The following is a 229,563-nucleotide window of genomic DNA, read 5'->3' on the forward strand; positions in this document are numbered from 1 at the left end:
ACGCAAAGGTTATCCATATGCATCCGCATTTTGCAAAAATAAAAAACAATAACATTCAAAACGCAGGAGGAACTACACAAATAACCGTCATCAGTTCAATTTTAACGTATACATGTACATCTACAAACATTATATCAGCTACTCCTCGCTTTCGCTCCAACTATCCTCTCTCAACACCGTGATTGGTTTGTTTAATCACGTGACGCTTAGGTCAAATGCGAGAGGTCAGAAAGAGCTTTCAATTACAAGTTTTAGGAAATCGAAGTGGAAATGTTGACTGCAATGTGAGATACTCGTGATTTATTTTTCTCGTCATTGATTGTCTGCATGTAAAGGATAAGAAGTGGGGCATGTGTCAAGGAGGAGCTGCTTTGACGCCATGAAGTACGATTTTACTGTCAAGCTGTAGATAAGATGCTCTATACATATATTCGTATATGTGTGGGTTTGTTAATTTTTAAGACGTCGTAATACGCTGTTTTTAATTGTGTTCTCTTGATTTTCTAGCGTAAGAGTTCTCTCTTTGCGTATCCGGGAAAGTGTGGGAGTATCTAATTCAATTCTGATTTAACAGTAAAATTATTTTACGCCTGTCTGGTTCCTACATTTGTATTTATGCGTATGAAACGGAAAGCGTATGTATTTGTTGCGTTGCGATTGCACAGTGGTTAACGCTGCTCGATTTCTGCTACAATTACAAGAACCTGAGTTTTGCCTTGCTGATTTAACCCTATATATCTATGAATGTGAGCGTGATTGTGCTCCGACGTCAAGTTTCAAAAACTGAAGCCTGAAAATGGATGGCAGTTTAATTTATTTTTTTCTTCGATGGTACGTATTTGTATGGCCAAATTAGGGAAGCACTATTGCGCAATACAACATAGTCGCAGAGGAAACTTGGGGTTCAAATTGGGGTCATGCATCTCTTCTATAGAAAGCTGAAATTGTCCCAAAATCCCAATGATCCAAGCCCAACATGATCACTCCGGATCTGCAGTGAAGGTGGCTTAGCACTTGTGCCCAACAGTTCGCTTCTTGAATTTGTATGGTTTACTGATGCAGCAAGTTTGAACATACATTTTCCAGTGCGTCCTTATTCAGATAAGTGATTTTGTTTTTTGTTTGGGCGCGTCTTCCTCTGCATTGTTTAACAATTACAGTATGGCTACAGTAAGAAGAATTATAACAGATTAATGTTAAAAGCTGGAATAGAGTTTTTGAGTATGCCTATTTTATATTTAGGGATATCAGAATTCTTCAGTAGTCTCATGAAATCTGCGATCTCGTCAATTATGCATATATTCGTAAAATATATTGTACAATAAGAATTTCACTATTTCCTAAAATGCTGCATTTAAGAAAGGCATGTCAGAAATAAGTAGATTTGTTCTTGGCTAGTTAGAACAACTTTTTTCTATTTCAACATGTCCTTTCAATTCTGTGTTTTTGCTTTGATTGTAGACAATGCCCTTTGAAAATGTTTACATGATTTGCTCAAGAGGAATGTCCAATGTAGGACCAAACATTAAAGTTTTTCCACAGTGGAAGAATATATGTGAGTATACATTGTAAATTATTGCATTGTTTATTTTAAGTTTTTACAGGTTTATTATGTAGAGTACTGTGAAATTCTTACCTGTATGTGCTAAACAATGTGCAATACGTCAATTGTCTACGCCATTCTGATAATCAAATATAACTAAATATCTCTAAAAATTCAAAATGTTCTGTCTTCCTTACCTGAAAAATATCAAGAACATTATTTGCTGTAACAGATTATTAGAGGAATAATTTACCATCAAAGTTAATAATCTATATTCTACTGTTCCATAGTCTGCACCCTTTCAAATGTTAAAGTACAATTGTTTATTTCAGAAAGGGGAATACAAGCATGTTAAGTAATTGTTAAAATTCTGTAGCAATTATTTAACATTATTATTTATGAAACAAGAATTTTCATATTCTATACCAATACCACTGAAATTTGATCATACTCTTTCGATACCATGGCAAAAACAGAAATCCCATTCAGTGGCTTTTTATTAAATTACCTGTTTTAATTGTAGTGACCAATATTGTGCCATTTTTCATAACACAATATAAAATATGTAAATACTAACAGTAACAACTTTAAAACACTGGTATTGTAAGATTTATTTTTGAATAATTAAATAATTAGTTGGTTAAATAAACTAAAGGGTAATATTTAACAGATTAGTCATATTGATTCAAATTTCAAATGTCAGAAAGTCATGTAATTTTCCAAATCTGTCCCAACATTTTTTTTCTTTTGTCAGTTTTACGTGAATTCTTTATTGAAGAGCTCCTGTTAAACAGTGTTTGTTTTGATGTTTTCAGGGTGTCCTATGTATACATTAACGAATGGTAGTTTGCTTTTAAAATCAAATGACATATTCAGGGCGGCACGGTGGCGCAGTGGAAGCGCTGCTGCCTCGCAGTTAGGAGACCCGGGTTCGCTTCCCGGGTCCACCCTGCGTGGAGTTTGCATGTTCTCCCCGTGTCTGCGTGGGTTTCCTCCGGGCGCTCCGGTTTCCTCCCACGGTCCAAAGACATGCAGGTTAGGTGGATTGGTGATTCTAAATTGGCCCTAGTGTGTGCTTGGTGTGTGGGTGTGTTTGTGTGTATCCTGCGGTGGGTTGGTTCCCTGCCTTGTGCCCTGTGTTGGCTGGGATTGGCTCCAGCAGACCCCCGTGACCCTATGTTCGGATTCAGCGGGTTGGAAAATGGATGGATGGATATTCAGTGTTTTCACATTTGTATTTAGCAATGCAGTTCTCTGTTTTGCGTATCCTACTAACTGAGTGTTTTGGCGATTTACACATCTGTTAACTCATTATATGTTGTATTAATAGGGAGATATGCCTTGTCCTTTTGAAGCATTGAAACACTAACTAAATTTTATTTTGGTAATAACACCTGGAGCTGTTTATCTCCTGATCAGTGTAAACAAGCCAAATTCACTTCATTTGAACCTTGTCTCGATGTTTACGTACTAAAACTTTTGTTAGTGCTGACAGATCTTTCACTTGCCACAATCATATATGCGAAACTGTGTACATCGGTTAGAAAATGGACGGGTGCTTGGACTGATGTACATCTATAGAAGAGCTCATTACAATCAGAGTATGAATGTGAAGCTAACCGTCATATATTGGGACTGTGTAGAACACTATTAAAAGTGACTAAACTCCTTTATCTTTTCATTTCCTCTTAGAAATGATTGACAGTACAAGTTAAACAATTACACCTTATCTGATCAGTGACATCAATTCACTTTCAAAACCGGTTCAAACCAGTTACTAAAAAAATTACATAATGGGATAAAACTAGCAATAACTCAAGCCTGTTTTTTATATATATACGAGCTGTATATACCCGGCGTTGCCCGGGGCAGAAGTAACGTAATCGGTCAAACACTTACATATATACCAAAGTAAACCTAATCGGTCAAACAGTTACATATATAAAAAAAACCGAACCTAATCGGACAAACAGCTTCATATATACAGAAGCGAACCTAATCGGACAAACAGCTAATCTATATACATAAGCAAACCTAATTGGTCAAACAGTTACATAAATACAAAAGCAAACCTAATCGATCAAACAGCTTCATATATACAGAAGCGAACGTAATTGGTCAAACAGTTATGCATGTGCAGAATGATTTTACAAACATTATGCGTGTTAACAATCATTAAAAAGAAAAGATTGAGGAACTGTTCTTCTATATGTGATGAAGCCACTAATAAGACAGATTTTTTTCAGGACCCAGCTGTTTCATAACTAAACTACTGCCACCCCAAAGTAATGCCTAATAGTGGTTTTTGGGGTAGCTGTGGAATAAAAAGGGTGTTTTTTAGTCAGTAAGAATCTGACACTACCCTTCAGTACGGGCTGAAGGGTGCCTATGTAAGGTTTTACATCCTTCCCGTATGGAAAAAAAAAAACATACTAAACTTTTTTTTCATCATTACAGATAATCTCAGTCAAATCGAAGTACGCATTCTCAATTTATTTTTATCTAATTTTTACTTTTTCACAAAGCCATCCCATGCCAATTTGTATGAATAAACTTTTGCTAGAGAGTTAGCAAAAGTTTATTCATGCACATATTTTAATACGGATAATCTATCTCTAATCAAGGTTCTCATTTTCATTCTAATTTAAAATAATAATACTCATTTTTTTCTTCTGTTTTAGAAAAACCAATCTATGCCACCTACGTCTTCGTCAAGTCAGCTTCATCCAGCTTCATCACATATAGAAGAAGAGTTCCTCAATCTTTTCTTTTTAATGATTGTTAACACGCATAATCTTTGTTAAATTATTCTGCACATGCATAACTGTTTGACCAATTAGGTTCGCTTCTGTATATATGAAGCTGTTTCATCGATTAGGTTTGCTTTTGTATTTATGTAACTGTTTGACCAATTAGGTTTGCTTATGTATATAGATTAGCTGTTTGTCCGATTAGGTTCGGTTTTTTTATATATGTAACTGTTTGACCGATTAGGTTTACTTTGGTATATATGTAAGTGTTTGACCGATTACGTTACTTCTGCCCCGGGCAACGGCGGGTATATACAGCTCGTTTCATATAAATATAAATTATTAAACAGTAAAATCTTCTTCTGTAATTTGCTACCGTGGCAATTTGTGTGTCTGTCCAGGATTTTAAATGACCTGTAGCTCGCAAACCGTTGCACCTATACACTTGAAATGTGGTACACATATAGTACGTCACGTCTACTATCCGCTTTATGGGTGATGATTGTTTTAGTCTTTTTATCTTTATTTTATTTTATTGTACAATCAAGTGCTATCTGCGCACAGCAGGGCAGCCGTGGGCGGATGCGTATGGTGTATTCACTCGATGTTATCGTGCATTGCGCTGTCAGTGGTATTTTGATAAAAGAATTTGAACAACATATAAGAAGCGTATAAATTATTAAACAGTAAAACATTAACATTTAAGAAGTAAAGTTACATTAAGTACTACTGCTGTGCCTTCGGGTATACCTCATTTTTTGTTTGCCCATTACATGCTTAAATGTATAAATTTTTTGGTGCACCTACCCGAGAACACGCGACATATAACCGAGCGTGGGAGAAGCATGGATTTTAAACACGCGTTGAGTTGATGTGCTGGTCTCCCTCGTGAAATAACTGGTAATGTTTGACTAAAATCTACAGCGAGTAAAACGACATTAGCTCCTATTTTTTTTTTTACGATATCTGAGATGTTGCTTTTTTCGGTTCAAGGCTTCATAAGCTCTTTTATGTTGTATGGTGTACTTATCCCAAACCATCATCTTTGAATGTTGCAAGACTTTCGCCTTGTATGTAGATCGGGGTAATTACATTCATTGCATTCCTAGTCTGAATCACAATGTGATTGTATGGCTGGTTACCTGGCACTGTAGGGTTGCCACCCGTCCTTTAAAATACGGAATCGTGCCGCGTTTGAGAATGAAATTGCGCGTCCCGTTTTGAATCAATACTGGACGGGATTTATCCCGTATTTTTTTTATCATTTTTTTTTTAAAGCAGCGTCTCATGCAAATCATCCCGCACGCATTTTATGAAGATGCCTCCTTTCCTACTTTTGATTGGGTAATACTTGATGTCATCGTTAGTTTGATTGGTGTTTTTAACTGTCCAGTGAGTAGGGCGTGTCTTTCAACCGTAAGCAGATTTTTTGCACTGGTATCACTGACCTCGGCGACGTTATACGTCAAAAATAAATTACGATAAATGACGATTTTAGCGATACTTTATTACGACGGCGGCTACATAGACACGATCAAATAAAAACAAAAAAATCAAATAATCATTCTACACTTTCAAAACGTCGAAAAAAACGACGGAATGAAAAAAAGGCCCACCCGACGACCCACCCATTCCATTTTTATATATATAGATATATATATATATATAGATAGATATATGTATATATATATATATGTATATGTATGTGTGTGTGTGTGTGTATAATATAAAACACAAGTACAATTTTTGCACCTGCTCGCTGCAATTCTCTTCCACAAACACAAACATTCCCAGACATGACCTCTGCTGTTTTTCTTTTCAACATGTGTTGATGTGGTGCTTTATCATCAACAGTTTGAGACATTTTTACATGTTTATCATGTATTGTTGTGACTGCCCAAGTAATTCATCTACATGCAGTCAGGCATGAGTGGAGTACCTACTTTCTAGGTACTACTGATACTGTAAGAAAGCTGGTACGGTTACGTTTTAGGAACTTTAGTACCAAAGTATTGTTTTTTTGTGCCATCCTTACTCTTAACTATGTAGCTGATATCTTCAGAGTTGTAAACTTGTGAAAAATAAAGTTAAAAAAAAAAATAAAAATAATAAATAAAATAATAAATAAAAATAAATAGCATGTGCCTTCTAAAATGTTTTGATCAGACTCTTAATTGTGGACTATTAGATGATTTAATATAAACCTTTTCTTGATTTGACTTTTTACTTTTATATGTGAGCTTGGTTTACAGACTGTAACCTCCCTTTGTAACAATAATGCGCAATCATATGGAAAAGAAAGTACACCACCCTCTTACAGTCTATGGTTTTGCACAAACAAAATTCTGTCTGTCATATATGTATGTATCAAAACATCAATTAATTTAGTCCTCATCAAGTTTTAAAACAAGATATGTAAGCAACAAGTTGGCACAGTGGTTATCACAGTATCCTCATGGTTTAATTGCTAATTGGTTTAAGCAGATTTGAAAATATAATGCTAAAGGAGTACTCCACCAAAATTTCTATTTTTTTATATGTTACTCACACAAGGAGTTTGTAGTGATGGCCAAGAAAAATTATAATCTCACATTTTCATGCAGAATGGAGATAAATGTTTATTGTGTAATGCAAGCCAATGGTGACCAATGCTGTAAAACGACACTGTGAAAAACATCCACAGGGGAAAAAAAAAAAAAAAAAAAATAGTGTTAACTTGTGTTGCGTAATCCAATCCAGTCAATATGCTCAAAACATGCAAAATTTATCACATCATAACAATACCCATAAGATTGCTTTTTTGAATAGAAAATCTACCTGTCCACCTCATTCTTTGGTCACAAATCCTGTATTCAATTCATAAAGGCATAGCCATAGATCCCCCCATTACAAGCAACTGACTATATTACATTAATCAAAACAGTTTTTACATCACTTGAGTTGGAATCGGATCTCCATGAAAGCTATTTCAGTTACCACAAGCCTATTTGGGTATAGTTTTTAACTACATAATATTGTAAAACACTATGCAACACATGGATTTTATGTACTCCACTAATACCTTTAATTAAATTCATTTTATTAATGTAATTATTTATCGCTGTTATTTTTGAATATGACTCATAGCTCCAAAATTTTAATAAACATTTGTTTTTCTTTGAAGCTTATAATGAAAAATAAAAACTGCTCTGACTTTAAAAGCAGTGAACTAAGTATTTGAGTGTGCCTAAATACTAAACTATGTGTTCATTTTCTAACTCCTTGTTATTTACTTTTTGTGGGTGGACATTGGTCAGCATAATGATTGAAATTATTCTTATTTTCACAAACCTAATTTTTGTTTTTTAGCAACTTGGCGGTTAACACTGCTACCGGACAGATCTGTCATCCCAGGTTTAAATCCCAGACTTAGTGGTTGTCTTTTTGGAATTTACTCATTCTGCTTGTACAAGTAAGCCCGCGATTCGCTAGCGAATCGGAAAATCCAAGAATGGCAATCAGTTTCTGTTCTGTCCGATATCTGGATGGATGACATATCATGGAGGGTGGGTGCGTCTGGGGAAATGTCATTTAATTACATAAGCATATCTGTAGTAAAGTGGTCTCGTTTTGTGGAGACGTGATTCCGTTGCCTTTGCTGACACTGACTGCTGGCAGAGTGGAGCACAGCAAGTTCAGTTTACAGGTTGTGATGTTCGTGTGCCAGCCACCGAGTCTGGGAAGCCGCTGGGTTAGAGTCTGTGACCGTTATGTGATCTATATTACTGGCACAGTGGATTAGAGCAAGTGTAGCTCACAGGTTGTGTTGTTTGGGCGCCACGTTCTGACTCTGGGAAGCTGCTGCGTTTGACTCTGGGGCATGTGCCAAGGTGCATTACGTTGTGTTATTTGGGCGCCACCTACTGACTCTGGGAAGCCGCTGTGTTCGATTCTGGGGCAGGCGCCACCGCGTTTTGGGACGCCGCTGCGTTTGACTCTGGACTCTGGGGCGGGCGCCAAACTGAATGACCATTATGTGATCTACATTACTGGCACAGTGGATTAGAGCAAGTGTAGTTTACAGGTGGTGGGCTCGTTGCAGTGCGGCAGTGCGTGTGACATCCGGTTTACAACCTTCTCGTTTCTGTGTTTTCTGTGGCTGTGTCGTTAGCTATGGGCGGGCTCGTTGCAATGCCGCAGTGCGCGTGCGCTTCGATGCGCCCTGCATCTATCTGGTTTACAACCTTCGGTTAGTAATATGGATCTGCATGATTTTTTTCTTCAGGTTTTCTCCCACATCATTTTGTTTGTTTGGTTAATTGGCTATCCTCAGTTGGTTGTGTATGGGTATGCCTGACTAGGCCCTGTGATTGAGTGGCACAAGGATCCAGGGCTGGTTCTACTATTGCAATAAAATTTGTATCCCTGATTTGAATAAAGTGCGTTTGTTTGCAAAATTTTTATTACTCTTTATATAAACATTTTTAACACTTTTCAATGAGTAGCAACACTTTTTAGTGCTGCCTCACATTTCAAAAAAGAAGGGTTATTATTACAACTTTGTGAAAACATCACACAGTGACAGTATTCTTGTGTTTGTGTGTGTGTTTATCTGTGGGTACACCTCTTCTAACCCAACATCCCAAACATAATCAAATTTAAGTGGTACATCTGCATTGAAGGTACCATCGATCTTTGTGTTCTGTTTGAACAAAAATGGATGGGTAGAAGATTGCATGATCTTAAACTGCACAGTCCTCAATTATTTAGTTTTTTTTTTTTTAATTTTGCATTGAGGCATAGATTAAAAGAACTGAATTTGTTTCAATTGTTGATTTAAGTGAATGAATGCATTATGTATTTTAATTATATTAATAAATATACACCTATTAATATTTTGTGTTCTTAGATTTTAAAACCCCTGTCTTAAATTATTAACATTATTTAAATTCTGAAACCCAGTTAATCTAATTCAGGGTCACAGGTTGCAGCTTCAAGCACAGTAAATGATACCAGTCAATAGCAGTTTAGACCTGTTATTTAACCTACCCTACTCATCTTTTGGGATGTGGGATCAAAATAGGAATACCTAGTATAAAATCCGCTAGACTCCATACCAACAGCACAAGCACGAGTGGGATTCAAACCCAGGACATTGGATCTGTGAGGTGGGATTGCTAATCAATATGCCACTGTGCCATCCATCTTAATGATTGTTTTACTCTTTTTTTTTTTTTTTTTTTTTTTTTTTTTTTTTAGGGAAAATTGCCAAGATTACTGGGGCTGTTCTTTTAGGGTAAGTTAAATTAGGCAGATTTATTTGTAATGACTATGAAATAGTTGTCTTTTTTTGTAGGCTTAAGCACTAGATCATATGTAATTATCTTATAAAACATATAGCAATTTATAAAAACTTTTTGAATCATACGTGGAAAAATTGCAGATCTGTTTCTTAATCATTAAATATGAATATAATATACTTTGTTTTCCAGGGGCTGCTTGTTTTTCACTTATGAAGTCATATCATTGAGCAGAGCAGTTACTCTTAATACTCAAGCAGTTGAGCAAGAGAAGCACAAGTCCTACATTTATTTAGACTCTATTCATTTCAAAGATCAGGATACACTTGGTATGTTTGCTTAAAATTCATTTTCATGTTGCAGTATTGATTATGTGTTACTAAAATTTATGGGGTTTTTTTGTATTTTTTCCCCCCAGTTTCCCCAAGTATTTTATTCAAACAGAATTTCAAAGAGCATTAGCCTCATAATAATTAGTTACGTGCATATTAAAGTGTAGCCTTGATATTGGACCCACTGTACCACAACATTGTTTTTTTTTTTTTTTTGTTTTGGGTGGGCCATGGCCACATTGGACGTGACAGAAAATCAAGATTATGGTTGAAACTACAAAGTGTGTCTTAAATAAATGCTAAATGGCTGTATACAGTAGTTTCCATATGCTAGTATACAATAAAATACAATACAGTTTAATTTATTTTAGTATAGTCCAAAATTACACAATGAGTGCTACAATGGGCTTTATCAGGCCCTGCCTTTTGACAGCGCCCCCAGCCTTGACTCTCGAAGAAGACGGGGGGGAAAAAATAGCAGAAATATTGAGAAAGGCAGTTCAGGGAGAGACCCCTTTCCATGTAGGTTTGGAGTGCAGTAGGTGTCAAAAAAATTTGGTCATTACAATACATAGAACAGAACACTAGTAATCCTCAATACAGTATAATAGTGCAATAGAAATATTACAAGTACAGAGCAGATTTCAACAGTAGATGATACCACATAATAGGATTCAGATTTGTTCAGAGTCCTGGAGACCTCAGCCATCAAGTTGCCTCCCCCTATTGGCCATTCCACAACTGAGTCAGTGCTGGGTCAGTCAATCCGATGAAATAACCCCTCTATCCGATGATTGCTGTGATCCTCCATACATAAAATATGGCATTGCATAAATTATCATTTGTGTTGGCGTCACAGACGATGAATTCCATCTAAATCTGATGTATGCATAATTTATTCCACAGCAGAACCAGTGGATACAGTAAAACTGTTGAGAGATCACTGGGACTATGAACAGAGGTGACACTTGCCTGCTGCTAATTAAACTGGCATACGTCAAAGATATTATAGAATTACTTATAAAAATGAGAGAATTATATATCCATACATGGACAAGAGGGAACATTTGTCATGAAAGGTAATTGTTTGTCTAAGACACAGTTATTGCTTGTTGAAAAATTTATCTTTCTCAAGCATATCCCTGAATTTGTTACAAGTCTTGATTCCATTTGTCTAAAGGGACAAGTGTGACATTGCGAGTTGGCTCCACGCTACCAGTTCCTTCTGGGAGTATCTTGAACCTGCCACCGTCGAGAACGTTACCAATGGGTAGGTGTAAAAAGGTACTCGGCGCTTTTATTAAAAACCATTCCAAATAAACAGTGCTCAAAAGGTGCACTGCAAAGGTTTTCCATAAATACATAGTCCATAAAAACAGTGATGATCAGCGAGATCCAGAATTTAAAACAAGAAAAATCAACACAAATCAATCAATATTCCATCCGTTGAGCCCAGCACAACTCCTGCTTTGTCTCCCTGGCTCACCCATTCATTACTTGTTTAGCTGACGGAGACATCTGCTGCCACAGTGTCACCAGCCAGACCGCCTCTTTACACGTGGGAAATACACATTCCTCAGCATTTCTAAGTATGAGGCAAGATTTATTGATGCCAGTCAAGTGTCTTTCAACTGATAATGGCAATCTTAACCATCACAATGCATTTTTCATAACGCCACAGTATGACAGACAAGTTATCCACAAGTCAGTGAAGGAGTCTTGATATCAAGACTTACCCTGTACTATATTAGCTACTCTGCCAGAAGGAAGTGTTTTTAAAATAAACAAACAATTTCTGAGTAGGAGTTTTTTTTTTTGTGACAACTGCCATTTTTTAATTACTTTTTTTTAAATAAATCATTGTGAAATATTTTCTTCTAAAATAGCTATAAATAGTTCTGAAATGTTTCCTTTTATCCCTTGCCTTAAAATATTTCATCCAGATATGTCATCTTTAGTCCTGGAATCTGTGATTTGGAATTCATTGGAATTTTTCTGTTATTTTTTTTAAATTAAATTGTAGTAAATACTGCCCATATATTCAAAAATGGTCAGCTAAGTGTATTCTGTATTTTAATGCATAACCTCTGGAAGTGAATTGCAGTAAGTTACTTGGTGTTTATTATATGCTAAAGATATATGACTAGATCTTTTTCCATTCGTTTCTTAATAAAAAGAAAATCTCTGAAACCACCCATATGACTTAATTTGCAGGAAAAAACACACACATTTGTAAGTTGGGGTTATATGTACCAGTTTGCCTTCAACTTTGTGAACCTTAACTGTCACCTGATTTATCAACACTATATTAGCCATTTCTGCAGTGTTGCTAAAATCAGGATCTGAATTATGTTTGGTGGAAGATAATCTGAGATCGAACTGTATCTGAATATTTAAGGTTTGCATTTCCTGTCCTGAAACTCTGTTATAGCTGCAGTAACTCTGGCTTGAGACACATTTTTCTCTAACTTTTCATTGTCTTGTACATCAGCATTTATTAAACCTGATGAATTTCCTCATTTTTGACATATTGGCTCAATATAGCACTTTCAAAAGTGTGTGTGTGTGTGTGTGCATAACCCAAAGTGTTTTGATATCTGTTGTTTGTACAAAAACGTATGCTTTGCTAAGGTTTATCTAACACCTTACTCAAATCAGAATTACATTTAATTTAAAACTAATTTTTACATACCTTTTTAAAAACGCCATATTTGGAATTGTAATAAAAAAGCAAATTACAAGTTTGTTAAACATATAGTAGTACTTGTTTAAATAAATCAGAAATCACTCCCAAATTCATCTGGAGGACAGAAAAAGAATAAAACTTTATTTAAAGTTGCTACTTAGAGGCATTGAGATATCTAAAAGAATAACAACAATTCATCAAGGTAAAGCAATTGAGGATGACATCAGTACATGTCTGCCAGATTCTAAAGAATTCTTGAACTGCTGTTCACAAAATTAAACTTATTTCTATAATTTTCAGTTAAACAGGAGATCCTATCCCATTATGTTATTTTAGGCGAGTCAGGATTCTTCCAGCTGATTAAGATGGTATGCTAGCAATACAATATACAGTATGTTATCACAATGGGTTTCTCAGGGTAACACTAGAAGGAATGTTACTACTTAAACAGTGATATTACAGGATTAGAGATTATCCTGAGTCCGTTACTGTGTAATAATTAAATATTTTATTCCATTAAGGTCATCAAAATGGCACCTAATAACACAGGTGCCTAATTACTTCACTCACAACTACTTGTAGTCTTTATTCAAATATATTTTAGGTACTTTGAACTTACAAAAATTTATGTGATGTACAATTTTGATTTTGAGTTAGATTATGTTTTGTACAGAAAAAATATATTTCAGAACTGACTTGCATCCATTCATCATCTGAAAGGTCTTGTTCAAGTGCTGTCTCAAATTATCTAGTGCCACACTCTTTTGCAAGAGGTATAGTTTAGGGATACTACCCTTCTACTTTTATTGCAGTTAGTGGCTTTATGGTGAGGAGTTTTTTTTTTTTTTTTTTTTTTTTTTTTATGGTTTTAAGCAAAGTAGTAAGATAAATATTTTAGTGATGGGTTATATTTAAGATTCAGTCATTCAAACGATACAAATATATTACCAAGAGAAAAATCATTATAGGTTTCAATCACAAGAGCATTCCATGCTTTATGAATTGTAGAAATGCATGATTGTCAAGTAAGAGTACAATTGACAGTAAAATCTTAACTTGAATTTTCTCTTGCTTTAGTACCATATTCTAAATAACTCTTCTTACATTTTAAAAGTATAGAATGTAATAATTGTTGCACAGTGCTCAACATTAGATCGTTATCTTGAAATGACTATACTAAGACATTGTTTTTTGTTGATATTAAAACGTGTATTAAGAACATTTGAAACACTATTTTATAAGGAAGAATACACATTCGTAAAAAATCAAAAGGCAAAAGATTTGGAGATAAGACTATGGGATAGGAGATGGGGAGAAACTTGATGTTTGAGGTTTACCCTGTAAGTGTTTTTGGATTGTTGTCTTTTTCTTATTTTTTAGAAGGTTGGTCATCATACATTTTGTGTGCATAGCAACATCATTTGTATCTTATATCAATATTTGTACATTTTAAGCATGGGCATATTTTATAAATTACATTTTGTTTCATTAAAAAATATATTAAGCATTTGTACTTGTGCCTTTCTATATGGTTCAATGAAATACTACAGCATTCTGCTTTATATGAAACTGCATTAGATTTCTTTTCATACCCTACTGTCTAGTGACTAGCTGAATAAGCAGGAAATATAATTCTATGAGGCGAGTCTTGTTATGGTATTGTAAAAAGGAAGTGTTTACTGTAACCTTTGCTTTTTCTAGGAGTGACTTACAGGATCAGGAAGGATTTGCATAGAGCAGCAAAACGATTTGTAGAAACATCAGCTAGGATTTTGCGCCGACCCTTTGACCGTAAGGATCTGTCTATTCTTTTTTTCACACAGAATAATATGAAAAATGTTCGGGGTAACCCAGAATAGCTGTTCAAATGATTGATTTATGCTTAATTGTGAGCATTTATTTAGTAGGCCAGTTCCAGGTAACTGTTTCATTATTATGGAAAGAATCCGTACCTTCAATGTGTGACTTAAAAAGAATCTTTCTTTGTGTCTTTACTTCAATATTTTTCCAAAGCAGAACATGCATGCATGCATAGTTTTGCAATGAGCCATTAAGCCATAATAGAGGTAAGGCCTTTGGACCTGTCCCTGCATAGTAATATCTGATTAGCTCCAAATTACTGTTTCAGAATTTATTTTGATCAGCTAAAGAAACTTAGTGATGTTCATTCTGGAGTATGTGCATGCACAATACATAGCAAAAGTGTTTTCACACCACAGATCCAGATTGTTTCAGTTATCTTAAAGTTGTAAACATGAGAACTATATATAAAAATGTGCATTCTGGTGCCTCAGGGAAGCACCACCACAAATTTTCTGACATACCGAATTTTGGGTTTTCATTAGCTATAAGTCATAATCAGCAAAATGAAAAGAAATAAACACTTGAAATATATCACTCTGTGTGTGTGTGTAATGAATCTATTACATGTATGGTGTGCGTGTATATATAATAGATTCACTTTTTGAATTGAATTACTGAAATATATTAAGTTTTTGATGATATTCTAATTTATTGAGCTGCACTTGTAAGTGCGCCATGTTCTGCTGTCTACTTATAACTCATTAATTAATATGTTAATTGGTGCAACTCAGTAAACTATAGAGTAAAATAAAATTTTATCATTATGTGTTAATTTTCAGGAAGTTTGTGTAGGTTTAATACAGTGTCTTTTAACATGGCATTCTCGATCCCTTTTAGTTTAGGCCATGGGAAGCCTGAGGAAATCCCAGTACCATTAAGGCCAGTTAGGAATCTCAGTTTAACTTAACTCACAAGTCTTTAAAGGAAAAACTGAGAACCAGAAGGGAAATATATGTAGTTATAAAAGAACTGAAATGTGTGTGTATAATGGAGTAAATTCATTTTAATTACTAACTAGTTATTTTATTATTTATGCATGATTGTATTAAGGGATTATTAAATACAGTAGACTTTTTGGTTTAGACATTAATAAATTATGGAAAGAATAGATTATTAAAGTAATCTTTAATAATGAGCACAACATTTATACAGAATGGTTCTGTCACACATAAAAGAAAGTTAATTCTGATGTATATATTTGTATATAGGTTACCTTATTACACTGGATGCAGACCCACATGAATTTGTCCTTTGGCTACTTCTGAACAAGACACAGGCTGCTGACAGAGCCACACGACTGCAGGCTGTGCAAGATTTGGCTGAGAGCTCTCAATTACAAGGTAATGAAAATATAACACAATAGGAAGGGCTTTTCATTGTACATTGTATTCTGTTGATCTTTAGAAGATCAGTAGCAAGGTATTGTTGAAAGTTAGTATTGTGGCATTACTTTGGACCTCGACATGACTCTTGCCAGGAACACCTTCTGGATAGATTATATGTGTTCGTTTTTGGTTTATGTGGCTTTTGAAAACATTCAAGATGACTATGTATCTTGCCTGAGCAAATTTGATTATTTGCTTGGATGTGCCTTCGAGGGCCTATTTTGGCTTGATTACTGTCTAATGTCCAGTGTTGCTATGATAGGTTCTGCCTCTACAGATCCCAGTTCTAGAGAAAGGTTAGAAATTGTACACATAATATAATGGTAAGGTATGTTCAGGGTCTTAGTTAACCAATTTAAGAGTTGGAGCATTTTAATTTTTTTTTTTTAGTTACTTCAAAGATATTCAAAAAACAGTGAAAATCAAATGCAGTCATTTGCAGTATGTTTTTAAAAATACTGTAAAATAGCCCAAATAGGCTTGTGGTGGCTTACTAGCTTCTGTAGACAACAAATTCCAATTCAGTTGATGTAAAAATGACATTGATCAATGTCATTTTGTTAGTTGTTGGTCGTGGAGAGTCTATGACCAATTGTAGTTAAAATTTCTTAAAACATAACATTTATGAAAGGAATGCCTATAGAAAGTTAAAATCTTTGAAGTCTCAAGGTAACATTGATGGCTGCTTTAGACCTTTATGGAGAGCAGGTCTGGAACTTTACCAATAAATTATAGTGTCTCATAAATACTAAATTATTATGATGCAGGGACTACAGCAGTGTTTCTTTTTAGTATAATTAATTGTAAACACTGAGTTTATATATGTGTACAGTATTCTAACAGAGCCAACACTTAAGTAATTTCCTTCTTACACATTTATTTGACTAACATTTATTGAGTAGAAGAGAATGTTTCTCTGATATATTATAGATAACTTCAAAAATTTCACAATGCTTTTCAATGGGTTATTCTGAAATTTCAAAAATTTGTATAGCACGTGGTGTATTTGAGATATCACAGTAAAAATGGAACTTTCTTGATAAATTTCCTTGAAGAATAAGTAGGCAAATTTTCAAAAAACTAAGTACAGCAGGAGTTGTTTCATGTGGGCATACCAAAGCGGCTATCACAGTAGTTACTTTTCACATTATATGTAAACACACGTAAAATGAATAAATAGAGGTAGGGATGCTCCAATTGTTCGGCCACAGATTGAAATCGGCCGATTATTCACTAAGGAAAGACTTTAGTTGTAGTGCTCCTTTATGCAGGGTATTACGGTAGTTGAGCCAGCATGCAACAAACTTCCTGCAGTGTAAACAAACAGCAACAAGAGGAGGCTTGTGGTGAACTAGAGGTGATTTGTATATTAGCCTTTAAGTTAAAAAAAAAAGTGGAATAATAAAAGTAATCCGAGAAGTCGTCCTGTGTAACTAGACAAACAGCAGGAAAAGCTACTTTAAGGAATTCGGACCTAAATTAAAATGGACACTGCTTGAATTTGCTTAGCATGCTTGTTTAAAATGCTGCAGCTTACAGTTTTAACTTGAAAAAGAAAAGATAAAGGTAAATGTCAATTGCTTACTAAGCAGAAATTTCATTTTTTTTTTTTTTTTTTTTTAAAAAGATTTGTACTGTATTATTTGTTGCTGTATGTCATACAGTATAAGTTTTGGTAAGAAACAAGTACTACATAATTAAAATGGTGATCCATATTTTATAATTACACCTCAAGAATTACGAATGTCTAATTGGTAAACTGAAGAAAAAAAAACTGTAATAAATATAGTAAATGTACATTTTTAACTCTTTTAGGGCGGATGTCGACTTTTGTCGACAGGAGGGGTTGAGGGCGAATGTCAACAAAAGTCGACATCCAGGGATAGAGGGCAACAATCAGCTGTTAATGGCGACAAAACTCACTGTCACGTCGCAGGCATTCCCTCTGTGCTTGGAGGAATGCTAGACTCGTTGACTCGGCAACTAATCCTTGCGTTTGCGTTAGTTGCGAAATGTAAACAAATGGCAAGATGGCATCGACATGTCACAAGGGAGCGAAGCGAGTGCAGAAAAGAAAACACTCGGCAGACAATGTTTTGCGCATTATCGCGGAGTCGGACTCCGATTTTTCAAAATCGGATTTTATTGACAGTGATCAGGAGATCGAACAAGAGAGTCAGAAACCGGCATCAGCTGATCGGACACCAACCGATGCCGCGCCAGCTGATCCGCTGCCAGCTGAGTGCATTCGCGCAGCCGATGCATATACGGCAAGGTTCACGTGGGAGGAATACACAGACATTGATCCATGGGAGCTGAACTAGCTACCGGACTTCACAAGATGGCATGGCTTGCTGTTGGACACGACAGATCACCAGCTGCTGAACTTCTTCAGGCTGCTCTCTCCTGATGCTGCTTTTCAGCTACTGTCAGACGAGACAAACAGGTAGGCAGAGAAATTTTTTGAATCGCGGGCTGCGCTTGCATCGCATTCTTGTTTTTCAAAGTGGAAACCCACAACAAAAGACGAGATGAAGCGCACTGTGGCATTACAAATAGAGATGGGACAGAACTGGTGATATAACTTCAGGGAGCATTGGTCCAAACGTGCTTTGGACAGGTTATGCAGTGTGATGATAGGTACGTGATGCTGCAAAGTTTTATTCACTTCTGTAATAAACAGAAGCAAATCCCATGGGGTGAGCCAGGCTATAACACCATGCATAAAGTTCAGCCCCTGCTTGACATTGTGGAACCAACATAGAAACAATTTTATCAGCCTGGCTGTGATTTGTCTGTGCATGAATCTATGATAAAATAAAAGGGACACCTTTTTTTCTGCAAATATATGCCAGACAAGCCCACAAAGTATGGCATAAAGGATTTTGTACTGGCAGAAGCAAACACTGGTTTCTGCCTGAAAGTAATTACATATACGGGAAAGTATTTCTTTCAAAGAGAGAACTGTCCCTTGACAAGTCAGGTTGTGCTGGAGCTGCTTCAGGGCTTTGAACATTTGGGTCATGTTGTGTATATGGACAATTTTTATACATGCCCAGAATTGTTCATGGAGCTACAGAGCAGAGGAATTGGAGCTTGTGGCACAGTGAGGGTGAACAGGATACACATGGCTTCACAGTTGAAGCCAGACAGGCTGAAGATGAAAAGAGGTGACGATACATTTTTTATGCGGGCGGATAACTTGGTGGCAGTGGCATAGAACGATGGCAAATCGGTGACTTGTCTCTCTACAGTACACACTAACAATATATGTGAGAAAGTGCAGCAACAGACAATTGAAAAGTAGGCACCAAAGCAACACATATTGTAAGCAGTGCAATGTGGCAATGACTGAAATTGGCTGCTTTGAGCGAGATCAGACTTTGCTGTGTAAAATGTATGTGATATGTATGTGAAATCATAGAGTATGCAGGCTCATACAACATGCAAGACAGTAACATTTGTCAAAAGTAAATATTTTTTGTTGATTTCAATTGCTTTGTGTTTTTTTTTTAAAAAGTTAGTTTTTGGAAAAATATTCAGCCCTGGGAGAAAAGAAACAAAAAAAAAAATTAGCCCTAAAAGAGTTAAAGCAAAAAGCTATAGGGCAAGTAATGATTTAAAATGATTAAACCATATAAGTGTAAGTATATTTACGTTTAAGCAGTGTTTAATTGCCAGTATATTTATTAATTAATACTTATTGTTAGGGAAATGATGAAAACTACTGTTTCTAATTAAGTCTTGTTTCAGATAGGTTCACTATAGAAAAAACTAAACAATATGACAGTTTGTAATAATGAGAAGCATTTTATTTATTTTATTCCATATGCATTATGGATATTTTTGTACATAATGTGGTGGATGGCTGGGGATCCTGCCCAGCCGGGACTTCTGGAAGGATCGGGAGAGGGACAATACCTCCCCTGGACCATGAGAGGGCAGCCGCCCTGGTCTGCATTGGGGCCTGGGATCAGAGCTTAGAAGCTCAACTCTGTTGGAGGATTATAGAGCCTTGGATTTCAGCACTTCCGCCATACCCGGAAGTGCTGCCAGAAGAGATTCCAGGCATGCTGGGAGTGCTTCCGGGTACGCATGCAGCACTTCCACCGCATCAGGAAGTGTCGCCGGAAGAGCATCACGAAGCACCTGGAGCATCCAGGGCATTATAAAAGGGGCTGCCTCACTCCATTAGTCGAGCCGGAGTCAGGTAGAAGAGGATAGAGCTTGTGTGAGGAGGAGTGAGGGTGGCAGAAGGAGTATTTGACCTGATTTGAGCATTGTGTGGTGTTGTAAAGACGTGGAAAATTATTAAACGTGTGTATTTTTTGGACATCTGGTGTGTGTCTATCTGTCTGTGCACGAGGGAACTTCCACAATAGTTTATTAGTTAAAGTATGTATATTGAGAAAATATTATTTATTTTAGTATTTAATGGTCTGTGAACAATAAACCTACAGAATTTTAATTTTTTTTAATAAAAATGAACATTTAACACCTATGGCTTACAGTTTAGTTATAAAAGTACACTTTAATATAGGACATAAGGCTTCTATGTGTGTCTGGTTATGCAGGAGATTAGTGTAAAATGTTTGTTTTTTAAAGGGATAAAGGAAAAAAAAGTCAGGATTGGAATTGGGCGATCAAGTAACATGAAATTGGTGATCAGTATCGACCTTAAAGACTGATTGTAGCATCGCAAAGTTGAGAAATGATTATTTTCGTTTGAATATACTTTCTTTTTTACAATTTGTTGATGTTATATTTAAATGTATAGTGTATATTCCTGAAACAGTAATCTAAGCCCTACGCACCCATTATTGGACTTCCTGTATTTTCTTTCTTTTCTTTCTTTCTTTATTTTAATACCTTGCTCTGGGCTTGAAGAAACCCCAGCAGTATTTATCTTGGTGGTTTGTGGGGAAGTGTACCTACAGTAGAAGCTTATAATGTCTTAATAATTACTGATGTTTGAAGCTTTGATTAGGAAGTACATTCATGCATGAATGCCCCTTTGATATAGACTTCTTGTCCAATTTCATGTGGTATACAGTACTACTGCTTTTTAAAGAAATTCCTTGGCTGTCCTTTTTTTCATAAAAGGAAACTTCTACAGTAGTATAAAAGATGCATATGCTTTCAGTGGATTGTTAAGGAGATAGTAAGTTTAAGCATAGTCCTAATTGACCCTTGTCTTTTTTGTATTTCTCAATATACCCTCTAAGAAAAATAATTGCATCTAGAATGAGGTAAATCCAATCTGTATGAAAACCGGTTGCTTATGAGTTGAAATAGATAAAAATCCAGGGTCAAGGTTTTGGACTTTTCTGACAAGAAGAGGCTGGTCCAGGTGGATGGACACCGTAAGTAATGTTAGAGATACCCTAGCCATCAATCATCCGGTCTGCAGAGAGAGAGAGAGAGAGAGAGAGATGGATGGACATACATACATACATAAATTAGGACAGCGTCCTCCTCTGGAGTGGCGGTAAAGTTGACAGAATCTTATTACCATTTTTTTATTCAGCCAATGTGCATTTAACAGGCAGCAGAAGAAACTAACTCTTACAAGCAATGGTATCCCAAAACCTTAACACATCTGTCATAGCAGTATACAGTTTAAGTATATTTCCTCTTGTTTTGTTGTCTCTGTGGTTTCCAAATAAAATTTCCTAGTCATCATCTTTTACGATGAAGCAGGAAGATGAGCTGACATTTGTGTAAAGTCAATCCGGTTTAGTCCAGCCCAACATCTTTCCAAACTCAGCTACCAATCTTGAGCAGTCGATACTGTGAATAGAATTAGTCATTGACCCATGGTTAGATATGTGATCCATTGATCAGTCTAATTTGTAACATTTCTGAATGTGGAGGCAAGCATTGATACCGGCAAGTGATAGCCTATTGCACAATTCATTTTTCACCCTTTGGTGGATTGCTTAAAAGGCTTTTTTTTTTTTTTCCTTGTTTTCTTTTTTTCCCCATGTATATTTTTAATAAAGTGTACATTTTTTCTTTTTTCCTCTTTTGATATTTTTGCATTTCAGATTATCAGTATAGGACAGTGGCTCAAGCATGTGATCAAAGAACAGCAGTTGGCTTCGCACGAACCCAGGGAGTTGACCTGCGCTTTTTCCTTCCTCCACCTTCATTACCTGAAGGTCATGATGTAAGAAAATCAGATAGTGTTACTTCTACATATTTGATTATTAATAATGTTTAGGGTTTTAACTGTTTTATAATGATAAGATTAAGTATTCTGTAAATTATTGGTTTAAAACCTTTTTCTCAGCCTTGTAAAATAATTGCTTCTCATAAAGGTTTGCCAGCATTACTGTTTCACAGTGTGGCTTTCATGGGGGGGGGGGGGGGGGGGGGGGGGGTTTACTTTTTAGCAGTCTTGATCTCAAGTAAAGCCAAGCTGACCAAAAGTAAACAAGTAAGATTTTTATTGCAACAAAATAATGAAACAGATACATAGGTACAGGGTCATGGAAACATACAAATGATCAGGGAAAAAATAATAAGTCTGTATCATCTGGGGCTTAACTATATAGGGGGTAATGTTTTATCTAATTGGTAGGGTGGCTAGCCCACTTACTTATCTTGTGGTATTTTATTTTCTTTCTCTCCCATCCCCTTTTTCTCTAGCCACATCTTCTCCCTATTGTCTGGCAAACTCTTTGTAATTCTCCTGCTGATTCTAAGTTCACCTGGCCTCTGGGCATTCACCTTATGATCCAATTCCTGTATGGCACTATGGCCGTGTCATTACAAATGCACACTTGCAGGATTCCGTTTAAACCAGTATAATAGCAGTATTGTCATTCATTAATAAACATTTTTTATTGTTGTAACAGAAAAAGTCACAGTTTTACCTGATTAAAGGAGATGAACACCAAACTAAAGTAGAATTCAGTTTTAAGTGCCCACAGGCATCATCAGCGCACAAATTAAATACTGTATATTTCATAATGATATCTCCAAATGGCCACATTCTATATGGAAAAGAGAATTGGTTCCACTATTTAAAAAAAAAAAAAAACTGCATCAACTGGTAAAATCTTGACCCTAGCTAAAAAGTATAAGGGGATGCCCTGCCTGCACCTGATACAGTATTGCAGAATACAGAACTAGTTCTTTGTCCTTTCAAAAATCTGTGGAATTAATTGGGCAGAAGCTAAAAATAAACAAAATTACTTGGCCTGGTGTGAGTGAGAGTTTAAGTATAAGAGTGAATGAGGCTGCAGAGGTTTCATAGGAGACATACACACATACATTGTCTCTGTCACACATGCCACACCAGTTTATGTTACCCTAACATACTGATAACCCAACAGTCATGTCTTTCAGTTAAAACCATAGGAGTTGGAGAAAAATCCGTATAGACCTTGCCTTGCTCACTTCACACAGACAGTGCTTGGTCAGTGTTCAAGCCCAACATGGGACTTGGCATGTTAATGAAGAAACTTGTCTGCAGATCCATCATCTGTGCTCAAATGCCACATGCTTGCAAAATGATTAACATCAAAATTAATGTATACTTAATATGCAATTTAGCAGTCTGCAGCCACCAAAGGAACAATAACCCTGCCAGAAACCATTGTAAGGTACATACTGTAGATATAAGGAAAAATCAATGAAATGCTAAACCTAATAAATTGCTAGTCATATATAATTAATGAATAGTCACTTTTAAATTGCAACTTTAATAGAACACACCATCACAAATTATTTTTAATATGTAATATAGTATAAACCAATTCATTACATTGTTTGCCAAATAGTATTTTCTTACCCTTATTGTCTAATTTATTTGAGGCCATGAATTGCAAGAACCAGATTTTTTTTTCTTGATTTTTGTAGTGTCATTGTATATATCTGGTGGTCTATCAAAGTTACATCTTGCATGTAAATCAATTTTTTTGGGACTATCTTTTTACTTTTGTGTGTGTAGTGAAAATGTTTTACTATTTTTGTTATTACATAACAAAATTTTACTTGCTTTAATTATTGATATAATGTTTAAACTCTAGTCAAACTTGCAAAACAATTCCAGGTCTGGCTGAAATTCTAGTACTTAACCATGTTTTATTTTGTTTTGTGTACCCCCACCCCCCGTTCCTTATTTGCACTAGCAAAATGGAAACGGCTCCTCCATGAAGGTGTTGTCTAATTTCAGCCAAATTTTATAGAAACATGACATTAATATATAAAACAAATGATAACATACATAAATACCTTGTTCAGATTTTTTATTTTTCTTGTAAAGTAGTCAGTAATTAGTCTTCCTTTAGTCTAATGTCATACTTGAATGCTGTGTGACAATGAGTCATTGAGGATATGGATAATTTCCTGTGGAATATCATTCAGCACATGTGCGATGTTCCTAGTCAGTTCAGTTGTGACAAGGTGAGGTTTGAAAAAAGTTTAGGTGTCTAATGTGTCAAACATTTTGAACTCGATTTTAATGTGGGTTATCCCATAGGCCACAGAGCATTTGTAATGTTTAAAAACTCTTACTTAGTGATGGCAGCAGTGTCCATTACGACTCCACATTAGTTTTAATGAAAAAATCCCATTTTTGCTGTGCACATATATTCATCAGTGACAACCAACTCAACAGCAGTTGAGATCTGCTGTTATACCCAATAAAACGCCAAATTGTGATATATGCCTCTTTTACAGTAGTTTCAGAGAGAACCCCTATGTACATATCCATCATCCTTTTGTCTGTCTCAAAAGAAATAAGACCATTAAAAGCCACTAGTTCTTCTTTGTTACCCAGTACAAGCTTTCCCTATACCAAGCAAACCTTTGTTCTTTTTGGTGGTCAGAGGATAAAACTTCAATTGGAACTCTGTTAATATCAATATTCTACAGGAGATCCAAGCAGTATGCCCTGAAGCACTCTGCAATTTTGAATATTTCACTCTGTAATAAATTTAATTTAGTTGAAAAGTGATTTTATGCTAGTTGAATAGTTCATCTGACTACCTGTTTATATGTTATGGTTTATAATTACATTTGCGTTGCTTGTCCAGTGATTGTTTCTAAAGTAAAAATGTGTGCCTCTGGCGTAATTGACAAAATTATGAATAATATTTGCAGAAAATTGTTTTACAAGGCATTCTACATTACAGTAGTTGTTTGTAGGCTCTACATTATCAGAATTACTTAAGGAGCAACACTTACTATAGTCTGTCCCCTTAACTAGATTTCTTTTAACTTCCAGTTTTATCAATTAATTAATTGACTGTTGCTTATACAAAAACTTAACAAGATAATAATTAAAATGTATCTTCTTTACCTTTATTATTTAAGATTTATATCTTTTTCCAGTAGCAAAAACTGATTCCTCTTGCGTCAGTACCTTAAAAAAATTTATATTTCCTGTATATTTCACATTTATAGACCTGATATCTTACTATATATTTCAGAATTGTTCAACAGAGGATCAGCTTAGAGAGTTGCTGGCCTCACTTCCCCAGTCAGATGTGGATGAATGTGTAAAATATTTTACTTATCTTGCCCTGAGGGAAAGCAGCGAATCTATTGCAGCACAAAGGGTTTGTACAGTGAACTTTTTTTTTTTTTAATACTGTGTTTTCTTTCCAGTTTTTGTTCTTTGCTTATGATATTTGCTAGCTGAGCTATCCAGGGTGACCAAGAGCTTATACTTATTATATTTAGCCAGATATCACTAGTCCATTGCATCTTAATCATCTGTGTAAAAGCTATAACTATATAAAATTCATACAATTACTATTTTATGTAAACTGCTTAAAATGACTTCAGGAGCAGTGCCTCCCCAGCTATGCTGCAGAAAATACTCTTTTAGTTTATATTTAAATCATGCATAATTCTTTCCTTGAGGGCACAATTTCTTACAACTTGTTTTTCCAAATTTGGTTATTTGACTTAATACATACATAATATAAACATTTTAAAACCATTTTTGAAATCTGTATTTGTTTTTCATCAGAGACTTTGTTGGTTTTCCAACAACATTCCAAAGCCTAGGCTGTTTTGTTACTCTAAATTTCTCCAGTGAAAATGAGCATGATACTTCATGTGCTAAATGTAGAATTCATTTTTCTAAAACTTAAGAAAAGAAATTTAGAGCAACAGCAAAGAGAAGTCTTTAACAGTCAAGGTGCTGTGGCAGCTTAAAGGCTAAAGATGTTGCATAGTTAAATTAACCCTGCACAGCAGTCTCTACCAGCCAATGACATTAGCTTCCAACTTGGGTAATCTTGTCTTTGGCATTTTTTCAGGGGGGACTTTGGTGTTTTGGAGGCAATGGGCTACCTTATACTCAAAGTTTAAGCTCTGTTCCGTCTGAAAAGGTGGAAACCTTCTGTTTACAAGCTCTGGTTCATCATTCTAAGGTAACTGTACCACTCCTTCTTTAAACATTAGGCAAGTTTGTGTGATATACACATTTCCAACTTTTATAGTATTAGTTAATTAGAAAATAGGTGCATGGATAGGCTCTTTTACACTGACAAAATGTTTGATATATTAGACAGCACAACAGGTTATTAATTTTCTCTAGATTCAAATAAATAAATGGGAAGAAATGGATTAGAAGTCCTTGGAAGACGTGCTTAAAATTATTTAGACATATTTAGGACAGCTCAAGTATATGATATTGTTACATTTGTAGTACATAATATGCTTTTATTTTTTTGTGATGGCTTTGAATCGGTTGTTGCCTGTAAGGTGAAATAATTTATTTTTTCAGTTGAATGAGTACTGTTTTCTGGCATCCAAATTTTCAAATGTGTTTAAATATTTGTCTATATTTCTTGTAGAAAAACTAGAAATGTTCAAATGAAAAAGAGTAAAGTAACCCTGGTCGTAAAGACTGAAACATTTGCATTGCCTTAATGCTTCAAATAACATTATAAATGAGGTTCTGTCTCAGTTAAATAATAAAATATTGAAACAGTATCATAGATACAGTATATGCTGTGATTTTGTTTTTCCCTGTATAGAAAGTCCCAAAATGGACTGAGTCTATATTTAAGTTGCAAACATAGCTATAAAATATTTGAGTTTAATCTATTGTTCATATAAATAGCAAGCCTAGGAGGATTTTGGTAATTAGTCATTTACAGTTATGGTCAATATTAGTGACACCCTTTGCATTTTGGGTTTATCATATACATTATCTTCAAAAATAATTGTACAAATTTCAATTTTTGATCATCAGAATATTTTTTGTAAGATGTTTGAGGTTATACAGTAAAATTGTTGCCTGTTCATCTTGGATGTAGTGTTTTTTTTCCTCCCTCCCCCAGAAGAAAATGAAAATAAGAATGGGACAGTATTAGATGCACACTTCTCTTATACTTTGTTACACAACCTTTGACAGTGATGACAGCCTGCAAACATTTTTTTGTAGCCCTCTATAAACTCCTTGCTCCTAGTAGTTTCTCCCATTCATCAGTTGAAATTTGTTTTAGGTCATGAAAGTTTGCAGGACTCTGTTTTCCAGTACCAGATTTCATGTTTTTCCAAAAATGTTTAATTGGATAAACACCAGCGTTTAGTTTTTACTTTTTAATAATTCCTTTATGCTTTTGGGTATGGTGGAGGGCCAATGATTTTCATCCCATGCATAGATTTCTTACATTGGGTAGTATTTTCTGCTAAAATGCCCTGGTAATCTTCTGATTTCATGATTCCTTTAATATGTTCATGTTCTCCGGCACCAGGTGCAACAAAACATTCCCACAACAATCTGGAACTTACAGCGTATTTAACTATAGGTAGGATGTACTTTATAAGATTAATGTTGTAGCCTATAAACAAATCACTGGTCTGCATTGCCACAGAGCTCTCCATTGGTTATATCTTTCTGCAAAACATTTCCCTTGTGTCCAGCATCAGATTCTAGGACTACCAACATGACCGATGGCAATAACCCTTCTAGTTTACTCGAACAAACTCTGAATGGCACCAAGCTGAGGAGTTGAAATTATCTCTACACCATTGTAGGGCTTTTCCTTTTGGGCAACTCCAGAGTAGGAGAGTGAGAGGGAGACCAATCTTGAAGTTTCTAGAGCAGTTTCCTTTCTATTTTTTAAAACTCCCATGTGGGTTCCAGCTGTTTTGTGTACAGAGAAGTTAAATTCCACCTCCCAAGAGTCCGCTTCCTTTGAAAGATAAAGTATGTCTGGATTTTTCCCACACCTGCCAAACATCTTTGTACACAAATCCTATACTTTGCTTCAAGGATAATGGGATCATGTGATGCCACCAAGCTATGTTGGTCATCCTGCTACCAGGCACTCACCACTGAACATCCAGTCCTAGGCCTCACTCCAGCAGTGGGTCAGTGTATTCCTGTTCATAGTGAGATTTTCTTTAAATTTTCAGTGAGGTCACTTATGGATTGTTCTTTGTCTGGTTTTTCCCCTTAAAACTGTTTGCTGTGGGTAACCTTGGAGCACAAAAACATAGCTGTGAGGGTCCTTGATGAGACATTGTCATGGTAGGGCACAATGTTGCAAGGGGGAACAAGAAAAAGATTTTAATTAAAACTGCACATGTAAAACATATCCATATTACTAAACGAGAATGGTAAACTGGATATGGACGCAGGGACCTGCCCGTGGACGCAAAAGACATAGTGCGCAAGTGCCACACAAAGCCCCCCCCCCCCCCCAGAGAAAAAGCGGAAGAGACTACGAACCGTCAGAGTAGGAAACAAAGTAAAACGTCATAAAGAGGTTAAAGAACAGGGACAAACACGTGGAGAGCAGGTTACAGAACAAAGCCCCCCTCCCCAGAGTAAAACGAGAGAGACTACGAACCGTCTGACAGGCCGCAAGCAGGATAAAGCGAGGTCAGAAATAAAACAGACTAGGAAACAAAGTAAAACTTTATAAAGGGAATAAAGAACGGGGACAAACATGTGGAGAGCGGGTTACAGATGATGAAAACTGGAATGCAACAGCTTCAAAAAAACCTAGGCACGAAACACATGCACACCGAGATACAGAATGTAAAGGCAGAAACAACGACAGTTAAACATCCATACCACACAGCGGAGGCGGACCCGGAAGGTGCAGGCGCCTACATCGTGCGTCGCAAGGCGCGGTAAAGTACAAAAGGCAAAGGCGCCTACACAGCATGGTAAAAACCGACATAATACGGAAGGCGCAGGCGTCGCCGCCATATTGTGAGTGGCACTAATGCGTGGTGAAGGCGCAGGAGGAGACATAGTAAAACAAGAGGAGTCAACGCCCCGCCCCAGAGTGAAACGGGACACACTACGTAGTCCACAAAGGTTCATACATCAAACCCGAGATAGTATGGACACGCGTCTGAAACCGCGGAAGCAAAACTGTCTCGGATCCAAAACCAAACAGCTCAACAACTAACACAGCTTCGACACCGAGCCCGCGTGGACAGATCTAATGAACGTGGACGCCTACAATGCGTGTCTCAAACTGCATAAGCAAAGCAGGCACGGATTCAACACGACACAAGCTCGAGTGACCGAGATACAAACACGCGCCTACCTGGATATAATAAATGAACGCAGGCACCTATAACGTGCGTCTGAAATGCCGCAGACCAGGCAGGCACTGCTCCAAAAAGAAAGAGCTCGACTAAACGAGATACAAAGTGAAACGGGAAACACTACAGAGTCCGCAGTGCTCCACAATGCACCGCATAATAGTTCGGAAAGAGCTTCGTAGTAACAGTGGGGAGACCCAGAGTGACACGGGCGAACGCTCCGTATTAAACATACGTCATCCTCACACGTCCAAACTATACCGCATGGGTGAATCACATTACAGTGATGCATTATTAACAGTATGATAAACATCACAGTATCGCAAACAAATGAAAATTATTACTCGAAAAAGGGAAAATATATTCACCACGGACCAGGTGTCATTGAAACAAAAGCAGAATAAAGCGAGATCAGAAATGAAAGACAGAGTAGAAAGCAAAGTAAAACGTCATAAACAGGTTAAACGAGGGGGCCAAACACATGGACAGCAGGTTACAGATAATAAAGACCGGAATTCAAAAGCTTCAAAAACAAAAGCTCGACTGACCGAGATACAAACTGAAACGGGAAACACTTCGGGGCCCGCAGTAGTCCACAATGCACCGCATAATAGTACAGATGGAGCTCCGTATTAACACTGGGAGGCCCAAGAGTGACACGGGCAAACGCTCCGTATGAAACGTGCGTCATCCTCACATGTGGCTGCCCAGCGGGCACGGGTTCAAAACGCTGGGGGTAGGCGAGCGAAGTGAGCAGGGGACGGAGCCCCCTTGTACTAAGTAGACTTGTGCTACAGACTGAACTTTGCAGTGTACATGAAATAGGTATCAGTGAACATGACGACACCTAAACACTCCATACATATTCGTTACTTTATTGCTGTCTTAATAAAAGTTTACAATCCACTACATGGATTAAAGTTGTCATTTATTTGTCTGTGTTTTTTTAAGAAATATTATTCTGTAAATGGCAGATGGATAGGTTATTATTGGTTTTCTGAATGGTCCCTGGCTGGATAGAGGTTGCTAGGGCAAGGACAGCTGTAGGACCCAATGACTATCCGGGTAGACTCCATCCTCCCTGTTGCATCCAGGAGCCACTTGAACCTGAACTGTCAATAGTCAAGAACCAGTAATGAGCCAGGCAAATGAGGGTGCACATTTACAGCAAGGGGTAAGTGTAAATGTGACAAGTGCTTTTATTAAAATCAATGCAAAAAACAGTGTTCAAAAGTGCAGTGCATCTATTAAATGAGGTTAAAATTGCAGACAGAAACTGTCTCGTTTTTAAAAAAAAAAAAAAAAAAAAGTCTCCTCTGCTTACCCTTCTTGTAGCAGAGGAGCATCGTGCCTCGCCTCGCTCCTTTGTCTCCTGCTGCCACTCCTGTTTTATGCGAGAGCACCCTATAAGCACTTCAAGCTGGAGTGACCCTCTTCAAGCCCTGAGTGCCCTACACTTCTCCTTTGGGCTCTCCTTTCGGTTGCCTACCTCCTGTACAACCTGATATCTTCTGATCCTGTCACCTCTTTTAATTTTCAGTTCCTTTTTAACCTCCGTCCTGTTCTTTCTTTATATTTCTTTTTCTGTCCACCTGTGTGCTGTGCAGGCTCCTCTTACATTGGCTTGTTTGGGCACAAGTGTGATACAAAACTACGTCCGATATACAAGTGTGACCCCTGACTAATTACCTTTGCACGTGTATGCACAATCAGCTAAGCACCTGCACTTGACAGGGCACAATCATTTATTTAAAAGCTTGCACAACGCCACGGACCATTTATCGGAGTCCCACAGAAAAACTCCTGAGAAGAGTGCACCAGCATGAACATCAGAGAGTGGGGTGGTCTAGGTCAGGGGTAGGCAACGTCGGTCCTGGAGTGCCACAGTATGTGCAGGTTTTCCAACCCAGTTCCTTAACGAGAACTCAATTATTGCTGATGAAGCACATATTGCTTAAGTGACATTTTAATGCTTCATTTTAGTGGTCTCGCTTGTTAAGGTTCTCCAACCTTAATTGCTTATTTCAATCTTAAACTGCTGCATTCAGTGTTTTAATTGCTCCTTATTAGCAATAAGATGTAAAACAGGGGTAGGCAATGTCGGTCCTGGTGAGCCGCAGTGGCTACAGGTTTTCATTCAACCCAATTGCTTAATTAGAAACCAATCATTGCCAATCTCAGACCTTATTTAATTTTATGGCTTGTTAGTCTGTGCAATGTAAGGCTTTTATATCGTAGATTTTTTTCCTTTCCAAGGATATCATCCAAATGATTTGGAGCCTAAAACAGATCATTTTCAGTCTGTCACATTTTTCTATTAAGTGTTTTATTAAATCAAACCGTGCATGATGAACACACACAGATGTAATTGGAAAAAAGCTAGCTGGAGAACTGCTGGCTGCTTTGTCTTTTACATCTTATTGCTAATAAGGAGCAATTAAAACACTGAATGCAGCAGTTTAAGATTGAAATAAGCAATTAAGGTTGGAGAACCTTAACAAGCGAGACCACTAAAATGAAGCATTAAAATGTCACTTAAGCAATATGTGCTTCATCAGCAATAATTGAGTTCTCGTTAAGGAACTGGGTTGGAACAAAAACCTGCACATACTGTGGCACTCCAGGACCGACGTTGCCTACCCCTGGTCTAGTTGACATGTGCTCCCCGGATTTTAGAATGTGGAGGACTCAACAGTTAGAGATGCCTGACCCTCTGGCTATAGAGATACTGCGGCTAGAGAGGGAACACCAGAAATAGCATATGGTAATCCACACAGAACTAACCTACTGTCATGAAAAAACTAATTTTGCTTATTTGGCATTCAACTCCATCGACCCACCAACCCCACCCTCCAAATTAATTTGGAGCATACACAGCTCAAATTTTCGGTCTGAGCACAGAATCTTTTACAGGACTGCGGATTCATTGCAGTCCTTCACTGTTTGTATAATGCAGCTTTGTTTCATTTATACAGTTGTAAATATTATTTTAAGATGCTGTTGTATTTCCATTTTTAGGATTCCAGACATTGTGATACAATTGTAGCAAAGAGAGGACTTCAGCTTTTACAGAAGATTTATCAGCTGCGACAAGATTCTTTAAAAATTCAACGTACTATTGTCCGTATTATAGGCAACCTAGCCCAATGTGACAGTTTGCATAATGCAATAGTTCAATCAGGTAAAGCCATAACAAATAACATAAGTGCCCTACACTAGTAAATGCATGTGTCCGGTTTCTCTATTTTAATTCTGACATTTTGTTTTATTGTGTATTAAATAACTTTTAAATTTATCCTAATTATCATTTTTATTTTACATTTAGCTTTTAAAAGCTTCTTGTCTTGCACATTTCTTGTAATAAGTCTTATCTTATTAATTCAGGAATGGTTCTCTATTGCCTTTGCTAAATACTGTGTCTGAAGAAGGCCACTAGTTATTTTTTTCTTCAGCTGTGATAAGCATTTGAGTAGCTTCAATATATTTTGATCAATCATTTTGCTTGTATTATATTATATCACCAATATGCACAAATATCAGAAAGGAAAATACTTTCATCTACCATATTGTCTATAAACAAAGTCCAAGGTACATCCTGGACTAAATTACAATACAAAATGTAACCTAATAGGGTAGGTTTTAGGGATATTTTAAAACTTTATGCAATATACTGTATAAAGCCAAATGTGTGTTTGTTTGGTATGCAAATCCATAGGTTAAACAATATCTCCAACAAATTTTGCACAGATTACCCTTTTGTACAGTAGAAAACCACTGGCCATGGTTTAAAAAAAAAAAATTCCCCTGGGGAACGCTATTTAGTGACTGCACCTGTGCTTTAATAGGAAAATGCCCATTGGAGGCATTTTTGAGACTTGGCACAGGTATGCAAAATTCTTAACCCCCAAAACCCAACCCTGTTCAGTTTAGTTAAATTTTATTTTGGGGCCAAAATTCCTCCTAATGAGGAATTTATTTAGTAACCACAGCTGCACTTTATTCCACCCAAGGAAACAGCCCCTACCCCTGCAGCTTAACCTATAAAGTGTGAAGGGAGTTTAAGTAGTGCTGAGATTTGGGTGCTGGTTGGAGGATAGGTGTGGACAATCTGTGTCAAATGAACCTACTAGCAAGAACACTGCCAATATTGATCAAACATTGATGCTGAGCTCCATCTACCAACTGTCCTGTAAGATCAAGAAATGGAACTACATTACACTATGCAGGCACTGCTAAGAAAAATGTATTAGTCAAAACCTATCCAGACAAGGAGAATTGTGGGCAAAGCCACTGAGAGTCTAGATCATTTACGTCTGGTAAACATCAGACTGAAGCAAAAGTGCAACGGTCATCAAAATCATGAGCTCTGCATCACACTGGTGTAAGTGGGATATAATAAACTTAAGTTGTATCTAGGGTTTGCTTAAAAAAAAACAAAAAAAAAAAAAACGAGCCAGTTAAGTTTTGGGAAATGTTCTTGTGGTCGGATTAAACAAAAACTGAGTTTTGTGGCCTAACTACAAAGCACTGCCAATACAGCTACATTCATTCAATTGGGTAATCTTTCTTCTTTTTATCTTTTCCATTTGCAGGCTGGATTTCATTGTTAGCAGAGTTATTGAAGTCTCCACATATCATTCAAGCTTCACATGCTGCTAGAGCCTTGGCTAATTTGGACAGAGATGCAGTGCAAGAGAAATATCAAGATGGGATATATATTTTGCATCCTCAGTTTCGCTCTAGGTAGACTGCATATATTGTTTGTTTTTTTTTTCCTTAAAAAACTTATCAAAAAACACAAACAAGTATCTCAGTTTAGAGAATAAATGTGTTGGAGATTTTATCAGTACAAAAAAATGGCATAACAGTGTAATGGTGTGAGAAATTATTTTGTTTTGTTTTTTTTAAATTGTGGATTCTATTACTTCGAAATTTACAGATACCAATAACCCTTCTTAGTGCAAGTGTGGAAAAAGTCCCTGGTGCTTTCCCATATTGTTGTGAAACTTTCTCTGGCATTGAAGATCTTTCTTATGAAAACAATGATATAAATTGTATTTTGTATGGGAATGAGACACGGCACATGAAGGAAAGTAAGATAGGACAGAGATGAGACAAAAGTTTCCCTTAGTGAGAGGAAAACAAGGGTAGAATTACAAGAAATGTGCTATGTCATGTGGTGAGATTAAAGAAGGTATCTGGGCAGCTGGAGCTAAAGGCACAGAATGAAGGTTAAATAGGGACACTTTGATGGAGGTACAGGTGCTGATGACAATGGAAGTCCTGAATAGGCTATAGCTAGGAGTGTTTGTGAAATACATAAAAACAGGTGTTAACTCGATCTTCAAAACAAGGACTGGGGTGTTTAAGACAAGCAGGTGAAGAGTGTTTTGGTGAACAGCTGGTGAAACTTTTGAAAGTCCAGATCATGGGCTGATTTGTTCTTACAACCAGACAGGAATGAAATGTGCTTCCCTCTTACAAGAGTGCTTGTGTTGGAATGTAAACATCTCGATTGACTCCCAGTTATTTTATGAAATTTAAAGAGTATATAGTAGCTTTTCAGAGCTATCTACATATGTTAGACAAAGAGCTGTTGTCACTTGAGCTGTTTAGGCTGTTTGTTCCTGTTTCCATTTATAGAAATAAACTGAATTAACAACTGTACATTTATTAAATAACTCAATTGTGAATTTAATTTTTAATAGCAAGATATTTTTAAAATAATTTAAATTTTTTTTTCATTCTGGTTTATTTTTCAGGTGTCAAAAACTTGAAATAGTAGCATATATGCAAGTAATCTTTTTACAGTGTGATTTGGCAGAAGCCCTCTCTAACACTGTTGTTCATGTTCATTCTCATTACTTTGTATTTCATCTTTATTGTTTTTTTTGTGATTCTTTTTAAAGGTGCCCTCATGTTTTATGAAAAAGTAAAGTGTACTGTACAGCTTAGCATGTCTGGTAATCTACCCCTACTGTAGTAAAAGAGATGAATAATTCCCAGTGTAATACCAGTTAGTTGACTCCCTCCTGTGTTAAACTGAACTGCTTTTTTTTTTTTTGGTTATTAATTTGAAGCCCAGTTTACTGTGGGGGGAAAATATCAAGCACTTAAATATTGTTTTTATAGTAATTACTTATGAATGCTTTGAAATCACTGTTCGATACATCTTGATGTATAGTTTTGCAAGACATTGAACTGTTTAAGGAAGTTTTTAGGCCCTCTAGACCTGAAAAAACACAGTTAAGTGTTTTCATCAAAAATTATCAGACGGAATTGAAGTTGTGCCTACCACATAACCCCAGAGCTCAGCCCCTATTTGGGTATGAGGGGTCAAAGTTACTCCTAAAAGTGGGGATCGGTACTACAGGCATGTAAGGTGTTGTTTTATGCTATTTCAAGATTGCTGATCACACATATAATAATATCCTTGCCCTCTAAGAGCCACTCCCAGAAGGTTAAAAATAACAAATTTCAAATAACAGGATATGGGGTATGGTTTTAGACTAATTTAAGGTGAATGATTACTAATGTGCTGTTTGATTTTTCATCCTTTACTGGTGATCTAACCATCTATGAACCACTATCTGAAGGTGAAAAATGACAGGTCTCTCTATTATATAAAAAAAATCCTGCAACAAGACTTTTTGGAAGATTTTTTTTCCCCCAGTCCCGCGAGATGAGACTTTGGCTATGAGATTTTTTCAAGTTACGCCCTCCTCTCAATCATATTCAACCACGCACACAGTAATCTTACCTCTCATTCGTGTGAATGCTTTTGACAGACACAGTTTCTGCTCTGTCAGCTCTTATAAATTTTAACGTTTTCCTCACTTTAAGTTCCCAATTAAGGAAGACGTATTATGTCCAAATCTTATTAAAGAATTTCAAGGGTTATCAACAGAAGAGATGAGTACATGGGCAATCCTAGCAGCGAGAAATGATGAAGTCAAATGAATTAACGGCAAAAATGACGATCGGTAACATGGCAAATTGATTAAATGCCTATCAATAGACTATGATGAAACAGTTGGTGGTGATCGTGTGGAAGATGAAAACCTCAAGTTACAATCCCAAAAAATATCTATAACCGTTAACACCATCCGGTCTTCCACCGCACGAATTACTGTAGAAAGAAGGATGTATCCAAGAAAGGTAATGCAGTACATGTTCCGCAGAAAACATTAGACAACAAAGGAGATCTTGAGATGCCATTTGTATCAAAACATTAGCAGTTTCCCGTTAGAATAGCTTTTGCAAAGACAATTAACAAATCTCAGAGCCAAACATCTGAAATAGACGTTTTATTTAATTAGATGAAATTCAGTCATGGGCAGTTATACGTTGCGTTGTCACAATGAAAGTCCAAACACAGAATAAAAATTCAATGCGATATTGACGCAAATTTAATTCAAAAAATTGTTTTTACTGAAGTTTAACAGTAAAAGTGTAAGTTTAAAAAGTATTTGTGTGTTAATTTCAGTGCCAAACAGAATGAAATCGTATTATGCAACAAATAACTCTTAACGCAACATGAAACATAATTTACTTTCAAATTATTACCTTTTACTCTTTTTTAATATGGTTAATTACTCGCTATAATGTAAAATAGTTCTATTATAATATATGTAACAATTCCCATGAAAATAAAAATCTGTTTAAATTGTATATCCGCTTCCCCATATGTAAGCGACAGAACTGCAAAGATGCTAGCGCTTGGCGCAGGCACGGAGGTTGGCGAGCAAAGCGAGCAGGCGGCAAAGCCCCCTAGTTTCTATAACAGTTGAGAATATTTAGATTTTAAATTGAAGATTTTAATATTCCAAATAAATGACACAATTGTTTTTATTATGTAGTTTGCCTCATCAAGTGAATTACATTTCTTATGAACACCCTTAATTAAGACCGTTTATGCTAATTCAGATTTTTTATTGTGGTTTTTCATTTAATTTCTCCCTAAATAGGTAAGGCCTAATACAAATAAACTTGAGTCACTTCAAGTTAATGAATAATGATTTAAAAAATCTTTCCTAATGATGCTGTGTTGACATAAACCATGGTTATACAGTACAGTAATATTTAAAGTGACAAAGAATACTGGACCATAAACATAACCATTTTGTTTGATAAAAATGTTTCCTAGACAATATATAGTTGTACATTTATTCTTATTAATAAATAGAATTGCATTAGAAAGTCATCAGGTTTGGAAACATGAAACTATGGCAGCAAGGTGATGCACTGGTTATGTTAATGCTAATTCATTGTAGTGCTAGGAAACTACTATAAGGTTTCTAGTTACTTTATGAGTAGAGTTTTAATCTTGTCATAGTGTCAACATGCCTACTCTGTTTTTTGCCATTTGTCATTATTTCATTTCAAAGATGTGCAGATTAAATAATTTGACATCTCTAAATTGACTGTTCTGGCTGTGTTCATGAGTGTGCTCTCCAGGTGGACTGGTACGTCATCCCAAATTATTCTTGGCTTATGCCAGAGGCATAGGTTTAGGCTTCATCCCCTACAACCTAAATCAAAAAGGATTAAAGTGGATGTAATGATTGATAGATGGGCATTTAAATATTAAATGCTGTGTTTTCCCACCCTCACTTTTCAGCCAGAAAATCAAAGCTGATGTCCTTTTCATACATGGTCTGTTGGGAGCAGCCTTTAAGACATGGCGACAGCAAGACCTAGATGTAGTACAAAATGGGAAAGCTGCAGGTGAGAAAGAGGACTACACAGACTGCTGGCCAAAGGTAATGGTCACACATTTGAAATCATAAAGAGTTGGTACAAATGCAATGATACATACTATTATAACCGAATTAAGTTCTGTAAGCACAACCAAAATGTTAATACTTTTTTTTTTTTTGGTTTGTAAAATTAGAGAGTGTCTAATACGTAACACTAACCTCGTGTGTGTGTGTGTGTGCGCTTATCAACAACGGGATTTCTAACACTCATTTTTACCACCACATTGTCAACAAGAAATAGGAGCTATAGTAAATATTTGCAGGACATGAAATCATTTGTGTTGTGGCAGCCACCTCTTTATGGCAGATTTATTCATTTTCTGCTTAATTGGTTACTTTGTTTTGTTTAAGTCATTGCTTGGCTTTTCATAATCTTTTGGAATAAGGTTGATCTGATGTTTTTCTGATTCGTTGGAGCAAGTAAGTTAGCAGTATAATTTTTTAGCTTGATGTATTCATTTCTTAGCTCATAGTTTTGTAACATCTTTAGTTATTGCATACCTTCTTGCACTTTCCTGGCGGACTGCTTTTTAATAAAGTGTTTTTGTGGTACATGATAGGTCTTTTGGAATGGGTAAAGTAATGCTTGCTTGCTGATCTGGTGTTGCTAGACTCCTCTTTAACATGGCATTTCCTAGAGAATAATGCACCTTGAACAGGGCTTGGAAAGGCCTGGAATAGGTTAAGAAACATGATATTGAAATCTTTGTATTGAGCTGGCATTCACAATCGCTAGATCCTTAAAGTTAGCATTTGTTAAATTGAGGTAGAAAAGGTAATTTCATGTGGTGACCCACCTAGTAAGTTCATAAATACTGTATAGGGCACATTAGATTAAACCTGGGACAATACTTAGTCTATACACCAACTATTTCAGGATATTCATATACACAAAGAGGAAGATCTTTCTGTTAGGTGGGCTTGCTTAGTTCATTGACCACTCAGTGATTCTAAAAACAAGTGTATTGATAAGGAATCATACTCATGATTATTTTTATTTTCTTAGACATGGCTAGCAGCAGACTGCCCAAATTTAAGAGTCTTGTCTGTTGAATATGACACTCATCTAAGCGACTGGAGAGCTAAATGTCCTGCTGAAAATCAAAGGTATGCAGTGAAGCTTCAATAAATAAAGATGACTTTGTATGAAAATAAAGTAGCCACACTTTGCCACTAAATAAATTGGCTGACTTTTAAACAGGAAAAAAGTTAACAATGATGATCTCTGGTAACTGAAAGGATACATTGCCTATAAAAAATTCCAAGTAGCTTGTAAGTGTCCAGTATTATTAGGCAGAGCAAGTGCCTCCCTCATGCTCAGACACTAACTGTTTGGATTTGGTTACTCGCATCTTTGAGAGAACATAAAAGACATTTTACAAATGAAAGGAGACAATTTAGTCCATCAAACTTGTTTGTTTAGCTAATAGGTAAACTGTCCCAATATCTCATTCAGTTACTTCTTGAAGGTTGTAAAAGTTTCTGCTTCAGCTGTAAGCCTCAATAGTTTATTCCAGATTTCAGCAATTCTTTGCATAAAGAAGTGCTGCCTGGCTTCAGTCCTAAATGCACATCCCCTTAATTTCCACTGGTGTCCTTGAGTATGCGATACTCTGACTTGTTGAAAGAATTCTGGATCTACTTTATCTATGCCTTTGAGAGTTTTAAAGACATGAATTAGGTCCCCCACACAGTCTCCTCTACTCGTTTAATTCTGAGTCTGTCAGAGCAAGACATATCTTTATGTCCTGGGATGCTCTTGGTTGCTTTCTGCACAGCTTCATGTGCTGCTGTGTCTTTTTTGTGGCGTGGAGATCAGATTTGCACACAATACTCCAGATACGATTTCACTAGTGTATTATATAGACTGAGCATAAAGCCCCTTGATTGTTTTTTGTTGTTTTTTTAAAGTTGAGTTTACAAGAATTGTAGCTTGAGTCTTATAAACAGCATTGCACACACTGCACTTTCATACTACTTATATGCTTAGTTTAAATGTTTTCAAAAGAAAAGAAGTTGTTGCTTTTACTTTTTGTTGATTTTGAATGGCTGTACAACTCTGAGGAGCCATACAAGTAAGAATGTTTTGTACTTTGTACACATGACAATAAGTTTGAACTTAACTTTTGTTTCTTATTTTATCTTTCTACAAAAAGTGACAGGGCTATTACATTCTTAGTCATGGATAAGTTTAATACAAGAAGATTAAAAAGTTTTGTTTTTTTTTTAGTTATGTTTATATTTGAAGCACTTTTTGTACATCGTCTGTACCAATCATTCTTCACACAGTGTATGTTATTACAGTAGTTTTTATGATTTTAAGAATTCATTGTAAAATTCAGACATGGGTACATGGCTGGATTGTAGACATGTAAAATGTAACTACATAAAGGCAAAATGTGAAGGGGGAGTACGTGATGAGGTCCAAAAGAAGTGATTGCATTATAGTGCAGATTCTAACTTGCATATAATTGTATTTCTGTACAGTTAGCATGACAATCTGTGCAAATCTAAACATGAGAAGTGGTTTAATGTTTATGTTTAAGTCTTTTATCCTAATTCCCTGAATATTCTGCATAAGAGAAGAAGAGTATACTACTACTTTGTATCTTTCTCGGATTATTAAATGCAACCTGACTCTAGAAAGGTTTTATTTTGTTTATTATTTATCGTATTTATTTTTTTATTAAAATAGATGTATGAAGTACATGTATGAAGTATATTCAGCATTTAAATACTTTTTAAAAAGGGAACCTATCAATCCTTTAATTTGAGGTGCTTGGTATTTATTTTGTATTTCAGGAAGTCATTGGCTTATAGGAGTCAAGAGTTGCTCAAAAAGTTAAAGGCAGCAGGTGTTGGAGATAAACCATTAGTATGGGTGGCACATAGTATGGGAGGTAAAAAAAATGTTTATACATTTTTTTAAACCATTAAAAGGTTTATAGACTTATTGAAAGAAAAATACACAGTTATTGAAACCTGTATTTGAAATGTAAATATTTTTGTTAGCTAAGCACATGTTCATATCCATGTTTTTGTCTTAGCGTAGTTAAAGGAGTATGAATAGCTGTTTAGAGATTGTGATCTATTGATATATCGTATTCCAACATCTGAGTTACTGTGCAGCCACCAAGCAAATCCCTGATCAGGCTACAGTTGTCAAAAGACGTAAACAAAGTACTTCATGTGCAAAGTGTTTTGAGATTTTGATATTACGTATCATGTGTAAATTTATATATTACAAACATTTTGAAAGATAAAGAGGGCTCTGATATTTTAGTGGTTTGCTTCTGTTATTTCCCAAGTCACTTTCTGTTTGCTTTTCCTAGTATGGATCACATTGGTTAAGGGCTGGGCAGATCAGACTAGACATTCATATTGCCAGATCCAGTCTCTATATCCAAACAGAGAATGCCTCAGGCCAACTGTGCGATATAACACCATTTCGCGTATTAAGTTATTCCCTAATGCATGGTGAACCTGTAACAGTAGTCTAGTGCTCTCAACCTTAGGTGAGAATAGAGATGTAGAATGACTGGTGAGTCAAAAGCTTTGTCTTTTAACACAACGGGTGGCATAACACTCAGATCATTAGGGATTACTTTAACCCTTTAACCGCCAACTCCCTAAATATTCCCCAAGCCAGGCGAAATCTGAACAATTTTTGTTTTTTTACTTTTTTACATTTTTTTTACATTTTTTACATTTATTCAAGCAGTATTGACCACTAAATGTTGTGCAAGTTGCCAGTGTATACACGAAATCTATAAATGTAACCTGAATTCTCAGCTAAGCAAAACATCTTGATACCAAACCGTGCCCTTTTCAATGGTAAAAACTGTCGAAACTGTAAGCGGCCCTTCCACGACAATAAACTTTCATCAACTGCAACTGACGGTCCTGGCATGTAGGGCAACTGAAATGCTTCAAATAAATGATCAATCAAAGGACGTAGCTTGAACAAGTGGTTGCGGTTTGGATCTTTCTTATCTGGCTCGTTTCTGTTGTCATTCAAATGAAAGAATTTCAGCAGCAAAGAGAATCGGTTACGTGTCATGACAGCTGCAAAAATAGGTGTTGCATACATAGGATCTGTAGACCAGTACATCTCAATATCTGGTTTTCTGATTATTCCCATCAACATCAAAATCCCAATGAATTTTTTCATTTCGTTTTCATCAGTGTCAAACCAAGCACGAACACGGGAATGTGGAGGTAAATTGGGATTTTTCTCAATAAACTGTGCTGCATACAGATTTGTCTGATGAACAAAATGTCTGATCAAATCAGGTGACACAAACAGCTCATAAAACTGCTCAGCAGTGTAATTGTTTACATCAACAATAAAGCCACACGTTCCCTGAAACGAATGCAGAAAAGGTAGTTCACCACGGGCAGCAGCCCAGCTGAGATGCTGGGGATACACCCACTCAGCGCCGTCATCCGATGCGTCTTCATTCACAATATCATGCAGCGCACGTTGCTGCTCATCACTGTCACTAAAATCTTCTTCAGAACTGCTACAATCATGATCAGAACTGTCCAAAATCGCCTGCAAAGCCTCACTTGAAGTCAGTTTACGTTTCGCCATATTCACAGCTGTTACATGCGAATCACGTCACATGACCGGCCAAAACAACCACAGACTTGTCGAAATACAACGTAGTAATAATACCCACGCCAAGTAGTAGTTATACTACTTGCCAGGCATTCATATAACCACAGGCAAATGTGCCGGATAATTCCGGCAGTATGGCGTTAGCATTAAAACAGCGGTGCCGGATATATCCGGCAGAGGGCGGTGAAGGGGTTAATCCCCTGAGTATCTAATTCATTCCAGTAATGGAGCAGAGTATGTTCCCAAAACATTTTGGATCAGTGAAAGTAGTGCCTGACAACATCACTTCCAGTTACATTTTTAGCCTAGGCAGATGCAGAGTGGTTCAGAAAGACTTCAACGTGCTGAATTTAGTTAGACCACGTCTTGTGCAAATTAAGAAAAGGTGTATTTTATCAAGGGCTGACTTCCATGACTATCGGCATGTTAATCTCATATTCATGAAATTGAGAAACAAGGCTTGAGACTAGATGCACCTTTACTGGCGTCCTGTGGCCACTTGAAATCCGCTTGACTCAATGAATCCAATTCTTGATGTGCAAATACAGGTACCAAATGGCCTATGTGGGATTAGCACCAGAACCCTATAGTTTCGCATTGCCTTACACAAGATACTACAGGATGCATGATTAGAAGTCATGTACAAGTCAAAGCGCAATCAAATATTGCTGAAGTATTTAATTAATATTCTGTATTTTATTTTAGTTAATGTAAATCAATAAAAACTCTACCTGGTGTGACCTACAGTATCTAGTCTACCAGCTACAGTCCCTATAAAAATATTGATGCAAAAAGTATCTTTTCTTTTGTGTTTTATATTTTTAATTAATTTAGACCACTCCGGAGAGATCTGTTTTCACTTTGACATTGAGTACTTTTCTGTTAAACCGTGTCAAAAAAAATACTGTGATTCAAAGTGGTATAATAATAAAATGTGAAACCTTTGGGTGAATACTTTTTATAAGCACTGTGTACAGTATATGCATTATATATAGCCTTTATTTAACAAGAAGGAATTAACATTAACCAAAATTATGTATGATACTACCTACAACGTACATTTTATGAAGGACATAACAACAGTTCACCTCGTTTATCAGTTTGCTGTCAAAACTGTAACTGAATTCATTTATGAAAAGTGCTATGATTTTTGTCTTCAATCTTTTAACTCTACATCAGAGAACATAGTTTCCATTTTTACCACCCAATTCATTTTAGCTACTTTGCTGAAATCATTTTTGGCTTTATCTGTTTGCCAGTAAGTGCCACCCAGCTTAAAAATATGTTGGCTCATCAACCTGTTACTTGTAGCCCTAGCTCAAAGAAAGCAATGTATGTTTATTAGCCTGTAATTTGTAAGAAAGCACATAAAAGATTAAAAGGTTGCCTACAACATGTTTGAATCTTTGAATTGTCTTCAGTGACTGACTTTTTTAAAAAGAAAATTTCATTTATAGGTTTACTTGTGAAAAAGATGCTCCTAGATGCAGCAAAAGACCCAGAGCTACAAACTTTGCTAAATAATACTCGAGGAATAATATTCTACAGCGTTCCCCACCATGGCTCCTTTATGGCGGAATACTCAGTTAATGTTAAATATATACTTTTCCCATCAGTGGAAGTAAAAGAGCTCATTAAGGGTAAGGCCCATACCGTGTACCATCAGACTTGAATGTTGTATCTTACTTGAAATACTGTACATACAGTTTCTGAGTTGTGTCTGTATCTCTTGCAGGCTCTCCTTCCCTTCATGAACTAAATGAGAATTTTCTGACTGTGGCAAAGGAGAAGGACTTAAAAATACTAAGCTTTGCAGAAACATTGCCAACAAATATAGGCACTATGATAAAAATGAATATTGTGCCTGTTCAGTCTGCAGGTATTACATATTCTTTGCTTTCTTTAAAATAATTATAATTTTTACTATTACTTTGGACCTTTTTCAGAATCATCTTGTATAAACGTGACCTATAGATGCAAAGTAGCCCACCATTTCTTTCTATCTATCTATCTATCTATCCTATCTATCCTATCTATCTATCCTATCTATCTATCGTAAAAATACACAAAGCAGCTAAAGTGAAAGAGTAGCCTCAGGCACTTGACAAATACAGAGGCATAGTAAAATTCTGTACATGTATTTTTATAACAGGAACACAGACTGGTTAAGTGCCGAGTTTTAGGTGTCAAATACACCAGCAACCTTGAGGTTTAAAGGCCAGTGCCTTAGTCACTACTCCACATTCTGTGTTTACCCTGTATTATGAACAAGTGTGGGTGTGTGTCCCATGAGGTGGACCTTACCTTTTACCCAACAGTCTTGCATAAGCTCTGTCTTCTTCCAAACCTATAATCTTGTAACTAGGGTGGATATCCCACAAAGCATGCTTATTAAATTGAACTTAGCTGAGTAAACCTCATTTGAATAAGACAGAGTACCTGTAATTTTAAACATGAAACTGGTGGGAGGCATGATGTATTACAGGATAGCTTGAAAATGTTTTGACTGTAACAGACAGTGGTGGTCTTTTTACCAGTTTATCAAGAAATAATAGTTAATCTGTAATAACACAAAGAAGAAATGCATCCTCTATGAAGAAAGTGAGCAATCCATAGCAGACCGATGTCAAAGTACATTATGGTTCTGAATTTGTGCATTGCATAATTAAATATTAATGGGAGGATTCCAATTTTTTTTAAGTTTCATTTTATTTGCCCAGTTTGATTCTAATCATACTGGTTTATGAATGTCATACTTTAAACAGTTAAAACAAGAAAGTATTCAATAGTGATATGAAGCTCATTTGGCATTAATTGAAAAATATTAAACAAGAACATAACTTCACAATTACTGGAACAGTACATTTAGTTTATGCATATATTACACATTTAGCAACAAAAAAGAAAGCTGCAGCTTCTGTCACCTGCGATGCTCCAAAGTTGCTCCTGCTGAAGGGGGTTGCCCTCATCAGAATGTGAGACTCCTTTGAAAGGACTGACCTGTGTGTTGCTGCTTTGAATGGTTTGTATTTTTACATATTTTGTCTTTAATTAGCATGGTGCAGCTCTTATTTCGCACATGAGCGCAGTCTATTGTGCCAGTGACATTTGGGAAGCCTAAAGAACCTCATCTAGTGTCAATGATATGACTTTGGATAAGTGCACTTTACAGAGATTCACTTACCATACTACACAATTTTGTATTGAGTGTAACTACAAACATAAGAATGAAAATTATTCTTGACAGTTTTTGTAATGAGTGTTTCTATTTTACTGACTTATCCTCAATTACAAAACATTTTGTATTTTCTTTTTAGTACAAAAAACACCCAGTATGTATCAAAATTATAAAGAAGTCAAGCCAGTTTAACTATTGATTCAATCAGTTTAATATACGTTACCCAAGGACAGGAGCACACTAGGTCTGATCCTTGAAGATCTCAAAGTGTGCCATTTTTACTTGTACATCACTATAAACATCTTTGCAGTACTTCAGTGTCTGAACCAATTCTAAGTCCGTAAACTTCTGTTTTGCGACAACTTTAACATTACTGAGCACCCCTTTTTTTTAACGATATATTTTTGTTTCTTGTTGACAACAAAGCAGAAAATAGCAAAGGGAAAGAATGGCATAACAATTTAAATGGGATATATTAATTATTAATTCTTATTTTTCAATACAGTGTAGTTTTTACTATTTTACCACTTTGCAACAAAGATTAGATTAATTTAAACAATAGTCTAATTAAGAGTGCAGCAACATTAAATATACTACAAAATCCTGTCAATAACAAAAATAGGTGGCAACAAATGAAATAATTTAACCTCCTTGACTTTGATCCCCCAGTGTGATTTGAATTTGTGTGTTTTGGCACTCTTAAGTCATCAATATTCATGAGTGGGGTGGAGCCTTCAAGCAAAACACAATGGCATAAAAGCGAGAAGCTATAATGGCAATTTTAGAACAAACTGAAATGAATCAAGTGATAGCTATGGCATTGTGAATGGTCATCAGACATTAACATGGATAGTAAAACTGATGCTTATGGGACTGTATGGCCGAACTGCTGGTGAATTCAAACCCGTGAAACTGTTCCATGGTGCAAGTAGCTTTGTGGCAAAAAAAAGCAAAATGATTGTAATCACTTGGAAGGACAAACCCCCTAAGACCTGTTCACAATCCAGCAACTGTCAATGTTTGTTTGAGGGGAAATGTGGAAGTCACTAAGCCTTAGACTGTGGTAGTCTACAGTAACACAAAGGACACATTGCAGTTCAGGCACGGAAAATCTACCTAGCCATGCTTAAGCAACAGCAAAGATGTAATAAGGAAACTGCCCAAAGAAACACACTGCTTATGTCTCGTTGGGCTGTTTGTTGGAGACTGTTTCAAAAAGGACACGTACAAAATCTGCACCTCTAAAGCGGACCCTCGACTACTGTGTTTATGTTGACGTGTTAATATTTACATGTTTCTGTTACGCATAACATAACAGGAGTAAACAGAACATTAAGGAGGTTAAATTTTGTTTATTATCAATGGATTATTTAAGTTATAATGCTTTACCATTTTGTAGTGAACATGTAAGGTTCATTTAAATGAGAGTTCAGCATAAAGTCCCTGGAACCTTTCCCTGAGGTTTTGTTTCACATCGAACAGGAATTTCATGAACTCTCAATCCACAACACTCCTCTAAGTTTCATCCTTAGCCTGGCATGGACCAGACTAACAGTTGACGCTTACTTGCCTCAGTTACCAAGTGCGACTTGCCCCAATTCTTTTGGTGGATCTAACTCCAATAAACCCAGCAAGGCTAACTTGCTAAGAGAGCTCTGTGGAAAACCTCCCAGATCCAAAAATACATCTCTAAAAAAATTTAGATATTTAAAAAAATGAGTACATGCATCTTATTGTGAATAAACCGTCCCATTTTAAATTTATAGGCTGCAGTAGCCTTTGCTGATGATTTTTAATATATTCACAATTTAATTAAATTTGTTTTGTCTTTCATTACAACGGAGTCTACAAAGTTGGTCCTGGAGGGCTGTAGTGGCTGCATGGTTTTGCTTCATTAGAAAGCAGCTCTTGACAATAACTGATCTTATTTAATTGTATGGCTTGTTGGTGTTTTCATTCCACCATGTCAGATAATTATTTTGTAGATTTTTTTCTTTCTAATCAGATCATCCAGGTGATTTGTAGCCTGAAGCAGATGAGTAATTCTCAGTTCTTCTTTTTTCTCTTACGTTTCCTTCCAAATGTTTTGTTAAACCAGATAGTCCAGATAATATACACACAGATGACTCTTTTGTCATTTGCATCTTATTGTTAATAAGGAGAATTTAAAAGCAGTAAGTGTGGCTGTTTACAATTAAAATAATTAAGGGTGGGGAGTGTAAACAAGCGATACAACTAAAATGAAGTGTGAAAATGGGCAATACGTGCTGCAACAGCAAGAATTCTCATTAAGAAATTGGGTTGGAACAAAAACCTGCAGTCACTGTGGCCCTCCAGGACTAACTTTGCAGTATCCTGTATTACACTTTTCAGTTAAAGCTGATAATTGATTGATTGTATTATGTTTTTAAATGTACGGGTCAAACCTGGAAAACCAAAAAACACATACTTTTTTCTGACATTTTCTTTTTTATATTTCAGATTTGGGATATGGAGACTTAATTCAAGTGGATGTTGACCATCTGAACATCTGCAAACCGCAGAATAAAGACTCGTTTCTTTATAAACGCAGTTTACAGTTTATTAGAGATGCACTTGCAAGTGAACTCAGTCATTAGAAATACAGACTTCATTACTTAGTTCTTATTTTAAGCTCTAGTGCAATATTGTGTTTTTACACATTTTTTTTTTTAATTCATAGTGTTTCCTATCCATCGTATGTTTGCATCATTTTAGTTACCAGTGTTAGAAAGAAACCATAGTATACCTGAAAAAAAATATAGTTGATTTAAATGTGCCAGCAAACAACCCTATCCTTAGATGGGGATTTGATTAAATATTTTGGCAAATCTTTTTTTTATCAAAAAGGCTAAAAAAAATAATCAGAGTAAGTTGTGAAAAAATGCCATTGATGTCCCTGAAAGATTCTGGAAAGCTTGTTTCCTTAATGTGCCTACCCAGTCCTTGCTTAAATCTTTTTCTCTGGCTGCCAAATGGAGAGTCCGATTGCGTATGTTTCCTGTTAATCTTAAAATCATACATACACTGCTCTCTCTGATCACTTGTCAGAACTTGTATTAAATGATGTCCTAATTCTTTGTATAAAATTACATTTTCAAAATGACCTTGCATTTATTTAGCTGATGCACTAAAGCAAGTTATGCGTCTTGGTGCTGCTACCTGCTTATGCCAAGATGTGCTTAATCCTTAGTCTTCTTAATTTATGCTTTTACGTGCAGTTTGTTTTTATAGAAATTATTTAAAATAATAATAATGATGATTGAAGAAAACATTTTCCAGGTTGGTGAATTGCACAATGGGATCAATGCCGTACTGAGATGTATAGTTTTACTGAGTCATATACTTTATTTTTAATTTATTCAAATAAAGTAAAATGAAAAATGTGTTAAGGCATTAGTTTATTTTAACTGTAAACATAAAGCAAATGTATCAGGATGACTAGATGGGAATTATGCTGCTTGGACAAACATGAATAGTTTATTACCACTCCATTACAAATTTATGATAAATACTATTTTTAACCTTGCAGCTAAACTGCCATGTGCAGAATTTGATTTACAGAGGTTTAAATTTAAAGTTTAGGTTGGCAAAAACTGAAAAAAGGAAATTTCAGAATATTACAAATGGGCCTTCAGATGTTCTGCAGCAAATAAAGTAAAATAAGCCTTGCAAATTGAAGCAAACGTTTTGCACAGGTGTCCTAACTTCTGTTGATTACTTAAAAACCCTCTGTCTGAGTTGAAACAGACTGTGTTACTAGACCCTCTGAAGTACTACCTGGACAATATTACACTGTACAAAGTTGTAAATTCCAGTGACAATGACAAGAGAACAGCAATTAACAAATGAAATGAGACAGAGCATTATTAAAACTGCAGAAAAACACAAAGTGTCAGTGAGTATGATGTCCTACACAATCCAAAAGCAATTGCAAACTGGAAGAAACTCTTGACAGGAAGAGATCTGGCAGTCCCAAAGTCACAACCCAATCAGAAGACAAGTTTCTGAGGGTCACCAGCTTGCGGGACAGGTACCTCACAGCACAACAATTTCAAGCACACTTTTACAGTGGAAAAAAGCAAGTTTCAGTTTTTACTGTGAAGAGGAGATTTGGTGCTACAGGTTTGACAAAATAAGACTTACCATTGTACCATTAAGCCCATTTTAATAAGTGGAAATGTTGCTGTGCTAGTGCATTAATATTAGGGCTCTCAAACAGGTAAGTTTTTTAATTGTAAAAGTTCATTCAGTTAGTCTCCATTGATTCTTTGTTTAACCAACGTTTTGGTTGCTCAGTAATTTTGAGTAGTCTTTTATGAATGTGACTGCCTTATAATGTCTTGGCTGCTCAAACTGTGAATACTGTATTTGCAGATTTTATATAAATTGTCGATTCATGGCACAATTGCTGCACATAAAGATAATGTGTAAGAATTGTCAGAATTCGCTACCTGAATGACGTTTCTCTGCCCTCAATCTTCAACTATATTGAGAGGTTTGCAGTCTGATGTCAGTTTTTCAGTAGTAGTAGTTCATGCTTTAAATTTTAATTATTAAATGTTAGTTTTTAACAGCGGCATGTTTTGCTCTTAACAGATATGCCAAAGACTTCTGTTTATTTCTGTGATTTTTAAATGTGCCAGCACCAACTATACAAATAATCAACATGTATCAATCATCATTAACTTCCTCTTTCCCAGCCATCACGAAGAGACTAGTCTACATGGCAAGGGGCATGGAACAAGTGACACGTGATTTTGGAAAAATTAGCTCCATGTGGTCTTTGGGACAAAAAAACAAACCAAAGACTCCCTAGAAGTTTCATTATATTGGTGATCTTGCAGAGGTGTCAGCTAAGTAGGCCGGGACAGGTTGTATTTTGTCCAAGACGGATGTGTAGTCGAGTGCAGCTGTGGCACAAATTGAGTAGGACAGGCAAACGTATGGTAGCTTGTTGTTTGAACGTACAACATGCATGTACCACAAAGCTGACTTTGTCTGCTTGGGTTGAATGAAAAGTGAAGAGCATGCAAGTGCCGAAAAAATTTAAAAGTGCATGCATGTGCCATCTTACCAAGTGTAAGTCACATTTGTATAAGCTTCTATATCTTCCATAGAATTCAGTCCAACTCCCACAACTGTGGATGAGTGTGAGCAGAATGGAATGCTCCATATATATACACACACACACACACACCTTTTGTAGTGAGAACAAAGGTACATGTAAGGACTGGAAAAATGTAAAAGTGTATGCATGCGCCATCTAGTGGCTGTGGCTGAGCATGAATAGACCATACACACATGGACGCACAGGTCTTTCATTTATATATGTCTAATAATATGTTATACTTTTGAAATTAATCACATGCATTAACATTTTAACTTTGGCAGCCCTAAAAATAATATATATATCTTCATTTGAATTAATAGAAATCACAAACCAGTTTAATGTGTAAACAACAGTGGATTTGATATCACAAGAAAACTGTCTCAGCTTTTTCAGAGGACAAGACCAAGTAAGACTCTTGGGAATGCATCACTTTGGCTTATTCCAGGATAAACATGAAAAGCATAACAACTTTACCCACTGTCAGATGCACTGATGTTACTAGAACTTAACTTCAGAGACTCAGGCCACAATGCATCTAAGACAGTGGCCAGCACAACAGTTTAAAATCAAGAATGGGTTTTAGGTTGTTTTGAAAACTGAACATCATCAAACCTTCGATTCAGAATCCACTGGTGTTTTACAAGAATCGGCTTCAGTTAAAGGCATTTAAAAGTCTGTTCTTACATGTGGGTGAACGTGATACCAGGCAGCAACTGTGAAGCACAGAGTTAAAGTGTTTAAAACTTACTCAGTTACTTAAAAGGTTAGTCCAATAAAAACAAAAATCCACATTGTTCCACTAGTGACAAATAGGTGAATGTCATTTTCTCATTCTAGTTCCTTTATCTACTTACACAGTAGTACATGTCAGCAGCTCAACTCTGAGCCTTTCCCAGACGTCTGTCGCCAAGGGAGAGCCCAACCACCCTGTGGCCATCCCCAGTCTCTAACTGGCTATCTATCTCTTACCATTTACCATCTAACAGTTGATGAGTGGTGAGCATACTGGTGCAAAAATGGCTGCTGTCGTATCATTCAGGTGGATGCTACACATTTGTGGTGACTGAAGTGGCTCACTATGCAAAGGGCTTTGAGTAGTGAGAAAAGTGCCATATAAATATAAAGAATTATTATCAATTTTAAAGCCTTAAATAACCTTGCTCTGTCCTATATTTTGAAATGCTTATACCCCTACACTCCAAATCATAACCTTAGATCCTCTAATGGGGACCTGCTTGTTATTATTATTCCAAGAGCTACTGTAAGTATAAAAGAAGTGGTAAGGTGGACTTTTGCAGTTATGCACCAAAAATCTGGAACACTTAGTCAGATACAGCTGTATTGGTAAATACTGTGGATCAAGTAGAAAACTGCTAAAAGCCCACTTTTTTAATTTGGCTTTTTCATAGCTCTGTGTCACTATAGTTGCACTCTCAATATACTCTATAGCAACGCTATTCAATTACAAATTCTGTTGGGCCAGATCCTCAAACCAAGAAATTTAGCTGGGCCAGACATTTTCAGCAGCGGGAATAACAAATTTTAAACCAGCACAAATGAATGTACAGTATTGAAAAACAAGTAAAGTTTATTCATTGTTTCCTTTTTAAGTTTGGTCACATCTGAAAGTGCATATATAAACAATAAAAATCTATAACTGAACAGAATGTGAGGTAGTAGCAATGTTTTTTTCCACTTTAGACTTAAAAAAAAATAAACATTTTGGTCATTTCTGACCAAGGCACATCTCAAATTGGATAAAAACAAAACAGTGCACAGTATTAGCAATAACATTTGTTTCCCTTTTGAAATAAAATAAATATTTTGGTCATACATGACCAAGGTACTTCCTAAAGTGTATTTTACAGAATAAAAAAGAACTATCAAAGCTATCAGTGCACAAACTCATAAGTGATGACAGTGACTGACACACATTATTAATATAACGTGTACTGCACACTGGAGGTTCATTTTAAATCGCCACTTGTGTGATTAATAGTATATTTTTTGTAAACAAAAAGGCAGCAGTATGCACACATTGCATTTAGATCAAGTCTGAGGTACTGTGAAGGCATATAGAGGCCGAGAGTCTTAGCGCTACATGTCTTGTTTACTTGGTGAAAAAACAGATCATTTAAAATTTGAAATTGACAGATCGTTAGGTATAATAATAATATTTCTTTACATTTATATAGCACCCTACTCCAAGCGCTTTGCAAACTCCACACAGGGAGGACCTGGGACACAAACCCATGATCTCCTTATTGCCAGGCAGTGGCGCTACCGTTACGCCTCTTGCATAAGTGTACTGTACTGCATAATATTGTAATAATAAGTTATGTAGTCCCGCAAAAAGCAAACAGTTTTAAAGAAAATTTCAAACTTTTTGCAGTTTTTCATCAAATGCAGTCTTTGTAATTTGTTCTTCACTTTGAGTTTCAATGGCTGATCACCATCCTCACAACAGCCATGGATATGTAGGATCGAAGCTTGTGAATGAAGGGCAATTGTATGAAGAGAACCACGGAGAAAGTGATTGTCAGTAATGAGGCTCTCATTTGAGTAACATTTAGATTTGTTTGCAAAAACCCACACTGATACTCACTTGATGAAACTGGAATATAACTACCACCCAGCACACAATTGTTTATAGAATCATTTAATACAGTGGTCTCAAACTTCGGGCCTGGAGGGTTGCAGTGGCTGCAGGTTTTCATTCTACCCCTTTTCCTAATTAATGACCTGTTTTTGCTGCTAATTAACTTCTTTTGAATTAATTGTAATTGACTTGCTCTTGAAGACTCGGACCCCTCAAGTGTTTCTTTTTCCTTAATTAGCAGTCAAACAATAATTAGATATAAAATTAACCAAAATGTGACCAGCAAACTGTGTCCATCATACAATATCTGAAAATAAACAAAGATGAAGGTCTCAGGAATGCTGGTCTGCTCAGGTCCCCAAAACATTTTAACAGTGCTCTTAGAAAAGAGAAAATCAACAATTTCAGAAATGTATCCTAGTGCACAATGAGAGCGGCAACAAGCCATGGAATTAAAGAACGGGTTTAATTAACAACAAGAATCAGTGTCTAATTAAGCAACTGATTGGAGTAAAATTGATTGGAGTTTGAGGCCCTGACTTAGTTGGTCTTCTGTTGGCTCACGCACTTCACATTTCATTACTGATTGGGTGCCATTTAAGGAAAGAAATGAAGCAATTCAGAGGAACAAATCTTAAAAAAACAAGTCAACTAAAATGAAACGAAAAGGATTTAATTAGCAGCAAAAACTGGTCAGTAATTAAGAAAAGGATTAGAATGAAAACCTGCAGCCACCTTGGCCCTCCAGGACCGGAGTTTGAGAGCACTGATTTAATATGTAGTCGACGCCACAACCAGCTGTCATGGCCGAGGTGTGTACCATCACTGTATCATAGACTACTACTACCTCCACTTCTAGACACACAACAACACGCCTCATATGAGGGTTGAATGTTGCTAGGCTATAGGGAGTGTTGCATTCATGGTCTGTACTACTGTAGGAACTTATGTAGGAATTTCTGAAGGCTCGCAAAATGTGTATTCGCAGTTTTTCTCTGCGTTTCTGGCAGGACCACGGCCTGGGCCACTCAGAGGTTGCTTCTGGGCCACATGTAGCTCGCAGGCTGCCATTTGAATAGGCTGGTTTTCTATAGGAACAGAATTATCATATTCTTCAATATTCAATCTTTACTAATCTCTGCTTTTCTCTGCATTCCTGTTCTGACTGAGGCCCTGGCTAACCACGAAACTCACTTCATCAAATCCTCTGGGACAAAGCCTGGAAACTAGGAGGAATGACTTAAGAACATTTAAATTAGGTAGAATACCCAGAGGCGGCTGGGCAGTCTTTTGGCATTGGAACCCCTGCAGATTTTTCTCCACCTTAACGGGATTTTTTTTTTTTGTGTTTTTTTTTTTCCCTCCCGGCCAACTGACCTTATCACTTTACTCATCTGTTGTGACTTACAATATGATATTGTATATAAGGATGCTACTCTTCTACTAATTATCTATATACCAGTAACGGCGTACTGCACGATAATGTGCAGTAAATAAATTTGACTTGAGCATTCCTAGTTTTCATCCTCTTTCTCTGTTCGTTTAGCATTCATTTGCTCAGAAGTTGATGCTCTTGCTGCTTCCTGAGCAGCTCTTCTTTTCTCCACCCTAGCGGCTGCTGCTTCTCATCTTTTGTCGGCATCTTTTTGCGTTAAAACTGATTAAGTTAGTTTTTGTGTTGCAATTACTTAGTACGTTTTCTTAAATTTTTCACTTAAACTGGCACTTAAGTCTTCAATCTGCCTCAAATATGATTAGCGAAGGTGGTGGGGAATGAGAATGGCGCCCATACGCATGCGCCGCACGGCCGCCCTGCTGCGAGCTGCCGAGAGTTGATTCAATAATAAAATAAAATAAAAATGAAAAAAGTAATAAAATGATCACCCCAAAAGCGGATAGTAGACGTCACGTAGTATATGTGTACCAAATTTCAAGTCATTAGGTGAAACAGTTTGCGAGCTACAGGTGATTTAAAATCCTGGACAGACAAACGAACAGCCACGGTAGCGTATTATAGAAGAAGATATAAAAGCCAAATACCTCTGACTCACTCATCACGAAATCTCACAAACCATGAGGACTTGGGACTTGAAATTTGGAGTGGAGGTTACCCTTGGCCCATAGGTGCTCGGTAAGAAACGGTTTTAAAAATTTTGTGGTTCAAGCGCGTTCTGTCTGTATGTCTGTCCTCTTTTCACGAGAGAATTACTTAACGGATTTAGATGATTGTTTTCTATAACTTGCTTGAACTTTCTGGTTTATTTTGCGGCTTCTCCATTGCTCTAAGTACCATAGTTCGCTTGCAGTACCGATGTATTTATGCATATCCAACAGAGTGGCTGTGGGCCGAGAGCAGGGGGGCGGGGCCTTCCTCATTCACTCGCCAGCCTCCGTTTGAGTTAGTCTATGTCTCGCCACGTGTTGGAGTGCACCTTGCCTCTGCTTAGCTAGCAATACCTGTTTGTTCAACAGACATTATCATCTACGGATTGTTAAGGAGTAACGTTTGACGTTTTTGAGAGAGAGATCAGAGCTCCATGTGTTTTAGAGGGTAGCTGCTGATTGCCAGAGATATCATGGCCATATGCTTTTCTCCCCATGCGAGGAATGCTTTCCCGTCAGAGCTGAACATGATCAGATACAGTGCCAACGTCTATTGATTTTTAAAGTTTGTCCCATTTCATTACTATGTGGGTGCAGTCATGGGGTACAGCTAGTATATTTATATTTCATAAGATCATTGGAATTTATTCAATTTCTTTTTAGTTTTTCTTGTTACTTATTCATTATTTTTCTTACCTAGTTTTATTTATTTTTCTTTTCTTGTAAATTTCTGACATCCTGGAAACACTATGAGCTACATTCTTTATATGAAAATGTGCAGTTGTTGTTTATTCTAGAGTCATACATGTAGAGGCAATGGCTAATTCTAAAGAGTTACCCAGGGAAGGGGACGGGGACCTGAAATAGTTGACCTGGCATTTTTGGAAAAAACTTTCACTTCTTCCAGAATTTATTATTGTTGCATGATTACTGCTGAGCAATGACTGACCACTAGTATGAGATGCACTCATTGCTGGCAACAGCCAAGTTGATTTAATGTAAATTAATACTTCCACACTGAGATTCACCTCATTGTATACGCATGCATTCACTTGCTCTACATGAATGCACACATTGAGGCATGATATAAGATGTAACGTGAATAATGCACAATAAGCAGTAGTAAGCCAGCATGTAGAATATTCTGGATGTGCCATCTGATTGATATGGAGGTACCAGATATACTGTACATGCTTGCTGACCCAGTAAAACTCTTAACAGCTGGCTTTGTCTTGTTTCCCATAAAACTTCATCTCAGTTTCTGATTTTCAATAAAATCAGTTTTTCTTCTGTATGCTAAGTTTACTGTGTGCATGCTGTACACTTCAAATTTCCTTTATATTATGCATTGCTTTCATTCATTTTCTTCTTGTGCTTTATAAATACTAGGGGGCTTTATAAATACTAGGGGGCTTTGCTCGCTTCCCTCGCCAACCCCCGTGCCTATGCTACGCACTAGCCTCTTTGCGGCTCTGTTGCTCCCGTATTGGGATGCGGTTGCACAATTTAAACAGATTTTTGTTTTCATGGGAATTGTTACACATGCATAATAGAACTATTCTACATTACAGCGAGTAATTAACCATATTAAAAAAAGAGTAAAACGTAATAATTTGAAAGTAAGTTATTCGTTGCATAATACTATTTCGTTCTGTTTGGCTTTAAAATTAACACGCAAATACTTACACTTTTACTCTAAAACTTCAGTAAAAACAATTTTTTTAATTAAATTTTCGTCAATATCGCATTGAATTTTGATTCTGCGTTTGGACTTTTATTGTGACAATGCAACATATAACTGCCCTTGATTGAATTTCGTTTCTTTCTCTCTATTAAATAAAACAACTTTTTTGAATGGTTGGCTCTGAGATTTGTTTATTGTCTTTGCAAAAGCTATTCTAACGGGAAAATATTAATGTTTTAATACGAATGGCATATCAAGATCTCCTTTGTTGTCTAATGTTATTTGCGGAAGATGTACTGCATTACCTTTCTTGGATACATCCTTCTTTCAACAGTAATTCATGTGGAGGAAGACCGTATGTTGTTAACGGTTGTAAATATTTTTCGGGATATTGTAAATTGCGGTTTTTCTCTTCCGCATGATCACCACCAACTGTTTCAGCATAGTCTATTGATACACATTTATCCAATTTGCCGTGTAACCAATCATCATTTTTGTCATTAATTAGTTTGATTGTTTTATGGTATCAAAACAATATTTTCCTAATACTACAAAAAGTGTTGCCACATCCAGACGTTTAACTCCCCCAAAGATCCCCAGGCACACTACAGCACCACAGATGCTAATCTGCTCAACCCTGCTGTTCTGTCTTCAAATGAAAGCCAGAAAAAATTTGTAGGAAAAACCAGGAGAAAAGAAAAAAAAATTGAAGCAAAGGTCAAAACCAGAGATCAAAGAGAGAAACAACAAAACCAGAAAAATGCTAACCAAAATCAAAAGTATGGAGCAAAAGTCTAATCCCAGAATTTCACAAAGGAAAGCTCATAGTTTGCAAATAAATTCAATCTTGGATGAACTAGAGTTTCAAGAAGAGATGTTTATGTAGTCACACTAATGATTACAATATCACACCTGGTATGGGTTACCATGGTGACAAGCATCACAAAACCCTCAAAATGGCAGCACCCATTGGAAAAAGAAAATGGAGTTGAAAATAACATTAAAAAAAATATACATTTTAAAATAATCTCTCCAATTGAAAAAAGTATGTCATAAACAGATTCTCTGGGTCAGTAAACACCAGAATATATGAATTATTCAATTTAAAAATTCTGAAATACCCCTAAAAATATCAATATAAATGTGAATTACAACACCAGCAATTTCTCTGTAACTTTTCACACTCTAAGCTTCTGCACACTCCTACATCCTCTGGAGATGACAACAGCCTGAGCACCAAGTGCACCCCAGCCAGCTGTTGTGCTCACCTCTGTTAACTTTCATTTTGGGTTTTCTGACAAATGTGATCCACATCCATATGCTGAAAGATTCTGCAATACAAGTGGAGTATACACTTATATTTGTATATTATTTATGCCATTAATGATAATGTTTTGTTGCTGTGGTTATTTTGTTCTTGTTGTGGCACTGAGGTGTGTGACCAAAAGGGGGTGCCAGAGAGAAGCCAACCCAAGACTAAGTAAAATAGCAGATGTTTTCAGAAACAATTAAAAAGGATTTATTCCTCCAAAACACTTTCCACAATTACCTTTCCAAATATAAGCCACAATTATACAATAAACTAACAATTCTTCCTCCTTATTACCACCCACTGAGTGTTGCCCACTTCCTACTGAATCTGACTCAATGATAAAAGGCAGCGAGTTCCTTTTAAGTTGAATCCTGCGATGCTTCCAATGTCACACTCTATCTTCCTGGAAGCACTTCTCGGCCATACAGAAAGTAGGGAGGTCCTCCCCTGACAGCACCCTCTATCGGCACCTTGGGATCCTGAGAGGGTTGACCTTCTAGACTCCAATTCCCAAGCATCCCTGCAGGTGTCCTGATTGGGTTACCATATGAAGATCACTGCCGCCCAATGTATGGGGGATGGAGCCAAGTCCGATCCTCGATTCTCCTTAGTCTGTTTCTTATGACATTCCAGCTGGATACAAATTAGTTTTGATGTCCCACCAGCCAAACAGCATGTATCATTGTTCTGGCCTCCTGATCTTCCATCTCTGCCAGCATGCCCATTTTCCTCCTACAGGCAGCACTGTAAGTGTAAACTTTTCTATAGTGCAATACCCAGCACTGAACCCGATTCATCCATGGGGCTAATGCTCCCTGCTCCCTGCTGTAAACATTATATGAATGTAAACTGCAATGAATTGGTAATCCCATCCGGGGTTGGTTCTAGACTTCCCAATTGTTACAGAAGACATGTTTTAGAGCTATTGTGTAACAGAAAAAGCAAGAAATTAAAAATTAAATGGAAGAACATTTATTCTGATTATTTTAGAAATACAAAAAACTACTGTCTACCCATCCTTTCTATACTGTACCTAAATCCATTAGGGTAGGAGTCCTCAACCATGTGGCCTTAGTAAACTTCTAGGGGGACCAGAAGATGACTGAAAATAATTACAACATTGCAGCAAAATACTCAAATCACTAAAAATCAAGCTACAGCAGGGGTGTCAAACTTGTGTTTTTAAATCAGATTGCTTCATCATTTATCCAATACATATATATATACTGTAGTTAAGCTGATATACATTTACACCTGCCATTAAAATGCATCTCCAGTGTCCACTCGAGATAATCTGTGCAGAACAGCATGTTGCACCGACTACTCTGTAGTTGGAATGAAATGAGTAGCTGGCAATGATCCAACAAGAAAAAGTGAAAAGAAGGTCACACACCACACTGCCATTAAGAAATTCAGTGATTTAGCATGATGCTAAAGATATAATACTCTCATAAAGGATATGATAGGTTGCCTTTATACAAGCTGCTGCCAACACTCCACTCAATTTTTAAAGCTGCAGACGTGTCATGGCTGGACCACAACTTATCTGATTGCTGATATCGACCTACACAATGTTTTTGTCATTTCTGCTGACTTGATTGTTGTATGTGGAGAGAAAAAGCATTTGCATTTCCACTCATTTTAAATGTGGCTTCTGCTGATGATAATGCTCCATTGGTGAATCCAGATCATTAACAAAGTAGCTTCTGTAATTAAGTTATGAAAAAAAAAGTTTGTAATGATTAATTCTGTATTGTAAAAATGACTTTTGATTTTTTATTTTCAGGAATAAATAATCATTTTGGGTATAATTTCAGAAGAAATATTTAAGCCAAGTAAGCAACTTTTGTTGTCAAAATATTTGCATTGTAAAATTTTGTGTTTTCGTAATTACTGGTTAATCTTTATTCCTAACAAAATGCCAACTCATTTTATGTTAAGATTAAGAAATCAACCTACTAGTAAAAATAACTTTTATTAAACTAGGGGGCTCCGCCCACTGCTTGGTTCGCTCGCTATCTCCTGGGCGGGCGCTATGCGCTAGCCACTTCATGGATCTGTCGCTTGCGTATGGGGAAATGGATGTATAATTTAAATAGGTTGTTAATTTCTTGGGAATTGTTATATATGCATAATAGAACTATCTATTTTACATTACAGCGAGTAATTAACCACAGTAAAAAATAGTAAAACATAATAAATTGAAAGAAAATTATGTTTCATGTTGTGGTAGAGTTACTTGTTGCGTTATACATTTTCATTCTGTATGGCTTTGAAATTAACAAGCAAATACTTTTTCAACTTACACTTTTACTGTAAAACTTCAGTAAAAACAATTTTTGGAATTAACTTTTCATCAGTATTGCATTGAATTTTGATTTCGTGTTTGGATTTACATCGTGACAACGCAACATATAACTGCCCGTGAGTAAATATAATTTCTTTCTCTCTAATATATAAACTGACTTTTTTGAATGTTTGTCCCTGTGATTTGTTAATTGTCTTAGCAAAAGCTATTCTAACGGGAAACTGTAAATGTTTTAATACGAATGGCATATCAAGATCTCCTTTGTTATCCGCAGAAGATGTACTACATTACCTTTTTTGTTGCCTGTTAAAATTTTACATGTCAGAATTGTTTGACCAATTCTGAATACAACTACTTTTCTCCTATTGCATAGACCATCACTCAGACATCAGATCGACAATTTTCACGTTAATTTGTTTGACTTCATCATTTCTCGGTGCTAGGATTGCCCGTGTACTCATTTCTTCTGTTGATAACCCTTCTTCAATAAGACTTGGACATAATACGTCTTCTTTTATTGGGAACTTAAAGTGAGGAAAACGTCAAAATTTATAAGAGCTAAGAGCGCAGGAACTGTGTCTGACAAAAGCATTCACACGGCTGAGAGGTGAGAGGACCGTGGGTGTGATTGAAAATGGTTGAGAGGAGGGTGGGACTTGGAAAAAATCTCTTTGAATTAGTCTTGACTCAAGATTTTCTTTCATAATAGAGAGATAAAAATACAACAAGAAATAGCTTCTTAATTTCATATTATTCTTTACAAAAATACAGTGCAATAACATAGTTGCAAATATGCTTTGTTCATAAATGTAAGTTCAAAAACAAACACCTTTGTCAAGATAGCAGCAAAAGCACAAGAGGGGGGCCACACTTGTTCTTGTGGTACAATAGGGGGCCATGGATGTTCAGCACCATTGCATTAGGGCCTATTATTAGCCTGTCCTGGGAGTTCAGTGGACAGGGTTCCAGGCTATCAGTGGGACATATTGGGCCCATTAGTTTAACCTCACTTATAATTAAACTATAAAAAAATACATTTTATGAAAAAAAGTCTAATTGAACAAGAATTTGAAATGAACCCTGTCTCCCTGCATAATTAGGTGACCAACAAACAAAACCTATAATTCACTGTTGTCCTTAGTGCAAAAGAGTCCCTCAGTACAGTTACATCATTATAGTAGCACACTTCCTGCACATGCATTCATAATTTAGAACAAGCCCCATATGTCTAAACATAGTACATCTCATTACTGTATACAGTACTTTAGAATACAATACTTATGCAATATTGCATTGTTTGATACCGTAGCGAACTTACCCCATTGCTCCGAGTGGACTGTGTGTCACCACTCTGTGTTTAAGTACCTCTCATTCCAGCCAGCGGAATGGAGAGGAGTTAGAAGTTTGGGGTGGGGTTGGATGTTTGGTGCGGTGCAGGGAATTGGGTTTGGGTGGACGCTCCTTTACGATATTACATAGAGTCTATGCTTAATTTTTTCTGAGTGTTTGTGTTGGGTAGATGGACATTTAATGTATATCACGTAATCTATGCTTAATATTTTTTGAACATTTACTGTATTGTATTCACCATACAAAACTACTATATCACTGTCCAGCCACTATAAATAATGACAGCTATGGTGGGCAGCCGGGTTCCATGCCTGGCCGGGACGCCCCTTCTACACATGTTCCGGGGGAGCAACCATGGACTACTCAATACCTCCCCCGGGACACTTGGTGGCAGCCTCCCTGGCTGACAATAGTGCCTCAGTTTCCAACAGGGCTTCATGAAAGATGGAGTCCTCCACAGCCCTGTTGGGATCAGGGGGTGGCCGCCAGGGGGAGCTGCATGGTTTCCGGAGCCCTGCTGGACAAGTCTTCAGCCCCACCTGGAAGTGCAATTGGAACCAGGTGGTCAAGCACCAGGAACACTTCTGGGTGGGCTATAAAAGGGGCCAGCCATCACCACTCAACAGCCAGAGTCGGGAGGAGAGGACAAAGCTTCAAGGGAGGGGTGGTGGTGCCAGAAGGGTGTGTTTTGTTTTGGTTTGGTTGTGTTGTGCTTATTGTGAGACTGTGTTGGGCCTGTGGGGTTCACGGGGAAGACGTGCCCCACAGGTGAAGAAAATAAACAGTTTTTGTGTTATTTTATACGTGCCTCCGTGTCAGTCTGTGTCGGGTCGGCGCCAATAAAGTGCTTTTGTTACACAGCTAAAGCATAAACTGAAAAGCTGGTGTATTGACAAAGATAATCATGGAGTCAGTCAGTCATTTTCTAACCTGCTTCATCCTGAACAGGATTGCAGGGGGCGCTGGAGCCTATCCCAGCTACTAGTACTGTATAGGGCACAAGGTAGAAACAAACCCAGGACAGGGTGTCAGTCCATCACAGGGCCAACACACACACACACTCCAACCACACAATAGGGACAATTTAGTATCACCAATGCACCTAACCTGCAAGACTTTGGACTGTGGGAGGAAACTGGAGGAAACCAAGGCAGATACAAGGAGAACATGTAAACTCCACACAGGGTGAACCTGGGACTCAAGCCGATGTCTCATTATCACTGTATCACCCTTATACATGGGAGTTATCTGATAATTTTCAAACCACAACTGTAATTATGTCGACTTACAAAGCTGCTATAAATTCGCTGTTGAAAACAATAGGCTATTGTTGTTTCATATGATAACTCTTACTTGTGTACAGCGACACCAATCGAGTTTGCATTGGGTGCGAACCGCACTGGCTGACACCATCAGAGGGGGTGACAAGCAAACGGCTCATATCACCAAGGAGGACCACCGTATACCCCAACCCTCCCCTTGATGAAACGATCGAGTGTTAGCGCTCCATTAATAGTAAAGATTACAGCGCTTACAGACGTATTGTTTAATGTACAATCAAATCTCAGTTAAAGATTTTCATTCATCAAGTCACCCAGAGGCCTGTGAAGGGTCTTAAACCGGCCTTGTATATCACACTGTTTTACAGGAACCCTAGCGACGCCACTGTTTGTGCCATATGTCCGCGTAATCATTAGAGTTGTAATTAAGAGAGTGAAGAGAACGCGAAAAGTTTGACCCAGAACAGCCGCCATCCTGGTAAAAAAATACGTCATGGGCCACGCCCACCTTGGAATATGCGTAGTATGGTAGTAGGCTGTTGCAGTGGAGAGTAAAGGTAGTATTGTTTTAAGCGTTCCTGTATAGAATCCTAGAATTTAGAAGTGTAGTGTGATAAATGTTTCAGATCGACTCAGTTTTAAGTTAGACATTATAACGGTTTCTGTTACATTAGTGTTTTATGACGTGCACCAAATTCTCGAGAAGGTTGACTGTACAATAGCTGTTCTACATTACATTTTAGGCACGATGTGTTATAGCCCAGAATGTCTAATCTAGTACTGTAGACCGAGGGCTACCCAAATTCTGCCTCGTCTTCTTTCTCCAGTGTGTATATTCTGTTTGCTCCATTAGTCGCGGGTCTGTGATTCTTATCCACAGTAACAAAGTACGACATCATGTTGTATGCACTCTCTTCAGATAGTATGGTTTATGTGCTGTGATGTGGCGTATATTATCTGTACGGTTTATATACTTAATTCGAAGAACGTCTGTACAGTCGACAAGCCCATACTGTATTACGCCAAGGTTGCGTTCTGCTGTTGCTGTGCAAAAACGGCTCATTTTAATTAACAGAAACGCTATATTTTATAACCTAATAAATGAGTAAGTTTTTTTTACTTGGATGTTGTAATTTAGTAGATAGTGTATATAACTTAACATTCCCCTAATAAAAATGTAGACTGGTCATGTAGATTATTTAGTACAAAATGAGTATATGGCAGTGCCCAGTGAATATGCTTAACGAACCTTATCCTTTCCATAGGGAGACAAGTTGGCGGCTCAGTCTTTCGTGACTGACCATACGGAGGTAACACATTCCATACACTGACTTGCTTCCTACATACCAAAAGCATGCAAAATTAAGCTAAATCGGCGTAAAGGATTTGCAGTTTTGCCCACCAATGGACTGATCGCCCTTAAGGGGCTGCTTTCAACCATGTCTCCAGATATGTCAAAATAGGTTTCAGCACCGCAATCCACAGGATGGAGCAGATTAGAATTTTTTTTTCCTAATGGGTAGCGAAATATAATAATCAAAGTATACTGCTTTATGGTTAATGTAAGAAAGAGGTCTAGCATTTGGATACATTAGATCATCACGAGGACTTTGTTACGTTTCAGAATTTGAGTGCAGAAAATTAATTTAGCCTTTGCATCCATGAATTTAAATGCGAAGGGTTTCACAGCTTTCTTAAAATGAACAATGTCCTATTGCCTAATTTCTTGGCATACTTTGTGTAAAATGTAGGTTTCATAATGTGATCAGATCAGTTTTTAAGACAATGTATAAATGCACAACTATGCATCTTAATAATGTTGATTTTAATAAACTGCTGTTTTTTTCATTTGTGAAAAATGCCTTTTCGTTACAGATCATATTAAAAACCTGACTGGATTTTGCTTGAGTTGAGAAAATGGTCAATGTGCTTAAAGGCATCCTTGTTGAGTGGTAAGTACTTACCACATAGATGTGTGAATAGCCACTAGTCCTACTGACTGACTGTGTGATGTTTGTCCAAAGTAGTATTTGTTTTTATCAAGCTAACTACAATTACTTAAATATAAATATCCAATAAACATAATACATTTGAGCTACAATAGAGTTCTGGTTTGAGTATATACAGTTCTTACTATGTATGGAGAACAATAAAATAAAGTCCATGCAGTGGATGTTCCATGACATCTCTTGGGCTGATGCGTTTTGGGAAATCATTTTATTCATTGTGGCTAGAAGTACAAGCTCCCTTAAAAGGATAAACAGCGTACAACCTTTTGAAATAAAACTGAACATTTTTAACAAATCTGTTATAACATATACTCATCCAGAATGATTATAGTGAGGACGACAATTAATATTTTAGAGATAATGTTTTTTTAGAAAGCTTCTTCAGGCATATAATAGAAGAAGTATTTTGAGGTTTATGTACATTGGTGAGATATAGTTAAACAGCATATGATTTTATATTGATTTTACGTGGACCACTAAAACATCCACTAGACAAGTGAGCATTATCTTTAAAATAGGGCTATACAAAAGCTCTAACAGATTAATTAAAGTAGCCTACTCCATATGTGCTAATGAATTAATTAAGTTAAACTAGCCTTCTGTGTATATTATGCCTCTGAAAACTGGATTGTCCTTCCATTTTTCATAAAATATTTTAAGACTGATTTCAATTTTAGCCATATGTTTCTGAACAAATCAAATTATGGAGTTGAAGCACCACTGCAAGTAGCAGTTAATTGTATAGAGGAGGGCAGTGATAATTTGCCTAGGAACCAAACAGATGTCCACACATGCACATTTTTCATGCCATGAACTTCTTAAAACATTAAGCTCTACTTGGGAAATGATTATGGATTTTCATTATTTATAGAATTTTGTAACAGTGGAAATTTTGCAGTGGTGGCTTGCCAGTAATTTTTCTATGTGTAGTGTCTAAATTCAAATTGAGGCTTATTATATAATGTTTTCTTTTGAGCTAATTCATGAGCAACGTTGAAAGAGTTTGGCTCCTTTGCAATGAGATCATGGTATAATACTCAAAATATAGCTAAAGATTTGCTTCTTGGCTTTACATTTTTAGAAGTGTTTGAGAAAGGCATGTGCCAAAAACAGTACTTGCTGCATGCAGTATTTTCTTTTATGTCATTTTTGCATTAGGGTTTTATGAACAAAATGTTGCCAATATGGTTAAAGGCGCTGTTCAAAGTGGGGCACAGAAATAGTTGCTGGATGTACCTCTACTGGGATGGCCCCAAAACATACAGGAGTATTCCTGAACCCAGAAATAGTTCTGCAGGAGTACTTGAGAAGAGTAAGAGGACACTCCCTCCTGTTTGCCCAATGTATTTTGAGTTAGTGGGTGAATTGGAGCAAGGGCTTATTTGTCAAGGAGGTTATGCAGTTATGACATATAAAGAGATTGTGGGGAGAGAGTTTTTGGTGCTTAAGACACAGCAATTTTCACAATAGGCAAGCCATCCTCACTGGATAGTAGGAAACCTGGTGTTTATGTGGAGCTAAGATTTGTTTTCCATTTTGTGTTGTTTGATGCTTTATATTTTTCCCATTGGTTATTCCTTCTTTGCATTTTGCATAATAATGAATTTATTATCAATATTTTAACTTTGGTAATCCTTAATCTGGATTTATTGGCATACAGAGATCCCCATACCCAACATTTGTCATATTTGGAGCATAGACAGGTTATGTAATCAAACGGTGGGTCATATGTCAGGATTGAACTGACATCTTTTAAAGTTTAGTACCCATGGGTCAAATTTATAAAACTTGCATATACTCAAAAAGCAGTTCAACATGTACGTATGCAACTTTCCACGCAAAAGTAGGGATTTATACAAGAGAACTTGACGGGAGTACTTGCATATATTTACAGCAACTCTGACCCAGTGTGGTAAGTCACACTATGGTGATGGTTTTATTGTGTGTGTATAACTATTAATAAACTTTTGTTTTGTTTAAGTAAGTTTATGGGGGGCAGTTACCTTGAGAGTTGGAAGGTGGTGCCGACAAGAGCTCTGATGGAGGAAACTGCAGGGTGGCTTTTCAGGTGTGCTCTTGTTCAAGGCAGTGCAAACACGAGTGGTAGAGTTCTACACCACCTGACCAAGCCTGAACATGACGAGGCATCCCAGTGTGAGGTAGAAAAAAAAAAGGTAGTAAATCCATTTCAGTACGAGAAAAGAGCCTGATAGAAAAGAGTGGTTATTTACCAGAGAGTAATCTTAGTTGTAGTGTATATGGCCATACATGTGCACACATTGTGTGGGTTGTAGATTTGGAAGCCTCCTTCCTGGTTACTGCTCTTAGAGCAACCAACTTGGTGGTGTGCTAGATAATTAGTAGTGGTTTGGTGTTGTGTATGTCCATTGGGATTGGATGAAGGAATCCCAAGCGTGTATAAAATGGGAAGATACACACTGAAGATCGTCTTCGTTGTCTGCATCATCGAGGCCTGTCTTAGTGGAGGACACAACGTAGTACTCCTGAGCTGCCTGAACAGGGATAGGAGGGGGTTCACGTTACTCATAGATTATCCCCTAGAGAATTGAGAAATGGGGATAATGTGGTGAGCATGGACTAGTTGGATTATTTTCTTTTGATATATATTTTTTTCATTTTGGAAGAAGTCCTTTGTTTCCTTGATAAGCTGGGAAAACAGTGAAGGGACTTAGAAAGTCCTCTGAGTCCCTTTGAGCAGCCTGGAGAAGGGAAAAGCACTGCAGTCATTGTGGTTTTGGAATTTCTTTCTTTTTATTTCATAAAATGTATTGTTGCACATGGAAACACTGATTTGATGAACCTTTGTGATTTTTCTCACTGATTGAACTAGACTTTAATATTTATAATATGTATTGAAATGACCTAATTTTATTAAAAAACTCTATTTTTTGTCTTGTCTGTGTCTGCCTCACTGACCCTAGTTAATCCTTGTGTGACACTAGAGGGTGCTGTCGCTCCTCAAACCCACTAGACAAACATCCAAGACACCAGGTAAAAGCACTAGGAAATATTTAAATTTTTTTTCCTCAATAAATGTGCATTCAAACCACCACAACCACAATACACAATAAATCAGTAATGAATAATTCAATTCTTTTCCTCCTCTCCTCCCAGCAGCTCCGTCACTCTACCTTCCAACTCCGGCTCGCTTACTGGGTCTCCACCAGTCCTTTATATAGTTCTTGACCCGGAGGTGCTCCTGTCCATGTGATTCATTAGCACTTCCGGGTCAGATGGAGATTTGTATTTTTCTTGAGCCCAGAAGTACTTCTGTTCTTCCGTCCCTGTAACTTGGGAGTACGTCCGGGCAGTACGGGAAACAAAATTCCCCTTGTCTCCCTGCACCGTCACACGGTGGCACCCACGGTACCCAGCAGGGTTGTGAAGCCAAACTTCAACTCCCATGGTTTCCTGCGGAAATCCGGGGCACCTCTAGACTGCAGGAAAGACGCCATCTAGCGTCCTGGGTGTGTCGGCCGGGATGAGCTGCTGGTCGTCCATCACACTTGGTACAACTACTTGATGCCCCTTGGTTAGAATGCTGTGTGGTATGCGGTAGGTACAGGACGTCACACCCATGTATATGCAACATTTTGGGGGAAACTGGGAAATGACGACCTTTTTGATCAAACAGGGAAACACAGCCAAATTAGCTAAATGGCAATTAATGTACTCAATAATTCATATCACTGAGCTGTTATTATAATGTGTATTAATGTAACAAACATATAAAAATGAATCTGATATATATTCTATGGGAGCTGCCTTTTAAGAAGGCTATTTGTGTTAATTTGCAGTAAAGAACTTTTGTGTTTTTTCCTTCGTTTATATCAGCTACCTGTTGCCACATCTCAAGATTAAAAACCAATGTAACCACATGTTGTCAGTAATTGTACAAGTAAAAACACTTGTGTCATTTATTCAGTTTATACAGAAAGCTCTAAATATCATTCCCTACAGTCTATTCATAGCCTAATGGTTTGATACAAAGCAGTGTGTTTTTGGCACTGCATGAAGATCATGCAATGGTCCTACATGAATGGAATAAACATTTTTGCCCATGGTGGCTTTCTGGCAATAGGTATTGTGAGCAGGGGGGCTGACCGCACCCCTAGAGGATAGGGACACTCCTCTAAAAAACGCTGAAAAACTACCTTCACATTGCTCCTTTACTTGCTGGGCTTACTTGTGGCTCTGTTGCGTGATATGCTTCCCGCGTGGTACTTCGCATACTTAAAAGCCCGAACAGCACCTATTGGTTTTTGATTGATTGCTTTTCTCTCCCTCTCTTTCTCTGTCTCTGACATTCTCTGCTCCTGACATGCACTCCTTTGAAGAGGAAGATATGTTTGCATTCTCTTAATTGTGAGATTGAATGTTCTTCTCTGTCTTTTCATGGAGAACGTTTAAACTTTTGAAAAAGAGACAAATGTTCATTTGCAGTGTTTGAATAAAGTTCCTGTCTCTACAACCTCCTGTGTTTCTGTGCAAATCTGTGGCCCAAGCATGACAGTATATACCAAAGAGAACACACTCAAATCCACACAGTTTCATAAATGAGACCCAGGTCACCATGCCTGCCTGTCAATGCAGCAATCAATTTACATTAGAAGTCAATTTACACTTTTTATTTTAATAGATTTGTAATTCATTTAGTCAAAGTTGAGACAACTGATATTACTGATCTACAGTACATAACCAAAAAGTGCAAAGCATAGGTCATTTTACTTTTAATAAGAAAACAACGCTTAATATTTTTAAGTCTTTTTTGAAACTACTAACCAGTGATTACCACAAGCTTCTTGGCATAATAGCTATGTATATAATGTGCAGTCAACAGTGCTGAAACAGACATTTAACAGCAAATTCAAGTTACAACAACATGCATCATGAGGTCATTTAGGCCCCCTTGATAGAAGATTACATAGCTCCTTAAGTATTTAATTTTTTTTTGGATGTAGTACCAGCAGGCTGTTTGTGTTTTTGTAAACCTGCTGCAGGCATATCAAATTTAGTTAGTTATGCATTTTGTGGACCTTTCATAAGTTGTGTTCTGTTTGTGCTACTGTCAACATTCTTCCACAACATGAAAATGCAAATGTTCAAATGAAACATAAAACGACTTTTAAGTTTGTTTGAACTTTCTGCACTTTAAAAATGAACAAAATGTGTATTTTTAACAGCTTTAAGGGAAAGTTAAACGAGTGCCTAAAACATATTCCATAAAAACTGTAAATTGCTTGAGAGAGCATTTTTAGGGTTTGAAGACTGACTGCAAAAAACAAATGTACAGTTGTGATTTCGTAAATTTTAAAACTGTTTTTTAGTTTTGACAAAGGTGACTTAAGTACTAGAAAGGAAAAAAAAACAAAGCCATTTCAGAAGCTGGTGCACTGCTGGAAATCAACGTGTTTTGCACTGGCTTAATACTACATCCATACATGCTTGACATCAAAATAGCACTGTTTTGCATTATATTAAGTGTATCAGAGAAATACATTAAAGTTTACGGTTTGGCTGTTCCAATTGTCTTTATTGAACATTTTTTATATGAAAAGCACCATAGTAGACTTTAGTACAGGTTGACTGTTTTAAATATAAAAGCTAACCAGTAACCGAAACTAACAACACTTTTTTCTTTTTATTTTAGTGACCCTGCCATGAAACAGTTCCTTTTATACTTGGATGAGACATCTGCACTGGGGAAGAAATTCATCATTCAAGACTTGGATGACACACATGTCTTTATTTTAGCAGAAGTAGTTCATATTTTACAAGAAAGAGTAGGAGAGTTAATGGATCAGAACTCATTTCCTATTACCCAGAAATAATGTTCCTGACAAATGTAAATGTAGTAGGCCTTTTATATGGCACAAGTGTGCTAATTTTGAAAGACTGATTGGTGCTCATGTTTAGACAATGGACATTGGATTTTCTGTTCTGTTTCTGCATATTTTAAACATTATATAAATATTTATGTTTGTTTATTATGTAAAGTGCAAGGCATAACAAATTCTGCACTGCTTGTGAAACTTAATCAATAAAATTGTAATATGAAAAATTTGCATTTTTAAAATGTACTTCAGATTTAGACAATGAATATATCCTGTTGTAAGAATCATTTTAATCAAAGATGCACTCCTATTAATTGGATTATTTACAGTGCATCCGGAAAGTATTCACAGTGCATCACTTTTTGTTATGTTACAGCCTTATTCCAAAATGGATTAAATTAATTTTTTTCCTCAGAATTCTACACACAACACCCCATAATGACAACGTGAAAAAAGTTTACTTGAGGTTTTTGCAAATTTATTAAAATTAAAAAAATTGAGAAAGCAAATGTACATAAGTATTCACAGCCTTTGCTCAATACTTTGTCGATGCGTCTTTGGCAGCAATTACAGCCTCAAGTCTTTTTGAATATGATGCCACAAGCTTGGCACACCTATCCTTGGCCAGTTTCGCCCATTCCTTTTTGCAGCACCTCTCTAGCTCCATCAGGTTGGAATGGAAGCGTTAGTGCACAGCCATTTTAAGATCTCTCCAGAGATATTCAATCGGATTCAAGTCTGGGCTCTGGCTGGGCCCCTAAAGGACTCACAGAGTTGTCCTGAAGCCACTCCTTTGATATCTTGGCTGTGTGCTTAGGGTCGTTGTCCTGCTGAAAGATGAACTGTCGCCCCAGTCTGAGGTCAAGAGTGCTCTGGAGCAGGTTTTCATCCAGGAGGTCTCTGTACATTGCTGCAGTCATCTTTCCCTTTATCCTGACTAGTCTCCCAGTCCCTGCTGCTGAAAAACATCCCCACAGCATGATGCTGCTATCACCATGCTTCACTGTAGGGATGGTATTGGCCTGGTGATGAGCGGTGCCTGGTTTCCTCCAAACGTGACGCCTGGCATTCACACCAAAGAGTTCAATCTTTGTCTCATCAGACCAGAGAATTTTCTTTCTCATGGTCCGAGAGTCCTTCAGGTGCCTTTTGGCAAACTCCAGACGGGCTGCCATGTGCCTTTTACTAAGGAGTGGCTTCTGTCTGGCCACTGTACCATACAGGCCTGATTGGTGGATTGTTGCAGAGATGGTTGTCCTTCTGGAAGTTTCTCCTCTCTCCACAGAGGACCTCTGGAGCTCTGACAGAGTGACCATCGGGTTCTTGGTCACCTCCCTGACTAAGGCCATTCACCCCCGATCGTTCAGTTTAGATGGCCGGCCAGCTCAAGGAAGAGTCCTGGTGGTTTCAAACTTTTTCCACTTACGGATGATGGAGGCCACTGTGCTCATTGGGACCTTCAAAGCAGCAGAAATTTTTCTGTAACCTTCCCCAGATTTGTGCCTCGAGACAATCCTGTCTCAGATGTCTACAAACAATTCCTTTGACTTCATGCTTGGTTTGAGCTCTGACATGAACTGTCATCTGTGGAACCTTATATAGACAGGTGTGTGCTTTCCAAATCATGTCCAATCAACTGGATTTACCACAGGTGGACTCCAATTAAGCTGCAGAAACATCTCAAGGATGATCCGGGGAAACAGGATGGGCCTGAGCTCAATTTTGAGCTTCATGGCAAAAGGCTGTGAATACTTATGTACAAGTGCTTTCTCAATTTTTTTATCTATACTAATAAAAGGCAAAGCCCTCACTGACTGACTGACTCACTCACTCATCACTAATTCTCCAACTTCCCGTGTAGGTGGAAGGCTGAAATTTGGCAGGCTCATTCCTTACAGCTTACTTACAAAAGTTAGGCAGGTTTCATTTCGAAATTCTACGTGTAATGGTCATAACTGGAACCTCTTTTTTGTCCATATACTCTAATGGAGGAGGCGGAGTCACGTATCGCGTCATCACGCCTCCTACGTAATCACGTGAACTGAAAACAAGGAAGAGATTTACAGCATGACTCAAACGCGGGAACGAAGGTAAATGACGTTAATTGTTGAGTGTCTTTTAATACTGTGTAAGCGTACATATTAACACGTGCAATTAAACGTGTGCATTTACGGAGTGATTTCTCAGGCTTAAAAGCTCGCCTTTTATCAAACACGGGAACGAAGGTAAATGACGTTAATTGTTGAGTGTCTTTTAATACTGTGTAAGCATACATATTAACACATGTGCAATTAAACGTGTGCATTTACGGGGTGATTTCTCAGGCTTAAAAGCTCCCCTTTTATTAAAAAGGTAAATGCAAACTGTTTTCATTCTGAAGGGCACAAACCACGTTGGATTTCAGCCATTAAACGCGCAAAAATGTCGGTACACCAGATAAATAAGCGCAATATATTATCAGTTGTATGCTTACAATACATATAGAAATGTGTTAATCGTTAACTAATAGTATGGGATGGTGTTTTTCGACTCGCGCCTTGATTTAAACGATTCCATGTCTTGGTGGGTTTGTGTAGCTTATTGTCAATATCTTTACACCTGTTTTTAAGACTTATTGACTGAAACGGGCTTTCACGAAAAAACTTAGGGCTTTGCTACAGGATACACCCTCCACAAGTTAAGGAAGTAAAAATAAAGGTATATACAGTGGTGTGAAAAACTATTTGCCCCCTTCCTGATTTCTTATTCTTTTGCATGTTTGTCACACAAAATGTTTCTGATCATCAAACACATTTAACCATTAGTCAAATATAACACAAGTAAACACAAAATGCAGTTTTTAAATGATGGTTTTTATTATTTAGGGAGAAAAAAAAATCCAAACCTACATGGCCTTGTGTGAAAAAGTAATTGCCCCCTGAACCTAATAACTGGTTGGGCCACCCTTAGCAGCAATAACTGCAATCAAGCATTTGCGATAACTTGCAATGAGTCTTTTACAGCGCTCTGGAGGAATTTTGGCCCACTCATCTTTGCAAAATTGTTGTAATTCAGCTTTATTTGAGGGTTTTCTAGCATGAACCGCCTTTTTAAGGTCATGCCATAGCATCTTAATTGGATTCAGGTCAGGACTTTGACTAGGCCACTCCAAAGTCTTCATTTTGTTTTTCTTCAGCCATTCAGAGGTGGATTTGCTGGTGTGTTTTGGGTCATTGTCCTGTTGCAGCACCCAAGATCGCTTCAGCTTGAGTTGACGAACAGATGGCCGGACATTCTCCTTCAGGATTTTTTGGCAGGTCGTTTTTGCCCAGTCTCTTTCTTATGGTGGAGTCGTGAACACTGACCTTAATTAAGGCAAGTGAGGCCTGCAGTTCTTTAGACGTTGTCCTGGGGTCTTTTGTGACCTCTCGGATGAGTCGTCTCTGCGCTCTTGGGGTAATTTTGGTCGGCCGGCCACTCCTGGGAAGGTTCACCACTGTTCCATGTTTTTGCCATTTGTGGATAATGGCTCTCACTGTGGTTCGCTGGAGTCCCAAAGCTTTAGAAATGGCTTTATAACCTTTACCAGACTGATAGATCTCAATTACTTCTGTTCTCATTTGTTCCTCAATTCTTTGGATCTTGGCATGATGTCTATCTTTTGAGGTGCTTTTGGTCTACTTCTCTGTGTCAGGCAGCTCCTATTTAAGTGATTTCTTGATTGAAACAGGTGTGGCAGTAATCAGGCCTGGGGGTGGCTACGGAAATTGAACTCAGGTGTGATACACCACAGTTAGGTTATTTTTTAACAAGGGGGCAATTACTTTTTCACACAGGGCCATGTAGGTTTGGATTTTTTTTCTCCCTAAATAATAAACACCATCATTTAAAAACTGCATTTTGTGTTTACTTGTGTTATATTTGACTAATGGTTAAATGTGTTTGATGATCAGAAACATTTTGTGTGACAAACATGCAAAAGAATAAGAAATCAGGAAGGGGGCAAATAGTTTTTCACACCACTGTATTTCTGTTTTATTTAAACCTTTTAAGTTCGTATGCATAGCTCCATTTGGCTGTTTTAGTTTTTTTTTTTTCTTTCTTCAGTAATATTTAATCTCCTTAAAGAAAAACAACATATGCATTTTACTTTTTTGGTATCTCTTTAGTAATATTTTAGTGTAAAAGGATAACCAGTATTTAAACCTTTTATGTTACTTTATAAAGTTATTTTACACAATGTTGAAAAATTAATAAGAAAGCTACATATTTTGGCAGCTGCTGCTTTAATTTTCAATGAAATGAAAAAAGCTCTCCAAGAAAAAACCTCAATGAAGAAGAAACAGTTTGCACTATCTAAAAAGGAGAAACCCTCATTTATAAAGGTTTGCTGCAGATGACTTAACTGAAAATAAATGAATAGTTCCTATGTGTATAATATATATTTATCTATTTGACTTATGCCTTTATTCCAGCAACTTGCAACATCCGAGGTACAATTTGTTACATTACTTTTGTTTTTTGCAGCACAGGCAGGTGAAGTGACTTCCTCAGGGTCACACAGTGGTGTCAGTACCAGGATTTGAACTGACAAGCTCCGGGTTTGCTGAAATATTACTGAACAAAGAAAAAAACCGAAAACGGGCAAATGGGGCTATGCATACAAATGTCCATCCATCCATTATAAACCATTAGCCAGCTATGGATGCAAAATGCACTACTATTTAGGCTGTAAGGGTATGGTTTGCCAATAGTCACATAGTATTCTGTTAGTCAGTCATTATCCAACCTGCTATATCCTAACACAGGGTCACGGGGGGTCTGCTGCAGCCAATCCCAGCCAACACAGGGTTCAAGTCAGGAACAAATCCCGAGCAGGGCGCCAGCCCACCGCAGGGCACACACCCACACACCACGGACAATTTAGAATCACCAATGCACCTAACCTGCATGTCTTTGGACTGTGGGACGAAACCGGAGTACCCGGAGGAAACCCAGACAGACACGGGGAGAACATTCAAACTCCACGCAGGGAAGCAAACCCGGGTCTCCTAACTGGCACCTTTCACTGCGCCACCATACCGCCCGCATACAAACTTAAAAGGTTTAAAAAAAACAGAAATATATACCTTTATTTTTACTTCCTTAACTTGTGGAGGGTGTATCCTGTAGCAAAGCCCTAACTTTTTTCATGAAAGCCCCTTTCAGTCAATAAGCCTTAAAAACAGGTGTAAAGCTAAACTTGCAGCACCGCTATTCAATTACACTTGCCTAACGCCTCTCCTAAGGGGAGATACTGTGGGATCTGGGCATCCGTCAAAGCACCAATCACAGGCCCGATTAGAAAGTGGGAAGCTGTGATTTGTCGTCTCCCTCACATGTAACAATCACAGCCCGTGTTGCAACGCACTATGTATGTATGTGTATATGTATATATGTATGTGTGTGTGTATGTATGTGTATATATATATTGATATGTGTGTATATATATATGTGGATGTGTATATGTATATATATATATGTATATATATGTATATGTAGATATGTATATATATATATATATATATATATATATGTTTACATAACCTCTTTAACACACTACTTCTCCGCTGCGAAGTGCGGGTATTTTGCTAGTTTTTAATAAATTTGCAAAAATCTCAAACTTTTTTCATGTTGTCATTATGGGGTGTTGTGTGTAGAATTCTGAGGAAAAAAAATGAATTTAATCCATTTTGGAATAAGGCTGTAACATAACAAGATGTGGAAAAAGTGATGTGCTGTGAATACTTTCCGGATGCACTGTAGTTACACTATTTGTTTCCCCCTTCAGCACTAATACAAATTTAGAAAGATAAGTACAAAGTAGTGCTGATGGGAAGTTTGTGGATCCGTAAAAGTCACATTTGTAACTGTGAAATTGTTGTTTTATAAAAAGGCTTTCTAAGCCTTTTCAAAGTGATGAGGGATTATTATCCAAACATTTGATATACTGCTTTGAGGAACTAAAGCACATAGGCACAGATTATACAATTTGGTTTATGTTCAAAATAAATTAAACCTTTGGCTTTGTCATCTTTTAAACTGAATGTAATTTTCCTCCATTGCTTCTAAATAGGTAAGAATGGTTAGCAATAAGGGCACAGACTTAGAAATTGGGTCTGGTTTACTTTTAATGGTACTGGTGTTTATTAAAAAGTTAACATTTTTCAATTTAAACAAAGACAAGCCACGCAGTGTAGTTTTGTACTGCAGCTGTTCTATTCAAATGACTAACTCTGTCCTCCCATATGAATTTTTTAGTACATAAGTTAACACTTCTTGTTAATTCATATGGTAGAAACAAGTGTGCATAGATTTTTATCACAGCATTACCATCCATACATTAGTTTTCTGCTAATCAATTGCATTGTGCCAAGGTGATGACACCTGTATTAGGAACTAGCTCTTGAAATAGCACCAGTCCATTATAAGGCCCGCTTCTGCCCAGCCCAGAGTTGGTTCAGTTTGGGATTGCAATTTAAATTAAGCTTCATACCTATGGGAATTTAAGAGTAAAAACCAGGGGGACATAGGCAAAATGTGCAGAGTCCACATGGACATCTATATTGCACGGGATTCACACCTAGGATACTGGATTTGTACAACTGCGGCACTAACTCCTGCACTACTGAGCTTATAATAAAATACGTAAAAACTAGTTTGAAGGCATTTTTATGTTACACATTTGGGATAATTTAAATAATTAGTTAAATAATTTAACAGTTTGTTCTCATATTATGTATATTTCCTCCACGAGTCAAGGGAAATGTTTTTAAGCTTAATTGACCAAGTACTGCATGCCATTGAGTTGCACAAGCTTTCCCAGTGATAAAGCTACATCCCCATTTGGATTAGTTCTTGTCTTGCTCATATTGCTGCCAGCATAGATGCTGTCTTCTTGCAGCCATGACACTGTAAAGGGAGAAGTCAGAAAAGTGACCTGTAGCTTGAGATTCTAAAGACTGTAAGAGTGCTGCTTGTCAAATCGCATTAAAATGGAATTAGTTGTCTTGGATAATAAAATTTTCTGTTGGGATAGGCTACTGTCTAGCTTAAAGTTATAAAGTATGTTAAATGTTTTGTAGCTGCATTTGAAGGATTAATTAATGGCTCCAGAATAGATTTATGCAGGATGGGTTTCTGTGAGGTTTCCTTTTGCTCGCCAATAATCACTTGCCAGTAATTAGTTTCTACATTGTACCTGATGCAGGTGGGATAGGCTCCAAGTTACTAAGACTCTTAAGTGGATTTAATGAATGGTAATGTTGAAAATCAAGATATGCTATTGAAAAACATCAAAAGCACAAATTAATTTTAAAACAAGATGCAACAAAAATGTACAATTGCACTGGTTGCAAGGGTTTCATACATTCTCTAAATTCCATTAAATGTGTGTTGCTTTCAACACATATGAGCTATTAAGTGTAGAACAATGTAGTTTGCTTGAACACATCCAGAAAGTCCTAAACAAAATTAATTATACCCCACCTGTATTTTACATTAAACAGTGTTTCAGCCACATTGATTTTTTCTTTGCCCATATTTATGCAGTATTGCTTACAATTTTGAGACAATCACTTTAGTTAACAACCACAGGCAGAACAAATAATTTACTGTACTAAAATAGACATTAACATCTACAATTTATTGACCAGACAGGCGCAGTGTAGATGGCATTTCAGCACCCCAATGTAGAAGGTTGCAAACCTGAATGAAGCAGATAGCAACAGATTTGTATTCTAGCTGTACTTAAAAACCTTGTGATTGCTGTAGAGCAATATCCTCTTACTGCTTTTCAATCCAAATTTTCTCCATACATTTCAGTAGTAGTTAATATTGCATTCCCAAACAACTGGTGTTAAAAATCCTATTTTAGATTGGATTAATTTGTTTTAGAATTTTATTTTCAAGTTGATTTCTCACCAAGGGTGAGTTCAAGCAACTTGTGATTAATAAAATAATATTTTAACTTTCTTAGGGTTCTAGAACCTATCCTTGTAACAATGGCTGCAAGAGAGGAAAGAGCCATAGCCAGATGCCAGTCCATCTCAATGCTAAATCACGCTCTCACAAGACCCAGTTTGGAATCCCCAATTAACCTGCTCATTCTAGGTGATGTGGGAGGAAAACCCATGCAGACACGGTAAAACCATGCAAGCCACAATGAACAACAAATAGATGCAGGATTCAAATCCTAGATGCTGCATCAGGGAAGAACCGGTGGAGATGGCATACACAGGACATTATCTCCCCTGAACAGCCAGATGGCAGCCCCTCTGGGCGGCAGTGGCACCACAGATTCCCATAGGGCACTATGAGAAATGGACTTCTTTGACTCAGCCCTGTAGGCTTCTGTGGGTGACGCCACCTCACCTTTCTCATGATCATCCTCACCCCACGAGGCAAGATCTTGCACGGAGCTCCAGACCGAGGGCGACTGATAGTCATTTTACATTTCTTCTGTTTCTGAATAATCATACCAACAGTTGTCACCTTCTCACCAAGCTTCTTGCTGATGGTCTTGTAGCCCATTCCAGCCTTGTGCAGGTCTACAATCTTTTCCCTGATGTCCTTTGACAGCTCTTTGGTCTTGCCCATGGTGGTGGAGAGGCTGGAATGGAAGAAATTGATTCTGTAGACAGGTGTGCTTTATACACTTACCAGTTGAGATCAGGAGTATTTGTAATCGATTCATTGATTGATTGTCATCTGTGTACCACATGAGCACATAGCCAATCTGTGGGAGCCAGAATTCTGGCTGGGTTGTAGGAGATCAAACTCTTATGTCACTCAATAACATACAAATCAATTTATAACTTTTATGTAATGTGTTTTTTTCTGGATTTTTGGTTGATATTCTGTCTCTCTCCATTAAAATGAAACAACCATAAAATTAGAGACTGTTCATTTCTGTGAAAGTGAGCAAACTTACAAATTCAGCATGGGATCAAATAATTGTTTCCCTGACTGTAAGGAAGATTTAGAACATAATTTGGTTTCCTTTTGGGGTGGGGGTGATTATAGTTTAAGGTTTAAAGAACTAAAGAGAATACCTTAAAAATCTTTGAAAATTTTACAATATGTAAATTAAGTATCATCATATCTGGATCGGTTCGCAGCCGAGTGTGAAGCAGCTGAGATGAGAATCAGCACCTCCAAATCCGAGACCATGGTCCTCAGCCGGAAAAGGGTGGAGTGCCCTCTCAGGGTTGGTAGCGAGATCCTGCCCCAAGTGGAGGAGTTCAAGTATCTCGGGGTCTTGTTCACGAGTGAGGGAAGAATGGAGTGCGAGATCGACAGGCGGATCGGTGCGGCATCCGCAGTAATGCGGGCTCTGCATCGGTCTGTCGTGGTGAAAAAGGAGCTGAGCCGCAAGGCGAAGCTCTCAATTTACCAGTCGATCTATGTTCCTACTCTCACCTATGGTCATGAGCTATGGGTAGTGACCGAAAGAACAAGATCGCGAATACAAGCGGCTGAAATGAGTTTCCTCCGCAGGGTGTCTGGGCTTTCCCTTAAAGATAGGGTGAGAAGCTCAGTCATCCGGGAGGGGCTCAGAGTAGAGCCGCTGCTCCTCCGCATCGAGAGGAGTCAGATGAGGTGGCTCGGCATCTGATCAGGATGCCTCCTGGACGCCTCCGTGGTGAGGTGTTCCGGGCACGTCCAACCGGGAGGAGGCCCCGGGGAAGACCCAGGACACGCTGGAGGGACTATGTCTCTTGACTGGCCTGGGAACGCCTTGGGATTCTCCCGGAAGAGCTAGAAGAAGTGGCCGGGGAGAGGGAAGTCTGGGCATCTCTGCTCAAGCTGCTGCCCCCGCGACCCGACCTCGGATAAGCGGGAGACAATGGATGGATGGATGGACATTTTAGTTATACAAACACCCTTGCGTCATACTTGTCTCCAAGCCAGTGAGTATGGAGTCCTCTTGATTCATCGGCCCAACACCGTTTGTCTAGTGTTTTGCTGGTAAGCAACATCCTCTCATAGCCTTTTTTATTACCAATTAAATACAGCAGATGGGGCAGAACTGTTCAGCTAACATCATACAACAACTGACTTGGGGGATTACTGCTTTTAGCTGTTCAGTACAACAAATGACTCACGGCTATGAAGTACAGCAATTTCTTCATTTTCTGAAGCCGCTTATTCCAACACTGGGTTGTGCAGGGCCTAAGCCTATCTTGACAGCAACAAACAGATGACAGGTGTCAACTGTGGATTAAATGCCAGTACATCACAGGGCACCCTCACACATCAACATCAATTATACAAAGTCAACTTACAAGTAGATTTGCCAGTCAGCCTAACCTTTAGGACCTTTAGTTTCTAGAACTGTCAATCAGTATTAACCCTTAAATTGCACTCAATGCTGCTCAAATGATATTTTAGTCAAAGAAATTTTAAATAAGTGAAAATAAATTTCCACTCCCTCCTTAAAGTGTTCATTGTTTATTTTTGTTTGGTTGTGGTGCACTGAGTATACTGTAAATATGGAATATGGTGCAAACCTACATTACTGTATGTACTGCTGTACGTTTCTGGTTTTTGACATTTGCACATTGAACAAAACACATGGTGCATGACTGTGAAATGTGTTAAATTCAAAAGGAGACAATAAATAGTGCAGTATTTATTTGACAGTCTTGGCTACATCTTTAATTGTTATTTTTATTTAGCTTTGGCTTTATTTAATGCATACATGCAATGGATTGTGGAGGCATTTTTCTGTAAGGATCCATAGCCTAGAGTTTTATATTAATAAATGTCTCAAGGTTTATGGATAACCAATTATTTATTTGGTAATACTGTGTGTAGAATATAAACACAGAGATAAGGAGTGTCCCAAGTGTATGATTTGAAGCAGAACTGCAACAAGTCTTTTGAGTATTGATTAACTGTCCTAACAATCTATGGTTCAACTATGAGATCACTTTTGATACATGTTATGTAGTTAAGAGCTGGACCATCAGATCTCAAATTGGTAATATTTTTGGAAACATTAGTTGAATAGAAAATGACAAGCTGGGCTAAGTATTCTGTTCTCATAAAAGTATTCCTTATGCTTTGTGCCGGACAGGACACCTTGACAGTGGAAGGACCGGGTGAGAGAACTTACTCAGGACATTACCTCCACCTGAGCACTAGATGGCAGCCCCCCCCGGGTTTTAGCAATGCCTCGGCCTCCCACAGAGCTCCTTGGGAATTGGAGTTTAGAACAGCCCTGCTGGGTTCCGTGGGTGCCGCCAGGGGGCACTGCAGGAACTGTTGGGTCTTTTATTGCAGCACTTCCTGGTAGAAGGACATCAAGCACCTGGAGCACTTATAAAAGGAGCCAGTAGCCACTACTTCGGGAGCCAGAGTCGGGAGAAAGGAAGAAGAAGCAAAGGCAAAGATAGAGGAAGAAAAAGAAGAAAAGAAAATGTTTATGCTTTGTGTGCTGGGAACTGTGCTGTGAAGGTGGGAAATGAGGGAAAGTGTTTCCCTTGTGGAAAAAACAAAAAGTGTGCTGAACTTGTGTTTCTGCCCGTCTGTGTCAGGGTTCGGGTAGCTGGTGCGCCCTGTGGTATTCCAGAGTTTATATTTTATGTACTGTACAGACAAATAATTATTCAAAACAAATTAAATAAAGGTTTGGTTTTCAAGACTTGAATCTCTGCTACATTTATTTAACTCTGAAGTCTTGTTTACTTATTAGATTGTGGTGCAAGAATTAAGGGGGTTTAACTTTGATATGGTTAACAAACTATAAGGGTCTTTAGCATGCAGGATTTGTTACTGCTAGTCTTCTTCATTATACAAACTCAAACCTATTTTTTTTTTGGTTTCCTTTATATCCATCCACTGGTCTTTGCCATTCTTCTTAGTGTTCTGATCAGAATGCTAATCACTCAGAAGACACACTCATTCATTCACTAAATTTGTAGTAGCCCACCTATATCCATATTTTTAAACTAGACAGAAATTGTAGCGGGGCCACATAGTGTTTAAATGTCAGTTCTGAGTGCGTCTCATTTCATTGTCCCGTTTACTGTTTGTGCATCAGTTAATGCCGTCCCCGTAAAAGGGGACGGATGATGGAAGGAGACCACAGCCACAAACCTGGAAAACACCTGTTTACAATCAATCAATCACAGCCGTCACAGGATTATTTAAGCCATCAGGAGGAGAAGGAAGAGAGGAGAGAAGGAGATTTTTTTTCACCATCACGACTACACTGTACCTGTTCTTTTCCATATCGTGCTTATCCATCCAGTTTGTTTTTCCATCTGCCGGATTTACTTCAAGGACCTCACCACGAGAGACCCCGGGGTAGGACTTAATCATCCACCACACACACGAGGATTCACGGTGAGGCTGTTCCATTTTTTCCGGGGAGAATCAAACAACGCAATATCACTAATTCAGTCATCCGCTTTCAGGACAGTTTCTTTATTACCGGACTCACGTTCTCATTCATTTTCAGTTTATCATTCATTGTCATTATTCGTGTTGTGTGTTTATTTGTTACAGGGACAAGGGAGGGTTTTTGTTGTATATATATATATATATATTTGGTGGTGTCTTATTATTGCTGGGGTGAAGGGATATTCATATTTATATATGTTTCTATTTTTTGCATGTCTTATTTTACTTAATACATTTAATCCGTTTAAATTTTACATCCTGTTTTTGTGTGCTCATATTTTTCACCGTCGATTGTCGGGGAAAAGTTTAATTGGTAAGAAGTACGGCTTGATAGTAAGATTATTTCTCAGTCAATTATCCAAGCCACAGGTCTTGGGAGTGTAGCTGCCGGCTGGGTAAAAGGGGTCGGCCGTTACAAAATGTCATCGCTTTTTTTTAAAAAAACTTGTATATATAAAGAGCTTTGCAAAATTATTTATAGGCTCTTCACCTATTCTCTAGTTTTAATGAAAAACAAATCCCATACTGAAATTTTGTTCTCTATGATATCTCAGATTCCTGAAACTCGAAATTATTTATGTAATTTGACATTGTTTTGTGTTAGAAAAAAATCTTAAGAAAAAAAAAGAAAATATGCTGGTCCACTACCTGAAAAGGCTGCACAGTGGTGCAGTGGTAGCACTGCTGCCTCGCAGTTAGGAGACCCGGGTTCGCTTCCCGGGTCTTCCCTGTGTGGAGTTTGCATGTTCTCCCCGTGTCTGTGTGGGTTTTCTCCAGGCACTCCGGTTTCCTCCCACAGTCCAAAGACATGCAGGTTAGGTGGATTGGCGATTCTAAATTGTCCCTAGTGTGTGCTTGGTGTGTGGGTGTGTTTGTGTGTGTCCTGCGGTGGGTTGGCACCCTGCCCGGGATTGATTCCTGCCTTGTGCCCTGTGTTGGCTGGGATTGGCTCCAGCAGACCCCCGTGACCCTGTATTCGGATTCAGCGGGTTGGAAAATGGATGGATGGACTACCTGAAAAGGATGACATAATTCCTTTTTTTACCTTCTGAAGATTGTTTTAACATAAAATAGTGACACATTTTAAAACACACATTTTGAGTTTCAGTGCTTTTAAAATACAGTAACTTGATTATTTGATATAATAACTTGATCATCCAATTTTCTGTACTTTTCTAGGTTAGGTAACTTGTCTTTTAATCATGCAATACTTTCTTCAGACTTGAAAGACTTGCTTAAGCAAACTGCCATTTTGCTAATGCAGTGCCATTTTTTCTCATGTTAAACTAAATACTGCACAGCTGTGTCTCTGCTGAGGATTTTGCTCAGTGGTCTCACTGGCTAAGCAATGCAGGCCTGTTGTAAACCTTGGGCCTTTGGATTACAGAGGAGCTTCTCTCTGCTCAAGGTCCTAAAGGAAGACCTAGCCCTACTTTTATGATGAGGCATGTTCTAAACTGCACAGGCACTTTTGTGTGTGTGTGTGACATCAGGCTGGATTTATCTCAGCTGCCCACTCTGCACACACTTGGACTTTTACACTCATTCACCAGCCAGCAAATCCAGGTCACAGCTCCATTTGTAACTGCTAAGGACTTTGCTGGTTAAATGCTATGCGGCACTTGCAAACCTGGGGCTTTCAGATTAAAAAGAAACAGCTTTATCTCAATGAGCTAAAGGAAGATCTACTGCAGCTTCTAAACTGCACTGGCGACCTTCCATGTGTGTAACGTCAGGCTGGCTTGGACCAAGATCCATTGCCCCTACATGTGCCTGGATTTTACAAACTGTATTTGTGGCTTTTTCCTTTGATACAGTCTCTTCAGAAAGTATATTTTTCAGAAAAAAGTCTTTGAAGAAAGTGTCCAAATAGTTGAGGAGAACTAGACATACTGCAGATGAAAACATCAGGCTTGAAAATGATTTATGAAAAAATATATTTATGAAAATGTTTTATGGACATCCATCCATTATCCAACCCGCTATATCCTAACTACAGGGTCACATGGGTCTGCTGGAGCCAATCCCAGCCAACACAGGGTGCAAGGCAGGAAACAAACCCCGGGCAGGGCGCCAGCCCACCGCAGGGCACACACACCCACACACCAAGCACACACTAGGGACAATTTCGGATCACCAATGCACCTAATCTGCATGTCTTTGGACTGTGGGAGGACACCAGAGCACCCGGAGGAAACCCACGCAGACACGGGGAGAACATGCAAAGTCCATGCAGGGAGGACCCGTGAAGCGAAGCCAGGTCTCCTAACTGTGAGGCAGCACTACCACTGCGCCACTGTGCCTCCCGTTTTATGGGCACCTCTTTCAAAATGAAAAAATGTCATAGTGTGCCTTTATTTTACTTTTGAAACACATATTTAGATTATAACTTATGTATAATAGACTTTCAGTGTGTTAGTCTACAAAGATAAACTGGCATTAATAAGAATCAGGTGGACCCTCATTATACCACCTATAGTGAGCTGAAAAAAGGGGAACTCCTTCCAAGCTTTGATGGAAAAATTGGTCATAGCTCCCAGCAGTTACTTAGAATTGCTCATAGCCATGACATCTCTATTATTTAAAAAAATCTTGGAAGGAGACGATACATGATCTTCTCAGAGACACTTTAACGTCCCGTGAGAGACACTTCAACGTCCCAAAAGACAAGTCAGTGAGATAAAAGGACAGCTGCTGTACAGGCTGTTAAATGATCGATGCGAAGCGCAACAAGCAGCTCAGCAGCAGCAAGCCTGCAGCTGATCTGACCGAATCACCTTAGCATATATTCAACCCCTCTTCACAACATGAGTGACAGAGAAGCGAAGAGGCTGGTGTATAGTGTTCCCCCCGGTAGAGTAGGGTGAGCGAAGCGAGCAGAGGGCAAATCCCTCTAGTTTGAATTAAAAAAAGAGTGGTCAACATGGTTCTTGCATTTATGTTTTGGTTAAGGTTTATGTCTTGGATAAAGTACAGTAGCTGCAGTCCTGACTGCCAGTGGCCCTGTTTAAAAAATATGGAAAACATTACAATATATGCTGGTCATTTGTAAGTTGCTTTCTATTACAAGTATCAACCTCAGAATCTATACACCTATAATGCCGTAAGTTTTTTTTATACAGTTCTATTTATTAATTAGAAGCTTCTTACTTTAAAAAAAAATCATCTCTTTAAAATAGATGGCTTGCTGTTGTTTTTACTCTACTGTATAAAACCCCCCTGCTAGTGACTTTCTTTTTAACAAAATTAACAAAGCGTTTTGTTGATCAGAGTAGATTAGGACCCCTCAAATCCTAAAGCGCATTAGAAACAAAATCCATCCATTGTCCAACCCGCTGAATCCGAACACAGGGTCACGGGGATCTGCTGGAGCCAATCCCAGCCAACACAGGGCACAAGGCAGGAACCAATCCTGGGCAGGGTGCCAACCCACCGCAGGACACACACAAATGCACCCACACACCAAGCACACACTAGGGCCAATTTAGAATCGCCAATCCACCTAACCTGCATGTCTTTGGACTGCGGGAGGAAACCGGAGTGCCCGGAGGAAACCCACGCAGACACGGGGAGAACATGCAAACTCCACGCAGGGAGGACCCGGGAATCGAACCCAGGTCCCCAGATCTCCCAACTGCGAGGCAGCAGCGCTACCCACTGCGCCACCGTGCCGCCCTAGAAACAAAATATACGAGTTAAATGCAATAGTATTATCCATCCATCCATTTTCCAACCCGCTGAATCCGAACACAGGGTCACGGGGGTCCGCTGGAGCCAATCCCAGCCAACACAGGGCACAAGGCAGGGAACCAATCCTGGGCAGGGTGCCAACCCACCACAGGACACACACAAACACACCCACACACCAAGCACACACTAGGGCCAATTTAGAATCACCAATCCACCTAACCTGCATGTCTTTGGACTGTGGGAGGAAACCGGAGCGCCCGGAGGAAACCCACGCAGACACGGGGAGAACATGCAAACTCCACGCAGGGAGGACCCGGGAATCGAACCCAGGTCCCCAGATCTCCCAACTGCGAGGCAGCAGCGCTACCCACTGCGCCACCGTGCCGCCCTAGAAACAAAATATACGAGTTAAATGCAATAGTATTATCTCAGGATTATATTATTGGAATTACAGAAAGATGGCTAAAGGAAGACAATGCAGAGAAATATCACCAACTATGCATCATTCAGGAAAGATAGACAAAGGAAGGAGAATTACCATAACAATATACTAAAAAAAATTTGTCTCCAAATGGAACATGTAAAGATTTCTGAATTATTGTGGGTTAAATTATTATGGAATAAGTCCCTAATTTTGTTACAGGACACTAAATTATGATAATTCATAGAATACAATCTTATGCAATGTAGGAAGGCATTGCAGGAGAAATTAAAACGGAAAATATGAAATGGAAGCAAATGGAAAATAGTAAAGAACTATTGAAATGCTCCAGTAAAAGGAAAATGAAACATACAGAGACACTAAATAAAAAAAAAATATATAAAAAAATCAGTAACAGTGAATAGTAGGAAGCAAACAAAAAATATTTAACCCATGTTCTACAAAAGAAGAAGCAAATCGAGCGCTTCAGAAGATTTGAAAATGTGCTCTACGTTTGAGAGTTTTTAAAATGGGCAAGTCATATACAGGTATGTTCAGGCTCTAAGTAAATTTTTGTAAAACAAATGAAAGGCATTACTTACATATTATTAGTAATTACATTCTTGCTGCTGCTTTAGATGAATATCTGGAAATTAGCAAATGGCAAGGCAATCCACAAGAAAATACAACAAAATGTTTCCTATTAATAAAAGAAAAATAAATATGTTCTGTGTAAAATAATGGAAATAATTTTCACAAATAAACCTGAAAGACTACCTGCAAGAAAACAGTATTCTAAATGTAAGCTAGCTTGGCTTTAGGAGAGGATCCTGGCAAACTAATCAGTTATACTTCTTTGATCAGGCAACTTATCTACATGACAGTTTACTTCTTTCAAAAATACTTTGATACACTTCAGAGTAGAGCAACTAATCACATTCCTAGGCTAAACAGCATGTCTTACTCTAATAGGCTTAATGAATTAACTTTCCTCAGCTTTAATCAGAGAAGTCTAAGCAGTAATGTAATACAGGACTTTCTTAAAGGCATGAATAAGCGATGGCTGATAAATATTTTTTCAGGTAAACAGTGAACTCAAGGTGGAAGTTCATTCAAAGGAAACTTCAGGAAGCATGTCTTCACTCAAGGAACCATTGAAACACAAAATAATATAAACTACCAAATAATATAAAGTGGGTAAAGGACACCCTAACGATTAAAAATATGTGAATGAGATACTGTGATAACTTAGCTACTAGCTAACTAAACGTGCTTGACACATTGAATAGTATCCTACTGTCTATAAAATGACCCAAAGACTTTTTATATTTTATTTTAACAAATCACAGGTCAACAGGTCATTTTCATCCGAGATAATTTTATGTGGGTTTTGTATTGTTTTTCATGCTGATTTCAAGTATATGTTTAGTTTTTCTCTAGCATGTCTAGTGTTTGTGATGAAGCTAATTATATGTTGCATGATATTTGTTATAATTAGCCTAAGCTTATTATAAGATTTAACAACAGTTGTCTGCATTTTTATGTTACCGACATCATTAACTGCAATTGATTTCAGTTGTTATCATGCCTAGAAATTGTATTAATCATCCCCAAGCTTCTGTTATGTGTGTGGCTCATTCATGATGAAAGCACAACGTCACCAATTACCACAGATCTTAAGAAGATATACAAATTGTACTTCACCTGTCCACTTGGTCATCTGTACTAGTTTTTCCAACGGACTGCTTGACTGTCTAAATCAGCAAAAGACGAGACCATTTCAATGATTGCTACTTTTGCTGCGTGAACACAAGTGGATTCTCAGCTAAAACTAAGCACAAAATTGTATATGCCAGCCTGGATTCTGCAATGAGGCCTCTCCATATCAAGCTAGGCTTGATGAAATACTTTGTAAAAGCCATGGGTAAAGTGAACTCACTAATTTTTCGGTACCTTGTTGAGATGTTTCCAAACATATGCAAAAATGAAGGAAGGGATATTTATAGGTCTACAGTTCAGGTCCGTTCTGCAGCATGATGGTTTTAAACAGTCTCTCTCAGCAGCTAAGCTAGAAGTTTGGGAGGTATTCAAGAGGGTCTCTGAAAACTTTCTGGGTAGCCATAAGTCTCCTGTATACAAGGAAGGAGTTCAAAATCTACTTCATTCATACCAGAAACTGGGCTGTTGCATGTCATTGAAAATACACTTCTTGCACTCACATCTAGAGTTCTTTCCAGAAAATCTTGGTATGGTGAGTGACGAGCAAGGAGAACGTTTTCACCAGGACATTCAATTAATGGAACGCCACTATCAAGGTTTGTAGAATGAGAGTATGATGTTCGACTACTGCTGGATGGTGTATTGTGAAAATTCAGACACAGTGTAAACAAGAAAAACCTACTCTAAGTGTTTTTGAAGAAACAGTGGTAGCTGATTGACACCATTCAGTACATCTATGCTGCAGTGTGTGCCTATTTGACTTTGCACTGAAGAGATTGAAACATTTACTTCATTGGTGCTTACGTTTTAGTAAAAATTACAAGTACACTGTAAACTAACATTATTCATAACTCAAAAAGTTGATGTGACTGGAAAAGATTGAAAGTGGATCTGAAATCAGCTTAAAAAAACTGATTTAGACAAGTATGTTGTGGTCTCTGATGATTACCAAAATTTTTTTTGTTGTCGTGTGATATTGTATTTGGCTAATTTATGTTAAACACAGGGTGGCGCAGTGGGTAGCGCTGCTGCCTCGCAGTTGGGAGACCTAGGGACCTGGGTTCGCTTCCCGGGTCCTCCCTGCGTGGAGTTTGCATGTTCTCCCCGTGTCTGTGTGGGTTTCCTCCGGGTGCTCTGGTTTCCTCCCACAGTCCAAAGACATGCAGGTTAGGTGGATTGGCGATTCTAAATTGGCCCTAGTGTGTGCTTGGCATGTGGGTGTGTTTGTGTGTGTCCTGCGGTGGGTTGGCACCCTGCCCGGGATTGGTTCCTGCCTTGTGCCCTGGGATTGGCTCCAGCAGGCCCCCGTGACCCTGTGTTCGGATTCAGCGGGTTGGAAAATGGATGGATGGATGTTAAACACACACTTGAGCAACAGAACACTGATTAGGAGAACAAAGAAGGAAGTCATGTTTTATTCATAAACTTTAAGTGAATTATATTTATTGTTAGAAATTAGCAAGAGCAAATAAACTTTTGTGCATTAATCAGAAAGTAGTTATAAACTAAACCTCATTTGAGATCTCCATTTTAGGTCAAAGTCCTGAGAGAGCCTATCTAGAAATACTGTAACCATGTATGGAGCACCTGCCCTTCACAGGAATACACATGCACACAACCTTTAAATTAAAGTCAACAATTATTATAGTCTTTAAGATGTGAGATGAAACCTCAGAAAGACAGAGGGAGAATGTGTAAACTCCATATAGAGAGACAAGATTTAAACCCAGTTTCTAGGAGCTGTTAAGTACAGGAAAACTAGGATCCACTCCTAGAGCAAAGACTGCGGCTGGCGTTCACTGGAGCCTTGTGCCTGTGTAAGCTACATAAGGTAGCCCACTGGACTTAGTACCTGAAGAGACTGAGTGAAGGCATGTAGTCAAAGTTGAACGGTGGTAGTTGAGTGAAATTTCAGCTAGGTGACAGACCAGGATATAGTACAATTTAACAACAGAAACTAGCACTTGGTATATAGACCATAACTGCTTTGGACCATGGACAGAAAGAGACTCAAACTGAGCAGGAGTCTGAAAAATACTGGCCAAATATAGTCACACTGACCTCTAATTTCAGTATTGGCTCTAGAGAGATGCTTCTAGATTGAGGGTGGTCTCTCTCCCACTCTGAATATTTCTTATATTATAGTCATTTATTGGGTGCCACATAGTTGGAGGTGGTTTCAGTGGGCAAACGTATTTCCACAATACATGGTCAAGATTTTGAGAGCACGGTTTTCACTGTTGTTTGCATGTGTGCACCTAATAATTATTCAAAGTATTCTGCATTTTTAGAGACTAAGTTATTAATACCTAGGAACCAATGTTGGATACCAGGAGTGATGAAAACTGTCTCAAAGGAAGAGGTCTTTTGTGTTGTGTTACAAGAAGGACCTTCAAATTTATTTTCACAGCAGCTGCCTGTCTGGCTGAAGTGTTGTTTAGGTCATGGAAAATGGTTCTGTTAAACACATAACAAAATATTCCGAAGCTGGCAGAGTACATTTCCCCAAAAATGAAGCATAAGCTTCCCTGGAAATATCATTTATGAACGTCTGGGGAGTCTACTGAAATAAGTCAGTTTTCAATATTTTATTTTTTAGGAACACAACAAAGCACAAACACTTCAGTCTTGGTCAAATGATCTTTCAGAAAAGGCAAAGTCACCCGAGGCATTCATTTTTGGCTCTATTCTTTATGTCTTTTAAGCAATGCCTGTGTCAGAAAGAAAACACAGAGCCTTGCTTGCCAATTTATTTTTGCTAAATAACATAAACTGAGTAAATCACCTATACAAAATTTTACACCTGCCAAGGGGCTTCTGCCACATGAGTAATTTGATCTTATTTTAATGGATGTTTTCATACCGTTTGCTGCTGTTCTGCATTTGTCCTCATTAAAGGCTATTGTATCAGTATTTTTTAACCTTTCACTCTTCATTAAAACATGAGATTAACATTTTTCTAAGCCCTAACTATACATAAAAATGGTAACAGATAAAAAAATATAATTTAAGGGAGAAGTATTCCTTTAATGTTTTTGCAAGACTCCACCAAGGGTACATCTTATCTCCTTTCTAGGAGAGTAGGATGTAAGGGCTGCATCTCAACCATTTGTGAATAATGCGTTCATCTTGACCTCATCAGAATGTAGTTTCCAGCATACACTGAAGCAGGCTGAAGCTGAGTGCAATGCATTTAGAATGAGACCACCTCTGAATGTCAGATCATGGTTCTCACACAGAGAACAGTATCATGTTCATTAAAAGTAAAATAAGAGCAGATGATCTAGGCGGAGGAGTTTTTGAGTGAGGGAAGAGGCAATTGCGAAATTGACCAAGAAATTAGTACAACAGCTACTGTTTTATGAATGTGAAATCAATAGTCCTTTGATTAAGATTTTGTTTTACTAGTCACACCCCCTGCATTCCTATTATTATCTATTGTCACAAGTTTTAGGTAGTGAATGAAACATAATATTGCAAGTACAAGCAGCTGAAAGCAGGTTTCTGAACAGGGTTGATGAGTTCATCTACTGTGAAGGTGTGTGGAGGTCACCTGTGTGGAGGTCATCATCATAGAAGGACTTAGTAAGACTGTATAAGTGCTGCTTATATGAATCAAAAGAGGCCAGTTCAGGTGCTTTGTGAATGTATATATTATGCCTCATTGTGCCTCCTACAAATAGGTGTTGCAGGCAATGTCCAATGGAGAAATGTTCAAGACACTTTCGGGGGGCTTAGAAATGCCTGGGAATTCCTCATAAAGGGATGGCAGCTGTTGTTGAAGTTAGAATGGTCTGGTCTGTTTAACTAAGAATATGGCCACTATAAGCCTTCACAGAAATTATGTCTCAAAAGTTAAGGAATTAGTGTGATGAATGGTTTTGGCACATTTTTATTCAAAACTCTCTTAATAAAATTTTAATGCCAAAAAAGCAAAAAAGGATAGCTGATATATTATTAAGTAACCTTTAGTATATAGGATATTTAAATGTACATGATGTGTACGTTGAAGCCTTCATTATATAATTAAAAAGTAAGGATTATCTATCTACCATATAATAAAAAGCTACTGTCGGTGTGTGTATGTGTGTGTGTCCAGTCCCTTCCACCAATGTGATTGGTCAGTTTTGGCTTTGGTGTATCTGGGGTAGGGATGATGACACAATAATTTAGGGGTGCAAAAAATTCAATTCCTGATTGTGATGTTTTTACAAATAAGTAGTTAAAATGTACCAGTTCAATCACTATAAAGCAAAAAACTTACTAAACAATGTTGGGTTGCTAAATACTAACGAGGTGCGACCCAATTTGCCTTCAAAGATGGGAATATTCAGAAGTATAAGAATGATGTCATTACAGCGGGTAATGAGGCCCCATCTGCCATTGGTAGTAGTCAAAAAGCAGACATAAGGTGAGCAAGGCGTCTCAAAGTGACAAAACCATGAGAATGACAGACATTAGAAAAGTTAGCCACATATCTTCCTCAGACAGTGTTTGCACATAGCCAGCTATAGATGGCTCTATTAAGAGTCAAGAGAAGACATGAAGGTGGTGATAGCTGGTAAAGTCATACAGATACAAGAAGATGTGTACAGAGGTAAAGAGTAAGGAGTATAACAGAGGATAGGTAGGGCAGGGAATATGGTAGCAGTAGATTTTGGTGTCATTTATGTTAGTTATATGTTAATTAGTCTGATATAGAAGTAGTTATTCACGGTGTTTGATAATATTGCTTAATAAAAAAAATAAAACAATTATTTTTTAAACTTATTTTAAAGTTATTAACTACATTTTCCTAAGCATCATTGTTAAATTACTAAAAACTTCATTGTACTTGCAACAATTGTTAATTATATATAAAAATAATATCAAATATTTTCATATATATATATTATATTTCATATAACCTGACAAAACTACGTAAATGGTTAGTTCATAACTGGCAATCCGTTATTCAATTTCAAATTAAAGGACGCTACATAAAAAATATTTACCTTACACTAACAATTTTCACTATTTTTTTTAAAAGCGTTTTACCTTGCATTGACTACTTTAATTCAGTACAAGGAAGTTGTTTTCTCTTTTTAAAACGTTACGTCGGTGCTTGATAAATTGGTGAAAATTTAATTTAATCAGGATTAAAAACCAAGTGCCGCTAAATTTAAAAGCGTTCCAGTCGCACGGCGTTTTGACAACTGTTGGCAGCGTCTCTCAGTATCTTTGACAGCTTCGGAGCAGGCGGAAGTGGGTGGAAAAGCCCGCGTCATGTGACCGTCACGTGACATTGGAGTGGGGCCCAGCAGAGTGATACCGAGAGAGAGGAGAATAACGGAGAGTGCTGGGGTGATTTATTTGCAAACGCAGAAAAAAACAGGATAATTGTATTTGGAACCTGGGGCGAGACGGTGAGTTTTATCGGGGGTGCAATGCGATGCAGCGACAGTCTCCCGTTTGATGCATGCTACGGCCTATGCACTTGTTTTTTTCCGAAGGTTTTAAGTAGAGCTGCCGAGGCATAAAAATAGAAGACACAAATTTGGGAATGGCAGAGGGATGCCTGTTTCACATGTCATTGTAAATAAACAAAGCAAATAGATCTCAGCGGGTGAGAATTTGTGATTACAAATTGTTAGGGTAAGATGTCATATGCATATTATGGGCAGATTTTATGCTTACATAATTATACACTATCCTGTGGCAACCATCGCTTGACGGATCGTCTGTTCTGCTCTTTCTGTACAATTTCAGTAAATGCATCTTAGTCGTACTTGGTGTACGCTCTGAAGTACAATCAAGCAGAATCGTGTCTATCACAAGCTTGACACCCCCGTGTGTAGCTTATGTGCTTTTGCCGTTAAGGGGTACGCCGTTTTACTGCGGTTTCTCGTTTTTTTATATTAAAAACACTTTATCCGCTTTCGTGACAGAAAAAGGTAAACAGAGGTGCGTTAGAGTGAAAAAAAAAGCCTAGATTATATTCGTCTCCAAGGCACGAGGTACGCTGCTCCATTGTATTGCCATTTACGGTTTTCCAAGTAAATCCCTTCACTGCTCTGAAACACACGGGGTCAGTATTATTGTATAAAGTCTGCATGTTTAACGCCTTTCACTTCCTCATCGTTTAAGGCTTCATTGGCGCAAACTGGAGAGTGAAGACAGTACGCATAATGAACTGCGGCGATAATGAGTGTAAGGAGCACAAAACGGTGCTGTATTTTAGGTGATTTATCCTCACAGCAGGCTCTGGTTCCTGTTTTGAAAGGTATGGGAATAGTTGTTACTTTCCAGTTTGATGCTTCGTGTATGATTCTTGCTTTTCACATGCTTTTGTTGCTTTTTGCAGCATTACAGTTGTCATATCTAACAACATAAAATCATTAGAATAAAACTGTTATACTGTTATTGGCTATGTTTTTAATACCTTAGCCAGTGGCATTTTTGTTTACTACTTATTACTCATGTTTATTTTTTTCTTGATGTATAGTGTAGACTGTATTTTCCCAATACTTAATGAGCAAATTAGTTTTTGATTATTATTACATCTGTACCCAGTTTTCTCCTGTGTCATGTGGTTGTAATACCAGGTTTCATGTATGGTGTTAAAATAAGGACAAATCCCATAGGGCTCATCAAAGACCTGGAGGATATGTTGGTGTCAGGATGCTCCCACTTGAAAGAATCACTTAGCAGTAAACAGGAACATCAGTGTCCTCTTGCCAGTAGGTATCACATACATTGTGGTTAGGTTCATCTGCCATCAGATGTGATGGATTTGTTATATTGTCTGGACGTCGACAACTTATTCCTATAGCAACCCTCCAACATATCTTATTGAAGACTGTAAAAGCAATGGAAGCATGTCAGAGGTGGTATTAAACATGAAGAAAATCAATTGTGACTTCACTTGTTCTTGAAAATGAGAACATCTGCATTGAGGCCAAATGCTGCCAAAAGGAATACTGCTTTTCTTGTAGTGAATGCTTTTTGCACCCAACTGTGACATTTTGTGGCATAGGTGGTTCCTATCAATATGTAGAACTCATGTTATAGTCACTTTTTCTGTCAGCCTGTGCCATCATACAGATGACATGCATATACAGTACTTATTGTTTCATGTGCACTTTAGTTGTTGTGGTTTATACTTTTGTTTGTAGAGACAGGTAATAGAATACATTTTAAAATATTTGATATCTATAGCCTTACACGTACCATCAGTGTTCCTCCTACGCCTGTTTTCAGTATCCTCATGTATCTCAACCTATTTTGGTGTTCGCTTCCTCTCTCGATTGTGTTCCCATAAAGCCTTCTTTTCAGACTTCTCATTGTTTGAAAGAGACTCAGATTGTGTCTCATTAGCATTTTGCGACCAGGTGTCGCTCGGTATGTTGTTTGCTTTGTTGTTGTTGAAATGTTCCATTTTAACATCTTTTTTTGTAAAAGTAAAACAAATTGTCACAATCAGGAATTGAATTTCTCACCCTGGCTCAGTATCCTCATGCGTGTCAATCTCTCTTAAACAACCCTTTCTATCTCATTTACGTTTGATGCAACAACCAAATTGAAACAGACCAATCAGATTGCTCAGAGAGACTGGGTGTGCACATGCGCGCACGCTCGCGCACACACACACACACACACACACACACACAGTAATATTTTATTATATTGTAGATTGATGCTTACTTTTAAAGGAGAAGAGAGTAACAGGTGTGTTAGACCGAATCAATAGCTTATGCATTTACAGTGCTTGGTGCAACTCAGAAATTTCAGTCTGTAATGAAGTACATTACAGCATGTGGGTGAAAAACAAAAAAATGCTAAAATTGGTGTTTTGTCTGGACAGCTTAAAAGATGAACAAAAATATTAAAACTGTAGAATGTAAGAAATACAGCAATAAGAACAGTTACCACTATGGCAAATTTACTCCATTTTACAAAATCAGCAGATATTAATTTTTGAAGTAATCAATGTACAAATATATCCTCCTTTAGAATTCTTGCTCTGCAGTGAGGTAGTCAGTCTCAAGCTAGGTTTTGGTGTTAATGGAAAAGTGGCAAAGGTGAGAGTAATGGACTTGTAGTCTGTGACAGAGCTGTCACATTCAGTGGATATAGAAAGTCTACACACCCCTGCCAAAATCGCAGATTTTGTGTAATAAAAAAATGAAACCGAAATAAATCCTGTCGCAACTTATTCCACCTAAATTGCAAAATTGCAGTCTACAGAAAGAAGGTGAAAATAAATAAGAAACTGTTTAGTGAGAAAACTCATACAAGAACCTGGTTGCATTGGAGTGCATGCCCCTTAACTAACACTTAGTTGAAGCACCTAATTTTATTAAAGCACTCAGTTTTTTTTGGTAAGAGTCTATCAGTTTCCCACATCTGGACTTAGTGATTTTTGCCCACTCCTTTCCAGATCTGTCAGATTACAAGGGCATCTCCTGTGCACAGCTCTCTTCAGGTCATGCCACAGATTTTCAAAGGTCTGAGCAGTGGATGAGCCATTCTAGAACATTGATCCTCCTTTAATAAAGCCATTGCTTTGTTGATTTTGATGTATGCTTTAGGTCATTGTCATGCAGAAAGGTGAAGTTGAAGGGTTTGTGCCAAAACAGACTGATACTTGGAGCTATTCACAATTATATCCACCTACATTAAAGCCCCAGTTCCAGCTGAAGAAGAGCAGCCCCAAAGCATGATGCTGCCTCCACCATGCTTCACTGTGGGTGTGGCGTTCTTTTGATGATGTGCTGTGTTATTTCTGTGCCAAACGTACCATTTGGAATTTTGGCCATATAGTTCAGTCTTGGTCTCATCAGACCATAATGCATTTTTCCACATGGTTGCAGGAGGCTGAGTATACCTTTTTGCAAAGTTTAGCCAAGCTTGGATATTTTTCTTTGTGAGAATAGGTTTTTGTTTTGCTACCTTACCCCACAAACCAGATATATGACTGACTGCTGTTCTATGTAGGGAAGATCCAGTACTTGCCAGGAAATCCTCCAGCTCCTTTAATATTGCTGTAGGCCTCTTGGTGGCCTCCATGACACTTTTCACCTTATTTTCTGATCAGTCTTGAAAGGATGTCCTGATCTTTGGTAGAGTCTCTGTTGATTCATATTTTCTCCACTTGTTGATGACTGTCTTCACTGTGTTTCATGAGATGTTTAGTACTTTGGTACTTTTTTTGTAGAACTGGCCTAATTTGTATTGTTCAATGAAGTGGTCCTGTTCATGTTTTAAAAGCTCTTTGTGGAGCATGGTTTTTGGAGTATTTTGCATCCAAGAGGATATCGGAATAATCCTACAGGACCAGCCACATTTTATCTGAGCTTTATCAGCGCCAATTTAATTGATGTCAGGTGATGTCAGGTGTATACTAAGGCTTATCGTGATTGGTTGATTCTGAATGCAACCACACCCTTGATTATTAAAGGCTGTTCACACTAATGCAACCAGGTTTTTGTATGATTTTTGTTCCCTTTTTCACTAAACAGTTTCTGATTTGTTTTCACATTCTTTTTATATATTGCAATTTTGTAATAAAGGTGGAATAAGTTCTGACAGCATTTATCATGTTTTTTTTGTATAACACAAAATCTGTGATTTTGGCAGGGGTGTGTAGACTTTTTATATACAGTACAAGCCATTCATTTAAATTCATATATTCATATTAAAAATGTATTTGTGTTGAAATATTTGAATGCAGTTTACAACACCATTAATATATTAATACCTTTGTCAGGTCATGGTAATGATGTGTAAAATGTACTGAAAGAATATTTATGCTCAGAAAGTAGAAAAATTTCATATTATTATCAGGTTGGAAAGGTCCAGATGCCCTTCATCATTTCCCCTTTATATATGGGTTTATTGTATCTATAACTTACAGAGCATAGACTGGGGCAGGATAAGCATATCACTGTCAGATGGCACCTGTGAAACATAAAATGCTTAAGAGTCATGCATTGCTGCTTAAAAGAAGAATATGAAAACCGCAGCTTTCAGACAAATGTGACAAGCAATGGTTGAAATAGGCCTTTAAACTAAGGTGACTGTTGCATTCTCTGAGCACACACAGTAATGTGAAACATGCTTCACACTACCTCGTTTTAACTTCAAGGCACATAAATAATCACTTGTGCTTGCTCAAACTTGTAAAATAAAGTCATTAATTTTTTTTTTTTATTTTTGCTTCAAGCTATACTTACTTTGTGCTGGCAGAGCACAATAGATATAATATCACTGCCAAGTGTCTTTTCTTTAGGTCAAGGTACCATGATTTTTTTAAGTGTTTTAATATGTAAAAATAATTGAACTATACTGAATGTTGTATTGTAGTGATCAGGGGCCTCATGTATAACGCCGTGCATAGAACTCACATTATAACATGGCATAAGCACAAAAGCAGGAATGTGCATACACACAGAAAAATCCAGATGCAGGAATGTGTACGTACGCAAACTTCCACGTTCTTCCACTACATAAATCCCGATCAGCGTGAAAGTAACGCACCTGCACGCGCCTGCTGTCCCGCCCCAACTCCTCCCAGAATTACGAATATGCAAATCAATATAAATAGCCCTTAAGCTCCGCCTTCTGTGAAAAGACAATGGAAAAAGCACGGGGGAAAATATAAGAATTTCAGCGAATACCAAGTGGAGGCAAGGAAAAACGTACTATTTGTTGGTTTAAACAGTGGTATAAACAAGAAAAGGAAGCTGATCGAGTGACATAGCGTGTCGGAGGAACTAGAATGCTCAAGTTCACAAACTCGCACAGTGCCCAAAATAAAAAAGAAGTTTTCAGATATCAAAGTCGCCGTGAAAAGCCAAGTCATAGCCCACCGTCTGAGTTTCATATGAAAGCTTATTAGGGTACAGAGAAAAAAAAATAGGCACACAGTGGGGAAAAAAGCATGAAATGTCAACTTTAATCTTGAAATTTCCAATTTCATCACGTAGTTTATTTTGTCATTAAAGTAGAACATCGTAAACTTCATCTTCATCCATCCATCCATCCATTTTCCAACCTGCTGAATCCGAACACAGGGGGTCACTGGGGTCTGCTGGAGCCAATCCCAGCCAACACAGGGCACAAGGCAGGAACCAATCCCGGGCAGGGTGCCAACCCACTGTAAAAGACACAAAAACACACCCACACACCAAGCACACACTAGGGCCAATTTAGAATTGCCAATCCACCTAACCTGCATGTCTTTGGACTGTGGGAGGAAACCGGAGCGCCCGGAGGAATCCCACGCAGACACAGGGAGAACATGCAAACTCCACGCAGGGAGGAACTGGGAAGCGAACCCATGGTCCCCAGGCCTCCCAACTGCGAGGCAGCAGCGCTACTCACTGCGCCACCGTGCCGCCTAAACTTCATCTTAAAATCATTTAATTTACTAGTTTCTCAAATCCCATCGTAATTAAAGTAGCACATGAAATGCTTTGTTTTGTATTTGATCTTCTATGTGCTTTATGTGTGTGAATCACTACGTGCTTACCGGCTTTCTCTTCCTCCAAATGGACACAAAATCCATTACATTCATAATATTACAGCTCTCTGAATAATTAAAATACTGAGATGTACACTTGATATAATTTTCATGATGATAGGAGTTAAAGCATGTTATTAAACATGGGAATACGGTGGCGCAGTGATTGTGTGCGACCTTCGATGAAATAATTTATTGTAGCAGTACTGCCTCTTTCAAACGTACTAACCCCCAATTCCTGTCCTTCCTTTTCTTTCTCCAAATACCCAATCACTACACAGTCAGCTCTGTAATAGACGTTAAGCCATCTGTAAGCTTATAACGCCGATTCTTCAAAACTTTTAAGGAACGTTGAAATATCTTCGTAGTACATGTTTAATTATTCTATCCTTCACGCCAGTCCCAGTGAAGCATATAGTGCGAGGCAGGAACAATCCGTGAACGGAGCACCAGATCCTTGCTACTGTAGCGACACTGTGTCCTTTAATTATTAACAATATAGATTATTTAAATGAAGTTAGTTTTATCTGTATAATATAATAAACATATTTTGCTGCATTTCATCTTAAAAATGATATCGTCATCATATGTAAATATGCACTTTATAAAGTGGCTTAGGTTGTGCAATATTATAAGTGTAGTGCAAGTGTACAGTGAGGTGATTGTACTTATAAGTAGTAGCTGTTCTACAAGGAGCACTTGATGGACTGATTGAGTGCGTTTAGAGCTCTTGGGATGAAACTCTTTTTGAACAGCGAGGTCCATACAGGAAAGGTTTTGAAGCGTTTGCCGTGTGAGAAGCAGTTCAAATAGGAAGCATGACTGAGGCAGTGTGTGCTTGATGCTGTATACAGATAATTCTCTTTCCGATCAGCTGCTCCGAGTGGCGTAGTGACAGTAATATGGAAAAAGATGATCCGCTGTGGCAACCCCTAATGGGAGCAGCTGAAAAAGTAAAAGAAGGTGCAGTGAGAGTAACAACGCTAAAGCAGTTGTGGTATTTGGAATAGTTTGACCATTCTGTGGACCATTATATTGTTACTGGTTAATTACAATTAGATGCATTAAACTAATAAACAATATGCGGTTAATTTCAGTGTATTTATAAAGCCACATCAGGGATGTTGATCTGAAAAAGTAAGGGTAACCACTCAGGAACAGTAGCACCTCTTTGACGCTGGGTGCCGCCAGTCTGCAAAACCGAGTGGAGAACTTGCGTACGCCAGGGTATGAGGTACTGTGGAAATGTGCGTGGCTTTACGCCAAGTTTAGGTTTTATACATCGCGATTTGAGCGTGGAAAGCTTCGTACGCAACATTTCTGTGCGTACGCACCGTTTATAAATGAGGCCCCAGGTGACTGCTTCATCATCATGATTTTTATTTACTGAACCACTTGTTTTATCCAAAGCTCCTTGAAAAAATAAGTGTATAAAATGAACATCACTGATTTGATTTTTAAAATATTCTGAAAAATGGCAATTTTAAAACCATTGAAAATCAGACATGTGGCAGTCATTTTCCAATCTGATTGATGAGAAAGGATGTTAGCTGGTAATTGCTTACTGTGATAAATATAAGTTACAGCATACAACATATTTAATGTAGGAACCTTAGGTTCAAGAGTAGGTGGGAGCAAATGGTACTTTTAATGTGTGGTAGAAGTATTTAAATAAATATGTCTCATGCAGTCATTGGAATTGTAGTTCCAGGAGGATAGCATTAGAGTTTAAACAATATCTATTCCAAAAATCTTCATTAACCTCCTTATAGTGTTACATTTTTTCTCAAAAAAAACATATAAAAAGTGTTAAATTTGTTTGTCTTAAAAAATTCCATTTTTATTGAAATTATATTCTCAAACGATTGGCCTCTTTATTATCCAACACAGGTAAAAAAAATGTCACTTGATAAAGAAGCATGCTAGTGAAAAAGACTCTGAGAATGTACTTTTTAGAGATATTAAAGTTTAATGAATTTACTGTTTTAGGACCCAGTCCAAAGATATGCATTTTAGGAGGATTGGCATTGGTAAATTGGCCCTAATGTCTGTGCACATGTGAGTATATGGGTATATGTGTTACCCCTATAATAGACTGGAGCCCCATCCAGGGATCGTTTCTGCCTTGCACCTGATGATTGCTGGGTTAGGCTCCAGCTGCCTCATTACCCTGCTGTAGATAAGCCTGTTAGGAAGGTGGATGGATGGAGACGGGACTCTAAACATGCCAAGGCAGTGCGCTGTTCTATGCTTGGATATGAACAGTGTGGCACGCGGCTGGGGGTGGTACCCAGCCGGGACGCACAAGAGGACCGGAGGAGGGCTTGTGCCTCCTCCAGACCAAGAGGGGGTGACTGCCCTGGTTGCTTTGGGGGCCACGGGTACAGAGCTTTGAAGCTCAACCCTGTAGGGGCCCGTGGTCACCGCCAGTGGGGGGGCCAGATGCCTTGGCAGCCGTGGACCTTAGCACTTCCGCCACACCAGGAATTGCTGGGGGGAAGAGAAGCAGGGACACCCGGAGTACTTCCGGGGATGCAGCCGGCACTTACGCCACACTGGGGCGTGTGGGTGGAAGATTGCCTGGAACACACCTGAAGCACATCTGGGGGAACATAAAAGGGGCCGCCTCCCTTCATTCAGGGCTGGAGTCGGGTGGAAGAGGACGAGGTCTGGGAGAGGAAAAAGGCGGCCTGAAGAGACGAAAGGCAGTGTGTGTTGGCCTGGACTTGTGGGGTGATTGGTGCTGCGGCACTGGGTTGTGCACTTTTATAATTGTAAATAAACGTGTGTTGGACTGTAAACGATGTCCGTCTGTCTGTGTCCGGGCTGCTTCCCACAACAGACAGTTTCATTTTGAAGTGAATAACTCAACATAGCTTTTATCACAAAATATACCATCATAATTTCATTTACAAGCGAAAAAAAACTTTAGAGAAACAAAAGTGATCCATATTACTAACCGAGAATGGTAAACCGGATGGATGCAGGGACATCCGGCCATGGGCCGTAGACGCAAAAGACGTACTGCGCAGGCGCCCCCACAAAACCCCCCTTCCAAGCAACGGAAACCGGATGCAAAGCAACGTAAAATAAGAAATGAGGCGCCCATAGCACACAGAAAAAAGGAGTCAGACGCGAAACGGAACACACACAAAGAAGAGAATTGAGACCCACGACACACAAACACCCCCTCCACTAACAGAGATAAAATAAAGTGAGGTAACGCCCCCTAGCACAAAAAAAAAAGAAGTCGGACGCGAGCGCCACACAAACCCATTGGACACAAAACTGGACAGACTACGGACATAGCACACGAAACATACACAAAAAGCAGGATTCGGACCCACGACCACACTAACATAAATAAGAAATGAGACACAAAGCACCATTACTAAACGAACCATCCGTATTAAATATACGTCATCTGAACACATTCAAATTATGCAGCATAGGTCGATCTCATTACACTGATGCACTATTAACCGTTCAACCACAGAAAAGGCTCCATATTAACAGTGAGTGCGATCCTCCTTATTACTTATCCATATTTATAACGCTGAAGAACAAACAAGTCATGAATTCACGCTCACGGGTACAAAACGATACGGCTCGAGTGACGGGACCAAACACACGAACCCGCATGAAAAAAAACAATACATGTCGGACGACTAACCGACATACAAAAACGGGCAAGGCTCAATACAAACAATGACCGCCGTAAACTGCAACGGGCTTCTCACACAGCACAGGCAAATCGATTACGGCTCCAGAATAGCACGTCCCAAATCCTGCACATACAACGACGCGCCTCTCAAACGGCACAGACAAAACATACACGTCAAGGACATCAACGACAGACACCTGCTAAACGATTGCGCCAGTTAGCTGACAACGCGTTCAATAATGAGTCCACTATTCATGAAAATTCATTGGGATTAATGAATGTCATTTGCAATCATTGTCATTCACTTAACTTCCCTGAAGAAACAACTGGCAATACAAGTAATGAATTTACACGTTATTGTCAAAAGGGTCAAATTTGACTGCCTCCTTTACATTCATATCCTGCATATCTACAGAAGCTTCTAACTAACGAAGTACCTGAAAGTAAAAACTTTATGAACTGCATTACATCCTACAATAGTTCATTTGGTTTTGCATCTAATGGCATCCACTCACTTACTCAACACCATTGATAAACTTCTACAAACGTTGATGATAATAATATTCCCTTTGGAGGAAAGGTACTTTTATTAGGAGGAGATTTTACACAGTGCTTAGCTATTGTTCCACATGTCATGCGCTCGGCTATTCTTCAGTCCACTTTAAAATACGCAGACAATTGGCATTGCTTTCAAAAGAGTTACGGAGATATTTGGAACAACAATCTCATTACACCAAATACCCCTTTTAACACAACGAACTATTTTATGTCCAAAAAATATTAATGTTGATCACATTAAAACCAGGTCATTTCATTACTTCCTGGAGTGGCACAGCTCTTTCTAAGCTCTGACAAAGTTGACTCTGATGACTACAATGACCATCTTAATTTCCCCTTAGAATATTTGAACACTATTAACCCAGCCGGATTACCACAACACAATCTTAGCCTTAAAAATGGAACAATAATCATGCTATTAAGAAACCTTAACACTAAACAGGGTTTATGCAATGGTAAACGTTTAGTCGTCAACACCATGCCACACAATATTATTAAAGCAAAACTTCTTACAGAATCACATGCTAACAATACTGTTCTAATTCCTACAATTACCTTACAACTTCTGACCTGGAATTACCTTTTACACTTAAACGGCGACAGTTCCCCATTAAACCTGCCTTGACCATGACCATCAACAAATCACAAGGACAAACCATAGACAAAGTTAGCATCTACCTCTCTGAGCCCGTTTTTGGACATGGACAACTTTATTTGCTTCCTATATGCGTCATCTACACCTTCACACTATGCTATATCTCATTCATACATCACACTCTTTGTAAATTCACAACACCAGGGGTTGGCGAGCGAAGCGAACAGGGGGCGGAGCCCCCTAGTAATTCAAATAATAGATGCTACCTATAAACTCTAGTTCTGCACTCCATTTACTGCTGTATTTCTGCCTTAACTTGATGCTTTGGGAGTTGTCTTACAAATTATAAATTTTATTCTGAAATATACTCAAAAAATGTAATTCTAATCTACCAGCCTTGGATTTGCTTTCGTGCTTAGCTGAAACTCTGAATCTTGTTTATAAAATTAGAAAAAATTTAACAGAAGGAGCATAGACTGGGGCAGGATAAACATATCACTATCAGATGGCTGCCAGTCCCAAACCACTTTGACCCCCAACCAATTATACATGAGCTTTGAGATGAGTGGATGGAGCAATGGATGGTGGCAGTTGCAAGGCTCAGTATGGTTGTTATTGGTGACTTTCATTGATAAATTGTGGGTGGGGAAAATGTGGACTGTATGAAATCATATTTACATGGGAAGTAAAGGTAATTAACATAAAATAAAAAAAAACTTATTTTTAAGAAATCCTGTCATATTGTATCATTTGTACTTCCATAATCCCCAACTGTGAAACTCTTCCCCTAATGACCGTGATTCCCCATGACCTGGCAACCCTGTTTACAGTAGGTTTGCAGGCTCTAGATGCTGATAAAAAATTCTTTATTGTGATCGGCCAATTTACCTACCATCAATTGAGTCTTTTGTAGTGAAAACTGGCTGATTTAGATTGGCACCCAATCAACCTGTGCATCACTGATTTTACCTTTCATTGTGACATTGTTAGAAAGATATTTGTAATGCATGTATAAAAGCAAGGAAATGAATAAAATAGATTGAATTAGATTTAGAGCTTGCTTTTTAGTCTTTTTTGGCACTTGATTTTTGCTTACTTATTTGAATTCTCTTTGTTTCTGTAATAATTTTATTTTTCTGTCTCAACATTGAAACTACCATTTCACTCCCAAATGTCTACCATTGCTTTCTATAAACAGATACTTGCATATAATTTATTTTACCTATGATAGGCAATGGATCCCTCTGATTCTTTATTGAAGACATGCTGGCATTGTATGGAAGCAAATGCCAATTAATTCTGCACAAACGGTTTAGACAGTGTTTAAGGCTCTATAATTATACTGGCCATCCCCCGCGGCTTCTCCCGCGTATTAGTGAAACAGGACAGTAAGGAGGGCCCCGCCCAGCTCTCTACTGCTGACGTCACTCTTCTCCCTCCCCTCTGCCCGCAGCCTCTGTCTTGGATTTGCGTGAATATATGATTCTTAACGCAATGAGAGAAGCCACAAAATCAACCAGAATGTTCAAGCAAATTATAGAAAAAAAAGGTCTAAATCCATTAAGTGATTCTCTCGTTCGCTAACTAAGCGGAGCTTTAAATGAAATGCAGGACTGATACATACCTAAATTTGGAATTAATAGGAAACTAAAAAAACTCCACAGTGGATTAATAAAGATTTAAAAAAGAAGATGCAAAGGAAAAAACTGCTTTATAAGGCATATAAGACTAATGACTGCAAAGTGAATTGTAGAGCGTATGAGAACATGAGGGCAACCATTAAGAAGGATATCAGGAAGGCTAAAAGACAGTTGGAGAGGAACATAGCAGATAAGGTGAAAGACGACCCTAAGAGATTCAGTATTTTAGTAGTAAAAGAACAGTCAAGGAGGAGGTCAAGTGCATCAGAAATAGTAAAGGGGAATTAAAAGATACAGACAGTGAAATAGCAGATACCCTAAACTTACATTTTTCTGATGTGTTTACAAGTGAGCAAGTGGATAACCTCCCAGAGGTAACAGGGACTACTAAGGAGGTACAGAGGGATTTGGAAATTGTAGAGAGAGAAGTGCTGCTCAGATTAAATAAGCTGAAATCAAGCAAATCAAAGGGCCAGATATTATTTACCCTCGAGTTCTTAAGGAGGCTAGCCAGTACATATATAAACCCTTGACACATTTTTAGGAAGTCACTGTGCGCTGGAGAGATTCCAAAGGACTGGAAAATGGCAAATATCATCCCATTTTATAAAAAGGGGTGACAGGGCAGATCCAAGCAACTATAGGCCAGTAAGCTTAACATGCATCACAGGAAAATTAATGGAAGGATTTATTAAGGATAAGATTGAGCAACACCTGGCAAGGACAGGAGTTATTAGGAACAGTCAGCCTGGGTTCAGAAGGTCGTGTTTTACTAACATGCTGGAATTCTATGAGGAGGCAACAAAAGGATACAATCAAAGTGGAGCATATGATATTATTTATCTGGACTTTCAGAAAGCATTTGATAAGGTGCCACATGAGAGGTTGGGCATCAAATTAAAAGAAGTGGGAGTTCAGGGTGATGTTTTTAGATGGGTGCAGAATTGGCTCAGATACAGGAAGCAGATGGTGATGGTGCGAGGAACCTCATCAGAACTGGCAGATGTTAAGAGTGGTGCTCCACAGGGGTCAGTGCTAGGATCGCTGCTATTTTTTATATATATAAATGATGTAGATAGGAATATAAGTAACAAGCTGGTTAAGTTTGCAGATGATACCAAGATAGGTGGATTAGCAGATAATTTGGAATCCATTATATCATTACAGAAGGACTTCGATAGCATACAGGCTTGGGCAGATTTGTGGCAGATGAAATTTAATGTCAGTAAATGTAAAGTATTACACATAGGAAGTAAAAATGTTAGGTTTGAATACACAATGGGTGGTTGGAAAATCGAGAGTACACATTATGAGAAGGATTTAGGAGTCATAGTGGACTCTAAGCTATCGACTTCCCGACACTGTTCAGAAGCCATTAAGAAGGCTAACAGAATGTTAGGTTATATAGCACGATGTGTGGAGTACGAGTCCAAGGAGGTTATGCTCAATCTTTATAATGAACTGGTGAGGCCTCATCTTGAGTACTGTGTGCAGTTTTGGTCTTCAGGCTACAAAAAGGACATAGCAGCACTAGAAAAGGTCCAGAGAAGAGCAACTAGGCTGATTCCAGGGCTACAGGGGTTGAATTATGAGGAAAAATTAAAAAAGCTGAGCTTTTACAGTTTAAGCAAAAGAAGATTAAGAGGTGACATGCTTGAAGTGTTTAAAATTATGAAGGGAATTAGTACAGTGGATCGAGACTGTTATTTTAAAATGAGTTCATCAAGAACACGGGGACACAGTTGGAAACTTGTTAATGGTAAATTTTGTACAAACATTAGGAAGTTTTTCTTTACACAAAGAACAATAGACCCTTGGAATAAGCTACCAAGTAGTGACTTGGAATAAGCTACCAAGTAGTGTGGTAGACAGTAAGACTTTGGGAACTTTCAAAACTCGACTTTATATTTTTTTTGGAAGAAATAAGTGGATAGGACTGGCGAGCTTTGTTGGGCTGAATGGCCTGTTCTCGTCTAGAGTGTTCTAAAAGGTTACGCCCTGAGGCAGACACATGAGTGAGGAGGGCCCCGCCCCTATCTCCGCAGCCCGATGAGTCTCCCTCGGATTCACGAAAATAAATCGGTACTGCAAGCGAACTATGATACTTAGCGCAATGAGGAAGTCGCAAAATCAATGGAATGTTCAAGCAAATTATAGAAAAAAATCCAATCTAAATACATTAAGCTGTTATCTCGTGAAAAGTGGGAAACTATAAGAAATTTTGCGCTTGGATCACAAAATTTTTAAAACCATTTCTTAGTGAGCACCTATGGGCCAAGAGTAACCTACAGGGTGGTCCAGATCTAATTATGCAATCATTGCATTGCATTGCATTAAAAGTTGCATAGTTAGATGTGGACCACCTATACATTCCAAATTTCAAGTCCCAAGTCCTCATGGTTCGGGAGATTTTGTGATGACTGAGTCAGTCAGTAGGCTTTTTTATATATATATAATATATATAAAACATTGAAGGGCTTAGGAATATGATAGAGGAAGAAAGAATTAAAAAATATACATAAAAAATATACATTTCCAAAAATGAATGATGATGGCTATGTACAATAAAACATTCCACTAGTTTCAAGTGTGATAATTAATAAATATTAATGCTTCATATCATGCAATGGCACATGTAATGACACTGTCATTAATTGCATCTTCCTTCTACACTATTAATCCTTAAAAACATTTTTTTGCATAAAGAAAAGAAGGGAGAAAAAACACATGCACTTTACTTGTCACATGGCAGATGAAGTTTATCTTCTTTCTTGTATTGTAAGAGGATGCTTTGGTTCAGTCCATAATATTTTAATGTAGAGATTTGTTCCCTATGAAATTGAGCAACCAAAAAAAAATTCAAAAACATGGATGAAAGATTGTGAATAAACTAGAGCAGGAGTTTTATTTGATTGTAATAAAATGCTTAGATAAGCCAGTAGTCAGTCTTTTGGTAATGGCAGTCCATCTCTCCTGTATAATATTATTGCCTAAAATTTTTAAGGGATTTGTTTTTCACTTTTCACTGTCCTAGCATATATTGGGATCCTGAGGTGGTTTGTTGTGTGGTGGGTGCAGCAATGCACGCTTTCAATGCACGCTCCCAACCTCTCCCTTTAGCTTATATTCCTTAAAATGCATGAGGGTATCAGGTCTCTGTATATTGTATGAAAGATGCCCAGTACAGGGCACACGCTCTCAAACACCCATATATTTTCTTTTTGGATTTATGGATGGGCAGTATAGGGCTGCCAGTCACATTAACAAGTGTGATATTGTGGCTTTGGCAGTAAATAAAAAAAAAAACCCCCACCGAAACTGGGAGAATGCACAGAATCCACATAGTCAGACATTTAGTATGGATGTAAATTAGACTTGGGGGGGGGGGGGGGGGGAGGAATTAATGCAGTATTGTAATATTTTAATAGTAATTTATTGTCAGTAGATTAACACATTTTTGCCTTTTTCTGAACCTTGTATAGAAATGGAGAGGCAGTTGAAGTTGTGCATCATATGTGTACTTGCTTTGTGTATGTGAAGCATGGACATTTTTTGAATGTCAAATTTTTATTGAATTTCGCCGATACAAACGTTATCATCCATTAAAATTAAAATAAATCAAATATTGTAATAATGAAAATAGTGAGAGAAAAAAACGAGCCCCTTCACCACCCTGTGTCTTTTATTATGACAAGTCTGAATTCTTATCAGTTCACTCTAGCTGACTGACTAAAGTGACAAAGTAATGACCTTAAGTAAAGTAGGTTTATTTACATAAGTTTAAAAAGTGTTTTTTTTGGTTTCCACCAATGAAAATCTATATCTATACTAATAAAAGGCAAAGCCCTCACTGACTGACTGACTCACTCACTCACTGACTCACTCATCACTAATTCTCCAACTTCCCGTGTAGGTAGAAGGCTGAAATTTGGCAGGCTCATTCCTTACAGCTTACTTACAAAAGTTAGGCAGGTTTCATTTCGAAATTCAAAGCGTAATGGTCATAACTGGAACATATTTTTTGTCCATACACTGTAATGGAGGAGGCGGAGTCACGTATCACGTCATCACGCCTCCTACGTAATCACGTGAACTAAAAACAAGGAAGACATTTACAGCACGAGTCACACGCGGGAACGAAGGTAAATGACGTTAATTTTTGACTGTCTTTTAATACTGTGTAAGCATACATATTAACACGTGCAATTAAACGTGTGCATTTACGGGGTGATTTCTCAGGCTTAAAAGCTCGCCTTTTACTAAAAAGGTAAATGCAAAACTATTTTCAATCAGTTTATTGAAACGCTCCCGTTAAGGATTGCAATAACATATTCGCGAGATAAAAGAACGAAGTAGGGGGAAATGGAGGAACAGCCGCAAACAGCGAAGAGCAAAAAATTAATTAAACAATTGAGAACGGAGCGAGTTAAGCATACAAGCATGTTCATAAGGGAAACAAAGCACGGTGTAAAACGTAAGTTTAAATTAAGTTTATAGAAACGCTCCCGCTGCGGATTGCAATAACATATTCGCGAGATAAAAGTTTCATGAGAAGACACGAGGTATAAACGAACCACACGCCGTGGCGCAACGTTAGGGCAACAGTTTCAACCATTGTATGATCTGCTTCTCGCAACTGAAAGACGGCACATGGCGGATGTTAGCCGACTTGCTCACCGCAACGTTAGGGGCTTCAACTATGGCGCTCATGCCACATCTCAGTGCCAACACTTTGCAGACTGTACTTAAAAGACACGCCCTCCTCACTGGACAGTTAAAAACACCAATCAAACTAACGATGACATCAAGTATTACCCAATCAAAAGTACGAAGGAGGCATCTTCATAAAATGCGTGTGGGATGATTTGCATGAGATGCTGCTTTAAAAAAAAAAATGATAAAAAAAATACGGATAAATCCCGTCCAGTATGATTCAAAACGGGACGCGCAATTTCATTCTCAAACGCGGCACGATTCCGTATTTTAAAGGACGGGTGGCAACCCTACAGTGCCAGGTGACCACCCATACAATCAGATTGTGATTCAGACTAGGAATGCAATGAATGTAATTACCCCGATTACATACAAGGCGAAAGTCTTGCAACATTCAAAGATGATGGTTTAGGATAAGTACACCATACAACATAAAAGAGCTTATGAAGCCTTGAACTGAAAAAGCAAGATCTCAGAGATCGTAAAAAAAAAAATAGGAGGTAATGTCGTTTTACTCGCTGTAGATTTTAGTCAAACATTACCAGTTATTCCACGAGGGAGACCAGCAGATGAACTCAACGCGTGTTTAAAATCCATGCTTCTCCCACGCTCGGTTATATGTCGCGTGTTCTCGGGTAGGTGCACCAAAAAATGTATACATTTAGCATGTAATGGGCAAACAAAAAATGAGGTATACCCGAAGGCACTGCAGTAGTACTTAATGTAACTTTACTTCTTAAATGTTAATGTTTTACTGTTTAATAATTTATACGCTTCTTATATGTTGTTCAAATTCTTTTATCAAAATAACACTGACAGCGCAATGCACGATAACATGGAGTGAATACACCATACGCATCCGCCCACGGCTGCCCTGCTGTGCGCAGATAGGAGTTGATTGTACAATAAAATAAAATAAACATAAAAAGAGTAAAACAATCATCACCCATAAAGCGTGTGTGTGTGTATATATGTGTATATATATATGTTGATATGTGGATGTGTATATGTGTATATATATATATATATATATATATATATATATATATATATATATATATATATATATATATGTGTATATATGTGTATATGTATATATATGTTTATATGTGTGTGTGTGTGTGTATTTTATATATATAAAACACAGCAACACTCATAACAATGACAACACAATTACATTGACAATCATGTTACGTTATTTTTAAAATGTTTCCTTTTTTTTCATAACCTCTTTAACACACTACTTCTCCGCTGCGAAGCGCGGGTATTTTGCTAGTATATTATATATATATATAGACAGATAAAAGACCAAGTCACCCAACCATGGGGTACGCATGCACGCACAACAGAGCCTCGCCCATCAACTCTAACCCTCCTCCCGCGTCATGGGATATGCACGACAGAGCCCCGCCCACCAACTTTAACCCTCCTCCTGCGTCCACCCTCGCTCTCGAGGCATGAGCAGGCAGTGCGCATGATGTACGCACGACAGAGCCCCGCCCGCCAACTCTAACCCTCCTCCCGCGTCATGGGATACGCACAACAGAGCCCCGCTCACCAACTCTAACCCTCCTCCCGCGTCCACCCTCGCTCTCGAGGCATACGCGCTGCCTGCTCATGTGCCCGACCCCAACTCCTCACCAAACACATCCTGAGTCGCTTTGCTCTGTGCTACAGTCCAAATGCACCTCTGAGCCACGTTGACTGTTCATTTTCCTAACATGGCCACCACTTCACATATATTTCATGGAAACAACTCTTCTTTCAAGGTTATACAAATTCCTGCATCAGGTAACTGTTTCTTTCTATCAGTCGGATATTTCTGGAAAAATGTCATTGACAGAACTTTTGCTCTTGAACTTCACAACATGGCTGTAACCTTTGTTTGCCAACATTGCGATAACTTTGGCGACGTGCTGTCCATTGTTCTTAGTCACGGAAGCATAGTCATACAGTCTGCTCAACAATACGCTGACTACATGAATACTTCCAGAGTTTATGGTGGTGAGGCAGAAATTGTGACGATGTCCCAGATACTTCCAGCTGCTATCACCATTCACTTCCGAGAACGTCCTTCATTCCCCAAAGAATTTCTTAGCAGTCTTACTCCCACTGGCATGCCTCCGCATAAATTCAGAATTAAAATTGGTTCAGTCGTCATGCTTCTCAGAAACCTCATGTCAGCAAGAAATCTCTGTAATGGCACTAGACTGACTGTTACCAGCATTCACCGCAATGTACTGGAGTGTAAAACTATCGCAGCTGCTACCTCACAAACTATCCTTATTCCCCAGATTTCCCAGACCCCATCAGATTCAAATTTGCCTTTTACTTTTACACGCAGACAATTTCCTGTTAGATTAGCCTTTGCAATGACAAGTAATAAGACACAGGGCCAAACTTTCAAAAAAGATATGCCTGTATCTGCCAAAACCTGTTTTTAGTCACGAACGTTGCTCTCTCCAGAGTTCCATCTTTTCATTCACTCACAGTCGTATCCTCAAACCCACCCTATTTGGACAACTGTGTCTTTCAGGAAGTGTTCACCAATCAATAATTAATTATGCGGCGTATACTACGCCGCGGGTTGGCTAGTATAGATAAAAAGTACAGTATATTCTTAACGCCTATATTTTAATATTATCTAAAGGACCCAAAATATTTACATAGATTAAAAGTCATTGACACACACACATTTACCTCTAAAGAGAAGCTTCTTATTTATAAATTCTTAATAAAAAGTAAATATAATGTATTAAATTATAATTATCTCATCATTTCTTTTGCAACTGTTTAGGATACAATACATACACACAATCTTAGTTGCACAAGACAGGCACACCCAGTACACTCATAAATTTACACTAAAATAATAAGACACACAGAAATATACTTTTTGTATTTTTCTGCTACAGAATCGAGATTAAAAATGCAGTGCCGATCATCAGCCCATTTCTGAGTACACAGCAGCCTGACACTTCTCTATATAGGAACCTGGTGAAAAACTTATCCATGCAGCTGAGAGTTCAAGTAAGAGTAGGTCAAAGAAATTGGATTTCCAGAAATGCAAAGGAAGAGAATCAAAAGGATTTCCAGTGGGAAATGGGACTAATTTAGTAGCAGTTATTCCCAGAGAAAATAATTTGAGTTGGATAAAAGTGGAGGGAAGATCAGAGAGGTCCTGGAGAAGGGGATATACAGTTAGGTCCATAAGTATTTGGACAGAGACAACTTTTTTCTAATTTTGGTTCTGTACATTAACACAATGAATTTTAAATGAAACAACTCAGATGCAGTTGAAATGCAGACTTTCAGCTTTAATTCAGTGGTGTGAACAAAACGATTCCATAAAAATGTGAGGCAACTAAAGCATTTTTTTAACACAATCCCTTCATTTCAGGGGCTCAAAAGTAATTGGACAATTGACTCAAAGGCTATTTCATGGCCAGGTGTGGGCAAGTCTGTCATTATGTCATTATCAATTAAGCAGATAAAAGGCCTGGAGTTGATTTGAGGTATGGTGCTTGCATGTGGAAGATTTTGCTGTGAACAGACAACATGCGGTCAAAGGAGCTGTCCATTCAGGTAAAAGAAGCCATCCTTAAGCTGCGAAAACAGAAAAAACCCATCCGAGAAATTTCTACACATATTACGAGTGGCAAAATCTACAGTTTGGTACATCCTGAGAAAGAAAGCAAGCACTGGTGAACTCAGAAACGCAAAAAGACCTGGACGTCCATTTCCATGGTGAAGAGAAACCCCTTCACAACAGCCAACCAAGTGAACAACACTCTCCAGGGGGTAGGCGTATCAATATCCAAGTCTACTATAAAGAGAAGACTGCATGAAAGTAAATACAGAGGGTGCACTGCAAGGTGCAAGCCACTCATAAGCCTCAAGAATAGGCTAGATTGGACTTTGCTAAAGAACATCTAAAAAAGCCAGCGCAGTTCTGGAAAAACATTCTTTGGACAGATGAAACCAAGATCAATCTCTACCACAATGATGGCAAGAAAAAGGTATGGAGAAGGCATGGAACAGCTCATTATCCAAAGCATACCACATGTCAATGTCAATGTCAATTTATTTATATAGCACATTTAAACAAACATAGTAATGCTGTGGCCAAAGTGCTTTACAAAAATAGAACAAATTTACATAAAACATAAATAGAAATAAAATATTTTAACATAAAATACATAATAAATAGAAGTAATGTTATATACATAAAAAATAGAAGTAATGTAATCACAAAGAGGAAGCCATCAGTATTACTGAAGGTAACTGAATGCAAGTGAATAGAAATGAGTCTTTAGTCTTGTTTTAAACAGTTCATTTATAGACGACTCCTTTATATGATGGGGTAAAGAGTTCCACAGGCAAGGTGCAACAGCTGCAAAAGACCTGTCCCCCTTGGTTTTACACTTGGTACGAGGGACAACCAGAGACAGCTGACCAGAAGATCTAAGCACTCTGGATGGCTGGTGTAAAACACACAGTTCAGATAAATAGGCAGAAGCAAGCCCATGTAAAGATTTAAAAACTAGCAGCAGGATTTTAAAATCAATTCGAAAACTGACAGGCAGCCAGTGTAAAGAAGCTAAAATAGGAGAGACAGAGTCATACTTTCTTGCCCCAACCAGAAAGCGAGCAGCAGCATTTTGTACCAACTGTAACCTGTGTATCAAGGATTTGTTGTGAGATGCAGTAATTGAGGCGAGAAAAAAATAAACGCATGAGTAGCTATCTCAAGATCCCTGGAAGATAAAAAGGCTTTATCTTACCTAATAGACGAAGTTGGAAAAAGCAACTCTTGACTACAGAATTTATTTGTTTCTCAAAAGAGAGGTTACTGTCAAAGGTAACACCAAGATTGCGGACTTGAGGTTTGGAAAAGACAGAGAAAGAGCAGAGAAGACCAAGACCAATTTGGGCTTTAGCTGAGGGACCCACTATAAGCACCTCCGTTTTATTTTGATTTAGATCAAGAAAATTATTAGCCATCCAGGATCTTAATTCAGAGAGACAGTTGTGGAGTTGATTTGTTGTAGAGTTGCAGACAGGAATATAAACCTGAGTATCATCAGCATAGCAGTGAAAAGAAATGTTAAATTTCCTAAAAACTGCTCCAATAGGGTGAAGGTATATGGAGAATAAAATAGGACCCAAAATGGATCCCTGAGGAACACCATATTTAAGAGGAGCAGTAGATGAAGAAGAGGAATTAAAAGTCACTGAAAAGTGTCTACCAGATAAATATGACCTGAACCAGTTAAGAGCAGCCCCTTTAAGCCCAACAAGATGTTCAAGCCGCATCAGCAATATTTCATGGTCAATAGTGTCAAAGGCAGCGGACAAGTCAAGGAGGAGAAGGACTGCTGCATCACCTGAGTCAGTAATAAGAGAGATGTCGTTGAACACTTTCAGGAGTGCCGTTTCAACACTATGATAATGCCTAAAGCCAGATTGGTAGATCTCAAATAAATTATTAGAGTTAAGGTGATCAACCAATTGACTATAAATAATTCTTTCTAGAATTTTAGCCAGAAATGGCAGTTGGGAAATTGGACGAAAATTAGCTAAAAGTCCAGGGTCTAATTCTGCCTTTTTAAGACAGGGGCGGACTGCAGCATGTTTAAAAAATGAGGGCACAACACCCGAACTAATAGAATCATTGATGATGGCTAATAAGGGTGGGCCCAACACATCAAAGGCTTCCACTAGGAGACGTGGTGGAACAATATCCAGAGGACTGGGGGCTGGTTTAAGGGTGTCAATAGTTCTTTTTAGCTGTGAAAGTGAAACTAGATCAAAGGATTCTAAGACAATGTCATGATTAACAGTAGAAAGTTCGTAGCCCATTTGAACAATGCCACGGCGGATAGTATCAATTTTGCTGACAAAGAATGATAGAAACTGCTCACATGAATGAACAATGCTATTTGATCCCATAGCAAAGTAGGGGTGAATGGCCACATTAATTGAATTAAATAAGACCCTAAGATTCTTTGAATGACAGGAAACTAAATCGGCAAAGAAATTTTGTTTCGTTTTCTTAACTTCAGCCTGGAAATTGAAAAGAGAAGTCCTAAAAATCTGTTTAGAGACAATCGGTCCATCTTTTTTCCAACGCCGTTCAGCAGTTCGACAGGCGCGGCGCAGTGATCGTGTATTTTCATTAAGCCAGGGAACAGGTCTACCCTTATTACTGCGTATCTTGGGTGGAGCAATTGAGTCTAAAATTGTTTTACAGGAGGAATTAAATTTTACGACAGAATCATCAATACCATTATTTTGGTCATGCACATAAAGACTAGAGAAAATGGTTTTAAAATCAGATATAATAGAAGAATTTAAAAAGCGCGAGCAGCATGGGGGACAGCTATTAATAGGGACATCGACAGTAATATTCAGGTCCATCATTATAGAAAAATGATCAGTAAAAGAAACATCACATAAATCAATATTATTCACTGAAATATCACGAGTAAGAACGAGATCGAGGGTGTGACCGAGAGAGTGGGTTGGCGTATTAATATGCTGTATAAAATCAAATGAGTTCAAAAGTGATAAAAACAAAGGTTTCGATTGACAACAAACGTGAATGTTGAAATCACCAACAATAAGAACACATCATCTGTAAAACACGGTGGAGGCAGTGTGATGGCTTGGGCATGCATGGCTGCCAGTGACACTGGGACACTAGTGTTTATTGATGATGTGACACAGGACAGAAGCAGCCGAATGAATTCTGAGGTGTTCAGAGACATACTGTCTGCTGAAATCCAGCTAAATGCAGTCAAATTGATTGGGCGGCGTTTCATGATACAGATGAACAATGACCCAAAACATATAGCCAAAGCAACCCAGGAGTTTATTAAACCAAAGAAGTGGAAAATTCTTGAATGGCCAAGTCAGTCACCTGATCTTAACCCAATTGAGCATGCATTTCACTTGTTGAAGACTAAACTTCAGACAGAAAGGCCCACAAACAAACAGCAACTGAAAGCCGCTGCAGTAAAGGCCTGGCAGAGCATTAAAAATGAGGAAACCCAGCATCTGGTGATGTCCATGAGTTCAAGACTTCAGGCTGTCATTGCCAGCAAAGGGTTTTCAACCAAGTATTAGAAATGGAACATTTTATTTCCAGTTATTTAATTTGTCCAATTACTTTTGAGCCCTTGAAATGAACGGATTGTGTTAGAAAATGCTTTAGTTGCTTCACATTTTTATGCAATCGTTTTGTTCACCCCACTGAATTAAAGCTGAAAGTCTGCACTTCAACTGCATCTGAGTTGTTTCATTTAAAATTCATTGTGGTAATGTACAGAACCAAAATTAGAAAAAAGTATATATATAAGGCAGAAATGGAATAATAACAAAGGGATTGGAAGATAAGCTGATTGAGATGGCAACCCTAAAGGGAGATACTGGGAGACAATGATCAAAGCATATACAATTTGTGAAAGGTATTTAAGGGACAAAAATAGTAGCATCAATGACCAAGTGAATAACACAGTGTCTGTGGAATAAGGTATAGGCGATGTACGAATTAGTATGCCAATAATTTGGATTTTTAGGTAGATTCTGTATATGGTCACGTATAAGTCAGGTCTGGAAACATGAAAAATTGATCATAAAATCAGACCCTGACTTATATGCCCGTTCAAAAATGCGACACTTAAATTTTTTTTTTTTTTTTTTAACACTTTCTTGCCTTCACCAATCTTGCATCAGTTTCTCAGATGCATCAAATTTTATTGCAGCAGCACAGTTACCAATTTCTTTCGCTACTTAAAATTAGCTTCATATTTTCTTCTGATCGAACGCTCCATCGTAGATAAGGGATGCTCGTATGATGAAGATGTATGAGAGTGTGAGATACAAAAAACACAAATCAGTGCAAACGTTGCTTCGGAATAGTTTGGGTATTACCGTGTGGTCACGTAGGCACAATAGAGAAATAGAGAGAGAGGTTAGGAGCACATGCTGCTATAGCGCATTGCCGCACCCACAAAAAAGTGGAGCGTGCTCTGTGGTTACTCTTTCAGTTGGGCGTTAGCATATCATAATCCCTTATACCAATAGCATGAGTTTTCTGCATTCGACTTATACGACCGACATTATAAAATACCAGAAATTATACTGTAAAATCAACTCCCGACTTATCCGTGGGAGAACTTATCCATGAGTATATATGGTAATAAAAATGACGTAAATGCAAAGGTGTATACGTTTTCTTTCAATTTATTACGTTTTACTATTTTTTACTATGGATAATTACTCGTTGTAATGTAGAATAGTTAGTTCTATTATGCATATGTAACAGTTCCCATGAAAATAACAATCTGTTTAAATTGTACATTAGCTTACCCATGGCTGGGCCGGGGGTTGGCGAGCAAAGCAAGCAGGGGGCCAGAGCCCCCTAGTATAGAAATAGAATAGAGACATGTTTATTGCAGTCTGTAAGTGAATTTTAAAATTCCTATAATGCTGGTATTTTCCTAGCATGGACAAATTGATCATGTTTCCTCAAACTTGTGCACAACATAATTGTATAATGCCTTCAATTTTAAAACTAACCGGGTTAAATGACACTTCACTACAGTTTGTACCCCTTGCCTTAGCTAGAGAGCTTGTATTATGAGTTACATTTTTCTCATGGCCTTGGATAGAACTATTTTTGAAGGACCATTTGTATAACATTAATGTCTTCATATTTTTGTGTTTGTATTACAGTGTATATTTACATTTCAGCATGTTTTAATAGGAGCACAATTTATTCACAATGTCTGAGTTTGAGAGATGATTAAAATAACAGAGCAGCCAGCCCTTGAGCATGAGCTAATGATGGATTAGCACAGCTTCCAAGCTTACCTGTAACAATGTCTGCTACCATATCCTCTCATTCTTATTATACTATTCCTTGATAAATTGTATGGTATTGGTCTAGTCTTGTTTATATGTAAGGGGAGAAGAGTCAGTTATTTCATATGAAACCATGGGCAAGGAGCATTAACTCTGTCTTGCATGCTGTATAAGGAACATCAAGTGTCTCCTGCATGCCATCTGTAGTAAACCTGACTGAATTCTAAAGCAGTGTCATCCATTCTCAGAAGGTGTAGCAGTTTTAGCACCACAGAGTTAAAAGCAAAAGAACTGTTGAGTTTTTGTTATTAAAATGCTTTTACTCTCAGGGCCAGTTTATACTTCACACTCAGAACACGTACGTGCACGCATCATGGCTGCATCACATTCCCAGCTTTCATTTGACACGTCCACTGAGCATGTCCTCAAAAATTAGTATGAGGTGTCATCAGAGTCTCTGCTTACTATCAACATGTGACAGAAAGCCGCTTTGTATATCCTACAGGATCAAGGTGCATGCTTCAATGTTTGATAAATGGTTTGATGTGGTGAAGCAAATCATCAAAACTTAAATGCTGACACACAAATGTATTTGTGGTGGTTTTCTTCATCAACTTCTCTCATATAGCATTGCATATTTCCCATTGTAATGACACAATTGCCACACAGAACACATTAAATTTTTGATATTCCAGCTGCCTGTACATTTAGAATCCTTAGATTTATACTTATTATCACTTTCATGATGAAATGCATTAAAGTATTTACAGTGCATCCGGAAAGTATTCACAGCGCATCACTTTCTCCACATTATGTTATGTTACAGCCTTATTCCAAAAGGGATTAAATTCATTTTTTTCCTCAGATTTCTGCACACAATACCCTATAATGACAATGTGAAAAAAGTTTACTTGAGGTTTTTGCAAATTTATTAAAAATAAAAAAACTGAGAAATCACGTGTACATAAGTATTCACAGCCTTTGCTCAATACTTTGTCGATGCACCTTTGGCAGCAATTACAGCCTCAAGTCTTTTTGAATATGATGCCACAAGTTTGGCACACCTATCCTTGGCCAGTTTCGCCCATTCCTCTTTGCAGCACCTCTCAAGCTCCATCAGGTTGGATGGGAAACGTCGGTGCACAGCCATTTTAAGATCTCTCCAGAGATGTTCAATCGGATTAAAGTCTGGGCTCTGGCTGGGCCACTCAAGAACATTCACAGAGTTGTCCTGAAGCCACTCCTTTGATATCTTGGCTCTGTGCTTCGGGTTGTTGTCCTGCTGAAAGATGAACCGTCGTCCCAGTCTGAGGTCAAGAGCGCTCTAGAGCAGGTTTTCATCCAGGATGTCTCTGTACATTGCTGCAGTCATCTTTCCCTTTATCCTGATTAGTCTCCCAGTTCCTGCCGCTGAAAAACATCCCCACAGCATGATGCTGCCACCACCATGCTTCACTGTAGGGATGGTGCCAGGTTTCCTCCAAACGTGACGCCTGGCATTCACACCAAAGAGTTCAATCTTTGTCTCATCAGACCAGAGAATTTTCTTTCTCATGGTCTGAGAGTCCTTCAGGTTCCTTTTGGCAAACTCCAGGCGGGCTGCCATGTGCCTTTTAGTAAGGAGTGGCTTCCGTCTGGCCACTCTACCATACAGGCCTGATTGTGGATTGCTGCAGAGATGGTTGTCCTTCTGCAAGGTTCTCCTCTCTTCACAGAGGACCTCTGGAGCTCTGGACAGAGTGACCATCGGGTTCTTGGTCACCTCCCTGACTAAGGCCCTTCTCCCCCGATCGCTCAGTTTAGATGGCCAGCCAGCTCTAGGAAGAGTCCTGGTGGTTTTGAACTTCTTCCACTTACGGATGATGGGGGCCACTGTGCTCATTGGGACCTTTAAAGCAGCAGAAATTTTTCTGTAACCTTTCCCAAATTTGTGCCTCGAGACAATCCTGTCTCGGAGGTCTAAAGACAATTCCTTTGACTTCATGCTTGGTTTGTGCTCTGACATGAACTGTCAACTGTGGGACCTTATATAGACCAGGTGTGTGCCTTTCCAAATCATGTCCAATCAACTGAATTTACCACAGGTGGACTCCAATTAAGCTGCAGAAACATCTCAAGGATGATCAGGGGAAACAGGATGCACCTGAGCTCAATTTCGAGCTTCATGGCAAAGGCTGTGAATACTTATGTACATGTGCTTTCTCAATTTTTTTATTTTTAATAAATTTGCAAAAATCTCAAGTAAACTTTTTTCACATTGTCATTATGGGGTGTTGTGTGTAGAATTCTGAGGAAAAAAATGAATTTAATCCATTTTGGAATAAGGCTGTAACATAACAAAATGTGGAAAAAGTGATGCACTGTGAATACTTTCCGGATGCACTGTATATTACATTTTACATGTAAATCGTTAACTTCATTTAAATAATGAATACTGTTTATAATTACACATGTGGGGGCAGCAGTGGCAGAGTGGTAGCGCTGCTGCCTTTCAGGGAGTCACCTCCGTGGTGTTCCCTGCCTGGAGTGTGCATGTTTTCCTGGTGAGTTTCCACGGATTTCCAAGGATTTTCAGGTTTGGGGATTTGGTGATGCTAAAACGACGCTAGTGTTATGTATGTGCTCTTACTCACCTTGTGATGAGCTGATGCCCCGTCCAGGTATTGTTTCTGCCGATATTTGCTGGAATGGGCGTGTCCCTGGATTGATGGATGTAATCATTAAACATCTATCCAGTTCAGAGATATGGTGACAAGGTGTCCTGGGAATTTAATGGATATTTCGGGCAGTTCACAACACAGCAAAGCTGAACGTTGTTTTCTCACCATGATAATATCTTGTACTGCCACCTGGTGAAATCTTCCAGAATTATGTAAAGTACACAAGCAAGTATAAACAATACACCACTTGCGTAGCAGTAGTGTCCATAGGACGTCATGTTGTGTGAAGTATAAACTCAGCCTCAGTTTCCTCATTTTCCATTAATTTCATCATAAATTTTGGGTACTCTTTTAGTCTTTCAAGGGAAACTTACCCTTTTTCATAATACTGGGTAAACTTTCTAATCAGTTCACTACTCAGGTTTATAGAAATGCAGCATTAACAACAGAGCCACATGAGAACACAGTAATGCTCTGAAATCATTTCATTGTTCCATCATTTGTTTATGCAAATTCTGTTGATTTTTTATGGTCTCTGATCATGGCTAAGTGAGATATTTTGTTTATGATTAATTATAATTGGCAACCTGTTGTAAGCATTTTGAATAATGACGTAGAATTTCACTAGCTCTTTTATTCTATTTTCTTATGGTATCTGCCTTGCGTTTGTGAATTTTCATTTTTTCTACTTTTACTTTTTTTACTTTCACATCTACATCTATGTTACTTTCACATCATGGTAACATTTGATGTGTGCTTGTGTGCTTTGCTGCAGGTTTTAATACCAACCTTGCTTTTCATTATTCAAGCAGTTCATTTTGTTGTTTGTTACACTTCTCTCTTCAGTGCTTTTTCACATATCTTTACTCATATTTGATATTTCTCCAAAGTATACTTGATGCTTTAGTTCGAGTCCTGATTTGTGGGCTAATTTCTTTGAAGTTCAGCAAAACTGTTTTTACTTGCAAGCTTGCTTCGTTGTTGTAGCAAAACCACTTAAACAAGTAAGCAAGCATTTATTAATTGTAACTGCTAGACAGACATAAATTGGCTTACATTGTATACGTTGTCTGATGTCATGCTTTTACTTTTATGGTGCATTTTTTTAACTCTCTGTTTTTGTTGTTTTTTTTTCTTTTCTTTACTTTTTTATAGGAAGTTGTCCTGCACTTGCCTCTGAAGAATGTGCATCTATTGGCCACCTGTGGTGTAACATAATGACATTGTCCAGTGAAGTAATATTTACGCTGCTATTGCCATGGAGTTGACGCAGTGACATAAGCCTTGAGTGGCTTCAGAGTTGACTTGTGAGCAAAGGACACATGTTTGGACTAGGATGTTCTCGATTGGATCACACGGTTTGCAGATTGAAAGGCTCTGAGGATAGACTACTTGGATTTTGGATTCTTTTCTTTTTCATTTTATTGGAGGTTGGAGTGACTGAGTTTTTTCCTCTCCATTGTTGACAGAACAATGGTATTAAATTTTGGGCATTTGCTTGGTAATGGCACAACGAACTAAGGACAATTAATTCCTTTTTAGAAAAAGACCAAGATAAACATCTTCTTAAGGACACTTTCAATAGGGAATACATTTGAAGCTGAGCCTGAAATCTTCTCCAGGCTACATTTGTGCCCAGTTTTGTGCTGCTGAAACCATGGTAGATGTCTATCTTGTGTGACAGCACTTTTTTAACTTTTAGCAATTGGGATGTTGAAAGGTCTGTAAGACTGCTGTTGCTGCCTTTGCGATTTAACATTGCTGGATAAATTACTGTGCTTAAAGCATAGAAGACTGTGAAGTAATGGAAGCAAGAATTATCAGTACTCTTTGCACCAGTATATGGGAAATTTCAGTCGCATCAGTTCTCTGATTGCAGGAAAATGTTTTTGTTTTTTCTTTCTTTTGTGATTTGGATTAAAAGTGGAATAGCCCATAAATTTTAGGGACTCACACATTCTTGTGCCTTTTTTATTTATGCAATTTTGATGTCCTGTATGCTTCTCATAAGAGCCGTTTTCAGGGTCCAACAATCTGTCCTTGATAAAGCATTTAATTTTGTGTTTTTTTTCTTATGGTTGCACAAGATCTCTTCAGTATTCAATTCCCAGTACCTTGGTTTGAAGATCTGTGGAAACTGAACATAGCCCTATCAATGGATATTAGTTTAACTACTGCTAAAGTAGACTGAAATAGTTTAATGAGCTTGAATTCTCTTTTCTTATTTCAGTCAGCACTGTTAACAACTAAGAAACTGTTAATCACTATGCATTTGATATTCTGTCACATTTCTACTTGGACCTGTTTTGGAGACTAAACTAACAAACTATTTTTAATTATAATACACCTCTCGAATGTGTTTTCAGCAGATGTGCTGAATTTACCTTTAGGCATGTTTGCAGCTGTGGAACATGGTCCAGTTCTTTGTAGTGACTCAAATATTTTATGCCTCTCATGGAAAGGCCGGGTACCTAAGAGTGAAAAGGAGAAGCCAGTTTGTCGGAGACGCTATTATGAGGAAGGATGGCTTGCAACTGGCAATGGTCGAGGCGTTGTTGGAGTGACATTCACATCAAGTCACTGCAGAAGAGATAGAAGTACACCACAGCGAATCAATTTCAATTTGAGAGGTCATAACAGTGAGGTAGGTATTAAAAGCTTCTATTCTAATTTTTTTTTTCTTTCTAATCTTTTAACTTTTAGTTCTAGGAAAATTAGTATAAAAACATATTCCTCACCTTTCACTTTAATTGTAAGTAATTGGCTAAAAATTAGCCTATGTGATATATAATCATGAAATGTGCTTTATTACATAATTTTTTTTTTCCCTGCTTAAATTTATGCTAAGGAGGGTACAATGTAAAACCATATTGTTTCACAAATTTAGTACATTGGTTTCAGTGTGCATTAGTTTAATTAGTGTCTGTAAATTGTCCAGTGTGTGTAAGTTTACTAAACAAAATACACCATCTGCAGATTTGGTTCTTGCCTAGTGTTGTATGCTCTCAGTAATAGATTCTGGCTCCAGTGAATATAATATAGTTAAAAATGGATAAATGGAAGTTTCATAAACTATCTCTCTGTACTCTATCTTGAACATTGTTCTCAAACATCTTTTTTTATGATACTCTTTCCATGCTTATTTAAATGTTTTACAGTTAAATGTTATTTTTTTTAAGTATTATGCTGATTCTGGTGCATGCTTTGCCAGGCTAAGTTGTATTTAATAATTTCTTATTGGCTTAAAATCAGAGCCAGTGGGGAAGTAGTATACCTTCAACCTTTAAGTTTGGTTGCAGTGTTTTAATGTTAAAGAACAACTGAACTGTTTTATAAGTCACAATAATTGAATTTTCATGTATTTACTGTTAAACTTGTACAATGCTATATTTGTTGAGATTTACAGTGTACTGCTAAAAAAAAAATTTTTTCCCCTCCTTGGAATATTTTTATTATAACGTACTGTAGCACAAAAGTATTTGTTTTAATTTAGGGGTCTCCAACTCTGGTCCTGTGTTGACTCATTTTGTATGTCATTATTGTTTGGCTGCTAAGGTCATGTCAGCCTGGGAAGCATGCACTGGTACAGTGCGTTGCCATGCTGTTCCACACAACGGAACAGTTTGGGATCCCGGTTGGCAACCCATAAGGCAGACATGAGGTCCAGTCCCACCCTCTGGGAATGGCGATCATTCTGCAGCCAGGTGTTACGTAGGCATTCTCTTAGCCTGGTCCAACTGCTTAGGTCCTCAATAATGACCCTGCGAGCTGGATCAACCTAGGGGAATCGTGCCACATGGCTGTAGTGCCGTAACTGACACTAACTCACAATGCAGGTAAATGTGTCTCATTTGGGACTTCGTGAGCAACCACTCGTTTGAACAAAGTCAAGTCAGCGATACCCTAGGATTCTCAGAGGAGACACAGTACCGAATGAGTCCATTCTTCATCTCAGGTCATTGGATGGCATCTGTGTGTTGCAGCCATATAGCAAAACAGGAAGCACCAGGACTCTAAAGACTTGGACCTTCGTCCTTTTGCACAGATATCAGGAGCACCACATACCCATTTCCAGAGACCTCATGACCCCAACCCCACCCCACCATACTCTCCCAATCCGTCTATTGACTTCATTGGTAGAGACACGAATGTCATAGCTGAGATAAGTAAACCTTTTCATAAGGTCAACACTCTCTGCAGACAGACACACTGCTGATGGCTGTGATCCTGGAGTCTGGCCAGGTCTAGCCACATTCTTCTAGTAGGTGGTAGCCTACTGGACCTAAGCTGGATCTTCAGAGTAGCAACAACAAGTCTGTGGTCAGAATTCATAAACTGGGCACTTCTGTAGACCCTGCAGTTCTGTAGGAGCCTCCAGCACTTGCCCACGAGGATGTGGTCATTCTCCTTCACCACACCACCAGTATTGAAGTACCAAGTCCAACAATGTAGCTTGGGCCGCTGGAACCAGGACCCAGTGATCTGCAGCCACTGACCTTTTGCAAGTCAAGGAACATGAACCCACTTTCACTGACTTTTGTGTCAGTTAAAATTAAGGCAGAAGACTGAATTAGATGCAGAAACTGGTCACTAATTAAGAAAAGGGTTAGAATGAAAACCACAGTAATGCATTCCAGGATCAGAGTTTTAATGTTTTTATTTATTTATTTTATTTTTTGCCCCTACACTGTAATATTGTGTAGATAACCTTTTGCAGCAATAACAGTATTTAATTTTTTCTGTAAATATGTACCAATTTTTTGTAGTTGATATTTGGTCCATGCTTCCTGTCAGATTTGCTGGAAAGTAGTTTGGGTTAATCAAATGTAGTTTTCAAGTGTGAATTACATTGGCTCTGTGCACATCGTTTGAACATTGACCAGATAGCTTTATTTTTTTTAATATGACTACTTCTTTTTGTACATTATATTTGCATCACTCTCACATTTTTTGGCAAATATCAGCTGTGCTTTTGTTTTTTTGAGTATTGTCTTATTTTGTGTCACCCTCCCATACAGGCTATAGTTAGGCAGCATTCTTGATATGGTTGACTCACCTTTAGTCCTATCTCAGCTACTAGTGGGAGTTTAGGGTGTAGTGTTTAGATGGGTGTAGAATTAACTGAAACACAGGAAGCAGAGGGTGATGGTGCAAGGGACCTAATCAGAATCAGATGTTAAGAGTGGTGTCCCTCGTGATCAGTTCTAGGACTGCTTCTATTTAAAATATATATAAATGTGTTGGATAGGAATATAAGGAATATATATATATAATATAAGAATAAATGGGTTGAGCGAACGCTGGTGAACTTTTGAACTTTTTATCTTTTTTAACTTTTTTACGATTAACTTACAATCTAATGGACTAAGCAGCTGTTTTCATTTTCATTTCGGGCAGATTTATTCGTTGAGTTTTATTTTTCAGTCATTTAAAGGCAGACTGATTTCTAGCTTGACTGCTGATTTGGCTGTGTATGGACTATTCTTAGGCCTATCCTTGCTTTGAAACTTACCTGGTTTTGTTCTCCGGACATCTCAGTTGTCTGCATCTTCGCTTAACATGTGGACCGGTAGGATATTTATTTGGTTCGTGTTTGTTTGGTCCCTCCTGTCGCTCACTATCCTACCTGCGACAGGCCTGCTTCAGTACTCAGCTGCCGAGCTACTCCGCTTTCACCTGTCCGAGTGTCCGCTGACTGGCCTGTATCTCCACCCAGACATCGTATTCCTCCCCCGTCGGACATACATCCACTGCGGGTCCCGCCGGAGTATCCAAGCTGAAAGTTCGAAAATAATAAACTCTATCTGCTCCAGTTCTCGACATCCTCCACGTAATTTAGTTAGAGTCGCTGACCACAGTGTGTTAGCCAGCCTAGCCCAGTTGGCTAACACCGTTGCTAAATGCGATAACGCCGTTGTCAACTTCATTTTGCTGAACATCCACTCACTCACGAGCAAGGGGCCTCTCATCCACAATCTCCTCAATGATAGTAGGTATGACTTTTTCTTTCTAACTGAGACATGGCAGCAACCTCATGACTTTTCCCAACTTAACGAATTCACTCCCCCGGAGTTTGTTTACATCTCTCAACCCCGTGGCTTTGGCCAGGGAGGAGGTCTCGCGTTAATGTACCGTGAGAAATGGAAAGTCTTGCCGTTGTCTGTTCATGCCTTCAGTTCTTTTGAATCTCTTGTGTGTCAATTAAACAGACCTATTCCTACTATTATTGCAACTGTTTACCAGCCCCCTAAACCAAATAATGACTTTCTGAACAACTTTGCTGTTTTCCTTACACACTTATCTAGTTTTTCATCAAACCTAATACTTCTGGGGGATTTCAATATACATATGGATAATATCAATGTCCCTATTACTAGAGACTTTACATCCTGCCTTGAGAGTTTTGGATTCCAGCAGCATACTGATGTTCCCACTCATTCCAAAGGACATATCGTGGACTTGATTTGCTGTTCTGGAGTTACCCCGCTTGATTGTACTGCGGATGAACTCCCCATAACTGATCATTTTCTTATTTCATTCAATGTTAAATTTGCACTTTCCAACACTAAGCTTTCCCGTCTCATGTCTTTCCATAATATTAAGAATATTAACTTAAACTCTCTTTCCTCTAGTATTGATTCCTTTATGGACATTCATAATTTATCCACTCCTGAAGAACTGGTCTCACACTATAACACTGGACTTAATGGTATTCTTAACTGTGTCGCTCCATTAAAAACTAGATCTGTTTCTTTCTCCTTTTCTGCTCCCTGCTTCACGCCCGAACTTCGGCTTTTGAAAGCCAAAGGCCGGCAACTTGGAACAGTTCACAAAGAGATGTACAAAAAACTTACAGTTTATTACAAGGACTGTATTGCCCAAACTAAATCTAACTATTATACTCACATTATTTCTTTCATTGAAGGCAACACCAAGTCATTGTTTTCACTACTTAGCAATATCACACAACCCCTGGATTCTTTACCTTCTCACCTTTACTCAACTGAATTTTGCAATTCCTTAATGTCGTTTTTTAATGAAAAAATCCAGAAGATTCATCAGTCTCTCTGTATGGATTCCTCCAGTACTTCATTTGAATTTCACCCACCAACTCACTCATTTTCCTCTTTTCAGCTTCCTACTTTCTCAGAAATCTCAGATCTTGTCTGTAAGTCTAAGCCATCCACCTGTCAACCGGACCCCCTCCCTATAGTTCTGGTCAAAGCTTGCCTCCCCTCTCTGGTCCCTCTTATCTCTGCTATAATCCACTCTTCTCTCACTACTGGTACTATTCCTTCATCTTTTAAAACTGCTGCAATAACCCTAATACTGAAAAAACCTGGTGCCGATCTGACTAATTTCAGTAATTTTTGTTCTATTTCTAATCTACCCTTCATTTCCAAAATTCTTAAAAAATAGTGGCTGTTCAATTTCGTTACTTCAGGTGTGCCCCAGGGCTCTGTCCTGGGGCCCCTCCTTTTCATTATTTACCTCCTTCCCCTTGATAATATCTTTCATAAATATAACATTAGCTTCCACTGTTATGCTAATGACACCCAGCTCTGTCTCACTAGCAAACCTACTGCTTCCTTTCCACCCTCCTCACTTATTGATTGCATAGCAGAAATCAAATCCTGGTTTTCTTCAAATTTTCTTAAATTAAATAGTGACAAAACTGAGGTTGTCCTCATTGGTACAAAATCAACATTATCCAAAACTGATAATTTTTCATTTGTTAATGATAATTCCTTTGTCTCCCCTTCCCCACAAGTTAAGAGTCTGGGTGTCATCCTTGACAGTACTTTATCCTTTCAGTCCGACATCAATAACATCTCCTGGTCTGCATATTTCCACTTGCGTAACATTAATCGTATTTGCCCCTCCATCACTCCCCACACCACTGCTATCCTTGTTCATAGCCTTGTCACTTCTCATCTGGATTATTGCAATTCCCTTTTCTTTAGTCTTTCTCGCAAATCTCTTTATAAGCTTCAACTGGTCCAGAATTCAGCTGCCCGCATCATTAGTAGAACCTCCTCTATTCACCATATCACTCCCGTTTTGCAGCAGCTTCATTGGCTTCCAGTTCAGTTCCGAATTCAAATCAAAATTCTCCTACTAACTTTTAAGGCTCTCCACAACCTTGCCCCTCAATATCTGTCTGACCTCCTCCATGTTGCCATTTCCTCCCGTACCCTTAGATCCTCTTCCTCCATCCACTTGACTGTCCCCTTCGTCCTTCTTACCACTAGCTTTGCAACTCACTACCATCTGAGCTTAGAAATATTGAATCATTTTCACTTTTCAAATCTAAACTTAAAACTCATTTGTTTAATACTGCTTTTTCTCTTTAATTACAATTGCTTTGTCTGATTTTTAACTTTTGTATTTTACTTTTGTTTAAAATCTGTGTTTTTTCTATTGTTCGGTGTCCTTGAGTGTTTAGAAAGGCGCCTACAAATAAATAAAATGTATTATTATTATTATTATAAATTTGCAGATGATCTAGAATCTGTTGAATCATTATAGATGGACCTGAACAGCATATAGGCTTGGGCATATTTGTGGCGGATGAAGTTTAATGTAAGTAAATGTGAAGTATTACACATAGGAAGTAAACATGTTAGACTTGAATACACAATGGGAGATCTGAAATTTGAAAGTAGTGCTTATGAGAAAGATTTAGGAGTCATAGTGGAGTAGTCACTGTCAACTTCCAGAAGGTATTCAGAAGCCATTAAGCTTCTAACAGAATGTTAGGTTATATAACACAATGTGTAGAGTACAATTCAAAAGAGTTTATGTGGTATTTGAAAGCCTCATCTGGAGTACTGTATACAGATTGGATCTCCAGGTTACAAAAAAAGACAGACGCACTATAAAAAGTCCAGAGAATAGCAACTTGGCTGATTCCAAGGCTGCAGGGGATGAGTTATGATAAAAGATTAATACAGCTGAGCCTTTTGAGTTTAAGCATAATGAGATTAAGAAGAGTGATGACTGAAGTGTTTAAAATTATGAAGGGAATTAGTACAGTGGATTGAGACTGTTATTTTAAAATAAGTACAACAAGAACACCGTGACATAGTTGGAAACTTGTTAATGGTAAATTTTGCACAAACATTACAAAGTTTTTCTTCATACATAGAATCATAGACACATGATGTAAGTAACCAAGTAGTCTGGTACACAGTAGGACTTTGTTATTTTAGAGGAATTAAGTAAATAGGACTACTGAGCTTTATTGGGGTGAATGGCCTTCTACTAGAATTCTGTTACTCTTTTTCTGCAGAGTTTTTGAGAATTACTTTTTCTGGGCAGCATCTGGATAGTTGGATGAAACTTCTAACAATTTGTAATAACTGAATCAACAATGGCCAGTGCTACATTCAAACACTTGGATTGTAAACCTTTTTCTTAATTTCTGCATTTCTTTTTTTATTTTTAACTTCTCGCAGCTATTCTTTAGATTCACAACTTGAGTAATGATCTCTTAATTGAATGTGATGCTTTTATCTGGAAAATGTGGCAGTTTGTTTTAAGCATACACTACTTTAGACGAGTTGTAAAAGCAACTGAGTTCCTGTTGAGCGATTGGTTTTCATCTGTATAACTTTCATAACACAAGAACTGAATACTTATACAGACAACGCATTCTTTTTTAAAATTCTTAGTATTTTTTTGAAGTCACATTAAAACATGAATTTCATTCATTTAAAATAAAAATAGCACAGAACAAATTTCATTGTTGAATTTATTATTTAATAAAATTACAAAATCACTCAAATAACTGATTGTTTATACAAGATACTTTTACATTTGAAAAGCCAGCTTTCAGTGCAAATTTAAGACTATATAACTGATTGCAGTTTGTTGTCAAACTTCTATACTGTCTTAAAATACACTAATGTAATTAATAGCCCCTTAAAGTGTTTTTTTTTTATCTTGTGCAAATAAAGAGTCAGCATTTAAAAAGGTGGTGGGAAGGTGTGTGTTTTGTGTGATTATGAACACTGAGGCTAAAAAAGCATCATGAATAGACCTAAGAAGGGAGCTCTACAGAGTGGCAGTCATACAGGTGAATTGGTGCATTTACCAAGGCTTTTTAGTTACAGGTTTAGATAGCTGTATAAATTTTTCAAGCATAGTTAAATGCATATTGTTAGTTAAAATGTGTACGTAATTATACAATCTGCACCTTGCATACTTAACATTTTTATAGTAGGTTTATCACACTTGTTGTGTTGGGTAATCCCATTTATTACAGTAACAACAGCAACATTTATTTCTATAGCACATTTTCATACAAACAATGTAGCTCAAAGTGCTTTACATGATGAAGAAAGAGAAAAAAGACAAAATAATTAAAATTAGGGAACACTAATTAACATAGAATAAAAGTAAGGTCTGATGGCCACGGAGGACAGAAAAAACAAAAAGAACTCCAGACGGCTGGAGAAAAAAAATAAAATCTGCAGGGGTTCCAAGGCCACGAGACCACCCAGCCCCCTTTAGGCATTCTACCTAACATATGACGTCAATCATTACAATAAAATTTCAGTATAATGAAATTTTTTTGTAACACTGTGTCTTTGCCCTTAAACAGTTGTATATCTGCATTAGTTTCCTTTTGATTTGCATATAATCTTTTATTGTCAAATCAGGTCTTATTTTGACCTGTTTCTAAGTTCAATATTCTAAGTTCATATTCACAGATGACACTGGTGTCATATAAGAACACTAGGAACTCCTAAATCAAAATAGCAAACACATGCAATAAACACCGTGATTAAGCAAAAGGAGAAATCCAACTTTAAGCACCGTTTGTGTGAACAGTTGTTTTTCATAACTCAAGGTGATTTGGGCATGTCTACACCTAACTGGAACAGAGGCTTGTGTTCCACGATCTGAGGAAATAGTCAAACATTCTTCACAGACTACCTGCATAAACTTTGATAAAGTCTCACTTATTCTTTCACTGTGCATTTACTTTTCATGGTGCAAATTCTTTTTCAGCTTTTCTGATGCTGTTTTCACATTTTTGGACTTCTGTTATTAACTGTGCCAGACAATAATAAAGTAAAAAAACAATGTGATCTTGGCTATGTCCATGAAAATGTATGTTTCCAGTAGGGGTGGGCGGTATGACCAAAATTCTATATCACGGTATTTTTCTAAATTATCCCGGTTTCACGGTATTCGACGGTATTTTTTTCCCCATGCATGAGTGGATGTTAACCACATTTTCCACTGCAATTACTGCAGTAGACTGGCTAAGAATAACCTGTTAGACTGTTATGAAAATTGTACATTGTATAAAAAAACATTTTAATGTGCACACAAGTATTAATACAGGTCTGCATGGCCCCATAAAGTGATAGTTTTCAAGGGGGTGACACTAATGAAGAGAAGGAATCACATTGCATGACAGTTGCAGTCAAAATATAGAACCTTTTTATTGAACAAATTTTGCAAAAACTTAAACTATGATTTTGACAACATATTTTCAACCATCCAAAGAGGCATTTAGACTTAGTAAAATATCCAGAGGTGCTTGTCAAAACTTGTATTGCACTGAACATGTCTTAGAAAAGGAATAAATAGTAAATATTTTTTGTGAACCAACTACACTTTGTTAATGTTAACTATCTCTGTCCACTGACACGTTAAAGTGACTTTTTCAACAACTTTACCATCAATAAACTGCATAATATTTAAACTAATAAATAATAACAATAAAATAAATAACAGTATTATTACTGATAGCTGCACTATTACTTCAAGACTTCAAGCCCAGGTGCATTACACAGTATTCACCAAATTAAAATAAAATAAAACAAGTACAACTTTGTGATGACATCCTTACCAACTGTACCATCATTTAGGCAAACTGCATTAATATGGACCTTGCTTCAAGCTAAGCTATATACATAAATAAAATAACTGCAACTTGCATTTACTGTATAATGCTATTTGTGGTATAGCCCTACGGAAGTGCATTAGGGCCACGTGAAGAAAAAAAAATACAGTAAAGAGGGAAGAAAAAAAACAAACTACCGGTATATGTCAAGAATAAAGTTGACATGCTGACTTTATTCTCGACATTTCCACTTTAATTTTGACACTTATGTCAAGATTGAAGTCAGCATTTCCACTTTATTTTCATAGTTTACTTCATAATTAAAGTAGAATGTCATAAACTAAACTTCATCCTAAAATCAATGTTTAATTTACTTGATGTTCTCAAACCCCGTCATAAGTTAATGCAGCACATTAAATGCTTTGTGTTGTGTTCCCCGACCCAGTTGTTAATCACTATGCTTCTTAAACTGACTTCCTATGCACTAAGAGGAGGCAGCAATCATCGCACAGAATCCATTCATTTCATGGTATTCCTGCTCTCTAAAAATTTAGAATGCTAAGATAAATACTTGATATCATTTTCATGATGAAATGCATTAAAGCAGGTATTAAAAAAGCACGGTAGGGAGGCGGTAGTGCTGCTCCCTGGCAGTAAGGGGTCCTTAGGTGTAAGTTCAGTGTAGAGACCTTTATGGCAGGTGTGACGAGACTCCAAAAAACTGGATGTATGAATAGCTATCGCACAGGTTTAACTTAAATATTGTGTAAATGTTGTTTTTTTTGATCTGGTGGTCGGAGACACGAACACAGAATTCAATGCATGTTCTTCTGAGCGGGCTTTCTTTATTGCACGCGTGCTGTCTCTATCTGACGGAGCAAAACCCCAGTTCCTATCCGTCCTTTTTCTTTCTCCACATAACCAATCACCACACGATAAACGTCTTTGTGAAATTAAAACTAGTTATAAACTTAGCCCACGGAGTGTTCAGAACTTTAAAAAATATCTTCGTTTTACATGTTTAATTATGCCATCCATTCAGAGTTGCGCCCATCGAAGGATGAATACAAGCAAAACATACACTAGCAGGGTCAATATAGTACAACAAAACCCCACATCCTACATGACTTTGAAAGGAAACTGAAGCGCTGAGTAAACCCACCAGAAAAACATGCAAATGCAAGGCAGGCACGCCGCCGTGCCCCCATATGATTAATGCATGCTTTAATGCATTTCACCATGAAAATTATATCAAGTATTTATCTTAGCATTCTTAATGTTCAGAGAGCAGGAAGATCATGAAATGAATGTATTCTGTGTGGCGATTGCTGCCGGCACCTCCTCCTAGTGCAAGAAGAAGTCAATTTAAGAATCACTTAACACAAAACATTTAATGTGCTATATAACTTATGACGGGGTTTGAAAACATGTCGTCACACTATTACACAGTACCCAGGTACATTACACTGTATTGAAAACAAATAAAACAAGTACAACTTGGCTTGCAGTATTATCCAATAGTATAGAAACAGTATTTACACATCTGACCTTTTAAAACTAAAGTATCTCCAGGCTCTCTGTCCATTTTCACCACGCAGCATTCCTATGCTACCGCCCACTATTTGGTGGTGTAGCAGTGAAAAAGAGCCCTAGTGCAACAAATCTGTGTTTAGTGGTGTAGCAGTGAAAAAGGTCCCCACTTGCGCCACGTTCCGAACGTCGTTTAGGCAATTTAAACCGGTGTTGCGGTATAAGAAAAATCCATATCATAAAAAAAATAAAAAACGGTTTTCGGTATGAACCGGTATACCGCCCAGCACTAGTTTCCAGTAAAAATCGGCAGATAAAGTATGATTTAATCCGTTAACAGTACAAAAGGAGTAATCACTGTCAGTTGAGCAATCTCAGAAGGTACTGCACAGTTTTATTAATTCAGTAATCACCCACGTTTTTTACTAAACAAACAAAAGTTGAACATTTGAATTTTGTTGATTTTAAAAAATGTTTACTTCCTAATTTTTAAAATGTCATAAGCTGTCAATTATTAAGTTCATGAAGAATATGATAAACTGGTCGTGCGAGACAAGTTGTTATTTTGATGCATTATTTATTATAATTAACTCTGTTAAAAATCAGTGAGAAACTTAATTTGCATTGTCAACATAAAATGCTTTTAAGTATATTATGTGCCTTTTTTTCCATTTCTCATGCTTATATGTTAATTTCATTTTACTGAAACGCCACAGACTATCGTCGTGTTTTGTGCAATAAGCATTTTGGGCAGTTCATTAGTGAGCACTCTAAGTAATTGGCTAATCTTACTGATTAATGTATTTAAAATTGACAACTCAAGAGAAAAAAGAGAATGCTCAATCAACTCAGGCAGATATTAATTAATTTAGGTAAGTTTAATGCAATTTATAGGTAGCTTCTTTGGCAGAATGGCAAATATGACTATTTCTTTGCTACTTCCATAGCACCTAGAACAATTTAATATACAAGCTATTACAATGTATGTAGGTTTATTAGTATTGCAATGGGGATCCAAATTTTACAGTGCATGAAAAAAAAATCAGTTTACTTTTGTGGATTATTTTAGTCATCTTTACCCAATGTAGTATTTTATTTTTAAATTTGAGTATATGTGTACGGTACTTTGTAGTGTTGTACACTGTGAGCCTATTCTGGATAAGCTGTTGCTGGTAATGAATGAAATGTAATATAAATCAATTTAAAGTTGCTAGTAAGAAAATGTTCTTGATTAATTAGTTTTTACATTGGTTTAGGTGGAGTTCAGTGATATTTTTGTGACAGTTTGGACAGCATTCCCTTTAAAGGTTGCCTAAATTTAAAAGAAAATTCTTGATTTTTCTGCAGCCAAAAAACATGATTATGCACAGGAGGTCTCCACTATAAGATGACATTCATTTGCTCTTTTGCATATACTTTCTAATTAGTTGCAACAGTTTAGTTTTTTTTCATTATTGTGAGACGTGGTCGTGCTGTACATTACAGTTTTTGGTCTGTACTGTTGGGACTCCATGTATCTTCAACCCTAGAAGTACACAGTTGGGCCCTCCTATCTCCACCTTATTAATACTGACTGTGGAGGCCACTAACAATATAAGCCTTATGTAATCTATTCCGAGACCAATGATTTCTCAGAGATGCACTTATGCCTTCAAGTTATACTTAACATCTGACTCTAAAATAGATGCAGGCATCTTCCAGCCATAGGCTGCTCCAGCTCAGTGTATGCTTCAAAGCCAACAAGTTAATGCCAGTAATGGATGAAAGATGGTCCTCTTTACAATAATCACTCCTTGCATGACATCTGATTGTCTAAACTTTCAAGCAATAATTCACCAAAATCTGACTTTCAACTGAGTAAACAGTCCTAGAACAGTGCAGAGATAAATCTCTCTTGCATGAGAAGTTGGCTTGGGGCTTGATTCCACAAACACCTTTTCTGAAAGGCTTAGGCCCATGCTTCTCCTGTCAGTGTTGCTGCTTTATAATATTGTAACAATGGTCAGTGTATAGTGACAGCATTGTCCTAACAATAACTGCATTGCCATTAGTTTTTTAGCCCAGATGGACAGAGTACGTTTGTACCTACTCTTCAGAGGAGCTGTAAATAAAAGGACTGGAATTTTCCAACTCCCAATTAAACTGCCCTTCATAGAGCACAAAATACCTGCTTCAGATTTGGACACCCATCCATCCATCCACCTTCTAAACCACACCTATTAAGAATATTAATGATCTAATTGACAGGACAGGGATTAGTGTCTCCAAGTTTTTTTTTTCAGGTGCTGGCTCATAAGTAACTGGTATTTTGCTGATTTTTCTGAACCCAAAAATGAAAGTTCATGTGCTCTGCCAACAGCTGTTATGGCTTTGGAGATGTGTTTCAGTTTCAGCTGCTCTTAGTAATGTAGCATATAATCTTCCTATTTTATTAAGTGGGGGCCTTGATAAGCAAGGAGGACTGTGACAGTGTGTAAAGGTTTTTTTTCTGAGAGTCCAATGACTTCCATGTTTTTTTTAATAACTTAGAAGTGTTAGTGCTGCAGATTATGTAAAATTTTGTAAATTTGTCCAGTGATGTAAGTGAAGTAGATTTGTAACAAAGTACCAGGAGTTGAGGATATGAGATTTTTAGCCATGTTTCATTTAAGCACTTTGTTGTTTTCATTTAATTCTGTGTAGTATATTACTAGATCACTACCAAATGACATGGTCTATAATTCTTTGTGGCGGATTTAATTGGATTTAGTAACCCATTTCTTGTAGTAATTTTTGTAAAGTCATACATAATTGATTTAATGACAATACATATGAAAAACAAGTGTGTTGTGACAGACTTAAAATGTATAGTAAATTTATTTGTGTGACTAAATTAATAATAAACAACATGTATTTAATTTTTATATTTTATTAAGTATGATTTAGATGTACTTTGTTGTCAGTAAAATGTGAAAGACATGCCTACAAGATGCCACATGCTGTATTTCCCTCATCTATACCAGATATTTCTCCTTATTCCCCAGAAAAACAAATAACCAAAAAAATAATAACAAAAAATCAATGTAGATATAGACAAGGTATCTACACTATGTGATGTAAAACATCTCTCTATTATAAAAGAAAATCTTGAAACGAGACTATTGCCAAGAGATTTTTTCAAGTCCCACGAGACAAGACTATTGCCAAGAGATTTTTTCAAGTCACGCCTTCCTCACAACCATTTTCAACCACGCACATGGTCTTCTCACCTCTCATTTGTGTGAATGATTTTGTCAGACACAGTTTCTGTGCTGTCAGTTCTTATAAATTTTTATGCTTTCCTCACTTTAAGTTCCCAATAAAAGAAGACTTAATGTTGAAATCTTATTTAAGAATTTCATCCTGAAGAGTTATCAACAGGAGAAATGAGTACACAGGCAATCCTAGCACCGAGAAACGATGAAGTCAAATGAACTAGCACAAAAATTATTGATCGGCTACATGGCAGATTGGTTGAATGCGTATCAATAGACTATGCTGTCGAACAATTCTGACATGTAAGGCGACAAGAAAGGTAATATAGTACATCTTCCATGGATAACATTAGACACCAAAGGAGATCTTATTATGCCATTTGTATTAAAACGTTTACAGTTTCCTATTAGAATAGCTTTTGCTATGACAATTAACAAATCTCAGGGACAAACATTAAAAAAAGTTGGTTTATTTATTAGAGCGGAAGAAACGATATTCACTCACAGGCAGTTATACGTTGTATTGCCATGATGTAACTCCAAACACGGAATCAAAATTCAATGCGATATTGACAAAATGTTAATTAAAAAAATTGTTTTTACTGAAGCTTTACAGTAAAAGTGTAAGTTTAAAAGGTATTTGTGTGTTAATTTCAAAGCCATACAGAACAAAAACGTATAACGCAACGAATACCTCTAACACAACATGAAACATAGTTGTCTTTCAATTTATTACGTTTTACTATTTTTTTACTATGGTTAATTACTCGCTATAATGTAAAATAGTTTGTTCTGTTATGTATATGTAAGAGTTCCCATGAAAATAACAGTTTAAATTGTACATCTGCTTCCCCATATGCAAGCAGCAGATCCGCAAAGTGGCTAGCACGTAGCACCTGCCCAGGGGTTAGGGAGTGAAGCGAGCAGAAGCCAGAGCCCCTTACTTTATTAAAACATAATTCTTTGCCACTGGTGACACATTTCCAATTGTAAATATTTTCATATGCTAAACATAGTGCACTGCTGCATTTCAGTAAAATATAAAAGCTTCATAAATTTTGCTTAACATTTCATAATAATCTGAAAGCTTGGAGTAGACAAATATTTTTCATTTTACCTGAGCACTGCTGGTATAGCTGGTTAATGTTTAATGTTGTAAGGGAGGAGAATTTCAGTACTGCACAACAGAGTTTTCCAGCTTTTGTGATTGGTGCAATGTGCCTGCTCTCACTTAGCAAACCTGTGCTGGTGATTTTGTGTGTATATGTTTGTTTGATTTCAGGAGAGATACAAGCAGTTATAAACACTGTTTAGCTCTCACAGTTTTCATAATGAGTTTTACTTTATACAAAGTATAGTATGTAATAATTAATATTAGTAATTAAATCTCTGATGTTTTGCAATAAGGAGAACAGTGAGGCTGTGATATGGTTTACAGCTTATGAATGAGAAATAAGTTGCATGAAATTAGAACTATGATCTGGAGCAAACTTTATTCAATCATTTGCACAAAGCACAATATGCTGCTGCTTAGTTTGTCAAGCTTTGTGTAGGGAGGGTACATGAATAAGAAAAGTATGAGTTGAAAGTTAGCTTTGTGAAAGCAATAATAAACTCAGCAAAAACAGCAAGATTCCAATCAGTGCAATTTTATTGCAGTTTTGAATTTTAACATTTGTCTCCCCTCCTCATTTTTGGTCAAGAGCCCTATCTTCAGTTCAGAAGTTCAGTAACATGGTAATGTGTTTCCTGTTCATGTTTTTCTCCACCGTCACTACTAACTACATGGGATAAGTAATATATTAAAAAATATATAATTGTTGGATGGAGTATTCCTTTAATAGTGCTATAGAATGAATAAATAGACTAATAAGACATATCTTTAAAATTACAAAAATCAAAGAGTGATCAATTAAATTTAGTTTATGGACCTGGTCATTCTCTTTGTGACATTTGCTTGATCTCCCTTTGTTGGTGTACACTGTCTTCAACTCCTCAGGTTGTGTATACTAGATTAAGTGGTATCACTAAATTTGCCTGTTATCACCAAGTGTAGGCTCTGTGATGGACTGGCATACCATCTAGAACTGGTTCTTATCTATTGCCTGATATCTCCCTGGAACAACTGGACAGGAAACAGTTTAAAAAAACAGATGGTTGTTAATCCCTTGTATTGAAACCAGGTAATACTGAAATTGCATCAAGTGTAGGTAGTCAGAAAATCCGACCAAGCTAAGCAAAAACTCATTTGGTGGGATCACCTGATTCAGCTATATTTTACTCAAAATGATTATCATTATTCCATTTGTTCTTCTCATTCATCAACTCTGTTAATTTCAGCATACAAAAGTTTAAGCCCTTGCTTAAAATGTCTGTTCCTGAGAATAGTTAAGTGAGCAGAAGATGAACTGATCATGAAAAGGCATAAAGTTAAAGATGACACATTTCCTTTCAGCTTTTTATGCAATATTAATGTATTGTTTTTTTTTTTGTTTTTTTTTTTTGTACAATTGTACAGTGCAAAAAGGAAAGGAGTGCCATGGAAAAGTTGCATCTCAGACCTTAACTAACTCATTAGCTTGTTCACTGTCATTGTTAGGACACCCCAGGTGATGCAAATTACAAAGCATTATACATTCCTTGACTCCTCAAACCTGTATGAACAGTCAGCAGCCATGGTTTCCTCTAAGCAGCTGTCTAGCACTGAAAAATAAAAGAATGGATGCTCACAAAGCAGGAGAAGGCTACAAGAAGATAGCAAAGTGTTTTCAGGTAGCTGTTTCCTCAATTTGTAGGTTTATTAAGAAATGGCAGTTAACAGTAACAGTGGAGGCCAAGTTAAGGTCTGGAAGACGAAGAAAACTATCTGAAAGAACTGCTTGTTAGATTGGTAGAAAGGCAAATAAAATCCCAATTTGATTGCAAAAGACCTTCAGGAAGATTTAGCAGACTCCGGAGTGATGGTGTATTGTTCTACTGTGCAGCAACACCTGAACAAATATGACCTTCATGGTACAGTCAGGAGAAAAACATCTTTTCTGCATGAACAAAGTTTAGTGCCTGAAGTTTGCAAATGAACATCTAAACAAGCCTGATGCATTTTGGAAACAAGTCCTGTGGACTGATGAAGTCAGAATAGAACTTTTTGGCCACAATGTGCAAAGTGTGTCTGGAGAAATAAAACTATTATGCATGGGGTGGATTGATCATGCTTTGGGCTTAAATTGCAGACAGTGGCACAGGAACCATGTCATTGGTAGAGGGAAGAAATGGATTAAAATAAATGCCAGCAAATTCTGGAAGCAAACATAATACCACCTGTTTAAAAAAAAAAAAAAAAAAAAGTTGAAGTTAAAAAGTGGATGGGTCCTATAACAAGATAATAATCTGAAACACACCTTAAAATCTACAATGGAATACCTTAACAGGCCCAAGCTAGTGGTTTTGCCATGGCCCTCACAGTCCTCTGACCTAAAAATCTTAGGGATAGGTATCAAAATAGAAGTGCATTCAAGACAGCCCAAGAACGTTTGCAGAATTACTGTAAATTATTGTGGGGATGAAATTGTATTTATTTTTAAAAAAAATTTTTTGTATTTTGTACTTGTGAATGATGGAAATAAAAATGTAATCTTACTTAAAATATTCAAGAATTGTCATCTTTAACTTTATGCCTTTTGGTGATCTATTAATCTTCTGCTCACTTAACTATTAACAAAAGCAGACCCTTTAAGCAAGAGTGCCCAAACATTTGCATGCCACTGTATATCCTAATCCTGTTACTATTAATCACACTACTACCTAAAGCATCCTCAAGAAATGCACATCTTCTACATTCAGGGAATGTGTGATACAGCCAGAAATCCATATAACATTTTAATTGAAATTTCTGAAAGTTTTGGTATGAACAAATATAATGTATTTGTATATACTTTCAGAGTGAAATTTATTTTTTAACAAATAAAAAATGCATTAATGGTTAATTGTGCACCTCTTATTTGCCTGAACACTTGCTAATGCTCTACTACTCACATTGATTCGATAGCAGCTGTTCACATATTTAGCTTGAACTAATAAGAGTAGCTTCTTTTTTACTCATTCATGACCTTGCTGAGAAAACACAGAACAAGAAAATGCTTTTTCCTCGTTCTTGTTCATGTCGTCAGCTTTAAACATAAATACATTGTCAAACCCACTTAAACAAATGCAGAGTTGCAGGGGGCCAGAGCCAACATTGACTCATAGATCAGGCCACACTGGACATCACACTGCCTGATGTCTTTAAAGGAATAGGTTCACTTATTGCATATTTATTTTAGTTTAGTTTTCATGTACAGCTTTATATGTCTTGTGGTAACACATTTAAATGTAAAACACATTTTAACATATTTTTCTTTAATATTTAGAATAATGCCAAAACTTTGTTTATGCTTACCACAAGAGAAATTTCATCTGGCATACTGGATCAACCATTTTATCACCCATTGCTTCTGCATCCTGTCTTTTCCCATCTCCTTTGTGGTCTTAAACACATTCATTTTTCTTTTTCTTTCCTAATTTTTCAGATCACTTACAAACTCCTGTTTCTTCGTTTCTTGCTGTTTCCCAATTGTTTTTTTTAACATTTCACTCTTACTTACTTATAAATCCCCTTGTTGCCTTCTGCTTTTATTTTCTGTCACTCCTTATCGGATCTCCTTTTCTCCTCAGTTACCTCTCTCTATCAATACCTCATTAATTATATTTTTCACATTCTTTAGCTTCCAGCCTCTCGTTATATATATCCCCTTCACTTTTGTTCATGACTTTTACTAAAAGATACTGTGTGTGATATGAAATTGAAAGTTTTGTGATCGTTTTCTGGAGTTTGACTTTGCATTTTTCAACATATCTCAAACAACTCTCCTTACCAAAAGTATATTTTGCTTTTTGCACTACCAGATTCAAACGTAACACAAACATTAACATCACACCACCAAACTCCACAATTCTCTTGCCCTCATCATTTCACCGACTGGTCTACTATGGGCTCTACCTTATTTATCTGTTATCAAAGTGGATATTGTAGCTGACATTTCCAAGGCTGAACACTCTTCTTCATGCCATACACCTTTAGTAGTCTTTTACAATATACATGAATGTTGTTAACATTGTTCTAAGCTCAGGTCTTTGATCTGGCATAGCAGACTTAGACTTCAGTTGTAAAAATGTTATGCTCAAATCTGTGCTTCACACTTAAGACCAGTCATCCCAGCCTATCTAAATTCCATAGAAGCTAACAACTTAATTTATGGCGGAATGGTACCATGGTCCTCTTAATTATCCATAAGCCACATTATTCAACATCTCGCAGCACAGGTTCTCTTCCCATTTGAAAAGCATTCTATGTGTTAAGTGAAAATAAGGTGATTACTATAGCTTCTCTAAAAATGAAGGCTTTCTTACAGACTTTTATTACACTGCTTACCAAAGAGGGCAAATGAAAACTTATTTTCAGGCCTTGAACTTGTGTACCAGTTATCATTCAAAAATGTAAAATTTTATTTATCTACAACGTTAACTGGAATCCAGTAACAAATCTCAACATCATTCATATTTCTGTGCAACCAACATATTTTTGTTCTTTTTACTCGTGCCTTCTTTCACCTTCAGGCTTTTCTACCATCCTTACTTTTTTTTCTGTCTGCAAAAGGATTAAGAACCCCACTTCACTATTTTGATGGTTTGACTTAAAATCAAAGCAAATTATTAATTTTAATGCATGAAACAAAAGTACTTGTTTTGTGAATAAAAACACATAAAAATGAAAGCTGTGTTTTCCACTCTGTTAGGAGTGATAAAGGTAATTTATGTATGCTTTACAAGTCACCTGATTATGGTGCTTGTTTTTGTTTTGATTTGGAAATATGATTTATTTTCTATTTTATCTTCTTCTCTGAACAAATATGTTCTTTATTTTAGGTTGTTTTGGTGAGATGGAACGAGCCCTTTCAAAAACTAGCCACATGTGATGCTGATGGTGGAATATTTGTCTGGATTCAGTATGAGGGCAGGTGGTCAGTGGAACTTGTCAATGACCGAGGGGCTCAGGTAAAGTAATATATTAAAGGAGTATTAGTTATATTCTGCAAGTTGAGAAAGTATACTTAAATTAATAATTCACTATTATTTTTGTAATGAGTAGGTTGTATAATATAATATTGTCTTTCCAGTCCCAAAACTTTAAAGACTTAAGAATAGTTTGCCAAGAAGACACTAAAAACTGAAATTTAGAGGTAGATAATACTTCTTGGCTTTTGTTCTCTCCTGGAGTTGTACATCATCTTTACTTGGCTAGCCAAGTGCAAACAATGTTGCATCATTTTACTTTTAAGTTAGCAGACTATAGAGCAATATTTAAAATGGTTAAAAGAAGCATAGACTTAGTTAGTTTAAAAAAAAGCAGTTGGCTCAAGGTAGATAGGGCATTTTGGATCCAAGTTGGTGAGTTTGCAGCAGGGAGCACTGGATGATTGTTGTGGATGTGAGGCGAGAGTCAAGGTATAAAATATGAGATTAAACTAAATGGGATCTTGCAACCCCCCTCTCCCTTTTAAAGATGCAGCAAAAATGTAATACCTTGATATTTGGATAATGCCTCACTGCTTTAGGCAGTATGTGTCAAGCCATCGGCTACATTAGACAGAATGTGATGCTGCATCTTGGCCAAGTTAGCTGAATGTGCATTGCTCACAATTGAGCATGCTGTTTAAAATGGTGATTTTAAAGCTTTATAATAAAAAAACTTAAAATCAGAACTATGCTTATTTTCCATTTTCATTAATTAGACTATCTTAGCATGAAACAACAGTAATTTAGATATTTCTGGTTTAAGAGTAAATCGGAACAGGATCAAAAGCAGAGCAATAGTTTTAGTGTACTGGAGATATTTTGAAAATTTTGCTGTTAGTGCACCATTTGATCAAAAAGCATAACAGTGGCATCGAAAAAAGCTGCCCCATACTGTGTTGTGAAAGGGTCTTGCTGTGTTTTTACTAATGAAGGTATTAAGCTATTATTCAAATTATGAAATGCTGATGGATGGATATGTAAAAAGATTTCAACAAAATACTACAGGAGGAACATGATGCCAAAATTAATGAGAGGTAAAACAAACAACCATTCTTTTACAATTGAATGTAAGGTTTTGCCTTTGAGCAAGACTGCGTACTGCATGATAACGTGCAGTGAATACACTTGACTTATAGTTTCCGTACTCTTTTTCTCTGTACATTTAGCATTCATTTGCTCAGAGGTTGATTCTCTTGCTGCTTCCTGAGCAACTCTTGTTTTCTCCGCTCTAGTGGACCGCTTCTTCTCTTCTTCCGTTGGCATCTTTTCACATTAAAACTGATTAAGTTAGTTTTTGTGTTACTTAGTACGTTTTTCTTAATTTTTCACTTAAGCTGGCACTTAAGTCTTCAATCTGCCTCAAGAATGATTTAAGATATGAAGAGGTAGGGGAAGTGACCGCGAAGGTGGTAGGGAATGAGAACGGTGCACATACACATGCGCTGCCCTGCTGTGCGCTGCCGAGAGTTGATTCTACAATAAAATATAATAAAAATAAAAAGTCATAAAAATCATCACCCCGAAAGCAGATAGTAGACGTCACATAGTATATGTGTACTAAATTTTAGGTCAATAGGTGAAACAGTCTGCGAGCTACAGGTGATTTAAAATCCTGGACAGACAAACGAATAGCCACGGTAGCGTATTATATAAGAAGATAGTTACATTCAATCTGACAGCCCTATTGTACATTATAATGTTAATAACACATAAAATATTTTTATAATCTGAAACTGTCATTGTTTTGATTCTACCTTAGCTGTTTATTATCAATAGAATAAGCAAGTCAAAGGTAATCAAATAATACAAAATAACCAAATAATAACAAAAAATATAAAAAAATAAGTCAGTGTAGTGAATTCCCATTTCTGATAGGCTTATGGTGCAAAGGCTCGCTGAATCATTAATTTACCAGAATCAAACTGTAGATAGGTTTTGCTCAGGAAAAGCAGTAATTATTTTCTTTTAGCCATTTTACACATTCATGAGATATATTACACGTTTTTAAGTAAGTGAGTATATATATTAGCACTGAAAAGTTTTCCTAAGAATAATGATTAAAATGATATATATTCAAAAGGTATAACAAACTAACAGTTGTCGGTCTTTTGAAATTAAATCCTAGGACAGACTTCAAGTCTCATAGCAATATTGCCAAGTTCTCATGTCTGTTTGGTTCTGCCTCAATAAAGTAACAGCTTTGCAAGAAAAGTGTTTTTTCCCCAAGCTGTATTATGTACATTTGTCCCTTTTCTATTTTTTTTTAATCTCTGTGTATTTATCCATTAAAATTTAGTAGAGAACATACTTGTGTTCACATCTTCACCAACCAATTATATAATATTTATATGAGGTTTAGACAGCATTTTGAATTTTTCAGATATAAAACAATGCAAATAGTGAACGGTGCCCTGTGTTCTTCTGAAATACCATAAGTTGGGCATAATCTTTTAGAGACAAAAAGAAATTAAATAAATTTAAGATTGGTTGGGTTAATCCTATCGATAAATGGTGGAAAATTCTAGCGGCTCATATCTCTTTTAATGTGGAGCTCCATTCTTTCTGTGTATTTAAAATGTTCTGTTCAAATGTATATACTAAAAATTCAACATGTGCTATAAATAACTGAATTTACCTTCTGTTTTTGTGACAATTTCTGCTTGTAGTCATCTAATTAAAGATACTGGTTTATATGATCTATTCAAACTGTTCTGATAATTTTCCATTATCACTTTTAAAGGTAAGTGACTTTACTTGGAGTCACGATGGAACTCAGGCTTTAATCTCTTACCGGGATGGATTTGTCTTGGTTGGATCAGTGAGTGGACAAAGGCACTGGTCCTCTGAAATAAATTTGGAAAGTCAAATTACATGTGGAATATGGACACCGGATGATCAGCAGGTACTTTTTCATTATCAGCAGGTTAATATTTCATTATTAGACTGTTACAGGGACCATTTATATGTAGCTGTTTTTCACATCTCTCTATTATAATGAAAAAATCCTGGTATGAGGCAAGACTTTTTAGCCTGGGACGTGACGTGACTTTTTCAGAGAGATACTTCCACGTCCCGCAAGACGAGACTTTGTGCCAAGAGATTTAACCACAACCGGGGCCGGAAATAAAAGACAAAGAATAGATGACAAAGTAGAACGTCGTAAGGAATTCAAAAATGGAGCAATAAACATGCAGAGCAGGTTAGAGATAATGAAAGTACTAAAATTCGAATGTCTCAAAAAAATGATAGTAAAGATTGCATTAGTGCAAACAAACGGAAATTATTACTCGGTGAAATAACGGAACAGAGAAAAGAGATTGAATATATTGTTCGGATTTGAACTTTAATTCGGAGACTTGTAAATCGTCTAATTCGTGTTGCCATCAGGGAAAAGTAGTGTTTCTTCCCAATGAAGAGGCATATCCACGAGAATTAAAAGATTTGTTGTTTGGTGAAATTTAAATCCCGTAAGAGAAAATTTCAAGCCCCGCGAGACAAGGTTTTATGCAAAGAGATTTGGAAAAGTCGCGCACACGGTTCAATCATTTCTCATTTGTGTGAATGTTATTGTCAGACACAGTTCATATAGAGAGAAAGAAATGATATTCACTCACAGGCAGTTATACGTTGTGTTGTTACAATGTAATTACAAACACGGACTCAAAATTCAAAATTCAATGCTCAGTAAGAAACTTCTCATTACATTTTCTCTTGCTCATCCAACACTCTTATATCTTTAAAAAGAAAAAGACACATAAGAATTAAATAGTAAATACATGATTATCCCATGCCCCTGTTAAACCTGTGTATATTATTGTATAATCAGTTATCTATCTACACCTAGTTGAGACCAAGGTTATTATAGTTTTGCCTTTTTATATTAGTTTTTATTTCTATATTTTTTTCTGATCTTACTTGGAAATTCAGTTTAGTTTTAGTTTTCCTTCATCTTGTATTTTTAGTTTTAGTTTAGTTTTTATTTCACAAAGGCATTTCTATTTTATTTTTATATCTATTAGTTTTAGTTTTAGTAATTATGGCATGGAGCTCCTACGGAGTTTAGTTTTATGTCACAATCAGACAGAACTGTACACTTAACAGATTTGGATACGTGTTTAATGTAAGTGAAAGCTCACAACACTACATGGTTTACTATCTGGTTTTGTTTTTGTCTGACAACAACAAGCATAATCAAAACTAGATACTGAATATGAAAAATTTTACACAACTTTTTAAAAATATTTTCTCATGAAAATCACGGGGCTTAGGAAGAACAGCGCTCTTAGACTTGAATCAGTGTGCAGACCCCACCTAGCTGTATTGAGTGATACAAAGAATAACAAGCATGTAGTGTCAAGGTTAGGGGTGGTGAGACTTGAATAGCTCAACATAAAGGACAGTAAACCCGTAATGAGCAGTTTAGTTTTGATTTTAGTTTTCGTTAACTATAATAACCTTGGTTGAGACTAAGATTAAAATAGAAAAGTAAAAACAAAGGTAGTGTTGTCTGGTAAATGCCATCAGTCTAATAGGGATAATTATTATAACATTTCCTAATCAGGAGATTTACTTTTAGAGGATTAGAGCTGTAAGAATGTCTTACATAGTGCACTTAAGAAGGCATCATGAAAGAAAAATAAATGTTAATAAAACATCAGTTTATTTATTAAATTAAAAAGAAAGGTGAAAATGGTGGAGGACCTCTGAAGATTTTTCATAGCTCAGCTGTTGAAGTGGGTAAGAGGAAAAAGACTTCATATGGTGCTGTTTATGAGGTGCCTTGTGCTGTCTACAAAGAAAATTATTGATTACTACAATTTTAAAAAGAATGAATTGTATAAACTTGCGCTGTGATAATGTGAGTAGACAGTAGTTACGTGTAACTTTTTTTTTTTCCTTTAGACTTGCCTGCTTTGTATACATAATCTTTTTGTTTACATTGTTTGTGCAGTCTGTTTCCATGGATATTACTTACAATTTTCTAACCATTTGAAACATCAGAACAAGAACTAAGAAACAGACCAAGTGAGGAAAAAAAACTATGAAAATCATGGCCTGACTTTTTTTTTTTTTGTAACATTCAGTAGCTGGATAACAAGTTAGATGTTATCACTAGAAGATTGCCTTCAGGGAGAGAAATGAGCAACTATTGCATTTTCTGTTTCTCAGAGATGTGTGACGGATGGTGGCCAAGACCTTTACCCGGCCCGACCTTCAAAAGCCATCTTCCCCTGTCTTTCTATTACGGAGGCATCCTGACTGGGTAGTGGTGCCGGCCAACATCCGTCACACATGTTTCACCCAGAGACACTGGACACTACACTACAGCTGAAAAGTTTTTTTTTCTGTATGGACAGGAATGAATTGTCTCCTTAAAGTAAGAATGTGTCCTGTGTTTTATGTTAAGCAACATGTTTTGTACAAATATTAAAATTATCTAAAACTTTTCGTTTGACCTGGACCATTTAATTAATAAATGCTGCTTGTTTTGCTTTTGAAAATCATAAAACCTACTGTGCCATAGTATTTTTTATATACTAGACTGCAGCATAAAAAAAAGCTGTTGTACCATCAAGGCTTATCACCAGGGCCCTCTTGTTCAGAATTAATCTAATTGGAGTTATCTATCGGATTGAATCAAATCTTGAAATTATTATTTAAAAGAAATAAAAGATTCTGAAATCAGATTAGATCCTATAATCCAGTCTTGGTTTTGAAGTGGATCAAGCTTTCAGAATGTGCTCTTCACAATTTTTAGTTGGATTTGGATACCTGTGATCCAAAAAATCAGGATTATCTTGATCTGAGTAGAAGGGTGGAGTCATGGGGTTTCATGAAATAAAATTTGGGGTCGCTCCTTGAAATGTGAACACTCATCAAAAGTGAAATGTCCCATATACCACTACTCTTAAGTACAGAGTGGGAAATGCCCACTTCTAGCACCTTGGAAAGTAATGTGAACTTTCTCATATTGCCTGTGAAAGGCTCACAGATCACATCATGGGTCAGTTGGTCTTTCTCTGGCAATCGAGTGTGATCTTTCTGCAGTTAGGCAGTAGTATCTTGTATATATATTTGTAACTTGAGCAGAAAAAAAAATTAATTCCAGACTTGTCACATTCTTTTGAATTTCATTGCATGAAAGGGCATCAGCATTTCAACAACTGCTCATCAATGAGTATGCCTGCTCTTACTTATAACACATGATGCAGTCAAAATATGCCAAGTATCTGATACACCAGCAAAGCTGTCAGTATACATAGTGTACAGATCACACAGATTTAAATGGGGAAAGGAAAAAATGCAAGATGGCTCATTTTGGACTGAGTAATAGACAAGTAAATGCAGCTCACTTGTAAAGTTTTCACAGAAACGACAGACACTGTTGGTTTTCTTTGCATGTGTACGCATCTGCCATCAAATACATGTATGTGATTCAGTATGTGTGATTGTGTGTAAGGAATTCAAAACATGTGCTACTGTTTCAGTATAGCTGTAATCAAATAATTCCAAAAGGTGCCTCATTTATGGCTAAGTAACAAGTTGCTTCGCTCCTTCAATTCTCACAAAGAAAGACCACCATTTATTCTTGCATTTGCATTCATTATCAGTCTGCAATGTCCGAAAACTTTACGTGTGTTCTACTGTCCACTGTGGCTCAATTGATCAACTGTCTCCCACTTCACATGTGCTCACTTCCCTATATCATATTCATGCTGGCTGTGTACTTTGTTTTCATTGTTGTGTGAAAAGCATTGCAATAACATTTCAAATGAGTTCATAATAATTTTGTATCCAACTGAAATAACTAGGGCACCAAGAGTTTTCAGGTTTTTTTTTCTTTGTCACTTTTACTAAAACAATGTGAGTCATAAAACAGCTGGACTAATTTTACCCTCTTTTTTAAATATTATGAAGCGCCATTAATGAGATCAACCCCTGATTGGGACAGTTGTGTATTGCTTGAATAAGTATTTTTGTTTCTATGAATATTTTGCCAGTACTGCTCTACTACACATACATAGCTTGTTTTTGTGTATTATCTTATGGAAAATTTCACTTTGGTAGTACATGGTGTAATGGTATGTGCTATTTCTGCTCCAGTTGATTTGCATTTTACAGATTATCACTGTAAGTAAGATATTTGTTAGGTTGATTATTCTTACTTGGCCCAGAATGTTAGTGAATATGTGAGTCTAGCCTGTGATAGACTTAGTTGATTTTCAGTCATTCTTTTATTCTTTTCAGGTGCTATTTGGGACAGCAGATGGTCAAGTGATTGTGATGGACTGCCATGGACGCATGCTTGCCCATGTGCTTCTTCATGAATCTGATGGAATTATCAGCATGTCCTGGAACTACCCTAGCTTTCTCGTGGAGGACAGCAGTGAAAGTGATACAGATTCTGATGACTACTCTCCTCCTCAGGGTACCTCCTTAATTTACTTGAAATGAAATTCTTTGTTTTCATTTTCACTTTATTAGTATATTTTTCTAATATAGTTTGTTTACAGATATATCCATTACTCAGATATATCCATTACTTATACGTGTGTTTATTTAATATATAAAGAAATATACCAGGTAGATTGTCTGGAAATGTGCTGTTGTAGGCAACATCAAGGTAGTAAAATATTAACCAGTTATACTTTTCTAATTATGGATGCTCTGATCAAGCTTTTTTTTTTGCCTGATACTGAACACTGATATCATGTTTTACTGGATCAGCATATTTCAATACCAATTTCTATTTATTTATTTATTAAAAACTTTTATACTGTTTCTAAATGACTAGATGCGGACAAGCCTTATTTTCTATATTAAAAGTGTTAACTTTGGCAATTTTATATTTAAACTGTACACCACAGCTATTACCTGTTCATTTTTTATTAACAAAGGAAATTTTGTTGGCTTATTGTTCAGTGATCACAAAAATACTAAGGTAAATAAAATTCTGTTAAAATATACACTCTTTAACTAGTAAACTACACAGAGAAAATATTTATCCATAATACACATGACGTTAAAGAAAATAAAATGCTCTTGATAATTTCTAGCTACCATGTGTTTAATTTCTTCTGTAATGTACTTGTGTTTGATTTTTAAAAAAAGTAGTTTTCAACATTTACCTAACAGAAAATGATGCATGCAGTTATAGGTTTTAATCATTTTTGATCATTAATTGCACTACAGCTTTTTTTCTTGTTAAAATATATATTTACTATATTTATACAGTTTTTTTTTATCAGTATATCAGGTAGACATTCGTAATTCTTGAGGTGTAATTATAAATTTGACTTATTTTAATTATACTGTACTTGTTTCTTACCAAAACTTACACTGTATTACACATTTAAACATAAATAAAAAACACAGTATAACCCTTTAGAAAAGCCACAAATATATCAAGAGTTCATGAGATGTTTATCAAGAAGATACAAGGCTAACACATTTACAAGTAAAACGGACAACTTTTGCTGTTACACTAAGAAGCCTGTTTTCAGTAAACGGCAATTTGTTTATCTTCTTTTTCTAATTGAACATGTAAGGCTTCTGTACTTAACATAAGCTCATTTACCATCCAAACTCAGACAAAAGATGACCCAAAGAGATTCTTTAAGTATTTTAGATATATATTTGGATAGAAATGATATATATATTTGGATAGAAATATAAATAATAAGCTGGTTAAGTTTGCAGATAATACTAAGCTAGGTAGAAAGTCAAATAATCTATAATCTGTTGAATCAATATACAGTAGATGGACGTAAACTGCACACAACCTTGAGCAAATTTGCGGCAGAAGAAATTTAATGCAAGTAAATGTAAAATATTACACATAGCAAGTAACAATGTTAGGTTTCAATACACACTGGGAGGTCTGAAAAAGAAAGTATACCTTATGAGAAGGATTTAGGAGTCATAGTGGACTCGTCACTATCAACTTCCAGACAGTCATAAGCCATTAAGAAGGCTAACCGAATGTTAGGTTATATAGCACGTTGTGTAGAGTATAAGTTAAACAAGGTTATGCTTAAGCTTTATAAAGTATTGGTTAGATCTCATCTGAAATAGATGAGACATCTATAGACATAGAAGCACTAGAAAGAGTCCAGATAAGATTGGGTTGGCTAATTCCAGGGCTGCAGCGTATGAGTTATGAGGAATGATTAAAACTGGACTGGCATGCTTTGTTGGGTTAAATGGCCTGTTCCCATCTAGATTGTTCTAATATTCAAATGAAAGTGGCTGGCAATGCTACAGCATTGTATTAACACATTTTGAAAAGAAATCCAGCAAATGTCATGTCTAGAAAACCTTTTTGTTAGGGACAAGAGAATTTCAGCATGTGATTGCCTAAATAAACCTAATCATTTAATACAATGAAAAAAAAAACTTTTTATTTCCACTTTTATCTCTTTATGGAGGTGTTACTTGTATTTGTATAACTTGTAGATGGTGCGTTTATCCATCCATCCACTTATCATGTGCCACTTAACTGGGTCTAGGTCACAAGGGCAACAGTCTAAGCAAAAATGACCAGACATTCCTTTTCCATACTACCTCCTCTAATTTGTCCGGTGGGTACTAAAGTGTTCCCAGGCCAGATGAGAAATATACTCTCTCCAGTTTTTCCTGGGTCTGCCCAAAGGTTTTCTCTCGGTTGGACATGCCCGAAACATCTTCCCAGGGTGGCAACCAAGAGGCATCCTAATCAGTGTTTGAACTTCCTCAACTGGCTGCTTTTGATGCAAAGGATCAGAGGCTCTACTTTGAGCTCTTCCTGGATGTCTGTGCTTTCCATTCTATCTGGCAGGCAGAACCCAGATGCCCTGTGAAGGACACTCAGTTCTTTTTGTCATTATCCATAGCTCGTGACAATAGGTGAGATTAGGGATATAGATTGACCCTAAAATGTCTGTATAACTGTGGATGCTGCTCTAATGTGCATGTTGATCTCCTATTCCCTTCTTCCCTCACTCGTAAATAAGATCCCAAGATACTTAAACACCTGTGCTTGAAGCAGCACCTCATCCCCCACCTGAAGAGGGTACGCCACCCTTTTCCAGCAGTGAACTACAACCTCATACTTGGAGGTAATGAGCCTCATTCCAGCTGCTTCACACTTTTCAAACCACCCCAGTGCATGTCAAAGATGATGGCTAGATGAAGTTAACAGGACCACATTATCCGCAAAAAGCAGAGATGTCATCTTGAGGTCACTGACCTGGACACCCTCCATTCCATCGCTGCACCTAGAAATTCTGTCCATAAAAATTATGAACAGAACTGGTAATGAAGTTGTGGACACTTTTTCTATGGTGTCGTTTCTCGTGACTGAAGACAGAGAGATATAATTAAAGTTAGTAAAAATCTTTTATTGATACACACCAGGCAAAGGTTAAATGACAGAGAAGCACAGTAGCTAGGACACCTGCCCTTCGTCTGCCCCGAGGGGTCGGTGTTCCAAATATTTATAGGGTTTTTGTCTTATGACTTTAGTTATACAAGTATTTCAAAATATTAGCCTGAATCAGCATTACCAAACCCAAGGGTTGAGTACATTTGTTGGTCCCTTAGTTTTTGATGAGTCCACCCTTGTGGTTTTTTGTGTAGTAACCTTAAAAACAAGAAGTAGCACTTAGCACGCATACTTTGCACGCAGGGTCTACATGACCCTTTGTCACGTACGCCATGGGCAAGCAGAATTTGCATGGCCCTTGTCACGTACACCAGATTGATCAAGCTCTTTTGTATTTTTCCACAAAGTTCAGCCCTTGTGGAGTACCTCACCCACTGAGAATGAGTCTGTCTGCTGGCAATGTGAACCAAGCTTTCGCTCCAGTTGTACAAAGACTGAAAAGGGTGCAACAGCTGGTCCAGCACCCTCACAAGACACCCTGAGGGATGCATTCATATGTCTTTTCCGAGTCTGCAAAACGCATGTAAACTGGTTGGTCATAGTCCAGTGAACCCTGCAAAATCCTTGTATGGGTGAAAAGCTGGTCCAGTGTTCAACATTCGTTATGCAATCTGCATTGTTCCTTTTGAATCTGAGACTTGACCAACAGGCAAATCCTCCTTTCCAGAGTCAAAGGGAGGCTGAGGAGTTTGCTTCACCTTAAAGTTGGAATACATCCTCTGGTCCCCTTTCTTAAAGATGGGTACCACCACCACACTTTGCTAATTCAGAGGCACTATCCTTGAATTTCATGTAGTTTTGAAAATGCAAGACAGCCCAACAACATACAAAGCCTTTAAGAACTTGGGACGAATATTATCCATCACCCTAGTACATTTTTCCTAGCCACTGAGGAATTTTTTTTTTTTAAATACTGATGGTTGAGTCCTCCTCTGACTCCCCTGACTCTGCTTCCTCAAAGGAATGTGTGTTTCTGGCATTTCAGACTTCCTGAAAGTACTGTTTCAAATTCCCAGGCATTCCATCCCTGATATAAACTACATAGACATAGCCCTGCTTCTCTGAGTCACCTGACAGTTTGCTAGAATTGCTTTGAGGCCAGCAGAAAGTCCTTGCCAATTGCCTAAGTAAACTTCTCCCATACCTGAATATTTGCTTCTGCCACCAACCTTGACATGGTACACTTGGCCTTTTTGTGGTTGGCCAGCAATCTGCTAACATCCGCCACGGTGCCCTCAGTTTGTGAGGAGCAGATCATAGAATGGTTGAAATAGTTTACTGTCAAATAAATGCAAAGAGTACGCGACATGTGTTTTGCCCTCATTCTGGGCTCATCAGGCGTACAAACTCCACTGCACTCCCTCTCGGGAATCGAACCTCGGACGTCGGCGCCAGAGGCGATGCCCCTAACATTGCGCCACGGCGTGTGGTTTGTTTATTTGACAGCATGTAGATCGGGGTAATTACATTCACGGCATTCGAAGTCTGTGTCACAATCTGATTGTATGGGTGGTTACCTACCAGGTAACACTTGTGGTTGGCCAGCAATCTGCTAACATCCGCCACGGTGCCCTCAGAATATATATATATATATATATATATATATATATATATATATATATATATATATGTATATATATATATATATATATATATATATATATATATATATATATATATATATATATATATGTATATATATATATATGTATAAATAAATAAAATCTTGGGAGACGAGACTTTTTATCCTGCAACGAGAAATGAATTTTTCAGAGAGACAGTTTCACGTCCCGCGAGACAAGACTTTGTGCCAAGAGATTTAACCACGCCCAGGAGCCAGAGATAAAAGACAAAGAGTACATGACTAAGTAGAACATCGTAAAGAATTCAAAAACATTGCTGCGATACACATGTAGAGCAGGTTAGAGATAATGGATGTACAAAAATTGAAAGTCTCAAAAAAATTACAGTAAAGATCGCATTAGCACAAACAAACGTAAATTATTACTCGGTGAAATAACGGAGCAGCTAAAAGAGATTGAATATATTGTTCGGATTTAAACTTTAGGTCGGAGACGTGTAGATCATCTAATTCGTATACTTTGCCATGAGGGAAAAGTAGTGTTTTTTCCCCAGTGAAGGGGTGTATCCGCAAGAATTAAAAAATTGGTTGTTTATTGAAAGTGAAATCCTGTGAGAGAAAATTTCAAGCCTCGCAAGATAAGACTTTATGCAAAGAGATTTGGAAAAATCCTGCCCACATCTAAAACATTTACAACCATGCACACGGTTCAATCATTTCTCAATTTGTGTGAATGCTATTGTCGGACATAGTTCATGTAGGGAGAAAGAAACGATATTCACTCACGGGCAGTTATATGTTGCGTTGTCACGATGTAATTCCAAACACGGGATCAAAATTCAATGCGATATTGACGAAAAAGGTAAAAGCGAAAACAGATTGAATATACAGTCATATAAAAAAGTTTGGGAACCCCTCTCAGCCTGCATAATAATTTACTTTCAACAAAAAAAGATAACAGTGGTATGCCTTTCATTTCCTAGGAACATCTGAGTACTAAGGTGTTTTCCGAACAAAGATTTTTAGTGAAGCAGTATTTTGTTGTATGAAATTATATCAAATCTGAAAAACCGGCTGTGCAAAAATGTGGGTCCCCTTGTGATTTTGCTGATTTGAATGCATGTAACTGCTCAATACTGATTACTTGCAACACCAAATTGGTTGGATTAGCTCATTAAGCCTTGAACTTCATAGACAGATGTGTCCAATCATGAGAAAAGGTATTTAAGGTGGTCAATTGCAAGTTGTGCTTCCATTTGACTCTCCTCTGAAGAGTGACAGCATGGGATCCTCAAAGCAGCTCTCAAAAGATCTGACAACAAAGATTGTTCAGTATCATGGTTTAGGGAAAGGCTACAAAAAGCTGTCAGTTTCAACTGTAAGGAATGTAATCAGGAAATGGAAGGCCACAGGCACAGTTGCTGTTAAACCCAGGTCTGGCAGGCCAAGAAAAATACAGGAGCGGCATATGCGCAGGATTGTGAGAATGGTTTTAGACAACCTACAGATCACCTCCAAAGACCTGCAACCATTTGCACAAAGAACATATGTATGGCTGGGTGATGCGAAAGAAGCCCTTTCTGCACTCACGCCACAAACAGTGTCACTTGTTGTATGCAAATGCTCATTTAGACAAGCCAGATTCATTTTGGAACAAAGTGCTTTGGACTGATGAGACAAAAATTGAGTTATTTGGTCATAACAAAAAGCGCTTAGCATGGCGGAAGAAGAACACTGCATTCCAAGAAAAACACCTGCTACCTACTGTCAAATTTGGTGGAGGTTCCATCATGTTGTGGGGCTGTGAGGCTAGTTCAGGGACTGGGGCCCTTGTTAAAGTTGAGGGTCGGATGAATTCAACCCAATATCAATAATACTAGGGTGTTGTACCGTGTTAGCCATTATGAATGCAGAGAAAAGCCAAGCAAAATGACACCTTTTATTGGCTAACTAAAAAGATTACAATATGCAACCTTTCGAGGCAACTCGAAGAAGGGGCCTGAGTTGCCTCGAAAGCTTGCATATTGTAATCTTTTTAGTTAGCCAATAAAAGGTGTCATTTTGCTTGGCTTTTCTCTAAACCCAATATCAACAAATTCTTCAGGATAATGTTCAAGCATCAGTCACAAAGTTGAAGTTACACAGGGATTGGATATTCCAACAAGACAATGACCCAAAACACAGTTTGAAATCTACAAAGGCATTCATGCAGAGGGATAAGTACAATGTTCTGGAATGGCTGTCAGTCCCCTGACTTGAATATCATAGAAAATCTATGGGATGATTTGAAGCAGGCTGTCCATGCTTAGCAGCCATCTAATTTAACTGAACTGGAGAGATTTTGTATGGAAGAATGGTCAAAAATACCTCCATCCAGATTCCAGACACTCATCAAAGGCTATAGGAGGCGTCTAGAGGCTGTTATATTTGCAAAAGGAGGCTCAACTAAGTATTGATGTAATATCTCTGTTAGGTGCATAAATTTGGGCACCCCATCTAATTTTGTTATGATGCATATTGCATATTTTCTCTTAATCCAATAAACTTAATGTCACTGCTGAAATACTACTGTTTCCATAAGGCATGCCATATATTAAAATGAAGTTGCTACTTTGAAAGCTCAGCCAATGATAAACAAAAATCCAAAGAATTAGGAGGGGTTCCCAAACGTTTTCATATGACTGTATGGACATAGGTGATATGACAGAAGTATGTAGATATGGGTCAGCTTTAAAGTTTAAGTCCGAGACTTGTAGATCGTCTAACTTGTGTTGCCATCAGGGAAAAGTAGTGTTTCTTCCCAATGAAGAGGCGTATCTGCGAGAATGAAAAGTTTTGTTGTTTGCGAGCAGCAGAGATGTGAAGTTGCTGGCGCATAGCATAGGCAGGGAGGTTGGGGAGCGAAGCAGTATACACTAAATTAGTGTCTTTTTCTCTTGCAAGATTATAACTATAGTCTTTAAGAAATGACCATAGTAATGCTGATTTAATCTTTTGATAATCACATTACACTAATACTTCCTTTGTTTCTTAATAACATTTTTTGTTTTTTATGTTTTGGTCGTAACTGTGCCATGCCTTTACTTATAGACAACAGCTAATTCTGTGACGACATGATTAGATTACAACAGTGGTTGATTAGCATGTTAAATATAACAGAAAATTAAGTGTGGTTATCATTATTTTAAATGAATAACTGGGTGATTAACACCCTTTGAGGTTTAGTCTTGTTGAATACATTTCAGAAGTAATTTTTGCTTTAACATTGCCTTGATTATTATTTATGTGCAATCAGTGACATTAAAATTCATTACATTTCCAGGAATGTCCATAATGAGGAGTGTAACTGATTATCAAGTAATTTTATGACAGATACAAAGTAGCTCAAATTAGAAATTAACGATCGGTTATTCTGATCATTATCGGAAACTGAAGATGGAGCAGGGATGTTTTAAATATGCAAATTATATTTATGCCTTCTGTAGTTTAAAAAAAAAAAAGAATAAAGTTCAAATTGTTTGGTATTAAGGTAACTGTGATATTGCTGTTTGAGGTAGTGGTCCCTGCATTTAGTCATTTCAAACAATTTCTAAATTTACATTCAGTTCTGCCTAAATTGGATACTTTTGTTTTTACTTACTTGTTTTAGTTCTAGTATTCTTTTACAAGATTATAATACAAAGAAAAGAATGGGTTAACCTGAACTTGTCTAATCTTCCCTCCAGTGCATTTTTATTAGTATTGTTGTTTTATATAAAGACATATTATGGCTTTAATTTTTTTCTTAAAGGTGGATAAGGCTAAACCAAGCACAAGTTAATTTCTGATGATATGTAAAGAGCTGTAAAAATGCTTTCTACATATAATGTTTAAATAAAAGGACATGTGATCTGATTGATTAATTAAACATTTAACATGCCAGTATTGCACATTTATTTTAAAGATTAATATTTGGCCTGGTTATTATGAAATTGTTGGTAGATGAAAGTACAAATAACTAACTTAATTCTAACACTTGATAAGGAATATGCATAAAACCTACCTCTGAATTCTTAGCACTCATAAACATATTATTTTTCCTCCAAAAAAATTTGCACTTTGAGCATGAGGAATCTGTGATTAAGATCTTGGCAAAAACTGTTAAAACGGTGTTAAGGTTTCAATCTTATTACTGTGACTTACACAGCATCTGGCTCTACGACATTTAATATTAATAAGTTTTAAAGAACTGCTAAGCATCAGTCTGTTTGTCTAAATTTTATTATAATGAGCCACATGTGGGTACTTACTAGACTCAAAACTGCAGCTTTTAAGGTTCAATCTGTAACCACTTTAGATGTACTTAGTTGTAACTAATAGATGTGAGGCAAGGCTTTAAGGACTGAGACTAAGATTTGGGAGTCCAATCTATTGGACTTCTGTAGTTCTACCAAATATACACTGCTCAAAAAAAATTAAAGGAACACTTTTTAATCAGAGTATAGCATCAAGTCAGTGAAACTTCTGGGATATTGATCTGGTCAGTTAAGTAACAGGGGGTTGTTAATCAGTTTCAGCTGCTTTGGTATTAATGAAATTAACAACAGGTACACTAGAGGGGCAACAATGAGATGACCCCCAAAACAGGAATGGTTTAGCAGGTGGAGGCCACTGACATTTTTCCCTCCTCATCTTTTCTGACTGTTTTTTCACTAGTTCTGCATTTGGCTACGGTCAGTGTCACTACTGGTAGCATGAGGTGATGCCTAGACCCTACAGAGGTTGCACAGGTAGTCCAACTTCTCCAGGATGGCACATCAATACATGCCATTTGCTGTGTCTCCCAGCACAGTCTCAGGGTTACTCTAGGAAAGCTGGACAGGGCCGTAGAAGGTCTTTAACCCATCAGCAGGACTGGTATTTGCTCCTTTGGGCAAGGAGGAACAGGATGAGCACTGCCAGAGCCCTACAAAATGATCTTCTGCAGGCCACGGTGTGAATGTCTCTGACCAAATAATCAGAATCGGACTTCATGAGGATGGCCTGGGGGACTGACGTCCTCTAGTGTGCCCTGTGCTCACTGCCCCGTACCGTGGAGCTCAATTGGCATTTGCCATCGAATACCAGAATTGGCATGTCCACCACTGGCGCTGTATGCTTTTCACAGATGAGAGCAGGTTCACCCTGAGCACATGTGACAGACGTGAAAGGGTCTGGAGAAGCTGTGGAGAGCATTATGCTGCCTGTAACATTGTTCAGCATGACCGGTTTGGTGGTGGGTCAGTGATGGTCTGGGGAGGTATATCCACGGAGGGACACACAAAATTCTACAGGCTAGACAATGGCACCTTGACTGCCATTAGGTATCGGGATGAAATCCTTGGACGCATTGTCAGACCCTATGCTGGTGCAGTGGGTCCTAGGTTCCTCCTGGTGCACGACAATGCCTGGCCTCATGTGGTGAGAGTATGCAGGCAGTTCCTGGAGGATGAAGAAATTGATACCATTGACTGGCCCCCACGCTTGCCTGACCTAAATTCAATAGAACACCACTAGTACATTATGTTTCAGTTCATTGGGCGCTGCCAGGTTGCACCTCAGACTGTCCAGGAGCTCAGTGATGTCCTGGTCCAGATCTGGGAGAAGATCCCCCAGGACACCATCCGTCGTCTCAGTAGGAGCATGCCCCGACGTTGTCAGGCATGCATACAATCACATGGGGGCCATACAAATTACTGAGTATGATTTTTGAGTTGCTGCAATGAAATTTCAGCAAAATGGACTTGCCTGCTGCCTCATTTTTTCACTTTGATTTTCGGGGTGTCTGTGAATTCAGCCCTCTGTAGGTTGATAATTTTCATTTCCATCAAATGATGTGGCATCCTTTCTTTCCTAGCATATTACCCAGCCCATATCAGTAGAGATATCCAGCATGATTTTTTCCCATTGAGATCTGATGTGTTTTCAAAGTGTTCCTTTAATTTTTTTTGAGTAGTTTATAAGCCCATCATTTTTTAAAATACCCATGCAGAGGTACTGGAGAAAGTATTTGCTAGTCACTTCAAAATGCTCAATACTCTATCTGTCAAATTAAGACATTTTATAAAGAACAGTCATTCTGTTCCTTTTTTAATGTTTTTTTTCTAATGTCAGTTCTCCTAGTGTTTCTTGTTTCTTTTAAAGCTAATATGTTCAGAAAGAAGTTGAATTGGGACTAGGGCAGCAGAGTGGCTCAGTGGTCTCGGTGGTTAATGCTACTGCAGTCTTATTGCTGTAGAGTTCTGCCTTCAAATTACATGTTTGGTGTTGCCAGCATGGTGTGTGCATTTCTTTCCAGTTTGTGTGTTTTTTTTTTTCTTCAGGTTTCCTGTCTCATCACAGAGACTTGCATATTGGGTTGTTTGGTTACTCAAAAAGAGCCTAAAATGAGTAACCAAGTGTCCATACAGGTTATTTCCCGGATAACCATTTCCTTCCTGTAACCCTAAACTGAAGAAGCTATCCTGTTTAGTGACTTGTTGGTTTGACTAAAAGAATTTAAAGATATATCCTTAAAGAACAAAAAAAAACAGTTAAACAGGAGATAAAAGTAGTAAGCTGAAGAGCAGTCAAAAATACCAGAAAAAGGTTTAAGACCAAAAGTCAACAACCAACCAGACAAACAAACCAAAATTAAAGGCAAATAGCTATCCTAAAAAAGTTAGGGAGAGCAGGTCAAAAAGCTAATGGTCAAAGTAACAAAGCACAAGTTTTTGTTATCTTAAAAGCTACAGTAAGATGCTTAGAGCAGGATGTTACCATCTTAAATAGGGTCCTCTGAAGGTGTAACAACCTGATTGATGTGACCGGCAACATGCGTATGCACTAGAGAAGAAAACATGGGTTCTTTCGAGACAACACACATAGATAGCCAAATGTGTACAAAATCATAGTGAGAAATCACCTAGACCCTGGGCAAAGGTGAAAGTTTGTGCAGGCAGAGATAAAAATGTTTGCGAGAATGATATGTAAAGGCAAAGAAAAAACTTATGAAAAGCGGAGGAATTCTGCTACCAGGCAGTGTTGTGCATTGAGCGCTTGAACTATAAACAGACAAGTTTCTGTATCCTCTGCCTACACCGAAGTATAACTGGGCCTTTAAAAGCACTTTGTATCTAAATTGTTCAGGATCAAGTGTTTAACTAGAACTCAGTTGTTCAGTAACCACTGTTCCATTATTGCAATTTTTAATTATTTCCAGTAAATGATCTTCATGAACCTGAGTATTAGCTGCTATATACATCATTCTGATGGTTCTGTTACATGTAGCTAAACTCCCTCTTTGTATTTTCAAGTTATACTCATTGTTTTTGGTATTATACTTCACTGTTACAAAAAAAAAAAAAAAAATAATGTTTATTTCTAGAGCACGTTTTCATACAAATGATGTAGCTCAAAGTGCTTTACAAGATGAAGAAAGAAAATAATATATAAAAATAAGATTGGGAAAATACTAATTAACAAAGAATAAGGGAAGGTCAGATGGCCAGGGAGGACAGAAAAAACAAAAAACACTCCAACAGACTGGAGAAAAAAAATCTGCAGGGGTTCCAAGGCCACAAGACCCCCCAGCCCCACTGGGCATTCTGCCTAACATAAATGATCTAAATCAGTCCTTATGGGGCCTGTGGTCACTGCCAGGGGCGCCTGGACTTTTGCAGGGCCCTATTTGGCAATACTTCTGCCACATCCAGAAGTGCTCCTGGAAGAAGCTCGTTGGGCACCTGGACTCCTCCTTGGTGCCCTATAAAAGGAGGAGGTTACCACCGCTCAGTGGCCTGAGTCGAGAGGAAGAGGACAAAGCCTGAGAAGGAGAGGAGGTACAAGGACTGGCGGCAAAAAGGGACTGTGTGGTGGACTATAAATAAACTGTGCTGTATGGACTAAAACCTATGCCCTGGTTAGAGCAGCTGTACACGCTTGGGCTTCACAGTGTCATGGTGGAAAGGCAGTGATATAAAACAAAGGATTACACCTGCCTCTAAAAATGGCTTTAAGAGAATGGTGCTGTCCTCGATAAATCAAATGGCACAAACAATATCTTAATTTTCTCAAAATATTTCAAAGACATTCTATCATTTGACCCTGGGCTGCCGAGAAATTAATATAAATGGTTGCCAAAAATGCAGTCAGTCTAACGGAGAGACACTGAATGGATCAGACAGGCCCTGCTAGCCAAATGACGCTGTAACAGAATGGCATCAAAAGTGAACAGGAACAGGACCCTGAGTGATTCATTACTTTAAAAAAACAAAAAAAAACAACTTTCCTAACATAGAGAAGTTGCTTCAGAGTTATGAAGGATGTTTGGCAGCTTGTGGGTGTGTTTTAACCACTCTACCAAGATACATTTGTATGACAATTTAAAATACTGAGGCTGTACCCCTACCTTCACACCAGAATGTTAAATATAAATCCATTTTTAGTATAGAAACAAAGGGATACATATCTGGCTTGTGTCCATTATGGGTGTTTTTTTTTTGTTTTTTTTTTTTTACAGTAGCTAAACTACACATAGATATTTCACTAATATCACAAACTACAAATGAAGCAAATTATCAACTGCCCACCTGACATTTCAAACAAAGCATTAAAGCTTTGGCCACCACATGAACTTACTCAATATGCTCAGGCCTAGAAGGATAACAATGCCCTCACTTGAAGGACCTATACTCTTCTTACCTAAATAAACGGCAGACTACAGCTCAGTTCCGCACCAAGCATTCATGTCAGCTCCTTTAGCGCTTTATAAAAAAAAGTGAAGAGAGTTGTATAATATACGTATACAAAACCACCAACACAAAGAGATCACTTCTAAAAACATTTGCACTTCAGCTACACTTCTTTAAAGCTCACCTATCACTACAAAGAAAAGGATTTTCAAAAGTTTATAAAAACCAATATAATGAAACCAGACTGAGTTGAATGAAGTCAATCACGGTACCTCCTCACAAAGTCTCTCTGAAGGATTTTAACCATGCAACAAGTAGCAACTCATCGTGTCAAAATGAGTCTTGAGAAAAGTAGTCACAGGCAAAAGAAAAAAACCCTGAAATATGATCATTCACATAACTTTAAAAAACATGCTATTTAAAAAAAAAAAAATTCAAATGATATTTTGTTCGCTTTACCACCTGGTCCTAGCCCCCACTGATATATAATCAATGTTGTAAAGCTGAGTGTGATCTTAGATTTTGCTTTCTACTAACAGTAGTCATATGGCAAGATTTTGGATAACAGCAGACCTAATAAATCAAAGCAAATGCTCAACTACTGAAGGCCACTGACATTTGTGATCAAACACCACAAAGAACCACACAAGAGGGTAATTTTATCAGTAATAATAATAATTCATTACATTTATATAGCGCTTTTCTCAGTACTTACCTCTGCCTTGGAGGAGACTTGAGGACATTACTGTTCCTTCTTCAAGGAACACTCAGGGCATAATCTCATTCAGTCTTAATCAAATGGAAAGCTATTCATTAATAAATGTACCCCTCAGTTGTTCTTCCCAAAAATGTAAGCATTTTTCCCTCATTACATTCATTATTACAATAGAAGAATGAATACTATTATTAACAGTGAAATTGTGTATGTCTTCACCAGATGGTCCAACTGTTTATCCAATTCCAATACAGAGCATAAAACCTCTGCTGACTGTCAGCTTCACTTCAGGGGACATTAGTCTAATGAACAATTATGATGACTTGTCCCCTTATGTTATCCACTCAGGACTAAAGGGTAAGTAGTGGAAAGTATGTTTATAAACATTAACAAAAGTGCCACAATTGCTTTATGATGTTTTATGTATTTATATGTAATTTGTCGAGAAAAGCCAAGCAAAATGACACCTTTTATTGGCTAACTAAAAAGATTACAATATGCAAGCTTTCGAGGCAACTCAGGCCCCATCTTGCCTGAAGAAGGGGCCTGAGTTGCCTCGAAAACTTGCATATTGTAATCTTTTTAGTTAGCCAATAAAAGGTGTCATTTTGCTTGTCTTTTCTCTGCATTCATAATGGCTAACACGGTACAACACCCTAGTACTATGTAATTTGTCTAAAGTTTTGTAATGAAATAAGTAGTTAATGAATTAATGAAAAATTTAATTACCTAATTTTCATGAATATAATTAATTAATACATGAATAAATGAAATTAATGATTTTTTGTATATTTGCTCCAAAATAAGCATTACAAAAGAACTGTTGTAATATGGGACTCAAACATGTCTGTTCAATCACAACTATAATAGATCCCATCTTCTTCTTTTGGCTGGTCCCGTTAGGGGTTGCCACAGCGGATCATCTTTTTCCATATCTTCCTGTCCTCTGCATCTTGCTCCGCTACACCCAAAACCTGCATGTCCTCTCTCACCACATTCATAAACCTCCTCTTAGGGCTTCTTCTTTTCCTTTTGCCTGGCAGCTCTATCCTTAACATCCTTCTCCCAATATACCCAGCATCTCTCCTCTGCACATGTCTAAACCAACACAAACTCACCTCTCTGATTTTTGTCTCCAAACAGTCCAACCTGAGCTGACCCTCTAATGTATTCGTTTCTAATCCTATCCATCCCAGTGCAAATTCTAGCATCTTTAACTCTGCTACCTCCAGCGCTGTCTCCTCCTTTCTGATCAGTGCCACTGTCCCCAACCCATATAACATAGCTGGTCTGGCTACCGTCCTGTAGACCTTCCCTTTCACTCTTGCTGATACCCATCTGTCACAAATTACGCCTGACATTCTTCTCCACCCATTCCATCCTGCCTGCATTCTCTTTTTCACCTCTCTTCCACAATCCCCATTACTCTATACTGTTGATCCCAAGTATTTAAACTCATCCACCTTGCATCCTCACCATTCCACTGACCTCACTGTTATTTATACACATGTATTCTGTCTTATTCCTACTGACCTTTATTCCTCTCCTCTCCAGAGCATATCTCCATCTCTCCAGGGGCTCCTCAACCTGCTCCCTACTCTCGCTACAGATCACAATGTCATCAGCAAACATCATAGTCCACAGGGACTCCTGTCTAATCTTGTCTGTTAACTTGTCTATCACGATTGCAAATAAGAAAGGGCTCAGAGCCGATCCCTGATGTAATCCCACCTCCACCTTGAATGCATCCGTCACTCCTACCGCAGACCTCACCACTGTCCCACTTCCCTCGTACATATCCTGTACAACTCTTACATACTTGTGTGCCACTCCCGACTTCCTCATACAATACCACAACGCCTCTCGAGGCACCCTGTCATATGCTTTCTCCAGGTCCACAAAGACGCAGTGCAACTCCTTCTAACCTTCTCTATACTTCTCCATCAACATCGTCAGAGCAAACATCACATCTGTGGTGCTCTTTCTTGGCATGAAACCATACTGCTGCTCACTAATCATCACCTCACTTCTTAACCTAGCTTCGACTACTCTTTCCCATAACTTTATGCTGTGTCTCATCAATTTTATTCCTCTGTAGTTACTACAGTTCTGCACATCCCCCTTTTTCTTAAATATCGGCACCAGTACGCTTCTTCTCCACTCCTCAGGCATCCTCTCACTTTCCAAGATTCCATTAAACAATCTGGTTAAAAACTCCACTTCCGTCTCTTCTAAACACCTCCATGCTTCCACAGGTATGTCATCTGGACCAATGGCCTTTCTGTTTTTCATCCTCTTCAAAGCTGTTCTAACTTCCTCCTTACTAATCCAGTGCACTTCCTGATTCACTATCTCTACACCATCCAACCTTCTCTCTCGCTCTCATTCTCTTCATTCATCAAAGTACTCTTTCCATCTGCTCAACACACTCTCCTTGCTTGTGAGTATGTTTCCATCTTTATCCTTTATTACCCTAACCTGCTGCACATCTTTCTCAGCTCTGTCCCTCTGTCTAGCCAATTGGTACAGGTCTTTTTCTCCCTCCTTGATGTCTAACCTCCGATATAACTCATCATACACCTTTTCTTTAGCCTTCACCACCTCTCTCTTCACCTTATGCTTAACCTCCTTTTAGTCTTGTCTACTTTCTGCATCTCTCTAACTATCCCACTTCTTCTTCGCCATCCTCTTCCTCTGTATACTCTCCTGTACTTCCCTATTCCATCACCAGGTTTCCTTTTCCTCTTTTTTCTGTCCAGATGTCAACTCAAGTACCCTTCTTACTGTCACCCTTACTGCTTCTGCTGTAGTTGCCCAACTATCTGGTAACTCTTCCATGCCACTCAGTGCGTGTCTCACCTCCTCATTAAACTCAACCTTGCAGTCTTCCTTTTTCAACTTTTACACCATTTGATCCTTGGCTCTGCCCTCACTCTCCTCCTCTTCTTGATCTCCAGCATCATCCTACAGACCACCATCCTATGCTGCTTAAGTACACTTTCCCCTGCCAGCACTTTGCAGTCTTCAATCTCCTTTCAAATTGACTCTTCTGCATAGGATGTAATCCACCTTTGTGCATCTTCCTCCACTCTTGTACGTCACCCTATGTTCCTTCCTCTTCTTAACATACGTATTCAACACAGCCATGTCCATCCTTTTGGCAAAATCCACTATCATCTGACTTTCTTCATTCTTCTCCTTGACACCATACCTACCCATCACCTCCTTGTCTCCTCTGTTCCCTTCACCAACATGTCCATTGAAATCCGCTACAATCAATACTTTCTGTCCCTTAGGTACACTGTTCATCACTTCATCCAAATCACCCCAGAAATCATCTTTCTTATCTATTGCATACCTAAATTGCGTGGCATATGCACTAACAACATTCATCATCACACCTCCAGTTTCCAGCTTCATAATTATCACTCTGTCTGACACTCTTTACATACTGTTCCTTCAGAATAACTCCTACCCCATTTCTCCTCACATCCACACCATGATAGAACAATTTGAATCCACCTCTGATCCACCTGGCCTTACTTTCATTTAGTCTCTTGCACGCACAATATATCAACCTTCCTTCTCTCCATCATATCGCTAACTCTTTCCCCTTACCAGTCATACTACTAACATTCAAAGTTCCTATCCTTATTTCCACTCTCTTTACCTTCCTCCTCTCCTCCTGCCTCCAGACACGTCTACTCCGTCTTCTTCTTCTTCAGCCAATAGTAGCCCAATTTTTGCCAGCACCCTGTTGGCTAACAGTACCGGTAATGGTTGTTATTAACCTAGGGCTTAACCGATCCAGTATGGAAATTTGTATTGTTGTCCACATATTGATTTGGAAAATTTTACACCAGATGCCCTTCCTGATGTATCTCTCCCCATTTATCCGGGCTTGGAACCGGCACGAAGAAACACACTGGTTTGTGCATCCCCTGTGGCTGACCAGTGCCACCATTCCCAACCCATATTTTTTTTCATCAAGATAGAAAACTATGATATTTTCTCAGTTTTCTTTGTCTCAGTTAATCCCTGCTTTATTTTGCATTTTTTAACTGAATTGAAAATTTTTATAGTACAGGTTAAGGCAGGTATTCCAGATAATCGATTAAGTGAAGGAAATGTAAAATGTTGCCAAGCAATTAGAAGTGCTTCAGTGAAATTTGGTAAACTATATTTTGTGCATGTGTATGGGACTGTATCGTTCAGAGGAGACACCACTCTTCCAAACTTTGTTCATATTAGTGCATTAAAATATATAAAATATTTAAGGTTTTAATTTGAGTTACATAACCATATTTGTGCTTATATCATTTTGTTTATTTAGATGTTGTTGTACAGTGGTGCTCCCAGGGTGATCTATTGGCAGTGGCTGGTATTGAAAGACAAAATCTTCCAACTGATCCTAGCATAATTCCGATCTTGAGGAATGCTCTTGTTAAATTTTACAATGTCCATGGAGAACATATTTACACCCTGGAGACACCAGCACAAGTAAGGAATTGCGTGTTTACAATTTTTATAACAGTAGATTGTATATTTTTAAATATCCACGTTTATAAGGTGACTATTCTTTCATTAGAATGTAAAAATGCTTCATGTGCACTGAATGGAAGATGCTTTATTGAGTTACTCTTGAATTCTATTTTTAAGAATGCATATCTTTTTCTAATTGAAAATGACTATTATAGGAGCCGTTTCTACTTAACGACCACAATATTAAGCTTGCTGAATTGGATTAAATGTGTTTGAAAAATGACCAAGTAGCAGAGCTTGCTTTACATTATTTATTATTCTTTTCATAGTGCATAGCCTTTTTTTAATAAGATTTAACAAAAGGTTTTAAAATAAAGATTTTAAATAATAATTTTTTTCTTTTAGTTCACTTAAAAGATGAAAGTAAAATTATGATAAGGTTATTAGTAACCATATTTAAATTTTAGTTTTGAAAAGCTTTAACCTATAAAGACAATCAATGTTCTAGTGGTGCAATGTATTGGAAGGTAACTGCAAATTCTAGGTTGTCTCGATCAGACAAACATATTTTATAGTTTTGTATCAGCAAGGCTGTAGTCTGCAAGCAATAGCATACCAAAACCTGATTTTTGGTTTGTGGTTTTCAAACTGTCATAGTGAAATTTGAAGTAACTGGGCTGCCACAGTAAAACACTCAAAAGCTGTCTACCTTCAATGAAGTACTTAAACATCTCTTCTTTAAGGGATAAAAAAGGTGTTTTGTTAGCATTTGAAAGAGTCATCTGTCATTAAAGAAAACCTTTCACCAGTTCGAAGAATACTTATAAGCAATGGTCAGTTCAGAAGGCATTCTTTCACAAAGGCATGAAGCAGAATAAATTCCAGTACACAAATGACGATAAAACATGGATTGACAACTAAATGTCACATTTGAGTCCAAAAATAAAATGTCTGGTTCAGAAAGATACCAGTATGGCAGAAGAAGAGCTGGCGAGAACTACAGAATTGGAGAAGTCAGTTTAGTGTCAGAGATCCAGTGCTTAGAGTTGCCATAGCCTTTTTATATGAGATTTTCAAGGAGTTATACACTGAAGTGAATTTCAAAGATGATGGCTCAAACAGCTAGGATCATTTAAATAGTGTCTCAGTGGTTGAGGAACAAGTTGCTTATAACAAAGCAATAAATATGCCAAAGAAATGGAATGAGTACCCTGTCATTTCTGTGTAGTGTTAGTACTTGTTAGTGCTTGTTACAATAAATTATCAATGCTTAAGGGAAAAGATGAAACATGGTGGTGTGCATGGTCGCAGTGGCTCACGGCTCTACTTTTCAGTGCTCTTTTTTGTTGTTTTTGTACTTTTTTCTTGCTTGTTTGTGCACTATCGGTTCTGCGAACATCCGCTACACCCATCAAAACCTTATAGACATCGGTGTCCAGTGCCAGACATCTGTTTCGAGTGTTTTTCATCACACACACAACATCCCAGACAACATAGCGAGACCAGTGGGCTCTCCATGGATTGTTGTCGGGTCTATGAGATGGCGCAGAGGGAAGAGGGAAAGGAAGCAGAAGCAGGGCCACAGATCCGGTGTTATGCTAAGGCTAAAGAAATAACCTCTACCGAGCTTGTATCTCACCAATACCAGATCCCTGGTGCATAAAACAGATGACTTGAAATTACAACTCACTGGAAATTGCTATGTTCATGACTGCTGTGTTTTGATTATCACTGAAACCTGGCTTCACTTGGGGATACCCGATGCTAGCATGCAGCTAGCAGGTTGCACTCTGCTCCACTGGGACAGGACAAAGATATCCGGTAAGAGCAGAGGAAGGGGGCTCTGTATTTATGTGCATGAGAACTGGTGCAACAATGGGACAATTATAGACAAACACTGTTCCCCTGACCTCGAGTACATGTCTGTAAGATCCCAGCCTTTTTTTCTACCGAGAGAGCTAACAGTAGTGATTGTCATGGCTGTGTACATTCCACCCGACGCCAATATAAACACGGCGCTCTCTCTCCTGCTGAACACCATTAACGAACAGCAGCGAGCCCACCCTGACAGTGCTCACATAATTGCAGGAGACTTTAACAAGGCCAACTTGAAGACTGTACTCCCGAAATTTTATCAACATGTTAAGTGTTCTACTAGAGGGGAGAACACTCTGGACCATGTTTACTTCAAGCACGCATACAGAGCCATACCCCTCCCCGAACTCAGCCAGTCTAACCATCTTTCTCTCCTGCTCTCCCCAGCCTACACCCCCCCTTAGATGCAGTGCCAGGCCCACCATAAAGACTATTACAACCGGGCCTGAAAATGCACTCTCCAAACTACAGGACTGCTTCGACCAGACAGACTGGAACATATTTGAACACCAAGAGCTGGAAACATTCACAGGAACGGTACTGGACTATATCAAGTTCTGCATCGGAAATGTGACTGTGGACAAAAACATTTCGGGTTTTCCCAAACCAGAAACCCTGGATGACCAGCCAGGTCCATACATTCCTCAGAGCCCACGACGCTGCCATCAGGTCAGGTGACAGACCTCTGTACAGGGCTACATGAGCCGCTCTGAAAAGTGGAATTAAAAAAGCCAAGACGGACCATAAGAGGAGCATAGAGTCTCACCTGTCCAGCCACAATACACGGGAGGTGTGGCAGGGAATACAAAACATCACAAACTACAGAGGCTATGATGCAACAACAGGAGATCTGAGTGTGCTGCTAGCAGAGGAGCTAAACTGCTTCTTTGCTCGCTTTGAATCATCACAACAGCAGCACTTACCTGCTCCCACCCTCACCGGGTTCCTGCACCACTCCACTCACTGTAAAGAGGCACAATGTCAGATGGGTACTCCTGGCAGTGAACCCCAAGAAGGCTGCTGGCCCAGATGGAGTACCTGGTAGGGTGCTCAGAGCGTGTGTCCACCAGCTCACCCTTATCTACACCAAAATCTTCAACCTCTCCCTAGCCCAGGCAGTCATTCCGTCCTGCCTAAAATCAGCCACAATCATACCAGTGCCAATGAAGTCTCCCATCACCAGTCTAAATGATTATCGCCCTGTGGCCCTCACTCTGGTAATCATGAAGTGCTTTGAGAGACTGGTTCTCCAGCACATCAAGGACTATCTCCCCCAAGACTTTGATCCCTACCAATTCACATATCGTGCTAACAGATCCACAAAAGACGCCATCACTGTAGCTCTCCACTCTGTGCTGTGCCATCTGGAGCAGCAGCAGAGCTACGTCCGGATGCTCTTTGTGGATTATAGCTCAGCTTTCAATACAATCATTCCTGATATTCTCATCACCAAACTGGTCACTCTTGGCCTCCCTCCTCTCACATGTGTCTGGATAAAAGACTTTCTTACCAACCGGCTCCAGACTGTGAGACTCAGGCCCCCACCTCTCCTCCATTCACACACTGAACACCGGTACCCCACAAAGCTGTGTGCTGAGCCCCCTCCTGTACTGTCTCTACACCCATGACTGCAGTCCAGCCCACAACAACAACTTCATCGTCAAGTTTGCTGACGACACCACAGTGATCGGACTCATCTCAAAGGGAGACAAGGCAGCTTACAGAGAGGAGGTCCTGAAGTTGCCAGCCTGGTGTTCAAAGAACAATCTGGCTCTGAACACCAGGAAAACCAAGGAGATCACTGTCAACTTCAGGAGGCACAGTACTGACTTAGCCCCCCTTTTCATCAACGGCAAGTGTATGGAGAGGGTCAATACCTTCCGGTTTCTTGGCGTCCTTATCTATGCTGACATCTCCTGGACAGACAACATCATAGCAGTCATCAAGAAGGCTCAGCAGCTGTTATACTTCCTGAGGGTCCTCAGAAAGCACAACCTGGACTCCAACCTGCTACTGACTTTCTACCGCTCATCCATTGAGAGCCTGCTGATGTACTGCATCACAGTATGGTACGGCAGCTGCACCATGGCAGACAGGGAGAGGCTTCAGAGAGTAGTAAAGGCAGCACAGAAGATCATCAGCTGCCTCCTGCTGCCTCAGCAGAGCAAAAAATATCATTAAGGACAGCTCCCATCCTGGCTCTGATCTGTTTGACCTGTTGCCCTCAGGGAGGCGCTACAAGTGCATCACAACAAGGACAAACAGACTCAAGAACAGTTTTTCCCCATAAGGCATAACCATTATAAACTCACACATGCACTGACTACACAGTCTAAACCCCCAGCCCCTGGACTTCCTTCTATCCTTCAACTGTGCAATATCCATCCATCCATTATCCAGCCCGCTATATGCAATATCCAATATCTAAATGATATTGATAATAACTGCAATATCTGTATACTGTACAATATCATTACTCTCAGGGTCCAACATCCACTACTCATTGCACATGATCATCATTATTGTGCAATATTTAAATAATGTGCAATAACCCAATAGTGCAATAGTTATTTATTCTTTCCATATGTATATAGCGTCGCAGAACTTATTTTTTTTTTTTTTTTTGCAACTTTTTGCACCATTTGTTTATTTATTTGTTGTGTACTACATATATGTCTGAACTAGAGGAGCTGCTTTTAATCTCATTGTACATGTGTATAGTGACAATAAAAGGCATTCTATTCTATTCTAAAATGTTACATTTCTTTTAGGTCTGAAAAATTGTTCTGTTCTGAATTCTTCAAATATAACATGTCATCCGAGAGCATTGTCATAACATTAAAGTTATATAGTGGTTTATAGGTAACAGCAGATCAAGATATCCTGAGAGTAAAACTTTAATACATATTCTTTATATGTTGGGAAATTTGAATTGTTAGAAAACAAATTGGCTTTTAAAATTTAGGTTAAGTGTTTGCTTCCTGCCTGACATTTCATGTGCAGGGATAGGTTCTTGTCCCCCACAAAGAAGGCTTACTAAAATTATTATGTTTTTCAAGCATTTAACTTGTACTTTTTCCAGTTCATTGTGATGGGGTGCCAGAGTCTGTCTTGGTAACACTGAGTGCAAGACAGGAACAAACTCTGGAAAGGCAGTCAATGTGTCATAGAATGCAGTCATTCAACCTAACACTTGCTGTCTTTTACTGGGCCAATAAGAGTCATACATATTTCATGTTAATCAGCATGTTACTATCTCTTTGTTTTGTAACTTTATTTAAATAGTATTGTAATTGCTGAAAGTATTCTTAGCATTTATTTCTGTATACCTGTTTTTGTCATGATATAGTAATATATTTATGGTCTCATTTTGTCTCTCTATATGGTAATGGTCAACATTAAAAATAATAATAATAATCTAATTCTGCAGATGTTATATTATTTCCTTTTTGGTAGAAAAAAGTAAATGTGTGTTCATTTGTTTCTTTTCAGAGAAGCATCACCACAATATGTTGGGGACATAGAGATTCCCGACTGTTTTTAGCCTGTGGCCCAGCACTCTATGTAATTCGAGTTGAACACAGAATTGCCAGCCTACAGCTTCTATGCCAACAGGCCATAGCCAGTACACTTAAAGAAGAGAAAGATATTAGCAAACTCACCTTACCATCTCGCCTCTGCTCTTATCTCACTGCTGCTTTTATACAAACAATAAAGGTACTACTTGTTTATCCTAAAACCAATGAAAGTAACTAGTAATGTAATTTTAAATGGTGAACGTTGTTTACTTAAAAATGTACAACAAAATTCCACACAAATCCTAGGACACACTGTAACTGTCAAGTGGTATCGCCTCAATTCTGGTAAGTTTGCATGAATGGCAGTTAAAATAAAAATTAAATTGAATATTTGTAAATAGAAAATATGCTTTATAAAAGGAATGCCTGCAATTCATTGTTGAATATATACACTAATTATGTTTATAGTAGAATATATAAAATCCACCCTGTTTTTACCCAAGCAAGATTAAGAATCATAGGGCTACACCTTGGCTGCAGCTATTCTCTGTGGCAGTGCTTGTGGCTTATTAATTGTTGGTCATTTCAAGAATTTATAAAGATTTATTTTTTAGTGTTTTTTCAGTGTTTTGACTTTTTTGCTTTATAGATAGATAGATAGATAGAAAAGTACACATACATATACAGTCATACACGGAGCTGCTGAAAAGGCTGCCACTCACGGCGGCGCCGGATGCATAATGATGTAGTTGTGTAGTGTTTCCTTCTTTATTAATTTTAATTTGGCATAGTAAATTATGAGGTTTATTTTTTGCCTGCTCATCTTGTATTTAGTTTCTTTTTGTATGTCATATGAATCTGAAAAGAATTGTTTTTAAATCAAAAAGAAATGGGTAAAAAAACATGTAAGGAAACCCCTGATAAATAGTCTAGTAGTGTATAAACTTTAATATAATCCTCTCCCCACAGTGCACCCATTCAGTTTACTGTGGCTTAGTGTTGAGGAGCATGTGTATCACAGTATGGAACCCATGTCCGCTCCTCAAAACCATAGCCACACATGTGCTGCTATTATAGGACTGTAGGACCTCAATGTTTAGAGTCCAGAATGCCCTGGATATCAAACTCTTTGTTACCATCAACCTGTATCAGTGGGGGATGGTGGTGGTGGGGTTTATTGGATATTTTTTGTATAGTGACGAACATGAACTGTTTCCATCTAGATTTGTAAAACATGGGATGGATTTTGAAATGTCCTGTCAATGCTGGTTTGTATATAACAGGACTAATGCAACTCTGCATAGAATACAGACCAATGTATCTAGGATCTAATTTATAGGGTGGAACTCCCAAATGACTGTTGCAAGTAGCGAGCCACACATTCTGCCAAACGTCTATGCTCTATAAAGTTTAAGTTTCTGATCCTCCTGTCTTTTTTATTACATTGCATACAATTCAAATTATACAACTAATGACTTCATAGACAAACTACAAAAGCAAAAATGAAAATAAAACAAAATATCAGAAAGTTAAAAAAACAAGTAACAAAACAGAATTCAACCCTACCCAAGAGAAAGAGAGGAGAGCCAATAGCATGGGCAAAAATAGCTAGAAGAAAAAAAAACAACAAAGAAGGGGAATGTACTTTTCCAAACAATATAAATACATACTGTAAAATTTTACTTATTAAATCTTTTCATATTTTTAAAATGTTTTGAATAGATCCACAAGCAAGAATGAATTTTTTTTACAATTTTAAATAGTATAGAAAAACAGTTATCGATTGACTCATAAAAGGTGGGTTGGATTCTTCCAGTTAAGCGAGATAAGTCTACGTGCTACTAGTGTGTTATAGGCAGTTACAATCGATTTGTCCTTCTCCAGTTTAAGCCCATCTGGGAGTATAACAAACACGGCTCTTAATGGGTTAGGAGTGATGGTGACATCAAGGCTGTCTGAAAAACATTCAAAGGTTTTTGTCCAAAATTATGTTAATTTTGTGCACTCCCAAAATGTGGTACAGTAAAGCTAGAAGGACCGTGTCTTCTGTAGATTTTGCCTTTCCTTTTCCCAGGTTTTCTGTAACCTAGTAATCTGATACTCAGTCAGACTACTTACAGAAGGTGAACTTGATGGTATCTCCAAAAAAAGAACATTTAAAGCCATGTTAGCATTCAAAGAAGATATGTCAATGGTAATATTGTACACTTCATTCCTTGGCTAAAGGTAACATGTTCTTCCAGTCTGACTGAAAATTATTAATTATACAGCATAATACATTTTCTAAGTTTTGATTAACTTGTTGTATGTGGCCCCAGTCACTTACAAAGAAATTGGCAAATTCAGTACAGGAGTTGTGTTCCTCAGTCAGAAATGACAGATTTAGGGAGTTCATGGAGTATAAAAACTTTCATGATAAAACAAGAGCCAGCTCTCTAGTGGTAGTTACTATAAGTTTTTCTGAAGAAACAACATGAACAATGTACGATAACCAAAACTGTGGTGTACTTCTATGAAGATCTGCTATGAATTCCATTGATATGGCTTCCTATGGTTGGTTAGATTGCAAAATTGGTTGGAGTATATTCTCACTAATTTTTCCCAAAAAATACCTTTTGATCAGCACTAGTGATTGGACTTTTACAAGATGACTAAAAATTATTGAATCATAAGCCCAAAATAATACACTACTTCAAAGTGCAGGTAGAACATAAAATGTCCCTCCCACTATGGTGTGTGAATTAACTTCAGATGCTTGTGCTTGTAATATTTTGTCAATTAACTCTTCAAGTTGCTGCCAAGAACTTCTTTGGTGTAGAATGTTTTCAGGTTCCAAGATGTCTTCATCTGGATATTAAAGCCTTCACCCAGATGATAAGAGATCACAAAATTAAAGAGGCTAAAAAACAAAAGCACAATATGCCTGTTTCAATTTTATTTGGTTTGCTAACTTAAGATACATTTTTTTTGTCTTTTGTTCTGTGTACAACACAAAAGAAAGTGTAGTCCCCTCTAACCAGTAGCAATGAGATGTGTTTAATCAGAACCTGTAAAGAGTTTTGACAGTACAGCTCATACCCCAATGCTAGACACGTCTACTTTGACTTCAAGTCTAAGATTAATACTGTATCAAAATGTCTTAATATTTGAATGCTACCAGGTTACAAATGATTGCTGTGCTTCTGCTCTCTAAGAAAATCTTTTGGGTACTTTTTTTGATTAAAGATGTAAGGGGCAAAATTATGCTACTGAAATTTTTAAAGAATCAACGATAATTTGCAAACCGTATACATTTTTGAACATCTGTCAAACTGTAATTTACTTCCTAGTCTAAAATTGCATCCTCTTTGGGTTTATTCGAGCTAATCCCAGAACTTGTAATTTCACAAAAAAAGAAAAAAAAAGCAAGAACTTGTGAAATTCACATGTTTTCTACTTTGGAAACAATGAATCCTTAATAATATCTCTCTCATGTGTTTGACATGATCATCCAAATTCTTGGAAAATATCAAATTGACCTCTATATAGAGCATAACAAAAATTGTCAAAACATCCCTGAAGACATCATCATTGATATAATATTACAAAATGAAGGAATTAAGTAACAGTTCTACAAACCATAGGGCATTACCCTTTATTAGTAGTGCCCTGTTGCTGTGTTGAATGCCATTTTCCATTCATCACTGTCCTTTATTTGAATTAAATCATAGGTGCTACTTAAGTTACTTGTAGTAAAGATTGTTGACCCAGTCACCCAATTAAGAAAGGCAGGTGTGAGTAGTAAGTGATTGTTTTTTAATGTGATTTTTTCTTTCTCAGTTCACTATAGTATGTGCAGGTGTAAAGCAATCCAATATTCTTTTAGACATAAAAAACAAAAAAAACACCACCAACAAGACTACTATCGAGTCTAATGAATTCCTGTTCACTTTTTTCACATTTTATTATGTTGTCACCTTATTCTAAAACCATTTAAATTAATTTTTTCCTTCATGAATCGGCACTCAATACCCAGAATGATAAATCAAAAATCCAAAAAAAGGATTTTATGATTTTTTTTTTCTGTGGTCTGTTCATCATTTCCTCAATCTTGATCAGTTTATCTGTCCCTGACACAAAAAAAAACCTCACGGCCCTCTCTTGTTCTGGTTGTACTAGTTCTATTTTGGAAAAAAAAGCTCCTTCATCTCAAGGGCCTGTGTTTGAAAAGGTCCAATGCTCTATACTGCTAATGTGAAAATGGCCACAGTGCAATTTAAGAGAAGACCTGAACATGGGGTCAAAACAAAGCCTAAAGATATGCTAAAGTCAAAACCAGAAAAGCAAGCCAGCCAGAGTGACATAGCCAAAATGCGTATCAGAAATTGTAGAGAATAGAACATTTACAAAAACTCTAAATTGGAGAAATTAGTGGGATGAGGATAGCTGTCTGTTGTCGCGATATACAAGCGCTGGACTATAATGTCATAATAATATGCATGTGGGAATTGCATGACCAAAAAGCCAATGCCATAGAATTGAACTGTAGCCAATCAGAAAACAACAAATGGCTGCGAAATGCAGAGGTAATTAAAATATAAAATGGCACCACAAAAGTCAAATACAGTAAATCTAAAAATAGTATTTTAAATTAAAGTGAAACAGGTACAAAATTAAAAACATATGAAATAGCTATTAAATAGTCCAGTAGTTTAAAGATCATTACACTAGTTAGTTTCTGTTTTTTTTTTTTTTAGTTTCTTTCAGTTTTTCTTATGAAAGTCACCTGCAATTGATTAATTATTTTTAATTTTTCTGTTATTTTGTTAAATTATTTTGTTAAGTTATTTCAATTCAAAACTACTTTTGTGACAGATACTGGTGTATTTTACAAGAGGCATTTTTAAAATATAAGATATACCACCTTTCAGCTCAAAGCTTTTTTGTTAGGTATACTGCATACAAACATTAGACTTCTTTAGATATTTAGTGGATTCTTGCAAATATCCATGTCATAAATTTTTTTGTTGAATGATTTTTCCATTTGTGTTTTTGTTTACTTAGTTGAATGTATAAATTACTGCTCTGTGTCACACTTAATTGTTTGTATAGGTAGCTGGTTACTGAATATTACAAAAAATAAGGGGCAGGGACACAAAAGGCTGGGAAAGTAAGTGGTACTAAAATTAAACAGCCGAAGGAACATTTTGTAACTAATTAGGTTAATTGGCAGCAGATCAGTAACATGATTGGGTATAAGAAGAACATCTTAGATAGATGGAGTCTCTCAGAAGTAAAGATGGACAGAGGTTAACCAATCTTCAAAAAAACTGTGTCTACAAATTGTGGAACAATTTCAGAGTAATGCTCCTCAACGTAAAAACTGCAAAAGTTTGAATATCTCATTATCTACAGTACATAATATTAAAAGATTCAGAGAATCTTGGAATATTAGATGCCCGTGACCTTTGGGCCTTCAGGTGGCACTTCACTAAAAACAGGCATGATTCTGTCATGGAAATCACTGCATGGGCGCTGGAACACTTCCAGAAATCATTGTCTATGAACACAGTTCGTTGCGCCATCCACATATGCAGGTGAAAACTCTACCATGCAAAGAAGAAGGTATATGTGAACATGATCCAGAAATGCCACCTGCAAAACATGGACACTGTGTCCTCCATACTAAAGAGGAGAGGGACCATCCGGCTTGTTGTCAGTGCTCAGTTCAAAAGCCTAAATCTCTGATGGTATGGAGGTGCCTTAGTGCCAATGGAATTGGCAGCTTGTACATCTGGAAAGGCACCATCAATGCTGAAAAGTATTTACAGATTTTAGAACAACATATGCCCCTATCCAGACAACGTCTTTTTCAGAGAAGGCCTTGCATATTTCAGCAAGATGATGCTAAACCGCATACTGCATCTGTTACAGCAGCATGGCTTCATTGTAGAAGAGTCCGGGTGCTGGCCTGACTAAAGTCCAGACCTTTCACCAATGAAACATTTTGCGCATGGTGCATCATGAAATAAAAATACAACAAATAAGACCCAGGACTGTTCAGCAGCTAGAATTCTATATCAGACCAGGAAGGGACAACATTCCTACACAGTAGTAAACATGGCCCTGTCCCAACTTTTTTAAGATGTATTGCTGCCATCAAATTCAAAATGACCTTATTCTTCTCTTAAAATGGTACATTTTCTCAGTCTAAACATTTGATATGTTTTCTATGTTCTATTGTGAATTTGCAAGTCATTGCATTCTGTTTTTATTTACAATTTACACAGTGTCCCATCTGTTTTGTAATTGGGATTGTATAAGTTATTATATGTTTATAATGTCCAGGGGTGGTCAAAAGTAGGTTTACAGTTGTGAGTATGTTAAGCAGAGTTTATTGTTAATTATTATTTATTGTATTATTTATTTGTATTATTTTTCTTAAAGCTATAGAGTTACTACATCTATTATAACAATCGTAATCTGCTTGTCTTTTTCCATATGAACAACTGTAAACTTATTTTTGCCCACCCCTGTATAACATGTTTACAAAAAGTAATCAGAATCAGAAAACTTTATTAATCCTGAAGAAAATTACTTGTGTTACAACTTAACAACAGACAAGGGACATGTTACACTAAGAACAAGTATAAAAGTAACCATGTAAATATAATAAAGTATAATAAATGTTAGTATCAAACTAAAGTACAGTGTTACACCTTAAGTTAATATTCCACATTTTGAGAACAAATAAGGTTACTCTCATGTGAAGAGCAGACAGACTGATGTCTGCCACTTTCATGCTGCTCCCCCAGCATGCCACAGCGAAGAAAATGTCACTGGCCACTACACTGTTATAGAACATCCGCAGCATAGTGTTGCTGACACTAAAAGATCTGAGCTTGCGTAGGAAATACAGCCTACTTTGACCCTTCTAGTATATGGTCAGCGAGTTCCTGGACCAGTCTAGCTTGTTGCTCATATACACCCCTAGATACTTGTACTCCTCAACGATCTCCACCTGCACCCCCGTAATAGACAGGGGAGTGGCTGGAGATTGTGATCTTCTTAAATCAACTACCAGTTCTTTAGTTTTTACTGGTGTTGATCTTCAGTTGATTCAGCTCACACCAGTCAACAAACCTGTCCACTACCTTCCTGTATTCCGTTTCGTCTCCATGTCTGATACTACCAACTACTGCAGAGTCATCAGAGAATTTCTGCAGATGGCAGCCCTCTGTGTTGTAACTAAAATCTGTATTGTACAGGGTGAAGAGGAATGGTAACAGAACTGTCCCTTGTGGAGCACCAGTGCTACACAGCATAGTGTCAGACACAGAAGCCTGTAGCTGCACAAACTATGGCCTTCCTGTCATATAGTCCATGATCCACAAAACTAAGGGAGCATCCATCTGCATTTCCCATGGTTTACTCCCCAGTCTGGATGGTGTTAAAGGCACATGAGAAATCGAAGAACATAATCCTAGGAGTTCCTCCTGGCTTGTCTAGGTGACTGTAGGCACGGTGCAGCAGGTAGATGATTGCATCTTCGACTCCAATCCTCGTCTGGTAGGCAAACTGGAGAGGGTCCAGTGCTGACTTAACCTGGGGGCGAAGTATTTCAGGACTAGTCTCTCAAAGACTTTCATGATGTGTGCTGTGAGCGCCACTGGCCTGTAGTCAGAAGAGACACTAGGATGTGCCTTCTTTGGAACAGGAACCAGACAAGATGTTTTCCATAGCACTGGCACTTTTTTTTTTAATACTCAGGCTTAAGTTGTAAATTCTAAGTAGTACACCACAGTGCCGTGAGGCGTAAAATATATAATACAAATAAAACAAATATGTTTATAAGTTAATAGTGGATATTTTGAAAATATCTTGATATTTGTCTATTTGAACAATGCACATAAGTCTTTTTTTCTTTTTGCAGCCTCCTATTCCTGACCCTAACAACATGAGAGACTTTGTCAGTTATCCCACAGTGGGGAATGAAAGATTGCATTGTACAATGAAACGAACAGAGGATAATCCTGAAGTTGGTGGCCCTTGTTACACACTCTATCTGGAGTATTTAGGTGGTCTAGTACCCATTCTTAAGGGTCGTCGCATTAGCAAGCTCCGTCCTGAGTTTGTTATAATGGATCCTAAAATGGATAGTAAAACTGGTAAGATGTTCTTATTTTTTAATACAGTGTGTACTAGTGACGTACACAGTTTTAAAAATATTTTCTCTTTTTTCCTTTTGAAACCAAATAATACACCCTACACTGAAATGTTGGTCTCTGATATTTTATATCAAAGTGTTGAAACTCAGAATTAGTTTGTTTTTTTTATGTACACTGTTTTATGGTAAAAGTAAACATCTTTAGGAGAGAAAAATGGAATATGTTTGCAGAAATATTCAGTCTCTGCACTATAATATTTTTTAGAGATAACTTTTGCATCAAGAACATCTTAAAGTGTTATGGAATAACTATGAACCAATTCTTTCAGGTAGTTTTGCTCCAGATTGTAATCATATCTTTTGGATTTGGGCACCACAATTGTCAATTAGTGCCTCAGATTTTCAATCAGATTGAAACCAGGGCCTTGATCATTGTTTGGATGTTCACTGTTTGCCCTTGAGATACTCCAGGGGTACTTTGACGTACTAGTATAGGCCAGCTGTAAAATAATTATGTCCTTGTTTAGCAGTTGTCCTCCACCTATATAAACTTGAAGCCTCCACAACAACAGGAATTGAATACTTAATGCAAAGAGTGTATCTCCTTTTTCATCTTATTTTTTTTTTCTAACATAAAAAAAGTCAAAATTAAAATATCATAGAAAAGAGCACTTCAGTGTTGGATTTGTTATTTAGCAAAATCTGAGAATTCTTCAAAGGTCTGAATACTTTTGAAGGTACTTTATATTTAGAATTAATATTGGATGCTATTTATTTATGCATAATTCAAAGCCATCTCCAGTAAACTAATGTATAACCATACTGGCATAAATTACCTGACTCCAGGTTTTTACTTTGCCCACATGGTTCCACTTTGCAGACTGAGCCTAGGTAGGCTTTATGAGCTACCAGGACATCAGGCCTTCTCCAGTGATCACTGCCCTCAGGTGTGAATTATGCAATGGGTTGTAGTGTCCCGATTCCAGGTGGGATTCAGTTAGAGAACCATTATGGTAGACTAATTGATCTGGAACTAGTTTGATCTGGAACAATATTATGGGAAGTCATTGATGAATTTACATTGGGACTTTAGCAATTGGGACAACTCTTACAAAAAATCCCTCAGTTCATGTAAGACCAATCTAACATATTCACTTACAGTTATTAATCTCAGATAAACACAGAACATCCAGAGAATAGTGAGTCTGCAAAACTTGGAGCTATATAAATGTAATGAATTATTATTATTATTAAGTGATAGATGATCACATCTTAATACATACATTCTTCTTTAATTAGTGAGTAAGGTTTTCTGTCTTTTCCTAGGAAAAAAAACCATCACCTAAGCAAATTCTACCACTAAATCTTCTTATATATGGTCATACATTGTCAACAGGAGCTCTAAACAGCAAATCCAAGAGCCTTACATATTTTATCTCTCAATTTAATTCTTTCTTAATACAACCACAGAATATTTTAATTACATTAGCCTTTGTATATTTACACATCCAGATCAGCATAGGCAGCAGTGACAGGTTCAGGTACCTGTGTTTTTTCTATAGATAAGTTGGTTAGACTTAATATAACATTTACGTGTACAGTACATATACAAATACTTAGCTGTGTTACCTGGCTTCAACCGGGAAATTTCCTAAGATAGTACTGTGAACTATGTTCAGTGTCCACTTCCTCTATGTTCTGTATAATCCAGTCCGGCTTGAATTCATATATATTTCACCGCATCTTGTGGAGTAAGAAACAACAAATAGAATAGGGAGTATTGTGTGTACCTAACCAACTCATGAGATTTAGTGAAACCAAGAACACACACTGGGAGGTAGGCCTATCATAGCCAAAATTTACAATCAAGAGAAGACTTCATGAAAGTAAATACAGAAGGTTTAGCACAAGGTACAAACTATTGGTAATCCTCAAGCATAGGAAGGACAGATTATACTTTGACAGAAAATATCCCTCTATTATGAAAGGAAATCCTGGAAAGCAAAAGCAAGGCTACGATACGTGATCCTCTCGGAAGACATTTTAAAGACCCGTGAGACTTGCCATGGTGCAAGACACGCCCTACTTACAAGATAAGACCACGGGCAGAAAAAAAAAATCAGTAGTGTAAAGGCAGTCATGCAGCACACACAGCTCCATGGCTCTCAGTGCATATAAAGTGTATAAGGTCAATACGGTAGTAATGAAATGGATAGGGTAGAAGTGAAACGTCGACGAAGAAGAGAGACCCAAAAGCGGTGGAGAGAAAAAAATGCTAAAAAGAAAAACAATAATCTAGGTGCAAATTTAGAAAATAAGGAAAGTGATAATCAGCCCGGAATAGGGAATCCATTCCCGGACGGGTTTATCCATTCCCAGGAATTCGGGAATCCCGCATTTCATTCCCGGGAATCCCGGGCTCCCAGGCATGATACAGTGCATGGGCATCTCACATGTGAACGGTTTTAGAACAACCAACACTTTTTTTTAATAAAATTACTGCAATATGTTGACACAAATAAAAGACTAACCTTATCTACAAGCAGTTCATGCTGTCATTTAAGTACATGTATCTTTAGTTGCGGTAATAAGAGCATAGAAAGCACAACGTCCTCACAGGTGGTGCAGTGGTAGTGCTGATGCTTTGCAGTAAGGAGACTGTGGAAGATTGTGGGTTCGCTTCCCGGTTCCTCCCTGTGTGGATATCTCTTTGAGTACTGAGTAAAGCGCTATATAAATGTAATTTATTATTATTAACGTGTTCAGCATGTGGTCGTCCAAGAACGCACCTTCGTGCAGAGGTACGCCAGCTGCTAAGAAAGTCTCCACGGAAGTAGGCAGCATAATCATCAGATACTGATACACTTGTTCTAAACAACGCCTGTACTTGCCGTTGCTCTGAAACACCGCCATTTCAGCTTTTACTGATGCATCCAGTTTCTTGTCATCATTCTGTGATGGCAAGTTTCTTGGCACAGATAATGCGGATGCAACAGACTGACGCATTGCAATATCAAGTTGCTGTTCAAAGCTATTGTCTGGTGAAGTGCAAGCTGCAGCAATGGCGCCACCTTAATTATTTTCAACTATAACTCTGTTATTTCTTGATCGATTTTTACACGCTATACAGTGATCCCTCCTTGATCGCGGGGGTTGCGTTCCAGAGCCCCCCACGAAAGGTGAAAATCCGCGAAGTAGAAACCATATGTTTATATGGTTATTTTTATATTGTCATGCTTGGGTCACAGATTTGCACAGAAACACAGGAGGTTGTAGAGAGACAGGAACTTTATTCAAACTCTGCAAACAAACATTTGTTTCTTTTTCAAAAGTTTAAACGTGCTCCATGACAAGACAGAGACGACAGTTCCGTCTCACAATTAAAAGAATGCAAACATATCTTCCTCTTCAAAGGACTGCGCGTCAGGAGGCAGAGAGAGAAGCAAACAATCAGAAATCAATAGGTGCTTTTTGGGCTTTTAAGTATGCGAAGCACCGTGCGGGAAGCATGTCGCTTGACAAAGCAGCTGCAAGGAAGGAAGCAATGTGAAGGTAGTCTTTCAGCATTTTTTAGACGAGCGTCCGTATCCTCTAGGGGTGCGAACAGACCCCCTGCTCACACCCCCTCCATCAGGAGCAGAGAATGTCAGAGCAAGAGAGAGAGAAAAGCAAACAATCAAAAATCAATAGGGCTGTTTGAGCTTTTAAGTATGCAAAGCACCGTGCGGGAAGCATATCACGCAACAAATTAACCACAAGCAAGCCCAGCAAGGAAGGGAGCAATGCGAAGGTAGTCTTTCAGCATTTTTTAGACGAGCAGCCGTATCCTCTAGGGGTGCGAACAGCCCCCGTGCTCACAATATATTTGAGGAGTTTTATTTAATACATAATACGTGCTCTGATTGGGTAGCTTCTCAGCCATCTGCTAATAGCGTCCATTGTATGAAATCAGCTGGGCAAACCAACTGAGGAAGCATGTACCAGAAATTAAAAGACCCATTGTCCACTGAAACAGCGAAAAGTCCGTGATATATATTTAAATATGCTTACATATAAAATCCGCGATAGAGTGAAGCCGCGAAAGTCGAAGCGCGATATAGCGAGGGATTACTGTATATGCAAGCTTGGCCGTTCCAGTTTTCCTGGGAATTACAGCAGTTTCATTCCCGGGAATGTAGGAATGAAAAATGTCCGGGAGCCCGGGAATGGATTCCCTAGCCCAGAACAAGTGGAATTGAAAACAAAGCACATCCAATAGGGCTCAGAATTAAAAGATTAGAACTTCATAACGGAGCAGCATTATACTTCCTGCAAGAAAGAGATTTAACCATGCCCGGGCCGGAAATAAAGGACAATTATTGTTTTTACAATGTCATGCGAGATAAGTCAGTGAGCCATCATTTAAAACAAGTCCACAGACATCTAACTAAGCAGTTGTTGGATTGCTTTTGGCAGACATGTATCATGTGCTCCCAGCTCTTAAAACAGCGACATGCGACAAGCAGAACAGGCAGCTCGGGTTGAAGCCTTTTTTGTTTTAAGTGACTGATAGGGCCGATTGAGGGGGGCGGAGTACAGCACGGAAGACTGATAGCGGGGTACTGATTGATGCGGTAAGGGGGAGGCGAGACCCGGGGAAGGAGGGGTCGAAGAGGGTGCTAGACAGTTGTGTTTGGGGTTACGATGTCGGTGATTGTTCAAGTAAAACTTTTGTGACACTTTATTACGTCAGTCGCTACAGAATCAAAAAAAAAAGATAGTAAAGATCTCATTAGCGCAAACAAAAGGTAATTAATCATCAGAGCCAGGTGTAATTGAAAAAATAGCAGGACAAAGCAAGGTCGTCCCACAACAGTTAAAGCAACGGCAAGTTTAATTTCAAAGAACACACAATTCGGTCAGGTGTGATTTATGATGGAGAAGCGATGCAAATTTTAACAGGCGACAAGAAAGGTGATGTATATATTCCGCGAATAACATTAGACACCAGAGGAGATCGTGATATGCCATTTGTATTAAAATGTTTACAGTTTACCGTGAGAATAGCTTTTGCTATGACAATTAACAAATCACAGGGACAACCATTAGAAAACGTCGGATTATTTATTAGAGAAACAGAAACAATATTCACTCGCGGGTGATTATAGATTGCGTTGTCACAATGTATCTCCAAAAATGGATTCAAAATTCAATGCGATCTTGAAGAAAAGGTAATTCCAAATATTGTTTTTAATAAACCTTTAAAGTAAAAAGTGCAACTAATGAAACTAAAACAATTCCAAAGAAAAAAAAAAGCTTTTAAAATTGTATATCCAATTAACCAAACAGCGGCATGGAGGCGAAGTGGGTAGCGCTGCTGCCTCGCAGTTAGGAGACCTGGGTTCACTTCCCTGGTCCTCCCTGTGTGGAATGTGCATGTTCTCCCCGTGTCTACGTGGCTTTCCTCTGGGTGCTTCTTCCCACAGTCCAAAGACATGCAGGTTGGGTGGATTGGCAATTCTAAATTGTCCCTAGTGTGTGCGACCCTGTAGTTAGGATATAGCAGGTTGGATGATGGATGGATGGATTAACCAAACACAGGGGTTGGCGAGTGAAGCGAGCAGGGGGCAGAGCCCCCTGGTTTTTAAAAAAACAGTCCAGTTTTGGAACAGTTTTGTTTAGACAAATTAAATTAAGATTAATATTTACCAGAATGATGGATGAAGAAGGTTATGGAGAAGAGAAGGAATAGCTCATGATCTGTAGCCTACCACATTATCTGTGAAACATGGTGGAGGCAATATTATGGTATGGGTATGCGTAACTACTAGTGGAATTGGGACAATGGTGTTTATTGATGATATCACTACAGACAAAGGTTACAGGATGATTTCTGAAGTGTTCAAGGATATACTGTTCGCTCAGATTCAGATAAATGCTGCAAACCTGATAGGACAGTGTTTCACAGTACAGATGGACAATGAGCCAAAACATACCATGACAGCAAACCAAATGATTTTCAACGCAAAGTCGTAGAATATTCTTGAATGGCCAAATTAGTCAACTGACCTCAACCCAACTGAACATGCATTTTACTTGCTGAAGATAAAATTGAAGGCAGAAAGTCCAATGAACAAGCAGCACCTAAAGACAGCTGCAGTAAAGGCCTGGCAAAGTATCATTAGGGTGGAAACTCAGCACTTCGTGAAGGCCATGGTTCCAGACTTCATGCAGTCATTGTATCATGCAGGGCAGTCTTTCTCCCCTGGGATATGTTTTTTGATGCAGAACAGACAAGAGCCAATACCATCCCTTTTATAACCATGGCAGAAATAATTACAAGAGAGAAATATGGTACAAAAAGAGGTATATGTATTTAAACTGCTTTAAAATATAACATTCATTCCCAGTTGTACAATGTATAATCAGGTATTCATACATATTCAGGCAAGAGAGAAGCCAAGGGACATCACAGCCACGTGGAGGAATGCTAACAACTAGATGTCGACAGCATGAAAAGGCACTTCTCCCTTGATTCTCCTCATTATATCCTTTCACATATTTACATATTCATAGAATTCTTGTCAGACATGGGTAACTACCAGGCAGGCTGTGTGCCAAAGTAACATCTTCCCCATTCTTATTGATGGCTTCTGTAGATTGTGGCTCTGTTTTCGTCTAGCAGACATCAGCACTTTTAAAACAGTCTACTTGTATGTCTGTCACATGTTTTCTGTCCATCTGTCTTGCCTGCCCTCCAGCTGTCATTGCTCCCATCTCTCTGGCATTCTCTCTCTCTCTGTTGGATTGCATGGCTTTGAAATAAATTTCACAGATTATATTGGCACAAAATAACCTTCTTGCTGCAGTCATTTACTGCAAAGGATTTTCAACCAAGTATTGAAAATGATAGTTATATTCATGATTATGTTGGTTTCAGTGGCGTAGCTAGAGTTCTTGCCGCTCAGGGTGGGGCAGTGCTTCTGTTAACCTATTTAAATAGAAATTTAAAATGACGTACTGTATAGAGAAAAACTAGATTTATTCATATATAGAGAAACAGCATAGTTTTTCACATATAATTATTTATAAGCATCAACTAGACAAGAATATAGTATACAGGTGCTGGTCATAAAATTACAATATCATGACAAAGTTGATTTATTTCAGTAATTCCATTCAAAAAGTGAAACTTGTATATTAGATTCATTCATTACACACAGACTGATGTATTTCAAATGTTTATTTCTTTTAATGTTGATGATTATAACTGACAACTAATGAAAGTCCCAAATTCAGTATCTCGGAAAATTAGAATATCAATTAAGACCAATGCAAAAAAAGGATTTTTAGAAATGTTGGCCAACTGAAAGGTATGAACATGAAAAGTATGAGCATATACAGCACTCAATATTTAGTTGGGGCTCCTTTGGCCTGGATTACTGCAGCAATGTGGCGTGGCATGGAGTCGATCAGTCTGTGGCACTGCTAAGGTATTATGAGAGCCCATGTTGCTCTGATAGTGGCCTTCAGCTCTTCTGAATTGTTGGGTCTGGCGTATTGCATCTTCCTCTTCACAATACCCCATAGATTTTCATTGGGGTTAAGGTCAGGCGAGTTTGCTGGCCAATCAAGAACAGGGATACCATGGTCCTTAAACCAGGTACTGGTAGCTTTGGCACTGTGTGCAGGTGTCAGGTCCTGTTGGAAAATGAAATCTGCATCTCCATAAAGTTCGTCAGCAGCAGGAAGCATGAAGTGCTCCAAAACTTCCTGGTAGACAGCTGCGTTGACCTTGGACTTCAGAAAACACAGTGGACTAACACCAGCAGATGACATGGCACCCCAAACCATCACTGACTGTGGAAACTTTACACTGGACCTCGCACAACGTGGATTCTGTATCTCTCTTCTCTTCCCCCAGACTCTGGGACCTTGATTTCCAAAGGAAATGCAAAATTTACTTTCATCAGAGAACATAACTTTGGACCACTCAGCGGCAGTCCAAAGGTGAGACGCTTCTGACGCTGTCTCTTGTTCAAGAGTGGCTTGACACAAGGAATGCGACAGCTGAAACCCATGTCTTGCATATGTCTGTGCGTGGTGGTTCTTGAAGCACTGACTCCAGCTGCAGTCCACTCTTTGTGAATCTCCCCCACATTTTTGAACGGGTTTTGTTTCACAATCGTCTCCAGGGTGCGGTTATCCCTATTGCTTGTACACTTTTTTCTACCATATCTTGTCCTTCCCTTCGCCTCTCTATTAATGTGCTTGGACACAGAGCTCTGTGAACAGCCAGCCTCTTTAGCAATGACCTTTTGTGTCTTGCCCTCCTTGTGCAAGGTGTCAGTGGTCGTCTTTTGGACAACTGTCAAGTCAGCAGTCTTCCCCATGATTGTGCAGCCTACAGAGAGAGACCATTTAAAGGCTTTTGCAGGTGTTTTGAGTTAATTAGCTGATTAGAGTGTGGCACCAGGTGTCTTCAATATTGAACCTTTTCACAATATTCTAATTTTCCGAGATACTGAATTTGGGACTTTCATTAGTTGTCAGTTATAATCATCAACATTAAAAGAAATAAACATTTGAAATACATCAGTCTGTGTGTAATGAATGAATCTAATATACAAGTTTCACTTTTTGAATGTAATTACTGAAATAAATCAACTTTGTCATGATATTCTAATTTTATGACCAGCAACTGTAGATGCACTGGTAAGCCATGTTCTATTTATTACTTTAATATAATTACGCTGCGAAAACCATTACCAGTGTAGTGTGCAAGTAATAGGTGGGGATGTTTTCTGTGCAGAGCAAGACTGCATTCGGATTGATAACGAAATGAAATTATAAATTGTAAATTAGTTGTGTATCTTCGTAGAAATTATTATCGGTGTAATGTTTGTTTATTTTTGTTATTGCCTCATAAATTTCAACTGCTGTGTCTGATGCCGTCACAGGAGGACAGTCTGAAAATTATTTTTGAAGCATTTGTGGATAGAAATCAGAGAATTTTACTTTTTTCATTCATGAGTGATATTTTTCCGAACCCTGCTTTGCTTACACACGAATTGTACTGAGCCTTTTGGCCAATAATGCTGTCCCCAACAATGTGCTGCCCGGGGCAGACCGCCCCCTCTGCCAGCCCCTAGCTACGCCACTGGTTGGTTTGTTCAAATACTTTTGAGCCCTTGAAAACAGGAGAACCATGTATAAAAATATCTGTCTTTTGTAAATGCCTCATACAATGTTTTTGTTAAATGCCTTAAATTAATAATGCAAGTCTACACTTCAATCACATCTTGTTTGCTTCATTTCAAATCCATTGTGGTGGCATACAAAACAAAATTATGAAACAAGACAAAATAATGAAAATTGTATCGCTATCCAAATACTTATGGACCTAATTATATATTTATAAATGATTGCACATATTAAGTTGTTTTACCATCTCCTACTATTGTTTTACTTTAAATGAACATGCAGTGAGAAAAGAAGAAACCGCATGCGTGCATTCCAGCAAAGAAATAAAATGCATGAGATAATTTCAGATATTAAAAAAATCCAATTCACAGTTGTAGTGAGCTGCAGTTATTAAATCCAGGCTATAGCATCAGTAAATGCAAATTTAGAATCACTGAATGTGAATAATCACATTAGCAGACAGTGGAGGAAATTGTTTGTCTTATTGTAAACTCTGAAATGTGGGGGTGTATGTTTTTAATTCATGTTGCTGGTATAGTCAAATAAATCATTTACTTGTGTAATACAGTATATGTTGGCCGTGTATATGTGCTGTTTATAGAATGATTGTCAGAGGAAAAGGCTTAATAAACTATGAAAATCAAACAAGTGCTGGTCTTAAAAACATTGTTTTGGGTCAAGGTTTATTAGTGCTTCTTCCAGATAACAGGTTGAAAGCTGTTTGGTGTAGAAAATCCATTTAGAAATAACTAAGAATTTGAACAACATAACTAGTTTGGAAGTTAATTTTGTTTATGAATTAATTTCTCTGCTTTTCTGTCCCCTTTTTCCTAAATTAGATGAAGTATATGGAAATAGTTTAATTTCTTCCATGATCGACAGCTGTAATTGTTCCGACTCCAGTGATATTGAACTGAGTGATGACTGGGTAGGAAAAAAATCACCAAAGATATCCAGAGGCAGCAAGTCACCTAAGCTTTCCAGGTAAGTTTTGCTAATTTCCGCATTAATATTAAATAGCTCAAATTGCATCCATTTATCAGTGACCAGTGGAGTAATACTGCATATTTTAAATGCATATGCTTTTCAAAGTGTATTGGAGGAAAAGTTTATACTTCATTCTTTAGAGGGCATGATACTGTTATATTCAGAGGGAAAAGAACACTTAACAAATAGTGACATGAATCAGATAGTTTCACCCTTAATATGCTCTGTTAGTTTACATTTTTTAAGTGTGCAAAAGATAGCAAAATATATAGGATAACAACTGAATAATTGGCAAGGTAATATTCCTTGTATTCAGCCTCAAACTATCACTTTTTAGTTACAGTATATTTGGGGAAAGTAGGGATGGTGATAGTTCTGCCTTACTATGGTTAGGTATTTGGTATTTTTTCACTTGGACAACACAGATGCAGGTATTCAGTTGTAGATAAATATTATCATGGAAGATCTAACAAAGATTTGAAATTCTTTGAGCCATGAAATAATAAAATATTGAGATGAATTGGGCAACTGCTGTGTAACCATGCATATATAAAAGAACAAAAATGAGTAAAAGCTGTTTCTCTAATGAAAATAATGAAATGAAGGTTTAAATCATAACATTGTGGCTGTTAAGCCTTCAGTGGGTACGTAATTTTTGACCCTGCTGACTTGAAGATGTTGCACAGTATTTGTTATTATTGTAATCACAGTTAAACCCTTTAAACAAGACTGGTACAATATATTTTTGAAAATATGTATTGTTCTGCAATGCTACTTTCTTATTTTGTACTAAATTGATTATATTAAAGATTTGTTAGTGTGTTAAAATGTAATTCTAAAGAAATTGCCTTGATTTGGCCAATGTGATATTGTAAATATATACTGTATCCATTTTATTTATTTATAAATAGATAAGGGTATAGTGTGATTTTTAATTTTTTTTTATTTCCCAGTTACCATCTCAATTAGACTACTATGTTTAAAGCATTTGTTCATTAAAATATGACTTTAGTGTGTTTTATTGTTTTCTACACTTGGAAATATAATGATTTCTGAATCATGAATATTCATGATTTTTCTTTTCAGAATTAACATTGAAACTAGAAAATCACCCAAGCTATCCAGAGCCTCTCAAGACATAACAAGATCTCCACGTTTACCTATAAGAAAACCTTCTATTGGATCTCCAAGCTTAGCTCGTAGAGAGTTTCCATTAGAAGATATATCTCAGGTATTGAAAAATATGTCCCAGTAGCCTAAATATTTACAGCATATTTACTCTTTAGTCTTTCAGTTATATTTAATAATTAATTTTCTGATTGAAGGATAATAATAATAAGAAGAACACCATTCCAGTCTTATTATTCTTACTGTGCATAGTTTGTCATTTCCATTTTTTATTACCATTTAGGCTTTGGTGTATGCTGTATTTTTGTACTTTTACACTCTCATTCTTTACACTGAATAGTTGTTAAAGTAACATCGTTTGAGACAACACACAAAATCTTGTGCTTTTTATGACAATATCTACAGGAAAAAAGTTAGTCACCCTTGGTTTTCCTTATGTGAAAGTTTAAAGTGCACCAAATTTCTGTTATTTCTGTTATGCAAATAATTGAAATCAGTTGCACTACAACATGTAAATACAGTAATAACGCGGAGTCTATATAGGAATTTTCATAGCTACTCTGATTTTCCTTCTACATCCTAAATAGGTGCAGCCTAGGTTAATGTATCACTCCAAGTTGACACAGGGTGAGTTTGTGTAGGTGTGGGCATTGGTGTGCTGTAAAAGGAACAGCCCTTGTCTAGAGGTTCTTTCTAGATAAGTTAAGATTTTTGCTATAGTTTACAGTTGATGGTTAAGTTGCAGTCATAAAAGAATATACAGTGGAGAAGTATCTAGACATTGTTTTCATAGTAACCCATGCTGGTGCAAAACTGAGTATTACACGTCTTTGTAGAATACTAGAGCAGTTTGTTAACTGTTGTACTGCAGGTAGTGCTAAACTGTGTTTTGTTCTACTTCTCCGAGGAAGTAATTATTTGTATTTACTTAAAAAAAGTACAGAAACTTAGGAGTTATTGTCAGTTTAATAGGATTAAATGGTATTTTGTGTCTTTGCGTCCATGGAATCTGCAGTATGATTCTCTGAGACTGGCGAATCACTTTAAAGCTAGAATCACTATAGAAAACCAATACCATAACCTGTGCATTTTTTTGTTTACATGAAAGGAGAAAGTCATTAGAATTAAAAATCATACTGTTGGAGTATCATGCCAGTTTATGAGGGATATAGACTTTGTGTGTAGCCAATTAGGAATAATACAAATCTTCTTAAAAGTGTTTTGGAATTTATGATGAATTAACTGTTTTACCTGGTTTTGCCCAGAAGACTGATGTACAAATACACATTTCATATTTAAAATTAATAAAAAGATCTGTCACCTATGGCCCCCTCATTGTGGCAGAAAGTTTTATTTAGCATCTAGTGCTACTGAGTGCTTAAGCCCTTGTAAAATTTTACTGTGAAATTAAGTGTAAGGTTTAGATAAATGGAAGTAATTTTGCAGCAAAGAACAATTTGTAGAACATTAATAACAATTATCTCGATAGTTTAGAAATAATAAAAAAATGTTATAAGGTGTGGCATGCACCACAGTTGTAACATACAACTCAATCACTGAGCAGTAAATGAGAGTCGAATGGCACACATGTCCTTCTCCTCCCCGAGCAGCACGCTTGCCGGATCCCCACCAAGTGTGCAACCTGTTTCACTCCTGCAATCTCAAAACACCTTTATTACTCCAGCTCATGTACAGATTGCATTACAAATCAATTATTTGCTCACTTATATTTTGCCCCACATAAAAATTCATTGTGGCCTTATTTGTTTTTCACATATGAACATTAAGAAAAAAAATAGACTAGATTTGCGATACAGTCAACCATTAAAGAGTTATTGAGCAGCAAACCTAAAAATCTCATTCTATTTCAACTTGTTTAAATATTTAATAATTCTCAATAATCATTGGGAAGGTAAGGGTCCAGCTAAAATGGCTAGCTATAGTGAGGCTGTCTCATTTAAAAAAAATTTTTCTAGATATTTATACATGGAAAATCTGAAATTTGTTATCCTGTATCCTAAGTTAGACTATACTGGAAACAACTGCAAAGTTTTGTAGAAATAGGTGCGATGGTTTTCACATGATGCTCCAACAGACAGACCGAAATGGAAATCTCTATATATAGATGAACTAACAACAAGAAAGAGACTTCACGAGTAAATTGAAACATACATCTTAGTATTATCAAGCATTTAATGGTGAAAAAATGTAAGCTTTACATGTTTGAGTGCTTTATTAAGGTGACTACAGTGCCCTTGGTTATTATACAGGGTGAGGCAGAAAGGATGGACGTTTTTTACAAAATCACAAAATTGTTAATTTTTTCTTCCAAGAAGAAATTTATTGAAAGATTTGAGTTCATATTGAAATAGCATTTGACAAAATCAAGTGTGGAAAACAACATCTCCCATGTGGTGTCCATTATCACTGATGCATTTCTGAAGGCGTTCATGGAAGTTGACCTCCACTCTTTTCAACATCGCTCTGTTGATTTGGGCAACTTCCACGCCCAATAATTCCAATAATCGCACATGGACAAGTCAGGGGACCGAGGAGGCCAATGAGTGTCACCAAACCTGGAAATGAGGTGACCAGGGAAGAGAGGGCGAATAACATCCATTGATGCTCTAGCTGTGTGGTCTGTCGCCCCATCCTGTTGAAACCACACACGCCGGATGGGAATATGTTTTCGTCGTAATTCAAGTAAAAAGAAGTTGTTTATCATCTCGATATAGCGCTCTGAACGATTACTGAGGCCAAGTTCAGAAGAATGCTTCCGAGCAGATCGACTTGGACTGCGCAGCTGGGCTAGTCGTACACTTTCCACATTTTCAGGGGTACGTGCTATTCGTGTAGCCCCCGGCGGTCTTTTGTTCATTAGTGTACCTCGTGTACGAAGTGCTTTAACCCAACGTAGGATAGTGTTACGAGCGGGAACAGCTTTATTTCTATGGATATTGAAATGGCAATGAAACTCACACTTGACAAAACAGTCGTACGCAAAAACGCGGTGTTCTATCGTCCATGGCTCCATGGCTTCAACTCAAAAGAAAATAAAAAAATGCTAAGACTTTGCGAACCTAACGCCACCTACCGCACATCTGTCACTCCACCTAGTGGTGAGTTCTAGCCATTTCAAAGACGTCCGTCCTTTCTGCTTCACCCTGTACAATACTGGTGCATTTAATTTGCTATTTTTTGACATTGATGAACTAAAAAAAGCCTAATATTAAACTGAAAACAGATCTTTACAAAGAGGTCTAAATTTATTACAAGTATAAAACACAAAATAATTGACTATGCAAGTATTTGCTCTCTTCAAGACAGTATTTTGGAGATGCACCTTTGTCATCCATGACAGCCTTGAGTCTGTGGATATGGTTCCAGCAGCTTTGCACATCAGGACACAACAATTTTCCCCCATTCTTCTTTGCAGAACTACTCAAGTTCTGTTGGGGCATTTTACACATGATCCCCATGCAACCTAAGTTCAGCCACAAATTCTTCGTTGAATTGAGATCTAGACCCTGACCCAGCTACTGCAATACATTAACATTGTTGTTTTTTTTTTCCCTTGTAATTTTGTCTTTATGCTTAGGTTTGTAGTGTAGCTAGAACGCAAAAATTATCCTAAGCCACAGGTTTCTTGCAGACTCAATCAGGTTTTCTTCCAGCATTTTCCATTCTCGTATAAATCTGTGACTGGTGAGGTATCCACACAAATGGTGTTATATGCAGTCTTTCTGATCCCAGTCACTGTATATTGTAACTACTTCAGAGTTATCATTGGTCTTTTGGTGGTCTCTCTCAGTAATCTTCTTCTTGCAAGATCACTTAGTTTTTGTCAACAGCCTGCTCTAGGCACACTTGTAGCTGTGCCATTCTCTTTCAATTTCTTAATAACTGATTTAACTGGACTTTAAGGGATATACAGTGACTTGGATATTTTATTTGCATCTATCCCCTGACTTGTACTTTTCAATTACCTTTTTATGGAGTTGCTTGGAGTGTCCTTTATCTTTATTGTGTAGGTTACTTAATCAGCAGCTTCATTTATATTACAATCAGTTGAAACACCTTAACTAAATGAAGGTGGTCTTCATTAATTTGACTTCTGAAACTGATTGGTTACACCAGTTATGATTCACGTGTTTGATATTAAATGGGGTGAATACTTATGTGATAAATTATTGTGTGCTTTATATTGGTAATTAATTTAGACCACTTGCAGAGATTTGTTTTGACTTTGATTTTTTTTCTGTGAATCTGTTTCAAAAAGCCAAATTTAATCCACTGTGATTGAATGTTGTTTAATAACAAAATGTGAAATCTTTCTAAGCAGTAAATACTTTTATAAGCACTGTAAATTGGTATTTGCAACCTGTTCATTTTTTTTCTTACTGTTAAAATTTGACAAAATAAATATAAATTACATCTGTCTTTTCTTTGTTTGTTCTCTCTTCAGCATAACTATCTTGCTCAGGTTACTTCTAACATTTGGGGAACAAAGTTTAAGATTGTGGGGCTTGCTTCTTTTTTGCCAAATAATCTTGGTGCAGGTAATACAATATTTATTTATATTGGCTGTTCATATTTTTTTTTATTACCATGTATTGTGTGATGTTAGAAATAATACATTTTACTGCTTCATTTATATTTTGTCATACACCTAATTATATTTTGATGTTAAAATACAATAAATAAAAAACATAGAATAAAATTGCTCAACAGGTGAAAGTATTTACAGTATTACTATTTTTGACCAAGTTATATATAAATATGCAAGACATATCAAAAACCTTTCCACAGAATATATATTTGCAAATAAATGAGAAACTTGCATTTTTTATGACTAGTTTATTATTTATGGTATACTGTACATATTAAATGGCTCAACATAATGAGGTTGCTCCTCCGCATCGAGTGGAGTCAGATGAGGTGGCTCGGGCATCTGATCAGGATGCCTCCTGGACACCTCCCTGGTGAAGTGTTCCGGGCACGTCCAACCGGGAGGAGGCCCCGGGGAAGACCCAGGACGCGCTGGAGGGACTATGTCTCCCAGCTGGCCTGGAAACGCCTCGGGATTCTCCCAGAAGAGCTAGAAGAAGTGGCCGGGGAGAGGGAAGTCTGGGTATCTCTGCTCAAGCTGCTGCCTCCGCGACCTGACCTCGGATAAGCGGAAGTGGATGGATGGATGGATGGATGGATGGATGAACATAATGAGGCACTGCAGCCTATGAAGGCTTTTCATAGTTGCTGCTTAATAATAATAATAATTATTTGCATTTATATAGCGCTTTTTCTCACTACTCAAAGCGCTCAGCAGAGCAGAGTCCCTTTTGGCATTTACGGGATTCGAACCGGCAACCTTCCGATTGCTAGTGCATATCCCTAGCCTCAGAGCCACCACTCCGTCCTTAATTTTGCCACAGATTTTAGTTCAGCAAGTGGTAGATTTATGGATAAATATTTCTATACAAAAAAAGCTTTTTAATTGTATGAATTTACTTTCTTCATGTACAGTGCATATGTATGGAGCAAGTGCTGCTTATTAGTCTTCATGCATTCTTCTTTAACTGGTTGCACAAGTGGTTTGTCAAGGTAGCTTTTGAATTGCTCCAGTTTGTTTTAATATGCATTAATATACTTTAGCAGATAATATCATTTTTACACACATTTTGGTGTCCTATTGTTATGAAACCAGTGTATATAACTGAATTTATGAGCATTTTAAAAATATTTAGGCCTTTCAAAGAAATGAACATATTAGGCATTCAACTGGACCTTTTTAATACTCTGTCTTAACAACAGATTTGCTTATTCATGAACACATTGCTAACAGTATTGCTGGTGTTGTGTGCTCAACAGAGGCTAGGCAACAACCCCGGTTTTACCCTGCCTTAAGTTAGGCCTCACTCCAGGTTACAGTTATATTATGGTGTTTTAGTTATAAACTAAGATAAAGTGACATTTTATTCTAATTTTGCTTGTACCTGATTTTTCTTTTGAATATTTAGCTCTAAAATGTAAACCTTCTCTCTCTATGGTTCTTAAGCTTGATGTTAATTTCAAATTTCTTTTAGGTTCTGTACCTTTCTGCTACATTATGTCCTATCTCTTATTCTTATTCTTTCGATATTTATACTAAAGACCCTTTGTGTCCCTTTGGTGAATCATTTTTCATTATTATACTTAGCTGCAACCTTAACCATTTATGGCAGGTTAACCTGCCAAATCCTCTTTCAAGGTCATACAATTAGCCAAATAATAACTGATGAAATTTTTGTAACCAGTGATTTATTTAATGACTTTGATCTATATGGCTGAATCACTAGATTTTTTTTATTTTGAACTGTAAATATAAAATTCAACAATAAAATATATTTTTGCAGCACAAAAAATTCACTGTCTGGGCCTTGAATCTTATTGTTTTTCAGGATCAACTGTGAATTAAAAAGTAGACTTCTATAATGCGTCCTTTATATGCTGTTCAATTTAAATTTTGCAGTTTGTCCTACTCTTGCTCAGAACCTTGTTTTACTTTTGAGCTCATCAAAATGAAATATTTGCCACCAGTTTATAAGACCAGGACCAAAAACTCTGCACACTGCATTGTCAATCATTAGATAATTTTACAACCTTTAAAGCAAATCAAAGTACGATTGATCACTTTTTAAAGTCTTGTGCTCAGTCTGTTATTAAGTCTGCTATTGATCAACATAGTTTAATTAATGATTTTCTAGGTCTAAAGTGACATTTTCAATCATATATCTGTTAATTATTTTACAATTTCAGTCTTTTGATTCACTGTCACATTTCTCTCTTTTTGCATAATTTTTTCTTGGTCACTCCTGAGGATACTGATAAGATAAACTCGGTCACTGCACTCATTGTACGCCACTTTCTTTAATCAGGTCCATTTTCTCCATCAGCTCAGAACATCAGTCACTATAACATACCCAGTCTTGGTCATAACAGTATGGTTTTTTTTTTTTTTTATAACAGTTTGCTGCATAATTGACATTGCTGGCTCACAAGTCCATGAAAGTGCTTTGAGTAGTAAGAAAAATGCTATATAAATGTAAAGAACTTTTAATATTTAACTGGGTTAAAAATCCTGGCCCAGTCACAAATTATATAATTTTTGCATTTTTCCTAAGTCTGCCAAGGTTTTTCTCTTTATACTCCAGAGATACACAGATTAGGTGAATTGGCAAATCTAACTCAGCCCAGTGTAGCTGAGCATGTGTATTTGTTTATACAGTACTGCCTCACATCTAAATCTTAGGGGATAGGATCTGGATGTTCCATACTTTGATTTTCAGTCTCGGAAAAATAGATGGATGGATAAATAATCAGTAATTCGGCATTATTTAACTATTTAAAATCTTTATCTATGTAACATCTTAATTATACAGTATGTTTTTCAATATGCATAATGTTCCACTTCCTCTCTGATTTTTTTTTTTTTTTTTGCTAGTAATATATAAAACAAGCCTGTTGCATCTTCAGCCTAGACAGATGACTATTTATTTACCTGAAGTGCGAAAGGTTTCCTTGGATTATATTAACCTGCCAGTATTCAACCCTAATGTGTTCAGTGAGGATGAAGATGATTTGCCAGGTAAGAAGATAAGGGGTGCATCTATGATAAACAACATTTTTCCCTTTATGATAGTAAATATACAACTGTATAAGTGCGGTTTGCATCATTCCTGTTATAGTGATTTGCAGGTCTTAAGGGTTTCATTAGTTGGTTGTGTGATAAATGATTGGTTGACTAATTACATTTACTTATTTGGCTGATGTCTTTGTCCAAGGAAACTTACAACATTTATGATACAGTTGGTTACATTGCTTTTGTTTTTAAAATTAGATCACAGACAGGTCAAATGACTTGCTCAGGGTCACATAGTGTCAGAAGTGGGATTTGAACTGACAACCTCAGGGTTTTAAGTCCAAAGCCTTAACCACTACACCACACTGCCTGCCTGTTCTGTCCCTAATACTACAACCAGTTCAGTGTGCCTCTGGAGAAGTCTCCAAACATTCTCCTAAAACTAAAAAAAAGAGACAGACATCTTGGTATCATAGAGGTAAGAAACATTTCCATTCCCGGTTTCTGCATACTGGGTTTACATGGCTATTTTGCAATAATGAAGAACATCTCCTTACTCAAAAAATGTTTTTTATATCCATATTTTTGCAGGTATTAACAGTCATTTGCAAACAGAGACATTTACAATACTGTACAACAGTCTGTGATACAAGGTGTTTGTCTGGCCCTTGTCCATTTCTTAAAACACAGAAAACCCTGATATCAAGAAGCTTTCTTACAAATAAGGGTTCAAAAATAAATGATTAAAGCAGACTTACCTGCATTCAGTTATACTTGATTGTAACACAATGCATTACAAGGCCAGAGAACACTGAATGTGAAAAGGAGTGCTATAGCTTGTTCATCAGTTAGAAAGTAATGCAGTACAATTCTGTTAGGAAACTACTATTCATATGCTTCAGCAGTGTTTCCACCTAAATATAACCATGGAGCTTTCAGTTATACATTACTTCACTGTAGCACCATTTGTTTCATTTGTGAAAAAAACAGAATGTGAGATGTAGTGCTGTAACTTGTATAATACTTAGGAAGTAAGTGACTCTGCCATTGCACTGAAATCTCCTAAAGAACTAAACCATATTGTTCTTTAGTTTTTATGTATGTTGTATTTTTAGTAGCCACTTAAAGTTACATGTGGCTTATTGTTAATAGGTAACTATTTATAATTTGTTGTATTCCTATTTTTCTTAATGGATTTTGTGGTTTTAGGCATTGTATAGTCCGTGCTTTTCAGTGTTTTTGATAACAATGTAGTGTATAGCTTAAGAATTCAGAAATCAAAATCATTAAATGAATTATTCTAACACATCTTGTTTAAATCTTGTTCACATTTATTGCATGCATTGTTTATTATAAAGAAAAGTGTAAAGACAAAAGCTAGTTAGTTCTTAGCAGATATCTTAAAGTCAAAATTCTTCTACATGCATAGCTCTTACAGTTTGCAACAGAAAAACAAATCCTCCCTTAAAAGATATATTTGCTATATCTTTAACATCTGTCTCTGAATTACTCTTGCATATGTGGATAAAATCTATGTGGTTGTTACATGAAATGCAAATCAGTTAGCAGTAGTATATTTGCCTTTGGCATGTATAGAATTTGCATTATAGGTTATGTATTTTTTTTCACAACTTTTTTTTTTCTTTAGTTACAGGGTCTTCTGGAGTGCCAGATGATAACCCTCCTTGCACCGTGAACATTCCTATTGCTCCTATTCACAGTTCTGCCCAGGCCATGTCTCCTACACAAAGCATTGGACTAGTCCAGTCTCTTTTGGCTAATCAAAATGTTCAGCTTGATGTACTAACCAACCCCACTGCTGCTGCAGCAGCTACAGCAGTTGCAGCAGCTGTAGCTGGTAACTCGGACCACAGCCAGGACAGTGGAATAAATACTCAATATTCAGTACCTAATAGATACTCCAGCCCTGGTCAAGTGATATTTGGAGGTCTAGAAATGGGGAGGCTCCTTGTTGGACCTCCACCACCACCACCTCCACCACCTCCTCCACAACAACCATTGCCACCTCCACAGCCACCTTTGCCTTCTTACCCACCTCCTCATCATCTTCAAGGGATGATACATCTTCCACCTGTAATCTCAGATCATGGACCAGAGAGGGAACATGAACACCATCAGAAGAGCAAGAGCCTTAGACCTGGACCCCAACTTGCAGAAGGAGACGCTGTCATTTTTAGTTCTCCTCTTGAAATTCAGATCAGTAAAATGAACCCCCCACCACCTTATCCTGGAACAGGGACTGGAACAGCATCAGCAGCTGCTGCTGCTGCTGCAGTACCTTCAGCTGCCACAGTAGCTGCTGCTGCCGCTGCCACTAATAGTAATGCCTCTCCCTCTTCAGTTGACCTTTGCCTCAAGAAAAATGATTTTTCACTATATCCTGCAGCACCTCAGTACCAGACACCACTGGGCTATGAAAGAATCACAACATTTGATAGCAGTGGAAATGTTGAAGAGGTCTGCCGCCCTAGAACTAGAATGCTTTGCAATCAGAATGTGTATACTCTGGGTCCAGGCAGCTCTGCTACTTTGCGAGTCACCACCTCCGATGGCAAAAAAGTAAAGGTGCCTTGTGCTAGTGCCACTCTTAATAGGCTAACAGTGCCGCGATACTCCATCCCTAGTGGAGATCCTCCTCCTTACCCAGAGTCTGTTAATACAATTGGAAGGAACACAAACCATCGTATAGACAGCAGTCTTATTCATGCAACTTTACGTCGCAACAACAGGGAGACTTCTCTAAAGATGACTCAATTGATGGATGCACAGAGAACACTTCCAACAAAATCCAAACTGAATAGCATTGCAGCAGCAGCAGCCGTCACCTATCAGCAAAGAATACCCGCAGCTTTATATACTTGCAGCCAGTGCAGCAACGGAAGTACCAGTGGTGGAAATGCTGGTGTCAGTGGTGTGAACAACAGCAGTAGTAGTAATAGTAATGGCATCTCTGGTGGGCCACTTATTAGACAAGATTTACCTCCAGCAAATGCCACCCAGCATAGTACTGTCATTGTTCACTCCAACAGTACATCACCTTTAACTTCGCAGTCATCATACAATCTACTCAGCCCTCCAGACAGCTGTAGAGATAGAACTGAATATATTAACTCTGCATTTACTGAAGATGAATCCATAACCCAGCAGTGTCAGATAGAAAAGTCTATGCGGCACCTTGCCATCAGTGATGTCTCTCTAGCTGTCAAGAGGCCCCCTCCTTACCAATGGGATCCTTCAGCTACTGAGGAAATCTGGGTCCCACAAGAAAGGCCAACACTTGGAGCACCACCAAGTGTTCATAAACCTCCACCTCTTATTTTGAACCCATCTCAGCACATAGACATGTCCCGCTTACCTTTTGTTCTATCTCCTAAATCACCCACTAGTCCAAATTCTAATTTTCAGGCTGGCTACCAGATCACCTTACCCTTTCCACCAGGTGCTGGTTATTCAGGAGGCCAGCTTCAGGCATTACAACCTATTCCACAACCCTGCTCTCCTAAGGAGGTAGTGGCACCTGTCCCATTTTCTCAACAAGAAACTCCCATGGTGTTACCTCCAGGATACCCACCTAATATCTCTAATCTTGCATGCTGCCCCCTACCACCCATGTACCCTGGAAGCAGTACATGTGCTGGACTGCAGCTGCCTCCTATTGCTTTACACCCTTGGAACACCTATGGATCATGTCCACCCATACCAAATTCCACAGGAACCCTGCAGCCAAAGACCCACCTACTAGTGGAAAAGCCAGTCCTCTCACCCCCACCACCAGCAGACCTTCAAAACCATATTGGTGCCACAGAGGCTGTGGCTGAGGCAGGGGAAAACTTCCAGGAAGTTCTATCTCTAAATGAAAGTCCTATTCCCCAGCGATCTGACAAGTTTAGTAAGAAAAGCCGAAAACGCCTGGACAGTCGGGCGGAAGAAGCAAATGTGCCAGCAATTACAGAGGGTAAAGTGAAAAAAGAAGCTCGTGCACTTGGTGATTTCAACTCTCTAATATCCAGTCCCAGACTTGGGAGGGAGAAAAAGAAACCGAAGAATCAGAAAGAGCAATTGAAATCCAAGAAACTGAGCAAAACCAATGAATTTCAGGACAGCTCAGAGAGTGAGCCAGAATTATTTATCAGTGGTGATGAACTTATGAATCAGAGCCAAAGTGGAAAAAAAGGCTGGAAGACTAAGAGAAACCTGCGGACAGCTAGTGAACTTGATGAGTTCAAATGCCGCAAGGCAAGTGAAAAGGAAGATCGTAGTTTAGGAAGCCAGGGCTTTGTCTTTGTCATGGCAAACAAGCAGCCTCTTTGGAATGAAGCAACACAGGTCTACCAGCTAGATTTTGGAGGTAGAGTGACACAAGAGTCTGCAAAAAACTTCCAGATTGAACTTGACGGTAGACAGGTATGATTCCTCTTTTTACATTTTTTTTAATTTACTCCTTTCAAAGTTCTGCTTTTAGTTTTTTCAATATACATGGCAACTTTTCTTGAACTGTTACAGACTATATAAATAACAGAAGAGTTTTTTTTTGTTTCTGAAAAGTGGTTATTTACGTATCACAAGAAAAGTAATGCAAAAGCACAAATGTATAACACACAACAACTTTGCTGTCTCACTTGGTAATGGACAGTTTAAAAAAAGAACATCTGTTGGTTTGCAGCTATTTATGAGAAGGCTTTCCACAAGATTTTGAAGTATGTCTGTGAGAATTGTGCCCATTTAGCAAAAGAGCATTTCTGAGGTAAGGTAACGTTGGAAGAAAAGACCTGGTATACATTTGACATTCTGTTTTATCCCAGTGGTGTTTAGTAGGGTTGAGGTCAGGGCTCACACCATACATGTCAAACCATATCTTTATGGACCTGGCTTTGTTCACAGAGGCATAGTCATGCTGGAACCATAAAGTGCCTTCTCCAAACTGTTGTCACAAAGATGAAAGTGCACAATTGTCTATGTCTAAAATGTATTTGTAAGCTGTAGCATTTCAAGTACCCATCACAGGAACCAAGGAGCCTTGCCCAAACCCTAAAAAACAGCCCTAGATCATTATCCCTCTGACAACGAACTTTCCAGTAGGCACTATGCAGTCAAGAAGGTAGTATTCTCTTTGTATCTACCAAACCTAGATTTGTCCAACAGACAGACAAATAGTGAACCTGACTCCACATTTCCAACGAATCTGCTTCCACTGCTCCAAAGTCAAATAGAGGCATGCTTTATTTTATGAAGCTCCCAATGCACAGTTCTTGTGCTGTTGTTGCTTCCAGAAGCAGTTTGAAACTAAACTGTGAGTGAAGCAACAGTATAGGCAATTTTTACATGCTATCCACTTCAGCACTTGGCAGTCCTGTTATGTGAGTTTGTGTAGTTCACTACTTTGTGGTTGAGCTTTTTGTTGCTCCTAGATGCTTCACCTGCGTAATAATAGCGTTTACAGTTGACTAAGGCAAATCTAGTAGAGTAGAGATTTTACATACTAACTTGTGGCAAAGAAGATACAGTGCTACATTTAAAGTCACTGAGCTATTCAGTGCAACTCATTCTATTGTCAATGTTTGTCAGTGGAGATTACAAGGAAGTGGGCTTGAGTTTATGCAGTTGTTCGCAATGGGTGTAGCAGAAACACGTGAAGTCAATAATACAGAGCAGTGTCCACATACTTTTGGCTATATAGTGTATGAATCATGTGCAAAGATAGATCAACAAGTTTGTAAACCATGTATCCATTTAAAAAGTCACAAGCCAGGCTAAGGTCTGAAGGGCTCATTACATACAGTGCCCATATAAATAATGAATTGCATACTGTAAGTATTCAAGTCACTGTTTAGTAGATATTTGACTGCAGTTCTAGTCTTGGGTGCATTGGGACAGGTCTTTATTAGCTTTGTACATCTGGACACAGCTTTTTTGCTCCATTCGTCTTTGTCATAATGCTCAAGACCTACCTGACTGGAGTGAACAGTCTTTTCCAACTCCAGCCACAAATTGTCAGTTTGATTGAGATCTGGACTCTGAATTGGGCACTCTGGGATATTAAGTTTGATGTGTTTAAGAAATTCACTTTTAGCTTTGTTTTTATGCTTGAGATTGTTGTCTTGCTGGAAAACAGATCTGCTCCTAAGGTGCAGTTTTCTTATAGATTCCATCAGGTTTTCCTACGGGATTTCCCAGTATTTTGCTGCATTAATTTTTCCCTCTAACCTCACAAGCCTTCCAGCGCCTGCTGCAGAGAATCATTCCCACAGCATGATGCTGCCTTCACCATGCTTTACAGTGGGGATGGCTTGTTTTAGATAATGTGCAACATTCAAACATGACATTTAGTTTGATAGCCAAAAAGCTCAGTTTGTCCTTACCAGACCATAAAATATTTTTCCAGCTGACTTCATATTGTCCCTTGTGCCTTAGATGATGCATGTATGGCATTTTCTTTTCCATTCTCCCATATAACTGTAGCTTGTGAGGCACCCAGGCCACAGTTGTTTTCACAGCCTCTCCAATCTTAACAACTGTAGCTTGTAACTCTTTTAGAGTTATCATAGGTCTCTTGGTGTTCTTCCTCAGCAGTCGTCTTCTTCCATGACCATTTAGTTTTTGTGGATGGTCTGCTCTATTCAGATTTACAGCTGTACTATGCTCTTTGCATTTCTAAATGATTGATTTAACTGTACTCCCAAGAAATATTCAGTGATTTGGATATTTTCTTGAATCCATCCCCTCTGACTTGTGCTTTTCAATCAGCTGTTCAGAGTTGCTTTGATTGTTATTTTGTCTATATTATGTAGGATAGGCCACAAGTTGGACGTTCCAGACATGGCACGTTACATTCAGTTGAAGCCCCTTGTCTACAGATAGGTGATCTATATTTAAATAATTATGCGACTTCTAAGTCCAGTTACCTGCAGCATTGGTGATTTAGGTGTGTCATATTAAAGGGAAGTGATTAGTCATATGATCAGTTAATTTGTATTTTATGTTTGTAAAATTTAGATCACTTTGTAGTGATCTGTTTTTTCTGTTGATCAGTGTCAAAAAAGCCAATTTAAAGCCATTGTGATTCAATGTGTTGCAACAGTAAAATGTGAAAACTTCCTTGTGGCTGAGTACTCTCTGTAGGCACTGTATATTTAAGAGAGCTACTCATTTTGGTCCTTCCAACACAAATGAGTTTAATATACCCATCCATGACCTAACGAAACCCAAAGAATGTTATAAAACCAGTATTTTAGAATCATTTGGTCTATCATACAACAAATCATCTTTAGGTATCTTCCACAGAACACCATATAAACTGCAAGGGAACCGAAAAATAATCTCCAAACATTTCATGTTATTACTGTCTTTCTAATTCATCTTTTAATAGTATGAACCAAGTTGAGTAACTGTGATGGTCATGGGAGTGTATTCAGAAAAATCTTGCCAGACATGAACCACATTGTTGCTTGTACTAAAATTACAAATCTGGGTAATTCTGTTTTTGGAAGAAGTTTAGAGGGTTGACTCTGTAAGTGATATAATCAGAGAGGCACATATGATATTATTTATCTTTATATTCAAAAGGCTTTTAATAAGGTTTCATGTGAAATATTGGTAATCAAACTAAAAGAACTGGGAGTTCACAGTGCAGTATGTCGGTGAATGAAACATTGGATTAAAAAATGTGAAGAAAGGGTCACAGAGAGAGGAATCATTTCAGAATTAGGTGATAATAAAAGGTGTCCCTCAGGGTTCAGTGCTGGGGCCGCATTATTTACGTCAAGACAGTACAGAGAAGCAATGGAGAAGGATATTAAAATGTTAGTTTATACAGCTCAAAACACTTGGGGTGGGAATCCGACTGGTGTACCGATCATGCAGTGATGTCATGCATGCGTGAACATTCTGTAAATTAATCACGCATATGCAAAGCAGATTGTGCACTGCCGTAAAATGTGAGATGGAGTATGCGTAAGTGATACAGATGGGGCAGTATGGGTGGGTGGTATATTTCGGTTGAAGACATCAAGAAGCTGCCTTTGTTACTTTTTGCAAAAGATATGGTACATGTTAGAGAGTGGATGTTCTGTTACATTCTGACAAAGATGGCACTTTTCACAACACAAAGCCACAACATAGCACCCCCCACACCTCCTGCCTCCAAAACTGTTAATGATCACACCTTCAGACTTTGAAGAGGACCTCTGTCCCTCCCACCAGTCAGCAGCGTTTTGCTTTCTGAAATAATTTTGTTTGGTTATGTCTATAGACTTTGAAAAGGGCCATTCGCTGACTCCCGAGTTTATTATTTTATGCCTAGAAAACAGAGTATGGTTATTTGTTCCACTTCAAATACTGATGATAATAAAAATAAAATAGTACTGCATTAACCATTAAGCATAATAAGCAAATGCTTAGCTCACCAAGGGAAATGGAGCAACACTGACTTGAAAAGAAAAGGAGAAAACTTCAAGTATAAAAAAAAAGTTGTAAGTGGGCAACAATAAGCATTATTTTTACATCTTTTGATCTGTGTGTGTTGAAAAGATATGAAAATAATGGTGTTTCTTCATTAATATCTTTTTTTTTTAATTATCCACCAACATCATTATCTGTAGAAGGAGGATTTTGAAAATCAGTCGTGTGACAAGTATGAGATCTTTTTTTTTACAGGACTGTATTGTAAACCAACTGAAGCACCTAAACTAGTTTAAGTATGAATCGTGCAGTATATGCGTATAGATTATACCATGATAATTTTTAATTATATTGTGTTATACATTTTTGGCCATGCCGCCCACCCTATCAGGCAGGTAGCATACACTGGGTAGTGATATCCTCATCCAGCACTGGCTGCTACAACTCTGTGATGTCATGCTGGCCTTGCAAAGCACCGTGGGGCACTGAGGGAAAAAAATTCAGGGAAACTTTCTGTGAACCGTGTTACCAGCAAACCCAGCAGATTGATGCGAAAAACATATTTAGTGAACTTTACTAGTCCCTGCTGTTACTTTAAAATACATTCTTCAACAAAAATAATGGGACACAGGTTAGATTTCAGACAAATCTGAAAATATTTTTCTTTACACAAAGAACCATAGCCACGTGAAATAAATTAACAAGTTGCGTGGTAGGGACTATGACTTTAGGGACCTTCAAATATTGACTGTTATTTTGTTCAATCTAGCCAAATAGGATTGGTGAGCTTGTTGGACTGAATGGCCTGTTCGCTTTAAGATTGTAGTAATGATATACAGTAGTTGATCTGTAGAAAGAGTATTGGATGCACTATTAATCTGAACATATTAAATAACAGCTTCTAGTGCTCTTTATTGACAGTAAAACATAGTATTTTCTAAGCCCGTAGAGCCAGTAAGGACATGGCACTAGTTTTTAGAAATCACAGTCAAATTCTGATTGGTTTTGACTAACTATTTGATCTAAAACTTTTACTCAATTACTAGTGTGAGCTGGACATTTCATCTGCAGCACCAACTAAAATGTATACCCATGATCTATTTCTGAAGGCAATGCATTTACTGCATCAAATCAACCTAGAAATGCTTTTACTTGCTTGGGATTTTATATAGTATATACAAAATACCTTTGCATTGTATAAACAAATTACATTTCAGTAATACAACATTTTTAAATTGGATATTGGATAATCAGTTTCTTTCATATGCAATACATTATATCACGTTATATTTCTGAATTACTCAGTGAGAATTCTACCTGCATGTTTGCTTTGTTCTTTAGCTCTTGTTTCTTCTGACCATGTTACAAGTGAACACCCAAGGGCAATAGGCTGAATATACACTACATAAAAAATCTAAAGGGTTTTTTTAGCTTATTTTTTCAACTCTGAGGTGAGAATAGGACATGTGTCTGTAATGGGTACTGCCTGAGCCAGGAGCCTGGATTGTGCAAAATACTGAATGCACCATGTTACACATGTATCGGCGCATCCAGGATTCCAGATATAATTGAGACATTCTCTCACTGAGCTAAGTCAGGTTTAGATAAGGTTAATGCAGCTTTTCTGATTTCGTAGCATTTCATTGAAATCCATAATAATTTAAGCACACTTTTTAAAATTTTGAGTAGGAGCCATAAGTGTTAGGCTGCTGTCAGTTTTGCTGATTTTAAAATTTAGCAGGACTGATAATGTAATGAGTCGTTACCACAGTGAATCATGGAAAAGCTGCTGGTGAAGGCTGTAAAAATGTATATTTTTGTGATTAAGAAGAGAAACAAAGCTGAAGTTAAATTAATGCTGTGATTATGCTAAGAAAGAATTGGCTATTCATTCCCTTAAATGTATTTATGTTCATGGACCTGTTTCTGTTGTATTTATTTATAGGATAAAAGATTGTTTCTTTCATTGTTTTCTTCTGTGTTTGATTTTTTTAAGGCTCACCAGGTGTTCATTAATATGTAGTTTTTGCATCATTTTATGCCAGTATTCTATTAAAGTACTGTTTAATACAAGTGTTTCTTTTTATCTTTTATTTTTATTGTAACATCCATAGTAAGATGAAGTGAATTGTAGTCATTATATTCCCTCTCTGTTTTAAATGCATGAACATTTGGTTTTGTATACAGGAAAACCAGTGTGAAATGAATTTACTGCTTATTTAATACCCATCTCTGACTCAATATGTGACCCTTAGAAAAATTCATATTCAGTGGCTGCTCTACTTCTATTATGTAAATTTTATTATACATTTCATTATTGTATTATTCTGACCAAAGGTGTTAGATAATTAAATGTGAACATTCACACACATTTGATACCTTGCTACTTTTTATGCAAAATACCATGTATCATTTTACAATTTTTTTAAAACCTTTTGTTCAGGCGTCAGTCTTTCGAATTAGGTCAACAAACATCAGTGATTAATATTAATGAATATAGAAATGTAAAGTATGACATTAAATTCCTTATGAACTGACACCGTTGGATCCAACAGTGACTGACCCTTAATCCTTTTCCATGAAAAAAACTAGTATAGGAGAGTGAAGTTTTATATACTTTGATATTCTTCATCGTAAGCAAACATCAGCCATAGAGAAAGCATTTTTAAAATGAAGAGAATTGATCATGTTAATGTCAGCTGTTACATTAATTTCAACAAGAACCTGAGAGAACTGATGGAAGCTGCTTAAGAATAAATTTCACCAAATTTTTTTTTAAGTATTTCCTTAATAATCCCAGCATAGTTTATGGTGTTTCCCCATTACAAGCAAGCTGTTTTGATTGATTGATTATCCATGAAAAATTAGAATAATGACTTTTGAATCAAATGGCCAAAATTTCCAGAGTCGGATAGAAACACCGTAACCGTTAGAGTAAAAGGAAAGCTAATCACTATTACGAGCAAAAGAAACTCTCAAAGTAAAAAGGCTTCCTGTTTTTCAAAATTCAGACAGTGAAAATATCTATGTCTTGTCCCCCAATTATATGGTGATGCCAGTATAAACAATTCATCTGCATGTGCACAAAACATTGCAATAAGAGGAGCATAGCTGGCACTGGGGAGTGAAATCTCTGAAGAAACTGGACATCAGCAAGTTGGTGACTAAAGATATAAAATAAAAATAAAAAGTAAAGTGATTGATGTCTCAGTAAACTGACTTTGTCATAAAATATTCTTCTTTCGGCTGCTCCCATTAGGGGTCGCCACAGCGGATCATCTTCTTCCATATCTTTCTGTTCTCTGCAACTTGTTCTGTTACACCCATCACGTGCATGTCCTCTCTCACCACATCCATAAACCTTCTCTTAGGCCTTCCTCTTTTCCTCTTCCCTGGCAGCTCTATCCTTAGCATCCTTCTCCCAATATACTCGGCCTCTCTCCTCTGCACATGTCCAAACCAACGCAATCTCACCTCTCTGACTTTGTCAACCGTCCAACATGAGCTGACCCTCTAATGTACTCATTTCTAATCCTATCCATCCTTTTCACACCCAGTGCAAATCTTAGCATCTTTAACTCTGCTACCTCCAGCTCGGTCTCCTGCTTTCTGGTCAGTGCCACCATCTCCAACCCATATACAGTGCATCCAGAAAATATTCACAGCGCATCACTTTTTCCACATTTTGTTATGTTACAACCTTATTCAAAAATGGATTAAATTCATTTTTTTCCTCAGAATTCTACGCACAACACCCCATAATGACAACGTGAAAAAAGTTTACTTGAGATTTTTGCAAATTTATTAAAAATAAAAAAATTGAGAAAGCACATGTACATAAGTATTCACAGCCTTTGCCATGAAACTCAAAATTGAGCTCAGGTGCATCCTGTTTCCCCTGATCATCCTCGAGATGTTTTTGCAGCTTAATTGGAGTCCATCCATCCATCCATTTTCCAACCTGCTGAATCCGAACACAGGGTCACGGGGGTCTGCTGGAGGCCAATCCCAGCCAACACAGGGCACAAGGCAGGAACCAATCCCGGGCAGGGGGCCAACCCACCGCAGTAATTGGAGTCCACCTGTGGGTAAATTCAGTTGATTGGACATGATTTGGAAAGGCACACACCTGTCTATATAATGTCCCACAGTTGACAGTTCATGTCAGAGCACAAACCAAGCATGAAGTCAAAGGAATTGTCTGTAGACCTCTGAGACAGGATTGTCTCGAGGCAGAAATCTGGGGAAGGTTACAGAAAAATTTCTGCTGGTTTGAGGGTCCCAATGAGCACAGTGGCCTCCCATCATCCGTAAGTGGAAGAAGTTCAAAAACCACCAGGACTCTTCCTAGGGCTGGCTGGCCATCTAAACTGAGCGATCGGGGGAGAAGGGCCTTAGTCAGTGAGGTGACCAAGAACCCGATGGTCCACTCTGTCAGAGCTCCAGAGGTCCCTCTGTGGAGAGAGGAGAAGCTTCCAGAAGGACAACCATCTCTGCAGCAATCCACTAATCAGGCCTGTATGGTAGAGTGGCCCGACAGAAGCCACTCCTTAGTAAAAGGCACATGGCAGCCCGCCTGGAGTTTGCCAAAAGGCACCTGAAGGACTCTCAGACCATGAGAAAGAAAATTCTCTGGTCTGATGAGACAAAGATTGAACTCTTTGGTGTGAATGCCAGGCATCACGTTTGGAGGAAACCAAACACCGCTCATCACCAGGCCAATACCATCCCTATAGTGAAGCATGGTGGTGGCAGCATCATGCTGTGGGGATGTTTTTCAGCGGCAGGAACTGGGAGACTAGTCAGGATAAAGGGAAAGATGACTGCAGCAATGTAAAGAGACATCTTGGATGAAAACCTGCTCCAGAGCGCTCTTGACCTCAGACTGGGGCCACGGTTCATCTTTCAGCAGGACAACGACCCTAAGCACACAGCCAAGATATCAAAGGAGTGGCTTCAGGACAACTCTGTGAATGTCCTTGAGTGGCCCAGACTTGAATCCGATTGAGCATCTCTGGAGAGATCTTAAAATGGCTGTGCACCAATGCTTCCCATCCAACCTGATGGAGCTTGAGAAGTGCTGCAAAGAGGATTGGGTGAAACTGGCCAAGGATAGGTGTGCCAAGCTTGTGGCATCATATTCAAAAAGACTTGAGGCTGTAATTGCTGCCAAAGTTGCATCGACAAAGTATTGAGCAAAGGCTGTGAATACTTATGTACATGTGATTTCTCAGTTTTTTTATTTTTAATAAATTTGCAAAAACCTCAAGTAAACTTTTTTCACGTTGTCATTATGGGGTGTTGTGTGTAGAATTCTGAGGAAAAAAAATGAATTTAATCCATTTTGGAATAAGGCTGTAACATAACAAAATGTGGAAAAAGTGATGCGCTGTGAATACTTTCCGGATGCACTGTATCTATCTATCTGTCTATCTGTTGGAATGACAAAGATGTAGCAACAGGACGGGTGCCCAAACAGACACACAGACACTTCTCAGACCTGCTTAATCCAATTCAGGTTCACAAATGGCTGGAATCTGTCCAGGCAACACGGGTGTCAAAGGCAGAAACCAGCCCTGGACAGGGTCTTTTGCAGGGCCCACTCATGCAATTTGAAATTTCCAATTAACCCAACTCACTTGTTGGAGTGCAGACAGCTTGGCCTTCACACCCAGGATGTTGGATTCTTAAGGCAGCAACATTAGTCACTGCACCCCCTTGCCTTCCCATTTCTTTCTGAAAATTCTTAAAAGTACCATGTAAATACCAAACCTAAGCATTGCTCATATTTTTCTAGTGCACATATTTATGGAAAACTGTGAAGATAGAAGGAGTTAGCTTTTTTAGAGTTTGATCTGACAATTACGACACTTAATTGATTTTTGAATCACGCATTTTTTTCCACTGAATATAAAAAATTTAAAGCATACAGTGTGTATTGGATACCTACGCTGCTAATATTCCGATTTTTATTTGTTGTTCCTTTATTGCAGTTCTCTCTGTAAAATTAAATGCATGTATAATATTAATTTGTTAATGAGACTATCAGACCAAGTGTGAATAACTTTAATATCATGTTTACACTTATTTATGAAAAAACACATAATGCATATTAAGACACTTGCGCAGTGGTAGTCATTTGGCATGTAGACACAGTGAGACCATGCAAACTCCACATCGACCATATCCAGGGTGCTAGATCCGTGAGGCATTTACTGTGCCACCAGAACATATTAATTCTAAATCTTTCCCTGAAAGTTTTATCCAAAAACTGAAATTTAGGCCTTGATTTGCTACTTTGATACATCTTGTTAATACATGGCTAAGTATGGTGTGCAATGTGAGAAACATGTTCAGAAATAAAGGTTGACATTGTAAAGAACATAGTTTTATTTTTTATTTTGCTAATTTGATGACAGGATTGAATATTTTTGATGAGGAAAATAAAGTAAATTTATGAAGAAACATTTCAACTGATTTATACTTAAACAATTTTAAAAAGTAGTACCTCATGCAGTGTTTCCACATGAACCTGTTTGCTGCATAACTGTAATATCATCAAAAGAACATGGTAGAAACTGTGTTAGATACAAATATTATATATATCATTTATATGTGTTAGGGTAATGTAAAGTTAATGCATGATTTGTTTATATGTATTTGTTACTAATAAACTTTGTAATTTCGTTTTCAAGGTGATGCAGTTTGGCAGGATTGATGGCAATGCCTATATACTGGACTTTCAATACCCTTTCTCTGCAGTCCAGGCCTTTGCTGTGGCTCTTGCAAATGTCACCCAGCGACTCAAATAAAAGCTGGCTCTGCAATGACTGATCCAGATAGATCAGTTTTCTGTCTGCAATGAAACTGGATCGAGCAAGCAGCACACATGTAAAACTACTGGCTACCATGTGGAGGAGCCATATTTCTAGTTCTAGGCTTTGTGAAGATTGATGCAAGAGAAACCTGATGTCAAATTCTTGGACAAGAATGGTATGCTTGCCCTGGGTGGTTGTTCAGTTTGTATACTGGGCTAATATCCAGATGCCACCAGAAACAGACTTCCCTCCTTACAGACTGCCTTACCACATTTTTGTTTCCTTTTAATACTGTTACATGGGGGGTTTTTCAGTCCAGTTTTTAAACAGAATTAATACTTGAAAATTAAATATGGACAGAATAATAGTGTATTAGCTAAATGTTACAGGTACTATTGAGCACTGAAGCCTATAGCTGCAAACAAAAAATAGACATCGTAAGTAATTTAAAAAGAAGCATACTGGCTTTAGAGTGTGGGTGTATGTATATGTGATAGAAGTATGTGTTTATGTATGTAAGTATACATATGTGTGTTTATACATGTGTATATATGTTTCTTTATGCACTCATGTTACGAATGCATGTGCAGTATGTTGTATACAAACATTTTAAATTAACAATTGTGTTTTTAGTATATTTTTTGTAACTCAGCCTGGAATATTTGGAACATTCGGTGCCTATTTTAGTGCTATATGTAAAGAACTGAAGCAGGCTACTGAAAAGTGAGTGGGCTGTTGAGGTTTTTTTACTCTAATTTTCCTTCTGCAGATTGAACAGGACTAACTTACTTCTTACCATTTATCGAGATACTTTTAATTAAAGCTGTATTATTTAAAAAGGAATGGTGCAAAAACCTACAAATGAAAAATAATGGAGTTTATCTGCTTCTAAAGAATACTTGATTTTACAAATAGAAGGACCTTCTTTAAAATGGCCTGTTATATATTACTCAGAGATCATTGCACTAAATCATTTATCCCAGACATGTTTTAATTTCTCTTTCTTTATATATTATCAAGCATTCTTGATATCTTGTTTACAATATGCATTTTGGGACACCAGTTCCAATCATGTTAATAGTAGACTTCTTTTTTTTATTTGCTCATCTCAAGTCATTTTAATTTTTTTTAAACATTAAGTCTATACTAGTATTTTAGAAGATACTGATGAAAGGGCAATGAATGCAGTGTAGCATGTCCCTGGTTTTCTGCAGGGCTAAGAGTTTTATTTCTTGTGTCACTTCTGTGAAGTAATTGTGCTTATGTTGATTTTACAGAGTAAATGTTGAGTTTCCTTGTCAGCCCAAGCTAGTGGTTGTAACAAGGTGCTTGGATGATTTGTATGTTTCACATCAAACCTTGCCAACTCTTTAATACTGTTATGCTTTTGCTCAAATCATACATTTAATATCAAAAGAAGAGAGTGAATTTTGGTATATGTACTTGTTGATATACATGTTTGATAATAATTATTTTAGAAAAAGTAAAAAAAAAAAAAAAAAAATTGGATTTTTGCCAAATGTTAGAAATGAACCATAAGGCCTACAGTTAATTAAACATGTTGTAAAGACATGTTAAATAGCAGGATAACAGCACTGTGGCATAAACCATGCATGTATTAATTGTGTCAGATAAGCAGGTGGAGCAAAATCATATTGATTGCAGGCAGCCTTAAGGCTTTATCAATTAAAAGAAAATATGCTTGCATGAGAAAAGTCTAGTTAGATATGAAAAGGAATGCAGTTGCATTGATTTGCATTGACAACAAAATATATTGTCTGTTTGCTGTAGAATACAACACTCTGTGCTTGCAGTGGCAGAGCATGCAATTGCACTCATTTTTCTGTTTGTGATTGCTGTTTTTGCAGTTTTGAACCCTAAATTCTGCTTGTAATATTTGCCGTTTCACCTTATACATTGAGTAAATGATAATGCTTTACTTTTGTGCTCACAGTTATAAAGGAGCTATATAAAATAAAGTTTTATTATATGATTTAATAAAGCAATTGACATTTACATTCCTCCAAATTAAAATAGTTGTTTTACATCTGGAAAGAGCTAGTATTGTTGCAATTGGAAAACTTCAAGCAGAAATTCCATTTATTTTCTGCTGTTGTATCATTTTACTAGCAGTAAAGCTCTGTGAGCGTTCAGTATGGGAGGCATGCTTGTATGTACATCTGTGATGTACAAAATGTTTACAGTAAAAATATTGCCCAAAAACAGGTGAAACACTAATGTGTTTTGTGGCTGCCTTTAATAATAAAATCTTTTTAAAAATCCTGTACTTTGAGGGCTTGATTGGGTTTTACTACTTAGCCATGCAATAAGATAATGTGTAACTCTAAGCTGATCTAATAAAATAAGTACATTACCATGATATCGTATAAGTACATGGTAGATTGACCTGCAATGCCTTGTATGTATATAAAAAGCAAGGGTTTTGATCTTTGAAAGAATGATGAAATTGTATTTTCCTTGAGTTTCTTATTATCATCATGTTACTTGTAAACTATTTGTGCAATGATCCTTTGTCATGCAAACATCTGATTTTTTTCTGTTGTTTAGGGGAAAGAAGGAAGTTTACCTGACCAACATAGCATATGTCACAGATGGGAAAGAGAATTAGAGATATTTTGGAATTAAAGGGACACAAATAACACACCTATTTTAATGGGGGAAACTGCTTTAATATCAGATATGTCATTTACATTGTTTGAGATTTTAGTGGAAGTCAGGAACGAAAAGGTGCATCACTATAATGCTGTTCATTAGCAAATTACTGTTGCCCCCATGTTTAATATTTTATAAATGTGATATTTGCATCTCTTTGGTTCTTTTAATGTAGCATATGTCTGAATTACCCAAATAATTTAAAAACATTTTGTGATGATGATATTGATCTTATTTGGCTGTTTATAAATGTGGTGGTTGTCTGATTATAACCTTGGTCATCCAGTTTACATCACTTCTGTTGTATTTTGAGACCTAGCACTAGCACTAGAAATCTCCTTTACCCTGATACAGTTGTTAGGGATCAAGGGCCAAGGTTAAGGCAAACACACATTTTACCGTAAGGAATGTAATTGTGTTTTTTGTTTTTGTTTTTTTTTTTTACTATGTGGTATGTTTGAAATTTAGTTGTGCAATATTTTATATGAAATAAAGCAGTGTTTTTTTCCATTTGAAGTGTACATTTCTATCCGGTCGTTTAAAGCAGGTTATACCTAACAAATGTGGATTTGATTTATGCATTATTTATAAAACTTAATAGAAAGTACACTTATAGATATTGTTTTGAGTTGTTCAAAATTGGGTCTTTTCTTCAAAATGTGTTTTGAAGAGATTGATTGTGAGTATTATGCAACATGAAGCTGTAAAACAAATGAAAGAGAATTGTACTGTATGACTGAGTATTGTAAATGCTATGTTGTTCACCTGTGCAGATGAAGAATTCTGCCTGTTGTACTGTTTCCTCAAAACATATGTCATTTTTGTTACATTTTTTTTGTTTTATTTAATGTTTGAATTTTATCATTTTATTCATTCTTAGTCATAGAATTCTGAAATCAAATGTTCAGTTTGAGTGGAATAGAGTGCAAACTACAATATAAACTGCTCCTGACTTTATATAAGAACAGTCACACTGAGGTAGAGATCCTCCTTTTGTTAATATATTTCAGATGCATTTGTTACCATTGTTCACATAGCATATTACTAATTTTCTAGTACAGGTGCTATGATTTCTGTATTGTTTGTAAATCCTTAGGAGAACAATTTGGATTGAGCCCTGTCTAATTTTAATAGCACCTATTTTCGTCTTCATTATGCAAATACAGCCTGCTTTGTGGGTGCAAACATAATCAGAGACTTTTAGTAATTAAGACATCCCAGTCATGTCATGGCTGTATATTTTTGTTGAGGCGGTCATTTGTTGTCCTAAGGGGGGAGGTTTTGAATACTGGGAAGGGTATTTTAAGGTATTTGAGGGAAAGGTACATGTGTGTTCTAAAAAAAAAAAAAAATACAAATGTTGTATAAACTGACCAAATTTGACATTTGTTAATACATGCATTTTAGCTTTGTATTCTAGAAAAATTTTCAATTTAGTTAAAGTAGTCAGTGGTGTTAGTGTTTTATATACTGTTGTTATGCACCATTTAGTTAGCATCTCCCTTTCTCTTTTTTTTTTATTTGGAAAATCCCCCAAAACCAACACTTGAACTTGTCCCATTCTGGTGAAAAAAGATGGTAAGAAACCATAACAAAAGCATTAACTCAGACCCATGGTAACTGGGATTTATTTTCTGACACAATTTTGTAAACTGTTTTTCTAGTGGAACACCTGATGACCCTGTTGGTTATTCTTTTTACTTATTTTTATTTTGCATTTTTGTGCAAGAGTTGTTACCTAATATGGTACAGTTAAAATTATTGTAACTGGTTAGTGCCAGGTTTTGTAATGTACTGTAATGAAATGGAAGAAAACAAAACTGCCCTGATGTTTTTCCTTTGGAAAAATGGAAATGTGTGAGTTGTCCAGCTGTTGCTTAATAAAATTTGCAGAATGCACAATGACTGGTTTTGTTTTTTTGTTTTGTTTATTTTTATTGTCATGTGATGCTCTCAATCAAAACTGAAAGAGCTGTTATTCAGAAATGTATTTTACTGTTGCAGGATTGTACTTCTTTTGACTTTACACCTTTAATATTATGAACTTAATGTTTCTTGTGTTACACAGGGTAATATTATTTAAAATAGTACAATTATAATTGTCTAAATTGAAAGACGGCAATGACTAATTTAACTTGGGTGAAACTTGTGTATTTTTCATTATTAATAGAAAAGCTAAATACTGTATGTAACAAGCTGCTAATTGTATTTTATACTCTAGCTGTTTATGTTCATATCCTGAAGAAATCCAGGTGATGTCACTAGTTTTAGTGTTTTGTCAAACAACTTTATAATGACTATATAATGGCAATAGCAGTATTTATGTAGCAGTGATGCCATACAAACACAACTGGCTTTGCCTGGGCATAAAACAATACCATCATATACAGTATATTGATAGGATAATATATAATCATTGATAATTGAAAGTTGCCCTGGTATGGTCCTAGTGATCATAAATTAAATCTCTGGAGGTCATATGCTGAAATGACAGCTGTGGTTAACTAATATTGCAGACTGCATTGTTAAGGCAAACTCATTACAGTAATCCCTCCTCGATCGCGGGGGTTGTGTTCCAGAACCCCCCCACGAAAGGTGAAAATCCGCGAAGTAAAAACCATATATTCATATGGTTATTTTTATATATTTTAAGCCCTTATAAACTCTCCCACACTCTTATAAACATTTCCCGCACAATTATACAGCATAAACCCTTTGTATTCTCTTAGATATTAGGTAAGATTCATTGAAATTATGTATGTAAACACACTGTTTATATACAGTAAAACCTAAATATTATTTTAAAGATATCGAGCGTCTCCGATATCACATATGTTACAGCCATTACGACAGACAGGCCACCAGCAATAAATATGTACAATGCAAGAAAAATTGTATACAGTAAAATGTGTGTACAGTGATACTAAACTATGTACATGTAATAAATACTGTACGTAGAAAATTATGTTACTCACCAACAATGACACAGCAACTTGTCCGATAACCATCCATCCATTTTCCCAACCCGCTGAATCCGAACACAGGGTCATGGGGGTCTGCTGGAGCCAATCCCAGCCAACACAGGGCAAGAGGCAGGAACCAATCCCGGGCAGGGTGCCAACCCACCACAGGACACACACAAACACCAAGCACACACTAGGGCCAATTTAGAATCACCAATCCACCTAACCTGCATGTCTTTGGACTGTGGGAGGAAACTGGAGCGCCCGGAGGAAACCCACGCAAACACGGGGAGAACATGCAAACTCCACGCAGGGAGGACCCGGAAAGCGAACCCAGGTCCCCAGATCTCCCAACTGCGAGGCAGCAGCGCTACCCACTGCGCCACCGTGCCGCCTTGTCTGATAACGATGAGTTTAATTTTACTGCACAACAAAGGAGAGCGTTACAGGTCTTTTAAAGGAGCCTCTTCAGGCGACTGTGTAGCACCGCAGTTATTCTTCTTCCGGCAGTCTTCAATCCAAATCCCTAAAGCAGATTTCATCCGGACTACCGCCTTATTACATCCACTTACAACTCGTTTTGTGCACTGGTTAAAGGACACTGCGGCCATAGATCTTGTATTCTTTTCCTCCTTTTTAAATAAAAAAGAATCGTGGACTCATTGATGCCGTAATGGCGTCCTGCAGCGGTGTAGCTGTTCCCTTCCTTCAACATATCCAAAACTTTTACCTTTTCGGAAATTGTTAGCATCTTCCGTTGGCGCTTGGGCACGGCCCCTGAAGCAGTAGCAGGAACACGTTGATGCTGAATGAGCGAGACGAAACTTCCTGGTTAACGCAGCGGAATCGAATGCTGTGCACCGTCGCTGAGCCAATCAGCACACAGGAACTTAACTGCGTGCTCTAATTGGGTAGCTTCTCAGCCATCCGCCAATAGCGTCCCTTGTATGAAATCAACTGGGCAAACCAACTGAGGAAGCATGTATCAGAAGTAAAAAGACCCATTGTCTGCAGAATCCTGCGAAACAGCAAAAAATCTGCGTTATATATTTAGATATGCTTACATATAAAATCTGCGATAGAGTGAAGCCGCGAAAGTCAAAGCGCTATATAGCGAGGGATTACTGTATACTTAAAAGGAAATACACTGATTTGATTAAATCAGTTAGGAGCAAGACAATCATGTTCTTTATTCTAGAAGCAATTCACTGACCAAATTATCTCTGGAAGTATACTATGAATTTTACTGATTTTAATTCTAAATATAATCATTTTTCTTTCTACTGCTGCACCTATTTTAGATGTGCATCTTTATAGCAAACCAAATGATCACTTAGGGGTAGTCTAAACTGAACTAAATATATATTGAAATCACCTAATAATTTTGTAGTTCTCATTAAATTGAGTTTAACGAGTTTTATTAAACAACAGCTTCTACACATCTATGATTGAGATAGTTAATGAAGCCACATCTTGTCCAACAGTATAAACCCTTTTATCACACTATGGATTCAGAACTTTCTTTTAAATCGTTCACAGACAGTTAAAGTTCAGGACAATTTTTCAATAGCCATTCATTCAAACACAGAAAGTCCACAGGGGTGTGTCTTATCACCATTACTGTTTACTCTGTACACAAGTGACCTGAGACAGAACAATGACCACTGCTCCATTATTAAGTATGCGGATGACACCATGATCATAGGATGCATATCTGGGGAGGATGAAAGCCACTATCTAAATCAAGTGGACTGTATGGTAAACTGGTGCAATAAAAACTCTCTCACTCTGAATGTAAAAAAGACCAAAGAAATGATATTTGATTTTAAGAGACAGAAATCTGTATGTTCACCTATTGTAGTTCTGGGAGAGGAGGTAGAAATAGTGAATGAATATAAATACTTAGGAACTTACCTAGATAACAATCTTAACTGGAATACAAATACAAAAAAATTATTTTCTAAATGCAACCAGCGCTTATTTCTCCTCCATAAACTCAAACTATTTAAAGTAGATAAGGATCTCATGTTGTCTTTCTATTGTAGTATGATCCAGTCCGTGATCACTTTCAGTTTCATTGCTTGGTTTAATAGTCTTACAAACCAAAACTCAAAAAAGCTCCAGCAGATTACGAAGTATGCAGCTAAAGTTATTGGGGCTGATGTAGATGATTTGACTAGTGTGTGTCAGAGGGCAATGCTAAAGAAACTGGAAATCATCTCAACTGATGACAGACATCCATTACACGTAGAACTAAACTTCAGTAAATCAGGAAGGATAGTTGCTTTGAAAACCCACACAAATCGCTCCAGAAACTCCTTTCTTCCTTGTGCCCATACGACTTTTCAATAAGAAATATCGGAGATAATGTTTAAGGTTTTGATATATATCCTGTTACCTTTTTTTTTTTTTTTGGTATAAATATGTTTTATCTAACTGCCTTACCTTAACCTTTCTTATTTCTATTTGTCTGTTACCTGTTATTAGATGCAACTGAGAAGGCAAATTTCATGTTTTCCTGTGTAAACATGACTAAATAAAGAAACCTAAACGTAAACATGTTGGTCAGACCCAGTTGATTATTTTTTGATAGGATAAATATTATAGCTCAAAGAAGATTTCAGTAACTTTGAAAAATGATTGATTGTTAAGGTATGTTTGGCATTAGCTTCTGAGATAAGGATTACTAAGCATGCTCATACCCAATGACTAAAGTAATGATGACATAGAAATTGCAGGGAAAGGCATGAAGTGGTGCCCAGAACAATAGTAGAAACAATATGATGTCAGAGGAATCATTTGAGCTGCAAGGAAACAGACAAAACAACTCTGGGTAATTTGTCTGCAAATGTTACTTTTAAAGGCTAGAATTGTATGCTGAGAACTTCAAAGAGAGGAATACTGTGTTCTTTGTAACTGGAGTAAAATAATGCAGAGTAGACAAGAATTTGAAAAAATATGGTTAAAACCCATTATCCACATGCCAAAAGTAATCTAAAAGCCTAAATCCTTGTTTCCTGCAGTGGAAATTTGGTATCACTTTAGGTGTCTCTATTTACGCTGTACTTACCATGTAATTACTTGTATAATTACAGAGTAGGTGTTATTACCATTGTATTTACTGTGCACCACAATTTAATGCTGTGGTTAAGCACTCAATTGTAATTGTTATTCTACAGTTTATGTGCATATGTACTTTTAAAAATTCTGGATTAACAGTTACAATTGTGTTAATTATAGTGTCTTACACTGTATTACACAGTCAGTACAAGGTAATAGCACCTACTTACTCTGTAATTATATAACTAATTACTTGGTAAGTACAGCGTATTAGGGACACCTAATCTAAAGAGTTACCAAACATTTCTGGTATGGTATGAGATGCATTTCCTGACAAACTTAAGTCTGCTGATTCCTGTAGACAGAAAGGTAAATAAAAATTAATTTTGAGACATTTATCTTTACACTTGTGAAATTTTCCGGGATGACAATGGTTGAAAGCAATGACAAATATCTGTTAACACCCAAAAAAGAATTATAAGACTCATTTATAATTGCTACCTTCTAATGAATACCATGTTCAGGTCATGCAT

The 229,563-nt window shown here is 37.5% G+C and overlaps 3 protein-coding genes across 5 annotated transcripts; all 3 read left to right on the forward strand.

The window, feature by feature from the left end:
• The first annotated feature begins 211 nt into the window (after window positions 1–211).
• serac1 (serine active site containing 1) lies at window positions 212–49,333 on the forward strand. 3 transcript variants are annotated; one of them, XM_028797708.2, is made up of 17 exons: window positions 212–384; window positions 1,462–1,555; window positions 9,532–9,568; window positions 9,765–9,901; window positions 14,292–14,381; window positions 15,662–15,793; window positions 21,886–22,007; window positions 25,279–25,407; window positions 26,116–26,229; window positions 32,390–32,552; window positions 33,964–34,114; window positions 37,992–38,133; window positions 39,137–39,237; window positions 40,933–41,030; window positions 44,209–44,391; window positions 44,487–44,630; window positions 48,411–49,333. In XM_028797708.2, exons 2-17 carry the CDS (start codon window positions 1,465–1,467, stop codon window positions 48,545–48,547), a joined length of 1,971 nt encoding a protein of 656 aa, XP_028653541.1. In that variant the 5' UTR covers window positions 212–384; window positions 1,462–1,464; the 3' UTR covers window positions 48,548–49,333. The 3 variants fall into 3 exon arrangements, with proteins under 3 accessions (XP_028653541.1, XP_051780505.1, XP_051780504.1); XM_051924544.1 differs by lacking the exon at window positions 212–384 and adding an exon at window positions 714–831; XM_051924545.1 differs by lacking the exons at window positions 212–384; window positions 14,292–14,381; window positions 15,662–15,793 and adding an exon at window positions 710–831.
• Window positions 49,334–64,191: 14,858 nt separating this feature from the next.
• On the forward strand, window positions 64,192–71,847 carry gtf2h5 (general transcription factor IIH, polypeptide 5). The gene is made up of 3 exons (XM_028797710.2): window positions 64,192–64,253; window positions 65,572–65,648; window positions 71,377–71,847. Exons 2-3 carry the CDS (start codon window positions 65,614–65,616, stop codon window positions 71,555–71,557), a joined length of 216 nt encoding a protein of 71 aa, XP_028653543.1. The 5' UTR covers window positions 64,192–64,253; window positions 65,572–65,613; the 3' UTR covers window positions 71,558–71,847.
• Window positions 71,848–95,088: 23,241 nt separating this feature from the next.
• Window positions 95,089–224,909, forward strand: LOC114648592 (tubby-related protein 4-like). Its single transcript, XM_028797711.2, has 15 exons — window positions 95,089–95,221; window positions 125,173–126,661; window positions 146,602–146,730; window positions 149,492–149,653; window positions 154,000–154,180; window positions 168,384–168,518; window positions 172,495–172,661; window positions 178,011–178,235; window positions 185,949–186,183; window positions 196,205–196,349; window positions 197,439–197,583; window positions 201,946–202,039; window positions 204,961–205,104; window positions 206,747–209,523; window positions 220,212–224,909. Exons 2-15 carry the CDS (start codon window positions 126,410–126,412, stop codon window positions 220,326–220,328), a joined length of 4,908 nt encoding a protein of 1,635 aa, XP_028653544.1. The 5' UTR covers window positions 95,089–95,221; window positions 125,173–126,409; the 3' UTR covers window positions 220,329–224,909.
• Window positions 224,910–229,563: the final 4,654 nt, after the last annotated feature.

The sequence above is a fragment of the Erpetoichthys calabaricus genome, chromosome 3, assembly GCF_900747795.2.
Source record: "Erpetoichthys calabaricus chromosome 3, fErpCal1.3, whole genome shotgun sequence".
Classification (NCBI taxonomy): Eukaryota; Metazoa; Chordata; class Cladistia; order Polypteriformes; family Polypteridae; genus Erpetoichthys; species Erpetoichthys calabaricus.

Excerpts from the sequence above, each read along its gene's own strand:
- serac1 (XM_051924544.1), top strand. Across the intron at positions 14,382-15,661 it reads TTTGCGCCGACCCTTTGACC|GTTACCTTATTACACTGGAT; the intron begins GTAAGGATCTGT and ends ATTTGTATATAG. Across the intron at positions 34,115-37,991 it reads CATCCTCAGTTTCGCTCTAG|CCAGAAAATCAAAGCTGATG; the intron begins GTAGACTGCATA and ends CTCACTTTTCAG.
- LOC114648592 (XM_028797711.2), top strand. The coding sequence starts at position 126,410 with ATGTTTGCAGCTGTGGAACATGGTCCAGTTCTTTGTAGTGACTCAAAT. Across the intron at positions 149,654-153,999 it reads GGACACCGGATGATCAGCAG|GTGCTATTTGGGACAGCAGA; the intron begins GTACTTTTTCAT and ends TATTCTTTTCAG. Across the intron at positions 202,040-204,960 it reads GCCAAATAATCTTGGTGCAG|TAATATATAAAACAAGCCTG; the intron begins GTAATACAATAT and ends TTTTTTTGCTAG.
- gtf2h5 (XM_028797710.2), top strand. The coding sequence starts at position 65,614 with ATGGTCAATGTGCTTAAAGGCATCCTTGTTGAGTG. Across the intron at positions 65,649-71,376 it reads AAAGGCATCCTTGTTGAGTG|TGACCCTGCCATGAAACAGT; the intron begins GTAAGTACTTAC and ends TTTTTATTTTAG.